This window comes from Clarias gariepinus, chromosome 8 (genome assembly GCF_024256425.1).
Source record: "Clarias gariepinus isolate MV-2021 ecotype Netherlands chromosome 8, CGAR_prim_01v2, whole genome shotgun sequence".
NCBI lineage: Eukaryota > Metazoa > Chordata > Actinopteri > Siluriformes > Clariidae > Clarias > Clarias gariepinus.
This window is the reverse complement of record NC_071107.1, coordinates 27,606,529-27,850,321: the sequence shown is the minus strand read 5'-3', so window position 1 is coordinate 27,850,321 and position 243,793 is coordinate 27,606,529. Positions and strand designations below refer to the sequence as shown.

Here is a 243,793-nt window from a genome sequence, read left to right as displayed (position 1 = left end):
GGTACTGTATATTTTTTGAAACCTTTTAGAAACCTCTCTTCTGTTTCACATGTAAAAGAACATTGAGAGCAATTGTATCCAGGGAAATTGCAAATGTTTTTCATACTTGGCCAATAAAGGTGATTCCTATTTTCTCTTATATTTCTATTGACTGAATAGAAGTGGAGATTATTAATACTTTTAAACAACACACATGTGTCATGTTAAGGTGTCCAGTAACATTTGGCCACACAGTGCATTTCATCACTATTAAAATTGACTACAAGTTCTCAACCACAGTCTAACACATGCTGAACCTTTGAAACACCAACATCATACTCCAATCAGCACAAATGCCAAAATACACATTGTACATGCAACACGTGATAGTTTGTTCACCATCTTAGTTGAAACTTGCTTAGAGATATTAAACCAAATATTAGATGTGCTGTATGCATACCTTTGATTTCAGAACACCCAAAAATAAATTGAAATTTGGGCACAAATTTTTCTTATGTTCAAAGTGCCTGTATGATGATCTTTTATCTAAGATATTGTATTGCACATCTCACTTGTACTTGCTAAAGAAAATATAAATTCTTGGCTTTTGCTTTGTAATAATGTGTTTTTCTTAGAATCCTCCTAAATGTTTAGCCATCGGTAAACTGGGCAAATAGAAAAATAAACAAATCAACGTGAATTGAGATTGACTTAATTTATCCAGTACACATGCTCATCGAATTGTGGAATAGACACATGAGCTGTTTTAACAAAATATTGCAACATATAAAATATTGAAAGACATAAATGTAAAAGTCACATTACTTAATTCATTTTATCACTAATCAAAACTGAAGAAACAATAAAAACCCTATTGTGAAGTTGCTGTCCAAATATACTTGGTGCACACTAACAGTACAAGGGTGGGCCAAGGGAGAAGAGTACAAAAATATACAGTCTCAAAAGCTAGCACAAGACATGCACATAGGACTTATAAAGAAGCAAGCAGACCATATATTAAAGGTCCGTGATTCTGTAGAAATTCTACATTAAGCTGTCTGTGTGTCAAGATTTTCCATTATGTTGTCTGTGTGAATGCTTGACATGCAATTGTTTTCATCCCCGGTCTTTTCAAAATCACCCTCCTCAGGTCTTGGATGGTCTCCAGGTGTGCATTCCTCCTCTGCATCACTTTCTTGTTCCTCTAAACCACTGCAACTAAAGCAAGAGCCCTCATTGTCCGAGGCACTGGACGTTTCATCCTCTGAGCAGGAGTACACTTCAGCTCCATTAAAAATGTAACGATTTGGAACCTGAAACAAGTATTGGGAAGCTAAAAAATTGAGAAAAATAGATTAAATCAATTCTTAAGCAACAATGAGCCTACAATAAAGGTGATGATCTGAATAAAAGTTGTTCATGCAACCACCTGCTCAGTACTGTAGCTTAACACCTTTTTCAACATGACATTAAACTAAGCTGAAGTGCATCATACTCTCAAAATATATTATCAAATGCAATAAGCATGTCAACTGTATTATGTAACAATAAAAGAGAATCTTACTTCCAAGGCGATTACTGATTGGACTTGGACAGCTGCGTTTCAAACAGCAATTTCTTTGCTTTGTGTGCTTTTCGACAGTTGGCATATTCAGCATCTCCATTCCTTTAATTTCCTGATGTGTATTTGGACTGTGTCCAACAGCCTCGAATGGTGCACTCTGATGGCAGTCTACACTCTCTCGGCAAGGGCACGCATCACCGTCTTGTGTTAAAAGATTTGGTGAGCTTGATCGGTTTTCTAGCTCTGAAAAGGGCTTTGCTTCCTTGGCTGTACAAGGTGTGTTCAAACCCGCATCACTGGTGAAATGTGCATTTGGGCCACAGTCTGTTACTTTTTCTGTTGTTTCTGCAACTATTTCTTCTTTTTTTGTGAAACAGTTTTGAGACACCAACTCTGCATTTTGAATTTCAGACGACATTTGGACTTTAGCACATTCCTGTTCAGATAGAATATTTGGCAGTGGAGGAGGTATGTCTGTGATCTCACTTAGGCAAGAAGAGTTGTAGCAAAGCTGCTCAAAGTCACCACCCAGTCTATGACATAATTCGTTGACGATGACATCACAGTCTCCTAGTAATTCTACATCAAAGTTCAAGTGTAGCAGGGGTTCACGATTGATCAAAACTTGAGGCACTTCATGGGGAACAGAGCCTTAAAACAAAAATAATAAACCATAGTTTACTAATTTAAAAATATATATTACTGTAATTACTGAATAATAGAAACAGCCTACCGACCATGCAAAACATTGAATAAACACAGAACAAATGCCAAAAAGATGCCCATCTTATAGATACACTTACATACGCGTTCGTTTATACTTGTACTTACTCTGCAATATATTAAGAACACCTGTACAATCATGCAGCTATCCAAGCATGAATAATCAAGCAAAGAATAAGGCCTCGTTCACATGGGCGTTAAATTAGACATTAATCTTCTCGAATATTAGACATTAATCTTCTTGTTTTAAAAATTCTCGTAATACGGTGATGTAGGGAGAGAAAAAATTGCCGCAGCTACTGGGTTCACCCTCTGACTGCACAACGTCGGATTAAAGGAAGTTTTTTTGTCGTTTATGAAGAAATGCAAACATTTCCGCACAAGTTTTTCAATTACTGTCGGATGTCAGTTTCCACTTTTGATTGTTTGCTGCACCTGGTTACTTTATTATTATTGTCACTTTATTTTGCTTTTTCCTCATTTTCCTATGTAGGATCATGGGATATATCCGGTCCTCCGAACCGTAAAATGAACACGAAGAAAATGCACTAGAAGCGTTTTCCTTGCGTTCGTTGGGATTTGAACTCCAGGAAAAAGCTGCATGCAACATTTTTTTGATGCCGTATAAATGCGCAGCCGGACAAACGCATGTCATCAAAGCCCGTGTAAAAACTCTCATTGACTCCTTTGTGTAGAAAACCCTTGGTGCTTGATCCGCGCTAACCGGACGCTACGAACACCAGAAAAACTTTCGATTTTACCACCCATGTAAACAAGAAAAAAAAAAAAACTATTTGTCATGTTAAATCATTTGTCAAAATGAGGAACGAGTGTCTGATCACGGTCTTTCACCAGAGAAAGTTTTTTGGTGCTAATTAATTGCCTTGTGTATTTCTGAAACTGCTGCCCTGGGAATTGAACACATAATATTCCCTAAAGATGCTTTTTATTTGTTTTGCCCTTTGGTACTCCCAGCATACCCAGGTTTTTCCCCTGACTACTTAGATAAAAAATTCTTATGGACCCAATAAAATCAATTATTATTGATTATTATTGTTTACTCTGATCTCTTAACAAGGTGTTTGTTACTTCCTGTCAGTATATTGTTACTTAAACAATTTTGAAAAACTCTAAAAACTCTCATTGTGTGTGAAACTAACGTTCAATCAGCAAATAATAAAACTGATGCCAGCCATTCTGGTACCAGCAACCATGGCATAATTAAACACTTAGACAATTGCATGAATGTACATGTATTCTTAATTAAAAAAACAATAAGTGTATTCACTACTTATTTACCAAAAATGGGTTAACACATACTTGGGATAAGAGCCACTGGTCGGACTTTCAAAGAGGATCCAATAACAATGAGGAGATCCACATCATCCTTGTCCTGTTTCATAGCCCTATGAAAAGCTTCTGGAAGGTTCTCGCCAAAGAAGACGATGTCCGGTTTCATAATAGCGAAAGGATTATTAGAGCACCTTGGACAATGGGGAACAACCTGTGAAAAGATTGTTTTTGATTGTTGATTTTAATTGTTGATGTATAAAAAGGCTAAAACACTACCAGTAGCCTTTTATTTTACTTTCACAGAATATGCCATGAAAACATACAAATTGATTGTCTTGTCATTTTCATAGCTCAAATACAAAACGGACTCATGACATTAATATAACTTGTTGAATTTGTGGTACTGACAAAAACCTAATAAAAGAAAGTGTCATTTTTTTCTTTTAATTACAATTTTAACAATTAACTTTTTTATTTACACAAAATAAACTTGTGATTTTAATGCAATTAAATTAAATAATACGCATTTCTGACCGAACGCTTGCCCTGCTCTCTAGGCGCACTTGCGGAATCATGTTCCTGCAAAAGTTTCAGTGATAAAACTCAGACACTTTTGAATACTGACTCAGTATATTAATCCAAATACAGTACGGATGATCTATTTATTATTCAGTAACTAAATACTTTTTAGAGTAAATTTGCACCTGATATTTACAGTGGTTACTCAAGGGGAATGTCTATTACTGCCGCGCACTTTGCCGTGGACAAATGGCAACAGCCAAAATAAATGGCTCGTAATTCAAAGTAATTTGTGAAATGACCACCAGGTGGCGCAAAGTGACATTTTGCAAAACGGCTGCAATTAATTTTGTTTAGACAAACTCTGTTTCTATCTGTCTATTGTTATTATTAAAGAAAACAGCACAAACAACAGCTCAAATTTTTTTTATTTTTAACGGTAAAAATATCAATTTTGGAATCCACAGAAGCTCAATGGTCTGAGCACACCGTAATAATCATTGTATGATAAAATGACTCGTGGCATGAATCTACAATAAAAATAAAATAAATAAACCAAATAAAATTATTCTATTTGTATTTTCCCTTTGTAAAATAGCATTTTAAAAAAATTAAGGGTTTTGTATCGAGCATTAAAAACAATACAAGGCGTGTTATGATAAGGAAACTTTCTATCTCTTCCATTCCAGTAATTAAAAAGCGGTAAAAATGTCAATTTTGAAATCCGCAGAAGCTCAGTAGTCCGAGCACAATGTAATAGCAAAATGATAGAAGAATATTATGACTGAAACAAAGCTGCTCGTGTCGGCTTATATCGGGAGCATTTTGATCAAAGAGGAGATGAAAAGTGAAAAATGAAAGTGTGTACCAACAACATAGCACAATGCACGTGTGTGAATGGCTGAAATGTAGTTGTGAATAAGCCTTTAAGTCAGGGGTGTCAAACATACGGCCCACTAAGGCGTCCAGTACGGCCCGCGGGATGATTTGAACAATAATATTAAATATCAAATCTTTTTTATTATCATTATTATTATTAGAAGTAGTATTTAATAAAGTATATGTCCGGGTATTCGCTGCAATATTGTGTTTGGTTTTATTCATTTTTTTATTTTATCATTGATCATTTAACTGCTCTTCTATTGCGCTTCTGCCGAGACCTCTAACACGCATGCGCGTTCTAAATTGGTGCCTAAATCAAATTTCTTCGGCTATTAGAAGATGTGTGGCAAGCACTTGCAATTAAAAAAAATGTCCAAAAAAAAAGAATTTATCTGGGCGGATGTTTCAGAAGAAATGGAAAGAGAAGTATTTCGTCTGTGAGGTCAACGGCAAGCCGGTATGTTTAATCTGCTCACAAGCCATGGCTGTACAAAAAGAATACAACATTAAACGGCATTTAACTGAGTTAAAAGCATTATGCGAACGTGTGTATGCTTGCGTATGTCAAGTTTGTAAATTATATTGTAGCCTATATATTTATATTTAATGTAACTGTCTGTACACAGAGTCTGCAGCATTTTTTATTTCTTATTTTATCATTACTAAAAAGTATCTGACAAGTAATATTCAAAGGAAAGGATTTTGCTTGCCATTACTTGGCATTGTTTTTGCCCCAAAAAGGAATAAGAGTGTTAATGAACAGTTTCTGAGGACTTGTTAAATGCAGTTTTACAGAATATAGTGTATTTGTTGTAATTTGATGCACTATGATTAAAAAAACAAATTCGGCCTGCACATGGTCACATTTCTTCTCATCCGGCCCTCACCCTAAAATGAGTTTGACACCCCTGCTTTAAGTGAATGTAAAATGTTCGCGTGAACCCGCAGTGCGCGTGTGCTCTTTCACTTTGCCGAGTTTTGATTGAGAGATTTAGAAGGGATTTCTATTTCCCAGAAATACACCAAACATTAATTTATACGTGTTAAATAAGCGCTGTCTTTGTGGCACTGTGCGAAACGCAGATGTGAATCGTTTTATTTCAGTCATAATACACTAACTTTAGATAGTAGCACGCACACACAAACACAAAATAAAAGATGTCGCAAACTGGGTTACTCACAATCCGAGGTTCCACTGTATTATGGCTAATAAAACATAAAGTAAACTCTTGTACCATTTATTGATGATTACCTGGATCAGGTGCGTCAAGTCAGTTTGAACCTGGAAGACACCTTGGTACCCCACTTTACTCAAATCCAAGTTATGATCTTCCAATTTCCCACTGACTACAAATTCCACGACTCAGATAATGAGCAGTCAGTAGTGCAGGGATAATTGGAACACATACATGCGCTTGAGGACCAGGGATGGTCATACCTGTTCTACACAATTTTTCACTGGTTTAAATTTTTTTTCAAAAACAAACATATAAATAATAATTAATTACGTAAAAAAAAAGTTTTGCTGTCTCTTTTTTTTTTCTTAGTTAACATTTACTTGCACCACAACTATATTCTCTTTACAGGTGAAAAAGCTATCAGCACAGGAATATTCAGATATTTTAAACCAATGTTGTGACTTTTTTAAATCGTGATATACCTTGACAACAGCCCATGCCTACTGGTGACTCAATTCAACCAAATGTAGGCCTCACAATGGAAATGGTTTTATTTTATTACAATGTTGAGAGCAAAGAAACAGTCTAACAGGAACATTTTTTATTTTGTCTCCTGTAGTAACTGCTTTATTGTTAGAATACAGTGGAACCTCGGAGTGCGAGTAACGCGGTTTGCAAGTGTTCCGCAAGACGAGCAAGGATTTTTTTTAACCAAGCCAATGTTTTTTCTCTCTTTTGCGCTGCAAAATTGTGGGCAGTCGTCTTCCCTGCTCGGTCTTACTGCCAATCTCTCACTGGTATAATCAACATCCGTGCTGTAACAGACCGTTGCTCGTTACTAAACAACAAACTAGCCATTAACAGATACAGGGTAGGATAAGGACCACCAGAGGACAATATTTTCATAAACAAAATGTAAATACATTTATTTACTTGGTGCACACCATTCACTCCTTGCACTTCCCACTACATGCACAAACACACAGAGTCCGCTTTAACAACTGACCAGAGTCCTTGAGCTCTTTCATACAAAGTCCAGACAAAAAGAGATACTGTCCCAGGACGCGCTTTGCTTCATTATCGCTGTCCTCCAGACGCACGGCCCCTTTAATAGCGACGCTGCAGACGCCGAAGATCCCCTCCTTACAAACACCGCCCAAACACCGCATGCGATGCGTTGTCATGCTGGGGAGCAGAAGTCGCAGGACAAAAGACACACAAACCCAAGGAGAAAGGGAAAAAAAATGCATGTGCCCTTTTCTTTTCGGAGCTAATTTGCCAATGTGCGAGTCCTCCACCCGAGACTGAGGAAAAGCGCGGACCCATACGTGTTCGCCTTGATTAAACTTCGTCTGTCTAAAGTTATAATACCGCCCCTGCCACTCCTGGGCTACGTTGCTCCAGACGACCTGGAACAGTGCGTCCTGACCCTCCACACTGTGGCATAGGCAGGATGGTCAGGGTAGAATGCAGTGATCATGAATTTTAACATCTGATTGGTTCCTTCTGTGATTTTTGTTTGGGGATGGTAGGCTGTGGTGAGCTTTTGGGTCACACCTCACTGCCGGCAGATGGTGTTAAGTAGCTGGGACGTGAACTGCGGACCCCTGTCAGAAACCAGGTCAGCTGGCGTGCCCCACCGTGTAAAAATCTTCCTGGTTAAAATGTTGGCTGTGTTGTGGGCTTTGGCTGTTCTTAAGGGGAACATCTCGACCCATTTGCTGCAGTAATCGACGACCATCAGCAGATATTCGTTGAGCCGGGATGATCAGGGAAATGGCCTCATAAGATCTACTCCCAACATGAAACAAGGTTCTACCACAGGTGTGCTTTGCAGTAAGCCTGCCAGTTTTTTTTATTTATTTATTTTTAGATTTTTTCCCGATTTTCTCCCTAATTTAGCCCCGTCACTAGAGGGCTCCCACATTAAAGCTACTTCTACCACTCAATCGGGAGGGCCGAAGACTATAATGAGTTTTCTCCGAACCACGTGACGTCAGCCGACCGCATCTTTTCGAACTCACAGATACCCCCTGATTGGCTGTAGAGCCGTGATTAATGTGGGAGCACGAAGTACCTCTCAACCCTCCTTTCCGAGAGAGCTCGGCCAATTAGCTCTCTCTAGACCTCTGGCTGCGAGAGGTTACAGCATCACCTAGGAACCGAACCAGCGATCTCCAGGTAATAGGACAAGCACTTTACCACTGCGCCACTCGGATGCCCAGCCTGCCAGTTTACTAATACGGGGTTTGTACTTCTGACATGTAACACAGTTTCTGCAATATTCCCATACATTATGGCTTATTTCCGGCCAGTAGGCCACCTCCAGTAGCCTCCTTAGGGTCTTCATCCGGCCCAGATGACCACAGAGGGTTGTCGTGAGTGTACTGCAGGTACTGAGGCCGCAGAGACGTTGGGTTGACCAGCTGAATGAGACTACGCCCATCCTGCTTGGTGATCCGGCGGTGAAGGAACTGGTTAACCACACAGTAGTGTATTTTATTTACGTCAGGATCTAACCTTGCCTCATCCCACGGAGCACTTCATCCGCTTTTTGGGCCTTCTCCAACTCTTCCCAGTCACACGGCAGACCCCACTGCAGATCAGTTCCTTGGTGCACTGCCAGATGGGCATTCGTAGTCTCTCCCTCCCAGTGCAGTGACAGCGAATCAGGAACAGTGTTGCACTGCCCCTTACGGTACTTGACTACAAATTCGAAAGCCTGTAGCGTGAAGAGGGGTTTGGCTGATTGAAAACCCAGGTTAGAGCAGCATGATCAGTGATGATAGTGAATGCTTTACCCTCTAGGTACTGACACCACCTCTCCACTGCCCACACCACAGCTAGACACTCTTTCTCTGATGCCAAGTATTTACTTTCAGCTCCATGCAACAACCGGGAGACATAGACGATCACATGTTCCCCATCCTTGTGATCTAGGGTGAGCACTGCACCTAGGCCGATGTTGCTGGCATCCATCTGCACCTTTGAAGTCTGGGGAAGATAACACTGGCGTGCCCTGAAGAGCTGTTCTCAGATCCTCAAAGGCTGACTGGCATTCAGAGGTCCATACCCACTTGGCTCCTTTCTTCTTTAGAGCATGTAAAGGAGCAGCGCACTCTAAGAAGTGGAAGATGAACTGATGGTACCAACCAACCAGACCTAGGAAGCACTGTAGCTCCTTCAGGTTGCTGGGAACGGGGTAAGTTTGTATGGCTGCCGCCTTAGCTTCTTCGGTTTTTATGCCTTCAGCAGAAACGATATGTCCCAGAAAGGAGAGGGAAGTTTGACAGAGGTTGCATTTTTTCAGGTTGAGTGTGAGGCCGGCAGCTTCGAGAAGTGCAAATATTTGTTGGAGATGATTGAGGTGAGAAGTGGTATCCTTTGAATAAACAACAATGTCTTTAATGAAAACAAAACAGTATTTCCCGATGGCTGCCAGAACGCAAGTTATAAGCCTCTGAAACGTTGCCCCAGCATTTTTCAGACCAAAGGGAAGACGGAGAAACTCGTATTGATTGTTTTTAGTGACTCAATGCTGTTTTTGGGATGCTGTCTGGATGCATTGCCACCTGCCAATATCCACTATGCAGATCTAATGAGCTGAACACAGCAGCCCCGTAGAGCGCCTCCAAGATCTCGTGGACCTGGGGCAAAGGGAAGCCATCTAGCAGAATTTTGCTATTAAGGGCCCTTAAGTCCCCACAAAAACAGGTCCCACTGTCCTTTTTACGACCGGGGCGGCCCACGGCGAGGTGGACGGTCTAATAATACCTGCTTCCAGCATCTTCCGACCTCTTTCCCCCAATTTGCTGTTTGTAAACAGGAACAGGGTATGCTTTCTTCCTAACAGGTCTCTCATCAGTGGTGTAAATGTGTTGAGTTATTGCCTTGGTATGGCCAATTCGGTCAGTGCATACTGTTGGCCACTCTAACAACAGCTCCTGCAACTGATATTTTAGTTCTCCTGAAAGGAAGGCGTTGCTTAACAGGCTGGAGATGGCTGTGTTGGTGACATCAGACACTTGGGGCAACGGATTTGCCACATAAACTTGACCGTGAGCGTAGGTACAGATCGGGAAATATTCACCTTATCTACCCAGGATAGTGTAGGAGGACTGGCTAAAATTAATTTGTAAGCCAGCCTCTGTTAAAAAATCTAGCCCTAACACACAGGATAAGGTAAGATCGCGATCTTTCCTGTTAAAAAGACAGACCTCAGACTCCACTCCTTGCAAGGAGCATCGGGCATGCAGTTTGCCTATTGCAGCCTGTACCAAGCCATTGGCTAATGAGAATGACTGTCCTTTTGCAGGGTTCCACTTTTCGGTTGGTTTTATTATCCTTTTCCACAGTGTCTCAGTGACGAGGGAGAAGGTGCTGCCTGTGTCGATGACGGCTGTACAGGACACATGTTTTAAGGTAAGCTGTACCATCAACAGAGAAGAGCTGGCCTGGGCTATATTGAAGTTGGTGGGTCTTTTGCTCTCCTTTATCTGTTTGGGTGTTGGAATGGGGTTTTGCCTTTGCCTTAAAGCTTTGGCAGCGTTAAAATCTCTCTCCATTAGTGTTCCAATCCGCACCAGCTTACTTGTGGTGGTGACTGTGCTCTGCAACAAACTGGCAATGCAAGAATTACAGTACCTCAGCGTCGCTTGTACTCTCTCTCACCCACAATGACACCCAGCTCCTGACACAGTGTTTTTCTGCTGTCCACCAATCTTTTGCAGTGTGGGAGTACAGAGGAGAGTGTAGCTAGTATTTCCCTGTCAGAGAGTGAATGTAAGGCTAAGTATTCCTCGCACCTTTCTACAAAACTGATGGGGTCTTCTCCTTCAGTACTGCCAAACCTGGGGAAATCCTGCTTTACAGGGGCCTTGAAGGTAGTACCCTGTGAGCAGCTACTGGGAAAGGAAGAATGAGATTCGGAAGGATGAGAAATGGAGGTAGCAACCGGTTGCGCACCCATGATGGCTTTTAATTGCGAGTCCCGCATTTTTATACGTTCCACCATGGAATGGCCAATGTCGTTCAATTGATCTTCACATTGCTTTTTTTTTTACTGTCTGGCACAGCTGCATCTCTGCTTGGACACTCTCCAGCTTTTGCTGGTTCACTAAAATGTCCGTGTTGCAATTGCGTTGCAGCTCCCCCACCTAATCAGACAGCTCATCCATTCACTGGGTCAGTCTGTTTTCCAGTATCTGCCGAGCCATTTACAGCTGGCCAAGTCAGGTTGCCAACACCACGGAAATGAGACTTTGGTCGTCTTCAGCGTCAACGGGCGAAGGAGGAGGCAGCTGTTCATCTGGGAGTGGTTGCTCTACCCTATCGTCATCATGTGGGCCCTGGTCGTCCACCCTAGAACCTTCCTTATCATCAGTGTCCAGAAAAATGCGGCTAAGGGTGTTAATGAGCTCCTGAATGGGGTACACACACCAACCCTTCCTCAGCCTGTGCATTAGACTCTGCCATTATTTGCCCCAATTTACTTTTAATAAACTGTGTGATTGATCAAACCCTTGAGTGAGTGTATTTTGGCGTGTAGGATGGTTCGAGAGATGACTAGGTAGCTAATAGCTAACAACCAGACATCAATGTATAATACACACAATGTATGATAACAATAATGAAACTCTGATGTCCCCACGTTGGGCCCCACTGTATCAGACCGTTTCTCATTACTAAACAATGAACTAGCCATTAACAGATTCAGGGATAAGGACCACCAGAGGACAATATTTCCATAAACAAAAGTGGATATACATTTATTTACTTGGTGCACACCATTTACTCCTTGCACCTCCCACTACACATGCACACACAGAGTCCGCTTTAAGAACTGACCAGAGTCCTTGAGTTCTTTCATACAAAGTCCAGACAAAAAGCAATACCATCCCAGGATGCACTTTGTTTCAGTATCTCCGTCCTCTGGACGAACCTCCCCTTTAATGGCTCTGCGGTGGACGCCGAAGAACCTTTCCTTATGAATGCCGCTCAAATACATGATGCGTTGACACGCCGGGGAGCAGAAGTCGCAGAACAAAAGACACACAGACCATAGGAAAAAGGGAGGAAAAAAAAACCCTCCTGTGCAACCACAGCAGGAGGAATACATGTAAATAAAAAGTGGCAATCTGTAAAAAGTAAATACCACGATGGGCCTTGCACACACAAACATTTACTTAACCCACATACTCACATGCCCTTTAAGACAAGATATATTCCGCATACAGGTTTATGATACGCTGTAAGCATTTGCCGCAAGCATTCACTGTAAGCATTAGTCGTAGGTTGCTGCTATCAGCATAGCCTAGCCTTTCCTTCTTTTATTCATTTACTGGAGAGGCTTCCCACAGCGCCTCTGGTGGCCGGGAGTGCGTAACCAGGCAACTGCCTGTTACACCGCACACGTGTAAAGCTGTGACTGTGTGTGCGTGTAAAACATTTTATTTTGTTTGTGTATGCGTGTATGTACAGGGCGCATGTACTGCTTATTATAACACGTGTGCACACGTGAAAAAGCAAAAGCAAGTCTCATTAGAGAGGTTTAAGATCCATTTTCTCTTTCCCTCTCTGTATCAGCCACCCACACACAGAGCTTGTGCCCATAAAAGAAAACACTTAGCTGTCCCGATTTATTATTATTATTTTTTAAGAAGGTAAAGTGCGGGTTATTTTGTTTTATTTTACTTTTTATTTTGTATTAATTATTTTTATGTATTTATTTTTTGGGCTGTGAAACAAATAATTCTAGTTTCCATTATTTCCTATATCTTTTGTTTTTTTTTTATGAAGCGGTCCAGGGTTGAGGATTTAAATGCAGCCTTTGGGTCTGCATGTATGGAGTTTGCATGTTCCCCCCTAAGTTGGTGGATTTCCTCTAGGTACTCAAGTTTCCTCTTAGTCCAAAGACATGCAGATGAGGCTAATTGCCATTTCCAAATTGTCCATAGTGTTTGAGTGAGAGTGTGTGCGCGCTTGTGCCCTGTGATGGACTGGCACGCCATCCAGTGTACAAAGTGTGTGTGCGTACCCCAAGGTGTACCTATGCATAGTGCCCAGAGCCCACTGGAATAGACTCCAGGCCTCCGGCAAGCCTGTACAAGATAAACGGTATGAAGAAAGTGTCAAGTGTTTTTATGAATTACAGGGATGTGAATGAGCTGGTCTGTCATCCAATTTACAAAAAAAAAAAAAAAAAAAGAGTTTAGTAGTGGTGCTTTGCTCCATATTGAGTTTTTGCAGGTACATGACTACCATGACAGTAGTCACAACAGTGGACAACGGAAGAACCATTAAGTGACAATAGAATACGTTTTTTTTTTTTTTTTTGATAAATATGGTCAAGGAATATTTCAGAGCTAAAAGAAATAAAAACCTGATGATAACTCTTAAATATAAAATAAAGATAAGAAAGACATATATAATAAAGACAATAAAGAAAACTAAAAGAAAAATTGCATAAAATGGAAAGCTTGTGCACTATAGATGGGGTACAATCAGTTGTTTCACACACAAAGTACCGCCCTTGTCTAGCGGTTAGAGAGAGATATGGGAATTAGCCTTGTGTTAGAAGCCAATCATCTTTGATGCGCATGTTAGCGTGAAACAATACTGACAGTTCAGAGGCAATTTTTAACGACAAATTAGAATGACAAATGTGTTTTATTCCTAAAAGTGCCCTGACTGGTTTTATTGGTGGGTTTTAAAAATGGCATCCAGTAAGTAATGTCCTTTTTGCTGTACAGAAGTGCGGGGACAATCATTGATAGACAGTGTGACATCAGACGCAAAAGGTCAACATCTGGCTAAGCCAAGTACCATTTTACCCAACACCAAGAAAGATGTCACCTCTAATGAATTGATTGACATTTATTTATAAATTTAGATTTTTATATTTATGATAAAAAATTTTTATACCTGTCTGAATATATCTTCCCTTATGGAATCACAATCAACTTTGTGTTTACACACAAGGCAGGATGCAGTTGCAAAGGAACCTGGGAAAAAAAAAATCATACATTTGTAAAAGCAGCAATAAAATGAGCAAATAATTAATATGATAAATGGTAGCATTTTTTTATAAGGTCAAAGTAATTCCTTAGTAGAAAGAGTTAGCTGTGCATCTCTTTAAAACAGATTTTATAACAGTGGTAGTGCTGAAATGTAATTTATTACAATAATAGAAAAACATGAAACAAGCTAAAAGTTAAAATCAGCCTCTCCATAAAGCTGGTCAGCAGAGAAAAGCATGAAGTGCTCTAAAACCTTCTGGTAGATAGCTGTGCTGACCTGATAAAACACAGTAGACCAACAGCAGCAGATGACATAGCTCCCTAAACCACCACTTACTTTTTAATAATAACCTCATTGCAGTTTTTCACTAACATCACAATGGCCTGAACTATATGTTGAAAATTAATTCCAATATTTGTGTCAAAAAAAATATTTTTGAACATATGTATTATGTTTAGGGATTTGCTAAATCATGAACTTTGTAGCTGAAATGTGGTCAGAAAATTTCATGAATAAAGATCACAAATTTGCAAATAAATAAAATATATATATTTTTAAAAATCAACAGTAAAACCATAACTAATGTCTAAAAGTGAAAATAAGAGCATTTTTATGCACACAATGTGATGAGAAATTACAGAATTTGGACTAAACAGCTGTGTGTGACCGTAAGAAATTTTTAGTTGAATTGTTAGCTAAATTGTTAGGGAAGCTATTTAGAAGAAATTGGCTTTAATTTGCTACGGAGCATGAAGATTGGACTTTGTAGCAATGAGAAAAAGGTCATGTGGTCTGATGAGTCAACATTTACCCTAAACTAACAAGAAACAATGCACAAATCATGCATAGTCCTTAATGTACAAGGCATTATAAGCGAGGGTTGCTTCAGTTGGTCAGGTTTTGGTTCAGCAATGTTATGTGGCAAAAGAAGTCACCAGACGACCTGAATGACCAGGGCATCACCAATGGACTTTTTAATTCACTAATGACACAGGGATATGGAAGCATGAGGAATTATTTTTACACATTAATTTTTTATTACATTGCGTGCTTAAGGTGATGGAATGAAATCTTAGCGTACAAGACCTTTTTTCGCGCCCAAGAAGTCTATAAACATCTACTAAAATGCTTTGCAAATGTCTGGCAAATTACTTTTAATTAGCTGTGTTCCTACAAAAAAAATGGTCTATACAACCATGTGTTTTCCTTTTTAAAAAAAAAAGTTCTATACAACCTTTCTAAAAATATATTTTTTTGAAAGTAATACAATTATGCAAGTTATGTAAGTATTCTAAAAAAATTGTTTAGATTAGAATAAAAGTTTTTACTTCTATTGTCTGTTTAATAAAAAAAAAAAGTGTGGTGTGCAGGTGCCAAGTCAATTGAAGAAATGCCAAGAACGTTAAAATCAGCCTCTCCATAAAGCTGGTCAGCAGAGAAAAGCATAAAGTGCTCTAAAACGTTCTGGTAGATAGCTCTGCTGACCTGATAAAACACAGTAGACCAACAGCAGCAGATGACATAGCTCCCTAAACCACCACTGACTGAACTACACTAAAGCAACTACTGTAGACTTGGATTCTGTGCCTCATCTCTCTCACTCCAGCCTCTGGGACCTTGATTTTCAAATGAAATACAAAAATTTACCACTGAGCAACAGACCAGTCCCTTTTGTCCTTAGCCCAGGACCTGATGTTGCCTCAGGTTCAAAAGTTGCTTGACACAAGGAATGCAACAGTTGTAGCCCTAAATACATCTTTGAATGGTGGCTGTTAAAACACTGACTTCAGCTGCAGCTGAATCTCCCCCGAACTCTAAGCTGCAGTAATTCTTGTTGATTATGCACCTTTTTCCTAACATTTTTTTCTTCCATTCATGTGCTTGGAGACAGCATTCTACACAGCCAGCCTACTGGGCCAGACATAGACCATTTAAATGTAATTAAATCTAATCTAATTGAACCTGACACAGTGATACGATTCTAGCTGTTACGCAGAGACTCTAAGAACAAACAAACAAAAAAAAGAGAATTATACTAGTATATAGATCAGGCCCGTAGCCAGGGGGGGTTCGGGTGGTTCGAACGACCCACCCCCCACTGCCAAAGGTCCAGAATTTTTTGTTATTATTATTATTATTTCAAATTTTTTTTTGAGACAAATTAAAATTGTTGGGCATTATTTAAAATAACACTTTATTACAAAACAATTTACAAAAAACGCGACGTGACAAACCTGCGCAGCAACTGACGTTTTTTAAATGTGTGCGGCGGCATCTAGCGGTGTATAATATGGGTCGAAAAGAGCAGGAGAGACGGAAGAGAAAGCAGGCAGCAGCGTCAATATCGCAGAATATTGAACATATGTTCAAAAAGACTGCCAAACAGAGTAAGTCTGTTAATACCTCAAGATCAAATTGCTAACGCTAGTTAAGTGGTAGCTAATCGTCAACCCCACATCACACACAGAATAGTTCTCTTGTGCCTTTTCTTGAGCAGTCTAAATGGCTATGACAAGTCTGTAACATCTTAAATAAACATTAACAGACAGTAGCCTATCTGATGGATCTGTGAATTTATTATGTTAAAAATGTTAATCCATCAAAAAAAAAGAAAAGAAAAGAAAGAACGATGAGTTCAATGCGTAAACAAACCTGCTTGACCATGCATAATATTAGGATTTATGAAAATTTTATTTTTAATTAATAAATTATTCTATTAAATTAGTAAATTTATTAAATTATTCTATTAACCATAGGCGATGCTGTCTGGTGTCTATACGCGGTGTAGACAGCATTCGAATGAAGTTTATCATTAATGATAGCCTACTGTAAATGCTTGACATGACAATAAAGATTGAATTATTCTATATGACTGGGATTTTAAAGGTTGAATTTAACATATTTTATTATATTTCGCCTAATTAATAGACTATATAAATAACAATTCGTTGAATATTAAATATATTTTATATAAGTTCAATAAAGTGAAGAGGCAAAGACAAAGAAATGAGAGAGCATGTTGATGAGAGAAGTTGAATTTGTAGTTTAATAATATTCCAGTAAAAATTCCTTAAATGTATTCTGTTGTTAGTGTGGTTTTTAAACTTTTGAACTGTGTGTGTGTGTTTTTTGAAGTGAAAAAAGTCGCACGTGATCTTGATAAGCAATTTGACAACATTGTAGTAAATATTTTTGGTGCATCAAAAGCATGCACATTATGATACCAGCAGAAAAGCTAATCCAGCACATGACACTAAAATGTAGTATTTAATCCTGAGTAAATACTCAAATACACACAAATACTGAGAAAAAAGGTCCACTTTTAAAAAAAAAAGAACCCCCCTTGCACTAGGCTGGCTACGGGCCTGTAGATGTATGTTAAGATCGAGAAGTAAAACATTTGATAAACTCTATAAACTGCATACTCTATGCCACACCGCATCGCTGCATGGTTCGGAAGCCCGGACCATGTAAGTGCTATACATGTTCATACTTTTCAGTAGTCCCACATTTCTGTGTTAACACATTATTATTATTGGTCTTAAGTCATATTATAATTTTACTAAGATACTGAATTTTGGGTTTTCATTGTGTAAGCTATAAAAATCTAAATAAATGTGTCTATGTGTCTATCAGTCTATGTGTAATCAGTCTATATACAACCTGAATTCCGGATAGCTGGGACTATTTTTTAAAATTATTATTATTATTTAAAGAAATTGAAACTGAAAGACACAACAGAACACAGATAAATGTTTAAAAAAAATTTTTTTTATACTTTTATCCACCAAATGAACTCATTTCAAATTTAATGCCTGCTACAGGTCTCAAAAGTTGACACAGGGGCAACAACGACTGAAAAAGCTAAAAATTTTGAATAGATTAAACAAAGTTAAGTTACAACAGGGTACACTATATCCAGAATCACTTGTAGGAATGGCACTCAAAAGTTCATTTAGGACTGAAAATATTCCTACCTTGGAGTAGGACATAAATGTTATTTAGAAAGCTTCCTGTTCTTACTTTAGGCGGGGAGTAGGACTGCGTCAAAAAAAGCCTGTGACGTCACTTTTTATAACGCAGAGCTGCAAAGTAAAAAGGCTTCACGTTATAGTGGCCGTTGTAGTTTTAACGGTGGAAAAGCAAAATGGTGGAATCAGCGGCAGTTGTGTGAAAGCTTCATGCACATAGACAAATCCTATAGATGTGTGACTCGGCTGATGACTTAGTTTGTGCACTGGTGCGCAGTCCTGTTGAAAACGGTGTGGGGTTCTTAAGTCATTGTGCTTTTCCCCTCAATCAACAATTAATGCTTCAGCATACAAAGACACTCCTTACTTTGTGGCAACAGTTTGGAGATGGTCCCTTTCAACATGACTGCGTCTGTTCGATTTTTTAACTTAAAGCTTCATTAAGAACTGGAAAAAAAAACGATTTGTAGCAACATTGCGACTAATTATCTGCATTCTCTTTAGTTGTGAATGCTTTCCCACATCTTGCATCCTTCACAAAGTGGCTATGCCTCCACCAGCACAATCTTTTCTTCTGAATCTAGTAGCTGTTTTGCTCGAATTTAAGAGTAAATTGTTCCTTTACTTAGGAGACTTTTGCTCGTGAAGCTGTTTGCCATGGCGCTATTGTTTACCTAACTCCAGTAAGCATAACATCCGGAATCAGGCGGGATAAAGTCCCGAACCAATCGACAATGACTAAATCATTCACTAATCTCTAGCCTAATTGATGAATTAAGTGTTCCGATTTAAACTGTGAGTGTGACAAGCTGTCAAGTGAAAGACAAAGAAAAAGAAATGAGTTCACAAGTACGTATGAACAGAGATTCTTGATCTTTGATTAATCGTGCAGCCTTAGGTCCCTTTAAACTAATGCAGTGACTTTTTGAATATTAAGCCCATTGTTTTTAAGGATGCATTGATTTACTGGCTGTACATCAATAATCGGCCAATATTCGTACGGCCATCGGCCTAAAAGAGGTCCAATTATGCCATTTTAAGGTTGCTAATATTGCTTAATGAGTCTCTTAAAAGAGGGTTACATGTATGCAAGGTCAAAAAACACTTTAGTTTTCTTTAAAAATAGATTTAATTTTACCCCATTTCTAAATTATTCATAAACGACTAGTGTGAAGCAGTTCGAAGATTCAGTCTGTCTAAACCCCTTCTTTCCGTGAGCCCTCACTGCTGTGATTGGTCAGATGGCGCGGTGATTTATGACTGGTCAACCGCTACAGCGTGTGTCGGAAAACGAACACCCATGACCAAAACTGAACGACCGCTCTGGAGACCCGTCAATACATAGAAAAGATGGCGTCGGTTTTACTGTGTAACAACCAGCTAATTTTATATTAACTGTGGCTACAAAAATCGCGAGGTCTTTTATCTTTGTGTCGGTGTTGTGTTAAAAGGCCGGTGAGCAAAAAGGAAAAACACAAACAAGTAGATAAAGCAAACGTGTATCATACAAAACTAAATAAAGTAAATGAAAAAGGTGCACAACAACCAAACAAAGATATAAACAATATTTACAAAAGACATATAATAAATGATATGTGTATGTGAACGCAAGTGAGTGGAAAATGTCCGAAGTCCGTGTTTATGGTACGTGCGTACATACCAAAAAAAAAAGCAAAAAGGACAAACACAAACAAGTAGATAAAGCAAACGTGTACACAACCAAACAAAAATATAAACAATGTTTACAAACTATACATAATAAAGTTTGTGTTTATTGTATGCATGTTATCCGAGTATGGTTCGGTCTCACTGGGTTAATGAAGTCCGAGAGGCCGATGACGGAGAGTGAGAAATCCATAGAATATGTATTATTCTTGTATATCCAGTCAAAGATAATCCGGTTAAAAAAATCTTCGAAAGAAGGCTGTTCCTTTAAAGGCAGGTCAGGGAAAGGGCACTTAAAACTCTCGAAGTGGCACAGCGCATGTGCACTTCGCGTCTCTATGGCAAACCCCGATGGAAAAAATGCTTCCGCACACGCGAAGTGCGCATGCGCCTTGCCACTTCGCGAGTTTTAAGTTCAGTTTTGGTGCATGGTGGAGAATAAACAGTTAAAAAGGATTTCGTTTGCTCACGTTTTTATTGTTTTTATATATTACAAAGTGTTTAAACGAACCTGGCATGTATGCTCGGTCACATTAACAAGAGTGTGGTAACGTTAATTCTAAGATGGCGGGCCAATTGTTCGTGACGTAGAATGTGGGCAGGCATGTTGTTCGCGACGTAGAACGTGGGCAGACATTATGCAAATATGTTACAGAGTGACGTGGATCCGTAACAGTGTAAAAATGGATTTGATAATGACTCGTTTAGGCGAATGTGAGCCGATTCTTTTTTTTAATAGACAAAAACTCCATTTATCGTGCACTGTCAGTGTCACAGATAGTGCAGATAGTTTATGTTCACATACAGCTACATGACACACTGCATGAAAAGACATCTGATAACATTGTCATCATAAACAACTTTTTGTCTCCTTAGTAATTACTTGTTTTTTTTGCCTCTAGAACGTAGGTTGTATTTCAAGTTACAACACTAACTAGCTTCTCCCGAATTTCCCTGATGAAGGCGTGTTTAACAAAGTATTCATACACTATGTAGCACACAGGCTTTTTATTTTAATCTATATGGGATTCAACCCCAGAATAGTTATATATTATTTGGAAAGCTTAAAATGTTAGTTAACGCTAATAAAACTATACGGTTACTAAACATAAAGCACAGCATATTCAATAGCATCATCTCACTTGCAACAGAAACCATGCATGAACTAATGCTAGCAAATGCCATCAAACCCAGGAGGAATCACATAGTTGTACACCTTTTGAGGTAACAATTAAATATGTCATTACAAATCAAACTTGTCAACTAATATCCTTATTATCTTGTACCTAGAATAAGCTACAAAGCCTACGAAAACATACCATATGACAGCATTTATGTCTGTCCTTGACTCAGTAGGAGTAAATCAGTGTGTAGTAGGACCCACTCATAAAGCAGATCACACTTTAGATTTAATAATATTCTTTGAATTAAGTATAAGAAATTTATTCACAATTCCACTGTTAAGAATTCTCAGATCACTATCTTGTCTCAGTTAAAGTGTCATTGTAATAATGTATGCACAGCGCCACGCTACCGTATTAAACATACATTCACATCAACTACCACACAGAGCTTTACCAGTAATCTCCCAGAGACAAACTTTGATTGGATCACCATCTGACTCCACAGAACTCGATCAGGGACTGAATATTTAGAGTCGACGTTCCGTTATACCTTAGATAATGTAGCTTTGATAATGATAATCGCTCCGTGGTATAACGACCACACACGCACTTTAAAACAGACCGCTCAGAAATTAGAACGTAAATGGCGTCAAACTAAACTGTTAGTATTTCAAATAGCATGGAAGGAGAGCATTCTAAACTATAAAAAGCTCTTAGTGTAGCTAGATTAACGCATCTCTCCACTCTTATAGAAAATAAAAATAATCCTAGATTTTTATTCAATACTGTAGCGAAATTAACAAGAAATAAGACCACTGCATAAATCTCCACAACATCGTGCAATAGTGAGGAACTTTTTTAATAATAAAATTGTAAATATCAGGCATAAAATTAAGACTTTGAAACCAGACAATGTAATTGATGCAGATGGTAAACTAACCATGTTAGATCGGAACCTAAAATACTTTACTCTTCTTGAAGAGAATTAACTAATTTCACTCATCTCTTCTGCAAATTGATCAACCTCTATTTTAGATCCTATACCGACACATTTTCTTAAACAGTTTGTACCAGCAATAACAGAACCCCATTATTCATAACATAACAATTATGTTGAGAATAATTAATTTCTCACTCAGCATTGGGTATGTTCCAAAATCTTTTAAATTAGCAGTTATTCAACCGATAATTAAGAAACCTGACCTCGACCACTGTCAGCTGTCCAATTACAGGCCAATATTAAACCTCCCCTTCATCTCCAAGATTCTCGAAAAGATAGTAGCAGAGCAGCTATGCTCATATCTACATAGAAATAGCATACATGAACTGTATCAGTCAGGATTTAGGGCTCATCACAGCAGAGAAACAGCACTTGTTAAAGTAGTAAACCTCCTATTGACCTCTGATCAGGGTTGTGTAACTATGCCTGTATTACTTGACCTCAGTGCAGCTTTTGACAACATTGATCACAGTATTACTCTTCACAGATTAAAGAATGTAGGAATTGAGGTTACAGCCCTCTCCTGGCTTAGATCCTATTTGACCGATTGTTATCAGTATGTAGACTTAAATGGTGATTATTCTGCATGTTCTCTAGTGGAGTTTGGTATTCTACGGGGTACAGTTTGAGGCCCACTGCTTTTTTCCCTTAACATGCTTCCTCTGGGCAACATAATCCGTAAGCATGGTATTAGTTTTCATTGTTATGCTGACGACACACAGTTATATGTGTCAGCAAAACCAGATGAGAAAAACCAGCTTGCTAAAGTTGAGCAATGTGTACATAAGAGATTGAACATAAAAGATTGGATGCTAATTAACTTCCTTCTGCTTAATCCTGATAAGACAGAAGTTATAGTCATAGGACCGCATACAGCAAGGTTATGTTTTAGATCACACTGTAACTTTAGATGGCCTTTCTGTTTTATCGAGTGCAACAGTAAAAGACCTCGGTGTGTTTATAGATTCCAGCCTTTTGTTTGAAGATCATGTAGATAATATTACCAGGATAGCATTCTTTCACATCAGAAATATTGCCAAGATAAAAAATATATTATAATATATTAATATATTGAAAAAATAGTTCATGCTTTTATCACCTCTAGGTTGGATTATTGTAATGCCCTACTGTCTGGTTGTTCAACTGAACAAGCTTGGTGCATGAACAAGCTTCAGCTAGTCCAGAAAGCAGCAGCGAGAGTCCTTACTAGAGCCAGAAGATAAAAGCACATCACACCTATCCTATCTTAACTTCATTGGCTCAGTGTGAAATTTTGCATCGATTTTAAAATACTACTCTTGTCATATAAAGCATTAAATGGTCTCGCGCCGCAGTAATTAAGTGAACTGCTAGTGTCTTACGATCTGCCACGCCTACTTCGATCAAAGGATGCAGGCTACGGGCCGCGTATTATGAAAACTACAGCTGGGGGCAGAGCTTTTTCTTACAAAGCCCCAAAGTTATGGAATAGTCTTCCAATTAGTGTTCGGGACTCAGACACAGTCTCAGTGTTTAAGTTCAGGCTAAAAACCTATTTAATTAATCAAGCATTTTTATAAATAGATTTGCCTCAGGTAAAGGAGCAGATCTGGGGGACTCATGGACGCATAGTATTAGGTGTATTAGTATCAGTTGCTTGATAGTTCAGGACTGGAATTTACATGTCTACCTGAGTCTCCAATAACTACCTGGACTCCATATTAACATTAATTAACATCAACTGTTATAGCTGAACTGGCTGCCACCCAACACGCAGTATAAATGCAGATGCTTTCTGTTTCACCCAAATGAGGATGGGTTCCCTGTTAAGTCTGGTTCCTATCAAGGGAGTATTTCCTTGCCACTGTTGCCCTCGCCTTGCTCACCAGGGACTATCTGACAATTTTGATTCATACACATTCACATTACATACAAACTTAAATAATTCTTTTGATTGTGTAAAGCTGCTTTGCGACAATGACAATTGTTAAAAGCGCTATACAAATAAAATTTTATTGAAAATGAAAATCTGCAGAACAAATCACTACTCTCACCTGTGTGACAAAGCATTGGGTAATCCAGTAGGTACTCAAGTAATATTTTTTTCAAATGTAATTAGCAAATATGTAATACACTGTTCCATATGGAGGAAAAAGCCCAGTGAGAAGGTTAATTAGAGCAGCACTGTAGCGCACATCCTCTGTACACAAGTGTAAGTTTAGGGGTGCCACCTTGTGGCATTTTATGGCATTGATGTATAGTCACATTATTAAAAAAAACAAAAACACAGCTGGATAACATGCCATTAATTTTGCGACTGAACTCACTTAACATCCAAAAAATGCTGACTGCTGGGCTAAATGTGCTTGCTCTATTTCTTTATATATGGTGGCATCTTGACCAGCTCAAAACCCATGAAGAGTTTATAAAATGGACATTGTACATTCAAAACAACACAAGCTGTGCTCATCCAGATGGCAAATAAAACTGGTGGCCAATGTGCTTGATGTTTTTATTTTGTGACAAGCTGTGACCAAGTGACCACCCGATCCCCCTAAACAAAAAGAATAAAAGAGAAAAAAATAAGTAAAATGCTGGTAGTGATGCTTAATCCTTTGATAGACCCCACCTCTCCTGTGTCTGCCTGCCTGGTCCAAGAATACAGAAGCACATTGATCTTGTGTTCAATACCTGCTGAACTCAAAAGCATATGACATTTCTATAAACCGTTCAATTATAATGCATTCATGAACATTTGCAATTGCTCATTAATGAATGCCATCCTGCTGTCCAACCAAAAGTGAGTTTGCAAGAAGCAAAAATTGAAGCTGTGCAGACGGACAAGCAGTTTATTACTTTATTAATCCCAAAGGGAAATGGTATCGCTACAGCAGCCAGTTTACATATAAAACAAGTAAGCAGCAAACAAAAATTGCAATGAGGGAGGAGGTGAAAAAAAGTTTTAAAATTAAAGTGTAAACCTTAATGAGGTAAAAATGTTCAAAATTTAACGTGCCTTAAAGAGGTAGAAAATGGCACAAATAAGAATATGAAAATACTGCTTTTATGTACACATGCTAATGATTGTATTTAGAGGTGGGACCGAAACTGTACATAAAAGGTGCAACAGCAAGTAATAATGGAGAGAATTAACTAGCAAGTATATAACCAGCAAATACAAATAAAAAAGGAGATGCAATGAATGAGGGATGTTATAAAAAATAAAAAAAAACTGACAAGTGAACAATGTTGTACTAAGGCTGCAAAGAAGGACTCTTGTTTTTTTTTTTAAATTGAGTAATGTTTTAGATTTTTTATTCCAATTATTCTAAATATTATTTTAACAGAACATAAAGCTGTGAAGAAGCATTCTTATCTTATTTTTTTAATATAATAATTCTTTCATTATTTATTCCAATTATTCTAACTATTATTTTTCTCAATTAATTTATTCATTATTTTTTTTATGTTTGGTTGATTATTCATTTTGATTGCCCTGACAATAAATAATAACCGGACTTTGACCAATAATCATTTAACATTCAAGAATGTACCTGTAAAAATAAAAACAAAATGAAAGATGATTTTTGGTAAATTGCTCAAACTTTCCCCAATTAAAAATATTTATCAGAGTACACTGCAGTCTTATCTGGCATGCATATAGTGACAGAATTAAAATTTTTGTTTAAAATAAATTTTTTTTCTTTTTTTTATAAACATATTTAGGGCCCATGCACTATAGGGTGCACAAGACCCTCTTGTTTTCCTAAGGATCATAATTTTATTTTGTTCCACCCTTTTGGGCTTTTTGGGAGTCTTAATATGCTCAAAATCTCATGAAAATAAGCAGACAGGTTGGAATCTGCTGCCATTAGGATGCCTGGGAGTCGTGTGGCCGAGATTTTGCTGCATAGCTCATAACCACTTGCACGTACGCACACGAAACTCGGTACACATTTAGAGCTCATTGAGCCAAACAAATTTCGTACAACATGTCCTGGGCACAACTTAGCAGGAGGCCGGTTATTTTGGGTCGTTTGCCAAAATGCACCCAATGGATTTTGATATACTCCTCCTAGGGAATTTATACGATCGCCACCTAACCGGGCCGATGTGATCTAAAGACATTGCAACATTTTTAGAGGGATTTTTCATTGAGGGATCTCAAATGGGTCAGCCATGAAAATGCCTTGTGCTCAAAAGTGGTCAAAAACTTTGTGTTGCATTATATTAAGTGACATTATATTGAGTGACACTTTTTCCAGCATCTGCAGCCTATTCTACACACGTACACATCACTACACATTTTAACACTCACTCACACGCTCATACATCACACACATTACGAATGTTAACACTCTCATCTCTCTCACCCACCACACACAAACGCGCACAAACGCATTCACTCGTCACACATGCAGGCACGCAAATCTCACACATGCAACATGCACACACATCACAAATGTTAACAGACACACAAACGCGCACAAACACATTCACTAGTCACACAGGCGCACATCTCACACACGCTCATAGATCACACACATTACAAATGTTAACACAGACTCACACACCACACACAAACACATTCACTCGTCTCACACACGCAAGTTGTGGGATGTACCCGGGGTAGCGATGGCGCAGAGTGCTTGGGCCTGTTGCTTGCAACTACAGTGGGTCAAAAAAGTATTTAGTCAGCCACTAATTGTACAAGTTTTTCCACTTAAAAAGATGAGAGGTGCCTGTAATTTTCATCATAGGTATACCTCAACTATGAGAGGCAAAATAAACAAAATCCAGAAATCACATTAAAGGATTTTTTATGAATTAATTGGTAAATTCCTCTGCAAAGTAAGTATTTGGTCACCTACAAACAAGCAAGATTTTTGGCTCTCACAGACCTGTAACAACTACTTTGAGAGGCATCTGTTTGAATTCGGTATCAGTATAAAAGACATCTGTCCACAAATTTAAACAGTCACAGTCCAGACTCCACTATGGGCAAGTCCAAAGAGCTGTCAAAGGACACCAGAAACAAAATTGTAGACCTGCACCAAGCTGGGAAGACTGAATCTACAATAGGTAAGCAGCTTGGTGTGAAGAAATCAACTGTGGGAGCAATTATTAGAAAATGGAAGACATACAAGACCACTGATAATCTCCCTCAATCTGGGGCTCCACGCAAGATCTCACCCCGTGGAGTCAAAAAGATCACAAGAACTGTGAGCAAAAAACCGAAAACCACACAGGGGGACCTAATGAATGACCTGCAGAAAGCTGGGACCAAAGTAACAAAAGCTACCATCAGTAACACACTGCGCCACCAGGGACTAAAATCCCGCAGTCCAAGACATGTCCCCCTGAAGCCAGTAGTACATGTCCAGGCCTGTCTGAAGTTTGCTAGAGAGCATTTAAGCATGACCCAGAAGAGGCTTGGGAGTATGTTATATGGTCAGATGAAATGAAAATACGATCTTTGGGTTCTTCTTTACCTCTCTCTCCAAGACTCTTCTCCCCCGATAGCTCAGTTTGGCCGGATGGCCACCTCTAGGAGGGGTTCTGGTCGTTCCAAACGTCTTCCATTTAGGCTAATGGAGACTACTGTGCTCTTAGGTGCAGCAGAATTTTTTTGTAACCATGGCCAGATCTGCCTTGCCACAATACCGTCTCTGAGCTCCTAAGGCAGTTCCTTTGACCTCATGATTTTCATTTGCTTTGACATGCATTGTGAGCTGTAAGGTCTTATATAGACAGGTGTGTGACTTTCCTAATCAAGTCCAATCAGTATAATCAAACACAGCTGGACTCAAATAAAGGTGCAAAACCATTTCAACGATAATCAGAAGAAATGGACAGCACCCGAGTTAAATATACGAGTGTCACAGCAAAGGGTGTGAATACTTAGGACCATGTGATATCAGTTTTTCCTTTTTAATAAATCTGCAAAAATGTCAATACTGTGTTTTTCTGTCAACATGGGTGCTGTGTGTGTACATTAATGAGGAATTTTTTTTTTATTTAAATGATTTTAGCAAATGTCTGCAAAATAACTTTCCATACCCACTGTATATTACAAAGTAGTACATTACAATTAACATATATACAACTAATTACAGTAATGGAGTACTGTATTACTATTACTAAATTCAGTATTTACATTTCAGTTAATAATTAAGCAACTTGCTTTACATAGTTTCAATTATCTGCATAATGATATCTGCTGACCACTGGGTGAATTGATTTTCCTCACTGCAATGGGCTGTAGCACTTCAGTGAGAATGACTTACTTGCTTTAGATGAGAATATAGCTTCTCTCAAATTTGACACTGAACCATACTCTCTAGGTGTCAGATTGAGAACCTAAACCATTTCCCTACAGTAAGTTTATATCCATGGAAATCAGCAGTAAGGCCTACGGAGACCAATTTCTAGGCAGTGAAGAGCGGATTCCAAGGAGGAACAGTTGTCTGACAAACAGTTAGACAAACTCCTCCTCATATATATATATATATATATATATATATATATATATATATATATATATATATATATATATATGCACTGCTTATCAAATAATCTAGACTCATCCAGTATAAATACATGCTCTGGTGACTAAGAAAAGTCACCACTGTGCACATCTCTCTCTCTCTCTCTCTCTCGCGTGTGCAACAAACATTAGTCTGGGTCTCTTGCTCACTAGCCCAACTTTAACTAAAGTTTGGCTAAATTCCTTTATCACAGTAAAATAACTAGAATATGTGACGATATATAATTAGTGTAACACACTTCAGGTGCAGTTACCGGGCCGCTGCCCTCCACCATCACAGTGAAGCACTTTCTCCTGCAGGTGTTTTCTGTCTTCTAGCTAGACTCACTGGAAGCCGGTATCGAAGGCGTCCACTTCCCTGGGTCACGTGACTGACGAATGGATTCCGTTCTGGCTCGATTGCTTTTCCTGTATTGAATTTGTCCTTGAATTTCCAAGATTGAATTTTTCTATCTGAATTTTACAGCTTGAAATGGACTGTTAAATTTCGTGTGACATTCAGAGCACTTAAATTCAAAGATATTGCTTTTTAAATTCAAATATTTAAGATTAATAAATTTAGTAGTATTTAAATTTCAAAATTAACAATTTAACAGTGATTAAATTTTAAAATGTATTTTTCAAAGGATGATAATTCAAATAATTATGATGATAATTAGCTTCCATACAATTAGCACACTGGGCACATGCATTTAAAGCTGACGTACCAATACCATTGTATAATTTTTTATATAATTGATTGAATTTGAATTTGATCAGTTGTTAATTTTTTTTTTTTTAATGTTTTTTTTTTTTTTATGTTTAGACCTCGAAAAACCCCCCGAAAATGCCCAAAAAAAAAACAACAACAAAAAAAAAAAACATTACACTATGGTGTCACTCAATGCGGTGTCACAAAAATGTATTAACCACTTTTGGCATAAGTTTAAGTCATCGTCATGGCTGACCCATTCGATATTTAAAAATCCATCCAAATGGCGGATTCCAACCTGTCGGACGATTTTTATTACTTTTTAAGCCCCCTAAAAAAATTTTAAAAAATGCTTGGGAAAAAAAACCAAAAGCAAGTGGGCCTTTCACACACTATGACAACATAGGGGAGAGGTCATAGTGCTTGGGCCCTAGTTAATCAACCTAGAAAATAGAGAATGATTCAGACAACTCAATCACTTTTTTAATCTCATTCATTTAACACACTTCACTGTCATTTCATGTGACATGTAACAAGGAGGCACCTAGACAGTATGGTTTAGTAACTTGGAGGAGTTGTAGTAGTATTATTTTTATGCAGAGAAAAAAAAAATGTGTAGGATCATTACACAGCAGGAGCAACACATAAATGGTATGGAAAGGGAAAAATTTCAGAAGTAGATTGCACCTATTGCAAATATTTAACTGTGACGCAAACGCAAGTACAGGTGCTTAAAACTAATAAATACATCAATTTATTTACATTAACATATAAACAAACAAAATTGCACTAAAGTGACACTCCTTCCACCTGCCTGGCAACTCCCCACCCTACGCACCACACCTTCAACAGCTTCTTTTTCACCTCTTCAACAACAGACAAGAACAGGAACTATACTGCACCAAAACACAGTCAATATGCAGTATATATACAGAATATCTCTCTGCAAGATAGTAACAAAGTTTGATGCCCATATTCTGTCACGATTCTCAGTTACATGGTAATAAACTAATACCCATAATTACAAACCAACACGACTGTAGAAATATATACAGAGTATATATCTGCACACAGTACAAGAAATAAAAATGAAATAAATAAATAACTACTAAATTGAAAATTTGGTAAAATCTGGGTAAAAAAAAAATTTATACCACTTTTCATACAACGAGAAAAGAGTTTGTAGAAATAATTAAAAGTTAAAGCTAAAAACAAGCTGTTCAGCATTATTGTAATTTGTGATGTTATTTTAGGCTGAAGCCCACAGACACTTCTGCCTGTCTTTCTGTACTTATTAATATAAAGAAATAAAATTGTGATACAGTAGGTTAAGTATCTCGTGCCTTGCTTATGCCAAGTTGTACTTCGTTTGTCAGTCAAACCCACTCCTAATTCAGTAGTTGGAGAGTAAATCACATGAAAAATAAAAAAAAGAAGATTAAATAAAATAAAAAGTAGTTATGTCTTAAAAGGACTCCAGCACATTAAAATTCACTCATACCACTTCAGCGTGTTATTTCTGCGGTAAAAATATGAACGGAATTGTTTGATCTTAATTAATATCTACTGATGCAGGTGTTTGTTTACATGAACATACTTTGATCTGTCCATTCATCTTTGAAAGTTCAGTTTTTATAGTGCACTTGGCTTCTTTTTGGAGTAAGCCATACTGTGTGGCACTTTTGTGGATTGTGGTGCCCTGTAGCGCAATAACGTTATTCCTGTGTTTTCGGCAAACTCTGTTTATACACAGTAAACTATTGCTTTGACTGGCTCTGTTGACTGTAGTGACATAATCTGGCCCATAACTTCCCTTCAAACTCAACATTAAGGTTTAACTTCAGGCAGATTAAATTCTGTCCAGCCAGTTTTAGGTGACGCTGTGACAAAAATCTGTCTGGACAAACAAAATTATTTCTGAGACTGGTTTCCTCCAATATAAAACCTCTTTTTTATTTATATAGATAGGATCGTCTATAGTTTTAAATAAAGATCGACTGATTCCAACTTTTATGACCAATCATTTTTTTTAAATACTTTGCACCTATTTTCTGTAGAAACACTCAAACTTATGACAGGACATATGTAGGGCATTTGTCAAGGCTGACAAAACTAAAAAGTGGATCATTCCTGTCACAAGTGCATCGATTGGCACATCTCAAATATTAAACCAGGAAAATAAGTCAAACCCATGCTTGAAAAGTATGTGTTTCTACAATTCCCTATGACTGATGACTATAGAAGTAATTCAATACATGTAGGCATACTGCTGCCACAAACTTTCGTCTTATGAGCATTTTGCAAGTATGTCAATGTTCTTTATCTTGGAATCTCAATAATTAGGCTTATCTTGGAATCAAATTATTGAGATTCCAAGATAACGTAGATAAAATTGAGAAATGTACAGTAATTATGTTATTATAGTGCTTTTATCGCAAAATCATGCTTTGTATATTCACTTGTATTTGTTTACAGGCCAGACTTGCATATTTTTGAGGACCCCAGGGCAATATTATGTGATATATCAATAGCAAGCCTAGGAGGCTAAAACAGAACGGCAAAAGGCGAAGTGAACCTGGAGCATGTTGTGATCACAATACACAAGGCAGGCATAGCATGTCGTGGATCCCAAGGTGGGATAGTTTGATTTACTTTAGAATGGTCCAAGTACATTTGGAATACCTACAGTACCCATGTTCAAACAAGTAGTCAATAATCACTCAGAGTATGTTTTGAGGGCTAAAGGGACCAAGCGTGAAAACACCATAATTTACATGGCCTCAAAACATACTAACTGGTGTATTTATTCATCAAGACAAAAAAAAAAAAATTACATACCATGACACTGCATGACCCTTTGGACTCCTGCTACCTGTTCTAGGGTGTCAATGTTCTGAGTGTAGTTCCTGAGAAGTTTCTCTTTCTTATCCAGCATTGCAATAAATCTGTGACAAAGTGATGGTCGAAACTGCCCAGGGTAAATTTCCTACAAAAAGCACAGATAAAACTGTCTTGGTTTAAAATGTAAAGATAAAAGAAGAAAAAAAAAGGCAATATACAAACCTTTGCAAATTTAAAAAATGGCCTTGGATCCCTTTGAAAGTACTCAATGTCAAACATTGCTTGAGGATCTGGAAGGTCTGGAAAATCTACAGCAAGTCGAGCATAAATCCCGTCTCTAGACCTAAAATCAGGAATTCCACAGGAAACAGAAACCTGAAATCAAAAAATTTTGAAAAAAGATGAAACATCTTTCCGAAGTCTCCCCCCAAAATTAATAGTGAATACAGTCTCACCTGTACATACATTAAAAAAGAAACACCACACATGTGTGTACAGGAAATTTTCCCAAAACATGATTATATTTTATCTAATAAAGTCTTGCAACACTGCCTTCAACCGTGTATTACTTTTAAAACACTTCCATACTACGTACTAAGCTGGTAGGACTACAGAGGTTCCTAGGTGGATGGACTGAAATTATATAAGTTACTATCGACAATTTAATTAAGATTAAATAATTTTGACAAAAAAATATATATATACACACTACTCACAATAAGTTAGGGATATTATGAGAGACTTAGTGGATGTTATACATACATTTTTTTGTTTGTTTTACTCCAGACATTTTTGGAATAGGAAGGCAATTTTATTGGGGTGATGGAAAACACAAAATTGAGTGCCTATGTAATGGGTCTCATTGTGTACAGGTGTGCCTTGTATTGGGGCCAATCTTTTTTTAATGTGGCACCAATTTCAACATTCTGTGGGTATTAAAAGCTGGTATTGTCAGAAAGTTATTACAAGTTCATCATTCAAACAGCCATGAACACACGACGTCACTTAACGGACGAGCAGCGCCACCTGGCCATGGCGCACCTTCGGGTCAGATGTTGCTTGTGAACTTGATGTGTCTCAAAGTGTTATCAGCAGACTTGCATCAAGACACAGGACTACTGGCAGAGTTCATGAGAGACCCAGGAGTGGAGCCCCACGAGTGACAGACCGCAACGATGACCAAGTACCCAAGGACCTATGCACTCGGGCATTGTTATGCAACTGCCACACAGCTGCAGTCCCGTTTAAGAGATGCGAGGGGTACTAAGGTTTCTAGACAAACCATTCGCAACCAACTCCACCGCTTTGGCTTAAATGCCAGACGACCGTTGCAGATGACCGACACCAAGACACCGCCATGAACGTTAGCAGTGGGCACAAGACCATGTGACCTGAACAATGCAGCAGTGGTCTACCGTCCTGTGCACAGAAATGTTTGTCGTCAGCAATGCTGGAGAAGGTGAGGTGAGCGATATGCCAAGGTCAACATGGTCCCCAAGGTTTGCTTTGGTGGAGGAGGTGCAACAGTCTGGGCAGACATCACCAGTAAGCGCAAAACAGATTTAGTTATTGTAAATGGCTCAGTTCTTACCTCAGAGACATCATAGAACCCATCATCATCCCCCAATTCCGCCAGCACACCCCCAACTTTCTGTTTATGGATGATAATGCTTCACCACATCGTGGCAGAATTGTCACAGCTCGACTTCAGGAAGTTAGAGTGCTGGGACCAGTTAAAGCAGAGACTGGATGATCGTACACCACCCCCACATGACCTGGCAGAACTGCGCGTAGCACTTGTGGAAGAGTGGAACGCTTTGCCTCAGAACAACATCGTGAGGCTAGTGAGGAGCATGAGACGTCGCTGTCAAGCTGTCATTGCGGCAAATGGTGGAAACACCCACTACTGACATTGTCAATTTTTGTTATTTGGGGCTATCCCTGTTATTGTCTAACTTTTTGGTGTAATAAATATTAAACTAATGAAAATGGTCTTTTGTCTCATACATTATTAGTAATATCAAAGGGAACTTTTACTTATTTCATGTAAATAATATCCCTAACTTATTGTGAGTAGTGTATATTACACAATGTTCTGTGTTGCATGAGTCAGTCATCTTAATAATAATACACTTAAGATTAACAACGCACAGTATCATGCTGACACAGGTCAAGAGTATCAGTTATTTTTACTTAATAAACATTAAAAAGGAAAACGTGTAATCACTGTGATGGAGTGGTTTAAGTATTTATTAGTTTCCAGAATTTATACAAAAAGTAGCAAAAAAAAACCCAAACCATTCTGTGTGTGAAGGGTTTTTAAAATAAAATAACTTGACAGATCAGACTAGAATGACAAGGCTAGTTTGACAGCAGTCATCTCTACAAGTAACTCTATAAACTTATTAGGTTTAGGAGTCTCATGTGCATCAAGCAGTGCTGGGTGTAATGCGTTACAAAGTAATGTGTTGGAGTACTTGTATTACTTTTTAGATGTAACAAGCATTGGGTCCGCCATTTAAATACATATTATTATTATTTTTTCAAAAATGTAATCGGTTATTCAGACAATTTATGTAATCCGTGAGCCAGACAGCAGTCATTTACAATCCGTTATAGTGTGTGAAAGTCATCCTAAATACCCCACCCCCGCTCTGTTATTCCTGCTGTTATACCCCTATCTCTCCTATGCAGTTTGACTATGCGAGGACCGACGCGCAGAAAGATGGAAACCTAATCACAGCGACAAAACTCGCAGTGAATCATAATGAACCTTACTTACAGCCATCACCCATGATGATGGTAGAATAATTATGAGGAATTATTCGTGAGGAATCACAAAGGAGTTTTAATTTTCTACAATGGAAAAGTACTCTAACTAGTTACTTTTATCAGAAAGTAATGCTGTAATGTAACTGATTACTTTTTAAAGGCAGTAATTTTGTAATGTAATTAGTTACTTTAAAAAGTAATGTTCCTCAACACTATGGACTATGGAATGAAAAAAATCCAGGTGTAATTCTTTTTTTTTTTATATATTTATGTCAGAGTTAGGGTAAGCCTTTGCCCATGATATCATCAGCTTTGTTCTCTTGACTGACAGGAGTATACCTTGATGTGATGGCGTGAACCACTAGTTTTTGTTAAACTATAGATACTATGTGTGAAAAAAAAGCCAGATGATCATCAATTTCCAAAATATTGATGATCAATTTCAACATTCAAGCCACAAGTAAAAAGAGAGCTCAGATTTTTTAAGTCCGTCTTAAATAAGAAATTAGGTGCAGTAGGTACATCTTGGTCATTGTACATTTTTCAGCTATCTACACTGACCGCGAAGTTTATAAATCAGAAAGCGAGTACAATGTAGTCAGGGCCAAATTCCACAACCCTTGTTTCATGCAAAACTGCATTCCGAAGTTCAGCTGAAACTCATTAATTTTTTGCAGTCCCACTAAGCTAAATTACAAGGCTATTTCCAGGGACTGTTTTCTACGAAGATTTCCTGAACCTCTTGACCTGTATACCCTGAATATTTAGTTTTTCTGCATTCCACTGGTGCCTAATATATAGAGGACAGTGAGTGTACCTTGTAGTATGGACGTATATTAGTGCTAAAATTCTTTAAAGCAAAATAGCAGGTTAAATTACATGAACTGAAAAAAACGTGTTGCAATAAAAATGTTTTTAATTTTTCTGCATTGCAACTTAATCTGAATTGAAAAAAATCCGTAGAGCATTTACAATGTTTGAAATTTTTGCCACTGCAACTTATTGTGGTTGTATATTTCAAGTGAAAATGTAATTCAAGCATTTAATAAAATTCAAGTTGCTAAAATTCAGGTCTTCACATCCAGGATATTCACAGGAAGAGCAATGCCGATTGCTGCTGTGTGCACTGCAATGTACTTTAAAGTGTGCTTCCTGCTCCCTGTGCAGTCTACTTCTCAGAAACTACTTACCGATCGGAACACAGCCCTCTTAACTAACAGGCTGGGTTGCCAGTTGCACAATAAAGGGTGTATGTGTTAAAATGACCCCTCTGCCGCAAACGCTATATTCAAAGCAAAGCCAGCGCTGTTTTATTCACACGCGAGAGCAAAGGGTTTACCTTCCCTGCGCTCGGTAATGTACAGTCACATTCAGCAACAAGAGGGGATTAATTTCCTCAGCAGCAGCAACAACAGACATGCTGTTGACACTTTGTTAAATTTATATTGCTTATAAATAAAGGTAACCATAAAAACTTTGTAATTAAGAAAAACGTAAAGTGTGGATAGTACGGTTTAATGTCAGTCTGATTAAAATAAAATAAAAACACGTTTTTGTTACAAATTATTTATGCAACGCAATTACAACACTTCAGTTTAATATTTAGTCATAAGTCTTTATGTAGTTGTTTTAGCAGTTAGTATATATGTATGTGTGACTGTTTCATATGTGTGTGCATGAGTGAAGTTTGATTTAATATTTTTTGTATACTGTACGGTGTAACAAACTCGCTAATATTAATATTAAAACAACTGCCTGTTACAACGGTGCCTCATAAATACCTGTCGTACTGTGACTTTGTCACATATAAAAGTGTACATTTATGGCTGCACTGCAATTAACCCCATTTCTCTTTTTTATTCTAATTTATATAATTTTATTTATATCCTTTTTATATATATATCTTGTAGTTTTGGTCCATCATTGCACTAGTAACTCTGGTCAGTTCTCACATTACCCTGTGTATACTGACTGTATGTAAGATATACAGTGTGAAGTCTATAACCTGTCTTACTGTTATTGTCTCTAATGCTGCTGGATATCTGGAATTTGCTTTAAATATAGTATCTACGGCAGAGGAGTAATTTTAACCGTTTATTGTGCAACTGGCAACCCAGCCTGTTAGTTAAGAGTGCTGCGTTCCGATCGGTAAGTAGTTTCTGAGAAGTCTACTGCACAGGGAGTAGGAAGCACACTTTAAAGTACACTGCGGCACGAACAGCAGCAATCGGCACTACACTGCTCTTCCTGTGATATCCTGGATGTGAAGACCTGAATTTTATTACCTGAATTTTAGCGACCTGAATTTTTGCAACCTGAATTTTGTTACCTGAATTTGTAAGATTAAAAAATAATGAATATTGTATTTTTAACACTTTTAACACTAGTAACTTGAATGTTTTTGCATTGGATTTTAAATGCTTAAATTACATTTAAAATATACAACCACAATAAATTGCAGTGGCAAAAATTTCAAACATTGTAAATGCTCTACGGATGTTTTTCAGTTCAGATTAAATTGCAATGCAGAAAAATTCAAACATTTTTATTGCAACATGTTTGTTTCAGTTCATGTAATTCAACCTGCTATTTTGCTTCAAAGAATTTTGGCACTAATATACTTCCATATTGTAGCATACACAAGCCTATGCATTCGCATATGTAGCATTCTAAATCAATTACAGTAAAACACTGGATTGCAAGTAACTTGATCTGCAAGTATTTTACAAGACGAGCAGAATTTTTTTAAAATAAATTTTAACTTTATAAATAGACGAGGTCTTGCAATACGAGGAGTACATATATGCCTTATTTGCCAAATGTCACGTAATCACAGCTGAGCCAATGGTTCCCTCTAACACTGTAGGATTGTGGGTAATCGTCTCCTATGCTTGATCTCACACTATCTTACTGGTTTGACTTGAAAAAGACTGTCATTACTCTGGGACACAAAATTAAAAAACTCTTTACACGCACACAAACAGGGTCCTTGCAGAAGCTTACGGAATGTTGGGCAGTTGCTCGCGGTGCTGTTTGTGTGCGTGTAAAGAGTTTTTTAATTTTGTGTCCCAGAGTAATGACGGTTCCTTAGTAACTGTACTGCAACAAGGCCGCTATGAAAAAAAAGGTTAAAAAGGCTGCAGCACTGCAAGCAATGAATCTGTTTAACAACAATGCCATGTTACATTTCTAAGAAATACTTAAAAGAGGTGTTATTAGTTTCTTGTTAAACTCACATTAATTTTTTTTTTAATCCAGTCAGCCAACAGATAAGCAGTGATTGTTAGTGTGCATGTGTGTGAGAAAGTTGTCCTACACAATAAGTTTTCCTAAGGATCATTAGGAGAAAAGCACTACGACATCAGCCCTGTGTCATCATAGTGTGTGAAAGACCCTATTGTTCTCCTAAGGATTTTTTTCACCTTTTTGGGGGCCTTAACATGCTCAAAATCCCTTGAAAATTGGCAGACAGGTTCTGCTGCCATCAGGATGCTTGATGCATGCAAAACATTTACATTTACATTTAGGCATTTGGCAGACGCTCTTATCCAGAGCGACTTACATTTTTATCTCATTATACATCTGAGCAATTGAGGGTTAAGGGCCTTGCTCAAGGGCCCAACAGTGGCAACTTGGTGGTTGTGGGGTTTGAACCTGGGATCTTCCGAACTGTAGTCCAATGCCTTAACCACTGAGCTACCCCTGGCCCTGCAAACCAAGGCAAAACCAAGTGCCTACACATTTAGAGCCAAACAACTTTCACATTGCATGTCATGAGCTCAACTTAACAGAAGTCAGTTATTTTGTGTCAATTGCCAAAATGCACCCGAAGGAATTTAATATACTCCTCCTAGGGAATTTATTCGATCAACACCAAACCGGGCCATTGAGACATTAAGAAAGCAACATTTTTTATATCTCAAACGGGCTAGCCGTGATAAAGTGGTGAAAAGTGGTTAATAACTTTCAGTGACATCACATTAAATAACAATAGTGTGTTTTTTTTGCATTTGCGGCCTATTCTACACACATACACATCACAAATGTTAACACACATCTCTCTTTTACAAACAGACACACGAATGCAGGCCTGCATAAACACACTCATAATACAAGACACACATCACAAATGTTTCACTCACATCTCAGACCTCAGTCACTCTCACAAATGTACACACACCAGCTTTTTGAAGTCTTAACATAAAATTCCTCCTATTCTACACACATCACTAATGTTAACACACTTGCATCTCTCACTCTCACACACGAGCACAGACATACACTCACACACACAGTTGACATGACAAATATTTAGCGCCCAAGGTGACATTAGCCGTATTATTGTGTGAAGTGTGCAATTGGTGCAGTACACCCAAGAAGTGAAGGCTTTTTGTGGGTTCTACCACGCTTAAAAGACAAACAGGTTATGCGTGCGCCCAGGTGCCAATGGCGCATGGTGCTTGGGCCCGCTCATTGTTGCTTGAGACATATATATATATATATATATATATATTTTTTTTTTTTAACACTTAATATTCTAAAATAATTTTTATATGAATATTTGTGGGTTGTAAAATGAATCATCCAATTTTCTATTATTTTTTATGGGGAAATTCGCTTTAATATACAAATGCTTTGAATTAGAAGCACGTTTCCAGAACCAATTATGCTTTGTGTCCAAGTTTTAACTGTAACTTAAGGATGCAGTATTTATTATTCTTATTACAGAACCACAAGTACAGCATAAAACAAGAGAGCCCCATCTCTCATGCAAAGATTCATATATGTTGAATATATTTTTTCTAAAATACAATTAATTTATTCTATACTCTGACAATTTTCTCTATGATATGGCAGGTGACAAATATAAATATGTCATATAAAATATGGTAGTTTGCAAACCTACTAAGATAAATATATGATCAAGTATATTGCACAAAAACAAAACTAAACCTAGAAACTGTAACAAGTTTGAAACAAATGGAAACATGTGACTATTGATTACATTTTGCCGATCCATGCAGCTCAAACAGAACATCAAAAAAGACTTAATGCCAACTGCAAACATACCCCAGCACCAGTCAGGACAAGTATCTTTTTGCAGTCATTAAGTAGTCTGATGACATCCTCTATGGTGTTTATATCTTTGCGTTTTTTTCTTTTTGGAGGCTCTGAGATGTTGATGACAATCTGCCATAGTGTCATGTCATCAAGATCAGGTGGAATGATGGTTTCTGGAAGCAGTTCATTTAAAATACTCCGTGGATCAGTCTCCCTCATTATTTGTTGCTGAATGAAGTGGTAAGAACCTATCAGAACAAAAAAAAAAAAAAAAGATATTAAATTTTAATTGGTAAACTGGTAGACATACACTGCCTAGCCAAAAGAAAAAAAAAAAAAGTGTCACCACTTGGATTTAAAGAAGCAAAATGTAAGAGGCTCCCATTGGATAATTATTGCTGTGATTAATTGGTTCAGCTTGCAACAAGTTATTGAACTTTGCACTAAGCAGCTTGTAATTTCTTAAACAACCATGTCAGAATACATATCCTGGAAAAAAGAACACAACGAAGGAGGTTGCTAAAATTGTTTAAATTGGGTTAAGAACTATCCAGTGGTTCTTAAAGTGGTTTAGGGAGTATGAGGCATTATTTTTGCACATAAATTGGCCACCACTGGTCCAGACCTTAACCTCATTGAGAATCTTTAAAATGTGCTTAAGAAGGCTTTACGCAGCGGTCTGACTATCCCATCATCAATACAAAATCTTGGAGTGAAGTCAATGCGAATTTGGATGGAAAGAAATGTTGTGAGCTTACCAAAACAATGACAAGGCAAATATGTACACAAACAAACAAAAAGGAAGATCCAATGAAATATTGTGTGCGAGACTTTTGGCCCAGGCTGTGTACAAAGTATTTCACACTATAATTTAGTATACACAATGTAGTATTATACAGATCTAGAAGCATTTCAGAGCATCAAATAAAAAATAAATGGGAAACTATTACTAATTACTGATGGGTATAAATGTCACCAGTTAAACATACCAATACGAGGCTGGGGAGTCCAGTCACTAGAACTGGCATGAGAGGAGCAGTCATCATCATCACCTAGGTCAGGTGAATAATATCCATTGTGGGAAATACCATCATCCATTGAGCCTGTTTAAGAAAGTAAAAAAATGCTTTAAACTAGTAAAACTTGAGTCCTGTAATGCTTTAAACTTGGAGCTCTGTCATGTCTACCCATGTGTCATTTATTTATACGTTGTTCTAATAACTTCAATTCCAAACAAGTTTTTATATACCCTAAATAGAAATGTCACCAAAAAAAAAAAAAAAAAAAAAAAAAACACATACAAAATGTATAATTCACCAGGAAAATAAGTTGGGTTCTCTCTCAGGTAGTTGCCTTTGCCTTACTACAATCCAAACGTAAAATATAAAAAAAGTTATGGCATGTGCCATTATTGCCTATACTTAAATAAATGTCTCAAAGTTTGAAGACTAAGTCATATGGCGACTACAGCACATAAACTATCCATCAACGCACTTTCCCATAACCAGACTAACTAGCTTCGTCTTCTGCTTTCTTTTGTTGCTAATCTTAGCACAAAGGCAAAGAGAGACACGAAAAAACATGCAAGTTAATAGCTATGCAACGATACCTACCTAGCACCTTACTTTCAACTCCAGCCATGAGAATCTTATCTGTTTTAGATAAATCGTTCGTGAGCTCTGACGTCACAGGCTCATTGTTGTTTTCTTGTGCCCCATTAGTGGCCTGAGCCACCCCCATCTCCGGCTCTGCATCTGCGGGCCGTGGTGAAATCCTAACCGCACAACTCCCGCCTGACTCGTCACCACTTGATATCTGCTCTCCGTTTATAATGTCTAGAGCACAGTTCTGAACACTACTGCGAGGTTTCTTAGAGACCGGCTCGCTTATTAGATCACAATTGTCTATAACTCCAACAGATTTATGTTCCGTGTCCGCCATCTCTTAAATACGCATTTACGCTGCAGACGACGATCATCTTCTTCTTTAAGGTTTTTGCCCGTTGGTAGCAAGCTTGTAGGTGTATTACCGCCACCTGTTGGACTGGAATATGTAACAGTTTGATTGAAGAGGGGGATCCGAAATCCTCCCGGCTAAACCACGCTCAGGGATTTTATCTTTCACTCACTCGGTTTATATACCGCTTTGCACGTAAACATCACAAATATTAACACACACAGTCATTCACACTACAGGCAATTTGGGAACGCCAAGCAGCCTAATCTGCATGACTTTGGACTGTGGAAAATAGTGTTGGTGAGATGAAGCCTCATTTGCGTGCCAGGGCTTTTCAGCCAATAGTTTCGATAGTTTTTCGAATAGGTTGATTTCATGAAGTTCCATTTAAGGACACGTTATACTGACATCTAGTGGACAAATTCTGTGTAGAAAGCTGCACAATTTATATGGACAGGCAGCTTCAAGTTGCATTCATCACTGACAGTAATGTCAGTTTTGTTTGCGTTGTTTGAAAGTCTAATGTTCAAAGGCAAATATTTATTCACCATCTTTAAATCTTTGGAAATTAAAGGAAGTACTAGACCAGAAAGGAAAGGGGAATAAGAAGTAAGAAGTCCTTACCTTTTTTTTCTTTTTAAAATATGAACATAAATACAACTTTAAACACACGATAGATGTAAATGTTATATTTCGTGTCAAGGATTCGGTACACAAATCAAGTGACAACACACAATAAAGAAATTGTTAAACACACAATAAAAAAATAATTAAAGAGGAAAAGAAAAAAAGAGAGATAGATACAATAACACTAGGGTTTATAAGATAGGGATCGAGGACATCAATATTAAACCAAATGTTTTTGTGTGCATTTCCTATCTTTATATATTAGATAAGAAGTAAATGTTAAGTTAACTATGAAATGCACAAAAAAGGTTTAGGTTTACTGAATCTTGATTCATGAATAAAAAATGTCTAATATAATTCAACAGTGAGACTCAATGTGCATGAGCCTTTACGCCAAACGCGTCAGTCACGTGATTTAGGCAAGCTTCTGTATAATAGTAAAGAGTAGTATTAAATAGTTTGTAAAAACAGTTAAAATGTTAAAGCTTAAAAATAAGATGATCCGCTTTAATGTAATCATTGATATTCTTTCAGGTTGAAGCCCACATACCTGTCTTTCATGCCTGTCTTTCTGTATGGCAGAACTCTCTGTCCAACTTTATTACAAGCCAATAAAATTTTGTTAGAATTTCACGCTAAGTTATACTGCTTTTATCAATTAAATGAAAATGAAAAAAAATTCACCACTTCAGTGCAGTTATTTCATTGGTGAAAATATATAATATATCCAGTTCAAAAATTCACTTTAGCTTCTGTACTTAATATCTATTGGTAAAGGTATAGCTTATTAGTAGCTTATTTTAAAGTAGTTTATAAAATCTGACACATAACTGTTATTCAACATTTTGATTTCACTCAGGTGCAGGTTAAACGTCAGGCAGATGTCTAAGTACAGTGGTACCTCGGCATAAAAAAAAATAATCTGTTCCCGGAGGCGAGTTCTTAATGGCTATATAACTATAATTTTATTTCTGCATATAAAAATAATCAAAACATAAAAAAGATATGTAAATGGTGTAAAAAAAAAATCTATTCATCCATTGCCATAACTAAACAATTGGTATTAAAAGTACAAACTTGTACAAAAGCTCTTCTTAAGACATGCACATAACCAGTAAATATCCCTTTACAGTATACACCAATAAACCTAAAATTTTTGATCCCCCAACACACACACACACACACACACCCTCTCTCTCTCTCTCTCTCTCCCTCTCTAGTCTAATTATCTGATCCTTATGGCTGACACACACACCATCATGAGCACTTTGGCTTTCCACAATCGCGGCTCCGCCTCACGTCCATTTCAGCGTCTAATAGAGAAACAAGAACCTCCAAACGTTTGACGTCAAGACCGTTACAGCTTTATCGAAACGTAAGATTACTGAGTTCGTAATACGATATTATTCCTACAAACAATGTAGTTAGTATTTCACAATATTTATAAACCTGGTATTGCTCTATTGTAGAACCTGATAAAGTGAAATGTCTAGCATTCATACCAACCTTTACGTGTTTTATTTGTGTTGTGAAAGAATTGAGGCTGCTTCCACACTCATGGAGAAGATATTGAATTGTAAAATAGGAGAACTGGAAGATTATTACGGCTTGCTCGGGTGCGACGAGTCGTCAACGGTAAGATTTCTGGTTTTGTCCCCCCAACCTAGAAGAAGCATAAATGTAATTCTGCCTTGTCATTACGCTCGTCTGAATAGTTAGTAGATTCTCCTCAAACTCGCCTCCCATGGACTTTTCCCATCCTACCAGCCACAGGATTAAGAACTTTCTAACAAATCACCACGAGTTTATTAGTAAACCTAACGTTGCCTTTTTTTTTCATTAGAAAACTTCCAAGGCTCACCGGTCACTTGGTGATATAAATATAGGTGCGCGTTGGAAACAACAATTGGCGTTGTTTATAATAATAATAAAAAAAAACAAGGCCATGGAATCAGGGCAATTTTTTGTATTTGTCACACTTAAATTATTCAGATCCCTTAAAATCAATAGGTTTACTGAATCTTGATTCATGAATAAAAAATGTCTAATATAATTCAACAGTGAGACTCAAGCTGGCCAGGTCCTGCTGCAGCCCCAAACCATCACATTTCCACCTCCATGCTTTACAGCCTTTTCCTGGAAGGCTGTCTTTGGTTTATGCCAAACATGTCCTCGATTTTGTTGTCCAAATAATTACATTCTGTCCAAAGAACATTGTCAGAAAGCCCGTTTAAGGAACTAGGAACTCAAGTTCATTTCCTTTTTTCTAAGGGAACGATTGTTGGTGGAACCGACTGCAATGTATAGCTGTCTGTCATTGTTTATGTTGCACTATGTTCCTATAATGTGTTCATATAATACAAGTAAGTTGGAACAATGTTGTATATAATTATTATTTAACATGCAGGTTATTGTTATTTCTGATGTTTAATTTACTCGTAGTCTTGCACTTAATCGGTTATTTGCTGCAGCGATTGCCGCGTGCATTCTGCTGAGTCATCATTGTTGTGTTAGCACTATATGTAATTGTTCTGAACAAGTTTATTTGTGTTTGCCTATACCAATATAGATTATTTATTTTTATTTATTATTATATTATTTAGTTTAATATTGTTAATCAGATTGTCAAATTGATATTTAGATTTTGTTCATCGGAATTCTGTTAATCACAATTGTCATTTGATATTTCTGTTTAATATATTTGAGTTAAATCTGCATATTTTCTGATAAATACAATAGTGCTGCTTATTGTGTTAATCAATGTTGCTGTCAATTCATTTAGTAATTAGTCATTTGTAATTATTCCTCTTGTTCTTTGTAGACCATTATTCACACTAGAGACATAGGCAGATGCATATATAAAATAAATAAAAGTCTCTCTTAGACTTTTCTAAATCTTAGACTTCTCCTGCTATCCTGATTCTCTGACCGGAATCTGGTTCATGATTGGCCGTCTCAACCAGTTGTAATTTCAATGTAGCAAAGTTTTCTGCAAACATTATTCCAGAAGTCCTGGTCTTTGTCAACATTCTCTCTGGCAAACTTCAGTCTGGCCTTGATGTTTCTATTAGAGAGCAAATGTTTCCTCCTTGCACACCTCCCATGGAAGTTAAACTTGTCCAATCTCTTCCTAATTGTAGAGGCATGCACTTTCATATCAACAGTAGCCAGTAACTTGCTGGGATGACCAGACCTGCCTTGTTGGCATTTGTTTTAAAAGCCCTCCATTTGTAGACTATTTTCTAGACAGTGGAATGACTGATTAAAATTTTTTTTATATCTTTTTAAATCCCTTACCTGACTCATGGGCTGCTATAATTTTTTTTCTGAAGGCCTCAGGGAGCTCTTTTGCTCTTACCATGGTGCTCACTCTCAGTTCAACAATAAGGAGCCTACCAATATAAATGTCTGAGGTTTAAATAGGGCAAGCCTCATTCAAAATGCTGAGTAATGATCTACTAATCATGTGCACCAGGTGTGATCCACTGTGTGTGTGTGTGTGATTTGAGCCATTTTAAGTGGGAACAAATGTGAGGGTGTCCTAACTTTTAGTCAGTTAGAATACTGTATGCATTTTGTAGAATTACAATTACCGAAGATCTTGAACAGTCTTTTCTTCAGTTTTAATTGTTTAGTTAAATTACTTTAATCTCAGTATTGTTAACATTGAGATTAAATATATTTATATATTAAGAAATGTTACAAAATACCCAGGCTTTCATAGGGTGTCCTAATTTTTTTTACATTACTGTATGTACTTTAGGCCTACTGTATATATAATGCTGACTAGTGGATTGACATCATTGTGATTGTACATACTGACTAGTAAATTAACACCATTGTCATTATACAGTATCAATCATGTGACCTATAGAATAACCTGAAATATCCAACACATGACAAAGACATATTCAACATTACTATGAAGCATGACCTGTTAGTCATTTGCCAACACTGCCACACTTGTATAAGTTACATTTTCTTTAGATTGAACGTTGAGTGAGTGAGACCATTGTAAATTCATTTGCCCTCTTTTTGTCCATTGCTTTACCTTTCTCTGAGCCAGGGTGTTGCCTGCATGAAACAATGTAAATGTAAATTTTAAACATCTAACTGCAGACAGTGACTGATTTAATGTAATTTGTTGCTTGATGAAGCAAAGACAATGTTTATATGGACCTAAGACCTGGACCTGTCTTACACATCAATTAAGAACCATTTAAACACATGTGAGCTATCTAGTTTAGAACCTGTTAGAGTCAGAATTCACAGACTATGCTGACAATGTGTTTGGTAAGACTCAGAATTTATTGGAAACCTTATGCCCACTTTGTGTTCAGTTTCAAACAAGGTTAAAGAAATTTACGTTTTGAGCACTGAACAGAGATAGATAGTTGCATTGCATTAAACCCCTAGTCTTCATTAATCTGTACAGTTTATAGACATGTGCAAATATTAATCTTGCCAAAACAGATCATATCAATTTATATTGGATCATTTTTTTTTTGTATCAGTGAACATGGCTGATAAGCAGCGTGTTTATAGTCTGTTGTTTTGTGTATCCATTAGACTGAACAAATTATGGTGGAGTATAAAATAAGAGCTCTGTCTTGCCACCCTGACAAACATCCAGAAAATCCTAAAGCAGGTAAGCTCAAGAAAATGTAATCTAGCCTACTATTAGCCTACTATTCCTGCTAGCAGAAATTGTATACAGTTATATAAATAAAATTGCCTAGTATGATGAACATGTTACCATTTCAAAGATTTTTTTATTTGCATGTGAAAAAGTGATGTGCAGGTAATTAAAAAAGACTTAAGATTGTATTGCATTATTTAAATTCTTTTGTCCAGTACAAGACTTTCAAATGTTGCAACAGGCAAAAGAAATTCTCACAGATGAGACCAAAAGGAGACAATATGATTACTGGTTGAGAAGTAGCATCACAGTACCTTTCAGTGAATGGCAGGCCTTGACTGACTCAGTTAAAATTGTAAGTGACAATTTTTAACAGGACATTTTGTCCTGCATTGATATTTCAATACCCTTTTTTTTATATAGAAATACGCAAACAGTTATTAGGTATAACAGACAGGTTAAATATATACATGCCTGTTTAAAATAAATACATGGGATTTGTTGGATGTTTTATGTATATAAATTTTTAGTCAATGCACTGGGCCCTTAAAAGCAAAAAGGAGCCGATGCTTAAAGCATCAGAAGACACACCTGAATTCCATGCTTGTCAGTTGGAAACTCAAGTGCCAATAGAGGGGATACCGACTGATGAAAATTCTTTTTCAAGTAATTTTAATATACAATATTGTCCTAATGTTATCAGTTAAAAAAATTTTAGTATCATGGTACTAAATATCCACTGTCTTTTAATGTCACTGATCATTTTGATGTTTTATTTCCCTTAGGTGGTTACTGGCATCACAAATTTCACTGTACAGATGATCCTCCTTCAGGCCTCTTGAAAAGGTTTAGAAATTACCAATTATAATAATAAATTATAATGAGTTTATCCTGCAGATAGTTTTTCTTGTTGTTATGTAATTACCTAATCCCATACAGTATGTGTTATTTTATAGTTTTGAAATCCCCAGTATTGTTGTAGAATGTAGAAAATAAATCACTAAACAAACAAAAAAAAAGAAATTAGCACATTATGGCATACAGCTCATGAAAACCCCAAATTCACAATCTCAGAAAATTTGATTATTAAATACAATCAATAAAACAAGGATTTTACATGTAATATCGGACTTATATTTTTCAGAAGTCCGATATTTTATGTACAATCCTTGTATTACAGATGTTTTCGTTTGTGCGCGCAGCAGCTGTGTATGTGTGAATCTAAAGTAAGCTTCCCTCGCTCCCTTCTAATTTTACACAGGTACCCCTACTCCCCTCTTTTCACACATGCGTGCACACAACTAAAACACTGTTTTATTGGAAAAATAAATAAGAAATCTCTCTGATGACACCTGATTCAGGGACACACTAAGGAATCACTGCTGTAAAGTAAAAATAAAACAAATTAACCTGCACTTTACCTTTAAATTGCGACTGAGCAGTGTTTCTGTGTAGAGCAGAGAGAAAGAGTGTGTGTGTGTGTGTCTGTAAAGGCGAAAGTAGGAGGGGTCTGTGTGTGTGTGGGGCACAGTGTCCAATGATGCACACACAGAGCAGGCAAAGAGCAGGTTTAGCCTTAAGCAGAGAGAGAAAATGGATTTTTAACCTCTCTAATGAGACTTGCTTTTGCTTTACACGCGCGCTTTACACGCGCGCTTTACACACATGCATACAGACACAAAATGAAATGTTTTACACACGTACAAGTGATCAGTGTTATAGTAAACAATACACGTGTGCGCATATGTTGATTATACCAGTAAGAGACGCCCACTAAGACCCAGCAGGGGAGACGATTATCCTCAATTCCGCAGTGCAAGATAAAGAAAAAACGTTGGCTCAGTTGTGATCACGCGACGCTTGGCATCAAAACAAGAAGCCCATGCGTGATACATGATACTCGGTACTCGTAAACCAAGACTTGTTCGTTTTCCAAGTCAAAATGTATTAAAAATCTTTGCTTGTCTTGCTGAGCGCTCGCAAATCGTGTTACTCACAATCCGAGGTTTCACTATACATTGAAACCTATACATTGGAAACATGTATATCAAAGCGAAATGATTAATACAAAATATAAAGTAAAAAAAAAAAAAACTAACCTTAACTTTACCTTTGAAAAAAGTAAAAATAAATTCAGACAAATAAGAGTTTCCATTGCTCGCACGCACATTTGTAATTGTAATCATTGCAAACTGCATGACCTTGGGTTATTAGGTGTCTTGGTTGTTGTCATTTCCTTTAAATATACACTCAATATAATAGTTATATTTTGAATTTAGGAGGAATTCCAGCAGTTGTTCACAAAAAATTTAACAAAACTGTTCATCTCACATCTTACCAATACATCCACCTGTAAATAAAAAAAAAATAGAAACTGATTATTTTGCAGTGGTCTTTCTCTCTTTTTTTTTATAAGCTGTTATATTCATGGCAAAACAGCTGCATCTAAGCTTTATATCACCAAGTGCGATGCAAACCATCGAATGGAGTGGTGTAAAGCATGTGGCGAATCATACTTTTCTATCTAGCAGTCAGATGGACGAGTCTTGATTTAGCAGAGATTGGTATTTTTCTAACTGCATTGTGGCCAAGTGTAAAGTTTGGTGGCGGGGGGGGATTATGATGTTGGGTTGATTTTCAGGAGTTGGGCTTGGCCCCTTAATTCCAGTGAATTGAACTCTTAATGCTTCAACATACAGTAGGTACTCAATTGGAATGGCTATTACCGCCGCGGCTATAAACGACAGCAGCCAAAATAACCCAGTTGCATTTCAAAGTCATTTGTGAAATGACTACCAGGTGGTGCAAAGGGACATTTTCACTTGCTGCAGTTCTAAAATTTAATTAAGTAATAAAAAATGTTGTATCGAAGAAATACAATAGTGATGCTAATTTCCATATGAGTACTTTATGTAACAACCATGTACATGAAAAATCTGAGGCAGAGCTATTGATATGTACTGTACAATAATGAGTAAAAAAAAAAAAATTTGTTAAATGTTGTTTAGGCAGACGATCAAGTTCACTAGCTGACAATTTAATTTGTACAAAGAATAAACGGTTATGTAGCGTATCTCTGTATTTGTTTATTGTTACTTAAGTTCTGGGTTATTTCGGGTACTTTAAACACATTGTTGGGTTGCTCATGTTGGGTCATATAAGATGTAGTGGGTCATTTAATAATATTACTGTTATTGTGTCACAAGTGTAGTTTTAAGAGTTGTTTAGGCAAAAATGCGTGTGTATACAGCTCAAAACCTCCATTGGTTATTAAAGATAGCGTCTATTCAGAAAAAAAGCCCCAACGATTTCGGAGATTTCCCGGTGCTCTGTCCATAACACCCAGCCAACGAAGCCTCATCTCGGTAAGAATTTATAAACGTTTTCTAAACATAGGCTATTGTTTTTTTACTTATAATATTTGTTCATTTAATTTAACTGAGGTTTGGGCTCGGGATTTTGATTTGGCATCGAGATCCTCCTCTTTAATTTCCTATGTAGTCTAATCAGCACTCAACCGCACACGAGTTTTCCAGAGCGCACCGGCAGAAGTAGACTAATGATTATAAATGCGTCAATAACAGTAAGCAGAAAATGAAAGGAAAAACAGTAAGCAGACTGACACTGACCATTTTAAAAATTCATTGATAAATTATTGATGTCATTGGTTTCAGTTTTAGTGATGAAGTTAATCATGTCATCTCGTCGTCTCCGCAGCAGTGGATGCATCAAAAATCCACTTTTCATAGGAATGAGAGAAAAGCGGGTATTTCACGTCTGTGTAGAGTTTCGGTTCATTTTCTGATGCGCTCAAATTCACCAAAAACAATACAGAACAGCGCAACCTGTTTGCTTTCAAACATTTACAAAATCATAAAGTGTTTTTGTCATTGTGCGCTTAAATAAAAGTAGAGTCTTATAAAGGCTATGTAGTCTTATAATGTTTTATTATATTGTTTTGGCACATTAATCTGGCAAACATTTTTCTGATGCACACCCAGAGTCAGTTTCATGAAAAGCTAGATATACAGTAAAGGTATACATTTACTTTGCTTAAATTCAATGCAAATAAGAAACTCATATTTAATTTAAATTCTAAATTTGTACCGTATTTTTATTACTGTGATTGTGAATTCGTTTAATGTTTCACTTTAATAATTTAATAAGGTTTTGCCACCTGTGGTACAGTGCAATGGGGGTCATTATTTATTAAAGAAAATTATGATGATCATAACAGCCTACTGCATTTCATTCTTATAATTCAAAAACACAAGTGGGGCTGACGCAGTAGCACCTCCTGAGAATGTTTTAATTTACGGACATTTATTTCATAAATCTACTCCAAATTTCAAGAACACAAAATATATGACACAAAAACCTATACGCGTAGCTTTTCTAAATACACATGATAAAATCTAAAGGCTCACTGTGTTAACGTTTACTTTGCTTAAATTCGATCCTAATCAGATTTATTTTAATTTTAATTCTACATTTGTACTGTAATTTTAGTTCTGTGATTATGAATTTGTTAAACCACAATGTTTTACTTGATTTTATCTGCTACTACGTGCCGCTCTAAAGGAGCACGGCTCATTAATCCTTGAGAGAATTAACTAGGGCCTGAGGCCCCAGTCTATAGTTATATAGCGGCACTTAGCGGTAAAAGTCAGCAAACGCACAAACCCAAATGCTGTCACCGTGTGGTGCAGCGGTAAAACCAACATTTCGATTAAGTACCTACTGTGCCATGAGTGAGTTTGGTACTGTATGGGAAAACTTGACTGGCCTGCAGAGAGTCCTGACCTCAACCTGATAGAACACGGGTTCTTGTGAAAAGCCTTCCTAGAAGAGTTGAATCTGTTATAGCTGCAAAGAGTGGGGCAACATCATCGGAAAGTTCTTATGTGTGTTTGAAGACAGGAGAGCAAGTACTTTTGGCACTATTGTGTGTGTGTAGTAAAAATTAAAATAATTATGCTCTACATGCACAAACTTCTGTTCTACCTAAAGCTTATGGAATTTGGCAAAAACAAATTGTGTATGCAGCTACCCACACATAAAACCTTTTGCAAAAAGAGCTTAAATTATAGGCAGTCGTTCCTTTGGGCAGATTTAAACCTTTTATTGCAGAATGTCTGTGCATTATCTTTTGATGTTTAAATTTTTTTTTATTTCTTTTACTTGAGATTGACCAGTAAAAATTGTGATAAATCTGTGTATTAATTGTTTTCTGTTGTTTGTCTGGAACATGCAAAGAGAGATGCAAAATTTTAATAAAGTTTTCCTCATAAAATAAAGGTTAAATAAATGAAATTGAACCGAAAAAATGCAATGTTTTATTTCCTGTACCATTGTACATTACTCACTTCCCCACATAGCCCAACCCATCAGCAGTTCCTATTCTACCCCAAGCTCTTTATACCCATTTGACACTATGTTGTGATATTGGACAACACAAATAAAATTAATGTGGTAAAATATTTTTTATGTAGTTCCACCTTGCTATTGGCTTGTTTTTCCCATTCAAAGTATTGCCAGTTAAAGCCAGAATCTTAATGAAATTTGCTCTACTGTAGTTGAACTGTAGTTTAGATGTCAAGATTGTCATGTATTTTATTACATGTGTACTTATACTGGGACTATAATTGTTTTTACTAAACCAAGGAGATGTGGGAAGATGTCCAGGACTAATAGTGGTGCATCTTTATCATGAACCAGCTTTTCAAATTCAAATTTTATTTGTCAGAAAACAAAGTCATACACAGTATGATATGCAGTGAATTGCTTATACGACTGCCAGTGACCTTATAAATATGAATAAAAAAAATACGTTAGAAATAAAATTAACTAGTGAAATATACTGTACAAAGTAAAATATACTTTACAAATAAGAACAAAATATCAATATAGCAAATATAAAAATATAGAAGAAAATAGAAATTTGTCAAAAACAGAAATATAGAATTTTAGAAATGGTTGGGGTGTGCAAATATTCATAAAAAGTGACTTATTAAATTGACTTATGAAGTGATTTGTGCAGTGGTCCATAGATGAAAATATAAATATATAGTGCAAGTGTGCATGAATGTGTCCGAAGTGGCCATGAATGCCCAGTCAGTGTTTGATGTTAAAAAGATGGTATTAGTCCTGTGTTTTGTTGTGGTTAAGAGACCTTATCGCCTGTGGGAAGAAGCTCCTCCTCAGTCTCTCTGTGTTGGCCTTCAAGGAGCGGAATCGCTTCCCAGACCGCAACAGGGAGAATCTTCCTCGCCTTGGCCCAGCACTGCCTGCTGTAGATCGAGTGCAGGTCAGGGAGCTTGATGCGGATGATGCGCTCCGCTGAACATACCACCCTCTGTAGAGCTCGTCTGTCCTGCATGGTGTTTCCAAACCAGGTTGTAATGTTTTCCGTCAGGATGCTCTTTATGGTGCAGCAGTAGAAATTCCTGAGCACCTTGCAGGGCAGTTTGAAGTCTCTCAAGCATCTGAGGTGGTAGAGACGCTGCCGGGCCTTTTTCACCACAGTGTTGATGTGACAGGACCATGATAGGTCCTGCGTGATGTGAACACCGAGGTATCGAAAGCTGTCCACTCTCTCCACTGGGCTCCTGTTGATGACTGGGGTTTGGTAGTTCCTCTCCTGCTTGGTACAAAAGTCCACTATTAGCTCCTTTGTCTTGCTGACGTTCAGGAGGAGATTGTGCCTCTGGCACCAGTTCTCCAGATTTCCAATCTCCTCTTGGTAGGCCGACTCATCGTTGTTCGTGATCAGGCCGACCACGACAGTGTCGTCAGCAAACTTGATGACGGCGGTGGAGTTGGTAGTGGCCACGCAGTCATAGGTGTACAAAGAGTACAGCAGGGGGCTCAGAACACAACCCTGGGGGTCTCCAGTGCTGAGAGTGATGGAGGCTGAGACATGTTCAATTCAATTTTATTTATATAGCGCTTTTAACAATGGTCATTATCTCAAAGCAGCTTTACAAAAATGAAAAAAAAAATTCAATTAAAAAAATGTGTATGTGTGAGAAAAATGTGTCTAGATAATAATGAGATAAATGAATGATGAATGAAATGTCTCTGATGATCAAGCCAAGGGTGACGGCGACGGTGGCAAGGAAAAACTCCCTGAGATGGCAATAGAAAGAAACCTTGAAAGGAACCAGACTCAATCAGGGAATCCATCCGCATTTGGGTGATAACAGATAGAAATAACGTGTCTGCCCATCCTTACTGCCTGTGGTCTGCCGATTACCATCGCCCTGTAGCCCTCACCTCAGTAGTAATGAAGTGCTTTAAATGCCTGGTCATAGACTTCATAATTTCTTCACTACCTGACACACTGGACCCACTACAGTTTGCATACCGCCCGAACTGTTCCTTAGATGATGCAATCTCACATCTCCACACACCACTTACTCACCTGGACACTCGGAGGAGGAATTATGTGAACATCCTCTTCATCGACTACAGCTCTGAAATTAATACCATAATTTCCTCCACACTCACCACCAAGCTGGAGCACCTGGGACTCAGCTCATCTCTGTGCCAGTGGATCTCCAACTTTCAAACTGGCAGAACACAGGCAGTAAAGATGGGTGGACATGTCTCAGCCTCCATCACTCTCAGCACTGGAGCCCCCCAGGGCTTTTTGACTCTTTGTACACATATGACTGTGTGGCCACTACCAGCTCCACCACCATCATTCAGTTTGCTGACAACACCGTCGTGGTGGGCCTGATCTCTGATAACAACGAGACGGCCTACCTGAAGGAGATTAGGAATCTGGAGAACTGGTGCCAGAGGAACAGCCTTCTTCTAAACGTCAGTAAGACAAAGGAGTTGATAGTGGACTTCAGCACTAAGCAGGAGAGGAACTACCAGACCCGCGTCATCAATGACAGCCCAGTGGAGAGAGTGGACAGCTTCAAATACCTCAGTGTTCACATCACGCAGGACCTGTCATGGTCCTGTCACATCATCATTGTGGTGAAAAAGGCCCGGCAGCGTCTCTACCACCTCAGACGCTTGACAGACTTCAGACTGCCCTCCAAGGTGCTCAGGAACTTTTACTCCTGCACCATAAAGAGCATCCTGACGAGAAACATCTTAAACTGGTTCGGTACCAGCACCATGCAGGACAGACGAGCTCTACAGAGGGTGGTGCGATCAGCACCAAGCTCCCTGACTTGCACTCAATCTACAGCAGGCAGTGCTGGACCAAGGCCAGGAAGATCGTGAAGAACCTCAGCCATCCCAACAATGGACTGTTCTCTCTGTTGAGGTCAGGAAAGCGATTCTGCTCCCTGAAGACCATCACAGAGAGACTGAGGAGGAGCTTCTTCAGGCTAACACACAGTACTGATACATTTTGCACATACACACATATGGTTTTTGCACTCACTATGGACAACCTGGACATTCACTTACACTAGTGGCCACTGCACAACTACCATTTGTGGACATTAGTTAAATTACACAATTACCCTCTCACAAGTCACTTTAAATATGTCACTTTCAAGCATATTTGCATACCCCCTGGATGTTCTGTTACCTGGATGCACAAGACACTTTAAACACTTTAAATATGTGACGTTTCCATTTATAGTCCATCTATATTCAACTTCATTTTCACAAAAATGTCCATAAAATTCCATATATCTGTTGTACCACTGTTCTTATTTTTCTATATTTTTCATATATTGTATATTCTGTATAGCTGTCTCATATTTTTCCCCCATATTTTATTTATATTGTATATTTGTTCTGTACAGTTATGTTATTTAATTTTATATCTTGTGTTATTTTAAGGTATTTTATCTTAATGTCATGAGCAGTTATCAAAGCATTTTACTGCATATCGTACTGTGTATGACTGTGTATGTGACAAATAAAATTTGAATTTGAAATGTGAATGTATGAATCAAAATGATATGATTGTCCCTGATGAGCAAGCCGAGGACGACAGCGACAGGGGCAAGGAAAAACTTCCTGAGATGGAAATAGGAAGAAACCTTGAGAGGAACCAGACTCAACAGGAAACCCATCTTTATCTGGGTGAAAGCCGTTACCAGGGATTGATGTGCATAATATTATGCAAGACTGGAAGTTTAATATAAGAGGAAATGTGTAAGATTAAAGTCCAGTTTGTTCCTGGAGGCTCAGATAGACTGTAAGAAATTCCAGTCCTGAACTATTGAGCGACTAAAGTTACAGGTCCTCAGAAAACAACTGTCTGCATCAGTCGAGGACAGGACCACCTTCATGGAAAAGTGGAGCCATCCCCAGTCACCATACACACCCCAGACCACACGGGGCATCTATGTGATGAGATCTCCAACCAGAAGCAGGACTCCAGGACGAGTTAGACAGGTCCAGAGGGCAGAGAAGGTCTAGATCAATGGCAGTTCAGGAGCAGCATGTATAGCTCGACAGAGATAGGTAGAGGAAAAGGGAGAGAGAGAGAGGAGAGAGCAGAAGAGGAGAGAGCAAAAGAGATGGATAGATGGCAGTTAGGTACGGCCACAGTTAAACAATGTATAAGGTGAATGTATATTTAGTGTAGATTGCAAGCAGGGACTCCGGCAAGACTAACTATGACAGCATAACTAAAAAGGGAGAGCCAAAAAAAAAAAACACAGACATGAGGGCTTCCTGGGATGTAAAGCAACCAATCACCTCACCGTCAACAAACCTAAGTGATCAATGAGAGTGGGAAAGACGGCATCTAAAAATACCAGTTCACCTAATACTCCACATCCATGAGTCCCCCAGATCTGCTCCTTTACCTAAGGCTAATCTATTTGCAAAAATGCTTGGCTAAATAAATAGGTTTTAAGCCTAGACTTAAACACTGAGACTGTGTCTGAGTCACGAACATTAATTGGAAGACTATTCCATAACTTTGGGGCTTAGTAAGAAAAAGCTCTGCCCCCAGCTGTAGTTTTAGTAATACGTGCTACTAACAAGCAGCCTGCATCTTTTGATCGAAGTAGGCATGGCGGATTGTAAGACACTAGCAGTTCACTCAGATACTGCAGCGCGAGACCATTTAATGATTTATACTTTCACAGGAAGCCAATGCAATGTGGATAAGATAGGAGTGATGTGCTCGTATCTTCTGGTTCGAGTGAGGACCTTTGCTGCTGCATTCTGGACTAATTGAAGCTTGTTTAAGCACCTTGTTGAACAACCAGACAGTAAGGCAGTACAATAATCCAACCTAGTTGAACTAGTTTTTCTGCATCATTTGGTGACAATATATTTCTTATCTTGGCAATATTTCTGAGATGAAAGAATGCTATCCTGGTAATATTATCTACATGTGCTTCAAATGACAGGCTGGAATCTATAATCACACCGAGGTCTTTTACTGTTGCACTTGATGGAACAGAAAGGCCATTTAAAATTACAGTGTGTTTAGAAAGCTTACTTCTAGCTGCTTATGGTCCTATGACTAGAACTTTTGTCTTATCAGGATTAAGCAAAAGGAAATTAATTAACATCCAATCTCTTATGTCCTGCACACATTGCTCAACTTTAGTAAACTGGTTTTGCTGAAACGTATACTTGTGTGTCATCAGCATAACAATGAAAACTAATACCATGTTTACGAATTATGTTGCCCAGAGGAAGCATGTAAAGGGAAAAAAGCAGTGGGCCTAAAACAGAACCCTGTGGAACACCAAACTCAACTTGAGAACATGAGGAATGGTCACCATCTTAATCTACAAACTGATAACAATCAGTCAAATAAAAGCCATAAGTTCCTTTAATTCCTACTACATTTGTGAAGGAAAATACTATGATCAATAGTGTCAAAAGCTGCACTGAGGTCGAGTAACACAAGTATAGTGGCCAGAGTAAATCAGAGGCCACTAGGAGGTCATTTACTACTTTAACAAGTGCTGTATCTGTGCTGTGATGAGGCCTAAATCCTGACTGATACAGTTCGTTTATGCTATTTCTATGTAGATATAAACATAGCTGCTGTGATACTACCTTTTCCAGAATTTTAGAGATAAAGGGGAGGTTTGATATCAGCCTGTAATTGGAAAGCTGACAGGGGTCAAGGTCAGGTTTCTTGATTAGTGGTTAAATAACTGCTAATTAAAGGGATTTAGGAACATACCCACTGCTGAGTGAACAGTTAATTACTTTCAACAGGGGTTCTGTTATTGCTGGAACTATCTGCTATCAGTCGATCATAATATTCTTCTTTGGCAGTTTGAGCATTTGCTTGGAATCAGGTGTACTGCTTTGAAATGGTTCATACACACTGATTTACTCCTACTGAGTCCAGTATGGACATAAATGCTGTTTTTAGAGGGTCTTCTGGATTCTCAAAATGAATATTAAAATCTCCAGTAATTAACGCTTTGTCTACGGAAACAACAAGGTTTGAGAGAAAATTAGCAAATTCACAAAGAAACTCAGAGTACGAGGTCTGTAAATGATGATTAACGGAATCGTCTAAGCTGACTTTATGTTACTATAGAGAATTTTAAATGCATTAAATTTAAATCTGTGTTTTTGTACGATAGCCAGATTATCGTTGTAAATAACTGCGATGCCTTCTCCTCTACCAGTTAGACGAGGCTGGTGTATGTAGCTGTATCCAGAAGGACTAGCTTCGTTTAGAGCTACATACTCGTTCTCTTTAATCCAGGTTTCTTTTAAACATAATATATCAAACTCGTGGTCTGTGATAGTTTCGTTAACAATAACTGCTTTAGATTTGGGTTTTTGTTTAACAGACACAGTATCTATACAGTAATCCCTGAGTGATGACTCTATGCAGCTAGCAGACGGTTGGTTTATCCTGTCTGTCTGCTCCCTGGCCCGGGCTCTGGATTGTCACCAATTAACTAGGCCTCTTCTAAGACTATGACATATACTACAAGAAATGAGAGCAGCACCTTCCCGAGTGGAATGGACACCGTCCCGCCTTAACAGGACAGTTTTGCCCTCAAAGGTCTTCCAATTATCTATGAAGCCCACGTTGTTTTCAGAGCACCACCTGGACATCCAATGGTTCAGCGACCATAACCTGCTGTAAGCTATGTCGCCACTTCTCATTGGGATGGGACCAGAGCATATTACTTCAACGGACATCGTCTTCGCTAGTTTAAACACCACTAAAAAGTTATTCTTACTAACCTCTGACTGACGAAGCGGTATATCGTTAGCTCCAGCATGTACCACTATCTTTGAGAACCCGGGATACACCTAAGCACTGCTGCTGGCGCCCTTAAAGGCCTGGCTAATTTCACATGTCTCAGTATAGAGATTAATTAATTTTATTTGAAGCTTCTGAACGTCTCGGATGGAGCAGGAGCACTGATTTAGTTCTAAACTCGCTTCCGTGAAATTATTGCTAAAACAATATTGTGTTTGAATAAATCAGATCTACCACAGCAGATAATAAACTATACTATGTCATTGTAAAGTTAAATAAGTGAAAGACTCAACATACAAGCACCATCTGTGACAGAGAATCGCCACCTCACAGTATCTACTATGATGTAACTATGATGTAACAGTATAGGGTCTGTGTATAAAAACCTGTGTGTAAGAGACTGCAGTCAGTAACATGTGAGACAGGGAAGCGTATCGGCTGCTGGTCATCTCAGGGACACTGATGGTATGATAATACCGCTCTTTACTTATACGAAAGACTGATCACTTAAATCTTGATTAAATTACTTGACATTTAATTAATTCACTATAGTGCTCATTACAAGAAAAAGAGTAACTTATGGTATGTTGTAATTGTTGTTTAAGTTTAAATGTATTCACAAAAAATGTTATATGATGATGTGTATTACATGCCCTTTAAAGGATTCATAGAATAGTATGTGTTAGTTAGTTGTGTTAGAAGCTTAGTTAAATAATTTTGTTGGTGTATTTGTTTAAAAGTTTATTTAACTGGTGTGTTTTAGAAGTAGTAATTTAACAGTTATTTACCAGGAATAGTGATGTACCCTTTTTTCTGGTTTTCATTTAAGGTTATCGACCTTGCTCTCTCTCCCTCACTTAGTCTAATCTATTTTGAACGATTGTTGTGTAACCTGCAAAGCTGTCAGACACAAGAATTAAAAGTGATTCCAGAGTTGATTCCCGTGTCCCCTGTAGTTGGCTATGGCTTTTTTCGAGTTTGAAGCAGAGGCTGATGTGCAAATTCCCAGATAACTCGACAGTCATAACCGAAGCAAACACCACGATTATGCCTCGTTTTGTTCAGTGTTGCTAGGCAACGAACCACGCGCCTAATCGGCGGGAACGTGGTTCACTTGGCCACGGTGTATTATAAACCTGTGGATTGTTTTACTGTTTATGCTCACATAAGAATCCTGTAATAAAAGCAGGGGAAATGTGGAAGAGGCCACTCAATGAGAACTAAATCAAAGATTTCAGTAACCACACTGAGTGTAACATCTGCATAGTGACACTAAACAGCTGAACAACTTCCCTTTTCCGTTTACCTCTGAAAAAAAGCTGTATTTTGTTTGTTTATATTTAGAATTTTTATTAAAGCCCAAGAAGTACGCGCACACACACACACCTTCCCTGAGCCCTCGGTAAACATCCAATCACCGTCGGTATGCAAATGAGACGTAGCCTAACGTAGTGTCGTGTCGGATTTCAGCCGTTACGGAGTGGAAAGACTTTGAAGCAGTTTCAGGGTTTTTTTTTTTTTCAGTTACAACAAGCACAGCGATGAGTCCACGTTGTTTCACTGTTTATGACATAGTGACACTAAACAGCTAAACACCTTCACTTTTCCGTTTACCTCTGAGGAAAAAAAGCTGTATTTTGTTTGTTTATATTTAGGATTTTTATAACATTACAAGAAGGTAACAGTTTGGTCCGTGTAGTTAGCGCCCTTGTAGAAAATAAATAAATGAATAACACCTTCCAACCACCTCTTTTAGTCCATTGTTAGTTTTAGTGATTTGGCAGAAACTAATTATCATTACATAAGTACCATAACACCATTGATCATGAGTTTTAGCTGAAACTAATTCTATACATGTAACAGAAAATGTAGACGCAGATTCCAAATGAATAAAGATGCATGCTATTACATATATAATAGCATGCATCTTTTTGTATATATATTGTGATCACACCTACAGTTCTTTTGTTCTAGGCTGTCGGTCAAATATCTCTCCACTTGGAATGGAAGCACAAAATGGAGGGACATCATGCAAGGGATTTCAGCATCTCGACGCACAGTATACTAAGCTGTTTATAAAGTCGACAATGTTTGTTTTTTTATTCTGTAATCTCTCGTGTTTACCTTGTACTGTACAATGTATATTAATTTTCTTTTATAAATTACTATAAATAAACTACATATGCAGTTGATTTACCTTAAAGGACTTTTCAGTTTTTTGTCTGCTAAACTAAACAGGGTCAAGTAATAGCGATTTTATTTGAAAAGTATTATATATATAACATGTGTTTGATTGACATAAAAATGTGGGGAAAGATTAAGAAACACACTGAAGCGGATTCTGAACGAAACAATGTTGATAAGTTCAAGCTTAGATTAATATATACACTGCTTCAAAGTCTTTCCACTCTGTGACCGCCGAGTGTGAATGTAGACCAAACTGTTACCTTCTTGTACTTCTTGTTACTGCGCTGCCCCCTCTTGTTACTGCGCTGCCCCCTCTAATAGTTAAATGTGTTAACAAATTTAACTATTAGTCAAAAATAACACAAGTAAACACAAAATGCAGTTTTTAAATGATGGTTTTTATTATTTAGGGAGAAAAAAATCCAAACCTACATGGCCCTGTGTGAAAAAGTAATTGCCCCCTGAACCTAATAACTGGTTGGGCCACCCTTAGCAGCAATAACTGCAATTAAGCGTTTGCGATAACTTGCAACGAGTCTTTTACAGCGCTCTGGAGGAATTTTGGCCCACTCATCCTTGCAGAATTTTTGTAATTTAGCTTTATTTGAGGGTTTTCTAGCGTGAACCGCCTTTTTAAGTTCATGCCACAACATCTCAGTAGGATTCAGGTCAGGACTTTGACTAGGCCACTCCAAAGTCTTCATTTTGTTTTTCTTCAGCCATTCAGAGGTGGATTTGCTGGTGTGTTTTGGGTCATTGTCCTGCTGCAGCACCCAAGATCGCTTCAGCTTGAGTTGACGAACAGATGGCTGGACATTCTCCTCCAGGATTTTTTGGTAGACAGTAGAATTCATGGTTCCATCTATCACAGCAAGCCTTCCAGGTCCTGAACAGCAAAACAACCCCAGACCATCACACTACCACCACCATATTTTACTGTTGGTATGATGTTCTTTTTCTGAAATGCTGTGTTACTTTTACGCCAGATGTAACGGGACACGCACCTTCCAAAAAGTTCAACTTTTGTCTCCTCGGTCTACAAGGTATTTTCCCAAAAGTCTTGGCAATCATTGAGATGTTTTTTAGCATAATTGAGACGAGCCTTAATGTTCTTTTTGCTTAAAAGTGGTTTGCGCCTTGGAAATCTGCCATGCAGGCCATTTTTGCCCAGTCTCTTTCTTATGGTGGAGTCGTGAACACTGACCTTAATTGAGGCAAGTGAGGCCTGCAGTTCTTTATATGTTGTTCTGGGGTCTTTTGTGGCCTCTCGGATGAGTTGTCTCTGCGCTCTTGGGGTAATTTTGGTCGGCCGGACACTCCTGGGAAGGTTCACCACTGTTCCATGTTTTTGCCATTTGTGGATAATGGCTCTCATTGTGGTTCGTTGAAGTCCCAAAGCTTTAGAAATGGCTTTATAACTTTTACCAGACTGATAGATCTCAATTACTTTTGTTTTCAGTTGTTCCTGAATTTCTTTGGATCTTGGCATGATGTCTAGCTTTTGAGGTGCTTTTGGTCTACTTCTCTGTGTCAGGTAGCTCCTATTTAAGTGATTTCTTGATTGAAACAGGTGTGGCAGTAATCAGGCCTGGGGGTGACTACAGAAATTGAAGTGAGGTGTGATAAACCACAGTTAAGTTATTTTTTAACAAGGGAGGCAATCACTTTTTCACACAGGGCCATGTAGATTTGGATTTTTTTTTTCTCCCTTAATAACGTTAACCTTCATTTAAAAACTGCATTTTGTGTTCAATTATGTTATCTTTGACTAATAGTTAACGGTTTTTGATGAGCAGAAACATTTAAGTGTGACAAACATGCAAAAGAATAAGAAATCAGGAAGGGGGCAAATAGTTTTTTACACCACTGTATATAGATATAATAGCATGCATCTTTATACATTTGGAATCTGCGTCTACATTTTCTGTTACACGTATAGAATCGTTCGTTCTTTTGACACTTGACTCCCCTAGACGCTATGCGGTGCAATAGATACAAAAGAACGACTCAGATTGGAAGATATAAGAGGTGAGCTGCTCATTCTGTTTATTATAATATGTCCTTAGTTACATTGTAATATTTTCATAACTGGCACTATAGCCAAAATTTGTGTATGTAGAAGTATTGGGGGTATTTTTATTGAAAACACAACATTTTAATTTATTTCTGATCAAAAGAATGAAATGAACGAAATGACTCAAAAAAAGATTCGTTCATTTTGAGCTTCAAAGAACCGAGTCACTAAAATGATTCGAACTTCCCATCACTAGTCATAATTAGTTTCTGCCAAATCACTAAAACTAACAATGGACCATGAGAGGTGGTTGGAAGGTGTTACTCTGAAGATAAACAAAATACAGCTTTTTTTCTCAGAGGTAAACGGAAAAGTAAAGTTGTTCAGCTGTTTAGTGTCACTATGTCATAAAACACTATATATATATATATATATATACATATATATATATATATATATATATACAGGTCCTTCTTAAAAAATTAGCATAGTGATGTTCATTATTTTCTGTACTGTACTGATCAACATTAGACTTTCATATATTTTAGATTCATTACACACAACTCAAGTAGTTCAAGCCTTTTAATTGTTTTAATATTGATGATTTTGGCATACAGCCAAATGGCTACAGGTATGGAGGAGCATCCAAGGATGTATGCTATTACTGCTCTTCTGGAATAGTTTATGCAAGAACAGTATTGTCCATCCCAGGAAAGCATCAGAAATCCTCAATTAAACAGTAAATCTGGTAAACTATGTATTGTGTAGACTCCCTTTTTTAACACAAGTAGGTGTGTTTGTTCAGGGGTTAGAAAGGGGATTCGGGACTTAGCCTTGTGTTAGAAGTTTTGTAGCTCACTAGTTGGAAAATTCAGAATCACTTGTTACTGAGGAGGCAAAATGTTAAGATGTGATAACGTTAGCAGATGTGTTTCGTTGCTGAAAGTGCTTCTGTGACTGGTTTTGTATGTGGTTATTGGCACTGGCATGTGGTAAGTAAATTCCTTTTTGCTATCCAGAAATGGCTGGTACCATGGTGGCCATATATTTGTGACAGTGCAAAATTTTGTAATAAAGGAGCCCTGACCAAGTATTAAGTGCATAAATAAACAATAAATATTTTTTTAGAAGTTGGACATTTATATATTGTAAATTCTTTTTTTTATTGATGTTGGGAAATATACTAATATTTAAAAATATTATTGATTTTTTTTGCTAGAATCCATAACCATCAATATTAAAACAAAAAACGGTTATTTCACTTTAAATGTAACAAATCTAAAATATGAGACTTTTTAAAGCCTGAGCATTTATAAAAATAAATATTAATATTAAATATTGCTAAAATTTTACTCAAGAAAAAAGATTTTTAACAGAAATTGAACTACTGATAAGTATGAACATGTACAGCTCTCAATACTTTGTTGGGGCTCCCTTTGTATGAATAGAGGTATGGAAGCTCAGGTTGCTCTGATAGTGGCCTTCAGCTCTTCTCTGGTGTTGTGACAGGTGTCTTGCACCCTCCTGTTCACAATATCTCATTAATTCTCTAAGGGGTTTAGGTTGGGCGAGTCTGCTAGTCAATCAAGCCAAGGGGTACCATGCTCCTTAAACCAGGTATTAGTACTTTTGGCAGTGTAAGCAGGTGCCAAGTCCTGCTGGAAAAGTAAATCAGCATCTCCATAAAGCTGGTCACCACAGGGTAGCATTTTGGGTTTTCATTAGATGCAAATCATAATAATAAAAATAAAAATAAATAAACACTTGAAATACATAAGTCTGTATGTACTAAATGTATATAATATATTTTTTCACTTGAATTGAATTACTGAAATAAATCAACTTTTTAATGATATTGCAATTTATGCGCAGGTGTGAACATGTTACATCAGTTCATTTGTAACCATGGCGTAAACTAAAATGGATGCCCCACTTATGATTTGTTTGAAAGAACAGCACCACTAATTTTTTGTGGTCTGAGGGTGTACCTTTTGCCGAAACAACTCACAAAAGAGCATAAACAGAAGTATTTGGTTTTCTGCAATCTAAATATGGACCAATAGTCTAAGGAAGATAGGGCTGCAACAATGAATCGATTAAATTGATAAAAATCACTTACTAATAGCGTTGGCAATGAATTTTATAACCGATCCGTTGTGTATAAAAAAAAACTTTATTTGAGCGCGGAGTGGAGTAAACACACTTGGTCATAGACAGGGCGGTGCAAAAAAAAAAAAAAAAACGAGCGGTGGTAAAGGAAAGATGCACGAGGCAGAGAAATCCATCATCGGGGAAAAAAACACTTAGTGCTTACTGGTATAATCATCACCCGTGCACACGTGTACTGTTTACCATAACACTGTGACATGTGTCTGTATGCGTGTGTGTACAGTGTGTTAGTGTGTAATTTGGTTTACGGGTGTTTTGGAATACGAGCCAGCTTCTGGAACAAATTATGCTCGTAATCCATTTGGCAGATGTAAAGCATACATGTTTATGTTTTTTGTGGAAGTCCATTTTTATTTTATTTTATTATTATTATAACAGCTCAAGGAGCAACATGTTTGTGCACTTTCTAAAGATTTTAGTTATGTTTTTGAATAAATAGTTGGAAATTAATGCTTTTCTTTTTTTTGTTTTTGTTATCCGATTCATTGATTAATCGGAAAGGGGAAAAAATCCGCAGATTAATCAATTATTAAAACAATCATTAGTTGCAGCCCTAAAAGAAGGTAATTTTTTTTTTTAAGAATCATAAATATATATGAGAGATAGATTTATCATTATGAGCATGAGAGTAAACGACAGTGTATGGAAGGAAACCAACCAAGAAAAAGTTCACGTCAACTATTAATTGGAAAATTGATGCTTATACAGTAGTTTTCTGGGATTCTAAAGGGCCAGTTCGGAACATTATTCGGAAAAAGGCTCAACAATCAACTGTGCTTGTTACAGTTCCCTCAAAGCAGTACTATGAGGAAGAAGATTTACTTCTGAAAAAAGACAGCAGTGAATTTGTGGGTCGCAGCTCAGCCTAAAACATCTTTAATAAGGGAATACAAAAGCTTGTTGACAGGTGGACAAAGTGTAGTGAAAAGCAATGCGAATATGTTGATAAATTACAGCATGTGCTTGTCTGTAAATGTTAAATTTTTCGCGTGGAAATGTACTAACACCGCAAAGCATCATACTCATCGTAATGGAACCATAATGACTTCCAGAAAACTGGAAAATGGAGTTTTCAGCCAACCTTAGACGGCTGTGGCATCCCGATCTTATTACGGTCTACACATGCGGTCATTACGTTGTTGACGGAACCATGGCAGAATGACAGTGCTGTAATTACGGTGCCCATGTAGTCATTGTTATATCCGCGTTTTCATTATGGAGCCCACATTGTCATTACACTGCGGGCTCAATTACGATATGATGTCATTAAAGTGTTTTCATCTAGTTCACAGGCCCAATCTCCTCATCATTTCTCATTAAACAGTTACAGCATCCATATTATCACATCATGTCAAAGAAAGTGTATAAAATAAAGCAAACATACAAGCTTAAAATAACACCTAAACTGTTAGTAATGCAGGACGAGATGGTTCCAAGTGCAGTGGCGCAACTGCTATGAATTTATTATGTTATAAACTGCCGGACGTGAGATTGGAAACTGGCGTGAGCCTGGGAGGAATGCGGAAGTGCCGTTAGCCGGCGAGAGCGCCCTGTGTGTCCCGCGCAGGAATGCGGAAGTGCAAAGAGCTGGTGCAAAGGACTTTATTTGTAGCGTGACTTGTGCCGGGATGCAAAAATGTGGAGAGCCGGTGAGAGAATGACGAAATCGCGCAGGTTGGTGGCTGATTTTGTTGAGCTTACTCGTGGTCGAGGGAGAGCAGAGTTCAGAGCCAGAAAGACGAGAGAAAAGTCTGTGATCCAAGTTCGTAGTCGTTAAAACCCCAAATCCCAATGGTAACAAAGCCCGTGAGTGTGGAAGTCCAATACGTGAGACAAAAAGCCCCCCATGAACGCCACCTGGCGTTCTAGCAGGTGCCTCAGGGTGGAGTCTGTGAAAATCAGTAATGAGGGAGCGGTCCAATATGAACCTGGCTGGTACCCAACTTCTCTCCTCAGGGCCGTAGCCCTACCAGTCCACCAGGTACTGTAAACCACGTCCACGGCGGCGAGACTTGAGGATTTTACGGACAGTGAAGGCTTCACCCCCGTCTATAAGTCGTGGAGGAGGGGGAGGGGGTTGGGTGGGTGGGGACAGTGGGCAGGAGACCAGTCTGCGAATCTGTGAGACGTGAAATGTGGGGTTGACTCGGCGCATGGGTAGAGGTAAGGCCAACCGGACAGAGCATGGGTTGAACCACAAGTAATTGTAAACGGACCAATGAACCTTGGCGAGAGCTTCCTAGAGGTGGTCTTGAGGGGAAGGTCGCGAGTGGATAACATGACCCTTTGGTCGACGTGATATCTGGGAGCTGCCAAACGGCGGCGGTTAGCCTGATGCTGGAAGGAGCTGACAGTGCGTTGTAATTGGACACGAGCCCGCTGCCAAGTTCTCTTGCAGCGGCGGACGAAGGCTTGGGCAGAGGGAACTGCAGCCTCCTCCTCCTGGGAGGGAAATAACGGTGGCTGATACCCAAGGCAGCAGTGGAACGGGGACAACCCTGTGGCAGATGTGGGGAGCGAGTTGGGGGCGTATTCCACCCAGGGTAGGAAGCGACTCCAGGAACCTGTGTTTCGAGAGGCCATGCACCTTAATGTCTTTTCCAGTTCCTGGTTCATGCGTTCGGTTTGTCCATTGGTCTGGGGGTGAAAACCAGATGAGAGGCTGGGGGTGGCGCCAATAAAGCCACAAAATGCCTTCCAGAAACGAGCTGAGAATTGAGGCCCTCTGTCAGAAACGATGTCCAACGGAAGTCCATGGAGACGAAAAACATGGTCAACCAGAAGTTCGGCTGTTTCCTTGGCGGACGGAAGCTTGGGTAACGGAATGAAATGGGCTGATTTGGAAAACCGGTCTACAATGGTCAAGATGCATGTGTTATTGTCGGATGGTGGCAGTCCAGTGACAAAATCAATAGAGATGTGAGACCAGGGCCGATGGGGAATGGGAAGGGGTCTTAGGAGGCCCTCGGGGGGCGGTTAGTTGTCTTGTTACTAGAACAGATGTCACAGGCAGCTACAAACTCCTTGACATCTTCTTTCATAGTAGACCACCAGAACCGTTGTTGTAGGAGTGAAAGTGTGCGTGTCACCCCAGGGTGACAAGCCAACCTAGAGCTGTGGGCCCAGTCAAGTACTTAAGATCTCACTGATGCAGGGACAAAAAGCATCCTGGGAAAAACATTACTTGGGCCTGGTTCCTGGTCGAGGGTCCGCTGGACGAGGTTTTCTACTTCCAGCCGCATAGTAGCCACAAGACATGGAAGGATGGTTTCAGCAGTGGGAGTGTGCTGGGAGGTAGAGAATTGCCGAGAGAGGGCGTCGGGTTTAATGTTCTTAGAGCCTGGCCGATATGATAGTGTGAAACGAAGTCAGTTGGCCAGTCAGTTACCGCCTTAACCTTGGTGGGGTCCATCTGGATGCCGGATGGTGAGATAAAAAAGCCAAGAAAAGAGGTGGAGGTGCAGTGGAATTCACACTTTTCTGCCTTGATATATAGCTTGTTTTCTAGCAGACGTTGCAGAACTTGACGGACGTGGAGTTTGTGTTCCTCTTCCGAACGTGAAAAGATTAAAATGTCGTCGATGTAAGCGAACACGAAGACGTTGAGGAAGTCTCTCAGGACGTCATTGATGAGTGCCTGGAAAACTGCTGGGGCATTGGTTAGGCCAAACGGGAGGACCAGGTATTCATAATGGCCAGTAGGGGTATTGAAGGCGGTCATTAATTCATCGCCCTCCATTATTCGAACCAGATGGTAGGCGTTCCTTAGGTCAAGCTTGGTAAACATGCGGGCATCCTGGAGCAGTTCAAAGGCAGACGACATTAGTGGAAGGGGGTAGCGATTCTTGACCGTGATCTCGTTTAATCCCCTGTAATCGATGCAGGGCCTGAGGGACTTGTCTCTTTTCTCCACAAAAAAGAATCCTGCCCCTGCAGGTGAGGACGAGGAGCGAATTATGCCTGCTGCGAGTGACTCGCTAATATATTGCTCCATAGCTTCTTTCTCTGGACGAGAGAGAGAATATAATCGGCCCTTAGGAGGGGAAGTGCCAGGGGGAAGGTCAATAGCACAATCATAGGGGCGGTGAGGAGGTAGAGAGACAGCCTGTGATTTGCTAAAGACCTGTCGGAGATCATGATATTCAGTGGGTACTTTGTTCAGGTCAGGGATCTCCTCTTGGAAGGTGGGAGAGATTCGCCCCGTGGTAGCAGAGCGCAAACATGACGTGAGGCAGGTGGGACTCCAGCCCAGGATGCTTTGTTTCTGCCAATCTATGTGAGGGTTATGTAGTCTTAGCCACGGGAGCCCCAAGACAATGGGTGCGTGAGCATTTTGGACAGCGGGAAAAGTGATGGTCTCAATGTGATTGCCGGAAAACTGTAACGTAACGGGAATGGTGCAATGAGTAATCGGAGCAAGTCTACTACCATCGAGGGCCTGAACAATGAATGGTCGAGACAAAGAAGTGAGCGGGATCTTGAATTGGGAAGCGGCAGAAGTGGAGATCAGGTTTTGGTCGGCCCCGGAGTCTACTAGGGCGTGGGTGATGTAGGAGTGACTGTCCAGGGTCAGGGTGACAGGAAAACATGAACGCTGATTCAGGGAAAGAGTGGAAGCAGGACCCCCCTGTAGCCCCAGAACTACTGGGGGGCCCGACCTTTTAGTGGGCAGGACCGTACAACATGGCCTACCTGGCCACAGTAAAAGCAAGCCCCGTCATCACTACGGCGCTGACGCTCCCTTGGAGAAATACGTGTGCGACCTATTTGCATAGGTTCTGGAGGTGACTCAGGGGTAGTAGATGTGGACGCTGGAGTGTAAAACTTCCCAAAAGACCGATGCTCCTCCCGTCAGGATCGTTTACGGGCATCAATGCGTGTCGCCAAGTCGATAAGGACGTGCAGGTCCGATGGAAGCTCCCGGGCCGCGAGCTCATCCTTGATTAAGTCCGAGAGTCCATTGAGAAAACAATCAAAAAGGGCCCTTTCGTCCCAGCCACAGGAGGGCGCCAGCGTCCGAAAATCAATAGCGTAGTTGGAAACAGAGCTTGATCCCTGACGTAGTAGAAGTATCTGTCCTGCCGCCTGGTGTCCTGAGAACGAACGGTCGAAAACTCTCCTCATCTCATCAGTAAATGTCTTGTAAGTAAAGCAGCAAGGGACCTGGGCATCCCATAATGCTGTTCCCCACTCCCTTGCTTTCCCTGAGAGAAGCGTGATTATATAAGCCACCTTGGATCGTTCAGTGGGGAATGAAGCGGCCTGCAGTTCAAGAACGAGGGAACACTGTGACAGGAAAGAGCGACAGGTAGAAGGGTCACCATCATAAGTGGGTGGGGCAGGTAGGCGTGGTTCATGACCAGTGGCATTTGAAGGAAAAGAAGACTGTGGAATAGGTGCTGGGGGTGGTTGTGTTTGCTGTAGCTGAGTGGTAAGTGACGTTAAGGTTTCTGTGATGGTTTGAAGGGTGGAGGTGATCTGCCTGATCTCTTGTTGGTGATTGCCCAGGAGGGCTCCCTGGCTCTCCAGTGCCCCCCTCAGGTGAACTGCCTCTGCTGGATCCATATATGGCCAGATTATACTGTTAGGAATGCAGGACGAGATGGTTCCAAGTGCAGTGGCGCAACTCCTATGAATTTATTATGTTATAAACTGCCGGACGTGAGATTGGAAACTGGCTGGCAGCGAGGTTTCTTGACGACTGTGATTGTAGCTGGGGCGCTCGCTCCTCTGTGTCGGGAAGCTGCGTGTGCAGAGAGAGCGAGAGGCGCGGGAATGCGGAAGCCGGAGTGAGAGCTCTGTGTGTGACGTGAGCCTGGGAGGAATGCGGTAGTGCCGTGAGCCGGCGAGAGTGCCCTGTGTGTCCCGCGCAGGAATGCGAAAGTGCAAAGAGCCGGTGCAAAGGACTTTGTTTGTAGCGTGACTTGTGCCGGGATGCAAAGATGTGGAGAGCCGGTGAGAGAATGACGAAATCGCGCAGGTTGGTGGCTGGTTTTGTTGAGCTTACTCGTGGTCGAGGGAGAGCAGAGTTCAAAGCCAGAAAGACGAGAGAAAAGTCCGTGATCCAAGTTCGTAGTCGTTGAAACAATCCCAGTGGTCGGTAACAAAGTCCGTGAGCGTGGAAGTCCAATACGTGAGACAAAAAGCGAGGTCGAGAAAAACGAAGCGTGGTCGGTAGCGAAGAGTCAAGGCATGGAACAAACGCTAGAGAATTGGGCTATGGAAGGCACACAATAATCTGGCAATGAGGTGGTGTCAGTGTGTGGTTTAAATAGGTAAGGGGATGATTACAGATGCCGCACAGGTGTGTGGCGAGCCGAAGGTGAGGCAGTGAGATGTAAGGAGTGATTGGGAACGTGGAACAGAAGTGCTTCAGACATTATGGCAGAGCTGTGGCTTGGCGGTTCGTCACATAAACTAATAATAATAATAAAAAAAAAAACAGTGTTTAACCGCTGGGTTTAAACTAAAATAGGATGTGGGCTGTTTTTGTCGTATGTTGCCATTATACTTTGCCCAGCACAACATTGTCCTCACATTAGCAGCCCAGTAATACTAAAGCAAGTTTTTAAGTGCCATTCCACCTAATTCACAGGGCCTCTGTAGAATGCTTTGTTTAGTGCATGTTTGCATTTTATAAAAAAAAATTGATAAATAAAAAAGTAGAAATTTAACTATTCAAGTTCAAAAAATGGAAGACACTGAAATAGGTACTTTGGAAACAGATTCATCTTAATTGTGTTTATTCCTCCACCCGAAAAGAGAGGTAGATCTGGCTTATTATGGCTTATTATCAGCTTCCACTTTCTAAAATAAAAAATCTTGAACGATCGTAATAATTAATTGATAGTTGGACAGATCGGCATGGTTGTGTGTTACCCAGATCCCAGATTGTTTTTGATTGGCATAATTTAAATTTTATTGTAGATTATCTTTATAGCCAGATATTTCACCAAAGTCTTTCTATAAATCCACAGGTTTTGGTAAACTATGTTTAGATCAGATATAATTAACAGCAGGTCATGGGCATAAAGGAAAACTTTGTGCTTCAAGCCACCAGAACAGATACCTTTAATATTGGCATTTTCTCTTAATGCACTAGCCAATGGCTCAATAGCCACACAAAAGCTTAAAGGAAGGATACAAGTTAATATTTGTCCAAATGGTAGGAGATTATAGCTTTTTTTATCCATGATATAAATTTAGGACCAAAACCAAATTTACAAAGTGTGTGGAAAACCAATTAACTTGAAAGAACACTTTTTCAGCATCTAGTGTCAGATGGTGGTGAAGGAGGGGGCGGTGGTGGGAGTTTATATATAACATTCAGCAAGTGTCTAAAATAAATAAATAAATAAATGAACAGATTTTCCTGGTGGGTATTCCAGAAAGGAGGTTATGTGACATACCCAGGTAAGTTTAAGGGTAAGTTAGTGGATAACCTCAACTTTCGGTTCCAAAAACAGAGGTAACTTTCTGGGTATGTATGTAATCATAGCAACTTACTCTCTGAAGATAACCTGCTCGGTAGCAGGTTATGTTCCAGGGTAAGTTTGTTTCAGAAAGTTATTGAGCATAGCGCGCCGTTTTGATGATGATCCTGTGGACGTGGAGGCACAAATTATATGATTATAGGAGAGAGATACAAGATCGCGTATTGATGTATTTTCATTTCCTATTGATTATTTGAAAAAGCATTATCGGTTTTCAAGGGAATCGTTAATTTACTTAACGCATCTCTTGAAACCGCATATTGCAAATGTCACAAACCGCGGGTCTGCGCTTAGAACAGAAAATATTCTGTGAATAGCACTTCGTTTTTTGCGTGAGGGCATTTTTTGTACAATGTGGGCAATTCAGAGCATGTGGGAAAGGCAACTGTATGTCTGGTACTTAAACATTTCTTACACACGTTTGTACAGTTCTCTGGCCATAATCCTCCGTGTGTTATTAAAGAGGAATTTCCACAGAGTGGCAGGTTTGTCCTTTGTAGTAAAATCGATGACGCATATTTAATATGTAGTCATACTATTTATATCTACAGTCGTGGCCAAAAGTTTTGAGAATTAAATAAATATTGAAAATTGGAAAAGTTACTGCTTAAGTTTTTATAATAGCTATTTGCATATACTCCAGAATGTTATGAAGAGTGATTAGATAAATTGCATAGTCCTTCTTTGCCATGAAAATTGAGATTATTTCAGTAATCGTCTTGTTAACTCAGGTGAGAATGTTGACGAGTACAAGGCTGGAGATCATTATGTCAGGCTGATTGGGTTAAAAGGAGGGTGATGCTAGAAACCATTGTTCTTCCATTGTTAAACATGGTGACCTGCAACAAAACGTGTGCGCAATCATTGCGTTGCATAAAAATGGCTTCACAGGCAAGAATATTGTGGCTACTAAGATTGCACCTAAATCAACAATTTATAGGATCATCAAGAACTTTAAGGAAAGAGGTTTAATTCTTTAATTTAAGGCTTCAGGGCGTCCAAGAAAGTCCAGCAAGTGCCAGGGGTAGCTCAGTGGTTAAGGCATTGGACTACGGTTCAGAAGATCCCAGGTTCAAACCCCACAACCACCAAGTTGCCACTGTTGGGCCCTTGAGCAAGGCTCTTAACCCTCAACTGCTCGGATGTGTAAAGAGATAAAATGTAAGTTGCTCTGGATAAGAGCGTCTGCCAAATGCCCAAATGTAAAGAGGATTCAGCTGCAGGATCGGAGTGCCACCAGTGCAGAGCTTGTTCAGGAATGGCAGCAGGCAGGTGTGAGCGCATCTGCACGCACAGTGAGGCGAAGACTTTTGGAAGATGGCCTGGTGTCAAGAAGGGCAGCAAAGAAGCCACTTCTCTCCGAAAAAAAAACATCAGGGACAGATTGATCTTCTGCAGAAAGTATGGTGAATGGACTGCTGAGAACTGGGGCAAAGTCATATTCTCCGATGAAGCCTTTTTCCGATTGTTTGGGGCATCTGGAAAAAGGCTTGTCCGGAGAAGAAAAGATGAGCGCTACCATCAGTCCTGTGTCATGCCAACAGTGAAGCATCCTGAGACCATTCATGTGTGGGGTTGCTTCTTATCCAAGGGAGTGGGCTCACTCACAATTTTGCAAAAAAACACAGCCATGAATAAAGAATGGTACCAAAACACCTTCCAACAGAAACTTCTTCCAACAATCCAACAACAGTTTGGTGTAGAATAATGCATTTTCCAGCATGATGGAGCACCGTCCCATAAGGCAAAAGTGATAACTCAGTGGGTCAGGGACCAAAACGATGAAACGTTGTAAATTTCATGGCCTGGAAACTCCCCAGATCTTAATCCCATTGAGAACTTGTGGTCAATCCTCAAGAGGCGGGTGGACAAACAAAAACCCACTAATTCTGACAAACTCCAAGCAGTGATTATGAAAGAATGGGTTTCTCTCAGTCAGGATTTGGCCCAGAAGTTGATTGAGAGCATGCCCAGTCGAAATGCAGAGGTCCTGAAAAAGAAGGGCCAACACTGCAAATACTGACTTTTTTGCATAAATGTCATGGAATTGTCGATAAAAGCATTTGAAACGTATGAAGTGCTTGTAATTATATTTCAGTACATCACAGAAACAACTGTAACAAAGATCTAAAAGCAGTTTAGCAGCAAACTTTGTGAAAACTAATATTTGTGTCACTCTCAAAACTTTTGGCCACAACTATATACATGTATTCATCCTGCATACACACACTTGAGACTTCCATATTTGACTTCTATTTCAGGGTTTCTAAATGTAATTAGATGCATTGATGGCACCCACATTCCTACTAAAGCTCCTTCAATAAATAAGGGAGACTATGTTAATAGAAAATCTATTCATAGTAGCAATGTACAGCTTGATTTTGTGTCCTTAATTTTTTGCCTTGTTAAAATCATTAAACTCATTACTTTTTATTTTCCACTAACTATACTGTAGTGACATTTCAGCAGGGTATGTTTTGCTTTATCCGATGTTTTTTTTCTTTTTTCTTTTTACTATATTTGTATTGTACACTTGAATCATTACAAGACAGTACAATGGTTACTTGCTGGGAAACAGAGGACACCCTTGTCTGCCCTATTTAATGACACCCTACCCTGAACCTGATCCTGGACCACAGACACACACGCTTTAACCTGGCTCACAGCCGAACACGGGCTAAGGTGGAGATGACCATAGGGATCCTCAAGTCCCGTGGGCTCCGGGCCAGTCCAGAGAGGACATGAGACATCATAGTGGCTTGTGTTGTGCTTCACATCATCACCACTATAAGAGGAGAGAACCATCCTCCTTGTATTGAAGATGGCCCAGAGGAACATCTACAGATTTTTGCACACAACAGAGATGCAAGACTTTTGAGAAACAGGATTTGTCAAAATTACTTTTATTAAATTGTTTGCACTGGTTTGCTGTTCAGTTCATTTCTTCATTTCCTGAAAAACAATGAAAGTAAAATGGAAAGTTTTTATTTAATGACATTGCTTTATTTACACAACACTTTTAACATGCAACAGATTAATATACGCACAAGTTCTCACCTTAAGGCGTTGCTCCAGTAGTTCAATTTCTAGTGTTGCTTTTTTAAAGGATAGCATTTTCTCTTCCATTTCTCTTTTCCATTTTGCTCATTTGTTTTTAAAGATGGACCTTACAGCTCCTTTGCTGGCAACTAGAAAGGAAAATAGAAATTATTATTTAAAAAAATAATTAAATAAATGAGATTCTGTCAGACAATAAAATTTAAAAATAGACTGCACCCAAATTCTTACACTGCTTATGTGCATTGAGGTTGAAGGACCTTCATCTGTGGGGAAATCCCCATGTATGTACTGTGAAAGAACAATGACAGTTTGTAAAAAGGGGGCATGCATTATAATGGTATGCATCATACCTCAGTGGCTCTACCAGCATTGTCCACTTCTGTCACAGCAGATGTGGTCTGTTCATTGTCATGTCGATCCTTTAGTGGAAATAAGCAAGTACATTTACATTTAGTCATTTGGCAGACGCTCTTATCCAGAGCGACTTACATTTTTTTTTTATCTCATTATACATCTGAGCAGTTGAGGGTTAAGGGCCTTGCTCAAGGGCCCAACAGTGGAAACTTGGTGGTTGTGGGGTTTGAACCTGGGATCTTCCGAACCGTAGTCCAATGCCTTAACCACTGAGCTACCCCTGGCCCATATATAGTATAAGTTATCTGGCAAAGAAAAAAAAATCTCAAAGCACCTAAAGGTACCTGACAACAAAACACAACTGTAACAGACTGTGTTGTTTCTGTAGGGTCCAATAATACAAACCCTCTATTAGTATCTATAAGAAAATACAACCCATGAAATTCTCAACATTATCGATGTAAACCACTAAGGCAGAAAAAAACATGTCAAAGTAATACAACTAAGATCATAGTCGCCTATACATTATATGCAGTTAAATAAAGTAAGCCTGCATAAAAACGTTAAGCATATTCAAAAGCCTCTAAGTGACAGAGATAGTAATTTATTAAGTCATATAATGAAAACAAATCATAGTGGTAAACTTACATTTCACCATATTAGTATCACTGGTCGCCCTTTATTAAGGGACAGAGCCAGCTCCTCAGATGGGGTGAGGGGAGGTGGTGGTGGGCCCCTGCCAGTTAGACAGGCTTCAGCCTTCTTTCTATAGCTACATGGCAGAAAGAATATACTAAATCGTGTTTAATAAATATTTCAGTGATCATGTAATCAAATATTACCTTTTTGCAGAATGTTTTTGCGTTTCCTTTTGACTCGCCTTAAAGTTCTTCTGGCTCCAGAAGGATTACACCTTATTAAATAAGAAACCATAAATTCCTAGTCAGTATGCATTGGTATTTTACCCTAATAAAATTAATGGCAGGGAAAGTAAATGCTTTTATTTAAGAGGCAAAAGGATGCCAAAGAAGTGTTCAATTATTTTGCATTATAATAAAAGGAGAGATGTCAAATTTGCACTTTAATACACTCAAGCATTTACTCGTGTTATTTTTTAACAAGCCAACTCTAGCCGGTGCAGCCGTATCACTTTTTTCATTATTATTGGCTTTAATTCTTCATATGCGTGCATTAAAACCTCTGTGAAGTATGCCGCTCTTTTTTTTTCACCTTGATTTTCCATTTTGACTTATGAAATCGGCGATCCATTGAAAATGTCTTTATGAATGCACCGTGCACGTGCATTAACTTTGGGTAACCAGTAGGAGGTTGATGAAACTTACTCTACTCAGGTGTTTTGGAACCAACATACTCATGGTATGCGGGTCTGGGGTAAATTAACCCAGAGGTTATGATTAACCAAATGGTAAGTTAACCAAGCATTCTGGAATATTCTGTTCTTTATCTGTTTTACTTGGTCAGGCAGATCTTTCGGGTAGGCCAGAATTTTTGCTAAGATTTTCGTTTCTTTATTTAACAATGAAATTGGATGATATATGAACTGCAGTTAAAAAGGTTCTTTTTATCCTTTAAGATTAAGAAAATAGTAACATAATGATCCAGAGTAAAAGCTTTCTTAAAAAACTGACACCAATAGAATAGGGAAGTAGGCTGATTATAATTTTTTTTTTTTACACTTCTAAAGGGTATCCACCTGATTCAGGTGATTGCATACTTTAAATTGCTACGGATATTTCTGTATTAGATATATACTCATCTAATTCTGATGCCGTATCTAAACTTACTGTAGGAATGCACATATTTTGAAAAAAGGCCTCTAATGTTAGAGTTGAAGTGTCAGCATGTGGAGGAACAGTGTAGAGTGATTTATAATGGTGGAAGAAACTGCCATTAATTATTAAATTATTAGTGCACTTTTTGAATTTTTTTTTTTTTTCTGGTATAAGAACTTCCTAAGTCTTCTTAATTCGAACTTCTTCCACTTACGGATGATGGAGGTCACTGTGCTCATTAGGACCTTCAAAGCAGCAGATTTTTTTCTGTAACCTTCCCCAGTTTTGTGCCTCGAGACAATCCTGTCTCAGAGATCCCTTTGACTTCATGCTTGGTTTGTGCTCTGACATGAACTGTCACAACTGTGGGACCTTATATAGACAGGTGTGTGCCTTTCCAAATCATGTCCAATCAACTGAATTTACCACAGGTAGACTCCATTTAAGCTGCAGAAACATCTCAAGGATGATCAGGGGAAACAGGATGCAGCTGAGCTCAATTTTAAGCTTCATGGCAGAGGCTGTGAATACTCATGTAGAGTACATGTGCTTTCTCACTTTTTTATTTTTAATAAATTTGCAAAAATCAAGTACACTTTTCTCATGTTGCCATTATGGTTTGTTGTGGGTAGAAATCTGAGGAAAAAATGAATTTAATCCATTTTATAATAAGGCTGTGACATAAAATGTGGAAAAAGTGATGCGCTGTGAATACTTTCCAGATGCACTGTATATATTTATTTTGTGCACGCGAGTGTGAATATATTTTTTGTGAATATATTTTTTTCCGTGCACATGAATTGAGTTTCATGCATGTGAATTGGGATACGCACATGTGCATTGTGTCATTTGTGTGAATTATTAATGAGACTATTTCACTTCCATACTTCTCCTGCCCTGGCATACTTAAAATAAATTAACAATAATAATATACAATAAATTAACTTGACTACCTTGAATTCAAGATCTTTATTCTCACAAACTGAAAAGGGTATATAGCCATGGATATATATATTTATATATACACACACTAAATAATTATTAAAAACTAACATTTAAGTCATGACATCGCAGACAAAAAAAAGTTTTATGAGCATTTCTTAACATTAACACAAAGCAAGTTGGAACATGTCAACATCTGTTCTGACATTCTAGAAACACAGCGATCATGGCTGGAAAACATCTAGGACTTGTAAAACAAATAAGTATGACCTCAAAACTTTCCCCATAACATATGGTTCAACCATAGGCAACATACATATTTCAGACAAATGAGAAATAGAACCTTTATACTGCTCCATCTTCCTCCTCAAACACTGTAGCCCTGTTTGAAAAAACATCAGCTAGCATGTGTTTGGGAATCTCTGAACCACGCACTCTGAGTGTATAGCAGGCATCCTCCACCTTGCCAAGGCTCTGTCGGAGAGTATGCAATTTTTTAGAAACCTCATATGGGCCCATGTTACCAATATACGAAAAGCCATCATGGATCTGCCGCAGGAAGTTACTGAGCTCAAAGGGTGTGTCCACATCACCATTTCCAACACTGCTGATGCACATACGCATTAGCTCACCAGTCAGATCAGCCACACCCAAAAGGTAGTCAGTTGGTGTAACTTGGAAAGTCAACACGCAGGCTCCTGAGCACAAACCTTTGCCACAAACCTGAACAAAAAAAAAGTAGGTCACAATGAGCATTTGCACAATGAAGAAAACCTAAAACACTAGCATCATATTTCGACATGCAAATATTTATCAAAGTAACATTATGAAATAATAAACATTAATAAATCAGAATATGCAACATATTTACCAACCGGTACTGTTGGTAATTTTTTCCTGGTTCTAACACATCAATTTTAAGAACCGACTGCTACTTATTATCTGTTATGAACTACCTAATTAGGTAGTGCTATGTTTGATATGTACATATTGGTTTATTTACATTACAGGTACTTCCCGACTTTGAGTTACGAATTTCTGCAGATATGAATGGACCGCGGGAGAAATGAGCCAGCCTCACCAGTTGAATGAATCAATCCAAAAGCACAATGATTAAAAAAAATATAAATGCCCTAATGGTTAATAATCCTAATTTCTGAAAATTCTCAACAAAACAGAGTTCTCAGTCTAATACAGTGAAAAACAGCTGTGAGACATATTGGCGACTTGGATTCCCTGTCAACCCTTAACTGCTCAGATGTATAATGTTATAAAAATGTAAGGTGTTGAAATGTAAATGTGAAATAAAAATGTTCTGTCTCTCGATTTAAAGGCGCTGTCTCTGCACCTTTAAATCGAGAGACAGAACATTTTTATTTCACATTTACATTTTAACACCTTACATTTTTATAACATTATACATCTGAGCAGTTAAGGGTTGACAGTTGAGGGCCTTGCTCAAGGGCTCAACAGGGATAACTGGGTGGTTGTAGGATTTTTAGATTTGTACATTCATGTACTAGACGGACTTCACTTTATTACCATATAAAGTGCTGACCCTAGACCTGACCAATTAAGCAACTATAGATCATAACACTGCATTCAGAGGCTGGTACAGTTTGCATCTGTGATGATACTGCTCGTGTTATAGCAAAACTGCTTACCAGATCTAGGTATTGCTAGATTCCGAACATAATTGAAAAAATTCCAAATACTTACCTGAACAAATTAAAGACTTACATTTACACCTCTTTTTTGCCATTATTACATAAAGGTGGACATGCAAAAAATTTCCCCAAAACATCTTAATTTCTAAATCACTATAAAGTTCATTAACAATATGGAAGTAGTAACTCATTACTGAATATATGAAAAGGCACGAGCCTTTCTTTATACATTTATATAAATTCGGCAAGTTCAGGGAGCATGTTCGTAAGTTGGATTTATTCGTAAGTCCAACAAAGTGAGTCTTATACACCTTTGACACAGGTAAATCAATGTAAAGCATTAAAAAAACAGAGGTTTGGTGTTTTGCTTTCGCATTATATTTTTGCGAGACTGCGCCTCCAAATTTCCTGGAGGAGAATTTCGGTGAAGCAGCTGAGTCAGCTAACCTCATTTAAGGGAGCCTAGAAAGACGCTGGGGGGAGGACAACTCTAAATGCAGCTTACTGCGTGCTTGAACAAACACCATTTTCCTTAGCTGTATTGGATGGTGAACTCGGTCTAGTTAAGTATTTTCTGAAATTAAATTTATTTAACCTGGGACAGCTTTACAAGACAGCCCTTTTCTATCTCCATGACACACGCACACTAATATATACTGTATATACGTATATACAACAGGAGGCTTCTGCATCCCTTCTGTGAAACCAGAGAGCCTAGTGCGACAAGTGGTTCCTATGCTTACTTGTGAGTCTCCAAAAAGCACGTCCTAAGTCCCCCCTGTGAAGATCTGTGTGCTGGAATGCCCGCCGCAGGCTAGGATCTCTCTCATTCTGTGATCAATTAGCAGTGTTTCCTTTACTCGCCCTAGAAATTTTTGGAGCGCGTGGCATTGTTCCGCTCATAGCGATGGCCGCACAACATTGGCCTCTGAGACTTTTACTCTGGTATTTTTCTTGGGCCTTTTTTACTCTGGACTTAGCTTCCCACAATGTGTTTATAATGTGACTGGAGTGCGAGATCCGTTCATTCCCTCTGTCACCGGGTGTGTTGAATTGGGTGTCGAAAAAATTTGCGCACATTCCCACCACTAGTTCATGCTGTGGTAAACCTTGAATGAGTTCTTGTACATCAAATCATTTGTATATCAAAAGCAAATTTCCACTTAAGAAATAATGGAAACAAAATATTTATATAAAAATAATTGATAAAAAATATAAAGTAAAAATAAAACAAATTAACCTGAACTTTACCTTTGTAAAAAATTATGACTGGTGGTGGACAATAGAAGAAGCAAAAGCAGGGGGCTACTGTGAGGACGACTCTCTCTTTCACTCTCTCATACACACACACACATTACCAGAATCACTCCTCACTGAAAGTGTTTCTGGTTACTGGAATCTTCCTTTTTTAATGACTTTAACTAATAAACTCTTTAATGGCTCTTGCTTTTTCCTCCTTTTAAGTATTTCATGAACAGAATCAACTTCTGCACTGCTAAAGCCTTCTCAACATTTTTTTCTTCACAAGTGGGAGATGATTAGCCACAATCCCACAACGTAAGAGAGAGAGAGAGAGAGAGAGAACCATTGGCTTAGTTGTAATTATGTGACGCTCAGCAAACAACGCGTATACGTACTTCAGTACTAATATCAGGATCTTGCTCGTTTAACAAGTTAAAATATTTTTAAAAATTTTGCAAGTCTTGCGAAACGCCTGTAGACAAAGTTACTTGCGATGCAAGGTTCCACTATATCTATAGACTGTATTTACATTTAGCTCATGCTTTTGCTTAAAGCAGCCTAGAAAATAACAGGTACAAAAGGAAGAAGAGGATTAGTAATGCAATGAACAGAGACAAATGTTATTTATATATGATAAACATAAGAATATGTTAACATTTTATGCATGTACGGCAGGCACAGTTCTTGGCGAATCTTCACAGTTAAACACACTCTCCTTTAACATTGCCCATAAGTAGGCATCAAGTGGTAAAAGATCGGAAGAAAAGGGGCAGGTATAAAAAGAATTTGTTCTGCCACTTTTTTGAACTCGGTACACTTTCGTATGAGCGAAAATAATACTCAAACATGAATACTTTTTTGTTCGTTGAGAAACCCCATTTCCAGCTATAACTGCACGACACAACTTCCTTCTTACTACTGGGAATACAGCCGGTGGAGCTTTGCCCCGTTGACAAATGCACATGCACAAGTTTCAGTACTGTATATTTTAGTGCATAACTTATTCATGTTGATTACTTTAAGCATGTACATACGTTAAAAGCAAAATAGAACACAACATTTTTTTTTGTTTAATTCCTTGCCATGACACATCTATTTTGAGAAATCAATACCTTTGTTTCCATCTTTTCATCTCTCATGAATACAAGACGGGCATTTATCTCCTCCAGACTGATCAAGGTACGGTGCCTGATGAAATGATGGAAGGACACTGCCTCTACATACTCCTGAATGCCTTGATGAGAAAAAAGAGATAGTAAGATAGTTACTCACAGTTTCATGATAAATAAAATATCTAAATAAAACTTCTCTTGTCGAATGTAATTGAATTGAACAACTCAAGTACTAACAATGTCCTCACTGGATCAAAAAAAAAAAAAGAAAAAAGATGTTACTTGGTCAATCCATATGTCCCACAGTACATATGGACGAGCAGTATCATGCATCAAGCATCTGCGAATTTTATGTGAATTATCACTTGATAATCATCTTCATGGCTACATAGGGCTTCACAATATTTTGATCACACCCACTTTTCGTCTCAAAGCACGTCAATGCACAATTTTAGTGAGAGAAGTGGAAGGACACACACATGCATGCATACACCACAAAATTGAACTGAGGGAACATCAATAAGGTCAACTTTAGTTTTAACCACCCTAAGTTTGATGTCAGCATGACAAAGATGACAAATGACAAAGTTGACACACTAGCTAGTCTATATGATTTAGTCTGCTTGTTCTGAGAATCTGCAGCTCTTGGTCTGCCTGTGTCTAGCCTGCTTGCCAGGCACCTTCAGGGATGTCTTCTATAACCTTGTACTTGACAAATGTGGACAAACAACTACAGTGGAACCTTATATTGCGAGTAATTTGGTCTCCAAGTGTTTTGCAAGACGAGCAGAATTCAAAAATAAATGTTAACTTGATAAACGATCAGGATCATGACATACGAGTAGTGCGAAAGCACTTTGTAGAGGAATTTTTAATTTCTCAAACGGGTCAGCCATGACGATGCCTTAAACTCGGCATAAAGTGGTTAATAACTTTCTATGTGACCTTATATTCAGTGACCTCATGTTCAGTGACATAGCATTTCTAGCATCTGTGGCCTATTCTACACATGTACACATCACAACTGTTAACACTTACACACATCTCACACGCACACACTCATACACACATACAGACGCACAAACACACTCATATCACACACATACACACTTACATTTCTCTCCCTCTCTCACACACAGAAACATGTACACATGCACGCATAAACACACTCATGCATCATACACATGTACACACATCTCAAATGCTAACACTCGCATCACAAATGTTAACACACACTCATAACAGCTTTTTGGAGGTCATAACATGCTCAAAAACTCATAAAAATTGGCAGACAGGTTGGAATCTGCTGACATTAGGATGCCTGAGAGTCGCGCAGCCCTCACACAAAATCTTGCTGCATAGCTCATACACACTTACCTGAACCGGTAAACATTTAGAGGTCACTGAGCTATACACCTTTTGCAGTGCATGTCATGTGCTCAACTTAACAGGAAGTCAGTTATTTTGGGTTGTTTGCAAAATTAATCCTCCTTAAACTTAAACTTACGCTAAAAAGTGGTTAATAAATTGTTTGTGCCATTATATTGAGTGACATCACATTGAGTAACAACATAGTGTGATGCTTTTTTTTTTTCCAGCATCTGCGGCCTATTCTACACACGTACACATCACAAATGTTAAAACTCAGACACACACACCTCACACACACACCCCAAACACACACATTCATACATCACACACAAACATACTCATACATTCTTACATCTCTCTCTCTCACAGACACACACATGCATAAACACACCCATACAACATGCACATAAATGTTAACACTCACCACACCCACATGTGCATACACACACCAGCTTTTTGGAGGTCTTAAAATAAAAAATTCCCCTTATTCTACAAACACACACACACCACAAATGTTAACACACACACTTACATTACTCACTCTCTCTCTCTCTCTCTCACTCACACACACGACAAATATTTAGGGCCCAAGCTGAGAACAGCCCTATTACATCCTATTGTGTTGTGCACCCGGGCGGTGAGGGCTTTTTGTACTGTAGGTCTTAAAGGGGTCATACGGGCCTACATGCACTTTTTTAAGCTGTTTGGAGTGAAATTTGTGTTAGGAGAGTGTGTGCACAACCACTGTACAATAATAAAGAGCCGCCCAGTAATTTTTTGTTTTTATTTATTAAAATAAGATGCACCTTCTGAAATCAGGCCAATCTCAAATGGCTGTCGGTCTGACGCCACACCCCCAGAGGCCACTCCTATATAGCGAACACAGCAGTCGTCATTCACTACCGACATCTAAGCCGCTGAGGACGCAGTGGCTGAATTTTGTTTTTAAAGCTAACGTCCCCACCGATCTACCTAAATGCGTTGATGTTTGCGCTAATCATTTTTCACCGGACTGCTTTATAAACACGGGTCAATATAAAGCAGGTTTTGCTAGGAAGCTGCTCCTAACTGTACTAACGCTTCGTGTTGCTGCTTCATCTTCACCAGGCTCGGTGAGTGTAATTTCTTTTTCTATGATATCTTTCCAGGCTCTATATTCCAGCTTTTCTCACATTTCCGCACTTTGGACCGCATTACCCACAAAGCATTGCCCGCACTGGACTACACTCCCGTGGCAGTGTGTTGTGAAGACACGCCCCACGGAACTGTCATTAGCATTTAAAGGAGCATGTACTGAAATAGGTTGCTGAGTACAGAGCTACTTTTTACCAGGTAAAAGTGATGCTTTTTTACACAACCATTGAGAATTTTTAATTAAAGTATATTTCAAACTTTTCAATAGGACCCTAAAGAATCATATTAACTAATGAAAAATGGAACTGGATGACCCCTTTAACAAGCTCAAAACACAGGTTGTATGAGGTTGTGTAATTTAATTCAAATTTAATTCAATAATGTAAAGATGATTACTGTTATTTAAATTTGTACAATTTTGTTTTAATTAGAAAACATTGTTCATTTGTTCATAGTTGCTAGATTGCACTGTACACCATATCTCAGTTGAGAAATTTAAATTTCTGCATTATTAGTAATGTGGGTGGATTTTCCTTGATAAGCAAGTTGAGTCATACCACTTGTTTATCGTATCGCAAATCGCAATTTTGACCTTAATAATCGCAATATGACATTTTTCCCAAATCGTGCAGCCCTAGTTAACTGTATTTATTTATTTTTTTATAACAGCAAACAAGTTCTGAACGGAAAAGATAAGCATGTTGTGCAGGTGCGCAATGGCTCAGTGTAGTAAAGTAGTAGTGTGGTAGTAGCTATATATTACACCCTAGATCTGTGTAATATACAGCTGAGAATGAAAAGTAACAAAAAATAAAGGAATGACAAGATATGATTTAAAGAAAATCATCTGACACACAGAAAAGACATGGAAGAAAGCAAATGCTAAAATAGGAGACTTTGATAAGATGGACATAAATGAGAAAGTGACCCTGGAGAGAGTTTTAAAAGAATCTGCATCAGACTGAGAACAAGAAAGGAGACCTAAGAAAGTTTGGATTAGTGATTAAACACTGAAGTTAGCTGACAAAAGAACAAAGTTAAAAATCATGAAGAGATAAAATGAGGAATTAAATATAAGGAAAGTTTCAAGTCGCTTAAGAAGAGTAAAAAGACAAAAGAAGATGGATTAATAACAGATATAATGAAGTGTATAGGTACAAACAGAGTAAAGGAAGCATATGCAACAGTTAAACGGAGACATACATTATGAACCATCTATGGCAAAGATGACAACATATTGACAGACATGCAGGAAATAAGAGAGATATGGATTGAGTATGTGAAGGAATTCCTTACAGATAAGAATGTTTAGAAAAAGGAGACAAACTGGACAAACTAAAAGAAAGAAAATTAATCAATGACTCAGAAGATGAGGATTTTTTTTCTGGTATTTTGTTGTACTAAATATTATATACTCAGCAAAAAAAGAAACGTCCTCTGACTTTCAACTGTTTTTACCTTCAGTAAACTTAATGTGTAAACATTTGTATGAACACTAAAAGAGTCAACACCATAACACATAAACTAAAAATGTTTCACAATGTGTCCCTGAATGAAGGGAGGCTTAAAATCAAAAGTACCAGTCAGTATCTGGTGTGGCCACCAGCTGCTTGAAGTACTGCAGTGCATCTCCTCCTCATGGACTGCCTATTGCGGACAGTCTGAGCACTGATGGAGGGATTTTGTGTTCCTGTGGTGTGACTCGGGCAGTTGTTGTGGCCATCCTGTACCTGTCACGCAGGTGTACCGATCCTGTGCAGGTGTTGTTACACGTGGTCTTCCACTGCGAGGATGATCAGCTGTCCTTCCTGTCTCCTTGTAGCGCTGTCTTAGGCGTCTCACAGTGCGGACATGGCAATTTATTGTCAATGTCAATCTCGTGGCATGAACCTACACAAAGCGCTTCACTTTCAAATAATCATACAACGCTAAACCAAAACAGCAAAAGAACATGATAATAATCAGAAGAATAATAATCATTGTGCTTTTTGCTGTTTATGTCCAGCATTGAATAATTATTTGACCACAAAAGGTTTGAATGGCTGAAATAAAGCTGCTCACATGATGCACACTTTCACTTTTAAAAAAAATGCAGTTTAATCAGCAAGTATATATTGGTGCTCTTTTTGGTATATGATTGTACTTGTTTTTCTGGTGTAAAGATTTTACATTTTGTCTGCTTTGCAAATGTCGCCCCACTTTATGATAGATGAATATTATGACTGAAACAAAGCTGCTCGTGTCGGCTCATATCAGGAGCATTTTGATCAAAGGGGAGAAGAAAAGTGAAAAGTGAAAGTGTGTACCAAAAACAGCATTCATTTTATTCATAAAATACTTTGATTACAAACAACAACACAGCAGCACAATGCATGTCTGTGAATGGCAGAAACATGGTTGTGAATAAGCCTTTTAGTAAATGTAAAATGTTTGCGTCGATATGAGAGATTTATAAGAGATTTCTCTTTCCCAAAAATACAACAAACAAAAATGTATATTTGTTAAATAAGCGCCGTCTTCGCGAAACGCACGCCGACGTGAGCCGCTTTATTTCAGTCATAATATACTAACATATTTTTGCTGTGTAATGGACCGCGCAGAACCTCTCGCGGGCGAGCCTTTCTCTGAATACGCAGTTTTATCGAGGGTGGGGTTAAGAAAGACCACACCGGCAAGGTAGATTAATGATTATGAATGCGTCGGGGAAAACAGCAAGGAAACTCACGGAATTCTACTCAATCTTGTACTCCTTTGTCTCTTGCATTGACTTGCAAGCTATGGATAAGTTTTTAAGGAAATGTAAACTCTCCTCTCTTACTCAGGATGAGCTCAATTCAATTAATAGGGATACATCTTTAGAAGAGTTAAAAGGTTTAATAAATTCCTTAAAGAGTGGTAAAACAGGGAATTAGTGACTGGGCTACCACCAGCATTCAATGAAGCAATCATAACTGTTATTCCCCAAAAAAAGGCAAAAATACAGAGGAGGTAGAAGGATACAAACCAATCTCTCTCCTCATCATTCATTAGAAGATACTTTCAAAGACTCTTGCAAATAGACTTGGAAGATTAGGTCTGATACATCCTGATTTATTCCTGGTAGGAATGTCTCACAAAATACCAGCCTATTTAACATAATGCACGTCCTTCTTCTTCTTCTTCTTCTTTGTCTTTCGGCTGTTTCCTTTCAGGGGTCGCCACAGCGAATTATTTGCCTCCATCTAACCCTATTCTCTGCATCCTCTTCTCTCACACCAACTAACGTCATGTCCTCTCTCACTGCATCCATAGATCTCCTCTTTGGTCTTCCTCTAGACCTCCTGCCTGGCAGTTCCAACCTCAGCATCCATCTACCAATATATTCACAATCTCTCCTCTGAACATGTCCAAACCACCTAAATTAGGCCTCTCTGACTTTATCTCCAAAACATCTAACGTGGGTTTTCCCTCTGATAAACTCATTCTTGATCCTATCCATCCTTGTCACTCCCAAGGAGAACCTCAACATCTTAAGCTCTGCTACCTCCAACTCTGCCTCCTGTCTTTTCTTCAGTGCCACCGTCTCTAAGCCGTAGAGCATTGCTGGTCTTACCACTGTTCTGTACACCTTTCCTTTCATTCTCGCTGATACTGTTTTATCGCACAACACACCTGACACTTTTCTCCACCCGTTCCAACCTGCCTGTACCCGCCTCTTCACCTCCTTTGAACACCCTCCGTTGCTCTGGACCGTTGACCCTAAGTACTTAAAATCCTGCACCTTCTTTACCTCTGCTCCCTGTAGCCTCACCGATCCTCCTGGGTCCCTCTCATTCACACACATGTATTCCGTCTTGCTGCGGCTAACCTTCATTCCTCTGCTTTCCAGAGCATACCTCCACCTCTCCAAATTTTCCTTCACCTGTTCCCTGCTCTCACTACAGAGCACAATGTCATTTGCAAACATCATAGTCCATGGGGACTCCTGTCTTACCTCATCTGTCATCCTGTCCATCACCAGAGCAAACAAAAAGGGGCTTAGAGCCGATCCTTGATGCAGACTCACCTCCACCTTGAACTCTTCTGTCACACCTACAGCACATCTTACCACTGTCTTACAGCTCTCATACATGTCCTGCACCACTCTAACATACTTCTCTGCCACTCCAGACCTTTTCATACAATACCACAGCTCCTCTCTTGGCACCCTGTCATATGCTTTCTCTAAATCTAAAAAGACACAATGCAACTCCCTGTTACCCTCTCTGTACTTCTCTGCCAGCATCCTCAAAGCTTTAACATAATGCACCATTCCAAAGCAATTCAAGACAATCTGGTAATTATCTCTCTTGATGCTAAAAAAAATGCTGTTTATTCTGATCCATTAATTCATGGCTTTATTACCTTAAATACAGTTAATAATACAGTTATAATAAAATATCTTTATATGCAAACGATATCCTGTTATATATTACCAAACCCCATGTGAGTCTGCCGGTTATTTTGGACACTAATAATGTTTTTGGGATGCCTTCTGGGTTTAATGTTAATTTAAATAAAAGTGCCTATAAGATTAAAAGATTTGTCTTTAACACAATCTTTTCCATTTAAAGTCTCAATAGAGCAATTAACTTATCTAGGAATTTTTGTTACCAATAAATATTCTTTGCTTTTAAGGGCCAACTTTACCCTTTTAATTTCCAAATTGCAAGCTAATGTACAATTCTGGAAAATGCTCCTAATTTCTCTACTCGGCAGAATAAATGCAATTAAAATGATTTTCTTACCACAGATACTTGTTTTTTTCTGGTGTGCAGGAATGTTCCAATTTTTTTTTCCTAAATCCCTTTTAAGCAAATAGATGAGATTTTTCTTTCATTTTCGTGGGGATATAAAAATCAAGAGCGTGGTTGGGCATTCCCTAATTTTTGCCTTTATTACTGGGCTTCTCCAATGTGGTTAGATGATCATAGTGCTCCTCCAAATTGGCTCCAAATAGTTTGCAATCAATTTTATCCTTACAATACGGGAGCGGTGATTCTTTCCCCTGTAACTCTTGATCAGTCTACCTACAGTAGGCATTTTTGTATTTCTTTCTTTATCTGGAAACAGATATTTGTACTCTACAGATTAGAAATTATATACATGCTTATATAGCCTCATCAGATAATACATCACCCTCTATTACTAATAAGTGTCTTGATCGGTATAAAGGAAGTAAAAAGGCTTTATTAATAATTTATGATCTCCTACAATCATTTAATTCTCCTTCTACTAGATTTCTTAAGGAAGAATGAGAAAAAGAACTGAGTGAAAATTTCTGATGAAACATGGCAGAAGAGCTAAAAGATATTAATGAATATTCTATCAATTCTAGACATTGCCTTATTTAGTTTTAAATTATTCACAGACTGCATGTTTCAAAAAAGAAACTGCATTTTCCAAAATGTCTCACCTTTTTGTAACAAATGTATTTTAGTAGATGCTCATTTGTCCCATAGTTTTATTTTGTGCTCCAAGATACAGAGTTGGAGTGGAATTTCTGATGCCCTTACAGCAATCTTGCAAACACAGCTAGACCCATAACTTATTATTATGGGACTTTCTAAATATATGCATTTGTTATAAGAAGCACAATACAAAATGCTTACATATAGTTTAATTGCCAAGAAACTACTATTATTGTTCTGGAAAATAAAGGAGACTCCTACAGTCAATTTGTGGCTTGGAGATATGATTTCCATTCTACATTTGGAACAAATTAGATACTGTTTAAAGGGCAGTTTGACAAAATCTGGCCTACTTTTCTCTGTTATCTTGGTGGAAACTCTACAGACTAATGCATTATGTGTTAATGTGATGTTTTAAAGTTTCATCATCATACTTTACATTTCAAGTACACAGGTCTGGTAAGGACAGATTTGTAATTAATGTAATTTAGTGCATGATGACTCGGCGGCATACTCGTTCAGCCAAAGCTAACGCTAAGGCTAGCCCACCGGAGCACACCTCCTCTGCACTTCACGTGTCCAACAGGTTTGCTCTTCTCAGTGATGCACCCGCTGAAAAACTTGAAAGAGCTCTGGTTATAGGAGATTCTATACTGAGGCAAGTGAAATTAGCTAGGCATTTAGGGGTGCCAGCGGCAGTGGTTAGGTGTATCCGGGGAGCCGGAGCACCGGACATAGGTTTTCAAAGATAGTGGTACATACTGGAGCTAACGATATATGCCTTCGTCAGTCAGAGGTTAGTAAGAGTAACTTTATAGAGGTGTTCAAACTAGCAATGGTGATGTCCAATGATGTAATATGCTTTGGTTCCAGCCCAATGCGACATGGTGACATAGCTTACAGCAGGTTATGGTCACTGAACCGCTGGATGTCTAGGTGGTGCTCCGTAAATAATGTGAACTTTATAGACAATTAAAGGCCTTTGAGCTGGACTGTTAAGGCAGGACGGTGTCCATCCCACTCGGGATTTCAAGTAGTATAGCTCATAGTCTCAGAAGAGGCCGAGTTAATCGGTGACCATTCAGAGCCCAGGCCAGGGAGCAGACAAACAGGATAAACCAACCGTCTGCTAGCTGCATAGAGTCATCACTCAGGGTTCACTATATTAAGACTGTGTCTGTTACCAAAGCTAAGCAAAAACATAGAAAGACTCAGAAAGTCTGTTTTAGTAATTTAATTAACATAGATACGACAAACTCAGATCACACTGAATGTGCAGCCGGCACCTCTTATCTGAAGCTAGGACTGTTAAATATTACCTCACTACCAACTTTGATTGGATCACCGTTTTGACCCCACAGAACTCGATCAGGCGACTGAATATTTAGAGTCGACATTCCGTTATACCTTAGATAATGTAGCTCCAGTTAAAAGAAAAATTATTAAAGATGGTATAACAATCTGGTATAACGATCACACACGCACTTTAAAACAGACTGCTCAGAAATTAGAACGTAAATGGCGTCAAACTAAACTGTTAGTGTTTTAAGTAGCATGGAAGGAGAGCATACTAAACTAAAGAAAAGCTCTTAATGTAGCAAAATAAACGCATCTCCCCACTCTTATGAAAAAAATAATAATATTAATCCTAAATTTTTATTTAATACCGTAGCCAAATTCGATTGGCCTCTGATCAGGGTTGTGTAACTATGCTTGTATTACTCAGCTTTTGACATTATTGATCATCGTATTCTTCTTCACAGATTAGAAAATGTAGTAGGAATTAAGGGAACAGCCCGCTCCGTATGTACATTTAAATGGTGATTATTCTGCATGTTCTCTAGTGGAGTTTGGTGTTCCACAGGGTTCAGTTTTAGGCCGACTGCTTTTTTCTCTTTACATGCTTCCTCTGGACAATATAATCCGTAAGCGTGGTATTAGTTTTCATTGTTATGCTGACAACACACAGTTATACGTCTCAGGAAAACCAGATGAAAAAAAAAAACAGCTTGCTAAAGTTGACCAAAGCGGGAAAGGATATAAGAGACTGGATGCTAATTAACTTCCTTCTGCTTAATCCTGATAAGACAGAAGTTCTAGTCATAGGACCGAGTGCAACTAGAAGCAAGATTTTAGATCACACTGTACCTTTAGATGGCCTTTCTGTTCTATCTAGTGTAACAGTAAGAGACCTTGGTGTGATCATAGATTCTAGTCTTTCATTTAAAGCTCATGTAGACAATATTACCAGGATAGCGTTCTTTCACCTCAAAAATATTGCCAAGTTAAGGAATATATTGTCGCTAAACATTGCAGAAAAACTAGTTATTGCTTTTATCACCTTTAAGTTGGACTATTGTAACGCCTTACTGTCTGGTTGTTTAACTAGGTGCATAAACAAGCTTCAGCTAGTCCAAAATGCAGAAGCAAGAGTCCTCACTAGAACCAGAAGATACGAGCACATCACCCCTATCTTATCTTCACTTTATTGGCTCTCTGTAAAATTTGACATTGATTTTAAAATACTACTTCGACATACATTAAATGGTCGCATGCCGCAGTATTTGAGTGAACTGCTAGTGTCTTACGATCCGCCCTGCCTACTTTGATCAAAGGATGCAGGCTGCTTGTCAGTACCGCATATTATGAAAACTACAGCTGGGGGCAGAGCCCCGAAGTTATGAAATAGTTTTCCAAATAGAGTTCGGGTCTTAGACACAGTCTCAGGGTTTAAGTCTAGGTTAAAAACCTATTTATTTAATTAATCATTTTTATAAATAAATTTGCCTTGGGTAAAGGAGCAAATCTGGGGGACTCATGGACGTAGAGTATTACGGTGAACTGGTATGTTTAGATGCCGTCTTCCCCACGGTCATTGATCACTCAGGTTTGTGGACTGTGAGGTGATTGGTTGCTTTATATCTCAGGGAACCCTCATGTCTGTGTTTCCTTCTGGCTCTCCCTTTTAGTTATGCTGCTATAGTTAGTCCTGCCGGAGTCTCTGCTTGCACTCTACACTAAATATACATTATGTAACTATCTCTCCTCTTCTGCTCTTCTTTCTTCTGTTCTCTCTCCCCCCTCTCTCTCCCCCCCTCTCTCTTAAACTCTCTCTCTTTCCCTGTCTGTCGAGCTACACATGTCGTTCCTGAGCTGCCAATGATCCAGAGTCCCTCTGTCCTCTGGACGTGTCTGACCCATCCTGGTGCCATGCTTCTGGTTGGAGATCTTGTCACATGGATGCCCTGTGTGTCTCTTTGGGATGTGTCTGGTATCTGGGGACAGTTTCACGCTAAAAACGCAGACTGATGATGACACGGTTCCACCGGCTCTCCGATTCCTGCCCGAACGGGAACCAGGACCACAATTGCCATCTGCTGAATATCACATTCTCAAGAAGGACTGCCCTCGGAATGCAGATAATTCACTCTCAAAAAAGTCTGCCAGGGTATCCGTCAGGTGGATTCGGGACCTCTTGTATTTGTGAAGTGAATGGACACACAAGAAGTATCTGTCTGTATTACCATCCATTTTGCTTATACAGAAGACACAGTGAAAAGGAGGGTGAAATGACAAGGTACATGGACTACAAAGACATTTCCATGTCCTGCACCTGTGACTGCATACAACCAGCACATGTGTGGCGTTGATCTCTCTGATCAGATGTTACAGTACTACACTGCACAGCACAAAACAATGAAGTGGTACAGAGAGATTTTTCTACACTTCTTGGACATTGCTGCCACCAATGCTTTCATTGTGCTTAAAGAACTATATGGTAACCTGTCCCATAAAGAGTTTATGGAACAACTCATCAATGAGCTTTGTGATGTCTCTCAGGAAGTAGCACCAAAACGGACAAGTAGTGACCATGTACCAGTTCCAGGAGCTGAATTGACCTTGGACACCAGAGATGTTGCCACTGCTGGTCGCAGGTTATGTGCTCATTGCAAAGCAGTGCGGGGCAAGTGGCAAAAAACACCTTGGAAATGCCAGGCATGCAATGTTCCCCTGTGTCTTCAGTTGAACCAGGAACTGCTTTCAAGAGTGGCACAGGGACGTGACTATAAAAATTAGACACCCATTTTATCTTGCACTGTTTCTGTTTGCACAATTTGCCTTTAAATGTCTGGGTTTTCAGTTTTTATTTTGCATTGTTCCTGTTGGAGTTTAATCCTGCATGTATGTTTTTGCACAGTTTATATTCTACACTGTTTTTGGTTTGCACCATTTTACCATGAATGTTGTTTGCACTTTTTGCACTTTTTATTTATTTTGAACTGTTTCTGGAATTTTTGCAAGTGAATCTTAAGTTATTCTAAATAAACCACAAACAAAGAAATATGTTTTTGTCTTCTAATTATTTTCTTGTAAAAATTTCCACATACCTGACTGAAAGGGCTAATTATACAGCTCATTATGCGGGTCTTTGTCTTCTCTCGTGTGAATTACAGCATTATTCATGATCATTCACGCCTGCTCGCATACTGCCTTTCTAAACAAAAAGTGTCTTTACAATTTAAATGAATGTATTGTTTTCTGTAAATGAGTAAGGGAGGTGATTGTCACATCATTTTGAAGTAAAACCTCTACATTATAAGATCCAGGTCACAAAAGTCTTGTGCACAAATGTCATGAATGTGTTTTGTGGTTTTATTTCAGTGAGTTGTTTTTTTTGTTGTTTTCAAAAATCACGCATAACATTTTTTTCCTCCAATATACAAACTTGTACATACATGCTGCTCATATATTATTGTTGCCCAGTTTGTGCTGAATAAAATAATATCAGACTTTAGACATTTATATGTTTATAAGTAACTAAAAAATACACAAATGTCAGGACACGTCAAAATCTCTTCAGAGCTCCAAAACACCCTCAGACTCCTAAGGGTTAAGCTAATGCGTTGGTACATGTGACTGATGCTTTGCACTATTGAATTCTCAGATTGTTCATAAAGTGTGGTGTTGTATACTATGCTAGGATGGATCAGAGGAATATTTAATTGTGAATTGTGTTGTATTATGTAGATTGTTTTGATGTGATCGACTGTATGGTTGTGAACGATGGCGGGCCAGACCCAGTGAATTGGTGAAGATAGTTCTACTGCGGAGTCCAACCCCCGACCCATCTCACTGGAGGGATTCTTTGCAACTACAGCTAAGCTGATATTTCACACCTATACACTACCCGGGTAGCAATAAAGAAACCACCACACCTGCGAATACCACAAGGGACCAGGAGAATTTTTGGACACTTTAATTTTAATTTTTTTTTATGCCTTTCTAAATTTAAATTGAATTGTCTTTATTACATTCATGTGTTGTGTTGAGTCACTTACACATTTCCGTGAGAAATAGCAAATTTACTGTTTGTGTAATAAAGCAGGCTGTTATTGGTTTGTATAAACTGGACTAAAAAATATTTAATTACCCCCCAGAAAGTCAAACCTAGCCGATATCGATATCAATTACGATGTTATATCATCCATTACATTATTATTACCAGTTACAGGGAATTTTTTGGCGAGCCAGCCAGGAGCATAATTACAGCCCATGCACAAGCTGTTTCATTTAAATGAGCGACATTTTCTGTTATTCTCTGCCACTAACTGTGTAAGTTCTCCCATTTAAAAAGATGAGAGAGGCCTATAATTTTCATCATAGGTATACCTCAACTTTGAGAGACAAAAAAAAAAAAAAATACAGAAAATCACTTTGTAGAATTTATTTATTTGCAATAAAATAATTTATTTAAAAATTATAGTGAAAAATAAGTATTTGGTCACCTACAAACAAGCAAGATTTCTGGCTCTCACAGACCTATAACAATTTTTTAAGAGGATCCTCTGTCCTCCACTTGTTACCTATATTAATGGCATCTGTTATCAGTATAAAAGACATCTGTCCACAAACTTAAACAGTCACACTCCAAACTCCACCATGGCTAAGACCAAAAAGCTGACAAGGGACACCAGAAACTTGACTAGAAACAAACAGCTTGATGTAAAGAAATCAATTGTGGGAGCAATTATTCGAAATTGGAAGACATACAAGACCACTGATAATCTCCCACAATCTGGGGCACCACGCAAAATCTCACCCCATGGGGTCAAAATGATCACAAGAACTGTGAGCAAAAATCCCAAAACCACACAGGGGGCCTTAGTGAATGGCCTGCAGAGAGCTGAGACCAAAGTAACAAAGGCTACCATCAGTAACACACTGCACAGCTAGGGGCTTAAATCCTGCAGTGCCAGACATGTCGCTCTGCTTAAGCCAGTACATGTCCAGGCCCATCTGAAGTTTGCTAGAAAGCATCTGGATGATCCAGAAGAGGACTGGGAGAATGTCTTACTTAGACATCTAGAACTTCGTTTTTGGAGCAGAAAAAATGCTAAATTGCATTCAAAGAACACCATACCCACTGTGAATGGGGGGGGGGGGGTGGAAACATTTTGCTTTGGGGCTGTTTTTCTGCAAAGGACAGACTGATCTGTGTAAAGAAAAGAATGAATGGGACCATGTATCATGAGATTCTGAGTGAAAACCTTCTTCCATCAGCAAGGCCATTGAAGATGAAACATGGCTGGGTCTTTGAGCATGACAATGATCTCAAACAAACCAGAATAGCACACTATTTGCTTTCATTATTTTACAAAATTATAAGGTTGTCATCGTGAGTGCACTTAAATACAAATGGAGTCTTATAAAGACTATGTAGCTCACATGGTTTTATTATCTTTATTATAGTTTTTGCACATTAATTTGACAACTGTGGCACACCCACTTTTTCTGATGCACATCCAGAGTCTATTTTCTGTTACACATGATAAAATCTAAAGGCTCACTGTTGTCATTTATTTTGTTCAAATTCAATGCAAATTAAAAATGTTTATATTTAATTTAAATTCAAAATTTATACTGTAATTTTAGTACAGTGTAAAAAGATTGCTAGTAACCCATTTTGCGAGCAATCCGCAAAAGAAGCAAAAATGTTTTAAATAAACTTTGACTTGAAAGCCGAGCAAATCTTGTACTGAGTATCATGTAGCATGCATGTGCTTCTTGTTTTGACGCTGAGTGTCACGTGATGCCAATGGTTTTTCTCTCTTGTGCGTTGCGGAATTGTGGGTAATCTTCTCCTTTGCTTGGTCTTAGTGTGTCTCTCTCAAGTGTAGGACTCGAGTCTCGAGTGTATATTCAACATCCATGCACGCGTGTACTGTTTAAAACTATGACCACGTGTGCGCATAAAGCACAGTTTATTTCGTGTTTGTGTGCGTGTGTAAAAGTTATTCTTCCACGCACACATATACTATTTATTGCAACACATGCGTGCGTGTATTTTTCTTTTCTATTTCTATTCGAAAATGGATCTTTAACCTCTCTAACATGCGCGCACACAGCCTGCGGGCACAAACACTAACGGGAACACTTATCTGTCAGGATTTATTTTTACTTTTTTCAAAGTTAAAGTGCAGGTTAATTTTTATTCATTTTTACCTTATAATTTTGTAGTAATTATTTTTATATATTTTTTGGGGGGGGGGTTGTGAACCAATGTATTAACTAAAATACATACTACTGTCTGATCAAAGAAAGGCACATGCAGTTCTAATTGGGCTATAACTTAAAGTATTAGATAATTAAACCTGCCATGTTGATTCGAGCTGTTACACAGAGACTGAGAACAGAGCAAAAGCTATAGAGAAGTATACTGGAAGTGTGTTAAGATAATACAATAAACCCAAAGAAATATAAACAATTTGACAATTTCTACACTGTAAACTATGTATTTAATAACAAATCACACAACACTGTTACATTTACCTTATGCTGATAAAATAATAATAATAATAATAATAATAATGTAAACTAACATGCATGATGAAGTTCTGTAGTTTTCTGAGTGTCCAAAATGCACAAGTGCTACTTATTAGTTAAATTTGTTTATTATCGTTACTATTCCATTTATGTTTAACAACTTTTCACATTATTTACATTAAAATAGGAAGAGGTGACATTTTAAAACTAGAGAATTGAAGTTCTGTGCAGACAACCCTTTTTTTTTTTAAATGCAATCAATGTTTTTGTTGAAAGGAAAAAAACAAGAGAATCATTGATCTCAATTCCCATGAAGAAAAAAAATCATGATTCACATTTTGTCAAGAATTGCGCAGCCCTAAGTCAGGATTGTCCAACACATTTTTCTAATCTGGCAACAAAAGTTGTCCTTTAAATCATCTCTTCCTCTTATCTTACAACCTGGATAGAAACCACAGTGCTCCAAATCATCTCACAAAACCTTGTGCCCTTCAAGCACACGCCTTCACAGCCATCATGTGTGGTCCCCTTACATCTGGTCAAGTACGATTTAACACTAGAAGCGCCGCGCCAGTGTCACCTACTAAAAACGCCGTTCAGCTGTCATTTGACCGCCTATTGTTTTGAATGGGAAGCTGCTGCTGACACACAATGATCGCTAGATGGCGCTTTCACCCAAAGCAAATAGTTTAGCTCCAAAATCAACTTGCACTTGGACAATGCGCCATTCATTCCCGCGTTGATAATAAGCGGTATCTTTTTTACATATTCAACTGAAAAAACCTACTACAGAGTCTCTAAGGAACAAAGAAAGAGAGGGGAAAACGGCAGAAAAAAAACAAGTCATTTTTTGCATTATAACCCAAAGTTTTTGGCATGACTTTTTTCTGCCGTTTTTTCTCCTCCTTTGTCCATCTAGGGGCTTCGTACTATAACAAAAAGAAAAGCTCTACTTAATACTTTATATCGTATGGAGAAAATTTATTCGTTTGTTCATTCTATTTGAAGCTTCTGAACGTCTCGGAGCAGCGATTTAGTTTTGAACTCGCTTCCGTGAAATTATCGCTAAAACAATATTAAATTTGAATAAATCAGATCTACTACAGCAGATAATAAACTATGCTATGCCATAACCGAAGCAAACACCACGATTATGCCTCGTTTCGTTCGGTGTTGCTAGGCAATGAACCACGAGCCTAATCGGCGGGAACGCGGTTCAGGTTATGTATTATAAACCTGCGAATTATTTCACTGCTTATGTTCATGTAATAAAAGCGAGTGAATGTGGAAGTGATGTGTGGCCACTGAATGAGAACTAAATCAAAGATTTCGGTAACTACACTGAGTGTAACATCTGCATAGTGACACTAAACAGCTGAACAATTTCACTTTCCCGTTTACCTCTGAGAAAAAAAGCTGTATTTTGTTTGTTCATATTTAGAATGTTTATAAAAGTCCACGAAGTAGGCGCGCGCGCACACACACACACACACACCTCCCCTGAGCCCTCGGTCAACATCTAATCACCGTCGATATGCAAATGAGTCAAGACGTAGTCTAACGTGGTGTCGTGTCGGATTTCAGCGGTCACGGAGAGGAAAGACTTTGAAACAGTTTCAGTGTTTTTTCAGTTACAACAAGCACAGCGATGAGTCCACGTTGTTTCACTGGTTATGACATAGTGACACTAAACAGCTGAACAACTTCACTTTTCTGTTAACCTCTGAGAAAAAAAAGCTGTATTTAGTTTGTTTATATTCAGAGTAACACCTTCCAACCACCTCTCATAGTCTATTGTTAGTTTTAATGATTTGGCAGAAACTAATTATCACTACATAAGTACCCCAACACCACTGATCATGAGTTTCAGCTGAAACTAATTCTATACATGCAACAGAAAATGTAGATGCAGATTCCAAATGTATAAAGGTGCACTCTCTCCCTCTCTCTATATATATATATAGCGGAAAAGACTTTGAAGCAGTTTATATATGAATCTAAGCTTGAACTTATCAACATTGTTTCGTTCAGATTCCGCTCCAGTGTGTTCCTTAATCTTTATATATATATATATATATATATATATATATATATATATATATATATATATATATATATATAGCTATTACTTGACCCTGAAGTTTAGTTTAGCACACAAAAGTCCTTTCTGGTAAATCAACTGCATAGGTATTTTATTTACAGCAATTCATTAAAAATGAATATATATTGTACAGTACAAGGTAAACACGAGAAAGATTACAAAATGAAAAAACTTCTTTATAAACAGCTTCTACTGTGCGTCGAGATGTTGAAATCCCCTGCATGTTGCCCCTCAATTTTGTGCTTCCATTTCAAGTGGAGAGATATTTGACCGACAGCTTAGAACAAAAGAACTGTAGGTGTGATCACAACCCCCTCCGAACGACCGGGCCATCAATCACTGACCACCTCAGAAGTTCCCTCCAATGTATGCTGATGTTTGCAAGTATTTTTACAAAACTATGGCACTTTATTTATTTATTTATTCTATACAAGGGCACTAACTACACAGATCAAACTGTTACCTTATTTTATTCTTATACTCATCGCTGTGCTTGTTGTAACTGAAAAACGCTGCAACTGCTTCAGGGGAGGTGTGTGTGTGTGTGTGTGTGTGTGTGTGCGTGCGTGCGCTGCAGCCTGTGAATACGCACAGCCGAGAACAGAGACATGAGGGACATCTAATACCGTATAGTGTCCCTTTTTCAGCGGATTTCTCTGCTACCGCAGATTAGTTTATCAACTTGTAATATATTAATTTTAGGAATATATTAACATGTGCAGACATTTAGTTGAGGGGGCGCTGCCCCTCTTGCCCCTGAATAGAGCCAGCCTAGATAACACACACACACACACACACACACATATATATATAGCATGCATCTTTATACATTTGGAATCTGCATCTACATTTTCTGTTGCATGTATAGAATTAGTTTCAGCTGAAACTCATGATCAATGGTGTTGGGGTACTTATGTAGTGATAATTAGTTTCTGCCAAATCATTAAAACTAACAATAGACTATGAGAGGTGGTTGGAAGGTGTTACTCTGAATATAAACAAACAAAATACAGCTTTTTTTCTTAGAGGTAAACGGAAAAGTGAAGTTGTTCAGCTGTTTAGTGTCACTATGTCATAACCAGTGAAACAACGTGGACTCATCGCTGTGCTTGTTGTAACTGAAAAAACACTGAAACTGTTTCAAAGTCTTTCCTCTCCGTGACCGCTGAAATCCGACACAACACCACGTTAGACTACGTCTTGACTCATTTGCATATCGACGGTGATTAGATGTTGACCGAGGGCTCAGGGGAGGTGTGTGTGTGTGCGTGTGTGTGTGTATGTGCGCGTGCGCGTCTACTTCGTGTACTTTTATAAACATTCTAAATATAAACACACAAAATACAGCTTTTTTTGCTCAGAGGTAAACGGAAAAGTGAAATTGTTCAGCTGTTTAGTGTCACTATGCAGATGTTACACTTAGTGTAGTTACCGAAATCTTTGATTTAGTTCTCATTCAGTGGCCACACATCACTTCCACATTTCCCTCGCTTTTATTACATGAACATAAGCAGTCAAACATTCCGCAGGTTTATAATACACCGCGGCAAAGTGAACCACGTTCCCGCCGATTTCGACTGAACGAACGGAGGCATAATCGTGGTTTATATAATAATAATAATAATAGTTTAATAGTTTATTATCTGCTGTGGTAGATCTGATTTATACAAATTTAATAATGAGGCTTTATATCCTCAGGAGGGGTCATTACATATGTAATATGTAAAACAATATTGTTTTAGAGATAATTTCACGGAGGCTTCTAACAGAATGAACAGACTAATGAATTTTCTCAAAACGTTATAAAATTAAGTAAAGCGAAATCCCCTAAATGTCCTTATAAAATATCGCTGATTATCAACGCCAGAATGAATGGCGAATTGTCGATATTTCACGGAAATATATATATATATATATATATATATATATATATATATATATATATATATAAGTATATATTTAAAGTATTAAGTACGTTACAGCTATTTTTACTGTTTCAAATACATGATTAATATACATTACAAATACTAAAAATGTACACTTTGTGGTTAATACAAATATACTTTATTATATCATATATATATATAATAAACTGCATATATGGAATGAAACCTGTGATAGTTACATATACGCTCTGAATGACGCATAGATAGTATGCGCGATTCCTTGCGCCATCTGCTGAGAGAAATGAGAATCGCAGGTTGAAAAAGACAGGAAACGTCATGCCACCGCGCAGCTGTCAGCGATTTCACGTAAATAAGAGCAAAATAGGGTTATACTGGCTTTTACTGGTGCGATTTTGAAAATGTAAGCATACAGGGTGATTAAGCTCACGAAGCTAGGAAAAGTCATGGAAGGAGGGTCCTGGAATTTGATCTAGTGTGAAGTATTATTTTTTTTTTACCCCCTTGCGGTCAAATGACCGCTGCTCGGCGCTTCTAGTGTTAATAAAGAAAAAAAGTTACTACCATCCTGAAGAAACCCATTTTGAATCCAGCAGACATCAGCAAATACTAGCCAGTATCACTTCTCTTTGCAATCAACTATCCTTTATCCTGTCACAGCCCAAACTTTAATATCCTAACCACTTTGGATTCAAACTAGTGCATTCCACAGAGAATGGCTTTCACTAGGAAGCTACACTGACCAGCACCCCCCAAACAAAGTAATTTAAACTAATATTTTGTTGCCCAAACGTTTGCTTTAAATATGGCATGTATTCGCTATGACATAGTATTTATGAGCTTATGTTTAGCAACATTTATTTCTATATAGAGAGTCTATATAGAGAGAGTCACAGTGATTTCTGAATGATGGGGGGTTAGACTGCTGTGTGAAGTCTTCTCCAGCACATACATGCCAAAGATTCTCAAAGGGGTTAAGGTCTGAACTCTGTGGTGGCTAATGCATGTGTGAAAATGATCTCAATCTCTGATCCACTCTTTACAATTTGTGCCCAGCAAATCCTGGTATCGTCAACTATCTGTGCCATGAGGGACCCTATTGCGCCCATTACTCTTGAACAGAGTAAATCTAGAATCAGACAACATGACCATTTTTCAATGTTCCACAGTGTATTCTTTATGCTCCCTAGCAAGTTACAGAAATTCTTTTCTAATTAATCTCACTAATAAGTGGTTTTAAGGCTGAACAGTCCCACATGCTTTCACTATTAAACAAAGCCATGAGCTCTTTTGTTGTTTGTTTTGACAGTTTGATTTCACCAATGATCTCTAAAAAAGATTTTAATGTTTTTTTTTTTATTTATTAACCACTCTTCTTAAAAGAAAATGATTTACGACTATCCTTCCAGGTTTTAATATAGGTTTTACAGTTCTTAAAGCAATTTTAGTAGTTTCAGCAACCTCCTTTGTTGTTTAGTGTGCTGGATACATTCATTTTACCCTTCTGAAACAGAGTAACACCTATGCCACAGCCACAGAATGTCTACTGACATAGTTGTTTAAGGAAGAAGCTACACACTCCATTTAAGTTAAATTTTTTCCAGATGAAACATTAATTACTCCAGTTATTATCTAGTAAAAGGCAATGACCTATTTGCTTAGCCAAATCCAGGTGGAAGACAAAGAGGGCATCCGAACTGCTTGATGCAGACACTTAACTGGTGTCCCACAAGGCTTAGTACATGGTCTCTTTTGTTCTCTCTACACTCAATCTCTTGCTGAGGTCATATTCTCACATGGGTTTTCACTGCTATGCGGATGACGCACAACTCATTTTCTCCTTTCCTCTCTCTGACACTAATGCTCAGCATGTCTGGCAGACATCTCATGTTGGATAGCAGTTAATCATCTGAAACTTAACCACTGAAACTGACCTGTTGTTCATTCCAGGTGTTTTGTCCCCCTGTTAGGACCATGTGTTCTTCTTGTACAGCTCTCACCTTTGGTAATTTCTTGCAAACATGGGGTAATCATTTACAATCAACTGTGCTTTTTTATGTATAAGAATAGACCTTTAGATCTTTCTGATATTGTAAAAAAGAAATTTACATGTGTGTGCATTTAAACTGCTAACTACACACACATGTAAATTTCTTCTATACAATATCAGAAAGATTTGTCTATTCTTATACATACAAACCACCAGGGGCTTATTCAGTATCGTGTCATTATAAGACTGAACTCAGGTCTGCTGCTATGCGCTATCAATTTCTGCAATCACCCCATTATTTTGCTACCTCTACTGGATTTCTTGCTTTCATCAAACTGCAGTGGCTGAATTTTTTTCTTAAAGCTAACGTCCCTGCCGATCTACCTAAATGCGTTCATGTTTGCGCTAATAATTTTTTCACCAGACTGCTTTATAAACGCAGGTCAATATAAAGCAGGTTTTGCTACGAAGCAGCTCCTAAAAAATTAATCTGTACTAACGCTTCGTGTTCCTGCTTCATCTTCACCAGGCTCGGTGAGTGTGATTTCTTTTTCTATGAATCTTTGCAGATCGCCTTTTCTAATAATCACGATGAATGCGGAGTGTATGTTAACTTACACTCTCATAAAACATGGTTATGGCTTCTTTTATATGTACATCCGTCTCTATATAATTCTTAATCGCACGTTTATAATAAACAATGCATTGAGGTGATTGTCCAGTTGCAAACTGTGTACGTAGTCGGAAAACTATATTATGCTTACCTTTGTAACGTTAGATGGTTTATAACGGTGTCTGTTAAAGATTAAGAAGTCATGTAAACAGATCAGTAAACACATCGCGTTCGTATCTCTCTCAGTAAGCTTCTCCTCTTTTTTTGTTGTTGCTCGCGGCAGCGTAACAGCCCGTTAATTCATGCCCGTGCAGTGATGAGAAAAACAAACGGGTCGATGCATGTCCATTCTTTTAATTTCTGTGTTGTCAGGCGATATTGTCAGTATTACAAACTTCCGCGTAGGTTCCGTACTTGAGTCAAACCAAAAACTACTTAAGAAAACAGGCTTAGGCTCTATATTCCAGCGTTTTCCAGTTTGGACTGCATTACCCACAAAGCATTGCCCGCACTGCGTTGTGGGCAATGCTTTGTGGGTAATGCAGTCCAAAGCATTGCCCGCACTGGACTACACTCCTGGCTATACCCCACGTGTGTTGTGAAGAGACGCCCCACAGAACTGAGGGGCGGGCTCAGCAGAGATCATAAGCATTTAAAGGAGCATGTACTGAAACAGGTTGCTGAGAACAGAGCTAGTTTTTACCAGGTAAAAGTAGTGTTTTTTTACACAACCATTGAGAATTTTTAATTAAAGTATATTGCAAATTATTCATTAGGACCATAAAGAATCATATCAACATTTAAAAATGGTGCTGGATGACCCCTTTAACAAGTTCATTAAAAGACAAACTTAGGAGAAGTGGAATGTGAGAAAGGTAATGTGAGAAATCTCAATGGATAATGTACTGACTCCTCCACTATTGACTGTTAGATGGTGCTAAGATGGGTTCTTTCAACCTGTCGGCGCGCAAATGTGTTTGTGTTAAAGTTAGCTCAAACAAACCTGACAAATGCAGGAGCACACACACACCTGTGGCACTTTAACCGTTAGTGCACCAACAAAAAAAAATGTTGTTTTGTAAATAGCCTATTAAACCACGATAACATTAGTGCAGAACGATCTGAAGAGGCTTTTCTCTATCACATCATGACTTTGAGACGTTCACAGTATATTTGAACCGTAGACAGTGTTTATTTTGCTGAACATTACAAAACAGCCATGTCCAATAAAGCAGTGCATCTTTAATAAGCCAATTTGGTTTTGAGTCAGAAGTTAACCCCGTAAAGTAAAAAGCACCCGTACACTTGACCCTGAACAGCCACGGGCCGACTTAAAATAACAACAATATTTGGTAACGGTATTTATATTTATGTTTTTTGTAAATATTTTTAAATGTTCAAATGAACGTTTCAGAGTATATAATTTGTTGTGTCATCTTTTTACAACTGTTGGCTGATTTTGTAATTGAGATTCATGGGTTACATTGAAATAATTTTTCACACAATCACAATATAAGCCCCCCTCATGCATGAGCTCTCTCTCACTCTCTCGCACATACACAAACAGTACACGCACACACAAATACATTAAATTATGTAAAACCAAAAGAAACTAGGGCAAAAAATATCAGAGTGAAAAATACAGCAGTAAACTGTAGGTGATCCCTGTCCTACGATAACAGGCGCTAACCCTGTGGAACTTTTTAGTTGCTTTAGTATTTTTTTCAAGTGTGAATGTTTATGAGGATTTAATCTGTCTCTGCTGCCACATCTATTCACAGTTGTGATAAGTGATTAATGCCCAATCAGATCTCTGATGGGGGATGTTATGCATGGTTAAATGACTAAATACTGATCCATATTGACAGATATTTGTTCCAGATATTATGCGCCATTAATGGATTTGTTATGCCAATTTTTGACTACCAGCAAAAAAAACATCAGCGAAAACATAAAAAATATAACGAAAACAAACCCAAGCAGAAGTTTCATTTTAAGCTTTACTTTGCAGCAAAGTATTATCTACCAGTGTGTTAAACGGAAATAGATAAAATACATCGTAATGTTTAATACTGTACATAGCCTGCATTTGCCTGCAACTATTAGTATAGATAAATTACAAATGTTACAGTGTCTTTAAGGATTATTAAGGATGTCTTGAAAAATATTGCAATAAGTAGTTTTATTTATTTAAATCAGGTTTTTTTTTCATCTATTTATGAAACTATATTGACAATACAAGAACTGCCTATATATTGAACATAGTGTTTAAGCTGCCTGGACACTGCAGTCAACTGAAGCAGTTTTAAGCGGGATTATACAGCATTGCAACTAGGGCTGCAACTACTAATTGATTAAATCGATAATTATCGATAATGAAATTCGTTGTCAACGAATGCCGTTATCGATTAGTTGGGCTGCTCACATTACTGAGGAGCGCGACCACAAGATGCACAAATACACAAAGATACACACAGATACACGCGCAATGGAGGTTACAGAAGCGTCTGCAGGAAAAAGCGTGCACCCCAAGTCCTCCAAGGTATGGGAGCAATTTACATTAAACGCCTCTAAGGAGACGGTTGCCTGCACGCTATGCAAGACCGAGCATTCATGGCATGTCATGCACGAACACTTAAAAAGAAAATATGTTGGTGTTACGGATGGCGAAACGTCAGCAGGGTCAGTAAAAACTGTATCTCTTCATCGTGTAAAAGTTCTATAGTTCAAGTGCTCTTGTTCAAACTATTTGCTCATTGCGCAATCCCCTCATGAGCAATAGTGATAAGTTAAATGGCGCTACTTCAGATAAGCTTAAGTTACACGGTGCGAAAAACAGTAGAATATAAGTGATTGTTGTGGTTTTCAGCGAATGCAAATAACAGTACATTTGTGACTATTAGCTTTTTGCATTTCTACAGTTTTTTTTTATAGTCCACTACAAAGTTAACTTGTAACAAACGTAATTTACTGTGGTTTTACTTATGCATACATCATTTTATTATACAACATTACATTATTGTAGCTGTTTATATCTTAACAACTGAATATGTCAGTGTATTTTTTAAACAATATATATGGGTCATTGACGGATAAGACTTTTTAATAGGCCAATTTTAAAATACCAGAAATGTTTGGCCATTTTCTAAACATTTGGAATGTAGTGTACACATGCCTTTATAAAGAAAAGTAAAAAAATTGTCATTTTAGTGTTTTTACATTTAAGTTAATAAAACATAGCCTTAAAAAAGTCATCTGGGGCGACCGTAATATATCTCAGAATTCACATTTTTATGTATCATTAAGACTAGTTGAACTCATATCAGTAAGTAGATAAACTGATGAAGAAAGATAAACTTTAGTGCACTTTTATTTTATGAAAACCATTATTTCACAAGTTTATTCTATAATATCAGAGTCTCCTTCATTATTCAGTTAAAATAAATGTTTATCCCTATAAAAGGAATGGAAAATGGCTGAATTTAGAAAATAAAAGATAAAATATACAAATAATTATACTTAAACAATTAACTCTATGTATATAATTGATGTATAGAATATGAAAACTACAAATATAGGACATATATCTATCATTTAAAACATTTAGCAGTGGTCGCCCCACATGATGCTCGATCGCCCCATATGATGTTTTCAAGTTTACTCAAGTATAACAGGCTAACGGTTAGCCTCAGAAACCAAACTAGCTTCTTCTAGTGACAAAGCAGTATCAAATCATCATTATCATCAAAATATAGATTTGTGGAAAAAAATTATAATTCACAGTTTTGGGGTGGTCGCCCCATATGATGACCAAAAGTGACTACGACATCACAGCCATTAAAAAACAGCTTTTTCTTACTATATGAGAGAGACTGATTAACTATACAGTTGTTTCCAGGGGGTCTTCACTTGTGTCTGGCTGATGCAGTATCCCATCCTTGAGATGTTAAAATAAAGGTCCCAAAATTGTGGTTTGTTGATGGTCGCCCCGGATGAAATGGATAGAATCAACATAATTCGGACAACATTCGTTTGTATATCATGATAAAAATATATGAGCAAATGCTTAATAGTTTTGTCAATGGATGTAAAACATGTTTAAAATTATGCCAACTAGGAAAAAGGAAATATTTAAGTTGATTTAAAGTGTTTTTAAACCAGTTGTAAAAAACTAAAGTCAAGGCCGGACGGTCGCCCCATATGGTGTTTTAGCACTTCGGATAGCAGAAAAATGATGAAAAACTTAAACATTTGAAGAAGTTAGAGTGGTTTAGTAGGTAAAGAAGGTATAACAAGTAGATAAGAAATTTTTATGTATTTTTTTGTTTTTTTCTGCAAAATAAAATTAACCCGGACAGAAAAAGGGGGCGTCACGTCATTGATCCATATACAGTGGTGTGAAAAACTATTTGCCCCCTTCCTGATTTCTTATTCTTTTGCATGTTTGTCAAAGATAACATAATTGAACACAAAATGCAGTTTTTAAATGAAGGTTTACGTTATTAAGGGAGAAAAAAAACTCCAAATCTACATGGCCCTGTGTGAAAAAGTGATTGCCCCCCTTGTTAAAAAATAACTTAACTGTGGTTTATCACACCCGAGTTCAATTTCTGTAGTCACCCCCAGGCCTGATTACTGCCACACCTGTTTCAATCAAGAAATCACTTAAATAGGAGCTACCTGACACAGAGAAGTAGACCAAAAGCACCTCAAAAGCTAGACATCATGCCAAGATCCAAAGAAATTCAGGAACAAATGAGAACAAAAGTAATTGAGATCTATCAGTCTGGTAAAGGTTATAAAGCCATTTCTAAAGCTTTGGGACTCCAGCGAACCACAGTGAGAGCCATTATCCACAAATGGCAAAAACATGGAACAGTGGTGAACCTTCCCAGGAGTGGCCGGCCGACCAAAATTACCCTAAGAGCGCAGAGACAACTCATCCGAGAGGCCACAAAAGACCCCAGGACAACATCTAAAGAACTGCAGGCCTCACTTGCCTCAATTAAGGTCAGTGTTCACGACTCCACCATAAGAAAGAGACTGGACAAAAACAGCCTGCATGGCAGATTTCCAAGGCGCAAACTACTTTTAAGCAAAAAGAACATTAAGGCTCGTCTCAATTTTGCTAAAAAACATCTCAATGATTGCCAAGACTTTTGGGAAAATACCTTGTGGACCGACGAGAGAAAAGTTGAACTTTTTGGAAGGTGCGTGTCCCGTTACATCTGGAGTAAAAGTTACACAGCATTTCAGAAAAAGAACATCATACCAACAGTAAAAAATGGTGGTGGTAGTGTGATGGTCTGGGGTTGTTTTGCTGCTTCAGGACCTGGAAGGCTTGCTGTGATAGATGGAACCATGAATTTTACTGTGTACCAAAAAATCCTGAAGGAGATCCGGCCATCTGTTCGTCAACTCAAGCTTAAGCGATCTTGGGTGCTGCAGCAGGACAATGACCCAAAACACACCAGCAAATCCACCTCTGAATGGCTGAAGAAAAACAAAATGAAGATTTTGGAGTGGCCTAGTCAAAGTCCTGACCTGAATCCTATTGAGATGTTGTGGCATGACCTTAAAAAGGCAGTTCATGCTAGAAAACCCTCAAATAAAGCTGAATTACAACAATTTTGCAAAGATGAGTGGGCCAAAATTCCTCCAGAGCGCTGTAAAAGACTCGTTGCAAGTTATCGCAAACGCTTGATTGCAGTTATTGCTGCTAAGGGTGGCCCAACCAGTTATTAGGTTTAGGGGGCAATTACTTTTTCACACAGGGCCATGTAGGTTTGGATTTTTTTTCTCCCTAAATAATAAAAACCATCATTTAAAAACTGCATTTTGTGTTTACTTGTGTTATCTTTGACTAATAGTTAAATGTGTTTGATGATCAGAAACATTTTGTGTGACAAACATGCAAAAGAATAAGAAATCAGAAAGGGGGCAAATAATTTTATATATATATAAACTGCATCATCGCGGGAGATCACATTCCATGCACGAATCGTGCGTGGACTTGTCATGGTTCTGCCATGGACCTGCCGTGGTCCAGGCGGCTGTTTGAGATGGCTCCTACTGTATGTATGTCGTTGTGGACGGGGGACCAAATGCTAAAAATCATTTAAAGGAGTCATCCAGTCCCATTTTTCATTAAATGTTAATATGATTCTCTAGGGTCCTATAGAAAAGTTTGTCTTCTTCTTCTTCTTTGTCTTTCGGCTGTTCCCTTTCAGGGGTCGCCACAGCGAATCATTTGCCTCCATCTAACCCTATCCTCTGCATCCTCTTCTCTCACACCAACTAACTTCATGTCCTCTCTCACTGCATCAATAAATCTCCTCTTTGGTCTTCCTCTAGACCTCCTGCCTGGCAGTTCCAACCTCAGCATCCTTTTACCGATATACTCACTATCTCTCCTCTGAACATGTCCAAACCACCTCAATCTGGCCTCTCTGACTTTATCTCCAAAACATCTAACGTGGGTTGTCCCTCTGATAAACTCATTCTTGATCCTATCCATCCTTGTCACTCCCAAAGAGAACCTTAACATCTTCAGCTCTGCTACCTCCAACTCTGCCTCCTGTCTTTTCTTCAGCGCCACTGTCTCTAGGCCGTAGAGCATTGCTGGTCTCACCACTGTCCTGTACACCTTTCCTTTCATTCTCGCTGATACTCTTTTATCGCACAACACAACTGACACTTTTCTCCACCCATTCCAACCTGCCTGTACCCGCCTCTTCACCTACTTTGAACACTCTCCGTTGCTCTGGACCGTTGACCCTAAGTACTTAAAATCCTGCACCTTCTTTACCTCTGCTCCCTGTAGCCTCACCGATCCTCCTGGGTCCCTCTCATTTATACACATGTATTCTGTCTTGCTGCGGCTAACCTTCATTCCTCTGCTTTCCAGAGCATACCTACACCTTTCCAAATTTTCCTCCACCTGTTCCCTGCCCTCGCTACAGAGCACAATGTCATCTGCAAACATCATAGTCCATGGGGACTCCTGTCTTACCTCATCTGTCATCCTGTCCATCACCAGAGCAAACAAAAAGGGGCTTAGAGCCGATCCTTGATGCAGACCCACCTCCACCTTGAACTCTTCTGTCACACCTACAGCACATCTTACCACTGTCTTACAGCTCTCATACATGTCCTGCACCACTCTAACATACTTCTCTGCCACCCTAGACTTCCTCATACAATACCACAGCTCCTCTCTTGGCACCCTGTCATACGCTTTCTCTAAATCTAAAAAGACACAATGCAACTCCCTGTTACCTTCTCTGTACTTCTCCGCCAGCATACTCAAACAAATACTGCATCTAATGTACTCTTTCTAGGCATAAAACCATATTGCTGCTCACAAATGCTCACCTCTGCCCTTAACCTAGCTTCCACTACTCTTTCCCACAGCTTCATTGTCTGGCTCATTAGCTTTATACCTCTATAATTGCCACAGCTTTGCACATCTTCCTTGTTCTTAAAAATTGGCACCAATACACTTCTCCTCTATTCCTCTGGAATCCTCTCACTCTCCAAGATCTTGTTAAACAAACTTGTCAGAAACTCTACTGCCACCTCTCCTAAGCACTTCCATACCTCCACAGGTATGTCATCTGGACCAACAGCCTTTCCACTCTTCATCCTTTTTAACGCCCTTCTCACCTCACTTTTACTAATATTTGCTACTTCCTGTTCCCCAACAGTCACCTCTTCTACTCTTTGTTCTCTTTCGTTTTCCTCATTCATCAACTCCTTAAAGTACTCCTTCCATCTTCCCATCACCCTCCTGGCATCTGTCAGTACATTTCCATCTCTATCTTTAATCACTCTAACCTGCTGCACATCCTTCCCATCTCTATCTCTCTGCCTTGCCAACCTGTACAGATCCACCTCTCCCTCCTTACTGTCTAGCCTAGCATACAAGTCCTCATATGCTCTTTGTTTGGCCTTTGCCACCTCTACCTTTACCTTACTCTGCATCTTCTTGTACTCCTGTCTACTCTCTTCAGTCCTCTCAGTGTCCCACTTCTTCTTAGCTAGCCTCTTTCCCTGTATACACTCCTGGACTTCCTCATTCCACCACCAAGTCTCATTGTCCACTTTCCCCTTACCTGATGATACACCAAGTACCCTCCTACCTGTCTCCCTGATCACATTGGCTGTAGTTGTCCAGTCAACTGAAAGCCCCTCCTGACCACCCATAGCCTGTCTCAACTCCTCCCTGAAGACTACACAACATTCTTCCTTTCTCAGCTTCCACCACTTTGTCCTCTGCTCTGCCTTTGTCCTCTTCACCTTCCTCACCACCAGGGTTATTTTACACACCACCATTCTGTGTTGTCTGGCTACACTCTCCCCTACCAACACTTTGCAGTTACTGATCTCTTTCAGGTTACAACGTCGACACAAGATGTAGTCGACCTGAGTGCTTCTGCCTCCACTCTTATATGTCACCCTATGTTCCTGCCTCTTCTGGAAGAAAGTATTTACTACTGCCATTTCCATCCTCTTTGCAAAGTCCACCACCATCTGTCCTTCTACATTCCTGTCCTAAAGACCAAACCTGCCCATCACATTTTCATCACCTCTGTTCCCTTCCCCAATATGTCGATTGAAGTCTGCACCAATCACCGCTCTTTCACCTCTGGGGATGCTCTGCATCACTTCATCTAACTCACTCCAGAATTTCTTCTTCTCTTTTAACTCACATCCTACCTGTGGGGCATAACCACTAACAACATTGAACATTATCCCTTCAATTTCCAGCTTCAGACTCATCACCCTATCTGATACTCTCTTTACCTCTAGAACATTCCTTACAAACTCCTCTTTTAGAATAACTCCTACTCCATTTCTTTTCCTATCCACACCATGGTAAAACAATTTGAACCCTGATCCTAAGCTTCTAGCCTTGCTACCTTTCCACCTGGTCTCCTGGACACACAGTATATCCACCTTCCTTCTCTGCATCATATCAACTAACTCTCTTCCCTTCCCTGTCATGGTCCCAACATTCAAAGTCCCTACTATCACTCCTAAACTCTTGCCTTTTCTCTTCTCTCTCTGCTATAGAAAGTCCTATAGAAAAGTTTGAAATATACTTTAATAAAAAATTCTCGATGGTTGTGTAAAAAAAAAAAAACACTATTTTTACCTGGTAAAAACTAGCTCTGTTCTCAGCAACCTGTTTCAGTACATGCTCCTTTAAATGCTTATGATCTCTGCTGAGCCCGCCCCCCAGTTCTGTGGGGCGTGTCTTCACAACACACGTGGGTGTAGTCCAGTGCGGGCAATGCTTTGGACTGCATTACCCACAAAGCATTGCCCACAACGCAGTGCGGGCAATGCTTTGTGGATAATGCATTCCAAACTGGAAAACGCTGGAATATAGAGCCTGAGCCTGTTTTCTTAAGTAGTTTTTGGTTTGATTTAAGTACAGAACCCACCCGGAAGTTTGTATAATCGCCTGAAATCGCAGAAATTAAAAGAATGGACTCGATTTGTCTTTTTTATTACTGCATGGGCATGAATTAACATGCTGTTACGCTGCCGCGAGCAACAACAACAAAAGTGGAGAAGCTCACTGAGAGAGATACGAACGCGATGTGTTTACCGATGTGTTTACATGACTTCTTAATCTTTGACAGACATCGTTATAAACCATCTAACGTTACAAAGGTAAGCATAATATAGTTAGCTTCAAAAACAAAATTCAGCCACTGCGTCCTCAGGGGCTCAGATGTTGGTAGTGAATGACGACTGCTGTGTTCGCTATTACACCCAACAACTGTACACCACACTCGCTAAGGCGACATTTTGCTCCAGCGGCGAAAAACAATGGCCGACAGCTTCTTCTCACTCGAGGCGGGTCTTTGCTAAAACACCAGTGTCAATCAACTATAGTAGGAGCAGCCTCTGTTGGTGTGGCGTCACATCGACAGGCATTTGAGATTGGCCTGATTTCAGGAGGGGCATGTTATTTTAATAAATGAAGAAAATCACTGGGCAGCTCTTTATCATTGTAGAGTGGTTGTGTACACACTCTCCTAACACACATTTCAGTCCAAACAGCTTGAAAAAGTGCATGTAGGCCCATATGACACCTTTAACTATGTGCTGAGAAGTATCTACTGAGATTAATTCATAATGAAGTCCAATGATTCATATGTTTCTTTCATTCCTTTGGCATGAGTAATAGGAACAAAATTTTTTTATTCTTGTTGTGCAGCAAAACCGCTGTCAAGCTAGCATTGCTAGAGGCCATGAATAATCTCCAAGTCTTACCAATCATCAAATTGAAAAACACTCTCCAAACTGTTTATCCAAGTAAAGCCAATCAAAACTGTCATCTTACAAATGGCTTGTGAAACTGCAAACTGAATTTTGAATGTTTTTACTTTTCTTTCTTTTTCCCCCTCCCGGTGTAAACACAACCAGTCAGTCCATATTTCAATGCTATTGGAGAATTACAGGTTTGTCTTTATTACTGTACTTATTATTTTATGTATTTTATTTTTTATATTCCTGCAAATGTTTTATAGAAGGTATTTAACCACGTCTCTCAGCCTTGACAATGATTTGTGACTTGATTGAATAACAGAAAAATATCAATCAGTACATCTTCTGGGACAGATGCACAGTGAGAGAAGAATAATAGGGCCGATAAAAAGTTATATAATTTATATATATATATATATATATATATATATATATATATATATATATAAAGCCATGCAAGAGTTTGCAAATTTGCACCAGGTATACTGAAAATATTACAATTTAAAAGATCCTATACGTGTTATTTCATAATGCTAATAAATTTGCTATTACTGTAAATATTAGAAAATAATCAAAAAGTCCTATCAAGGTTTTAGGCTCATGCAAGGGGTTGGCAACCTTAAACATCATTTGGACCTATTCCCTGCAGAAAAGAAAACATCGAGAGCCACATAACCCTTTTGACATCTAAACTGAAGATAACACTGTATATATAATTTTAACCTTTATGCTATGTACAAAAAAACTAGACTGTAGTGAAGTCAATAAACTGCTACAGAGAAAACAAAATTTTGATTAATTTTGCTAACAAAAACATTTTGAACTCTAAAAGAAAAGATGCTAAGTTGAAGGTTACTTTCAAATAAAATACTCAGTGTCTATTTGAGTCCTCCTCATATTTATGAAAAATTATCCACTTGCAGCAAACCAAAAATGCCATCTGCCAGCTTAAATTAAATGATAAATTCTGAAACTGATTAAAAATTTTTATAAAACCTGCATTGATAACCAATAATTTGAATTTATCAAAACAAATACTTGCCTTATGTATTAATGTAAACTGTATTTTAATCAGCATAATTATCAAAATGTAGCTTTATAAAAGATACATTTATCTATAATTTTTGTTGCCCAAAACTATTTAAAATTGTTTGTAATTTATACCATCAAACTTTTAAAAGGCTTGCAAACAGTCTGGTGCTTTCTGTGAATTCCATGATGCAAAAACTAACCTGACATGAACGCTTTGTGGAACTGATAGAGATCATCTTCTCCAAGCTCCTCAGCTATGTGACCAATCTTCAGCCTCACACCATCCAGCCTGACGTCTGCCTCATTCAAAACTTCTTCAATATTGGGTACACTGTGGTTAATTTTCATAAAAAAAAAAAAACATATTGTTATTAAGTCCACTATAATTTTACGTAGTTTTATTATATCATGTATTCATGTTATATTTTGCTGCTTATATATAAGCTGTGGGAAAGAGTAGTGGAAGATAGGTTAAGGGCAGAGGTGAGCATTTGTAAGCAGCAATATGGTTTCATGCCTAGAAAGAGTACATCAGATGCAGTATTTGCTTTGAGGATGCTGGTGGAGAAGTACAGAGAAGGTAATAAAGAGTTGCATTGTGTCTTTGTAGATTTAGAGAAGGTGTACGACAGGGTGCCGAGAGAGGAGCTATGGTGTTGTATGCCGAAGTCTGGAGTGGCAGAGAAGTATGTTAGAGTGGTGCAAGACATGTATAAGAGCTGTAAGACAGTGGTGAGATGTGCTGTAGGTGTGAAGAGTTCAAGGTGGAGGTGGGTCTGCATCAAGGATCGGCTCTAAGCCCCTTTTTGTTTGCTCTGGTGATGGACAGGATGACAGATGAGGTTAGACAGGAGTCTCCATGGACTATGATGTTTGCAGATGACATTGTGCTTTGTAGCAAGAGCAGGGAACAGGTGGAAGAAAATTTGGAGAGTTGGAGGTATGCTCTGGAAAGCAGAGGAATGAAGGTTAGCCGCAGTAAGACGGAATACATGTGTGTAAATGAGAGGAACGGTGAGGATACAGGGAGCAGAGGTAAAGAAGGTGCCGGACTTTAAGGGCTTAGGGTCAACGGTCCAGAGCAACAGAGAGTGTGGAAAGGAGGTGAAGAGGCAGGGACAGGCAGGTTGGAATGGGTGGAAAAGTGTCAGGTGTGTTGTGCGATAAAAGAGTATCAGCAAGAATAAAAGGAAAGGTGTACAGGACAGTAGTGAGACCAGCGATGCTCTACGGCTTACAGACAGTGGCACTGAAAAAAAGACAGGAGGCAGAGTTGAAGGAAGCAGAGCTGAAGATGTTGACGTTCTCCTTGGGAGTGACAAGGATGGATAGGATCAAGCATGAGTTCATCAGTGGGACAACCCACGTTAGATGTTTTGGAGATAAAGTCAGAGAGGCCAGATTAAGGTGGTTTGGTCATGCTCAGAGGCGAGATAGTGAATATATCGGTAGAAGGATGCTGAGGTTTGAACTGCCAGACAGGAGGTCTAGAGGAAGACCAAGGAGAAGATTTATGGATGCAGTGAGAAAGGACATGAAGTTAGTTGGTGTGAGAGAAGAGGATGCAGAGGATAGGGTTAAATGAAGGCAAATGATTCGCTGTGGCGACCCCTGAAAGGGAACAGCCGAAAGACAAAGAAGAAGATTCATGTTATATTATGTTTAGAAACAATTTGGAATATACAATTAACGTTCTGGATCTCTTATTTCTCTTAAAAACATTATAATGATTAATAACATAATACATAATTAGATGTATTTCAACATAATTGACCTTGCCGGCTTTTACCTTGTCACTCTGTGGAGCAGAAATATTGTCCGCTTGCTCTCAATTGTGATGTCTCTATTCAGTTTGACCAGACGCTCATATTTGTCATGCCTGGTATCAAGTTCTTGTTGAAATACTAAAAATCACCAAACATAAAATACAACCTTACTTCCATGAAAATCAATTTTAAATTTTTATAGAGAGAAAAGTGCAGCTTATTTACTTATGTTTCTAAAAGATGAAGAAATGAACTGTGTTTGTTAAGCATCTCAGAACCCAGTGGCTTAAAATTTGGTTTCAGTATTTTGTTTAAACAGTATGCCTTTCAATTGTCATCCAATAGATCTCTTCACAATAATTAACAGCATATAATAGTTAGACTTATCCTTACTCAAGCATTACTCGTTAATAAAATGTTAGGTCATGCCAACAGCCCTACCTTTAAATGCTTCAATTACAAGAGATGATTTATTCACATATTCCCCTGATTTCAGGGCAAATTCTGTTTTCCTTTTTCGGGCACACGCGTCGCCTGACAGAAAGAAAAATCACACTTCATTATAAGAGCCATTATAAGATGCATTTAAGTTCGTTTTTAGGTAACAGAAAAATTTAAAACCTACCTTCTCTTTTATTCATTTTCCTTGACAGCAAATACTTTAAAGAGCAAACTAATGTGTCCTACACGTTATGCATATGCATGAACTGAATACTGGAGGTTTGAGAAGTTTGAGTTTATGTATAAGATTCTTATATATTCTTTTAATTTGTTAAAGGGCGATGTGTATTGGTTAAACACATACATACAAACAAACAAACAAAATGAACGCATGTGTTCCTTGATAAAGATTGACAGCTCGTGAAACCTACAAACAACATACCCTATGTTGACTGGTGTACTGTTATTTAAGGTTTTCTTACCGCGAGCGTTTACCCAAAAATGATATTTGCGTTCGCATAACCATGGGCAATTTTATACTTATTACACACGTGAAAAACATCACGTAGAAGACGACGAGATCAGTTAAAATGCACCGTATAGAGTGGGAAAGCACGCGAGCGCGTTGTGAAGAAAATGGCCGGTAAAACCAAAACGGCAAAATAAAAGTCACAAAAAGTGACGCAAACAAGAAAACAACGAAGTCATACAATAAAATGTAAAGAGAGCCAATCACTCAGAATTTTAATATGTATATGTTGAATATGAAAAAATATTACCTTTCATTTATACAATTTCTTTCCGTTTTGAAATAAAAAGAACATCTAAAAAATAAAAAAATAATATATATATATATATATATATATATATATATATATATATATATATATATATTATGAGTTAAAATTAAAAGGGTATCGAGTATGGTTAAAAAATAAAAATAAAAAAAGTTTAGGTGGTAAAGCCAGAATTCAATGTAATATGAACGGCGAGGACGACGCGCTTCCTCCACCTTCGCTCGACGGAGAGGACAGCGAGCCGCTGCTAAATGGCGAGGACGACGCGCTTCCTCCACCTCCGCCTCTGCTCGGCGGAGAGGACAACGAGCCGCTGCTGAACGGCGAGGACAACATACTTCCTCCACCTCCGCCTCTGCTCGACAGAGAGGAATATGCGCTGCCGCTGATCAGCAAGGATGATGCGCTTCTTCTCCCTCCACCTCCAGGCTTCGAGGACATCGTGCCAGCTCCTCAGCCTGGGTTTGAGAACATTGAGCTTCTCCCTCCGCTCCCAGGCTTCGAGGACATTGTGCCCAGTCCTCAGCCAAGCTCCGTGGACATCGCATCAGCGCTGCTGCTACCAAGCTCAGCGAACGTCGCTTCAGCTCTGGCTCTGCAGCCACCGAACTCCGCGGACAACGCATCAGCGCCGCTGCCGCCAAGCTCCGCAAATGCCGCGCTTCCTCCTCCACTGCCTCTCCTCGACAGCGAGGGCGTGGTGCTTCATCCACCACCAGGCTTCGAGGATGTCAGACCAGCTCCTCAGCCCAGTTCCGAGGACGTCGCACTTCTTCCTCCGCCTCCCGGCTTCGAGGACGTTGTGTCCGCTCATCAGCCCGACACAAAGGACGTCAAGCCAGCTGGGCTGTCAGGATCTAAAGCCCCAAAGCCAGCCCCGTCACCCTGCTTCAAGGGTATCGGCCCAGGGTTGGTTCAGCCACCGCTGGGATTTGGGGCTCATGTTATGCAGGAATTGCAGCCCTGCTCACGGGGCAAAATTGATATTGCATATTAATTGGATGACTATATGCATATGCATATATGCATATGCAAATATGCATATTAATTGGATGACTATTCCATAACTTTGGGACTAGAATAGTCTACTTCGGAGCACATGCATTTGTTACAAATCATAGTAGACAAAAGCACTGTAAGCATGTGTCATAATCCTCGTGTATTTGTCCCTGTGTTTTTGTTTTCATTAAATCTAATTAAATTACATTTATTTTATTCAATTTAAGTAATACATTTTTTTTACCTATGGTCATTGTTGCAAAGAAGCTTTACCGAAAAAATTTTTTTGGAAATTTGTATAAAATGTAAGAAAATATGTACGAAAACAAATTATTAAATTGTCCCTGATGAGCAAGCCAAATGATGAAGCGATGATGGCAAGGAAAAACAACCTGATTAATTAACACGTAGCAGGATTTGTTTTGCAGTCATGTTAGACAGCTGGAAATTCAATATATTGTGGTGTTATATAAAATAATGTGGAGTCCAGTTCGTTATTGAAGGCTGAGGTACAAAAGTGTAGGTCCTGAACTGTTGAGGAACAGCAGTTACGAGTTCTCAAAGCTTATTTGCTCTGAAAGCAGGCCACACAGCAGTGGCCTCCATGCAACAAGATCTTCAACCAGAAGCGCGGCACCAGGACGAGTCAAATAAGTCTAGAGGGCAGTGGGGATATGGATCACTGGCAGCTCAGGAGCAGCATGTGTAGCTCAACCGAGAGAGAGAGAGAGAGAGAGAGAGGAGAAGAAAATAGAAGGGAAAGACCACCATAATACTCTACGTCCATGAGTCCCCCAGATCTGCTCCTTTACCTAGGGAAAATGTATTTATAAAAATGGTTGGCTAAATAAACAGGTCTTTAGCCTAGACTTAAACATTTAGTCTGAGTCCCAAACATTAATTGGATGACTATTCCATAACTTTGGGCATTAGTAAGAAAAAGCTCTGCCACCTGCTGTTTTCTGCCACCTGCTGTTTTGCAGCAGCCTGTATTAGTGATGCGCGGGTCAGGTATTTTTCCAACCCGCAGGTCCCGCTTTTATGAAATTATTTGGCCCGCCCCAGCCTGCCCCGCACCACTGTATCTACACTCAACAAAAATATAAACGCAACACCTTTGGTTCTGCTCCGATTTTTCATGAGATGGACTTAAAGATCTAAATTCATTCCAGATACACAATATTACCATTTCTCTCAAACATTGTTTACAATGCAGTCTAAATGTGTGATAGTGAGCACTTCTGCTTTGCTGAGATAATCCATCCCATCTCACAGGTGTGCCACATCAAGATGCTGATCTGACATCATGAGTAGTGCACAGGTGTACCTTATACTGCCCACAATAAAAGGCCACCCTGGAATGTGCAGTTATTTGCTTTATGGGGGTCTGGGGACTCAGAACCAGTCAGTATCTGGTGTGACCACCATTTGCCTCATGCAGTGCAACACATCTTCTTTGCATAGAGTTTATTAGATTGTCAATTGTGGCCTCTGGAATGTTGGTCCACTCCTCTTCAATGGCTGTGCGAAGTTGTTGGATATTAGTGGGAACTGGTACACGCTGTCGTATACGCCGGTCAAGCACATCCCAAACATGCTCAACCGGTGACATGTCCGGTGAGTATGCTGGCCATGCAAGAACTGGGACATTTTCAGCTTCCAAGAACTGTGTACAGATCCTTGCAACATGGGGCCGTGCATTATCTTGCTGAAACATGAGGTGATGTTCATGGATGTATGGCACAACAATGGGCCTCAGGATCTCATCACGGTATCTCTGTGAATTCAAAATGCCATCAATAAAATGTACCTGTGTTCTTCGTCCATAACAGATGCCTGCCCATACCATAACCCCACCACCACCATGGGCCACTCGATCCACAACATTGACATCAGCAAAGCGCTCACCCACACGACGCCACACACGCTGTCTGCCATCTGCCCTGAACAATGTAAACCGACATTCATCTGTGAAGAGAACACCTCTCCAACGTGCCAGACGCCATCGAATGTGAGCATTTGCCCACTCAAGTCTGTTACGGCGACGAGCTGGAGTCAGGTCAAGACCCCGATGAGGACGACGAGCATGCAGTTGAGCTTCCCTGAGACGGTTTCTGACAGTTTGTGCAGAAATTGTTTGGTTATGCAAACCAATTGTTTCAGCAGCTGTCTGAGTGCCTGGTCTCAGACGATGAAAATGAAATGGTAATATTGTGTATCTTGAATGAATTTTAGATCTTTAATTAATTTCATAAAAAATCGGAGCAGAAACAAAGGTGTTGCGTTTATATTTTTGTTGAGTGTATTTTTACAACCTGCCCCACACCCGCAACCATTAAATAGACATACTAGGCATTGTAATTCAAATGAAAACAGCCTTTATTTTAGCCTGAAAGTGCTTGGAAACATCGCCCTGTAAACTGGCAACAACATATGATTATGAATATAAACGATAAATCAGGTCATATTAATAACAAGATAATGATACACATTTTCAACACTTACAAAGCAGCCTTTGTAATCTACAGTAGGCTAAACTATTTTTTATTTTAGATTTGTATAGGGCAGGCCTACAGTACAGTTTACAGCCTACGCTAAATAACCACTGACATTTTTTTTTACAAATGATTTATACAAATGTTAATTTAGCGTTTTAACGTTCGCTGTGCAAAAAGAGAATGCTAAAACATTAGATTTAGCAGCCTGTCATTTTTTCTGTTAATGATGTAAATTTCTTCTGCAACTCGTCTTCCATCTTCACTTTTACTTGACTTGTCACGTGACGTAACCTTATCAAAGAACTTAATAAAATATGAAAATAGATATTCCCAAATATTTAATATAGGCTATAGGGAATTGCACGCAACATACTTCTGCTTCTTTGTCTTTCGGCTGTTCCCTTTCAGGGGTCGCCACAGCAAATCATTTGCCTCCATCTAACCCTATCCTCTGCATCCTCTTCTCTCACACCAACTAACTTTATGTCCTCTCTCACTGCATCCATAAATCTCCTCTTTGGTCTTCCTCTAGACCTCCTGGCAGTTCCAACCTCAGCATCCTTCTACCGATATATTCACAATCTCTCCTCTCAACATGTCCAAACTACCTTAATCTGGCCTCTCTGACTTTATCTCCAAGACATCTAATGTGGGTTGTCCCTCTGATGAACTCATTCTTGATCCTATCCATCCTTGTCACTCCCAAAGAGAACCTCAACATCTTCAGCTCTACTACCTCCAACTCTGCCTCCTGTCTTTTCTTCAGCGCCACCGTCTCTAAGCTTTAGAGCATTGCTGGTCTCACCACTGTCCTGTACACCTTTCCTTTCATTCTCGCTGATACTCTCTTATCGCACAACACACCTGACACTTTTCCCCACCCATTCCAACCTGCCTGTACTGGCCTCTTCACCTCCTTTGAACACTCTCTGTTGCTCTGGACCATTGACCCTAAGTACTTAAAATCCTGCACCTTCTTTACCTCTGCTCCCTGTAGCCTCACCGATCCTCTTGGGTCCCTCTCATTAACACACATGTATTCTGTCTTACTGCGGCTAACCTTCATTCCTCTGCTTTCCAGAGCATACCTCCACCTCTCCAAATTTTCCTCCACCTGTTCTCTGCTCTCGCTACAAAGCACAATGTCATCTGCAAACATCATAGTCCATGGAGACTCCTGTCTTACCTTGTCTGTCATCCTGTCCGTCACCAGAGCAAACAAAAAGGGGCTTAGAGCCGATCCTTGATGCAGACCCACCTCCACCTTGAACCCTTCTGTCACACCTACAGCACATCTCACCACTGTCTTACAGCTCTCATACATGTCCTGCACCACTCTAACATACCTCTCTTCCTCTCCAGACCTTCTCATACAATACCACAGCTCCTGTCTTGGCATCCTGTCATACGCTTTCTCCAAATCTACGAGGACACGATGCAACTTCCAGTTACCTTCTCTGTACTTCCAGCATCCTCAAAGCAAATACTGCATCTGATGTACTCTTTCTAGGCATAAAACCATATTGCTGCTCACAAATGCTCACCTCTGCCCTTAACCTAGCTTCCACTACTCTTTCCCACAGCTTCATTGTCTGGTTCATTAGCTTTATACCTCTATAATTGCCACGGCTTTGCACTTCACCCTTGTTTTTAAAAATTACACTTCTCCTTCATTCCCCTGGAATCCTCTCACTCTCCAAGATCTTGTTAAACAAACTAGTCAGAAACTCTACTGCCACCTCTCCTAAGCACTTCCACATACATGGATTTTTTTTATTTAATTTTGTTTTTAATGACTTGCCCCAACCCGCCCCGTAAATAAAGTAAAAAAGTTTCTTTACCTGCCCCAACCCGATCCGCGGGTTACCTGCGGGTTTTCAGACGTCCCGTGCTCCACTAGCCTGCATCCTCTGATCAAAGTAGGTGTGGCAGATTGTAAGACACTAGCAATTCACTCAGGTACTGTGCCGCGAGACCGTTTGGTGCTTTATAGGCCAATAGTAGTATTTTAAAATCAATGCAAAATTTCACTGGGAGCAAAGGCAATGTGAATAAGATAGGGTTGATGTGCTTATATACAGTATTATGATTCTAGTGAGGACTCTCGCTGCTGCATTCTGAACTAACTGAAGCTTGTTTATGCAACTAGTTGAACATCCAGACAGTAAGGCATTAAATAGTTTAACGTAAAAGTGATTTTTGTTTAGTGAGAAATTTTCTTATCTCTGCAATAATTTTATGATTTAAGAATTATATCCTGGTAATATTATCTAAATGAGCTTTAAATAAAAGATTAAAATCTATATTTAAACCAAGGTCTTTTACTGTTGTACATAATGAAACAGAAAGGACATCCAGAGTTACTGTTTAATCAGAAAGTTTACTTCTAGCTGCATGTGGTCCTAGTTCCATACTTCTGTCTTGTCAGGATTAAACAGAAGGAAGTCGAATTTTGTTCTGTAAGAGTTTCATGTTTGTTTTTCTTTTTCCAGGAAATACTTCACCTGTCACATGGTCCTGATTACATTCACCTGCCCCTTGTTCTTTCTCATTGGTTTGAATATTTAAAATCAGTTCCAGTGAAGACTACAGTGGGTATGGTATACAGCCATACCAAGTGAGATTTCAAATTGTAGTGAGCAAAACTGCTCGGGTCAAAGGGAACTGCAAATGGTGAAGGAAACAATGGAACAAATCTGAAGTGGACAAGCAAAATTACCCATCAGTCACTGCACCACGCTGAGACCTAGCATTAATTTCATGTACCATTCATTATTATAAAGAATGACATTACTTAATACTACAACTAGTATTAATAATTTATAAATAATCTACATATATTATGCAATAATTTGTTAATATTACATAGGGTATTAATCTGCATTAGAAATTAGTTCTTTAGGAATGAGCATGTCTATCTTTTAAATTAATCAATTCACATTTAGGCACCAATTTCGTTAGTAAATGCAGAGCTCAACTGGGGCAAAAATCAGCTGGCATTTTGATCTAGGAGACCCACTGGAAGATCAGTCAGACACCACCAATATTACCCTTGTTGCAGACACATGTCTAGTATGTCAATCACAGCAGATGACACATTTTCACATGCAGTAACTTTATGTTGTGGTGGACTTTGCAATTTATTCAAAAGGGAGAAACACCTACTTACTCATAATCTATAGAGCTTTATCCTGTATTCATGGTCCCGTGGGGTCTGGGGCCTCTCAGGAGACCTAATACTGACCAACACTGTCTTTTTAAGTTTTCTATTTAATAGGAACTAACTGTTTTGGGGTTGAATCCCAAATAGCGTGTAACGGGTTGGACCCTAAGTGCACAGACGACACCATGAAACACAGACACGAGGCAATGTGACGCGCCCCTGAGACTTTGAAAGCGGAATGCCTCTCCTTGATCTCCGAGAGAGAACAGCGTGTGAAAGAGCTGCGCGAGCTCCCACGACACCTTGGCTCCCGCTTAGAGACCGCCTTCGCATCCCCGCCGCCAAAAGGGAAATGGCTGCCGAGAGGACTAAATCACGGACACGAGGCGAGGTCTTACGGGAAAAAAGGGTCATTTATTTAGAAAAATGGGGAAGGAAAGGGTTAAAGGAGGGAGGACGGAAAGAAGGGGAAGGCTTGTGATGCACATGCTGGTCTGGTTGGCAGTGCCCCGCTGGCATGCGGGCACAGGCTGGTGAGCGCTGGTGGCAGGCAGAGTGGCAGCTTTGGAGCACGCAGAGGTAGTGCTCCTGCACGCTCTTGATGACGGCGACCTCTCCCGCTGAACGCGAGCCAAGACTGGCCCCTACCAGCTCTCTCTGGGCGTGGCCACAGACCGGAGTCTCTCCTGGACGTCCGTCGGCTTTCCCGGCTGGGATCGGGGGCCCTAACGCAGTCCTCTCGGCGGCCTCTCGGCGGCAGGGATGCGAAGGCGGGCTCTAAGCGGGAGCCAAGGTGCCACAGGAGCTCGCACAGCTTTTTAACGCGCTGTCCTCTCGAAGAGATCAAAGAGCAACATTCCGCTTTCAAAGTCTTTGGGGCGCGTCACATTGCCCCGCTCCTGTGCCACTGTGTTTTCCAAAATCCACCGTGTAGCAAAAGTCCAGCTTCCCAACAGTCAGACCTCGAGCTACATTCCCCACTCTGTTTTATAGCGCAGGGAGTAGCCTGGAATCATTAACGGCGATAGCTCACCAGCCATGCTTAATTCCGCGGAGAGGGCGCCTACCTAGTGAGCTTCAGAGTAAGCAAGGAGCGATATTAATTTGGGCGCACGCCCATCACAGGCCCAAATTAAGCGGGAGCCGCACGCCGTGACATAGCGTAAAAAATGAAAAGCTAGTTATGTAAGGAGTACAGTCATTGTTCCACACCCCAAGTAGTGCCATTGTCCAGAGGTTGGAGAGGAATTTGGGATTCAGCCTTGTGTTAGGAGCTAGTTAGCTTTGTAGCTCAGGGTTGCCGTGATACACCGCACAAATGGTTTAGAGGCAATTTCGACTTTAGTAATTAATAAGTAGACAAAGTGTTACATAACACGGTTACATAACATTATCTTATGTTTTTTTCTGCTGAAAGTGCTTTCTTAACTGGTTTTGAATTTGTGTTTTGTCCCTGGCATCTGGAAAGTAATGCACCTTTTGTCACCCTGGAGTGGCCGTAACATTGGCAGACAGGTGTCATAATATCAGGTGCAAAAGATCTATACACTGCATTTAAAAAAATACCATGGAAAAGTTTTTTTCCTAATTTAATTCAAAAAGTCAAACTTGCATATTCTTGGCTCATTACACATACAGTGAAACCTGAGATTGTGAGTAACACGGTTTGCGATTTATTAAAAGATTTTTAAATAAATTTAAACTTGAAAAAAAAACGAACAAGTCTTGGTTTCATGTATTATGTATTCAAGTATTATGTATCGCGCATGCGCTTCTTGTTTTGATACCGAGCTTCACGTGATCACTACTAAGCCAATGGTTTCTTTCTCTCTTGCGCTGCGGAATTGTGGGTAATCGTCTTCCCTGCTGGGTCTTGGTCTCTCACTGGTATAATCAACATCCGTGCACGTGTGAATTGTTTACTATAACACTGTGACCACGTGTGTGTGCATAAAACATATTTTACTTTGTGTCTGTATGTGTGTGTACAGTGCGTGTGTAAAGCAAAAGCAAGTCTCATTAGAGAGGTTAAAAAATTAATTTTCTCTCTCTGCTCAAGGCTCAGCCTGCTCTTTGACCCCCAACTCTTTCTCTCTGCTCTAAACAAAAACACTGCTCTGTCGCAATTCTTTTTAAAGGTAAAGTGCAGATTAATATGTTTTATTTTTACTTTACAGCAGTGTATTCTTTAGTGTGTCGCTCAATCGAGTGTCATTAGAGAGATTTCTTGTTTATTTTTCAGATAAAAGTGTTTCCATTGTGTGCGCGCATGTGTGAAAAGAGTGGAGGAAGGGTAACTGTGTAAGACGAGAAGGGGGAGAGGGGAGCTTACTTTAGATTCTTACACACATACACAGCGCCTGTGGGCACAAACAGAAACACCTATCTGTCTGAATTTATTTTTACTTTTTTTAAAGGTAAAGTGCAGGTTAATTTGTTTTATTTTTACTTTATATTTTGTGTTAATTACGTTTAAGTATTTATTTTTTTGGGCTGTGGAACGAATAATTTGAGTTGTCTATTATTTCTTATGGAAAAAATTTATTTGGTTTACGAATGTTTTGGAATACGAGCCTGCTTCCGGAACGAATTGTGTTTATTATCCAAGGTTCCACTGTAAAGTGAAATATCCCTGTCTTTATTATAGTCGTACATGCTGGAGCTAATGATATACACCATTGTCAGTCAGAGGTTAGTAAAAGAAACTTTACAGAGGTGTTTAAACTAGCGAAGGAGATGTCCGATGAAGTAGTATGCTCTGGTCCCATGGCGTGGCGACATCGAGTGGGGAGTTAATCAGTGACAATCCAGAGCCCAGGCCAGGGAGCAGGCAGACAGGCTAAACAAACTGTCTGCTAGCTGCATAGAGTCGTCACTCAGGGTTCACTATATTGAGACTCTGTCTGTTCCCCGAGTTAAACACAAATTTAGAAAGACTCAAAGTCTGTTTTATTAATTTAATTAACATAGATACCACAAACTCTAAGCACTCTGGGCACTGTAGCTGTGGCTCAGTAGTAGGTGTTTCGCCTGCCATGCGGAAGGCACGGGTTCGATTCCCAGCCAGTGCCCAAACCCCAGCCACTGGATGCAGTGCCGGTCCCAATCCTGGATAAAATGAGAGGGTTGCGTCAGAAAGGGCATCCGGCGTAAAACCTGTGCCAAGTTGTAGTGCGGACTGGGTATTGTGCTGTGGCAACCCCTTGCCAGGAGCAGTCGAAAGACCAACAACAACAAGAGACCACAAACACGAGCACACTGAATGCGCAGCCGGCAACTTTGATCTGAAGCTAGGACTGTTAAATATTAGATCTCTCGCATCTAAAGCAGTAATTGTTAATGAAATTATCACGTATTAGTTGTTTGTTATGCTCTGTTTAACAGAAACCTGGATTGAACAGGATGAGTGTGTAGCTTTAAATGAAGCTAGTCCTCCTGAAAACAGCTACATACACCAGCCTCGGCTACCTCGGCTGGTAGAGGAGAAGATGTTGCAGTTATAGTATTTACCATGATAATCTGACTATCGTACAAAACCACAGTCACATATTTAATGCATTTAAAGTTCTCTATAGTAATATAAAAAGTGTAGCTAAGTCTGCTCAGTCGATCCCACTAATTATCATTTACAGTCCCCCAGGGCCGTACTCTGAATTTATTTATGAATTTGCAGATTTCCTCTCAAACCTAGTCATTTCTGTAGACAAAGCATTAATTGCTGGAGATTTTAATATTCATTTTAAGAATCCAGAAGACCCCCTGAGAACAGCATTTATGTCCATGCTGGACTCACTAGGAGTAAATCAGTGTGTAGTAGGACCCACTCATAAAGCAGGTCACACTTTAGATTTAATGATATTCTTTGGATTAAGTATAAAACAATTATTCACAATTCCACTGTCTGTAGTTATCTCAGATCACTATCTTGTCTCAATTAAAGTGTGTCATAGTAATAATGTATGCACAGTGCCGCGCTACCGTATTAAACGCACATTTACATCAACTACCACACAGAGCTTTATCAGTAATCTCCCAGAGTTACCAACTTTAATTGGATCGCTGTCTGACCCCACAGAACTTGATCAGGCGACTGAATATTTAGAGTCGACATTTCGTTATATCTTAGATAACGTAGCTCCAGTTAAAAAAAATGATTAGAGATACAGTGAGGTCAACAAGTATTTGATCCCCCTGTGATTTTGCAAGTTCTCTTACTTAGAAATCATGGAGGGGTCTACAATTTTCAGCATAAGTGCATTTCTACTGTGAGCCACAGAATCTAAAAAGAAAAATCCGGCAATCACATTGTATGATTTTTTTACAATTTATTTGTGAATTACTGTGTCAAATAAGTATTTGATCACTTGCTTATCAACCAGGGCCCAGATTCTCGATAACGCACACTATTCGCGAGCTAAGAAGACTCTTAAGATATATCTTACGTAAAGTGATAACTTTTCTAAGTGTATTTCTCAAACTGTCCCTTAGAAGTCTTCTTAAGTCGCCTGCCTCTTACGTCCGACGTTACAAGGCGCTGTCTACAGTGAAGGTATTGAATTAGCTGACATCGATTGCTCAGTAATTGATTTTTTGACTTCTTTTTCATGACAACGTTAAGAAAGACGGCACTTTCTATGCAAATTAAACATGGCGCTAAATTTTTTTAATAACGTTTATTTTGACATGGGTTAACTTCTAAATAGCATGCCATAATAGACAAATATATAAAATAAATATATAAAATCACCAAACTGTCGCTAATATTTTTATGTAACCTGTAGTGACAGTGAAACTAACCGAGTATACAATTATAGTTAATTGACAAACAGCTGACAACATTCTTCACCAGCTTCAGAAACTATGTGAAGCATGTCAGTGGTTGGGCACGATGAGATGGCAGAGTAAAGGTTTAATACCCCTATCTCACCTACGCGGTTTCACACAGGGGCCGTAAGTACAGTTCATCATGATTCAGCGCGAGTTTTGGTGCCGGTATTACGTTTCCATTTTACCACGCAAAAAAATTAAACATGTTTAACATGCGTTAGCTTGCGGACCTTGCGGCTCTTTGCGGAACATCGGGCGGACATTCGAGCCCACTCTATGCGCTTTGGCTCATGGTGAAATGCGATCTCAGACACCGTGAGCTGCCGTGATTGCCCGCCGACGTTCTGCTAATGTTCCGCGAAGTTCTGCATGGTCTGCAAGCTTCCACGAGGACCACCAAAAAAATTTTAACGTTTAATTTTTCACGCGGAAAGATGGAAACGTAATCACAGTGCAAAAACCCGCGGTGAATCATGATAAATCCTACTTACGGCCACTGCGCGAAACCCCATAGGTGAGATAGGTGTATAACACATTACAATCACTCAGAAAAATGAATGGATGAGGGGTTTGAAACTCCCAAATTAATTTTCTCATTAAACAAAATTAAATTTCATAAAATAAAACGTGTCAAAAGAAAAGTCCATCCAGTTATGGATAGTGGCTAATGATTAATAAAACATATTTGAAACAAAAAGCAGCAATCAGCTGGACATCGGGATGTGAAGCGTAAGTCCGATGCATTGGCCTGGCAAGTGCAGGTCTAAGCAGGTCAAGAAGCTTCATGATCTGTTAAAAACCTTTAAAAAATAAAAATAGCGACCTTAGGGGAAATATGAAAAGGGCTGAAGTTTTGTCTAAAGGAAAAATGTACATAACCCACATGGCTCCACAGACGGCGCCGTCTTCAGTTTAGCACAACAACACTCTGTATCGCTGCCAAATTGTTTGCACCTGTTTAATATAAAAAGTGATTGCCAATTTTAATGCATTAGTCACATTATGAAATAGGCTAATTAAAAGTCACTCTATTAGTTCTGATATCAAATAAAATAAAATTCTTAAACAGGCCTACAATACAATTCAATCATTTATATGACTTTGATAACATGCCATAATGTGCTTCCATACACTGCTAATTTATAAAGACTGCTGCTCAGTGGTGGCGACTAGCGTCTTGAGCTGAAACTACGCTAAGAATGAGTTACGGTTGGTCCAGACCAACCTTTAGAACGTGTGACTTACCTAAGAGATACTTAGCGTAAGAACGTTTCGGGTAAAGCGTCATAACGTTAAGAGAGAGATTAAAGTACAACTTAAGAACTACTTAGCGATAAGAAGCTTTCGAGAAACCAGGCCCAGATTTCTGACCCTCAAAGACCTGTTATTTTGCTTTTAAATAGTCCACATCCTTCTTATGGAGCTTCTCCTTGGTTTTTCTGGCTGTGTGCTTTGGGTCATTGGCAGGCTGGAAGACCCAGCCATGACCCATCTTTAATGCTCTGACTGAGGGAAGGAGGTTTTTGCCCAATATGTCACAATACATCCTCTACTTAATACAGTGCAGTCGTCCTGTCCCCTGTGCAGAAAAAAAACTCAGAGCATGATGCTTCCAGCCCCATGCCTTACTGTAGGTATGGTATTATTTGGATGATACTCATCATACTTCTTCCTCCAAACACGGCGAATGGAGTTAAGACCAAATACTTATTTGACATAGTAATTCACAAATAAATTGTTGAAAAATCTTACAATGTGATTTCCGGATTTTTCTCTGTTTAGATTGTGTCTCTCACAGTGGAAATGCATCTATGCTAAAAATTGTAGACCCCTCCATGATTTTTAAGTAAGAGAACTTGCAAAATCACAGGATGATCAAATACTTATTGACCTCAGTGTAAAAAACTCACTTGCTCGTATAACAATCACACACATTAAAACAGACCGCTCGGAAATTAGAATGTAAATGGCGTCAAACTAAATTGTTAGTATTTTAAATAACATGGAAGGAGAGCATCCTGAACTATAGAAGAGTTCTTAGTGTAACTAGTTTAACATATTTCTCCACTCTCATAAAAAATAACAAAAGAAATCCTGGATTTTTATTTAATACTATAGCCAAATTATCCAGAAATAAGACCACTGCAGAAATCTCCACAACATCATCGTGCAATAGTGAGTACTTCATAAACTTTTAAAATAATAAAATTGTAAATATTAGGCATAAAATTAAGGCTTTGAAACCGGACAATGTAATTGATGCAGATGTTAATCTAGCCATGTCAGATCGAAACCTATAATACTTTACTCTCCTTGAAGAGAATAAACTAATTTCACTTATCTCTTCTGGTAATTCATCAACCTGTATAATAGATCCTATACCGACACATTTTCTCAAACAGATAGTGCCGGAAATAACAAAATCCTTGTTGAAAATAATTAATTCTGGGGACTTCCGGTTAGCAGCCACATGGAGTAGACGTGTTAGTTAGGTGCGCCGACAATTTCGAATTTCTTCACTCCCTTATCCGTCTCTAAATGTTAAATTACATTTTTAGGATACAATAACTTTGTACTCTACCCCACAGTTATCTATTTTTTATTTATAATAGCTACCAGGAGTGTTAAAACCGGGAAAAAGGACGACACTGCGACCCCCTATAACAGTCGAGGCTATTTCTGCGCTGTTAGACAAACAACGTGAAGCGTTAGCGGCTGAATTTAAATCCTCATTTAGTTTACTGAAAAGTATGCTAGACAAAATTCAAGCTCAAGTAAAGGACCATGGACAGCGCTTACCTTCATTAGAACGGATGACCTGAGCCAGCGTGTGAGCTGCTCCGGACTTTGGGAGAACAACTCTAAGTTAATGGCCAAAGTCGTGGACCTAGAAGGCCAGGGCAGGAGACAAAACCTGCATGTCCTAGGTCTTCCAGAAGGTACTGAAGGTGGACTTCCCACTGAGTTGTTCTCAAAATTTCTGTGCAAGGTGTTTGGGAGTAAAATGCTGCCATCCCCGTCTGAGATTGATAGAACCCACCATATACCTGCATCCAAACCCGCTTGAGGACAGAGACCTCGACCTGTCAATCTCTGTGCACACCACGGTACCAGGTTAAGGATCTTCTGATTCTGGAGGCACAGCGGAGAGGGAAGCTGGAATATCACGGTCAGCAGATTTGTATCGTGGAAGACTACGCTGCCGAATTTTTTAAGCCAGCAAGCCGAGTATAGAGAAGTTATGACTAAGTTATACCACCGTGGACTCTGGCCTTCTCACCTAGAGGTCATTCTCTTCAAGTGGGGGATCTCCAAAGCCAGTATTACTGTATGTTAGTTCGGTGTACACGGTGTATCTTTAATATGTTGCTCTGTGTTTTACACTTTTATTTTAAGGCTGACACTAGGCATTTCAGTATTATTTATGTTTATTCACCTGCATCTACTCTCAAGGAGAATGGATAGTTCTTTAAACTTTGTGAGGTGGAATGTTAAGGGTTTAAACCATCCGGTCAAGAGAAGGAAGGTGCTCTCACACCCTAAACAACTCAACACTGCAATCGCATTTTAGTTCTGATCATTTTCGCTTTATGTCGTGTTGGGGAGGGCAGCGCTACCACTCTACCTTTCAGGCCAAATCTAGGGGCGTCTTAATTCTCATTTATCCAAACATCTCTTTGGAGCCTCATAATGTTATTACAGATATACATGGTCGTTATACTGTATCATTGTTTCAGGAAAATTATTTAATACTTATGTAGTGTTGGCTAAGTTACAGTATATGTCCCTAATTATGATGATGTTTCCTTTTTTGAACGTTTCTTTTCTGCTCTACCAGATCTGAGCTCATACTTTCTCATATTAGGGGGAGACTAGATCGAGCACTTGACAGGTCATCTTCTAATCCTATACCTCCACGCTACTTCTGTCCTATTTTTGCAGCTTTGGTATGTCTGACATATGGCGCTTCCTAAATCCAAAAAAGAGAGAATGCTCCTTTTTCTCACATGTTTATCATACTTTCTCCAGAATTGATTATTTCTTTATAGATAATCAACTGATCCCAATGTTTAATTCCTGTGCTTATCAGAGCATTGCGATATCGGATTATGCTCCAGTTGTTATGTCCATTAAGCTCCCTGATTTTCCTCAAATTAAAAAACATTGGCGCTCTAATTCATCATTACTGATAGAGAATAATTTCACTAAATTTCTGGAAGACCAGATTTTTTTTTCCTAAACACAAATGAAACACCTGAAGTGTCACGTTTAATTGTTTGGGATGCTCTGAAAGCCTACCTCAGGGGACAGTGAATTTCATACACTGCAAATATAAAATGGAAGGCATATAAAAAACGAAAAGATTTGACCAACCAAATTAAAGAAATTGATCAGCAGCTCATAGCAAAGAGGGATAGGGACCCATCCATCTTCTTAATGTGGATGTTAAAATCCTTGCTAAAGTCTTGGCTCGTAGATTAGAGAATGTTCTACCCTTAATTATATCTGAGGACCAGACCGGTTTTGTTAAAAATCATTTTTCTTACTTTAACATTCAACGCCTTATGGATGTCCTGTACTGTACACACAATCAGAGGGGATCCCTGAGTGTGTCCTTTCTTTGGAGCTGAAAAGGCTTTTGATTGTGCGGAATGGGAGTATTTATTTAGGGCTTTAGAAAAATTTTATTTTGGTTGAAGTTTTATCACTTGAGTTAAATTATTATATTCAAGCTCTATTACCTCAGTTCTGACAAATGCCCAGCATTCTCAACAATTCAGCCTTCAGCGGGGAACTTGTCAGGGGTGTCCTCTTAGCCCATTACTCTTTAACCTTGCCATTGAGCCACTAGCATTGCATTCCGTAGTTGCAGGGATATATCTGGGATTTGGAGGAAGGGAGAAAAACATAAAGTTTCCCTTTATGCAGACGATCTTCTACTTTTTATATCAAATCCATTCTCCTCCCTTGCACCTGCGCTGTCATTGCTTGGTGAATTTAGCTATTTTTCAGGATACAGATGTTGCCATTAAAAACGCACGTTTCGAAAAAAGGGATCCCGTGACTTGCCGCGGCAAGCTGTGAAAATGCCCTTTATTACCTGTAGGGGGCAGTCGTGTTTCAGTCTGAAGTATTGTGTGTCTACTGAAGCCGAAAATGTGTTCTCTCTCTTAGGCACCTATTGACAGCAAGCGACGGAGCTCATAAACGTGTCGAGCTCAAACTGTAAATACTAATATGTATTTATTCTTCATTTTCTTTTCTCCTTCAATGATGATACTTCTTCGACTGCGCTCATCAGTCTTATAATTATTTTTAGTAGTAGTTCTCCGAATTTATTATTGTTATTATTCTTATTGTTATTGTAGCGCACCCGCGCGTGTGTGCAAAAAGACTACAATGATGTATGATATGTTAGCCTAAAACAATTGTTTTATTGTTTTTATGTGCTTTAAATATACAATCTTGTGCAAAGTGAAAGTGAAGTTGCACGTGCGGCTTTTTGTTCAAAAGGCTGATAAACGTGTGTGCAGATATGAGCAGATTTATCCATAAAACAACAGACATGAAATGAAAAAAAACAAAACACAAATATATGTACTACTCTCTGAATACAACGCGACAGCACGCAGAATCCCTGGGCTTTGACTGCACTTCATTCGTTAGTACTATAGTAGTACACAAAAAAAAATGCTGGGTTTCTGTAAACACATTGTTTGGTTGTTTATGCTGGGTCAAAATTCTGTTTATTTCGGGTACTTTAATCACACTGTTGGGTTGCTTTTGCTATGAATACTAAAAGTGCTGCATGATTAAACTCAATGAAAAAAAAACGAAAACAGAAACTTCTCATCATTAAAAAATGATGGGTTGTGTATCGAGCGATTAAAAACAATACAAGACATGTTACGATAAGGACTATTTCTTCCATTCCAGTGATTAAAAAACGGCTCACCAGCCGTGCCTAATTCCTTCATGTCATGTGTCCTCCTCTTCAATTTACTACGTAGTCTAAATCAGCGCTCAGCCGTACGCAAAAAGTTTTCCAGAGCGCACCGGCAGAAGTTAACTAATGATTGTGAATGCGTCGGGAAAAACAGCAGGCAGACTGACTCTGACCATTTTAAAAAACGTTTGCCATCATTTTCTGACGCGCTCAAGTTCACCAAAAACAATACAGAACAGCGCAGCTTATTTGCTTATTATTGATAACTTATTTACAAAATCATAACGTTTTTTTGCGTTATTGTGAGTGCGCTTAAATAAAAGTCTTATAAAGACTATGTACTCTTATATAGTTTTATTATAGTTTTTGCACATTAATCAGAGTCCTCATCTGTTACATTTTTGAGGACAATGGGTTTTTTAGCCTGTCACGGCGTGCGCCCAAATCAATATCGCTCCTCGAAGAAGTGGGCCTTAGTTAGAACTAGACACTGCTGGTGAGCTATCCTTGCTAATGATCCCGCGCTTGCACCCCGCGCTATAAATACTCGGGGTTTGTTGGATTTTTATCAGTGGATTTTACTACACGGTGCAAATGCGACGCGTGTGCAACAACCCGGAAGTGCGGCATGCAAGCGGGGCAAATGGAACGCGCCCCAGCGACTTAAAATGTAGCGAGAGATGGGAGGGGCCGGTGTGGCCATCCGCGGAGAGCAGAGTCAGCGTGAGCGGACAGAGGCAGGAGCTGCTGGAGCTGCTGTCCTCACGGGCCCACGCTGCCACTCTGTCCGCTGCCCACTGCTCACTAGGCAGTGCCCACATGCCAACCAAACCTGCATGTGCACATTTCTTCCTTTCCATCCCTACTCCTTTAACCCTTTTCTTCCCATTTTTTTCTTCCGTAAGACCTCGCCTCGAGTCCGTGCTTCATGGTGCCGCCCGTTACATGGCCCAAATGTAGTCAACAATATATATTAAACGCTTGATTCTTGTTTTAATGTTATTTGGAAGTAAACGAAATAGTAATAGCTAAAAAAGTAAAATTAATAGTTAAAATATTAACAAGGGCATGTGGGCATTATGTTTTGTATTGAAAACTTCTAACTAAAAAGTGGCAGCTGGCACGCCTAAAAATAGACGCAGATTAATTTTTTTAATAGTCTAAATAAAAATTCTTCTTTTTAATTTCCTACATTATATTTTTCTACATTTCCTACAATCTAATCAGCGCTCAACCGCACCAAAACGTGTTCCCGAGCGCGGAGGAATGTTGTTGTACTAAATAATATTTATGCAGTAAGGGCCTCTTATTTTTGGAAATATTATTTTTCAAAATTATGGAATAGTCTTTTAAATAGTATTCGGGACTCAGACACAGTCTTAGTGTTTAAGTCCAGGCTAAAAACCTATTTATTTAGCCAAGCATTTTTATAAATAGATTTGCTATAGGTAAAGGAGCAGATCTGGGGGACTCATGGACGTAGAGTATTATGGTGAACTGGTATGTTTGGATGCTGTCTTCCTCACTCTCATTGATCACTCAGGTTTGCTGACGGTGAGGTGATTGTTTGCTTTACATGTCAGGAAGCCCTCATGTTTGTGTTTCCTTCTGGCTCTCCCTTTTAGTTATGCTGTCATAGATAGTCCTGCTGGAGTCTCTGCTTGCACTCTACAGTTAATATACATTCACATTATACATTGTGTGACTGTGACCATACCTAACTGCCATCTCTCCTCTTCTTCTCTTTCCCCCCCTCTTTCTCTTTCCTCTCTCCTCCTGTCTCCCCCTTTCTCTCCTTCCCTCTCTCCGTCAAGCTACACATGTCGTTCCTGAGCTGCCAGTGATCCAGACTCCCTCTGCCCTCCGGACCTGTCTGACCCATCCTGGTGCCCCGCTTCTGGCTGAAGATCTCGTCACATGGATGCCCCGTGTGTCTCTCTGGGATGCGTCTGGTGTCTGAAAATGATTCTCTCTACCTAGAATATGGTTCTGGCCTTGCCTGGTGTTGGCAACTGTTTCTCTGGGGACTTGACAGTTCGATAGTTCAGGACTGGAACTTTTTAAGTCTACCTTTTTTTTTTAAGTCTACCTGGGTCTTCAATAACTACCTGGACTCCATATTAACATCAATTAACATCAGCTATTATAGCTGAACTGCCTCCCACCCTACACACTGTAGAAATGCAGATCATTTACTGCTTTCTGTTTTACCCAAATGAGGATGGGTTCCCTGTTGAGTCTGGTTCCTCTCAAGGTTTCTTCCTATTACCATCTTAGGGAGTTTTTCCTTGCCACTGTCGCCCTCGGCTTGCTCACCAGGGACAAACTGACCATTTTGATTCATACAAATTCACATTTCATACAAACTTAAATAATTCTTTTGACTGTGTAAAGCTGCTTTGCGGCAATGAAAATTGCTAAAAGCGCTATACAAATAAAATTGAATTGAATTGAATTAAATTATTCCTATTAATCCTGGGTTGTATATTTTGTAAAACGATGATGTCATCACATTACGTGTCGGCTGCGTCACACATAACAGCAACAACAATAATGGCGGACTACATTGTTGTGTTTGTGTTGCTACAAAGCCTGCTAGCTTTATTACAGCAAAATCTATTGTTTCTATGCAACTGTTATACAAGCAACAAGCGATAATGGACAAGACCATCTTGGTTCGTATACAGCGCGCAAAGGTTATGCGCATGCTCAAAGTCTTCTTCTCCGTGTATCGTGTATCTCTATGGCAGAATCACACCGCCCCATACTGGTCTGGCATATATACTACACCGTTTTCAGTGGTTTCGTGTGTACACATTTTTTTTTTGAACGAGGGAAAAAAATGATCGGATAGGGAACGCACCGGCTTCGTGTGGACAGGCCCTTACTTACATCTGAACTGAGTCGTTTACATAAGTCACTGATCAATAGCTCATCATATCAATTTATTCATACAGATGTTCCTGTTTTACATGAAAATTTACATGTTTGTTACAGAATGATTGACTCTGGCAGCTGGAACACCTAAAACACATGCAGGATTATTTTTTTATAATCTAAATAAAAATGCTTTTCTAAACGTGGGCTGTTGTTATTTACTTACAATATTTGTTAATTTAATTTAAACGGGGTTTGGGCTTCGGGATGTTGAGCATCGTGATCCTCAACTTTCTGTGACGGCGTGCGCCTGTGATGGATGTGCGCCCAAATCTACTATCGCTACTCGCTCACTCTGCTCCCTGAATAGGCGTCAAAGGGACAGAGCCACCTATTCGTGCCAGCTGGCGATAATTAACGTTAATAAGATTGCGGGCTTATAGAGTCACTGCATTATGTTTCAAGACATTCTTAATTGAGATTTTTCTCCTAATTACATGTCCACAAATACTTTGACATACACTTATCAACAGAAACTCTCCGTGTTATCATGAATTGCATTTTATATGAATGTTACATATGAGACGCGTGCACAAACACATACTTATATAATATATTCACATACAAACACATGCTGTATACACATAAAAACATAATATATTCAATAAATTTGTGAATTACACTCAAAGTAATTATGAAGTCTGATTTGATTGGTACTATTAAACATTTTATTTCTATATAGGCCTATTCTATGTTTTGCTGGCGAAATGCATTTTAGGCAGAGACGTCTGCTCGGTCTTGTTAAATAGTTTTATACCCCTCAATTCTGCCAATTCCCCCTGCCAATATTTAACGTTTTAAATAAGATATGTTGGACATTCCGGACATTCGCATAGTTAACACTATCAGATAGCCTACTATCAGGAAATTAAATTAGCCTATAATTTCAATACCATTTAAACCGAGGCATTGCGATGTCTTTCATTATTTTGTCCCTGTTAGGACATTACAAAAACTATATAAAAAACTTTTAAAGCATGAATTGGGTTGTTGAAGCAAACAAAAAAGGACTTGGGACAATGGTCACCACTGTCCATGTCCCTGGTGGGCCGCATTAATGCCATTAAAATGAGTGTTCTTCCTAAATTTTATATCTTTTTCAGTCTGTACTTGTTTTTATTCCCAAATCTTACATTGGTGCTTTAAATTCAATTATATCTTCTTACTTTTGGAAAGGTAAACATTCACGATTGAATAAGTCCCTTCTTCAAAGATCTGAAAGAGACAGAGGCATGGCTCTACCTAATTTTCGTTTTTTACTACTGGGCAGCATTTGATGTGTCATCTTGTGGGCATATTTTCATAACCAACCTAATCGGCCTGCCTGGGTGGAAATGGAGATACTGTAAACTCTTTAAAAAATCTCTGTCTCTGCACTCCTTGGATCCGCACTCCCCTTGGATCTGCACTAATCTCCTCAATTAAATCAATTAATAATTCAGTTATTAGGCATACCTTAAGAGTATGGGCTCAGTTCAGAAAGCACAGCGGCCATCTGGGCTTTTCTCTTTCCAGTCCTATCATTTCTAACCATCCCTTCCAACCTTCTTTATATGATTCAGTGTTTCAGGAATGGTACAATAAGGGCATCAAGCTTTGCAAAAATCTATTCGTTGACCATAGGTTTGGATCGTTTGAACAGCTCTCTGAAAGGTTTAACCTACCCAATTTTAATTTTTTCAGATATCTGCATTAAGACCCTTCGCTCTTTACAGTAATACCAAATTTCCCTGAGGCTCCTGCTGCAAATATTCTAGATAATCTCCTTTGTTTGTCCCCGCTGCGTGAAGGCCTAATATCCACTATTTATGATAGATTGATGGGTTTGAGTCACACCCTTTTAAGTAAAATTAAAACTGCTTGGGAGAAAGATTTAAATTTGTCACTGTTAGATGATACTTGGAATTCAATTCTTAAGCTTTTCAACTCAACCTCCTTATGTGCCCGCCACTCTTTATTACAGTTTAAGGTTGTACACAGGGCTAATTTCTACAAACTTAAACTTTCCCGTTTTTACCCAGACGTTGATCCTTGTTGTGATAAATGTAAAAGCGCAGGTCATCTCTTATTCATATGTATATGATTTAGATTGTGAAGGACCTCAGCCATCCCAACAATGGACTGTTCTTTCTGTTGAGGTCAGGAAAGCGATTCCGCTCCCTGAAGGCCAACACAGAGAGACTGAGGAGGAGCTTCTTCCCGCAGGCGATACGGTCTCTCAATCACCACACAGTACTGACCCACACATATGGTTTTTACACACACACTGGACATTCTGGACATTCGTTTACACTAGTGGCAACTGCACAACTACACTTTGTGGTCATCATATCACTCTGTCACAAGTCACTTTAAATAAATCACTTTTAAGCATATTTGCACTGCACAAGACACTTTAAATATGTGGATTGCACAAACGCTGGACATTACCATTCTTTTATTACCATTTATTCTAACTCCATTCCACACAAAAATTACATAAATATATACCTACCCGTTCAGCTGCTCTTATTGTTCTATATTTCTTCATACATTCTTCAAACATTTTCTATATTGTGTATTTTTGTTGTAGAGTTATTTTTTTTAACTTTATTTTTTATATTTTATTTTATTCTTTCCCAGTTTTATTTACCCTTTATTTTAATTTTAATTTTTTTTTTTATTATTACTATTCATAGTCTTCTATTTTTCACTGCATATCGTACTGTGTATGACTGTGTATGTGACAAATAAAATTTGAATTTGAATGCACTGGACATGCCCGAATTTGGAAAAAGTCTGGAGGGATGCTTTTTTAAAACCTTGTCATACATATTGAAATGCAACATTGAACCAGATCTTCTGATTGCTCTTTTTGGTATCACTGGAGAGGAAGATGTGCATCTAACTCCAGCTTAACAGTCTTTATTATCTTTTGCAACACTCCTGGCCAGGCGTTCTCTTTTATTCAAGTGGAAGGATGCTACGTCACCCACTCATGCCCAGTGGCTCAGAGATATCATGTCCTGTTTGTCCCTGGAGAAGATCCTCTACTCAATCCGTTATTCAGACTTAAAATTTTAACAGGTGTGGGGGCCCTTCCTTCGTTTTTTTCATATACATTCATAGTTTGATTTTGATACTTCTTATTTAATTGGGTTTGTTTTCTTTTCCCTTTTTTTTGTACTCAGAACCAAATAACTTTTTTTTTGTTTCGTTTGTTTTTTTCCTTTAAAGGTAAAACGCAGGTTAATTTGTTTTCTTTTTATTTAAGTTTTTGTGTTAATTATTTTAATGTATTTAATTTATTGGGCTGTGAAATGAATTATTAGAATTTTCTATTATTTCCTATGGGAAAATTAGCTTTGGTTTACGAATTGGTTTTTGAATAGAGGCCACTTCCGGAACAAATTATGCTTGTAATCCAAAATTCCACTGTATTACTAAACGATGTAGAAAAACTAGTACATGCTTCTATTACCTCTAGGTTGGACTATTGTAACGCCTTACTTTCTGATTGTTTAACTAGGTGCATAAACAAGCTTCAGTTAGTTCAGAATGCAGCAGCGAGAGTCCTAACTAGAACCAGAAGATACGAGCACATCATCTGACCATAGCGGTCTTATTATTAGGCAAATACAAACTCACACAAACAATATTATATAACTTTTTTCAATATGCAATTATTTATTTAACAAATATTAAGCCAAAAATTAAAAATATGCGTGTACTACTACGTACCCGCCCTGATTTAAAGCTTGTAGACTCACCTTAAGCAGCAATAACCTTAAGTATTTGTTTTAGTGCGCTGGACAGTCCTTAACCCAATTACAGCAATCTTCTTAGTTGTTTTCTTTGCTTAAAGGAGGCCAATATTTTGACCCTTCTGAAACACTATAGTATATATTTTCACAACCACAGAATATCTTCCAGAATTGTTGTTTAAGAAATGAGAAGCTACTGTATTTACTGCACCAGTTATGGGTAAAAGAGCTGTCAAAAATCAGTGCAGGAAGAATTACATTTTAAAATTTAAATAAGGTCAATGTATTTTTCCATAGTGCTCATATGTATTAATATGTACTAAGTAACATATGTAATATGTATTAAGATGCATTTACAGTACAATTTTTGCTTTATTAATTTGTCTCATATAACTAATTTGTTGGGATTGTGCTGCTTGAACTGCTTAAATAAAAGTTAAACTGGGGAAAAATTTGCATTATCAGTAATTACTGTCACTATTTTATATTGTTTCCCTGTGAAACTGGCTAGTGCACCTAGCCTAAACTGTAAGAAAAGAAAGGCAAGAAAACACAAGCAAAATATATTAAGTAGACATTTTAATTAAAGTATGTAAAATAACCAAAAATTACAAGCCTAAAACAACTTCAGAAGGGCATTTAAAAATAAAACATACAGTACCCAAGTTACCCAACCAAAAACATGATGTAATTGTCAAAAAGTTAGAAGGGAATTAAATATATGTATACAAAATAACATGAAACAAACAAACAAACAAAAAAATCTAAAAACAGGGGCAATCTTTTTTTCATGGTTCTTGCATTACTCATTATGGTTTGATGCTGTATCACCTGGACAATTTCTGTTCAGATCCTCCTCATCTGTAAAGTGAAAAAAGTCAGTTAAATTGTTATGCGTTATGAGTCCAAAGCAATGAACTGAATTACTTACCACTATATGCTGTCCCACACCATATGCAGTAAAAATGCACTCTCTTCAGGTATGAAGTGATGGACTGCAGCTTCAGTAATGACTGAATATGCAAAGATAAAATATAGAAAACATTATAACAGTTAATATTATCAGCCAATATCTTTGTCATATTTTTGCTTATTTTTATTTATGTATTTATTTTTACAGTTAATTCTGTATTGTCTTTAATCTCTTCAGTGTTGGATTCATTCTTGGGAGCTTCTTCATTCCCTATTACTTCAGGCCAGTACCAACTGTGACTTGGCACGATTCCCTAACCAGGAACACAAAATAGCAAAAAAACAAACAAAAAAAACCACTTCAATAGATCACAAAGAGACATAGATGGGGACATTTGGGAGAGGGGCAAAATATCTTCATATATTTTCTTTTGTTAAGACCTTTTGTCTGTCCAGCTGTTCACAGGCCCACTGACTCTTCCTTAGGTCTCCTTCCGTTTCATGCTTTTCTCTTTCAATTCTTTTGCGCTCTCTGTAATTAATATAGTGGATTAAATTAATATTGGTTACATTTGACACAGCATTGTCCCCTGAAAAGTAAAATGCCACAATGTTCTCAGACCCATTTATTAGGGCCAGTTATTAGGGCATCCTAATAACTATTATTTATTATTAATAATAACTATTATTATAATTATTATTATAACGATATTCAGAAGCACTGATTATCGTAAGAAAATAAGCAAATGTTCAAGGATAATTGCTGGAAAGGGTAAATCAATCGCGTTTTGTGTCATGACATTTTTATCCAACGCAGTTTTTAAATATAATTAGAACTTAAGTCATTAAAAAAACTCATATTACAGTAAGTAGACAACAAGAATGCCTATTACCGTCGCGCTCACCGCCGTGGAAAAACAGCAGCAGCCAAAATAAATCAGTTGCATTTTAAAGTCATTAGTGAAATGACAGCCAGGTGGCGCAAAGTGACATTTTTTACTCGCCGCAGTTTTAAATACTGTATAATTAAGTCATAAAGTCTTAACAATATGTTGTATTAAAGAAATACTACAGTGATTGTAATTTTCACATCTAAAAACTTTATACAACAAAAATAAAAAATCTGAACCAAAGCTATTTAATTGTATAATAATCAAAAAAACAAACATTGGTTAAATGTTGTTTGGACAGACGTTCAAGTTCAATGTTCGAAATATTACTGTTATTGTGTCACAAAGTGTAGTTTTAAGAGTTGTTTAGGGGAGATTGCATGGGTGTACAGCTTAAAACCTCTATCAGTTATTAAAGATAGCGTCTATTTAAAAAATTGCCCTAGCAATTGCCCCAGCAATTTCGAACATATGAGCTCCAGGCAACCCTGTGGCCCTTTGCGCTCATGTACCCCGCCCAACGCAGCCTCACCTCGGAAAAAAATTCTGAAAAATACTGTGATGTTTTTGGGGTATTTCTAAATGGTAATCTTTGGTATAATAGTTTACAGTATAATATATTATTTTAATAACGCATTGATGAATTAGTGATTTCTTTGTTTTCGGCTGTAGCGATGAAGGTAATTATCATCTCGTCATCTCCGCAGCAGTGAATGTGCCTATATTCACATTTCATATGAATTACACTGAAAAAAAGTATAAACGCCACACTTTTATTTTTGCTCCTATTTTACATGAGCTGAACTTAAAGATCTGTAACATTTTCTACATACACAAAAGACCCATTACTTTCAAACATTGTTCACAAATCTGTCTAAATCTGTGTTAGTGAGCACTTCTCCTTTGCCAAGATAATCCATCCCACCTCACAAGCTCCTCTTCAATAGCTGTGCGAAGTTGCTGAATATTGCCAGGAATTGGAACACGCTGTTGTATATGCCAATGCTCAATGGATGACATGTCTGGTGAGAATCCTAGCCATGCAATAACTTGGATGTTTTTAGGTTCTAGGAATTGTGTACAGATCCTTGCAATATGGGGCCATGCATTATCATGCTGCAACATGAGGTAATGGTCGTGGAGGAATGGCACAACAATGGGCCTCAGGATCTCGTCACGATATCTCTGTGCATTCACAATGCCATCAATAAAATGCACCTGTGTCATAAAACGCCTTTGGAGACAGCTTATGGTAGAGAAATTAACATTCATTTCATGGGCAACAGCTCTGGTAGACATTCCTGCAGTCAGCATGCCAATTGCACGGTCCCTCAAAGGTTGTGACATCTGTGGCATTGTGCTGTGTGATCACACTGCACATTTTAAAATAGCCTTTTATTGTGGGCAGTCTAAGGCACACCTGTGGAATATTCATGCTGTCTAATCAGCACCTTGATATTCCACACCTGTGAGGTGGGATGGATTATTTCGGCAAAGGAAAAGTGCTCACTAACAGATTTAGACAGATTTGTGAACAATATTTACGAGTAATGGGTCTTTTGTGTATGTAGAAAATGTTACAGATCTTTGAGTTCAGCTCATAAAAAATGGGAGCAAAAATAAAAGTGTTGTGTTTATATTTGTTCAGTGTACATAACCTGAAATTTGTTTTCCATTAGTTTATATAAAAGCATACATTTCACTTTCTATAAGTATAAATTTACGTCTGTAAGGCAAGTATACACAGAGTTTTGGTTAATTTTCTGACGCGACCGAAACCAATAAAGAAACGTGCACCCTGTTTGCTTTTATTATTTTACAAAAACATAACGTTTTGTTGTCATTGTGAGTGCACTTAAATAAAAGTAGAGTCTTATGAAGGCTATGTAGCTTATGTAGTTTAATTATATATAAAAATATATATATAATATATATTTTGCACATTAATCTGACATTGACTGTGGTACACCCACTTTTTCTGATGAACACCCAGTAGAGTCTGTTTTCTGGCTACGGGTATTACACATGATAAAGTATAAAGCTCACTGTGTAAACATTTACTTTGCTTAGATTCGATGCAAATAAGAAACACCCATATTTAATTTAAATTCTAAATTTCTACTGTAATTTTGGCACTGTGATTGTAAATTTGTTTGATGTTTCACTTGTATTTCATAAGGTTTTGTTAATTATGATGATCATAACAGCCTACTGCATTTCATTTTTATAATAACGCAAAAAAAAAAAAAAAAAAAACATCTGCTGGCACAGTAGAATGTCCTGACAATGTTTAAATTTTAAGGTAATTTAGTTTCATTCATTTCGGTTAATGAATCTACTACAAATTTAAAAAACACAAAGTATAAGATGACACAAAACCTTACACGCATAACTTTTCTAATTACATGATAAATTCTAATTACATGATAAAATCTAATGGCTCACTGTATTACCGTTTACTTTGCTTGAATTGGATCCTAATATGATTTCTTTCAATTGAAATTTGAAAGAATGAACTAGGGCCTAAGGCGTCAGTCTATAGTCATATAGCGCCACTCAGCGGTAAAGCCAGAAATCGAAAACACAAATGCTGTTGCCGTGAGATGCAGAGGTAAAACATTTAATTCCAGTTGAGTATTACCTGTATGTATCCATACTCTTTATTGTTTTCTGATAATGTCTCTGGCTAAGAAACATAACAAAAACTAGAAATCATTTTTGGTTAAAGACAACCTGTCTTTTAAATAAGTTAGTACATAGTTTTAGATTTAAGGATTTTAGAACTTCTTTTTCAATTATAGAGTAATTCACAGTGTTTTAGCTTATTTATAAAAATAACCATTTTTATTTACTTTTTCAAAATAGTAATTTGGAAATGCTCATTGTGATTTTATTTGTTTGTTTCCGTCTACATTTATTTAAGTACTTATGGAATAAAAATTATGTGCCTAGATTTAAAGTTAAGCACCTTGATTATCTGGCATCCGGTATCCAATAATCTTCTGATAACTCTTAAAAATAATGAGCTATAATTTATTATAATAGTGCAAACAAGAAATGATATACTGAGAATGTCTATTTCCAAACCTGAAATCCTCAAGAGACCTCTTCTCCATATGCTGCTTCACCTGTAGTTGTTTTCTGTATTTTTTCAACCTCTCTTCTGCCTTCTTTTTTCTTAGTTTTTCCATTCCAATTCCCCCTCTATCTAATAAATATACATGTTAATATGTTAGAGCACAGTTCATTTATCTGTTTCAAATAAGCATTAGTAGCATTATGAACTGGATATTAAAAATTGCACTTACCATTTTTTATGTTGATGGGTAGTGGTTCAACTCGTCCAGTACCTGCAAGATATGAACCGTTTAGCACTCAAAATTTTTAATACAGGGTAGGGGAAATGTTACTATTTATACAGGAAACATTGACTGTAAAAAAGTATATTCCTAAGGATTATTTATTTATTTAGGGCTCAAGCACTATAGGGTGCAGAACCCTCTTGTTTTTCTAAGGATTTTTTCCACCCTTTTGGGCTTTTTGGGGGTCTTAACATGCTCAAAAATTCATGAAAATTGGCAGACAAGTTGGAATCTGCTGCCATTAGGATGCCTGCGAGTCGCGTGGTGGGTTTAGGGACCCCCACACAAGATTTTACTACATAGCTCATTCACACTTTCACGTAGGTACACAAAATTCTGTACACATTTAAAGGTCATTAAACCAGCTCAACTCAACAGGAGGCCGGTTATTTTGGGTTGTTTTTAAAAATGCACCCAATGGATTTTAATATATTCTTCCTAGGAAATTTATAGGATCATCACCATGCAGAAACACACACCCACACACACTAACAAGTCACATGTCTCACACACACATCACAAATGTTAATATACAGACACACACCACACACACAAACCTGCACAAATACATTTACTCGTCACACAGACTGACACATCCACACAACACACACACAAACACACCTCTCTCACACACATTAACCCTAACACGCACACACAAACGCACTCAACAAATATTTAGGGCCCAAACTGACATTAGCCCTGTATAGTGTGACGTGTGCAAGTTGTGCGGTGCAACCAGATGGCGATTGCATTTTGAGGTCTTAACACACTTAAATAACACACAGGTTGTGCGGTGGCCCCAGTGTGGCGATGGCACAGGGTGCTTGGGCCCATCATTGTTGGTTGCAACTATATTTATTATTATTATTATTGTATCAGTACTGACCTTTTTTTCCAAGACCTTGTCCTGCAGCGTAGCCCATTTTCTGCAGCAATGCAAAGCCTTTATTTTCACAGCTTAGAGAGCTCTGCAGAGCAGCATCTCGTCTTTTCTTTTCTTGTTCCTTGTAGCTTTTCTGCTGGTTAAGAATACTTTTTTCTTTGTGCAAAGTCTCTTGTCTTAGAGTATCCTTTGCACGCTTCACCAATGGCATTCCAGGCCGAATGTCCACTCTAAAACATTAATGATAATCATACAGTAAGTCCCTGACTTACAAACGAGTTCTGTTCCAGGAGCACATATGTAAGTCAGATTCGTTTGAAAGTCTGACAAATACGTCTTATACACCATTGACAAAAATTTACAATTTAAAGCATTTATGAAAAAAAAACAAAAAAACTGTGTTTTGGTGTCAAATTCTACTCGCGTGACTGCACCTCCAAATTGCGAGGGGAATCCCAGTGCCACAAAGGGATTAGGTGACCTTATTTAAAGGCAGTTCAGGAAGACAACAGTGAGTCAACATCCTTGCACGCGTGTACTGTTTACTATAACACTGTGAACACATTTGTGTGTGTGTAAAACATATGTATATATATATATATATATATATATATATATATATATTTTTTTTTTTTTTTTTTTTTGGTTTGTTTGAAAGCAAGTACTGTACGCATGTACTGTTTCTGATAACAGACATGCGAGTGTAAAGCAAAAGAAAGTCTCATTAAAGGTTAAAAATCTCTCCCTGTCCTTGAGTGTGTGCGTTATGTGTGCGCGCACGTAATTTGACACCGTGCCGGTTCCCACACTCTCTCTCGCCTTTAGTGTGTACACATAACGACAAGCTGACTCTTACTTTAGCTTCACACACACGCACACACAGGACGTCTGCGCGCATAAACGGAAACACTTATCTGTCGGGATTTATTTTTACTGTTTTTAAAGGTAAAGTGCAGGTTAATTTGTTTTATTTTTACTTTATATTTTGTTATTCATTATTTTTATGTATTTATTTTTTTGGGCTGTGGAACGAATAATTTGAGTTTCCATTATTTCTTATGAAAAAATGTGCTTTGGAATATTAACCCACTTCCGAAAAGAATTATGCTCATAATCCAAGGTTCCACTGTATATAATTGTAAATACTGGTATCTGGTTTCTGGTATCTATTTTTGTACAATACACATGAGCTACTTTCGAGATTTGTTCGCATCTACGAATGTTTGTAGAGCCGCAGTCGAGCCGTATCTGCGGAATACAAAAAAGAAAAAGAAACGTGGTAATGTGTGATTCTTTGGAATCAGTTTTCCACTTAAACCTGCATTAAATATGCCTGTATGTTTGAAAAAAATCTGCACAACAAAATAACTTAAAATATATATAGAGGGCACACTGGGAACCAAGCTCTGAATCACAACCTGCATCCATACTGTAGGCTATATGGCTACCGAACCCCGTTTAATTAGCTAAACTGGGATTTAGACAATTTTTAAGTAAAATTAAGGCCTAGGTGCTACTACAGACCTCATTATTTTTCAAATATAATAATTGAAAACAAACAAATTAATAAATATTACACATTTAAAAATATTAGCTTTTACGGTTTGGTGAACTTGTATGACATATACTAAACTTCTGTTTTTAGCAGCTTTTGACTTTAGTTTTCTATAAATAAAAGAAAAAGTAAAACGTTTGCATAGCTAATGACCGAGAAATACATATATAACACCATTATATATTCAGTGATAATTTTTCATGTGCATCCTGCATATTTCATGCATAAATTTGTGTGTGTGTGTGTGTGTGTGTGTCTTTTAATTTAAGAGTGTGTTCGCTGTGACGCATTCCAGTGGTTCCCACACATATAATAGTGTCTACTTCAGCAGGCGACTGTAAAGTATATTAACGGCCGCCCCATTCGAATTTTAAGTACACTGTAAATCGAATTGTATTATAACCGAAGCGTATTGTTACACGTCTAGGAGCTATGCATGACTGTAATGACTGTAAGGTCATTAGCTACAGAGAGATCACTAAAATTCCAAAAGAACTTACAAGGAGTTAAGAAAAGCATCAGACATATAATCTTCATCTTCCGACATTCTTCTCGATTTCTTATCGTCAGGGACAAAAAGAACAACAACTTTAACTTCCGGGTAGATTTCCGTTGGACGTTTTCAAAATAAAGGTCCACGACAAGAACGCCACCGCCACGATAATAATAATAATAATAATAATAATAGGTGGTCCCAAAATGTGAAATTATAGAAGCGTAAAAATTGAGTAATTGAGAATTTAAAATGTAATACATTTTAATTTTGTGATGGTTGTTCAAAGCAATATTGGCTGGGATCACCCTGATCCATTAATCCAGATAGAAACTTTTTAGTATTACCAAATCCAGATTACCAGTGCTCTAACTGGGGTGCACATCAAAATGCATTTAAGTACTTGTGTAAAGAACTAGTAGAATAGCGAGCATGTGTTCACTATACGTTTTTAATTAAACCAAACACAGAATAATAAAACAATGAACAAAATTCCATTTTTTTAAACAGTAAGACTTCTTATCTTACATTATTCATAAATACATTGAGCATATATATATATATATATATATATATATATATATATATATATATGTATAGGGCACATTAAATCATAAAGAGACTAAATGCAAGTTTGTGGCGAATTTAAGCAAATTTAGACAGTTTAAACTTTTTTTTGTGGGGGACCGGCTTTTTGCTCTGCTTTTATGAGGTGAATTTTAACTCTAGTTTTGTTTTGCTGTAGTTGGGTAACAAAAACCCACAAATGACAAAACCCAAGCACTGGTTATGCAAGAATGGCCTACCATCACAAAATATTTTTAAAAAGTATTAAAAAGCCTTAATTATACACAATTTAATACAGCACTGAATATAAATTCAAACTCTACAGGAGAGAGCACTTAATTTTTACATGGACCTGTATAGTTTACACACCTTACTTAGTGCCGATCCCAAGCCCGGATAAAATGGGGAGGGGGGGTTGCGTCAGGAAGGGCATCTGGCGTAAAACCTGTGCCAAGCAGGCACCTGTGCGAAAGACCAACAACAACAACAACTTAGAGGGCTTGCTAACGTGAAGAAAATGAGGAGAGGAAGATGGGTAATTGTCCTTTAGGGTTTTTCTTTCTTTTTTTTGTTTCTTGGCCTCTGATCCAAATGTGGCAGCTGATTTCACTGAAAATCTATCCAGAGACATTTGTTTTTTTTTGCGCTGCACACTTGTGCAACTGTGCTGCACGAAAACAACACCACATTATTGTTCATAAGATGTACTACTCTACACTAGTGATTGGTCGTTCATAAACAATTTGTTCTTTTTAAACAAGTCTTTAATGTTACTTTAATCATCTCAGAGAGTGATTCGTTTGTTTTCTTCTGTCCTCGCAAAGCATCCAAAAACCTCCGTAGGTTATGTACAGGAAACAGAAATAAGCGGTTTTTATGAGTCCTTTATTGAGGTCTTTTGGTCCTAATCGTATTTTGTCATGTGACTCTCACAGATGCTAATAGTGTGAAGAAACGAAAGATTTAGACCAGAAGATATGAGAGGTGAGCTGCTCATTCTGTCTATCATAATATGTCCTTAGCTGCATTGTAATATACACCATGTGACACCATGTAACATGTAGACATGTTGGGGGTCTGTTTATTGAAAATGTAGCATTTTATTTTATTTCTGATCAAAAGAATGAAATGAACTAAATGATTTTGTTCACTTTGATAGCTGAGATTCAAAGAACTGAGTCACTAAATTGATTACTAGTGATTTCCGATCACTACTCTACACAGTTTTATTCGGATGATACAGTATTTCGCAGCAAAGGCTTGGACGTCACTTCACTTTGCACAAAATTATTTTATGATGTGCGCAATCTGCAACCTCGAAGTAAGCAAAACTGATAGCGTCAGCTTAGGATGGCAGTTTCTGGGTCGTGTTCCGAGGTAGAACTTCTGAACTATGACAAATGTTAGGCAATTTTTTGGGTTGTAAAACTTTCAATTCAATTCAATTCAATTCAATTTTATTTGTATTGCGAGTGACCATGCGAGGAAAGTTGTAAAGGGCAACATTTTGCCCTCGGCAGTCACTCATAAAAAACTTATTAAAGCTCAAAACAATGATCCTTCATTTACAAAATGTTTTAAATCATTGGAGAAATGCAAATTGGATAACGTTTCATTCTTTGTTAAAGATGAGTTACTTGTGCGAAAATAGCATAAAAGTACTTCTACAGAGAATGAGTGGAACGTAGATTATCAGGTGGTAATTCCCACTGTCTTTCGTCAGCAGGTTTTGTCATTGGGGCATGACAAAGTGCTATCAGGACATCTAGGAATAAACATGATCTACAATCACATCCTACAAAATTTTTTTGTAGATGCAAGATGTAATACGGTATTGTAATACATTTTTTAGTATATGGGTAAACCTAATCAGCTGATCCCACCAGGGTTTTGGAGTTTGATAGCCTGGCAGACAACGGGGCTACAACATCCTTATAGACTTAATGCAGTTAAAAGAGGTTTTAACGAAGCCGGAAACTTAGTCATGTCCCACTCGTTGCCTGTCTCAATACAATACCAGTACTTGTTGGAGAAGGGGTTAGCCACGAACAGTATTAGTCCTAGAAGCTCCCCTTATTTGTTGGTGGAGAAATACGATGGTACTAAGTGTTTTTGCACTGATTATTGACGCATGAATGCCGTGTCGATACCCGATTGCTTTCCAATGCTAAGAATGGAGGATTGTGTTGACATTTAGGTTGTGTTGTTCATCAGTAAGTTGGGTCTTCTTAAAGGACACTGGCAAGTTTCATTGACCGTCAGGGCTTCCGAGATTTTGGCCTTCGTAACCCCGGACTGTTTTTTACAGTACAAGGTTATGCCTTTTGGATTGCGAAATGCTGCTGTGACATTTCAGAGACTGGTCAACTTGGTGCTCGCTGATGTTCCTAATTGCAATGCCTATCTTGATGATCTGGTCGTTTATTTACAGACTTGGCCTGAACATGTATTGTTTTTTTTATTATTATTATTTTTAGTTTTTTTGTCCAATTTTCTCCCTAATTTAGTCGTGGCCAATTCCTCCCCGTCACTCGGAGGAAAGCGCTAGCCGCTCCTTCCGCGTGCGCGAGCTCACAGACGCCCCTGATTGGCTGTAGAGCCGTAATCAATGTGGGAGCGCAAGTACCTCTCAACCATCCCCCCTGAGAGAGCTCGGCCAATCAGCTCTTTCTGTGCCTCCGGCTGTGAGAGGAAAACAGCATCACCGGGGTTCGAAGCAGCGATCTCCGAATGATAGGGCGAGCACTTTACCGCTGCGCCACTCGGAGGCCCTGAACATGTATTGTTGTTAGAGACCGTACTTATGGGCCTAGAGAAAGCATCTTTAACTTTAAATTTAGCTAAATATGAAATTGGCAAAGCAACATTGACTTATTTTTTCCTAGGACAAGGCAAATTGGGACCGGTAACAGCATAAATTACAGTTAACAGGTTCCCTATGCTGTAAATTAGTCAGGAATTACACTTAATTTTGGGTATGGCCGGTTACTATTGTTGCTTTTGACGGAACTTTTTATCCGTTGCGGTTCCGCTGACTGTTCTACTTAGTCCTTTAGAAACGTTTGTGTAGTCACCCAAAGGTCAGAATGCTTTTGATAATATTAAAGCTCTGTTGTGCAGTGAACCGGTGTTGTCTGCTTCAGATTTCACAGTTGGATTTAAACTGGAGGTCGATGTGAGTGAAGTAGGAGCTGGTGCTGTACTGTTACAGTAAGATAAGGATGGAATCAACCACCCTGTTTGTTACTTCTCTAAAAAATTTTAAGCAAAAGTGTAATTATTCAACAATAGAAAAGGGGGCTTTGGCCTTACTGTTAGCGCTGCAGCATTTTGAGGTGTTTATTGGTTCTTCTATTCATCATGTTGTTGTTTACACAGATCAACCCTCTAACTTTTATTTCCTGTATGTGTAACCAGAACCAGAGATGGTCTCTCATCATTCAAAACTACTGTCTTGAAGTATAAAAGAGGTACAGATAACATAGTGGCAGATGCACTGTCCCAAGTTTAAATACTAGTATAATCTTTTGGTTCTGTCAAACATGTATGTTTGCTCTTAAGAGTGTGGGTGTTATGTCCCGAGTATTTTGAGAGATGTCTCTGTTTTTCAGGTTCTGGGATTACTTCTCCTGCCCCCTCGCCCCAACAACTGCTGCTTTGCTTTTATCAAAACCCAAGGCACTCCCCTCCACATCTAACTCCTATGGACTAATCTACCCTACAACATGGGACTCCTGATACAGGGAGCACACGAGAAAACCTACACCCCAACAAACACTTTACAGTGCATTTGTCATCCCTGAAGGGTTGCAGTCCATCAGAACTACTGCCAGGCCCATAACCTTCGTACTATGTTGGACCAACCATCGTCTCAACTCGTAACTCCTCCCTTGAACTGGGAGTACCTGGTGAAAAGGGGTCGAAGGATGGCAAAACAGCTCCGACAACTACATTAGTGTCCGACTTGGCCATCTCTACCTCCTCTTTACTTGCCCCATGCACATCCTGCCCCTCGCGATGAGGATCAGTATCTCTAACAGCATCAGCTAATTTTAAAACACCAAATTCGCATAGCTTATCTATCACTTCAGCTTTAATTTGTTTCTTTAAGGATTGCTTTGGAAACAGGAATTTCTAAATTCCTATATTTCTCAATTATCTCATATTTACTTTATTTACATTCTGTATGTGTGTTTGTTTGTTATTTTCATGTTAAAATGACACATTGTGCAAGGTCTATATCTTGTCTATATTCTGATGCTTTTTTATATTATAAAATTACGCATTTTATATTAAAAATCATCAGTGCCGTGGTGTTCTAAGTGTTTCATGAGAATCACCCACTTAGTGTTGCAATATAACTGACATTTTAGTCAAGCATTTGTGTGAATGACAGACAGCTACGTATATATTTAAAGCAAAATGTGATTTACCTTATAAATATGAAAAGCTGTATCACTGCCAAGAAGCCACATCTGGATCACTTCTATCATGTGTGTAACATGACAAGGTATTTAACCATTTCAAGAGAGCCCTCTTCCTGCACTTCCTCATCCGATGCCTCCAGAACCACAGCACTTCACAAAACGTGGACCCCTATAACAGGGTGAATACATTTCAGAGTGCTTTTGCCATTTACATAGGAAAGAGAACTCTTCCGCTTCTGTGTTCGTTTATGTTACCGCACTAGATGCCACAGGGCAGTGTTGGTGCTTATACTCCAGCTTCAGGGATCTAAACCAAACTTTATTTTGTTCGACAATCCAGGGCCATTCTTTAGAATGGTGGGTTAATTCGGCAGATGATATGTTACACATTCCTTAGCGGGGTGGCCATGACATGCCATCTAGATCTACACCTTTTATAAGGGCTGACGAGGGTCAAAATCAGGCGCCTTAACACCCTACTTGCCAGTTCTTTTAAAGGCTGAGAATATGTTGAGATAGTTTAAGATGAATTAACTAATCATTAAAGCCTATACCCAGGTCAGACTTGCATGTCAGCACCAATTCAGGCTTCCATTAGAATTTCCTCTGGCTTCACCAATGCCAGGCTCGTTCACTCCAGTGGAATGGTTGTGGAGCACATGCATGCCGACAGGGATGGCCCAGGACCGTCGAGTTGAATCCCCAGTGCAGTCTCTGTATGTAAAGTTCTTAACATCTTTCCCCCAATGTACTTGTTTGCAATCAGTCTCATGCCGGAATTTTGTATCAGATAGAGTTTACAATCGATGGCTACATTCCCAGACTCCAACACAGCAGCTATAACTGGCCCCTGCTGTTCACACTGCTGACTTATAACTTTGTAGCAACACACAGTTCCAACCACATTATCAAGTTTGCTGATGACACTGATCTGGTGGGTCTCATTAGCAAGAACAGTGAGTCAGCATACAGAGAGGAAGGGCAGATGCTAACGGGGTGGTGTTGGGACAACAACCTGTATTTAATCGTTGCTAAAACAAAAGAGATGATTGTTGACTTCAGGAGGACACAGAGCAATTACTCTCCGCTGAACAGGTCCTTTATGGAGAATGTCAACAGCACTAAATTCAACAGAACCTTACAGTACCTGGTCCCTCAACACCAGCTACTTTCACAAGAAAGCCCGAAAACGTCTTCTTTTCCTGAGAAGGCTGAGAAAGGTCCAGCTTCCGCCATCGATGCTTACCAATGCTTCAACCCAAAAAAAGTGTTTGTCGAGAGCATCCTGAGCAGCTACATTACTGTCTGGTTTGGGAATTGTGCCATTTCGGACAGCAAGACCCTACAGCGGATAATGAGGACAGCAGATGAGATCCCCTGTGGTCTCTCTTCCCAACATTGTGGCTGATCCGACACACCCATCACACTCACTTTTACCCACCGGCCATCTAAAAAAAGGTAGCGAAGCATTCAGGCACTTACATCCAGACTGTGCAACAGATTCTTCTCGCAAGCCATCTGTCTCCTCAACAAAAAGGGACTGAACTGATAAACAACACTCTCACACACACACACACACACACACACACACACACACACACACACACACAATAACTCAGATAACTCAACTACCTCAAAACATTGAGACTGAACTGATAAACAACACGCTCAAACACACTGATCAACAACCATTAAAAATCTTTTTTACACCAACCTGTAATTGCTCTTTTGCTTGTCATTTGCACAAACCTATTTGATCTTTGCAGCTACTTCAAAGGAATGTGTCCTGTTTCCTGTTCCTTCTCCGCTACCTAAACTCATTACCTCATTACGTCATCACCACGAAGTATTGAAATGTGTCATGTTGTCTCGTTGTGACTTTGTCATTTTTGTTTGTACATTTGCAGGAGCACTTTATGTTTTCTCTTTTGTATACAACTTAGTTTTCTGTTAACTTAAAAATGTTAATCTGTCTTGCCTCAGTTACAGTAGTTAGCTAATTAGGTTGCTTATTTAGCTGGCTAGTTTTTGTTCATTTATGTTGTTAATTTATGTTGTATGTTGGTCCTGGAGGAATGTTGTTTCGTTTCACTAACTACTAAACTGTATATGGTAGAAATGATAATAAAAGCCTATTTTAACCTGGTACCACACATAGCGCAAACAACAAGCTAAAGTCCTATGCTTTTTCACCCGCATGTGAAAGCCTACGCCTAGATATTAGGGCACCCCCATTGCTGGGATGCTGGGGCCCATTTCGCTGTGTCTCTCCACTACAGAAACATTACCTCACACCATCCATGGGCTGACATCATAAGTACTACATTTATACGGTTTCCCCATTGATTTGGTGCTAGGATCTTCTGTTCCTGCTTACCAATTACTGAAGGAGTCCTCATTCTTCCCATCTACTTAGCAATACGTTAAAATTCAACAGGTCATTTCACCTGATCTGAGGTCACTTTTAGATGCTTTTGATAGGCAGCACACAACTGCATAATCCATTAATTATCCACTAAATTATCCGATCAGTACCGACAGGCTGTTTGGACAAATGGCAGGTACTGAGTCAACAGGAGCTGGTCACGCTTACTGGTAATTTAATATAGCATTACTTTCAGAAATACGTAGTTTGCGCATCAACAGCAAACGTGTTAAAGAGGCACACAAATTGATGCATTTGAGCATTCCTGATAAATGACGTTAATATTATTTTTGACATTGTTGCACTTTTATCTGTATGTCAACACATATTGAACAGTGAACTATAAACAACATTGTTTCTGTATTTATATAATTTTATATTTATTTTTTATATATTCTTTATTTATACTTACATTTTTTATTATGGTTATTTTCTTTGTTTAAATACTCTTGTGTTTGTGTGGCATAAATGCAGAGGCAGAGATGAAAGTGAAAGTTGTTCTTTAAATAATAAATTAACACAGAAAAACATAAATAAACTAAAGCACTACCAAAATGCTGTAATGCAACAACAACATAAACAGGCTATTTATAATAAATCAACTAATGAGTCACCTCGGTTCAGGTGAGAGCTCCCATCAACTGACCGAGGTGCATCCTGGGACATGTAGTTCCAACCTTAACAAAAACACACACAAAAAAAAACACAAAAAAGAGTCTCTGGGCGCAAGGCGCCCTCAAGAGGTAACCTTGACACAGGCATGGGTGCTCTGTAAAAAATTGCTTTTAAGAAACATTCATAATCTGACAGTAATGTACTGTTCTGTGCTGTAATGTAATGTAATGTGCTGTAGAAAACAATGTATTCTGGGAAATATTTAGAATTTTTTAATAGTAGTCCTCTGTATTTATTTATTACTGTTATCTTCTGTATCAAGTATATGTGAACTTGCTGCAATCGTCATTACTTATTTATAAAGCTTTTATTCTGAAGAGGACGCACGAGAAAGTCAGACTTCAACTCTGTGATTATCGCCACCTGCACCAACAAACTAAACGGTAATTTAGACCTTTTTCTTTTTTTTTGTTGACAGTGTTCTATTTATAAAGGTTGTACTACTGTCACACCTGTACCACCACAGTCCTGGGGAATAAGATCTGGTTCTCCAGACTACTGACCACTTTGTCTCCCCCTAGTGTGTCTACGTTGGTATGTCTCCCAATCACAGATTGCGTTCACCGTTGTCTATCCCCTGTGTCTCTATTTAAGCCAGCCGAACCCGTAGTGTTTTGTCCGTTCACTGTTGTTACCACGTTTGTTTCTGTATGTCTTCTAAACACACTGTGTCTCCATGTCTCCTGCTCAGGACTGAGCAGCATCTGCATGGTCGGGGTAAGGCCTGTAAGGACAAGGTCACTGCTGAGACGCCAGCCACGTTCAGCGTGAAACTCTCGTGACTTCTGTTGTATTCTTTGGATTAATCTCTTGTGTTTGTTGTATGCCCGCCTGCAGACCCAGCCTGAGGAGGCTTCATTAGGTGTCTGTCTGTGTTCTTGTTTCTTTCAGTTTTTTTGTTTAGTCTGATTTTTCTCGGCTGAAGTGACTTTAAATTAAGAAAAAAAAAAAAAGAAATAAAGAAAAAAGAAAGTGTTTCACAAAATACCTGCGTTTGCGTCCGCTTAATCTACCCGTGAACATGACAACTACCAGAAGCAATCCATGATGTTAATGCTTAGCAAGCTGTCGAGTTTGGGAAAATGTGTTTAGAATGTACTTCAGTGCTCACATGTGAGCAACTCGAGCATTTCCATTTGCATGGATTTTGCTCTCACCAAGCCTTACATTGTTTTAAAATTGTCTTTTGAATGTTAAATAGTGTTCATTGTTTCATGTTAAGTGTTAACCATCTTTATTAATGGCGATAGTTTTGGTGGTTTATGTTTAAAATCTGAGGGAGCAGATTGTTTTTAAGTTAAGTTAAGTTAAGTTAAGCCTTTATTCATCACACATACATTACTGCACAGTGAAATTCTTTATTCTTCACATATCCCAGCTTCTTGTTAGTAGGCAGGGGTCAGAGCGCAGGGTCAGCCATTTTTACGGCGCCCCTGGAGCAGACAGGGCCTTGCTCAAGGGCCCAACAGCGGCAACCTGGCTGAGCTGGGACTCGAACCGCAGATCTTCCGATCCGTAACTCAGAGCCTTAACACACTGAGCCACCACTGCCCTCTTTTATGTATAAAATATAATTGAACAAAGATTTAATTTACTTGGTATATGATTTAAGGTTTAAATGCAAAGATTTGCACAGGTGGTATAAAAACTGCTTATTACAATAGTGTTGTAATTCCAAAATCTCAGAAGTCCTCCTCCTCTGCCTCTGCTCGACAACGAAGATGTTGCACTTCTCTATCCTCCGGCTGGCTTTGAGGATGTCGTGCCAGCTCCTCAGCCTGAGGACGTCGTGCCCGCTCCTCAGCCCGGCTGCGAGAACCCTGTTTGCAATGCAGCACTGTCCAAAGGACTCAGAACATTGGGAGGGGGGGGGAGTCCTGGACCTCTGTTCGCTAGTTACTGTACTGTAAGGGTTAACCCCTATGGGGTGCCAAAGCAACAACTTGTGTTGTTTAGTTGATTTGGACTACATTTCCAATAAGGCACCTCGGTCAGGTGAGGAGAGCACTCACCTGAACCGAGGCGACTCATTAGCATAATAGGTATAAATAGCCTGATTTAAAGTTGAGCGAGCGTCTAGCATTTGTTATTGTTTTGGTTTATTGTGTTGGTAGTGTTTTGGTGCTTTAAGAAAAGAGCCTTTGTTTTTGGTTTGACTTAAACATAACAAGAAATTCTTTCAACCGTCACTTTGCCTCTGCATCTATGCCACGTGAACGCTGACAGCCACATCATGACTAAAAGTCAAAGAAATGATGATTTCCAACACATTCATGCATCCTAGCATACATGTTGAAAAAAAACTTTTTGTTATTAATTTTCAAAATTTGACCATAAACAAATAATATAATCTCCTTCTGTATGTTTTTCATAACCATGCTTTAGTTGTATGAGACAACTGCTTTCCTGATCTCGTACAGCACTAAGAGCACGGCAAACTCTTTATTTGAGCGTCAGCAGGCAAAAAAGTCAAAGGAATGATCATTTATAACACATTCATTACTATACATGTTGAAAAACAACTTTTTTGTTATTGTTTTTTTACATTCTGACATGACACTCTGACCATAAAAACTGTTGTAGCGTCTGCTTACGATCACCGCTGATCGTTTGGACTCTATGTCCGCAAGAGACCCTTTTAGCCTTTGACATTTGCATATAAATTACTGACCTGGACCCACATTCTACATTTATATGGATGTTTATTGCCAGTGAGTTCTCCACCCTTATCACGAGGAGGCTAAACAGATCAGTTCCCAAGTCTCTACATCAAACTTTAAACACATTCCAAACACTAGCAGGAAACCTCTGTGCCAGCCACCAACGGTCTAACCAGACCAGGGGTCTGGCTCCACACTTGCAATACACATCACACACACACATAAGGACATTTACTCTATTTTATACCATGATTATGCTATTATAAAGGTATCCTGTATATGCAGGCATTGTGTGTATGCTCCCTTATCTGATTACACTAGTTACAACTTTTAATTTGCCTTAGTTAGACTCTAATTGCCTATATTCTAGTGTATGAATGTATCTCCTTTTTCCTATCTTCTAAAGGTGCCTTTCTTGGTATCAAAATGATCTACTCCTTATTTCTCAAACAATTATGTATTCCATGTGATCACAAAAGACATTATATACTTTTTACAATATTTTAAAATAAACTGCAACAACCCTCTGGACCAGCAGTAAAAATTCCGAAGAGCCATAAAAGGAGACAAAGAAAGTTTCTCTCGCTAAAAATTCATGCCTTTGATTGGCATTCCACCCAAACGGTAGGTGTGTCAGGGCACTATCACAAGTCCCTAACCCAGGCTATTTGGGGCTCAAAAATCTCTTCTTTTGAGACGAACACTCTCCTACTCTCTGCAAAACTCTCTTGAGTTTAACCTTCGGCAGTTTAACCTTCAAGTAACTTTGTCAACTCGCTGTGGACTATTCCTCCCTCTTGAGGAACCAGAGGTAAATCTCCAGTGCACACCTTGAGGTTGATCATCTACACCCTCGTGTCTACTGAATCAGGACTCTTTTTCAGAAACGAAGACCAATGCAAGTATCCTTCAAAACTCTTTAGATGCGTGTATAAGTTTGAGCCCCTTTTGAGGTGAACCTTGATTCTTTGATAATTCTCATTAGGTTGTGGTTAATTGATGTGAATACTGCCATTCTTTTGTTCTTTTCTTTCTTTCTTACTGTCCTTTACCCGTATGTACTGTATGTGTTTGCTTAATGTTGTTGTATGTTAGCTATAGCCTCCTTTATTAAATTCATTATTTTCACAATCCAAAGTCACTGAATTGTTGATCCGTTGGTTACATGCTAAATTACTGATAGTACTGCAAAGTAGGGAAGCTATCCTTTCTTGGCCAGGAAATAATCTTTCCTAGAATTGATAAATAATTATAGTATCTGCTCGGTGAACGGACAGATCAGATAATTGTACATTAATTCTGCTACAGTTAATTCTAATCTTAATATTTATTATTAGTTATAACCAGTTATAATTAGTTGTAAATATTCTTTTTTGAGCTAATGTGCTACACTGTATATAATCTCCTTTTGTATATTTTTCATAATCATGCATTAATTGTTTGAGAAAACCGCTTTCATGAGCTCGTACGATGCTAAGATCATGGCAAACGCTTTCTCTCGTCATCAGCAGCCTAAAAGTCAAAGGAATGATGATTTCCAACACTCATGCATTCTAGCATACATGTTGAAAAACAACTTTGTTTTTGTTATTGTTTTTCATATTTTGACCATGAAAAAAGAATAAACTTATTTTGTATGATATACATTATCTTGCATTAGTTGTGTGAGAAAACCACTTTCCTGAGCTTGTACAGCGCTAACAACACAGCAAACGCTTTATCTCAGCATCAGTAGCCTAAAAGTCAAAGGAATAATAATTTTCAACACATTCATGCATTCTAGTATACATGTTGAAAAACAACTTTTTTGGTATTGTATTTTACATTTTGACCTTGAAAAAAAGATTAGAAGTTATTGTATGTTTTACATTACTCTGCATTAGTTGTGTGAGAAAACAAGTGTGAGCTTTCCTGAGCTCCTGCATGAACACTGGAAATGCTTTATTTCAACATCCCAAAACTCAAAGTAAAACATTTATGTATTCCTGCATGCATGTTGAATAACAACTTATATTCCATTGTTTCAACTTTGTTGCTTCATTATATTGATCGGAAATTCAGTCACGCATCTGCTGTAGAAAGTGAAAACCTTTAATATGAAACTCAAATTGGTCCATTTAAGCGTTCATCATGTACGTTCTTGAATATTCTGTTCCCCATACTTAACTTCACCTAAAATTGACTTCTTTCAAATACGTTTCCAATTCTGTTGAGTTGAAAGACTGTTTCTGCCTTTTCAACAGGTAAAAAGTTCAGAGCAAAAGTCACACATCAATTGTACTATTATATTCAGTTCAGAGAACAAAAATGTCTTTGTTTTTCACTTTTCTTTAAATTGTCATCTCTTTTTTGATTTATTTTGGCTTTTTACCTTTTCTTTCTTTTCAGCTACTGCATGACTATGGCTGGCTCTTATGACTGGTTCTGTCATATGACAGATAGAGACCCACAAGTGATCCTCGCCAGACTCATATATGTTGTGAGTGGAGGAGGGTTTGGGGAGATTGCAGAAGTTTCTAAGTAGTTCAGGATCTAGAAGGTGCTAAGCTGGGAACTATAAGCGTTCATTGCCTGACTGTGTATGCATCGATGGATCTGCCAGAGTTCATCAAACATCTTACACATACACTACACACACATACTACACAAACATGACACACTCTTATTCTATACACATAGTACAAACATACAAATACACACACAATACACAAATAACACACACAAAAACACTGCACATCCTACACACACATACTACACCTAGCAAACCACACACACACACACACACACACACACACTCACACACACACTTAACACACACACATACTCACACACTCTGTACTCACACTACACATTCTAAACTTTAAAGGTATTTTAAATTAAACAGGCCGCTTTCGGTGGACAAAAGATAGAGGTATAATATGTGACTGAAAAACAGCCACAAATGATTCTTGCCTGAATGTGCATGTGAAGCACTCATCGATGAAGCGGGTTGGCGTTATTGCAGAAGTATTATTATTAATATTATTATTTATTAATTTAATTTAATTTATTTATTTTAATTTTATTTTTATAGCACTTCTCTACACACAAGAACACTACAAACATTAAATATACACGACACATACAAATCACACAATTACACACACACATGTACCGGCATGAGACCCACGAATGTTCCTCACTTCGTGCATGCAGAGTCCCCAATGTGATGTTGTTGGCGATGGACCCACCAGAGTGCTGCACAGGACTGGCTTGAGTGAGCTTGAGTAGGTGTTTATCTTCATTGACTGGGGATGTACCCGATGTACCTTCTTGCCTTCAATCAAGCTGGTGGTTCTTGGGGACCCACTGTTCGTGGTGAAGCTCTGGGCCTTGCTTTGGGAACATGGGTAGATGGTAAACCATTTGGCTGCAGGGAGAGCATTGATCATGCAATCCTAGGTTCTTGAAAGGTGAAGGGTGCCAGTTTTTGGCCCTAGCTCTTTAAGAATACCTCTTATAAGACAACCTGTTTTTGAAACACAGGGAAAAGGGGTTGTGTGTGGTTAAGATAGCACAGACCATATAACTCTATCTGCTCCACGAGATGGCACGAGAAACTTAAGCATTTTCACAAACATACTGCGGCCAACCATGGAACGCTCACCACCTAGCACATCATACAGCACTTTACACTTTATAGTCTCTGTGTGCTTTTTGTTTCTGTGCCACAAGGGTGGATCCTAGCAAAGGTTGCAACAGACGATAAGCTGACGATAACAGCAGCGATAAGCTAAGCAGGGCAGTTCCAGGAATACACACACATCATGCTACACACTTACCACACACACAAACACTAAACATGCACATACTAAAGACTTACATTCTACTCTTACACATACTACATACACACACAAAACCATTAGACATGCATACTACACTCATATAAACACACACGCTCACTACATACACACACAGCGCAAACACACATACCACACAAACAGTACACATCCTAAACAACAAATCCTACACACACACACACACACACACATACAGTACACATCCTAAACAAACACAAAAACAAACACTCACGTCTCATACATATGAGACAACCGACACAAACAATGCCCGTCATTACCTGTAGGGGGCAGTCATGTTTCAGTCTGAAGTATTGTGTGTCGACTGAAGCTGAAAATGTGTTCTCTCTCTTAGGTGGCAAGCAAGCGAGGGAGCTCATAAGGGTGTCGAGCTCAAACTGTAAATACTAATATGTATTTATTCTTTATTTTCTTCTCTCCTTCGATGATGATACTTTGTTAACTGCGCTTTCTCCATTCTTTATTATTATTATTAGTAGTAGTAGTGGTGTAAGGGTCCGCCACTAGAGGTCACTGTTTTTATTTTGTAGTTTTTGTTGGCTGACTCAGTTTCCCAGCAGGCACCTCGGTCAGGTGATGCGAGTGCACACCTGAACCGAGGTAGCCATCAATCAATCTATAAATAGCTGTTTAGACTGGAAAACTGGGTCGAGCATTTTTGGGATCACCACTGTCACTTGTGTGGGCATTTAGTTTTAGTTTGTTTTTGTTCTTTGTTTAGTTTATTTTGATTTTAGTTGTGTTGACTTGGGCTCTCTTATTGGCAATGTTTCTGTGTATGTTTTGTGTGTCTGTGTTAGTGGAGCTGATTCAGTCCTGTCTTAAATGCATGTAAGTACTGTGGTTGCTGTCCTCCTTTGTTCTTGTATGTTTAGCTAGAGCCAGGTAAGTAGTTAGGTGTGTGTTTGGCTAGGAGCGTGTTTAGCTAAAATCTATGTTGAGTTACAGTAACTAGCATGCTTCTAGCCATAGCCCCTTTGTGTCTCTAGCTGTCCTGTGTTTCCTATCCCCCTAGTGTCCCAGTGCGCCTAGCTTTAGAGTGCCGCCCCTCCTAGCTTTGGAGTACCGACTAGCTTGTTAGTGCCGCCTCGCTTAGTCTTGGAGAGCCAGCTCGCCTAGCCACTGGGTATACCCCGTCTGTGTTTCTGTGCCCCCATTGCCTAGTGTGTGTTAAGCTATTAGGTAAGTGTAGCTTAGTGCATGTTGGGGCTAAAGACATGCTTAGCTAGGTGTATGTGTAGCTAACTGCCATGGTTAAGCACAGCTTAACCATGTTTAGCTAAAAGCCATGCCTAGCTGATTGCCATGTCTTTAGCCCTGGTCCCGTCTCTACGTGTCTGTCTCTACGTGTCTGTCTCTACGTGTCTGTCTCTACGTGTCTGTCTCTACGTGTCTGTCTCTACGTGTCTGTCTCTACGTGTCTGTCTCTACGTGTCCAGTTTCAGCTCCACGCATAGTTTGTTGTGTCCTGTTATGTGTTTGTCCTCCCCCTGCCTGTGTCTCGTCACAGGACGTGTTGTGTGTCTCCCCCTGCCTGTGTCTCGCCACAGGGCCTGTTATGTGTCCCTCTGCCTGTGTCTCGCCACAGGGCGTGTGTTTGTCCTCCAGTCTGTGTCTTGCCAGAGAGCCCCTGTTAGCACAGAGTTAAGTATTGTTTGAGTTTGTTCCTTTGTGTCTTTATTTATACTTTGTTTAACCACCATTAAAAGACTCTTTTTGATTACACAACCCCTCTGCCTCTATGCCTGCTCCTTCCACCCACGGCGTTCAACACCTGTCACAACACCCTGTTCGTGACAAGTGGTACTAGTAGTGTTCCGAATTTATTATTATTATTGTAATGCACCCGTGCATGTATGCAAAAAGCCTAAAACAATATTGTTTATGTGCTTTAAATATACACTAAACAATAAACACTGGCTTGTGCAAAGTGAAAGTGAGTTGCGCGTGCGGCTTTTTGATCAAAAGGCTGATAAACGCGTGCGCAGATATGAGCAGATTTATCGATAAAACTACAGACATGAAATATATAAATGCCATTTTAATTAAAATCCAACATTTTAATGGTTAGTGATTGGTGCATGGGTGTCAACTCGCACGTTCTGTAATACTCCATTGTCATTTATATTGACGTTGTTTTACAGCTCTTTACTAAAGCATTCTCTAGTAAGTAAGCAAATAAAGAAATGAATAGATAGCTTTAAATGGTACTTCAGTGTATTACAAGTACCCCAGCATGAGTATATATATAATGAAAATATTGTAGCGTTTTTACGCCGGAAAGGATGGTGGAGAGACGAGTGAGCTTATTTGCTGCCCAATGCAATGGCTGGGAGTACTTTATTTAGCACACAGCAGGTATGGCATGAGCAGCACCTTCACTCAGGAGCCTACATCCAATTCAGCGTCAGCTTGAACTGGAGCACATTTCACACGTCACACACCCCCTCAAACACAACAGGGCCGAAGCCACTTACCCAAACACCTTTCCCCATCACGGTGAACACACCGACATTCCCGCAAGGCATGCTGGTCGTCAGCCGCCGCCCCGCCCACGCCACAATATGTATAAAGAAAATCTAATTTATATATTTGGGTTAAATTAAATTCTTAACATTTTAATGGTTAGTGTTTGTTGCAGACATTTACACTATTTTTGGGGAAGAACTTGGCTCCTACATGCTACTTTACACTGATCAACAGTCGACGCCCGCCTTAACCAGCAGATCAAAAAAGCAGTTATCAGCTTTGACACGTAGCTCCTGAGTTTGGAGGCCAGGGTTGGTTGGTTGGTTGGAAGCATGTTTGAAGAAGGAAGATAACGTCACAGACACACACACACACAAACTCTCCGTGCATACACACCCACAGTACAGTATAATACGCGCGCGCGGACACACAAACTCTCCGTGCAAATACACTGTGCAGAGAACAGCTTCGTAATACACCTGGCCATTAATTAAAGAGGTCCAATTATGCCATTTGTCTGACAATGAGTCTCTTAAAACAGTTTTACATGTATGCAAGGTCAAAAAACACTTTAGTTTTCTCTAAACATGATTTATGACTGATCAACTGCTTACAGCGTGTGTCGGAAAACGAAACGCCCATGACCATAACTGAACGATGACTCTGGAGACCAGTCAATACAAAGAAAAAATGGCGTCGGTTAACCGTGTAACGACCAGCTAATTTTATATTAACTGTGGCTACAAAAATCGAGAGATCTTTTATCTTTGTGTTAGTGTTGCGTTTAAAGGCCGGTGAGCAAAAAGGACAAACACAAACAAGTAGATAAAGCAAACGTGTATTATACAAAACTAAATAAAGTAAAGGAAAAAGGTGCACAACAACCAAACAAAGATACAGTATAAGCAATATTTACAAACTACATATAATAAATGATATGTGTATGTGAATGCGAGCGAGTGGAAAATGCCTAAAGTCCGTGTTTGTCGTATGTGTGTACATACCAAAAAAAGCACAAACACAAACAAGTAGATAAAGCAAACATGTATTATACTAAACTAAATAAAGTAAATGAAAAAGGTGCACCACAACCAAACAAAGATATAAACAATATTAACAAACTATATATAACAAACGGTATGTGTGCGAGTAAGTGGAAAATGTCCGAAGTCCGTGTTTATTGTATGCGTGTTATCCGAGTATACCGAGTATGGTTCGGTCTCACCAGGGTTAATAAAGTCCGAGAGGCCGATGACGGAGGGTGAGAAATCCATAAAATATGTATTATTCTTGTACATCCAGCCAAAGATAATCTGGTTAAAAAAATCTTTAAAAGAAAATGATCCACAACAATCTCTCCTTCTCTCGGCCAAACAAATAACTGCAGCGCTGTTCCACCATTACTACTACTCGACCCCCCTCCCCGCTCTTTCCCGGTTGTTTCTTTGAAGGCAGGTAAGGGAAAGGACACTTAAAGGGATCATACAGAAACTATTTTCATTAAATGTTAATATGATCTTTGAGGTCCTAATGAAAAGTTTGTAATATATTTAATTAAAAATTCTCAATGGTTGTGTAAAAAAAACACTACTTTTAACTGGTAAAAACTAGCTCTGTTCTCAGCAGCCTATTTCAGTGCATGTTCCTTTAAGGCCTTGTTCACACGGGCGTTAAAATCGAGCGTTTTTTTTGCGTTTGTAGCGTCCGGTAATCGCGGATCAAGCGGCGAGTGTTTTCTACACATATGAGTCAATGGGAGTGTTCACACGGGCTTTGGTGACGTGCGTTTGTCCAGCTGCGTGCTTATACGGCATTAAAAAAACGTTACATGCAGCTTTTTCTTGGTGTTCAAATCCCAACGAACGCAAGGAAACCGCTTCTAGTTCGTTTTCTGCGCGTTCATTTTACGCTTCGGAGGACCGGATATATCCCATGATCCTACATGCTATACATAGGGAAATGCGGAAAAGGGCAAAATAAAAAAATTCATTGTTGAAAAACTTACGCGGAAATTTTTATTTCTTCATAAACCACAAAAAAAAAACTTGCTTTAATCCGACGTTGTGCAGTCAGAGAGTGAACCCGGTAGCGGCGCGCTTTCATATCCAGTTCCCGACACACTGCCCCCACAGGTTAACACACAAACTACAATTTGGGCTGCAGGCTGACGTTAGACAGAGACAAACGAACGCCGGTGTAGAAGTCAATCAAGCGTCACTACAAAATGCAACATAAACGTCTAGGACGTTCAGAGCAAGTTCGTTTATCCAAAAACTTAACGCCCGTGTGAACAAGGCCTAAATGCTTATGATCTCTGCTGAGCCCACCCCCCCAGTTCTGTGGCGCGTGTCTTCACAACACACGTGGGGTATAGCCACGGGAGTGTAGTCCAGTGCGGGCAATGCTTTGGACTGCATTACCCACAAAGCATTGCCCACAACGCAGTGCTTTGTGGATAATGCAGTCCAAACTGGAAAACGCTGGAATATAGAGCCTGAGCCTGTTTTCTTAAGTAGTTTTTGGTTTAATTTAAGTACGGAACCTATGCGGAAGTTTGTAATATCGCCTGACAACTCCAAAATTAAAAGAATAGACATGCATCGACTCGATTTGTCTTTCTCATCACTGCATGGGCATGAATTAACGGGCTGTTACGCTGCCGCGAGCAACAACAACATAAAGCGGAGAAGCTTACTGAGAGAGATATGGACGCGATGTGTTTACTGATGTGTTTACATGACTTCTTAATCTTCGACAGACACCGTTATAAACCATCTAACGTTACAAAGGTAAGCATAATATAGTCTTCCGACTACGTTTGCACAGACAATCACCTTAATGCATTGTTTATTATAAATGGGCGATTAGGGATTATATAAAGACGGATGTACATATAAAAGAAGCCATAACCATGTTCTATGAGAGTATACGTTAACTTACACTCTGCATTCATCGTGATTATTAGAAAAGGCGATCTGCAAAGATTCATAGAAAAAGAAATCACACTCACCGAGCCTGGTGAAGATGAAGCAGGAACACGAAGCGTTAGTACAGATCCATTTTTTAGGAGCAGCTTCCTAGTAAAACCTGCTTTATATTGACCCGCGTTTATAAAGCAGTCTGGTGAAAAATGATAAGTGCAAACATGAACGCATTTAGGTAAATCGGCGGGGACGTTAGCTTTAAAAACTAAATTCAGGCACTGCGTCCTCAGCGGCTCAGATGTCAGTAATGAATGACGACTGCTGTGTTCGCTATTACACCCAACAACTGTACACCACACTCGCTTAGGCGGCATTTTGCTCCAGCGGCGAAAAAACAATGGCCGATGGCCACTGCTAAAACACCAGTGTCAATCAACTAGTGTAGGAGCGGCCTCTTGTGGTGTGGCGTCACAGTGACAGGCATTTGTGATTGGCCTGATTTCCGAATGTAAGGGTTAACCCCTAGAGGCGCCAAAGCGCTCTAAGTTTGTTTCGTTTCAGCTCCTCAGCCGCCACCGAGCGGGTCCTGCTCTGGGAGTGGGATCGACCGCCTCAGTATCGGGGGCCCAGACTGGTGCCGCTGGGGTGGGAGTCCGGGACCTCCGGTGTCGCTCCGGAGTAGCCTTTTTAAAGGGGGGTCGGGCTACTGTAAGGGTTAACCCCTAGAGGGCGCCAAAGCGCTCTAAGTTTGTATGTTTGTTTGTAGTTTTGTTTTAGTTGGACTTCAAGTCCCAGACTGCACCTCGGTTAGGTGACGTAGTCATTCACCTGAACCGAGGGAAGTAATTAAGTTTAGTATAAATAGCCTGACTGAACTTCAGTCAGGCGTCTAGCTTTTGTTGTTGTTGTTCGTATTATGATTTATGTCAGTGTGGTTTTTTGTTAAAGGTTTAAATTAAAGTTTCAAAACGTGCTCGAAAAGGTAGAGCTTTATTTTGTGTTTTGTGCATTAAGCTTAAATAAAAGCCTATAGTGAACCGCCAGCTTGCCTCCGCAATTATGCCACGTCCACACACACGCCGGCATCATGACACAGAAGGGGCATGTTATTGTAATAAATGAAAAGAAAACCACTGGGCGGCTCTTTATCATCGTAGAGTGGTTGTGTACGCACTCTTCTAACACACAGTTCAGTCCAAACAGCCTAAAAAAGTGCATGTAGGCCTGTATGACCCCTTTAAAACTTGCGAAGTGGCACGGCGCATGCGCACTTCACGTATGCGGATGCATTTTTTTCCCTCTGGGCTTGCTGTAGTCTCTACAACAGTAAAACCTAAGCACAAACAGAAAGCTCATGCTATACAGTGCTGTGCAAAATAAAGTACTCCCAGCCATTGCATTGGGCAGCAATTAGGCTCACTCGTCTCTCCAACATCCTTTCCAGCGGTAAAACGCTACATTGGTGTCAGAAGTGGGGTGGAGAGTTACGAGTTGGAGCGCACTATCGAGGACCTAAAAAAGATCCAAGCAGGCTGCCGAGTACCTCAACGAAGGCATTTAGGGTGGTGTGTTCAGAGAGGAGGTGCTGCCACACTGCAGTAGCCCACTCTAGTGCTCTGCCTGTGAGCAGAGACACCATAAATGCAACCTTCGCCCGTTCTGATGGAAATTGGGAAGGTTGCAGCTCGAATATGAGTGAGCATTGCAGGATGAAGGCATTACACCTCTCTGACTTGCCCGCGTATTATAAATACATGTTTGCTTTATCTACTTGTTTGTGTTTGTGCTTTTTTTTGGTATTTACACACATACAATAAATACGGACTTCAGGCATTTTCCACTCACTCGCATTCACATACACATATCATTTATTATATGTAGTTTGTAAATATTGTTTATATCTTTGTTTGGTTGTTGTGCACCTGTTTCATTTACTTTATTTAGTTTTGTATAATGCACGTTTGCTTTATCTACTTGTTTGTGTTTGTCCTTTTTGCTTTTTTTTTTGGTATGTACACACATACAATAAACACGGACTTCAGACATTTTCCACTCACTCGCGTTCACATACACATACAGTTTATTATATGTAGTTTGTAAATATTTTTTAAATCTTTGTTTGGTTGTTGTGCACCTTTTTCATTTACTTTATTTAGTTTTGTAAATACTAAATCCTCCTATGTCTGTGGTAAAGGTAGTCGAGTCTCGGCCACCAGGTGGGGTAGTTGAGCCACTGACTCCGGAATCGAACCAAAAATTAACTCAAGGCGCTTATTAATCCCACGCATCTCCGAAATTAACGTGGTTAGTGCTTCCTCATGCCTATTAAGCACTCTTGCTTGACCCTCAACTATTTCCTGCATCCTCTCTAAGCCCGCGGGCTCTACTGATGGTGCGAATATTCTGTTACGTGGTACGGTATGGAGAGCCGCACCACGAGATGTTATATGGGTTATAAGAGCCCTGACGCAGGGCTTTAGAGGGTGTCAGTGAAATGGAAGGCTGTGAGAGTGCTTATGATACGCACGGGAAAACCTTCCCGTTTGGAGATGGCGTGGGATTGTTAATTAAGGGAATTTAAAAGGAAATAAATAAAAACTAATAACACAAAATAAACAGAGGCCCGCCGTCTACGTAAGAACGGACGGGGTTCTGAAAACAAAACAAAAACTATATTCTCTCGGGGCGTTGCCTTTACCGAGGATTTAAGGGGAGAAAGAGGGGTTGTGTTTTTGTGCAAACTTTATACTTAACCTGAGAGCGCACGCTACACAGCTGCGTGACGTTCTCTCCTCTCTCTCGCCATCGCCGGCCTCTTAAGATGGCAGAGGCTGGGCCTTTGTCTTTGTCTCTTTCTGCGTGCTTTTCTTTTCTTTTCTTTCTTTCTTTCTTTCTTTCTTTCTTTGTCTTGGCCCTGATACCTTACCGGTGCTACCTAATATTCGCACGAAGTGCGGAGGTATCAGGACCCCTATATGGACGCGCTCCCAGGTGCGGCTCGTTCAGGCTGATTTCCTGACGGCGCCGTTGCCTGGCAGCCGTGTGCATAAATGACCGCGCCTTTGCCTGTTCTGAACTCCGCGTGGTAACAGCCTGCGGATCTGCCTGTTCTGAACAGTTTAAGCGCGGCTTTGCCCTTCGCACGAGCCGCATCATTACAGAAAAACATGACGATGCCTTAAACTTGTGACATATTTAGTGATATCTTCAGAGAGAGGTTCTTGGCAGACTACCAGACCTGGGTATGGTATGTGCCTGTATGAGATTTACAAGTGTTCCTCGCCTGACCATGTATGCTCCCCTCAACATCATGATATTGGTGGCAATGTACCCACCAGAGTGCTGCACAAGACCACCTTGAGAGAGCTTGAGGTGGGGTTTATCTTCATCAATCAGAGTATGACCGCTGGTACGCACCGAAATTAATCCCTGTTGTATGCTAAATAGCCCAATGTACTTGGCTTCCATCTTCACCTTGCTAAAACAAAAGAGATAGTTGCTAACCTCAGGAGGACACGGCACACCAATTTCTGCTGAACATCAATGGCTCATCTGTGGAGATCGTCAACAGCACCAAATTCATGGCTGGCCACCTGGAAAAGAACCTCACCCTTAACACCAGCTCCTTTCACAAGAAAGCCTCAAAAATGTCTTCTCTTCAGGTGAAGGCTGAGGAAGGCTCAGCTTTCACCACCGACCCTTACCACTTTCTATAGAGGGACTATCGAGAGCATCCTGAGCAGCAGCATCACTGTCTGGTTTGGGAATTGTGCCATCTTGGACCGCAAGACTCTCCAGCGGATGGTGAGGCTAGCGGAGGAGATCACCAGGGTCTCTCTTCCCTTTAACAAAGACATCTAACTCACATGCTGCATGCTCTTTAATTCAATTTCATTTGTATAGCGCTTTTAACAATTCTCATTGTTACAAAGCAGCTTTACACAATCAAAAGAATTATTTAAGTCTGTATGTAAGTGTGCATGAATCAAGAAGAGCTTTTTTCAAATGGCAGGAGGGTGAAGAATGAATCTTCCCCTTCCTGCCATTTGAAAAATGATACTGAAGCATTTGGGCACTTACATCCAGACTGTGCAACAGCTTCTTTTTTCAAGCCATCCGTCACCTCAACAAAAAGGGACTGGACTGATAAACAACCACACACACACACACACACACACACACACACACACACACACACACACACACACACACACAATAACTCAGTTAAACATTGTGACATGTATCATTTGCACAAACCTTTTTGATCTTTGCAGCTACTTCGAAGGAATGTGTACTGCTTACTGTTTCTCCTCCCACTACCTCAACTCATTACCTCATAGTATTGAAATATGTCATGTTATCTCGTTGTGACTTTGTCATTCTTGTTTGCACATTTGCACGAGCCTTTTATGATGTCTCTTTTCTTTAGTATAGAACTTAGTTTTCTGTTAACTTAAAAATGTCAATCTGTCTTATCTCAGTTAGTTAGCTAATTAGGTTGCTTTGTTTGAATACTCTATTTTCTTTTTAATATTTAGGTCTGTACGATTGTAAAAGCATTTCTCTGAAAATCATATTATGTATGTCTGTGTATGTGACAAATAAAATTGTAATGTTATTGGACACAGACATTCACTATCATTAACATCATTCATTAAATCTATTATATAAACGTCATGTTAGCAACTTCCGTCATTTTTATTGCTTCCTTTTTAACTTTAAGTAAACACATAAGCGTTTAAATCAGCTTTCATATATATTGAAAATCAGATTACTTGTAATGATTTATTATGAACATGTAATGGAAACTTCTTAATTTTGGATTACCTGACCGAGGTGGTTTAATGTTTGTTTTGTAAACAATGACGTGTGTGATCCTAATGAATTATTAATGTGTGAAACAATATTTTTTAAAACTTTATTTTACTTAACAATGTACAAGTGGTGCAAGATCTCCAGGATTCTGAGCTTAAACAACACGAAGTACTTGCTTAGTTTTGAATGTCCCCTTCACAATAATTATAATCAGTTATAATAAATTATCAATATTAGTGCTTTAGGTAATAAGTACTTTTACTCTAATTTATTATACTTTAAATTAAAGTATTAAAGAATGTAATTTTAAAAACATTCTTTTTCACTTTGTTAACAATTTGTCACAACAAATTGGGTGGCACATTAAACAATAATTAAAATGTCATAAACTAGAACATTATGTATGACTGTTAAAAGAATTTCTTGTTCCATGTTCACAAAATCACAAATAATGTTAATTTAATGTATGTTAAAAATGTCTTTCAATGCATCTGATAAGTCCACCTATTTGTGAAACACTGGAGGAAGTGGTTGTGGGTGGTTCAAAAAGCTGAGACCCTATGACTCTATCTGCATGACAAGCTGTCACAAGTAATCCTACACATTTCTACTATGGAACGCTCACCACCTATTATCGCTCACACACATCTGTTATCTTAAAAATGTTCACAGTTGATGATTCAGGGACACCTGGTTCTGATGCAGATGAAACCCTGGCCAACAGAAGCAATCTCTGCTTTTCAGGACTGTTTGATTTACTGACTGGAACATGTTTTGGAAAGCTGCAACTTTACTGACTTGGAGAAGTACACGCCATCAGCGACCAGCTACATCAACAAGTGCACAGATATGTGCACACTATAGAGGGTCTATCGAGAGCATTCTAAACAATTGTATCACTGTCATCTTGGACAGCAAGACCCTACAGTGAAAAGTGAGGAAAGCAGAGGAGCTCACCGGAGTCTCTTTTCTCCTTATCGAATTTGTGGCTGATCTACACCACCACGCTGCATCTGCAAAGCCACACAAATTGATGCATTTGAGCATTCATGGTGAATAACAACTTTGACATTTTTTTTGACGTTGTTGCACTTTTATCTGTATGTCAACATATATCAAACTGTGAACTATAAACAACATTGTTTCTGTATTTAAATAATTTTATATTAATTTCTTGTATTTTCTTAGTCATACTTAAAATTTTTATTATAAAAATATTCTTTGTTTAAATACTCTATTTTCTTTTTTTAATGTTTCAGTTATGGGCGCACTGTAAAAAATTGCTGCTAAATAACATCTACAATCTGTTTTCCATTAGAGCAGTAATGTGCTGGTGAAAACAATGTATTCTTGGAAATATTTTGCATTTTTAACAGTAGTCTTCTGTATTTATTTAATACGGTTATCTTCTGTATTTTGCAATGCATTGTGGTATTTGCTAATGTTTTAAATAATGATACATTTCAGGGTTTTTTTGGAAAATTATTGGTGTGTGTATAAGTGCAAAGCTAAACAAATCTCATTACTGTTCTACTGAAGTAATTAGTTTTGTCTTATTATCTTAAACATAACTTTTAGAAGCAGCAATTTGAAAAAGTGATCCCAAGATGGCGCTGGTGAGGTTGGCTGCCGTCACAACTGCTCTGACCACCTTTTCTTTGTTTTTGTTTTTTAAGTTAGTTTTCAGCGTTTTAAAACCGGCAAAATCACCACCATTGAGTACAGGTATAATAGAGACACCCTTGTTTCTATTGGTATACAATGTACTTACAATTCGACGTTTTTAACTCCGGATCCGAGCTGGCCGAGTGAGATCCTGAGAGAGAACAAAGGACGCGACGCGAAGCGGCGGCCTTGAGGGAAACAAGCGGGCGTCAGGAACAGGCTTAGAGCCTGTGCACACCGCACACCTTTGCCTAGCATCCTGCTCGCCAACGTTCAGTCACTGGTAAACAAGCTCGATGACCTCAGGGCCAGGGTAAAGTTCCAGAGAGACATTCGGGACTGCAATCTCCTCTGCTTCACCGAGACATGGCTGAACCCAGCAGTGCCGGACCATGCCATCCAGCCGGCCGAGTTCTTCTCGGTTCACCGCATGGACAGAACACGGGACTCGGGGAAGTCAAGGGGAGGCCGCGTGTGTTTAATAGTGAACAACAGCTCTCACACACTCCTGCACACCCAACCTGGAACTACTGTCCATCATGTGTCGTCCTTTTTATCTACCTCGGGAGTTCACATCGGTCATAATCAGCGCCGTTTATATTCCACCACAAGCGGACACGGACACTGCCTTATGCACTCACACAGCACCAAACACAACACCGGGACACTGCGCTTATTGTGGCGGGGGACTTTAACAGTGCCAACCTCAAACGCGCAGCGCCAAACTTTTATCAGCACATCACCGCCCCACCAGGGGCGAAAGGACACTGGACCATTGTTACACTACAGTCAAGGATGGCTACAAGGCACAATCTCGTCCTCCATTTGGTAAATCCGACCATGCCGCCATCTTCCTCATGCCAAAATACAAACAAAGGCTGAAACAGGAAGTTCCGGTTCAGAGGGAGGTCGCGCGCTGGACGAACCAATCAGTGGCCGCGTTACAGGACGCACTCGATGATGCAGAGTGGGACATGTTCAGAACCAGCTCCGATGATGACGGCAGCGTGTTTACGGAAGCGATTGTGGGATTCATCAGAAAACCAGCGGATGATACCGTAGAGAAAAAAAATATCAGAACGTTTCCCAACCAGAAGCTGTGGGTGGATAAAACCATCCGCGACGCTCTAAGATCTTGCACCACTGCCTACAACACGGGACTTGCATCGGGGGACATGGAACCGTACAAGGCTGCTTCGTATAACGTCCAGAAGGCGGTGAAAGAGGCGATGCAGCGCTACGGGAGGAAACTAGAGTCACAACTCCAGAGTGACTTTTGGAGCCTGTGGCAAAGACTGAGGACAATAACGGACTATAAAGCACCAACATCCGGAATGATGAACGCGGACGTGACTGTGGCAGACGGGCTAAACAATTTCTATGCTCGCCTCGAGGCTGCAACTAAAGACGCTAGCGATGCTAATGCTAGGGCGCTAATGCTAGCGGCGCAAACGGCTGCAGACAGGAAGACACTGCCAGCACCGGAAACGCGCTCATTATCACCGAGCATGACATGCGGAGAGTCTTCAAGAGAGTGAACACCAGGAAAGCAGCAGGACCAGACGGCATCTCAGGCCGTATCCTCAGAGCCTGTGCAGACCAGCTAGCACCTGTGTTCACTGAAATATTCAACATCTCTTTATTTCAGTCGGTGATCCTCACATGCTTCAAAGAGTCCATCATTGTTCCGGTTCCAAAGAAACCTCAACCTGCTTCTCTTAATGACTATCGCCCTGTAGCCCTTACCTCAGTAGTGATGAAGTGCTTTTTTATCATTTCTTCATTACCAGACACACTGGACCCTTTACAGTTCGCTTACCGTCCAAATCGCTCTACTGATGATGCCATACCTCATCTCCTCCGGGATGCAAGTCTCGACCAAGCTCCCTGACCTGCACTCAATCTACAGCAACCGGTGCTGGACCAAGGCCAGGAAGATTGTGAAGGACCCCAGCCATCCCAACAATGGACTGTTCTCTCTGTTGAGGTCAGGAAAGTGATTCCGCTCCCTGAAGACCAACACAAGGAGACTGAGGAGGAGCTTCTTCCCGCAGGCGATACAGTCTCTCAACCAGGCTAACACACAGTACTGATACATTTTGCACATGCTCACATATGGTTTTTGCACTTACTATGAACATTCTGGACATCCACTTACAATAACCACTAGTGGCCACTGCACGACTACCATTCATGGTCATTAGTTAAATTACACAATTACCCCTATCACAAGTCACTTTAAATATGTCACTTTCAAGCATATTTGCACACCCCCTGGACGTTCTGTTACCGGGATGCACAAGACACTTTAAACAGTTTACATATGTGACGTTTTCATTTATATTCAATCTATACTTAACTTCATTCCCACACAAAAGTCCATAAAATTCCATATATCTATATTGTACAACTGTTCATATTTTTCTATATTTTTCATATATTTTTCATATATTTTTCTTATATTGTATATTCTGTATAGCTGTCTCATATTTTTCTATTTTTCCCCATATTTTTCTTATATTGTATATTTGTTCTGTACAGTCATGTTATTTTATGTTATTTTATTTAAATTTTTAAATTTTATATTTTATTTCAATCTTCTTAGTTAAATTTCCCTTCTTTAATTTTTTATATTTATTTCCTATTCTTTAGTCTTTTATTTTAAGTTTTTTTATCATAAGATCACGAGCAGTTGTCAAAGCATTTCACTGCATATCGTACTGTGTATGACTGTGTATGTGACAAATTAAATTTAAATTTAAATTTAAAAGATAATTTTTATTTAAGTATATGTAAACTTGCTGCAAAACGAGGAAGTCCTTCGTCTTCAACTCTACGATTATCGGCACCTGCACCAACAAACTGAACACTAATTTAAACCTTTTTCTTCATTTCCTTGACAGTATTTTATTCATAAAGGTTTTACTACCAGGAGCAATGCATGATGGTTATGCTTAGCAAGCTGTCGTGTGTGTAAAAATGTATTTAGGACATATTTCAGTGCTAACATGTGAGAAACTCTATACTACTTTCATGGATTTTGCTCTCACCAAGCCTTAATACATTGTTTTCAGAAATGTCATGGATTTAATTTGCTTGGTATATGTTTTAAAGTTTGTGTACGTGCATGTTATTCACAAGTTCTGACGCGTGTCTTTTTGTTACACAGTGTCACTCATGACTCCAGACGTTTCGTTGATTTCTTTGTCTCTTGTTTATTTTCAACATCAAAGTACAACGGTTGTTTCTTGCATAAATCCACTGTAGGCACGACAAGTCGCTTGCTGTGTTCTGTAGCTTTGATAGATTACAGTTACAACAACTCATTTTACTGTATTCTTTTTAGCTTACTGTCTCACGGTCAAAAGCTTGTGTTCTCCACACCTTTCTGTATCCTTCCGTGTCTTAACAACAACTAACAACTAACGTGCATGATAGACATGCAGCTACATAACTGTGAGATGATGTCACAGAACAACTCATGAAATGATGTCACAATACAAATTATGAGTATGATACTTAATGCTTAATGCTTAACTAATAGACTGAAATAAAATAAACACAACAACAAATCACAAGAATGAAATATGGCCCTTACAGTTTGAATGCAAAGATTTGTACAGGTAGTATAAAAACTGATAATCCCAAAATCCCAGAAGTTATCGTGGCCTAAAATGTAACTTTAATAGAACTGTTTAAATATTGCATGTTAAAAGTTATTTATTATCCACAGATGTTACTCATGCGGTATTCTGGTTTTACCGCCACGCCTCACGGTGGCAGCATTTGGGTTTGTGCGTTTGCTGCCTTCTACCGCTGAGTGGCGCTATATAACTATAGACTGACACCTCGGGCATCAGTTCATTCTCTCAAGGACTAATGAGCCACAGCTCCGTTAGAGCTGCACGTAGTAGCGGATAAAATCAACTGAAACATTGTAGTTGAATGAATTTATAATTACAGTATTAAAATTACAGTACTGTACAAATGTAGAATTGAAATTAAATTAAATCTTATTAGGATCGAATTTAAGCAAAGTAACACACTGATCCTTTACATTTTGTCATGTGTAATTAGAAAAGCTACGCATGTATGTTTTTTTGTCATCTTATATTTTCTGTTCTTTAAATTTGTAGTAGATTTATTAACTGAAATAAATGAAAATAAATGACCGTAAATGCAGTAGGCTGTTCTGATTATTATAATGTTCTTTAATAAATAATGAAAACATTTTAACAAATTAAATTTTTACATCCCAGCACCCCCGTTGCGCTGTACCACCGCCGGCAAAAACCTTATGAAATACAAGTGAAACATTAAACAAATTTACAATCACAGTACTAAAATTACAGTACAAATTTAGAACTTAAATTAAATATAGGCATTTCTTAGTTCCATCGAATTTAAGCAAAGTAAATGTTAACACAGTGAGCCTTTATATTTTATTATGTGTAACACTCGCGTAGCCAGAAAACTCTGGCTGTGTGTATCAGAAAACATGGGTGAGTCACAGATGTTGTCAGATTAATGGGCAAAAACTATATAATAAACCTATATAAGCTACATAGCCTTTATAAGACTTTACTTTTATTTAAGTGCACGCGCAATTAAGACAAAACGTTTTCATATTTTGTTTCGTAAAATAATGAAAGCAAACAGAGATCGGTGAACTTGAGCGCGTCAGAAAATTAACTGAAACTCCATGTATACTCGCCTCACAGATGTGAAAAATATATACTTACAGAAAGCAAAATGTCTGCTTTTATATAAAATAATGAGGAAAAAATCAGCTTATGTAATTCGCAAAAAATGTGGATTAATACAGCGCATCCACTCTCAGCCGAAACCAAAGACATCAACTTATCAATGAATTATTAAAATGGCCAGTCATTTTCCCCTGTTAAAACGGCGTATTCAGAGAAAGACTCGCCCGCGAGAGGTTGTGCGCGCAGTCCACTACACTGAAAAAAACGTTAGTATATTATGACTGAAAAATAAAGCGGCTCACATCGGCACGCGTTTCACACAGCACTTATTTAACACGTAAAAATTTGTGTTTGTTATATTTCTGGAAAAGAGGAATTTCTTATAAATCTCTCATATCTCTCATCTGACTTTGATCAAAATGCTCCCGATATGAGCTGACACAAGCAGTTTTGTTTCAGTCAGATTATTCCTCTATCATAAAGAGAGGTGACATATAATTGCTGATTAAACACTGCATTTTTTTTAAAAAGTGAAAGCGCGCGATGTGAGCAGATTTAATTATTAATAATTAAATAATTATTAAATGGTGGACATAAACAGTTAAAATCAAGATGATTATTATTCTTTAGATTATTATTACCATGTTATTTTGCTGTTTGGGTTCAGCGTTAAATGATTATTTAAAACTGAAGCCCTCGAGCTGGTGTTTGTGTTGTTTTCTTTAATAATAACAATAGACAGATAGAAACAGAGTCTGTCTAAACAAAATTAATTGCAGCTGTTTTGCAAAATGCAAAATTTGCAGAGTGCGCGGCAGGCATAGACATTCCGCTTGAGTATCCACTGTATATAGTTATTTATAGTTATAGACTATTATTTATGCTGATCAAGTTCTATAGAGTTAATCATATAGTTAATGATTTTTACTATAATTGATTTCGCTTTCATAAAAGTTGTTAAGCAAACTCTGTTAATGTTAGGATAGGGTTGAGACATGTTTTTGTTAGACAATGCTGTGTGAATATCGCCTTACTATCTGAGTTGTTATCGTTGCTTGACAATTCTAGAGAAAGTTTCTAAATTACTGCTTACTGCTTTTTTGCAGTGGTACTCTGGAATAAACCTGGAGAGAAATAATGAGCCAAGGAGTGATTACAGGCACTGTGCATATGTCCCTTCAAAGGCCCCGTAGAAAGTAAATACCAAAATGTTACTTGTACTGTACTGTTTTGTTATTACTTGTATTGTTATTATTACTGAACATTTTTACAATTTAAAATGCTTGTAACTTTTTAACAAATTTTTATGTGTTACCTTGGTTTAAGCAGCTGTTATTATGCAATTTAATGCAATAAAAAATGAATTGCCATGATCATGCCTCTGATATGCAATTTATTTATTTTAATTGTTTTTACTTTGCATAAAATTTTTCTGTGGCTTGTTCCTTAGGTCATTCTTTTTACTCTACCTGTTAATAAAAAAATTATTTCTGATGTGTTTATTGTATATTTTATAGATATTTGAATAGCAATACTTTTCTACTTTTATTTGGAATTTGTTTCATAAGATTTATTTTGTATTTTTTTTTAAACCTCAAGTTATTTTATTATCAGTTATACCTTTGTTTAATAAACAGAGAAAATAAAAGTTAAACTGAGATAATCAGTTATTGTCACATCTGGGCCACCTCAGTCCTGGGGAGTAAGATCTGGCTCACCGGATTACTGAGCCGTGGCTTTGTCTCCCCCTAGTGTCTGTGTCGGTATTGTTCCCCCAAGCACAGAAAATTGCTGTAAAATAAATACTGGATGTATACTGTAAAATTACAGTAGATTGCTGATGTCTGTGCTGCGAGTACTGTACTGTAAATTGAAAAAGAAATACAGAAATATACAGTGGTTTATGTTTACAGTAATAAACTGTAAAGTAATTTAACAGTATGAGCACTGTAAAATTATAGTAGATTGCTGGGAACTACTGTCATTTAACAGGATTTTTTTTACAGTAAGTTATAAAAGCATTTGAATATCATATTGTACATGTGACAAATAAAATTTGAATTTGATTTAAAACCGAAATTCATCTTCATTAACATGATCTATTATATAAACGTCATGTTAGCAACTTTTGTACCTGGCGGAAACCCACGAAGATTGCATGCGCACAGAGACGGGATCAAACCAGGCCGGGAATCAAACCCGGCCCCTAAAGGTGAAAGGTGACAGCGCTAACCACTACACTACCATGCATGCTACACAATTGCTGTTGTTGTTGGACTATTTTTTTTATCATGAATAACCACAGTGAATTCATTCAACAATTCAGTGAAAGCATCATTTTATCACAGCTGGGAGCTAAAAGAGATAGCAGTCAGATTTTACTGTTAAGAAACTATTAACAATACTTTTATACTAATTGATGAATACAAACCTAAATCAAATTTTTTGATTTTTTGGTTAGTGTAAATTAGACAGCTATAAACTGTAGAAAAAACGATTAAAAATCGTGAAATATACAGTATAATGAGTGCAATCCCGTACAACCAATAACATTGCTACCGTATTTTTATGGTAAATTTCTGGCAAACACAGCTGCCATTTTTTTATCGTAAAATTTAATTTTTTTTTTCTGTAAAAAATAAACCGTATTTTTAACCGTAACAGAGCAGATATTTTTTCTGATTTTTAAAATCAACAAAGGTTTAGTATAATATAAACTGATGCTTCATGATATTAGTAACAAATACCTTCTCTGAGAGTTTCCTTTTTATAAATACAGTATATCATAAATTTTAATGCAATAAACCATATTTTCATATGTTTCAGCTGTTAAATTTAAGGTCTTAACCTGTAAAACAAATTAGATAACAACTGTGAGCAACTATAACCTACGTAGCATAAGCAATTTCCCTGATGATTTTTTGTAAACAATAATGTGTGTAATCCTAATTAATTATTAGTGTAATTATAAAAAATATTTTTCAGAACTTTGTTTTACTTAACGATGTACAAGTGTTGCAAAGATCTCTGTAATTCTGAGCTTAAACAACACGAAGTACTCGCCTGCTTTGTGCGTCCGATGTACAAAAGTCAAAAATCTTAGCACTTAAAGCACTAATCAATGTATTAAAGAATGGAATTTTTAAACATTCTTTTTCACTTTGTTGACAGTTTGTCAAAACAAATTGTATGGTGCATTAAACATTAATAAAAACATGATAAATGTGTCTGAGTTCCGAGAACTTGTTGTATGACTGTTGTTGTTTCCTTATTCCTTGTTCACAACATCAAAAATAATCTTAAATTATTGTATGTTAAAAAAGTCCTTCAGAAGGTCATGGTTCTTGAAGATATGAGAATATGAAGCATTATATGCATAAGCAGCCTAAAAGTCAAAGGAATGTTCATTTTCTTATGTACAGCGCTAACATTTTCTAATGTTTATGTTATAATATACAGCGCTAAGAACAGGGCAAACGCTTTACTGTATTTCAGCATCAGCAGCCTAGAAGTCGAAGGAATAATGATTTCCAACACATTCATGCATTCCAGCATACATGTTAAAAAACAGCTTGTTTGTTCTTATTTTTTACATTTTGACCATGTAAAAAGAATATAAACTTATTTTAATTTTTTTTCATCACCATGCATCAGTTGTGTAAGCAAAGATCTCTATGACCCTTAGCTTAAACAACGTGAAATAATCGGCTGCCTTGTGCATCCCCTACCCAGAAATGTAAGATCTTATCACATAAAGCACTAATCCGTGTGTTAAATAATGGACTTTTTAAACGTTCTTTTTCACTTTGTTGACAATTTGTCAAAACAAATCATATGGTGCAATAAACAATAATAAAAATGTCATAAATGTGTTTGAGGTCCTAGAACTTAATTTAACTGTTGAAAGAATTCCTTATTCTTGTTTTTTTATTCCTTGTTTACAACATCACAAATGATCTTAAATTATTTAAACAAACGCTTTATCTCAGCATAGCTAAGCAAAAAATCAAATAAATGATCATGTCCACCACATTCATGGATTCTTGCATTCATGGTGAAAAACAGCTTTTTTGTTAGTTTTTAAGATTTTGACCATGAAAACTGTATATAAACTTGTTTTGTAAGTTTCTCATGAACATGCATTAGTTGTGTAACAAAACCGCTTTCCTGAGCTCGTACAGCGCTAAGAACGCAGCAAAGGCTTTATATCAGCATCAGCAGCATAAAGCTGAAAGGAATGATCATATACACCACAATCATAAATTTTGGCATACATGTTAAGATTTTTACCATGAAAACTATATATAAACTCGTTTTCTATGTTTTACATGAACATGCATTAGTTGTGAGAGAAAACCGCTTTCCTGAGCTCATACAGCGCTAAGAACGCAGCAAACGCTTTATCTCAGCATACAGTAACTAGGCAAAAAATCCAACAAATGATCATTTCCACAACATTTATGCATTTTGGCATACATGGTAAAAAACAACTTTTTTGTTATTGTTTTTAAGATTTTGACCATGAAAACTGTATATAAACTCATTCTGTATGATTTACAATGAGTACAGTATGCAAACCGCTTTCCTGAGCTCTAAGAATGTACGAGCTCAGGAAAGCAGTTTTCTCACACAACTAATGCATGGTCATGTGAAACATACAAAATGTCTGTATACAGTTTTCAATTTATATAAAATCAAAATCAAAGATTTTTACCATGAAAACTATATATACACATTCATGCATTCTACCATCCAGGTTTAAAAACAACTTTTTGTTATTCTTTTTTTTTACATTTTGACCATGAAAAAAATATAGAAAAACTTAATTTTGTATGTTTTACCTTACATACATCAGTTGTTTGAGAAAACGGCTTTCCTGAGCTCGTACAGTGCTAAGAACAATGCAAACGCTTTATCTCAGCATTAGCAGCCGAAAAGTCAAAGGAATGATAATCTCCAACATGTTTATGCATTCATTAATATGAAACCCAAACTTGGTCCATTTAAGCGTTCATCATGAATAATACGCTCTTAAACATTCTGTTCCCTACAATTAACTTCACGTAAAATTATCTTCTTTCAAATACAGTAAGTTCTCAATCCTTAGAGTTAAAAGACTGTTTTTGCGTTTTCAACAGGTAGACAGTTCTGAGTAAATGTCACACGACCATTGTACGATTCATTTCAGTTGACAGGATGAAAATGCCTTTGTTTTTCACTTTTCTTTAAATTCTCATCTCTTTTTTGAATTTTTTTGGCTATTTACCTTTTCTTTCTTTTCAGCTATGACTTTGGCTGGCTCTCATGCTTCTTACTTAGTAGACAACAATATCAAGGTCATGTGAAAGACAGAGACCGACAAGTGATCCTCGCCAGACTCATACTGTATATGTTGTGAGTGGAGGAGGGTTTGGGGTGATTGCAGAAGTCAGGATCTAGAAGATGCTGAGCTGGGACCTATGAGCATTTCTTGCCTGATTGGACCTGCCAGAGTTTTAATAGTGCTGATGTCATAAATGTGCGAGAGCTGTCTTGTTCTTTTAAGCATTTATTTAATTATTTATTCATTTATTTATGGGTAAACATCTGGGCCCTTTTGAAAGTCGTAAAATGTTCAAATAGTCATGATATAACACATATGGTGGACACTGCCTCCATTAGAACTTCTAGATCTCATCAAACTAAGCAATTTTTTCTGGTCATAACCAGGCCTAACTAAAAAGGTGGTCAGATATTTTAAGTCATTTCCAAATCCACACAATGGACACACATTACATACACTACCCCCCACACACACACACTACTAACAGACAATAAACATCATACACATAAACTACACACACATACCACATAAACAAGACACACTCACATATTACATGCACACTACAAACACCTTTTATCAAGGTATAGTATGTGGCTGACAAACACCCTCAAGTGATCCTCACCTGCATGTGAGGATCACCAAAAAAAATTAATAAACTCATTTAAAAAAATTATTAATAAAAATAATATTTGTGAAATCGCCCCACCCACATCATTGATGAGTCTCAATGATGTGGGTTGGGGTAATTGCAGAAATAATATTTTTATTAATAATTTTTTTAAATTAGTTTATTAATTTCTGTTTGGGGGTAATTGTAATTAAAATCCTCAAAAACACATGAAAATCTGCACATACTGTATGTTTTAAACTGCTGCCAATAAAAAGCCTGCATGGCTTTACAGGGGATATAGCTGCACAGCCCCTAGACATTTGCACATATTCATGTCAAACTCAGTAGACTTCTAGATGTGATTGAGCGAAAAAATTTTCACTTTGCACATCATGGCTTAACTCATGTATTGGATCATTTGCATAATCCACACAATGGACAGTCATTACATACAATACTCTACATAGAAAACACTACAAACGTTACTTATACACTGCACATCTTACACACACCCATACTACACACACAAACAGACAGACAGACGCACACACACGAACACATGCACACACACACGCACACACATGCACACACACACGCACACACATGCACACACACACACGCACACACATGCACACACACACGCACGCACATGCACACACGCACACACGCATCACAGATCGTACGCATCTTGCACAAACGATGACCAAGGAACCATTACAGTCACCACCAAATCCAGCTCACATTGAGTAACTGCTAGCAATGGCACACCAGAAAGACTCATCCCGCAATGTTGATGCCTTAAACTTATTTCATATTTGTATAGGAACTCTTAGCATGCTGAAAATGCAAACTGGTTGTGAGGTGTGCCCAAGTGGCAATGGCACATCACTGCTTGTAACTATGTTTCTAAATTTTTTTAAAAAGGGGCAGTCCAACTTCTTGACTTTCATCTTCAAAGAGGTCCTTGGTGGACAAACATACTGGGATACAGTATGTGCCGCTCCACTGGGCTCCCTGGGATACTGGAGCCCTCCACTGGGCTCCCTGGGAGACTGGAGCCCTCCACTGGGCTCCCTGGGAGACTGGAGCCCTCCACTGGGCTCCCTGGGAGACTGGAGCCCTCCACTGGGCTCTCTGGGACAACTGGGTCCGCAGTGGGGTGGACTGGAGGTACTGGACTTTTCTTGTCTAGCTGGACGATCTGGTCCTGGAGCCGTGCACCCAACTCCAGCAGGGTTTGCATGCGTTTCTGGTCATTGGCTGCCCGGCACGCATTGATCTGCTGGATCAGCTCTCCAGTCAGCTGTTGGAGCAGTCGCCTCTGCTGTTGCTGCTCCCCGCCTTCTCCAGTCCTTCGCTGCTGAGCACTGCAGGGCGTCGCTCCCCTCGCTCCTGCGTGCTCCACACTGTCCCGTCGGATGGCAAGCCGACTACCTACGAGGTCAGCTTGCCCCGACATCATGATCATAGCCCCCCCCAAAAAATATCCAGGGGAGGTCCCTCTGCTATACTACTTTTTTGGTCTGGCATTCTGTAACGGGTGTGCTGTGTGGGTTTTGAGGAAGGCGTATAGGCAGAGGTGATCATTGGTGAGGTGTCCTTTAATAGTGAAAACAGAACATAAATGAACACTTACATATGGGAACTACGGAACTGAAACAAACACGGGCTAAGCTACACCAACTAGACTAAACAAGGGCTAAACAGGACTAGGATCTTCACAAGGCTAGGGGATGAACTAGACTAGGGGATAACACAGGCTAGGGGATCACACAGGCTAAACAAGCTACGCTAAACTAGACTAGACTAGACTTTTTGCAATGAGCAAGAAAAGACTAGGAGGTGCACAAAAACAAACTAAACATAAGGAACTAAACATAACCAGGAGCTAGACTAAACAGGGAGGTACAATGACTAGGAACAATAGCAGGACGCAGACACATGGGGAAAACTTACAGATCAGTAACATAAACAGCACAGTAACACAACAACCTTACTTCACTGAACAGGAACACGGGGCATAAGGGACAACAGAGGCTAACCAGGCTGAACAGGAACTAAACACTACCGGCTGGACAGACACTAAACACTACAGGCTAGACGGGGACTACACATAGCAGACTAAACATGGACTACCCTTAGCAGACTACAAATAACACTGAGCTAAACATAGGCTGGGCTAACCATAGGTTAGGCTACGGTATAACAAAGTAGGAATTAAACATAACAGTGCATTAACAGAACAGAACAAAACCAAAGACAGGACAAACCAGAAGCTAGGGGAAAATGGCATGACACCAAGAACGAGGAAACAACCACCCACTTAACTAAACAGTAGTTAACACGCCAGAGTGCCGCACAGGACTGGCTTGAACAAGCTTAAGGAGGTGTTTATCTTCATCAACCGTGGAGTGACCAGTGGTACACAACCGAAATTAAATATTTGTTGCAACTTCAATGGCCCGATGTAGCTTCTTGCCTTCAACCTTCAGCAGGTGGTTCTTGGTGAACTTCTTCACAATCTTAGGATGTTTTGGCCCTACATCTTTGAGAATACCTCCTATAAATCCACCTGTTCATGAACCACTGGGGTAGTGGGGTGTGGGTGGTTCATATAGGTTGGACCCTATGACTCTATCTGCTCGACAAGGTGGCACAAGTAACCGATGCATTTCTTCAAAAGTACTGTGGCCTACTATAGGACGCTTACCACCTTAGAACATCATACAACGCTTCGGCTTTCTCCGTGTGCTTTTCATAATTCACACACATCCTTCACACATACACACACACACACACACACACACACTACACATCCTCAATACTGACAACAAATTCTACGAACACTCACACATGCACACATACACTACACATACATATCAGACTTAAACAAATACATACACAACACACAAATAGAAACACATACACATATTACACACAATACACTATAGACACACAAACATTAAAAAATATGAGGTGCCGTATAGGGCTTAAATCAAACTTCACTCATGCACACACATATGAAACACTTGCATACACATATATGGAAACACTCACACATACATATATACTACTAACTGCTCAAACAACTACATATGAAATGCGCGCACATACATACATACTTTCTGCGCACATACATACATACTTTCCGCGCACATACATACATACTTTCCGCGCATATACATACATACTTTTCGCGCACACGCACGCACACACACACACATACATGCTTTCTGTGCACGCGCACAAAGCCAACTGTAGCGGTGTAGGGAACGAGTGAACAACGGATCTTTAGTTTAGCGGAAAAGGGAATGGATAATTTCCTATAAGTCATTACATATCGCTGGAGTGTGAAAAAATTTTACTCGAAAAAGAATTCATATTTTTATTATAATTATTATCGAGGCGAGGACATCATATAAATAGGACACAAAAATTTACATTTTGATTTAATAAAGAAACCATTTGTATTATATAGGCTAGTAATCTGTAAAAATAAATAAATAAATAATAAGTTTTATATTTTTTATGGTATCAGTTTTTGTTTCAATAAATAATCTATATTTAATGTCCGTAGCGTGAAATTTCCACAGCAGCAGCGACAGGTATCCGAGGTGCTTTTGTTACCATGGTAACGCAAGGAGGAAGTGACGTTGCATGGTGTTCTGAATGGTGGAATTTTGTAGAGTGAAGTTCCCTTTTCAGACATTTCCTGCGCAGGGAGTAGGGTGTAGGGAGTAGTCATTTCAATGTATATGAACTTCATTCTCCCTGATTAGTAATAGCGTTTCTTAAATAGACCGTTAATGGACAGTTTAGAAGACAACGAGTGATTTATTTATCACCACAAAAGTGGGTGATATGGGGGGTCGGAACAATGTTTGTCCCGTGGGATTCCGATGAGTTGTTGTTCATATTAGCGAAGGCGAGGAAACACATTTCACAAACAGTATTTGTTTCTGTTGTAGGATCCGACATATTAGCCACAGATTCCGTGCTTCAATTTTCTTTTTGCAAATCATCACCTGCGTTTTCTGCCGCTGAAATATTCAGACATTATGTGGATAGTTCTGAGTACGCCATGTGATTGAGCAGTGATGATACAAACCAGTACTACCATTCAGGGAGAATGAAGCGACAAGTCCGTCTACACTGAAATGCCTTCCGGTTACACTGAAATGCCTTCCTTTTACACTGAAATGCCTTCCGGTTACACTGAAATGCCTTCCGGTTACACTGAGAATCTCATAGGTGAATGTGCGAGAAGAGTTTGTATGTATGTGCGCGGAAAGTATGTATGTATGTGCGCGGAAAGTATGTATGTATGTATGTGCGCGGAAGGTATGTATGTATGTATGTGCGCGGAAAGTATGTATGTATGTGCGCGGAAAGTATGTATGTATGTGCGCGCGCATTTCATATGTAGTTGTTTGAGCAGTTAGTAGTATATATGTATGTGTGAGTGTTTCCATATATGTGTATGCAAGTGTTTCATATGTGTGTGCATGAGTGAAGTTTGATTTAAGCCCTATACGGCACCTCATATTTTTTAATGTTTGTGTGTCTATAGTGTATTGTGTGTAATATGTGTATGTGTTTCTATTTGTGTGTTGTGTATGTATTTGTTTGAGTCTGATATGTATGTGTAGTGTATGTGTGCATGTGTGAGTGTTCGTAGAATTTGTTGTCAGTATTGAGGATGTGTAGTGTGTGTGTGTGTGTGTGTGTGTGTATGTGTGAAGGATGTGTGTGAATTATGAAAAGCACACGGAGAAAGCCGAAGCGCTGTATGATGTTCTAAGGTGGTAAGCGTCCTATAGTAGGCCACAGTACTTTATATATGTGTACAGTATGTGTGAGTGTTTCATATATGTGTATGCAAGTGTTTCATATGTAGTTGTTCGAGCAGTTAGTAGTATATATGTATGTGTGAGTGTTTCATATGTGTGTGCATGAGTAAAGTTTGATTTAAGCCCTATACGGCGCCTCATAGTAAATCTAATACCGTATTGTGTAGTGTCACTTTTTCGGCGTATTTTTTCGGCACAGATCATTTTATCAATTTGTAATATATTCATTTTGTGAGTATATTAACATGTGTTTTCTCAACATTTCAAAATTTTTATTTTAAAGGGGCACGCAAATGAATGCATTTGCACATTCATGATAAATGACAACTTTTACAATATTTTTGACGTGTTGCACTTTTATCTGTATGTCACCACATATCGTTCACATAACTGTGAACTATAAACAACATTGTTTCCGTATTTATATAATTGAATATACATTTTTAAAATATTTTCTTATTCATACTTTATTATGGTTATATTCTTTGTTTGAATACTATATTTTCTTTTTTTAATGTTTGTCATGGGCGCAAGGTAAAACAAATTGCTGTTAAAAAACAGCCACAGTCTAAAAGTTATGTACTGTTTTAAATCATTAATGTGCTGTAAAAAACAATGTGTTCTGGGAAATATTTTGCACTTTTTAACAGTAGTTTTCTGTATTTATTTAATACGGTTATCCTATGTATTTTGCAATGCATTGTGGTCTAGTCCTATTTGTTTATGTTTTAAATAACGGTACATTTCAGTATTTTTTTGGAAACTGATTGTAGTGTATAAGTGCAAAGCTGATCAAATCTCATTACTGTTCTATCGAAGTAATTTGTTTTGTGTTATTTTAAGCATAACTTTCAGTAGCAGAAATTTAAAAGATAATTTTCAGTCAAATATATGTGAACTTGCTGCAAATGTCATTACCTATTTATAAAGATTTTATTCTGAAGAGGACGCACGAGGAAGTCCTTCGTCTTCAACTCTGCGATAAACGGCATCTGCAGCAACAAACTGAACGGTAATTTAAACATTTTTCTTTATTTTCTTGACAGTATTTTTATGAACACGGATTTAATTTACTTGGTATATAATTTGAAGTTTAAATGCAAAGATTTGTACAGGTGGTATTTAAAAAAAAAGTGCTAATGACAACATTGTTGTCGTCCCAAAATCCCAAAACTTATCATGGCCTTGAATGTAACTGTTTTTAGAATAGACAAAATATTGCATGTTAAAAGTTATTTATGATCTATATAGTTCTTTATATCTATATAGTTATATACTATTATTTGTGCTGATCAGGGACTGTAGCATTAATCATATAGTTAATGATTTTTAATTATATTTGAGTTATCTTTGGGCTAACCTTAAAATTTCATAAAAGTTGGTAAGCAAACTTTGTTAATGTTAGGATAGGGTTGAGACATGTTTTTGATAGACAATGCATTTAAATGTATTAAAATACTTGTTGAAAAACAACTTTTTTATTTTTTTCGTTTTTAAGATTTTGAACATAAAAACTGTATATAATATAACTGTATTTATACATTGTTCGACTGTTAGCATACCTAATTGCCATCTCTCCATCTCTTTTGCTCTCTCCTTTTCTGCTCTTTCCTCTATCTCTCTCTCCCTCTCTTCTTGTTCCTCTACCTATCTCTCCGTCGAGCTATACATGTCACTCCTGAGCTGCCAGTGATCCAGACCTCCTCTGCCTTCTGGACCTGTCTAACTCATCCTGGAGTCCTGCTCCTGAGTGTAGATCTCATCACATGGATGCCCCCGTGTGGTCTGCCTGGGATGCGTGTGGGGACTGGGGATGGCTCCACTTTTCCATGAAGGTGGACATGTCCTCGACTGATGCAGACAGTTGTTCTCTGAGGACCTGTGATTTCAGTCGCTTAATAGTTCAGGACTGGAATTTCTTACAGTCTACCTGAACCTCCAGGAACAAACTGGACTTTAATCTTACACAACTTCTCTTATACTGAACTTCCAGTCTCGCATAATATTATGCACATCAATCCCTGCTATCTGTTTTCTGCGCAGGGGTAGCTCAGTGGTTAAGGCATTGGACTACGGTTCGGAAGATCCCAGGTTCAAACCCTACAACCACCAAGGTGGGCCGTTGAGCCCTCAACTGCCCTTAACCCTCAACTGCTCAGATGTATAATGAGAAAAAAAAAGTAAGTCGCTCTGGATAAGAGCGTCTGCCAAATGCCTAAATGTAAATGTATTCACCCAGATGAGGATGGAAAATCCGACACGACACTACGTTAGGCTACATCTTGACTCATTTGCATACGGACGGGGATTGGAAGTGTCCCTTTTTCGGCGGATTTTTCCGCAACCACAGATCTATTTATCAACTCCTTTTGTGTCTGGTTACTCTCAAGGTTTATTCCTATTACCTTCTCAGAGAGTTTTTCCTTGCCATTGTCGCCATCGTACCTCAGCTTGTTCATCAGGGACAACCATATAATTTTGATTCATACATATTCACAATTTATTCAAACTTAATTCTTTTGATTGTGTAAAGCGGTCTAAAAAAATCTAGTAAATGATCATTTCCACAACATTCATGCATTTTGGAATACATGTTGAAAAACAACTTTTTGGTTATTGTTTAAGATTTTGACCCTGAAAACTGTATTTAAACTATGTTTTCTATGTTTTCCAATGACCTTGCATTAGTTATGTGAGAAAACCACTTTCCTGAGCTCGTACAGCGCTAAAAACACAGCAAACGCTTTCTCTCAGCATATCTAAGCCAAAAATCTAATAAATTATCATTTCCACAAGATTCAGGCATTTTGGCATACAGGTTGGAAAAACAACTTTTTTGTTATTGTTTAAGATTTTCACCATGAAAACTGTATATAAACTCGTTTTTCTATGTTTTACAATGAACATCCATTTGTCGTGTGAGAAAACTGCTTTTCTGAGGTTGTACAGCGCTAAGAACGCAACGGTCACGAACGAGGTGTTGTGGCAGGTGTTGAACGCCATGGGCGGAAGGAGCAGACATAGAGGCAGAGGGGTGGTGTAATCAAAAAAAAAAAAAAAAAAAAGTCTTTTAATGTTTAAACACAAAGTATAAATAAAGACAAACAAAGGAACAAACTCAAACAATACTTAACTCTGTGCTAACAGGGGCTCTCTGGCAAGACACAGACTGGAGGACAAACACACGCCCTGTGGCGAGACACAGGCAGGAGGCGGACAAACAGGACACAGACTATGGAGCTGAGACTGGACACCAGAGGGGGGAGAGACACCAGAGAGGGGAGAGACACGTAGAGACACTAGAGGGAGACACGTAGAGACACTAGAGACGAGAGACGGGACGAGGGCTAAAGACATGGCAATCAGCTAGGCATGGATTTTAGCTAAACATGGTTAAACTGTGCTTAACCATGGCAGTTAGCTACACATACACCTAGCTAAGCATGTCTTTAGCCCCAACATGCACTAAGCTACACTTACCTCATAGCTTACCACACACTAGGGAATAGGGGCACAGAAACACAGACAAGGGATACCCAGTGGCTAGGCTAGGGGACCCACTTCAGAGGCCAGGCTAGGCTAGGGGACCCACTTCAGAGGCCAGGCTAGGCTAGGGGACCCACTTCAGAGGCCAGGCTAGGCTAGGGGACCCACTTCAGAGGCCAGGCTAGGCTAGGGGACCCACTTCAGAGGCCAGGCTAGGCTAGGGGACCCACTTCAGAGGCCAGGCTAGGCTAGGGGACCCACTTCAGAGGCCAGGCTAGGCTAGGGGACCCACTTCAGAGGCCAGGCTAGGCTAGGGGACCCACTTCAGAGGCCAGGCTAGGCTAGGGGCCCCACTTCAGAGGCCAGGCTAGGCTAGGGGCCCCACTTCAGAGGCCAGGCTAGGCTAGGGGCCCCACTTCAGAGGCCAGGCTAGGCTAGGGGCCCCACTTCAGAGGCCAGGCTAGGCTAGGGGCCCCACTTCAGAGGCCAGGCTAGGGGCCCCACTTCAGAGGCCAGGCTAGGGGCCCCACTTCAGAGGCCAGGCTAGGGGCCCCACTTCAGAGGCCAGGCTAGGGGCCCCACTTCAGAGGCCAGGCTAGGCTAGGGGCCCCACTTCAGAGGCCAGGCTAGGCTAGGGGACCCACTTCAGAGGCCAGGCTAGGCTAGGGGACCCACTTCAGAGGCCAGGCTAGGCTAGGGGACCCACTTCAGAGGCCAGGCTAGGCTAGGGGACCCACTTCAGAGGCCAGGCTAGGCTAGGGGCCCCACTTCAGAGGCCAGGCTAGGCTAGGGGCCCCACTTCAGAGGCCAGGCTAGGCTAGGGGCCCCACTTCAGAGGCCAGGCTAGGCTAGGGGCCCCACTTCAGAGGCCAGGCTAGGGGCCGCACTTCAGAGGCCAGGCTAGGCTAGGGGCCCCACTTCAGAGGCCAGGCTAGGCTAGGGGCCCCACTTCAGAGGCCAGGCTAGGGGCCCCACTTCAGAGGCCAGGCTAGGGGCCCCACTTCAGAGGCCAGGCTAGGGGCCCCACTTCAGAGGCCAGGCTAGGGGCCCCACTTCAGAGGCCAGGCTAGGGGCCCCACTTCAGAGGCCAGGCTAGGGGCCCCACTTCAGAGGCCAGGCTAGGGGCCCCACTTCAGAGGCCAGGCTAGGGGCCACACATCAGAGGCTAGGCTGAGGACACATCAAAGGCTAGGCACACTGGGCAACTAGGGAGGTAGGAAACACAGGACAGCTACCCACAGGAGGGCCTTTGGCTAGAAGCATGCTAGTTACTATAACTCAACATAGATTTTAGCTAAACACGCTCCTAGCCAAACACACACCTAACTACTTACCTGACTCACACAACACACAAGAACAGGACTAAATCAGCTCCACTAACACAGACACACAGAACATACACAGAAACATTGCCAATAAGAGAGCCCAAGTCAAAACAACTAAAATCAAAATAAACTAAACAAAAACAAACTAAAACTAAATGCCCACACAAGTGACAGTGGTGCTACCAAAAATGCTCGACCCAGTTTCCCAGTCTAAACAGCTATTTATAGATTGATTGATGGCTACCTCGGTTCAGGTGTGCACTCGCATCACCTGACCGAGGTGCCTGCTGGGAAACTGAGTCAGCCAACAAAAACTACAAAATAAAAACAGTGACCTCTAGTGGCGGACCCTTACAGCAGCAGACACTTTATCTCAGCATATCTAAACAAAAAATCAAATAAATAACCATTTCCACAACATTCATGCATTTTGGAATACATGTAAACAAAAAAGACTTTTTTGTTATTGTTGTAGTTCTAATAAATGATCATTTCAACAACATTTATGCATTTTGACATACATGTTGAAAAACAACTTTTTTGTTATTATTTTTAAGAATTTGATGTTCATATTGCTTACAAACTTATTTTGTATGTTTTACATAAATATCCATTAGTTGTGTGAGAAAACCGTTTTCCTAAGCTCGTAAAGCACTAAGAACGCAGCAAACGCGTTCTCTCAGCATATCTAAGCAAAAAATCTAATAAATGATCATTTTCACAACATTCATGCATTTTGGCATACATGCTGAAAAACAGCTCTTTCGTTATTATTTTCACATTTTGATGTTTACAAATGTTTACAAACTTATTTTGTATGTTTTACATAAATATCCATTTGTTGTTCACCATGAAAACTGTATATAAACTCGTTTTCTATGTTTTACAATGACCATCCATTTGTCGTGTGAGAAAACTTCTTTTCTGAGGTCGTACAGCGATAAGAATGCAGCAGACACTTTATCTCAGCATATCTAAACAAAAAATCGAATAAATGACCATTTCCACAACATTCATGCATTTTGGCATACATGTTAAAAAACTACTTTTTTGTTTATTATTTTTAAGATTTTGCTGTTGAAAAATGTTTGCAAACGTATTTTGTATGTTTTACTTATGTACGACATATTATTTTATTTTATGTACGACATATTATTTTAGAGCTTATATATCCATTAGTTGTGTGAGAAAACCACTTTCCTGAGCTCGTACAGCTCTAAGAACGCAGCAAACGCGTTTTCTCAGCTCAACAAGGCAGAAAATCTAATGAATGATCATTTCCACAACATGTACAGCTGTACGAGCTCAGGAAAGTGGTTTTCTCACACAACTAATGGATATTTATGTAAAACATACAAAATAAGTTTGTAAACATTTTTAAACAGCAAAATCTTAAAAATAATAAACAAAAAAAGGAGTTTTTTAACATGTCATCCAAAATGCATGATTGTTGTGGAAATGATTATTTTTTAGAACTACAACAATAACAAAAAAATCTTAAAATAATAAACAAAAAAGTTGTTTTTTAAGATGTATGCCAAAATGCATGAATGTTGTGGAAATGATTATTCATAAGATTTTGCTGTTTAAAAATGTTTACAAACTTATTTTGTATGTTTTACATAAATATCCATTAGTTGTGTAAGAAAACCACTTTCCTGAACTCGTACAGCTCTAAGAACGCAGCAAACGCGTTTTCTCAGCTCAACAAGGCAAAAAATATCTAATGAATGATCATTTCCACTACATTCATGCATTTTGGCATACATCTTAAAAAACTACTTTTTTGTTATTGTTGTAGTTCTAATAAATGATCATTTCCACAACAATCATGCATTTTGGATGACATGTTAAAAAACAACTTTTTTGTTTATTATTTTTAAGATTTTGCTGTTTAAAAATGTTTACAAACTTATTTTGTATGTTTTACATAAATATCCATTAGTTGTGTGAGAAAACCACTTTTCTGAGCTCGTACAGCTCTAAGAACGCAGCAAACGCGTTTTCTCAGCTCAAGAAGGCAAAAAATCGAATGAATGATCATTTCCACAACATTCATGCATTTTGGATGACATGTTAAAAAACAAGTTTTTTGTTTATTATTTTTAAGATTTTGCTGTTGAAAAATGTTTACAAACGTATTTTGTATGTTTTACATAAATATCCATTAGTTGTATGAGAAAACAACTTTCCTGAGCTCGTACAGCTCTAAGAACGCAGCAAACGCGTTTTCTCAGCTCATCAAGGCAAAAAATCTAATGAATGATCATTTCCACAACATTCATGCATTTTGGTTGACATGTTAAAAAATTAAAAAACAACTTTTTTGTTTATTATTTTTAAGATTTTGCTGTTTAAAAATGTTTACAAACTTATTTTGTATGTTTTACATAAATATCCATTAGTTGTGTAAGAAAACCACTTTCCTGAGCTCGTACAGCTCTAAGAACGCAGCAAACGCGTTTTCTCAGCTCACCAAGGCAAAAAATCTAATGAATGATCATTTCCACAACATTCATGCATTTTGGATGACATGTTAAAAAACAACTTTTTTGTTTATTATTTTTAAGATTTTGCTGCTTAAAAATGTTTACAAACTTATTTTGTATGTTTTACATAAATATCCATTAGTTGTGTGAGAAAACCACTTTCCTGAGCTCGTACAGCTCTAAGAACGCAGCAAACGCGTTTTCTCAGCTCAACAAGGCAGAAAATCGAATGAATGATCATTTCCACAACATTCATGCATTTTAGCATACATCTTAAAAAACTACTTTTTTGTTATTGTTGTAGTTCTAATAAATGATCATTTCCACAACATTCATGCATTTTGGATGACATGTTAAAAAACAACTTTTTTTGTTTATTATTTTTAAGATTTTGCTGTTTAAAAATGTTTACAAACTTATTTTGTATGTTTTACATGAATATCCATTAGTTGTGTGAGAAAACCACTTTCCTGAGCTCGTACAGCTCTAAGAACGCAGCAAACGCGTTTTCTCAGCTCAAGAAGGCAAAAAATCGAATGAATGATCATTTCCACAACATTCATGCATTTTGGATGACATGTTAAAAAACAAGTTTTTCGTTTATTATTTTTAAGATTTTGCTGTTGAAAAATGTTTACAAACGTATTTTGTATGTTTTACATAAATATCCATTAGTTGTATGAGAAAACCACTTTCCTGAGCTCGTACAGCTCTAAGAACGCAGCAAACGCGTTTTCTCAGCTCACCAAGGCAAAAAATCTAATGAATGATCATTTCCACAACATTCATGCATTTTGGATAACATGTAAACAAACAACTTTTTTGTTTATTATTTTGAAGATTTTGCTGTTTAAAAATGTTTACAAACTTATTTTGTATGTTTTACATAAATATCCATTAGTTGTGTAAGAAAACCACTTTCCTGAGCTCGTACAGCTCTAAGAACGCAGCAAACGCGTTTTCTCAGCTCACCAAGGAAACAAATCGAATGAATGATCATTTCCACAACATTCATGCATTTTGGATGACATGTTAAAAAACAACTTTTTTGTTTATTATTTTTAAGATTTTGCTGTATAAAAATGTTTACAAACTTATTTTGTATGTTTTACATAAATATCCATTAGTTGTGTGAGAAAACCACTTTTCTGAGCTCGTACAGCTCTAAGAACGCAGCAAACGCGTTTTCTCAGCTCAAGAAGGCAAAAAATCGAATGAATGATCATTTCCACAACATTCATGTTTTTTGAATGACATCTTAAAGAACAACTTTTTTGTTTATTATTTTTAAGGTTTTGCTGTTTAAAAATGTTTACAAACTTATTTTGTATGTTTTACATAAATATCCATTAGTTGTGTGAGAAAACCACTTTCCTGAGCTCGTACAGCTCTAAGAACGCAGCAAACGCGTTTTCTCAGCTCAACAAGGCAGAAAATCTAATGAATGATCATTTCCACAACATTCATGCATTTTGGCATACATGTTAAAAAACAACTTTTTTGTTTATTATTTTGAAGATTTTGCTGTTTGAAAATGTTTACAAACTCATTTTGAATGTTTTACATAAATATCCATTAGTTGTGTGAGAAAACCACTTTCCTGAGCTCGTACAGCTCTAAGAACGCAGCAAACGCGTTTTCTCAGCTCAACAAGGCAGAAAATCTAATGAATGATCATTTCCACAACATTCATGTTTTTTGAATGACATCTTAAAGAACAACTTTTTTGTTTATTATTTTTAAGGTTTTGCTGTTTAAAAATGTTTACAAACTTATTTTGTATGTTTTACATAAATATCCATTAGTTGTGTGAGAAAACCACTTTCCTGAGCTCGTACAGCTCTAAGAACGCAGCAAACGCGTTTTCTCAGCTCAACAAGGCAGAAAATCTAATGAATGATCATTTCCACAACATTCATGCATTTTGGCATACATCTTAAAAAACAACTTTTTTGTTTATTATTTTTAAGGTTTTGCTGTTTAAAAATGTTTACAAACTCAATTTGAATGTTTTACATAAATATCCATTAGTTGTGTGAGAAAACCACTTTCCTGAGCTCGTACAGCTCTAAGAACGCAGCAAACGCGTTTTCTCAGCTCAACAAGGCAGAAAATCTAATGAATGATCATTTCCACAACATTCATGTATTTTGAATGACATCTTAAAGAACAACTTTTTTGTTTATTATTTTTAAGGTTTTGCTGTTTAAAAATGTTTACAAACTTATTTTGTATGTTTTACATAAATATCCATTAGTTGTGTGAGAAAACCACTTTCCTGAGCTCGTACAGCTCTAAGAACGCAGCAAACGCGTTTTCTCAGCTCAACAAGGTAGAAAATCTAATGAATGATCATTTCCACAACATTCATGTTTTTTGAATGACATCTTAAAGAACATCTTTTTTGTTTATTATTTTTAAGGTTTTGCTGTTTAAAAATGTTTACAAACTTATTTTGTATGTTTTACATAAATATCCATTAGTTGTGTGAGAAAACCACTTTCCTGAGCTCGTACAGCTCTAAGAACGCAGCAAACGCGTTTTCTCAGCTCAACAAGGCAGAAAATCTAATGAATGATCATTTCCACAACATTCATGCATTTTGGCATACATCTTAAAAACAACTTTTTTGTTTATTATTTTGAAGATTTTGCTGTTTGAAAATGTTTACAAACTCATTTTGAATGTTTTACATAAATATCCATTAGTTGTGTGAGAAAACCACTTTCCTGAGCTCGTACAGCTCTAAGAACGCAGCAAACGCGTTTTCTCAGCTCAACAAGGCAGAAAATCTAATGAATGATCATTTCCACAACATTCATGTTTTTTGAATGACATCTTAAAGAACAACTTTTTTGTTTATTATTTTTAAGGTTTTGCTGTTTAAAAATGTTTACAAACTTATTTTGTATGTTTTACATAAATATCCATTAGTTGTGTGAGAAAACCACTTTCCTGAGCTCGTACAGCTCTAAGAACGCAGCAAACGCGTTTTCTCAGCTCAACAAGGCAGAAAATCTAATGAATGATCATTTCCACAACATTCATGCATTTTGGCATACATGTTAAAAAACAACTTTTTTGTTTATTATTTTTAAGGTTTTGCTGTTTAAAAATGTTTACAAACTCAATTTGAATGTTTTACATAAATATCCATTAGTTGTGTGAGAAAACCACTTTCCTGAGCTCGTACAGCTCTAAGAACGCAGCAAACGCGTTTTCTCAGCTCAACAAGGCAGAAAATCTAATGAATGATCATTTCCACAACATTCATGTTTTTTGAATGACATCTTAAAGGACAACTTTTTTGTTTATTATTTTTAAGGTTTTGCTGTTTAAAAATGTTTACAAACTTATTTTGTATGTTTTACATAAATATCCATTAGTTGTGTGAGAAAACCACTTTCCTGAGCTCGTACAGCTCTAAGAACGCAGCAAACGCGTTTTCTCAGCTCAACAAGGTAGAAAATCTAATGAATGATCATTTCCACAACATTCATGTTTTTTGAATGACATCTTAAAGAACAACTTTTTTGTTTATTATTTTTAAGATTTTGCTGTTTAAAAATGTTTACAAACTCATTTTGAATGTTTTACATAAATATCCATTAGTTGTGTGAGAAAACCACTTTCCTGAGCTCATACAGCTCTAAGAACGCAGCAAACGCGTTTTCTCAGCTCAACAAGGCAAAAAATCTAATGAATGATCATTTCCACAACATTCATGCATTTTGGCATACATCTTGAAAAACAACTTTTTTGTTTATTATTTTTAAGATTTTGCTGTTTAAAAATGTTTACAAACTCATTTTGAATGTTTTACATAAATATCCATTAGTTGTGTGAGAAAACCACTTTCCTGAGCTCGTACAGCTCTAAGAACGCAGCAAACGCGTTTTCTCAGCTCAACAAGGCAGAAAATCTAATGAATGATCATTTCCACAACATTCATGCATTTTGGCATACATATTCAAAAACAACTTTTTTGTTTATTATTTTGAAGATTTTGCTGTTTGAAAATGTTTACAAACTCATTTTGAATGTTTTACATAAATATCCATTAGTTGTGTGAGAAAACCACTTTCCTGAGCTCATACAGCTCTAAGAACGCAGCAAACGCGTTTTCTCAGCTCAACAAGGCAGAAAATCTAATGAATGATCATTTCCACAACATTCATGTTTTTTGAATGACATCTTAAAGAACAACTTTTTTGTTTATTATTTTTAAGGTTTTGCTGTTTAAAAATGTTTACAAACTTATTTTGTATGTTTTACATACTGTAAATATCCATTAGTTGTGTGAGAAAACCACTTTCCTGAGCTCGTACAGCTCTAAGAACGCAGCAAACGCGTTTTCTCAGCTCAACAAGGTAGAAAATCTAATGAATGATCATTTCTACAACATTCATGCATTTTGGCATACATCTTAAAAAACAACTTTTTTGTTTATTATTTTTAAGATTTTGCTGTTTAAAAATGTTTACAAACTCATTTTGAATGTTTTACATAAATATCCATTAGTTGTGTGAGAAAACCACTTTCCTGAGCTCATACAGCTCTAAGAACGCAGCAAACGCGTTTTCTCAGCTCAACAAGGCAAAAAATCTAATGAATGATCATTTCCACAACATTCATGCATTTTGGCATACATCTTGAAAAACAACTTTTTGTTTATTATTTTTAAGATTTTGCTGTTTAAAAATGTTTACAAACTCATTTTGAATGTTTTACATAAATATCCATTAGTTGTGTGAGAAAACCACTTTCCTGAGCTCGTACAGCTCTAAGAACGCAGCAAACGCGTTTTCTCAGCTCAACAAGGCAGAAAATCTAATAATTGATCATTTCCACAACATTCATGCATTTTGGCATACATGTTAAAAAACAACTTTTTTGTTTATTATTTTGAAGATTTTGCTGTTTGAAAATGTTTACAAACTCATTTTGAATGTTTTACATAAATATCCATTAGTTGTGTGAGAAAACCACTTTCCTGAGCTCGTACAGCTCTAAGAACGCAGCAAACGCGTTTTCTCAGCTCAACAAGGCAGAAAATCTAATGAATGATCATTTCCACAACATTCATGTTTTTTGAATGACATCTTAAAAAACAACTTTTTTGTTTATTATTTTTAAGGTTTTGCTGTTTAAAAATGTTCACAAACTCAATTTGAATGTTTTACATAAATATCCATTAGTTGTGTGAGAAAACCACTTTCCTGAGCTCGTACAGCTCTAAGAACGCAGCAAACGCGTTTTCTCAGCTCAACAAGGCAGAAAATCTAATGAATGATCATTTCCACAACATTCATGTTTTTTGAATGACATCTTAAAGAACAACTTTTTTGTTTATTATTTTTAAGGTTTTGCTGTTTAAAAATGTTTACAAACTTATTTTGTATGTTTTACATACTGTAAATATCCATTAGTTGTGTGAGAAAACCACTTTCCTGAGCTCGTACAGCTCTAAGAACGCAGCAAACGCGTTTTCTCAGCTCAACAAGGCAAAAAATCAAATGAATGATCATTTCCACAACATTCATGCATTTTGGCATACATCTTAAAAAACAACTTTTTTGTTTATTATTTTGAAGATTTTGCTGTTTAAAAATGTTTACAAACTTATTTTGAATGTTTTACATAAATATCCATTAGTTGTGTGAGAAAACCACTTTCCTGAGCTCATACAGCTCTAAGAACGCAGCAAACGCGTTTTCTCAGCTCAACAAGGCAGAAAATCTAATGAATGATCATTTCCACAACATTCATGCATTTTGGCATACATCTTGAAAAACAATTTTTTTGTTTATTATTTTTAAGATTTTGCTGTTTAAAAATGTTTACAAACTCATTTTGAATGTTTTACATAAATATCCATTAGTTGTGTGAGAAAACCACTTTCCTGAGCTCGTACAGCTCTAAGAACGCAGCAAACGCGTTTTCTCAGCTCAACAAGGCAGAAAATCTAATGAATGATCATTTCCACAACATTCATGCATTTTGGCATACATGTTAAAAAACAACTTTTTTGTTTATTATTTTGAAGGTTTTGCTGTTTAAAAATGTTTACAAACTCAATTTGAATGTTTTACATAAATATCCATTAGTTGTGTGAGAAAACCACTTTCCTGTGCTCGTACAGCTCTAAGAACGCAGCAAACGCGTTTTCTCAGCTCAACAAGGCAGAAAATCTAATGAATGATCATTTCCACAACATTCATGTTTTTTGAATGACATCTTAAAGAACAACTTTTTTGTTTATTATTTTTAAGGTTTTGCTGTTTAAAAATGTTTACAAACTTATTTTGTATGTTTTACATACTGTAAATATCCATTAGTTGTGTGAGAAAACCACTTTCCTGAGCTCGTACAGCTCTAAGAACGCAGCAAACGCGTTTTCTCAGCTCAACAAGGCAAAAAATCAAATGAATGATCATTTCCACAACATTCATGCATTTTGGCATACATCTTAAAAAACAACTTTTTTGTTTATTATTTTGAAGATTTTGCTGTTTAAAAATGTTTACAAACTTATTTTGAATGTTTTACATAAATATCCATTAGTTGTGTGAGAAAACCACTTTCCTGAGCTCATACAGCTCTAAGAACGCAGCAAACGCGTTTTCTCAGCTCAACAAGGCAGAAAATCTAATGAATGATCATTTCCACAACATTCATGCATTTTGGCATACATCTTAAAAAACAACTTTTTTGTTTATTATTTTGAAGATTTTGCTGTTTGAAAATGTTTACAAACTCATTTTGAATGTTTTACATAAATATCCATTAGTTGTGTAAGAAAACCACTTTCCTGAGCTCGTACAGCTCTAAAAACGCAGCAAACGCGTTTTCTCAACTCAACAAGGCAAAAAATCAAATGAATGATCATTTCCACAACATTCATGCATTTTGGCATACATCTTAAAAAACAACTTTTTTGTTTATTATTTTTAAGATTTTGCTGTTTAAAAATGTTTACAAACTTATTTTGAATGTTTTACATAAATATCCATTAGTTGTGTAAGAAAACCACTTTCCTGAGCTCGTACAGCTCTAAGAACGCAGCAAACGCGTTTTCTCAGCTCAACAAGGCAAAAAATCAAATGAATGATCATTTCCACAACATTCATGCATTTTGGCATACATCTTAAAAAACAACTTTTTTGTTTATTATTTTGAAGATTTTGCTGTTTAAAAATGTTTACAAACTTATTTTGAATGTTTTACATAAATATCCATTAGTTGTGTGAGAAAACCACTTTCCTGAGCTCATACAGCTCTAAGAACGCAGCAAACGCGTTTTCTCAGCTCAACAAGGCAGAAAATCTAATGAATGATCATTTCCACAACATTCATGTTTTTTGAATGACATCTTAAAGAACAACTTTTTTGTTTATTATTTTTAAGATTTTGCTGTTTAAAAATGTTTACAAACTCATTTTGAATGTTTTACATAAATATCCATTAGTTGTGTGAAAAAACCACTTTCCTGAGCTCGTACAGCTCTAAGAACGCAGCAAACGCGTTTTCTCAGCTCAACAAGGCAAAAAATCAAATGAATGATCATTTCCACAACATTCATGCATTTTGGCATACATCTTGAAAAACAACTTTTTTGTTTATTATTTTTAAGATTTTGCTGTTTAAAAATGTTTACAAACTCATTTTGAATGTTTTACATAAATATCCATTAGTTGTGTGAGAAAACCACTTTCCTGAGCTCGTACAGCTCTAAGAACGCAGCAAACGCGTTTTCTCAGCTCAACAAGGCAGAAAATCTAATGAATGATCATTTCCACAACATTCATGCATTTTGGCATACATCTTAAAAAACTATCTTTTTGTTTATTATTTTTAAGATTTTGCTGTTTGAAAATGTTTACAAACTCATTTTGAATGTTTTACATAAATATCCATTAGTTGTGTGAGAAAACCACTTTCCTGAGCTCGTACAGCTCTAAGCAAACGCGTTTTCTCAGCTCAACAAGGCAGAAAATCTAATGAATGATCATTTCCACAACATTCATGTTTTTTGAATGACATCTTAAAGAACAACTTTTTTGTTTATTATTTTTAAGGTTTTGCTGTTTAAAAATGTTTACAAACTTATTTTGTATGTTTTACATAAATATCCATTAGTTGTGTGAGAAAACCACTTTCCTGAGCTCGTACAGCTCTAAGAACGCAGCAAACGCGTTTTCTCAGCTCAACAAGGCAGAAAATCTAATGAATGATCATTTCCACAACATTCATGCATTTTGGCATACATCTTAAAAAACAACTTTTTTGTTTATTATTTTGAAGATTTTGCTGTTTGAAAATGTTTACAAACTCATTTTGAATGTTTTACATAAATATCCATTAGTTGTGTAAGAAAACCACTTTCCTGAGCTCGTACAGCTCTAAAAATGCAGCAAACGCGTTTTCTCAACTCAACAAGGCAAAAAATCAAATGAATGATCATTTCCACAACATTCATGCATTTTGGCATACATCTTAAAAAACAACTTTTTTGTTTATTATTTTTAAGATTTTGCTCTTTAAAAATGTTTACAAACTCATTTTGAATGTTTTACATAAATATCCATTAGTTGTGTAAGAAAACCACTTTCCTGAGCTCGTACAGCTCTAAGAACGCAGCAAACGCGTTTTCTCAGCTCAACAAGGCAGAAAATCTAATGAATGATCATTTCCACAACATTCATGTTTTTTGAATGACATCTTAAAGAACAACTTTTTTGTTTATTATTTTTAAGATTTTGCTGTTTAAAAATGTTTACAAACTTATTTTGAATGTTTTACATAAATATCCATTAGTTGTGTGAGAAATCCACTTTCCTGAGCTCGTACAGCTCTAAGAACGCAGCAAACGCGTTTTCTCAGCTCAACAAGGCAGAAAATCTAATGAATGATCATTTCCACAACATTCATGCATTTTGGCATACATGTTAAAAAACAACTTTTTTGTTTATTATTTTGAAGATTTTGCTGTTTGAAAATGTTTACGAACTCATTTTGAATGTTTTACATAAATATCCATTAGTTGTGTGAGAAAACCACTTTCCTGAGCTCGTACAGCTCTAAGAACGCAGCAAACGCGTTTTCTCAGCTCAACAAGGCAGAAAATCTAATGAATGATCATTTCCACAACATTCATGTTTTTTGAATGACATCTTAAAGAACAACTTTTTTGTTTATTATTTTTAAGGTTTTGCTGTTTAAAAATGTTTACAAACTCAATTTGAATGTTTTACATAAATATCCATTAGTTGTGTGAGAAAACCACTTTCCTGAGCTCGTACAGCTCTAAGAACGCAGCAAACGCGTTTTCTCAGCTCAACAAGGCAGAAAATCTAATGAATGATCATTTCCACAACATTCATGTTTTTTGAATGACATCTTAAAGAACAACTTTTTTGTTTATTATTTTTAAGGTTTTGCTGTTTAAAAATGTTTACAAACTTATTTTGTATGTTTTACATAAATATCCATTAGTTGTGTGAGAAAACCACTTTCCTGAGCTCGTACAGCTCTAAGAACGCAGCAAACGCGTTTTCTCAGCTCAACAAGGCAGAAAATCTAATGAATGATCATTTCCACAACATTCATGCATTTTGGCATACATCTTAAAAAACAACTTTTTTGTTTATTATTTTTAAGGTTTTGCTGTTTAAAAATGTTTACAAACTCAATTTGAATGTTTTACATAAATATCCATTAGTTGTGTGAGAAAACCACTTTCCTGAGCTCGTACAGCTCTAAGAACGCAGCAAACGCGTTTTCTCAGCTCAACAAGGCAGAAAATCTAATGAATGATTGTAAGGATTTCTTGACTTTTGGTAGACCCCCTTTGGTCTACTCAGTGCTCCGCCTGTATTCTGCTGTCCCGCCTGAGCTCAGGGAACCCCTCAATGAAGCACACAAGTCAGTGTTCAGTGAGACATTCAAAGTTTATTGTGGGAGACAGGAGTATATATACGCACACACACAAAGAACCAAAGAAAAGGTGGATGTTGGAATGTTTACATCCAGTCTGGAATGCTTTTAAAAGATAAGGTAAGGAAGGACATAAATTTAGGAGTAGCTCTGCATTTACGAGCGTTCAACAGTTTTACAACCTTTAACATAAACTACTATAGAATCTGTTTATTGAAAGTGCAGCTTGTGTCGTGGTAAAGAAAGACAATCTGTTCTCACGCACACAGAATATCATGAAACACACTAAGAATTAAATATTTCCTACAATGATCATTTCCACAACATTCATGTTTTTTGAATGACATCTTAAAGAACAACTTTTTTGTTTATTATTTTGAAGATTTTGCTGTTTAAAAATGTTTACAAACTCATTTTGAATGTTTTACATAAATATCCATTAGTTGTGTGAGAAAACCACTTTCCTGAGCTCGTACAGCTCTAAGAACGCAGCAAACGCGTTTTCTCAGCTCAACAAGGCAGAAAATCTAATGAATGATCATTTCCACAACATTTATGTTTTTTGAATGACATCTTAAAGAACAACTTTTTTGTTTATTATTTTTAAGTTTTTGCTGTTTAAAAATGTTTACAAACTCATTTTGGATGTTTTACATAAATATCCATTAGTTGTGTGAGAAAACCACTTTCCTGAGCTCGTACAGCTCTAAGAACGCAGCAAACGCGTTTTCTCAGCTCAACAAGGCAGAAAATCTAATGAATGATCATTTCCACAACATTCATGCATTTTGGCATACATGTTAAAAAACAACTTTTTTGTTTATTATTTTGAAGATTTTGCTGTTTGAAAATGTTTACAAACTCATTTTGAATGTTTTACATAAATATCCATTAGTTGTGTGAGAAAACCACTTTCCTGAGCTCGTACAGCTCTAAGAACGCAGCAAACGCGTTTTCTCAGCTCAACAAGGCAGAAAATCTAATGAATGATCATTTCCACAACATTCATGTTTTTTGAATGACATCTTAAAGAACAACTTTTTTGTTTATTATTTTTAAGGTTTTGCTGTTTAAAAATGTTTACAAACTCAATTTGAATGTTTTACATAAATATCCATTAGTTGTGTGAGAAAACCACTTTCCTGAGCTCGTACAGCTCTAAGAACGCAGCAAACGCGTTTTCTCAGCTCAACAAGGCAGAAAATCTAATGAATGATCATTTCCACAACATTCATGTTTTTTGAATGACATCTTAAAGAACAACTTTTTTGTTTATTATTTTTAAGGTTTTGCTGTTTAAAAATGTTTACAAACTTATTTTGTATGTTTTACATAAATATCCATTAGTTGTGTAAGAAAACCACTTTCCTGAGCTCGTACAGCTCTAAGAACGCAGCAAACGCGTTTTCTCAGCTCAACAAGGCAGAAAATCTAATGAATGATCATTTCCACAACATTCATGCATTTTGGCATACATCTTAAAAAACTACTTTTTTGTTTATTATTTTTAAGGTTTTGCTGTTTAAAAATGTTTACAAACTTATTTTGAATGTTTTACATAAATATCCATTAGTTGTGTGAGAAATCCACTTTCCTGAGCTCGTACAGCTCTAAGAACGCAGCAAACGCGTTTTCTCAGCTCAACAAGGCAAAAAATCAAATGAATGATCATTTCCACAACATTCATGCATTTTGGCATACATCTTAAAAAACAACTTTTTTGTTTATTATTTTGAAGATTTTGCTGTTTTAAAATGTTTACAAACTTATTTTGAATGTTTTACATAAATATCCATTAGTTGTGTGAGAAAACCACTTTCCTGAGCTCATACAGCTCTAAGAACGCAGCAAACGCGTTTTCTCAGCTCAACAAGGCAGAAAATCTAATGAATGATCATTTCCACAACATTCATGTTTTTTGAATGACATCTTAAAAAACTACTTTTTTGTTTATTATTTTGAAGATTTTGCTGTTTAAAAATGTTTACAAACTCATTTTGAATGTTTTACAAAAATATCCATTAGTTGTGTGAGAAAACCATTTTCCTGAGCTCGTACAGCTCTAAGAACGCAGCAAACGCGTTTTCTCAGCTCAACAAGGCAGAAAATCTAATGAATGATCATTTCCACAACATTCATGTTTTTTGAATGACATCTTAAAAAACTACTTTTTTGTTTATTATTTTGAAGATTTTGCTGTTTAAAAATGTTTACAAACTCATTTTGAATGTTTTACATAAATATCCATTAGTTGTGTGAGAAAACCACTTTCCTGAGCTCGTACAGCTCTAAGAACGCAGCAAACGCGTTTTCTCAGCTCAACAAGGCAGAAAATCTAATGAATGATCATTTCCACAACATTCATGCATTTTGGCATCCATCTTAAAAAACTACTTTTTTGTTTATTATTTTTTAAGGTTTTGCTGTTTAAAAATGTTTACAAACTTATTTTGAATGTTTTACATAAATATCCATTAGTTGTGTGAGAAAACCACTTTCCTGAGCTCGTACAGCTCTAAGAACGCAGCAAACGCGTTTTCTCAGCTCAACAAGGCAGAAAATCTAATGAATGATCATTTCCACAACATTCATGCATTTTGGCATACATCATGAAAAACAACTTTTTTGTTTATTATTTTTAAGATTTTGCTGTTTAAAAATGTTTACAAACTCATTTTGGATGTTTTACATAAATATCCATTAGTTGTGTGAGAAAACCACTTTCCTGAGCTCGTACAGCTCTAAGAACGCAGCAAACGCGTTTTCTCAGCTCAACAAGGCAGAAAATCTAATGAATGATCATTTCCACAACATTCATGTTTTTTGAATGACATCTTAAAGAACAAATTTTTTGTTTATTATTTTTAAGGTTTTGCTGTTTAAAAATGTTTACAAACTCAATTTGAATGTTTTACATAAATATCCATTAGTTGTGTGAGAAAACCACTTTCCTGAGCTCGTACAGCTCTAAGAACGCAGCAAACGCGTTTTCTCAGCTCAACAAGGCAGAAAATCTAATGAATGATCATTTCCACAACATTCATGTTTTTTGAATGACATCTTAAAGAACAACTTTTTTGTTTATTATTTTTAAGGTTTTGCTGTTTAAAAATTTTTACAAACTTATTTTGTATGTTTTACATAAATATCCATTAGTTGTGTGAGAAAACCACTTTCCTGAGCTCGTACAGCTCTAAGAACGCAGCAAACGCGTTTTCTCAGCTCAACAAGGCAGAAAATCTAATGAATGATCATTTCCACAACATTCATGCATTTTGGCATACATCTTAAAAAACTACTTTTTTGTTTATTATTTTTAAGGTTTTGCTGTTTAAAAATGTTTACAAACTTATTTTGAATGTTTTACATAAATATCCATTAGTTGTGTGAGAAATCCACTTTCCTGAGCTCGTACAGCTCTAAGAACGCAGCAAACGCGTTTTCTCAGCTCAACAAGGCAAAAAATCAAATGAATGATCATTTCCACAACATTCATGCATTTTGGCATACATCTTAAAAAACAACTTTTTTGTTTATTATTTTGAAGATTTTGCTGTTTTAAAATGTTTACAAACTTATTTTGAATGTTTTACATAAATATCCATTAGTTGTGTGAGAAAACCACTTTCCTGAGCTCATACAGCTCTAAGAACGCAGCAAACGCGTTTTCTCAGCTCAACAAGGCAGAAAATCTAATGAATGATCATTTCCACAACATTCATGTTTTTTGAATGACATCTTAAAAAACTACTTTTTTGTTTATTATTTTGAAGATTTTGCTGTTTAAAAATGTTTACAAACTCATTTTGAATGTTTTACAAAAATATCCATTAGTTGTGTGAGAAAACCACTTTCCTGAGCTCGTACAGCTCTAAGAACGCAGCAAACGCGTTTTCTCAGCTCAACAAGGCAGAAAATCTAATGAATGATCATTTCCACAACATTCATGTTTTTTGAATGACATCTTAAAAAACTACTTTTTTGTTTTTTATTTTGAAGATTTTGCTGTTTAAAAATGTTTACAAACTCATTTTGAATGTTTTACATAAATATCCATTAGTTGTGTGAGAAAACCACTTTCCTGAGCTCGTACAGCTCTAAGAACGCAGCAAACGCGTTTTCTCAGCTCAACAAGGCAGAAAATCTAATGAATGATCATTTCCACAACATTCATGCATTTTGGCATCCATCTTAAAAAACTACTTTTTTGTTTATTATTTTTTAAGGTTTTGCTGTTTAAAAATGTTTACAAACTTATTTTGAATGTTTTACATAAATATCCATTAGTTGTGTGAGAAAACCACTTTCCTGAGCTCGTACAGCTCTAAGAACGCAGCAAACGCGTTTTCTCAGCTCAACAAGGCAGAAAATCTAATGAATGATCATTTCCACAACATTCATGCATTTTGGCATACATCTTGAAAAACAACTTTTTTGTTTATTATTTTTAAGATTTTGCTGTTTAAAAATGTTTACAAACTCATTTTGGATGTTTTACATAAATATCCATTAGTTGTGTGAGAAAACCACTTTCCTGAGCTCGTACAGCTCTAAGAACGCAGCAAACGCGTTTTCTCAGCTCAACAAGGCAGAAAATCTAATGAATGATCATTTCCACAACATTCATGCATTTTGGCATACATGTTAAAAAACAACTTTTTTGTTTATTATTTTGAAGATTTTGCTGTTTGAAAATGTTTACAAACTCATTTTGAATGTTTTACATAAATATCCATTAGTTGTGTGAGAAAACCACTTTCCTGAGCTCTTACAGCTCTAAGAACGCAGCAAACGCGTTTTCTCAGCTCAACAAGGCAGAAAATCTAATGAATGATCATTTCCACAACATTCATGTTTTTTGAATGACATCTTAAAGAACAACTTTTTTGTTTATTATTTTTAAGGTTTTGCTGTTTAAAAATGTTTACAAACTCAATTTGAATGTTTTACATAAATATCCATTAGTTGTGTGAGAAAACCACTTTCCTGAGCTCGTACAGCTCTAAGAACGCAGCAAACGCGTTTTCTCAGCTCAACAAGGCAGAAAATCTAATGAATGATCATTTCCACAACATTCATGTTTTTTGAATGACATCTTAAAGAACAACTTTTTTGTTTATTATTTTTAAGGTTTTGCTGTTTAAAAATGTTTACAAACTTATTTTGTATGTTTTACATAAATATCCATTAGTTGTGTGAGAAAACCACTTTCCTGAGCTCGTACAGCTCTAAGAACGCAGCAAACGCGTTTTCTCAGCTCAACAAGGCAGAAAATCTAATGAATGATCATTTCCACAACATTCATGCATTTTGGCATACATCTTAAAAAACAACTTTTTTGTTTATTATTTTTAAGGATTTGCTGTTTAAAAATGTTTACAAACTCAATTTGAATGTTTTACATAAATATCCATTAGTTGTGTGAGAAAACCACTTTCCTGAGCTCGTACAGCTCTAAGAACGCAGCAAACGCGTTTTCTTAGCTCAACAAGGCAGAAAATCTAATGAATGATTGTAAGGATTTCTTGACTTTTGGTAGACCCCCTTTGGTCTACTCAGTGCTCCGCCTGTATTCTGCTGTCCCGCCTGAGCTCAGGGAACCCCTCAATGAAGCACACAAGTCAGTGTTCAGTGAGACATTCAAAGTTTATTGTGGGAGACAGGAGTATATATACGCACACACACAAAGAACCAAAGAAAAGGTGGATGTTGGAATGTTTACATCCAGTCTGGAATGCTTTTAAAAGATAAGGTAAGGAAGGACATAAATTTAGGAGTAGCTCTGCATTTACGAGCGTTCAACAGTTTTACAACCTTTAACATAAACTACTATAGAATCTGTTTATTGAAAGTGCAGCTTGTGTCGTGGTAAAGAAAGACAATCTGTTCTCACGCACACAGAATATCATGAAACACACTAAGAATTAAATATTTCCTACAATGATCATTTCCACAACATTCATGTTTTTTGAATGACATCTTAAAGAACAACTTTTTTGTTTATTATTTTGAAGATTTTGCTGTTTAAAAATGTTTACAAACTCATTTTGAATGTTTTACATAAATATCCATTAGTTGTGTGAGAAAACCACTTTCCTGAGCTCGTACAGCTCTAAGAACGCAGCAAACGCGTTTTCTCAGCTCAACAAGGCAGAAAATCTAATGAATGATCATTTCCACAACATTTATGTTTTTTGAATGACATCTTAAAGAACAACTTTTTTGTTTATTATTTTTAAGTTTTTGCTGTTTAAAAATGTTTACAAACTCATTTTGGATGTTTTACATAAATATCCATTAGTTGTGTGAGAAAACCACTTTCCTGAGCTCGTACAGCTCTAAGAACGCAGCAAACGCGTTTTCTCAGCTCAACAAGGCAGAAAATCTAATGAATGATCATTTCCACAACATTCATGCATTTTGGCATACATGTTAAAAAACAACTTTTTTGTTTATTATTTTGAAGATTTTGCTGTTTGAAAATGTTTACAAACTCATTTTGAATGTTTTACATAAATATCCATTAGTTGTGTGAGAAAACCACTTTCCTGAGCTCGTACAGCTCTAAGAACGCAGCAAACGCGTTTTCTCAGCTCAACAAGGCAGAAAATCTAATGAATGATCATTTCCACAACATTCATGTTTTTTGAATGACATCTTAAAGAACAACTTTTTTGTTTATTATTTTTAAGGTTTTGCTGTTTAAAAATGTTTACAAACTCAATTTGAATGTTTTACATAAATATCCATTAGTTGTGTGAGAAAACCACTTTCCTGAGCTCGTACAGCTCTAAGAACGCAGCAAACGCGTTTTCTCAGCTCAACAAGGCAGAAAATCTAATGAATGATCATTTCCACAACATTCATGTTTTTTGAATGACATCTTAAAGAACAACTTTTTTGTTTATTATTTTTAAGGTTTTGCTGTTTAAAAATGTTTACAAACTTATTTTGTATGTTTTACATAAATATCCATTAGTTGTGTGAGAAAACCACTTTCCTGAGCTCGTACAGCTCTAAGAACGCAGCAAACGCGTTTTCTCAGCTCAACAAGGCAGAAAATCTAATGAATGATCATTTCCACAACATTCATGCATTTTGGCATACATCTTAAAAAACAACTTTTTTGTTTATTATTTTTAAGGTTTTGCTGTTTAAAAATGTTTACAAACTTATTTTGAATGTTTTACATAAATATCCATTAGTTGTGTGAGAAATCCACTTTCCTGAGCTCGTACAGCTCTAAGAACGCAGCAAACGCGTTTTCTCAGCTCAACAAGGCAAAAAATCAAATGAATGATCATTTCCACAACATTCATGCATTTTGGCATACATCTTAAAAAACAACTTTTTTGTTTATTATTTTGAAGATTTTGCTGTTTTAAAATGTTTACAAACTTATTTTGAATGTTTTACATAAATATCCATTAGTTGTGTGAGAAAACCACTTTCCTGAGCTCATACAGCTCTAAGAACGCAGCAAACGCGTTTTCTCAGCTCAACAAGGCAGAAAATCTAATGAATGATCATTTCCACAACATTCATGTTTTTTGAATGACATCTTAAAAAACTACTTTTTTGTTTATTATTTTGAAGATTTTGCTGTTTAAAAATGTTTACAAACTCATTTTGAATGTTTTACAAAAATATCCATTAGTTGTGTGAGAAAACCACTTTCCTGAGCTCGTACAGCTCTAAGAACGCAGCAAACGCGTTTTCTCAGCTCAACAAGGCAGAAAATCTAATGAATGATCATTTCCACAACATTCATGTTTTTTGAATGACATCTTAAAAAACTACTTTTTTGTTTATTATTTTGAAGATTTTGCTGTTTAAAAATGTTTACAAACTCATTTTGAATGTTTTACATAAATATCCATTAGTTGTGTGAGAAAACCACTTTCCTGAGCTCGTACAGCTCTAAGAACGCAGCAAACGCGTTTTCTCAGCTCAACAAGGCAGAAAATCTAATGAATGATCATTTCCACAACATTCATGCATTTTGGCATCCATCTTAAAAAACTACTTTTTTGTTTATTATTTTTTAAGGTTTTGCTGTTTAAAAATGTTTACAAACTTATTTTGAATGTTTTACATAAATATCCATTAGTTGTGTGAGAAAACCACTTTCCTGAACTCGTACAGCTCTAAGAACGCAGCAAACGCGTTTTCTCAGCTCAACAAGGCAGAAAATCTAATGAATGATCATTTCCACAACATTCATGCATTTTGGCATACATCTTGAAAAACAACTTTTTTGTTTATTATTTTTAAGATTTTGCTGTTTAAAAATGTTTACAAACTCATTTTGGATGTTTTACATAAATATCCATTAGTTGTGTGAGAAAACCACTTTCCTGAGCTCGTACAGCTCTAAGAACGCAGCAAACGCGTTTTCTCAGCTCAACAAGGCAGAAAATCTAATGAATGATCATTTCCACAACATTCATGCATTTTGGCATACATGTTAAAAAACAACTTTTTTGTTTATTATTTTGAAGATTTTGCTGTTTGAAAATGTTTACAAACTCATTTTGAATGTTTTACATAAATATCCATTAGTTGTGTGAGAAAACCACTTTCCTGAGCTCGTACAGCTCTAAGAACGCAGCAAACGCGTTTTCTCAGCTCAACAAGGCAGAAAATCTAATGAATGATCATTTCCACAACATTCATGTTTTTTGAATGACATCTTAAAGAACAACTTTTTTGTTTATTATTTTTAAGGTTTTGCTGTTTAAAAATGTTTACAAACTCAATTTGAATGTTTTACATAAATATCCATTAGTTGTGTGAGAAAACCACTTTCCTGAGCTCGTACAGCTCTAAGAACGCAGCAAACGCGTTTTCTCAGCTCAACAAGGCAGAAAATCTAATGAATGATCATTTTCACAACATTCATGTTTTTTGAATGACATCTTAAAGAACAACTTTTTTGTTTATTATTTTTAAGGTTTTGCTGTTTAAAAATGTTTACAAACTTATTTTGTATGTTTTACATAAATATCCATTAGTTGTGTGAGAAAACCACTTTCCTGAGCTCGTACAGCTCTAAGAACGCAGCAAACGCGTTTTCTCAGCTCAACAAGGCAGAAAATCTAATGAATGATCATTTCCACAACATTCATGCATTTTGGCATACATCTTAAAAAACTACTTTTTTGTTTATTATTTTTAAGGTTTTGCTGTTTAAAAATGTTTACAAACTTATTTTGAATGTTTTACATAAATATCCATTAGTTGTGTGAGAAATCCACTTTCCTGAGCTCGTACAGCTCTAAGAACGCAGCAAACGCGTTTTCTCAGCTCAACAAGGCAGAAAATCTAATGAATGATCATTTCCACAACATTCATGCATTTTGGCATACATCTTAAAAAACAACTTTTTTGTTTATTATTTTTAAGATTTTGCTGTTTAAAAATGTTTACAAACTCATTTTGGATGTTTTACATAAATATCCATTAGTTGTGTGAGAAAACCACTTTCCTGAGCTCGTACAGCTCTAAGAACGCAGCAAACGCGTTTTCTCAGCTCAACAAGGCAGAAAATCTAATGAATGATCATTTCCACAACATTCATGCATTTTGGCATACATGTTAAAAAACAACTTTTTTGTTTATTATTTTGAAGATTTTGCTGTTTGAAAATGTTTACAAACTCATTTTGAATGTTTTACATAAATATCCATTAGTTGTGTGAGAAAACCACTTTCCTGAGCTCGTACAGCTCTAAGAACGCAGCAAACGCGTTTTCTCAGCTCAACAAGGCAGAAAATCTAATGAATGATCATTTCCACAACATTCATGTTTTTTGAATGACATCTTAAAGAACAACTTTTTTGTTTATTATTTTTAAGGTTTTGCTGTTTAAAAATGTTTACAAACTCAATTTGAATGTTTTACATAAATATCCATTAGTTGTGTGAGAAAACCACTTTCCTGAGCTCGTACAGCTCTAAGAACGCAGCAAACGCGTTTTCTCAGCTCAACAAGGCAGAAAATCTAATGAATGATCATTTTCACAACATTCATGTTTTTTGAATGACATCTTAAAGAACAACTTTTTTGTTTATTATTTTTAAGGTTTTGCTGTTTAAAAATGTTTACAAACTTATTTTGTATGTTTTACATAAATATCCATTAGTTGTGTGAGAAAACCACTTTCCTGAGCTCGTACAGCTCTAAGAACGCAGCAAACGCGTTTTCTCAGCTCAACAAGGCAGAAAATCTAATGAATGATCATTTCCACAACATTCATGCATTTTGGCATACATCTTAAAAAACTACTTTTTTGTTTATTATTTTTAAGGTTTTGCTGTTTAAAAATGTTTACAAACTTATTTTGAATGTTTTACATAAATATCCATTAGTTGTGTGAGAAATCCACTTTCCTGAGCTCGTACAGCTCTAAGAACGCAGCAAACGCGTTTTCTCAGCTCAACAAGGCAAAAAATCAAATGAATGATCATTTCCACAACATTCATGCATTTTGGCATACATCTTAAAAAACAACTTTTTTGTTTATTATTTTGAAGATTTTGCTGTTTTAAAATGTTTACAAACTTATTTTGAATGTTTTACATAAATATCCATTAGTTGTGTGAGAAAACCACTTTCCTGAGCTCATACAACTCTAAGAACGCAGCAAACGCGTTTTCTCAGCTCAACAAGGCAGAAAATCTAATGAATGATCATTTCCACAACATTCATGTTTTTTGAATGACATCTTAAAAAACTACTTTTTTGTTTATTATTTTGAAGATTTTGCTGTTTAAAAATGTTTACAAACTCATTTTGAATGTTTTACAAAAATATCCATTAGTTGTGTGAGAAAACCACTTTCCTGAGCTCGTACAGCTCTAAGAACGCAGCAAACGCGTTTTCTCAGCTCAACAAGGCAGAAAATCTAATGAATGATCATTTCCACAACATTCATGTTTTTTGAATGACATCTTAAAAAACTACTTTTTTGTTTATTATTTTGAAGATTTTGCTGTTTAAAAATGTTTACAAACTCATTTTGAATGTTTTACATAAATATCCATTAGTTGTGTGAGAAAACCACTTTCCTGAGCTCGTACAGCTCTAAGAACGCAGCAAACGCGTTTTCTCAGCTCAACAAGGCAGAAAATCTAATGAATGATCATTTCCACAACATTCATGCATTTTGGCATACATGTTAAAAAACAACTTTTTTGTTTATTATTTTGAAGATTTTGCTGTTTGAAAATGTTTACAAACTCATTTTGAATGTTTTACATAAATATCCATTAGTTGTGTGAGAAAACCACTTTCCTGAGCTCGTACAGCTCTAAGAACGCAGCAAACGCGTTTTCTCAGCTCAACAAGGCAGAAAATCTAATGAATGATCATTTCCACAACATTCATGTTTTTTGAATGACATCTTAAAGAACAACTTTTTTGTTTATTATTTTTAAGGTTTTGCTGTTTAAAAATGTTTACAAACTCAATTTGAATGTTTTACATAAATATCCATTAGTTGTGTGAGAAAACCACTTTCCTGAGCTCGTACAGCTCTAAGAACGCAGCAAACGCGTTTTCTCAGCTCAACAAGGCAGAAAATCTAATGAATGATCATTTCCACAACATTCATGTTTTTTGAATGACATCTTAAAGAACAACTTTTTTGTTTATTATTTTTAAGGTTTTGCTGTTTAAAAATGTTTACAAACTTATTTTGTATGTTTTACATAAATATCCATTAGTTGTGTGAGAAAACCACTTTCCTGAGCTCGTACAGCTCTAAGAACGCAGCAAACGCGTTTTCTCAGCTCAACAAGGCAGAAAATCTAATGAATGATCATTTCCACAACATTCATGCATTTTGGCATACATCTTAAAAAACAACTTTTTTGTTTATTATTTTTAAGGTTTTGCTGTTTAAAAATGTTTACAAACTCAATTTGAATGTTTTACATAAATATCCATTAGTTGTGTGAGAAAACCACTTTCCTGAGCTCGTACAGCTCTAAGAACGCAGCAAACGCGTTTTCTTAGCTCAACAAGGCAGAAAATCTAATGAATGATTGTAAGGATTTCTTGACTTTTGGTAGACCCCCTTTGGTCTACTCAGTGCTCCGCCTGTATTCTGCTGTCCCGCCTGAGCTCAGGGAACCCCTCAATGAAGCACACAAGTCAGTGTTCAGTGAGACATTCAAAGTTTATTGTGGGAGACAGGAGTATATATACGCACACACACAAAGAACCAAAGAAAAGGTGGATGTTGGAATGTTTACATCCAGTCTGGAATGCTTTTAAAAGATAAGGTAAGGAAGGACATAAATTTAGGAGTAGCTCTGCATTTACGAGCGTTCAACAGTTTTACAACCTTTAACATAAACTACTATAGAATCTGTTTATTGAAAGTGCAGCTTGTGTCGTGGTAAAGAAAGACAATCTGTTCTCACGCACACAGAATATCATGAAACACACTAAGAATTAAATATTTCCTACAATGATCATTTCCACAACATTCATGTTTTTTGAATGACATCTTAAAGAACAACTTTTTTGTTTATTATTTTGAAGATTTTGCTGTTTAAAAATGTTTACAAACTCATTTTGAATGTTTTACATAAATATCCATTAGTTGTGTGAGAAAACCACTTTCCTGAGCTCGTACAGCTCTAAGAACGCAGCAAACGCGTTTTCTCAGCTCAACAAGGCAGAAAATCTAATGAATGATCATTTCCACAACATTTATGTTTTTTGAATGACATCTTAAAGAACAACTTTTTTGTTTATTATTTTTAAGTTTTTGCTGTTTAAAAATGTTTACAAACTCATTTTGGATGTTTTACATAAATATCCATTAGTTGTGTGAGAAAACCACTTTCCTGAGCTCGTACAGCTCTAAGAACGCAGCAAACGCGTTTTCTCAGCTCAACAAGGCAGAAAATCTAATGAATGATCATTTCCACAACATTCATGCATTTTGGCATACATGTTAAAAAACAACTTTTTTGTTTATTATTTTGAAGATTTTGCTGTTTGAAAATGTTTACAAACTCATTTTGAATGTTTTACATAAATATCCATTAGTTGTGTGAGAAAACCACTTTCCTGAGCTCGTACAGCTCTAAGAACGCAGCAAACGCGTTTTCTCAGCTCAACAAGGCAGAAAATCTAATGAATGATCATTTCCACAACATTCATGTTTTTTGAATGACATCTTAAAGAACAACTTTTTTGTTTATTATTTTTAAGGTTTTGCTGTTTAAAAATGTTTACAAACTCAATTTGAATGTTTTACATAAATATCCATTAGTTGTGTGAGAAAACCACTTTCCTGAGCTCGTACAGCTCTAAGAACGCAGCAAACGCGTTTTCTCAGCTCAACAAGGCAGAAAATCTAATGAATGATCATTTCCACAACATTCATGTTTTTTGAATGACATCTTAAAGAACAACTTTTTTGTTTATTATTTTTAAGGTTTTGCTGTTTAAAAATGTTTACAAACTTATTTTGTATGTTTTACATAAATATCCATTAGTTGTGTGAGAAAACCACTTTCCTGAGCTCGTACAGCTCTAAGAACGCAGCAAACGCGTTTTCTCAGCTCAACAAGGCAGAAAATCTAATGAATGATCATTTCCACAACATTCATGCATTTTGGCATACATCTTAAAAAACAACTTTTTTGTTTATTATTTTTAAGGTTTTGCTGTTTAAAAATGTTTACAAACTTATTTTGAATGTTTTACATAAATATCCATTAGTTGTGTGAGAAATCCACTTTCCTGAGCTCGTACAGCTCTAAGAACGCAGCAAACGCGTTTTCTCAGCTCAACAAGGCAAAAAATCAAATGAATGATCATTTCCACAACATTCATGCATTTTGGCATACATCTTAAAAAACAACTTTTTTGTTTATTATTTTGAAGATTTTGCTGTTTTAAAATGTTTACAAACTTATTTTGAATGTTTTACATAAATATCCATTAGTTGTGTGAGAAAACCACTTTCCTGAGCTCATACAGCTCTAAGAACGCAGCAAACGCGTTTTCTCAGCTCAACAAGGCAGAAAATCTAATGAATGATCATTTCCACAACATTCATGTTTTTTGAATGACATCTTAAAAAACTACTTTTTTGTTTATTATTTTGAAGATTTTGCTGTTTAAAAATGTTTACAAACTCATTTTGAATGTTTTACAAAAATATCCATTAGTTGTGTGAGAAAACCACTTTCCTGAGCTCGTACAGCTCTAAGAACGCAGCAAACGCGTTTTCTCAGCTCAACAAGGCAGAAAATCTAATGAATGATCATTTCCACAACATTCATGCATTTTGGCATACATCTTGAAAAACAACTTTTTTGTTTATTATTTTTAAGATTTTGCTGTTTAAAAATGTTTACAAACACATTTTGGATGTTTTACATAAATATCCATTAGTTGTGTGAGAAAACCACTTTCCTGAGCTCGTACAGCTCTAAGAACGCAGCAAACGCGTTTTCTCAGCTCAACAAGGCAGAAAATCTAATGAATGATCATTTCCACAACATTCATGCATTTTGGCATACATGTTAAAAAACAACTTTTTTGTTTATTATTTTGAAGATTTTGCTGTTTGAAAATGTTTACAAACTCATTTTGAATGTTTTACATAAATATCCATTAGTTGTGTGAGAAAACCACTTTCCTGAGCTCGTACAGCTCTAAGAACGCAGCAAACGCGTTTTCTCAGCTCAACAAGGCAGAAAATCTAATGAATGATCATTTCCACAACATTCATGTTTTTTGAATGACATCTTAAAGAACAACTTTTTTGTTTATTATTTTTAAGGTTTTGCTGTTTAAAAATGTTTACAAACTCAATTTGAATGTTTTACATAAATATCCATTAGTTGTGTGAGAAAACCACTTTCCTGAGCTCGTACAGCTCTAAGAACGCAGCAAACGCGTTTTCTCAGCTCAACAAGGCAGAAAATCTAATGAATGATCATTTCCACAACATTCATGTTTTTTGAATGACATCTTAAAGAACAACTTTTTTGTTTATTATTTTTAAGGTTTTGCTGTTTAAAAATGTTTACAAACTTATTTTGTATGTTTTACATAAATATCCATTAGTTGTGTGAGAAAACCACTTTCCTGAGCTCGTACAGCTCTAAGAACGCAGCAAACGCGTTTTCTCAGCTCAACAAGGCAGAAAATCTAATGAATGATCATTTCCACAACATTCATGCATTTTGGCATACATCTTAAAAAACTACTTTTTTGTTTATTATTTTTAAGGTTTTGCTGTTTAAAAATGTTTACAAACTTATTTTGAATGTTTTACATAAATATCCATTAGTTGTGTGAGAAATCCACTTTCCTGAGCTCGTACAGCTCTAAGAACGCAGCAAACGCGTTTTCTCAGCTCAACAAGGCAAAAAATCAAATGAATGATCATTTCCACAACATTCATGCATTTTGGCATACATCTTAAAAAACAACTTTTTTGTTTATTATTTTGAAGATTTTGCTGTTTTAAAATGTTTACAAACTTATTTTGAATGTTTTACATAAATATCCATTAGTTGTGTGAGAAAACCACTTTCCTGAGCTCATACAACTCTAAGAACGCAGCAAACGCGTTTTCTCAGCTCAACAAGGCAGAAAATCTAATGAATGATCATTTCCACAACATTCATGTTTTTTGAATGACATCTTAAAAAACTACTTTTTTGTTTATTATTTTGAAGATTTTGCTGTTTAAAAATGTTTACAAACTCATTTTGAATGTTTTACAAAAATATCCATTAGTTGTGTGAGAAAACCACTTTCCTGAGCTCGTACAGCTCTAAGAACGCAGCAAACGCGTTTTCTCAGCTCAACAAGGCAGAAAATCTAATGAATGATCATTTCCACAACATTCATGTTTTTTGAATGACATCTTAAAAAACTACTTTTTTGTTTATTATTTTGAAGATTTTGCTGTTTAAAAATGTTTACAAACTCATTTTGAATGTTTTACATAAATATCCATTAGTTGTGTGAGAAAACCACTTTCCTGAGCTCGTACAGCTCTAAGAACGCAGCAAACGCGTTTTCTCAGCTCAACAAGGCAGAAAATCTAATGAATGATCATTTCCACAACATTCATGCAGTTTGGCATCCATCTTAAAAAACTACTTTTTTGTTTATTATTTTTTAAGGTTTTGCTGTTTAAAAATGTTTACAAACTTATTTTGAATGTTTTACATAAATATCCATTAGTTGTGTGAGAAAACCACTTTCCTGAGCTCGTACAGCTCTAAGAACGCAGCAAACGCGTTTTCTCAGCTCAACAAGGCAGAAAATCTAATGAATGATCATTTCCACAACATTCATGCATTTTGGCATACATCTTGAAAAACAACTTTTTTGTTTATTATTTTTAAGATTTTGCTGTTTAAAAATGTTTACAAACTCATTTTGGATGTTTTACATAAATATCCATTAGTTGTGTGAGAAAACCACTTTCCTGAGCTCGTACAGCTCTAAGAACGCAGCAAACGCGTTTTCTCAGCTCAACAAGGCAGAAAATCTAATGAATGATCATTTCCACAACATTCATGCATTTTGGCATACATGTTAAAAAACAACTTTTTTGTTTATTATTTTGAAGATTTTGCTGTTTGAAAATGTTTACAAACTCATTTTGAATGTTTTACATAAATATCCATTAGTTGTGTGAGAAAACCACTTTCCTGAGCTCGTACAGCTCTAAGAACGCAGCAAACGCGTTTTCTCAGCTCAACAAGGCAGAAAATCTAATGAATGATCATTTCCACAACATTGATGTTTTTTGAATGACATCTTAAAGAACAACTTTTTTGTTTATTATTTTTAAGGTTTTGCTGTTTAAAAATGTTTACAAACTCAATTTGAATGTTTTACATAAATATCCATTAGTTGTGTGAGAAAACCACTTTCCTGAGCTCGTACAGCTCTAAGAACGCAGCAAACGCGTTTTCTCAGCTCAACAAGGCAGAAAATCTAATGAATGATCATTTCCACAACATTCATGTTTTTTGAATGACATCTTAAAGAACAACTTTTTTGTTTATTATTTTTAAGGTTTTGCTGTTTAAAAATGTTTACAAACTTATTTTGTATGTTTTACATAAATATCCATTAGTTGTGTGAGAAAACCACTTTCCTGAGCTCGTACAGCTCTAAGAACGCAGCAAACGCGTTTTCTCAGCTCAACAAGGCAGAAAATCTAATGAATGATCATTTCCACAACATTCATGCATTTTGGCATACATCTTAAAAAACAACTTTTTTGTTTATTATTTTTAAGGTTTTGCTGTTTAAAAATGTTTACAAACTCAATTTGAATGTTTTACATAAATATCCATTAGTTGTGTGAGAAAACCACTTTCCTGAGCTCGTACAGCTCTAAGAACGCAGCAAACGCGTTTTCTCAGCTCAACAAGGCAGAAAATCTAATGAATGATTGTAAGGATTTCTTGACTTTTGGTAGACCCCCTTTGGTCTACTCAGTGCTCCGCCTGTATTCTGCTGTCCCGCCTGAGCTCAGGGAACCCCTCAATGAAGCACACAAGTCAGTGTTCAGTGAGACATTCAAAGTTTATTGTCGGAGACAGGAGTATATATACGCACACACACAAAGAACCAAAGAAAAGGTGGATGTTGGAATGTTTACATCCAGTCTGGAATGCTTTTAAAAGATAAGGTAAGGAAGGACATAAATTTAGGAGTAGCTCTGCATTTACGAGCGTTCAACAGTTTTACAACCTTTAACATAAACTACTATAGAATCTGTTTATTGAAAGTGCAGCTTGTGTCGTGGTAAAGAAAGACAATCTGTTCTCACGCACACAGAATATCATGAAACACACTAAGAATTAAATATTTCCTACAATGATCATTTCCACAACATTCATGTTTTTTGAATGACATCTTAAAGAACAACTTTTTTGTTTATTATTTTGAAGATTTTGCTGTTTAAAAATGTTTACAAACTCATTTTGAATGTTTTACATAAATATCCATTAGTTTTGTGAGAAAACCACTTTCCTGAGCTCGTACAGCTCTAAGAACGCAGCAAACGCGTTTTCTCAGCTCAACAAGGCAGAAAATCTAATGAATGATCATTTCCACAACATTTATGTTTTTTGAATGACATCTTAAAGAACAACTTTTTTGTTTATTATTTTTAAGTTTTTGCTGTTTAAAAATGTTTACAAACTCATTTTGAATGTTTTACATAAATATCCATTAGTTGTGTGAGAAAACCACTTTCCTGAGCTCATACAGCTCTAAGAACGCAGCAAACGCGTTTTCTCAGCTCAACAAGGCAAAAAATCAAATGAATGATCATTTCCACAACATTCATGCATTTTGGCATACATCTTGAAAAACAACTTTTTTGTTTATTATTTTTAAGATTTTGCTGTTTAAAAATGTTTACAAACTCATTTTGGATGTTTTACATAAATATCCATTAGTTGTGTGAGAAAACCACTTTCCTGAGCTCGTACAGCTCTAAGAACGCAGCAAACGCGTTTTCTCAGCTCAACAAGGCAGAAAATCTAATGAATGATCATTTCCACAACATTCATGTTTTTTGAATGACATCTTAAAAAACTACTTTTTTGTTTATTATTTTGAAGATTTTGCTGTTTAAAAATGTTTACAAACTCATTTTGAATGTTTTACAAAAATATCCATTAGTTGTGTGAGAAAACCACTTTCCTGAGCTCGTACAGCTCTAAGAACGCAGCAAACGCGTTTTCTCAGCTCAACAAGGCAGAAAATCTAATGAATGATCATTTCCACAACATTCATGTTTTTTGAATGACATCTTAAAAAACTACTTTTTTGTTTATTATTTTGAAGATTTTGCTGTTTAAAAATGTTTACAAACTCATTTTGAATGTTTTACATAAATATCCATTAGTTGTGTGAGAAAACCACTTTCCTGAGCTCGTACAGCTCTAAGAACGCAGCAAACGCGTTTTCTCAGCTCAACAAGGCAGAAAATCTAATGAATGATCATTTCCACAACATTCATGCATTTTGGCATACATGTTAAAAAACAACTTTTTTGTTTATTATTTTGAAGATTTTGCTGTTTGAAAATGTTTACAAACTCATTTTGAATGTTTTACATAAATATCCATTAGTTGTGTGAGAAAACCACTTTCCTGAGCTCGTACAGCTCTAAGAACGCAGCAAACGCGTTTTCTCAGCTCAACAAGGCAGAAAATCTAATGAATGATCATTTCCACAACATTCATGTTTTTTGAATGACATCTTAAAGAACAACTTTTTTGTTTATTATTTTTAAGGTTTTGCTGTTTAAAAATGTTTACAAACTCAATTTGAATGTTTTACATAAATATCCATTAGTTGTGTGAGAAAACCACTTTCCTGAGCTCGTACAGCTCTAAGAACGCAGCAAACGCGTTTTCTCAGCTCAACAAGGCAGAAAATCTAATGAATGATCATTTCCACAACATTCATGTTTTTTGAATGACATCTTAAAGAACAACTTTTTTGTTTATTATTTTTAAGGTTTTGCTGTTTAAAAATGTTTACAAACTTATTTTGTATGTTTTACATAAATATCCATTAGTTGTGTGAGAAAACCACTTTCCTGAGCTCGTACAGCTCTAAGAACGCAGCAAACGCGTTTTCTCAGCTCAACAAGGCAGAAAATCTAATGAATGATCATTTCCACAACATTCATGCATTTTGGCATACATCTTAAAAAACTACTTTTTTGTTTATTATTTTTAAGGTTTTGCTGTTTAAAAATGTTTACAAACTTATTTTGAATGTTTTACATAAATATCCATTAGTTGTGTGAGAAATCCACTTTCCTGAGCTCGTACAGCTCTAAGAACGCAGCAAACGCGTTTTCTCAGCTCAACAAGGCAAAAAATCAAATGAATGATCATTTCCACAACATTCATGCATTTTGGCATACATCTTAAAAAACAACTTTTTTGTTTATTATTTTGAAGATTTTGCTGTTTTAAAATGTTTACAAACTTATTTTGAATGTTTTACATAAATATCCATTAGTTGTGTGAGAAAACCACTTTCCTGAGCTCATACAGCTCTAAGAACGCAGCAAACGCGTTTTCTCAGCTCAACAAGGCAGAAAATCTAATGAATGATCATTTCCACAACATTCATGTTTTTTGAATGACATCTTAAAAAACTACTTTTTTGTTTATTATTTTGAAGATTTTGCTGTTTAAAAATGTTTACAAACTCATTTTGAATGTTTTACAAAAATATCCATTAGTTGTGTGAGAAAACCACTTTCCTGAGCTCGTACAGCTCTAAGAACGCAGCAAACGCGTTTTCTCAGCTCAACAAGGCAGAAAATCTAATGAATGATCATTTCCACAACATTCATGTTTTTTGAATGACATCTTAAAAAACTACTTTTTTGTTTATTATTTTGAAGATTTTGCTGTTTAAAAATGTTTACAAACTCATTTTGAATGTTTTACATAAATATCCATTAGTTGTGTGAGAAAACCACTTTCCTGAGCTCGTACAGCTCTAAGAACGCAGCAAACGCGTTTTCTCAGCTCAACAAGGCAGAAAATCTAATGAATGATCATTTCCACAACATTCATGCATTTTGGCATCCATCTTAAAAAACTACTTTTTTGTTTATTATTTTTTAAGGTTTTGCTGTTTAAAAATGTTTACAAACTTATTTTGAATGTTTTACATAAATATCCATTAGTTGTGTGAGAAAACCACTTTCCTGAGCTCGTACAGCTCTAAGAACGCAGCAAACGCGTTTTCTCAGCTCAACAAGGCAGAAAATCTAATGAATGATCATTTCCACAACATTCATGCATTTTGGCATACATCTTGAAAAACAACTTTTTTGTTTATTATTTTTAAGATTTTGCTGTTTAAAAATGTTTACAAACTCATTTTGGATGTTTTACATAAATATCCATTAGTTGTGTGAGAAAACCACTTTCCTGAGCTCGTACAGCTCTAAGAACGCAGCAAACGCGTTTTCTCAGCTCAACAAGGCAGAAAATCTAATGAATGATCATTTCCACAACATTCATGCATTTTGGCATACATGTTAAAAAACAACTTTTTTGTTTATTATTTTGAAGATTTTGCTGTTTGAAAATGTTTACAAACTCATTTTGAATGTTTTACATAAATATCCATTAGTTGTGTGAGAAAACCACTTTCCTGAGCTCGTACAGCTCTAAGAACGCAGCAAACGCGTTTTCTCAGCTCAACAAGGCAGAAAATCTAATGAATGATCATTTCCACAACATTCATGTTTTTTGAATGACATCTTAAAGAACAACTTTTTTGTTTATTATTTTTAAGGTTTTGCTGTTTAAAAATGTTTACAAACTCAATTTGAATGTTTTACATAAATATCCATTAGTTGTGTGAGAAAACCACTTTCCTGAGCTCGTACAGCTCTAAGAACGCAGCAAACGCGTTTTCTCAGCTCAACAAGGCAGAAAATCTAATGAATGATCATTTCCACAACATTCATGTTTTTTGAATGACATCTTAAAGAACAACTTTTTTGTTTATTATTTTTAAGGTTTTGCTGTTTAAAAATGTTTACAAACTTATTTTGTATGTTTTACATAAATATCCATTAGTTGTGTGAGAAAACCACTTTCCTGAGCTCGTACAGCTCTAAGAACGCAGCAAACGCGTTTTCTCAGCTCAACAAGGCAGAAAATCTAATGAATGATCATTTCCACAACATTCATGCATTTTGGCATACATCTTAAAAAACAACTTTTTTGTTTATTATTTTTAAGGTTTTGCTGTTTAAAAATGTTTACAAACTCAATTTGAATGTTTTACATAAATATCCATTAGTTGTGTGAGAAAACCACTTTCCTGAGCTCGTACAGCTCTAAGAACGCAGCAAACGCGTTTTCTCAGCTCAACAAGGCAGAAAATCTAATGAATGATTGTAAGGATTTCTTGACTTTTGGTAGACCCCCTTTGGTCTACTCAGTGCTCCGCCTGTATTCTGCTGTCCCGCCTGAGCTCAGGGAACCCCTCAATGAAGCACACAAGTCAGTGTTCAGTGAGACATTCAAAGTTTATTGTCGGAGACAGGAGTATATATACGCACACACACAAAGAACCAAAGAAAAGGTGGATGTTGGAATGTTTACATCCAGTCTGGAATGCTTTTAAAAGATAAGGTAAGGAAGGACATAAATTTAGGAGTAGCTCTGCATTTACGAGCGTTCAACAGTTTTACAACCTTTAACATAAACTACTATAGAATCTGTTTATTGAAAGTGCAGCTTGTGTCGTGGTAAAGAAAGACAATCTGTTCTCACGCACACAGAATATCATGAAACACACTAAGAATTAAATATTTCCTACAATGATCATTTCCACAACATTCATGTTTTTTGAATGACATCTTAAAGAACAACTTTTTTGTTTATTATTTTGAAGATTTTGCTGTTTAAAAATGTTTACAAACTCATTTTGAATGTTTTACATAAATATCCATTAGTTGTGTGAGAAAACCACTTTCCTGAGCTCGTACAGCTCTAAGAACGCAGCAAACGCGTTTTCTCAGCTCAACAAGGCAGAAAATCTAATGAATGATCATTTCCACAACATTTATGTTTTTTGAATGACATCTTAAAGAACAACTTTTTTGTTTATTATTTTTAAGTTTTTGCTGTTTAAAAATGTTTACAAACTCATTTTGAATGTTTTACATAAATATCCATTAGTTGTGTGAGAAAACCACTTTCCTGAGCTCATACAACTCTAAGAACGCAGCAAACGCGTTTTCTCAGCTCAACAAGGCAAAAAATCAAATGAATGATCATTTCCACAACATTCATGCATTTTGGCATACATCTTGAAAAACAACTTTTTTGTTTATTATTTTTAAGATTTTGCTGTTTAAAAATGTTTACAAACTCATTTTGGATGTTTTACATAAATATCCATTAGTTGTGTGAGAAAACCACTTTCCTGAGCTCGTACAGCTCTAAGAACGCAGCAAACGCGTTTTCTCAGCTCAACAAGGCAGAAAATCTAATGAATGATCATTTCCACAACATTCATGCATTTTGGCATACATGTTAAAAAACAACTTTTTTGTTTATTATTTTGAAGATTTTGCTGTTTGAAAATGTTTACAAACTCATTTTGAATGTTTTACATAAATATCCATTAGTTGTGTGAGAAAACCACTTTCCTGAGCTCGTACAGCTCTAAGAACGCAGCAAACGCGTTTTCTCAGCTCAACAAGGCAGAAAATCTAATGAATGATCATTTCCACAACATTCATGTTTTTTGAATGACATCTTAAAGAACAACTTTTTTGTTTATTATTTTTAAGGTTTTGCTGTTTAAAAATGTTTACAAACTCAATTTGAATGTTTTACATAAATATCCATTAGTTGTGTGAGAAAACCACTTTCCTGAGCTCGTACAGCTCTAAGAACGCAGCAAACGCGTTTTCTCAGCTCAACAAGGCAGAAAATCTAATGAATGATCATTTCCACAACATTCATGTTTTTTGAATGACATCTTAAAGAACAACTTTTTTGTTTATTATTTTTAAGGTTTTGCTGTTTAAAAATGTTTACAAACTTATTTTGTATGTTTTACATAAATATCCATTAGTTGTGTGAGAAAACCACTTTCCTGAGCTCGTACAGCTCTAAGAACGCAGCAAACGCGTTTTCTCAGCTCAACAAAGCAGAAAATCTAATGAATGATCATTTCCACAACATTCATGCATTTTGGCATACATCTTAAAAAACTACTTTTTTGTTTATTATTTTTAAGGTTTTGCTGTTTAAAAATGTTTACAAACTTATTTTGAATGTTTTACATAAATATCCATTAGTTGTGTGAGAAATCCACTTTCCTGAGCTCGTACAGCTCTAAGAACGCAGCAAACGCGTTTTCTCAGCTCAACAAGGCAAAAAATCAAATGAATGATCATTTCCACAACATTCATGCATTTTGGCATACATCTTAAAAAACAACTTTTTTGTTTATTATTTTGAAGATTTTGCTGTTTTAAAATGTTTACAAACTTATTTTGAATGTTTTACATAAATATCCATTAGTTGTGTGAGAAAACCACTTTCCTGAGCTCATACAGCTCTAAGAACGCAGCAAACGCGTTTTCTCAGCTCAACAAGGCAGAAAATCTAATGAATGATCATTTCCACAACATTCATGTTTTTTGAATGACATCTTAAAAAACTACTTTTTTGTTTATTATTTTGAAGATTTTGCTGTTTAAAAATGTTTACAAACTCATTTTAAAAGTTTTACAAAAATATCCATTAGTTGTGTGAGAAAACCACTTTCCTGAGCTCGTACAGCTCTAAGAACGCAGCAAACGCGTTTTCTCAGCTCAACAAGGCAGAAAATCTAATGAATGATCATTTCCACAACATTCATGTTTTTTGAATGACATCTTAAAAAACTACTTTTTTGTTTATTATTTTGAAGATTTTGCTGTTTAAAAATGTTTACAAACTCATTTTGAATGTTTTACATAAATATCCATTAGTTGTGTGAGAAAACCACTTTCCTGAGCTCGTACAGCTCTAAGAACGCAGCAAACGCGTTTTCTCAGCTCAACAAGGCAGAAAATCTAATGAATGATCATTTCCACAACATTCATGCATTTTGGCATCCATCTTAAAAAAACTACTTTTTTGTTTATTATTTTTTAAGGTTTTGCTGTTTAAAAATGTTTACAAACTTATTTTGAATGTTTTACATAAATATCCATTAGTTGTGTGAGAAAACCACTTTCCTGAGCTCGTACAGCTCTAAGAACGCAGCAAACGCGTTTTCTCAGCTCAACAAGGCAGAAAATCTAATGAATGATCATTTCCACAACATTCATGCATTTTGGCATACATCTTAAAAAACAACTTTTTTGTTTATTATTTTGAAGATTTTGCTGTTTAAAAATGTTTACAAACTCATTTTGAATGTTTTACATAAATATCCATTAGTTGTGTGAGAAAACCACTTTCCTGAGCTCGTACAGCTCTAAGAACGCAGCAAATGCGTTTTCTCAGCTCAACAAGGCAGAAAATCTAATGAATGATCATTTCCACAACATTTATGTTTTTTGAATGACATCTTAAAGAACAACTTTTTTGTTTATTATTTTTAAGATTTTGCTGTTTAAAAATGTTTACAAACTCATTTTGAATGTTTTACATAAATATCCATTAGTTGTGTGAGAAAACCACTTTCCTGAGCTCATACAGCTCTAAGAACGCAGCAAACGCGTTTTCTCAGCTCAACAAGGCAAAAAATCAAATGAATGATCATTTCCACAACATTCATGCATTTTGGCATACATCTTGAAAAACAACTTTTTTGTTTATTATTTTTAAGATTTTGCTGTTTGAAAATGTTTACAAACTCATTTTGGATGTTTTACATAAATATCCATTAGTTGTGTGAGAAAACCACTTTCCTGAGCTCGTACAGCTCTAAGAACGCAGCAAACGCGTTTTCTCAGCTCAACAAGGCAGAAAATCTAATGAATGATCATTTCCACAACATTCATGCATTTTGGCATACATCTTAAAAAACAACTTTTTTGTTTATTATTTTGAAGATTTTGCTGTTTGAAAATGTTTACAAACTCATTTTGAATGTTTTACATAAATATCCATTAGTTGTGTGAGAAAACCACTTTCCTGAGCTCGTACAGCTCTAAGAACGCAGCAAACGCGTTTTCTCAGCTCAACAAGGCAGAAAATCTAATGAATGATCATTTCCACAACATTCATGTTTTTTGAATGACATCTTAAAGAACAACTTTTTTGTTTATTATTTTTAAGGTTTTGCTGTTTAAAAATGTTTACAAACTCAATTTGAATGTTTTACATAAATATCCATTAGTTGTGTGAGAAAACCACTTTCCTGAGCTCGTACAGCTCTAAGAACGCAGCAAACGCGTTTTCTCAGCTCAACAAGGCAGAAAATCTAATGAATGATCATTTCCACAACATTCATGTTTTTTGAATGACATCTTAAAGAACAACTTTTTTGTTTATTATTTTTAAGGTTTTGCTGTTTAAAAATGTTTACAAACTTATTTTGTATGTTTTACATAAATATCCATTAGTTGTGTGAGAAAACCACTTTCCTGAGCTCGTACAGCTCTAAGAACGCAGCAAACGCGTTTTCTCAGCTCAACAAGGCAGAAAATCTAATGAATGATCATTTCCACAACATTCATGCATTTTGGCATACATCTTAAAAAACAACTTTTTTGTTTATTATTTTGAAGATTTTGCTGTTTTAAAATGTTTACAAACTTATTTTGAATGTTTTACATAAATATCCATTAGTTGTGTGAGAAAACCACTTTCCTGAGCTCATACAGGTCTAAGAACGCAGCAAACGCGTTTTCTCAGCTCAACAAGGCAGAAAATCTAATGAATGATCATTTCCACAACATTCATGTTTTTTGGCATACATCTTAAAAAACAACTTTTTTGTTTATTATTTTGAAGATTTTGCTGTTTTAAAATGTTTACAAACTTATTTTGAATGTTTTACATAAATATCCATTAGTTGTGTGAGAAAACCACTTTTCTGAGCTCATACAGCTCTAAGAACGCAGCAAACGCGTTTTCTCAGCTCAACAAGGCAGAAAATCTAATGAATGATCATTTCCACAACATTCATGTTTTTTGAATGACATCTTAAAAAACTACTTTTTTGTTTATTATTTTGAAGATTTTGCTGTTTAAAAATGTTTACAAACTCATTTTGAATGTTTTACATAAATATCCATTAGTTGTGTGAGAAAACCACTTTCCTGAGCTCGTACAGCTCTAAGAACGCAGCAAACGCGTTTTCTCAGCTCAACAAGGCAGAAAATCTAATGAATGATCATTTCCACAACATTCATGTTTTTTGAATGACATCTTAAAAAACTACTTTTTTGTTTATTATTTTGAAGATTTTGCTGTTTAAAAATGTTTACAAACTCATTTTGAATGTTTTACATAAATATCCATTAGTTGTGTGAGAAAACCACTTTCCTGAGCTCGTACAGCTCTAAGAACGCAGCAAACGCGTTTTCTCAGCTCAACAAGGCAGAAAATCTAATGAATGATCATTTCCACAACATTCATGCATTTTGGCATACATCTTAAAAAACTACTTTTTTGTTTATTATTTTTTAAGGTTTTGCTGTTTAAAAATGTTTACAAACTTATTTTGAATGTTTTACATAAATATCCATTAGTTGTGTGAGAAAACCACTTTCCTGAGCTCGTACAGCTCTAAGAACGCAGCAAACGCGTTTTCTCAGCTCAACAAGGCAGAAAATCTAATGAATGATCATTTCCACAACATTCATGCATTTTGGCATACATCTTAAAAAACTACTTTTTTGTTTATTATTTTTAAGGTTTTGCTGTTTAAAAATGTTTACAAACTTATTTTGAATGTTTTACATAAATATCCATTAGTTTTGTGAGAAAACCACTTTCCTGAGCTCGTACAGCTCTAAGAACGCAGCAAACGCGTTTTCTCAGCTCAACAAGGCAAAAAATCAAATGAATGATCATTTCCACAACATTCATGCATTTTGGCATACATCTTAAAAAACAACTTTTTTGTTTATTATTTTGAAGATTTTGCTGTTTAAAAATGTTTACAAACTCATTTTGAATGTTTTACATAAATATCCATTAGTTGTGTGAGAAAACCACTTTCCTGAGCTCGTACAGCTCTAAGAACGCAGCAAACGCGTTTTCTCAGCTCAACAAGGCAGAAAATCTAATGAATGATCATTTCCACAACATTTATGTTTTTTGAATGACATCTTAAAGAACAACTTTTTTGTTTATTATTTTTAAGATTTTGCTGTTTAAAAATGTTTACAAACTCATTTTGAATGTTTTACATAAATATCCATTAGTTGTGTGAGAAAACCACTTTCCTGAGCTCATACAGCTCTAAGAACGCAGCAAACGCGTTTTCTCAGCTCAACAAGGCAAAAAATCAAATGAATGATCATTTCCACAACATTCATGCATTTTGGCATACATCTTGAAAAACAACTTTTTTGTTTATTATTTTTAAGATTTTGCTGTTTAAAAATGTTTACAAACTCATTTTGGATGTTTTACATAAATATCCATTAGTTGTGTGAGAAAACCACTTTCCTGAGCTCGTACAGCTCTAAGAACGCAGCAAACGCGTTTTCTCAGCTCAACAAGGCAGAAAATCTAATGAATGATCATTTCCACAACATTCATGCATTTTGGCATACATCTTGAAAAACAACTTTTTTGTTTATTATTTTGAAGATTTTGCTGTTTGAAAATGTTTACAAACTCATTTTGAATGTTTTACATAAATATCCATTAGTTGTGTGAGAAAACCACTTTCCTGAGCTCGTACAGCTCTAAGAACGCAGCAAACGCGTTTTCTCAGCTCAACAAGGCAGAAAATCTAATGAATGATCATTTCCACAACATTCATGTTTTTTGAATGACATCTTAAAGAACAACTTTTTTGTTTATTATTTTTAAGGTTTTGCTGTTTAAAAATGTTTACAAACTCAATTTGAATGTTTTACATAAATATCCATTAGTTGTGTGAGAAAACCACTTTCCTGAGCTCGTACAGCTCTAAGAACGCAGCAAACGCGTTTTCTCAGCTCAACAAGGCAGAAAATCTAATGAATGATCATTTCCACAACATTCATGTTTTTTGAATGACATCTTAAAGAACAACTTTTTTGTTTATTATTTTTAAGGTTTTGCTGTTTAAAAATGTTTACAAACTTATTTTGTATGTTTTACATAAATATCCATTAGTTGTGTGAGAAAACCACTTTCCTGAGCTCGTACAGCTCTAAGAACGCAGCAAACGCGTTTTCTCAGCTCAACAAGGCAGAAAATCTAATGAATGATCATTTCCACAACATTCATGCATTTTGGCATACATCTTAAAAAACAACTTTTTTGTTTATTATTTTTAAGGTTTTGCTGTTTAAAAATGTTTACAAACTCAATTTGAATGTTTTACATAAATATCCATTAGTTGTGTGAGAAAACCACTTTCCTGAGCTCGTACAGCTCTAAGAACGCAGCAAACGCGTTTTCTCAGCTCAACAAGGCAAAAAATCAAATGAATGATCATTTCCACAACATTCATGCATTTTGGCATACATCTTAAAAAACAACTTTTTTGTTTATTATTTTGAAGATTTTGCTGTTTTAAAATGTTTACAAACTTATTTTGAATGTTTTACATAAATATCCATTAGTTGTGTGAGAAAACCACTTTCCTGAGCTCATACAGCTCTAAGAACGCAGCAAACGCGTTTTCTCAGCTCAACAAGGCAGAAAATCTAATGAATGATCATTTCCACAACATTCATGTTTTTTGAATGACATCTTAAAAAACTACTTTTTTGTTTATTATTTTTAAGATTTTGCTGTTTAAAAATGTTTACAAACTCATTTTGAATGTTTTACATAAATATCCATTAGTTGTGTGAGAAAACCACTTTCCTGAGCTAGTACAGCTCTAAGAACGCAGCAAACGCGTTTTCTCAGCTCAACAAGGCAGAAAATCTAATGAATGATCATTTCCACAACATTCATGTTTTTTGAATGACATCTTAAAAAACTACTTTTTTGTTTATTATTTTGAAGATTTTGCTGTTTAAAAATGTTTACAAACTCATTTTGAATGTTTTACATAAATATCCATTAGTTGTGTGAGAAAACCACTTTCCTGAGCTCGTACAGCTCTAAGAACGCAGCAAACGCGTTTTCTCAGCTCAACAAGGCAGAAAATCTAATGAATGATCATTTCCACAACATTCATGCATTTTGGCATACATGTTAAAAAACAACTTTTTTGTTTATTATTTTGAAGATTTTGCTGTTTGAAAATGTTTACAAACTCATTTTGAATGTTTTACATAAATATCCATTAGTTGTGTGAGAAAACCACTTTCCTGAGCTCGTACAGCTCTAAGAACGCAGCAAACGCGTTTTCTCAGCTCAACAAGGCAGAAAATCTAATGAATGATCATTTCCACAACATTCATGTTTTTTGAATGACATCTTAAAGAACAACTTTTTTGTTTATTATTTTTAAGGTTTTGCTGTTTAAAAATGTTTACAAACTCAATTTGAATGTTTTACATAAATATCCATTAGTTGTGTGAGAAAACCACTTTCCTGAGCTCGTACAGCTCTAAGAACGCAGCAAACGCGTTTTCTCAGCTCAACAAGGCAGAAAATCTAATGAATGATCATTTCCACAACATTCATGTTTTTTGAATGACATCTTAAAGAACAACTTTTTTGTTTATTATTTTTAAGGTTTTGCTGTTTAAAAATGTTTACAAACTTATTTTGTATGTTTTACATAAATATCCATTAGTTGTGTGAGAAAACCACTTTCCTGAGCTCGTACAGCTCTAAGAACGCAGCAAGCGCGTTTTCTCAGCTCAACAAGGCAGAAAATCTAATGAATGATCATTTCCACAACATTCATGCATTTTGGCATACATCTTAAAAAACAACTTTTTTGTTTATTATTTTTAAGGTTTTGCTGTTTAAAAATGTTTACAAACTTATTTTGAATGTTTTACATAAATATCCATTAGTTGTGTGAGAAATCCACTTTCCTGAGCTCGTACAGCTCTAAGAACGCAGCAAACGCGTTTTCTCAGCTCAACAAGGCAAAAAATCAAATGAATGATCATTTCCACAACATTCATGCATTTTGGCATACATCTTAAAAAACAACTTTTTTGTTTATTATTTTGAAGATTTTGCTGTTTTAAAATGTTTACAAACTTATTTTGAATGTTTTACATAAATATCCATTAGTTGTGTGAGAAAACCACTTTCCTGAGCTCATACAGCTCTAAGAACGCAGCAAACGCGTTTTCTCAGCTCAACAAGGCAGAAAATCTAATGAATGATCATTTCCACAACATTCATGTTTTTTGAATGACATCTTAAAAAACTACTTTTTTGTTTATTATTTTGAAGATTTTGCTGTTTAAAAATGTTTACAAACTCATTTTGAATGTTTTACAAAAATATCCATTAGTTGTGTGAGAAAACCACTTTCCTGAGCTCGTACAGCTCTAAGAACGCAGCAAACGCGTTTTCTCAGCTCAACAAGGCAGAAAATCTAATGAATGATCATTTCCACAACATTCATGTTTTTTGAATGACATCTTAAAAAACTACTTTTTTGTTTATTATTTTGAAGATTTTGCTGTTTAAAAATGTTTACAAACTCATTTTGAATGTTTTACATAAATATCCATTAGTTGTGTGAGAAAACCACTTTCCTGAGCTCGTACAGCTCTAAGAACGCAGCAAACGCGTTTTCTCAGCTCAACAAGGCAGAAAATCTAATGAATGATCATTTCCACAACATTCATGCATTTTGGCATCCATCATAAAAAACTACTTTTTTGTTTATTATTTTTTAAGGTTTTGCTGTTTAAAAATGTTTACAAACTTATTTTGAATGTTTTACATAAATATCCATTAGTTGTGTGAGAAAACCACTTTCCTGAGCTCGTACAGCTCTAAGAACGCAGCAAACGCGTTTTCTCAGCTCAACAAGGCAGAAAATCTAATGAATGATCATTTCCACAACATTCATGCATTTTGGCATACATCTTGAAAAACAACTTTTTTGTTTATTATTTTTAAGATTTTGCTGTTTAAAAATGTTTACAAACTCATTTTGGATGTTTTACATAAATATCCATTAGTTGTGTGAGAAAACCACTTTCCTGAGCTCGTACAGCTCTAAGAACGCAGCAAACGCGTTTTCTCAGCTCAACAAGGCAGAAAATCTAATGAATGATCATTTCCACAACATTCATGCATTTTGGCATACATGTTAAAAAACAACTTTTTTGTTTATTATTTTGAAGATTTTGCTGTTTGAAAATGTTTACAAACTCATTTTGAATGTTTTACATAAATATCCATTAGTTGTGTGAGAAAACCACTTTCCTGAGCTCGTACAGCTCTAAGAACGCAGCAAACGCGTTTTCTCAGCTCAACAAGGCAGAAAATCTAATGAATGATCATTTCCACAACATTCATGTTTTTTGAATGACATCTTAAAGAACAACTTTTTTGTTTATTATTTTTAAGGTTTTGCTGTTTAAAAATGTTTACAAACTCAATTTGAATGTTTTACATAAATATCCATTAGTTGTGTGAGAAAACCACTTTCCTGAGCTCGTACAGCTCTAAGAACGCAGCAAACGCGTTTTCTCAGCTCAACAAGGCAGAAAATCTAATGAATGATCATTTTCACAACATTCATGTTTTTTGAATGACATCTTAAAGAACAACTTTTTTGTTTATTATTTTTAAGGTTTTGCTGTTTAAAAATGTTTACAAACTTATTTTGTATGTTTTACAT

At 37.6% G+C, this 243,793-nt stretch overlaps 4 protein-coding genes and 1 long non-coding RNA gene across 9 annotated transcripts; 1 reads left to right on the top strand and 4 right to left on the bottom strand.

Annotated features, from left to right (window-relative positions):
* Window positions 1–679: 679 nt before the first annotated feature.
* On the bottom strand, window positions 680–45,761 carry sirt1 (sirtuin 1). Of its 2 annotated transcripts, none has more exons than XM_053502739.1 (9): window positions 45,689–45,761; window positions 40,798–40,911; window positions 39,818–40,056; window positions 32,198–32,350; window positions 31,973–32,120; window positions 14,062–14,141; window positions 3,587–3,770; window positions 1,544–2,194; window positions 680–1,312 (listed from the first exon to the last, which is right to left on the bottom strand). In XM_053502739.1, exons 1-9 carry the CDS (start codon window positions 45,750–45,752, stop codon window positions 1,029–1,031), a joined length of 1,917 nt encoding a protein of 638 aa, XP_053358714.1. In that variant the 5' UTR covers window positions 45,753–45,761; the 3' UTR covers window positions 680–1,028. The 2 variants fall into 2 exon arrangements, with proteins under 2 accessions (XP_053358714.1, XP_053358713.1); XM_053502738.1 differs by lacking the exon at window positions 45,689–45,761 and adding an exon at window positions 41,422–41,787.
* dnajc12 (DnaJ (Hsp40) homolog, subfamily C, member 12) lies at window positions 43,679–61,335 on the top strand. 3 transcript variants are annotated; one of them, XM_053502741.1, is made up of 7 exons: window positions 43,679–43,766; window positions 43,927–44,026; window positions 46,961–47,039; window positions 47,246–47,385; window positions 47,561–47,696; window positions 47,816–47,876; window positions 61,183–61,331. In XM_053502741.1, exons 2-7 carry the CDS (start codon window positions 43,949–43,951, stop codon window positions 61,274–61,276), a joined length of 588 nt encoding a protein of 195 aa, XP_053358716.1. In that variant the 5' UTR covers window positions 43,679–43,766; window positions 43,927–43,948; the 3' UTR covers window positions 61,277–61,331. The 3 variants fall into 3 exon arrangements, with proteins under 3 accessions (XP_053358716.1, XP_053358717.1, XP_053358718.1); XM_053502742.1 differs by lacking the exon at window positions 61,183–61,331 and having other exon boundaries at window positions 47,816–48,049; XM_053502743.1 differs by lacking the exons at window positions 43,679–43,766; window positions 43,927–44,026 and adding an exon at window positions 44,652–44,754 and having other exon boundaries at window positions 61,183–61,335.
* A 14,855-nt stretch (window positions 61,336–76,190) lies between these two features.
* LOC128528611 (uncharacterized) lies at window positions 76,191–77,266 on the bottom strand. Its single transcript, XR_008360968.1, has 3 exons — window positions 77,134–77,266; window positions 76,482–76,550; window positions 76,191–76,259 (listed from the first exon to the last, which is right to left on the bottom strand). It is a non-coding gene; the product is annotated as an uncharacterized LOC128528611 (long non-coding RNA).
* A 1,935-nt stretch (window positions 77,267–79,201) lies between these two features.
* On the bottom strand, window positions 79,202–119,756 carry tsnax (translin-associated factor X). 2 transcript variants are annotated; one of them, XM_053501670.1, is made up of 6 exons: window positions 119,312–119,756; window positions 119,128–119,220; window positions 118,710–118,824; window positions 117,121–117,251; window positions 83,242–83,363; window positions 79,206–79,943 (listed from the first exon to the last, which is right to left on the bottom strand). In XM_053501670.1, exons 1-6 carry the CDS (start codon window positions 119,325–119,327, stop codon window positions 79,566–79,568), a joined length of 855 nt encoding a protein of 284 aa, XP_053357645.1. In that variant the 5' UTR covers window positions 119,328–119,756; the 3' UTR covers window positions 79,206–79,565. The 2 variants fall into 2 exon arrangements, with proteins under 2 accessions (XP_053357646.1, XP_053357645.1); XM_053501671.1 differs by lacking the exons at window positions 118,710–118,824; window positions 119,128–119,220 and having other exon boundaries at window positions 79,202–79,943; window positions 119,610–119,742.
* Window positions 119,757–144,600: 24,844 nt separating this feature from the next.
* Window positions 144,601–152,244, bottom strand: gpatch11 (G patch domain containing 11). Its single transcript, XM_053503042.1, has 8 exons — window positions 152,141–152,244; window positions 150,089–150,315; window positions 149,149–149,190; window positions 148,928–149,048; window positions 145,392–145,482; window positions 145,157–145,264; window positions 144,970–145,051; window positions 144,601–144,899 (listed from the first exon to the last, which is right to left on the bottom strand). Exons 1-8 carry the CDS (start codon window positions 152,185–152,187, stop codon window positions 144,841–144,843), a joined length of 777 nt encoding a protein of 258 aa, XP_053359017.1. The 5' UTR covers window positions 152,188–152,244; the 3' UTR covers window positions 144,601–144,840.
* Between the last annotated feature and the right edge of the window lie 91,549 nt (window positions 152,245–243,793).

What these genes read in the sequence shown, in the direction of transcription:
- gpatch11 (XM_053503042.1), bottom strand. Translation starts at nt 152,187, where the DNA reads ATGTCGGAAGATGAAGATTATATGTCTGATGCTTTTCTTAACTCCTT. An exon ending in GATGCTTTTCTTAACTCCTT is followed by an intron (nt 150,316 to 152,140) that starts GTAAGTTCTTTT and finishes TTAATGTTTTAG; the next exon opens with AGTGGACATTCGGCCTGGAA. An exon ending in AAGACAATACAGAATTAACT is followed by an intron (nt 145,052 to 145,156) that starts GTAAAAATAAAT and finishes TTGCATATTCAG; the next exon opens with TCATTACTGAAGCTGCAGTC.
- dnajc12 (XM_053502741.1), top strand. Translation starts at nt 43,949, where the DNA reads ATGGAGAAGATATTGAATTGTAAAATAGGAGAACTGGAAGATTATTAC. An exon ending in GGTGCGACGAGTCGTCAACG is followed by an intron (nt 44,027 to 46,960) that starts GTAAGATTTCTG and finishes TGTATCCATTAG; the next exon opens with ACTGAACAAATTATGGTGGA. An exon ending in CCTTCAGGCCTCTTGAAAAG is followed by an intron (nt 47,877 to 61,182) that starts GTTTAGAAATTA and finishes CTTTTGTTCTAG; the next exon opens with GCTGTCGGTCAAATATCTCT.
- sirt1 (XM_053502738.1), bottom strand. Translation starts at nt 41,749, where the DNA reads ATGGCGGACACGGAACATAAATCTGTTGGAGTTATAGACAATTGTGAT. An exon ending in AGTTGAAAGTAAGGTGCTAG is followed by an intron (nt 40,912 to 41,421) that starts GTAGGTATCGTT and finishes TTTCTTAAACAG; the next exon opens with GCTCAATGGATGATGGTATT. An exon ending in GACTCCCCAGCCTCGTATTG is followed by an intron (nt 40,057 to 40,797) that starts GTATGTTTAACT and finishes TTGTTCTGATAG; the next exon opens with GTTCTTACCACTTCATTCAG.
- tsnax (XM_053501670.1), bottom strand. An exon ending in TGTAATTGAAGCATTTAAAG is followed by an intron (nt 118,825 to 119,127) that starts GTAGGGCTGTTG and finishes GGTGATTTTTAG; the next exon opens with TATTTCAACAAGAACTTGAT. An exon ending in ATGAAAAGATGGAAACAAAG is followed by an intron (nt 79,944 to 83,241) that starts GTATTGATTTCT and finishes TTTTTTGTTCAG; the next exon opens with GTTTGTGGCAAAGGTTTGTG.